At 45.0% G+C, this 287,080-nt stretch overlaps 14 protein-coding genes across 25 annotated transcripts in view; 9 read left to right on the top strand and 5 right to left on the bottom strand.

Moving 5' to 3' along the window:
- Positions 1–56,329: 56,329 nt before the first annotated feature.
- On the top strand, positions 56,330–73,958 carry si:ch73-60h1.1 (calcium/calmodulin-dependent protein kinase type IV). The gene is made up of 11 exons (XM_061239985.1): positions 56,330–57,346; positions 61,435–61,513; positions 61,595–61,657; positions 61,860–61,942; positions 63,412–63,484; positions 67,586–67,676; positions 68,377–68,451; positions 69,371–69,446; positions 70,047–70,173; positions 71,064–71,216; positions 71,893–73,958. The coding sequence occupies exons 1-11, from the start codon at positions 57,240–57,242 to the stop codon at positions 72,409–72,411; spliced, it is 1,446 nt and encodes a 481-aa protein (XP_061095969.1). The 5' UTR covers positions 56,330–57,239; the 3' UTR covers positions 72,412–73,958.
- Positions 73,959–74,360: 402 nt separating this feature from the next.
- On the top strand, positions 74,361–82,642 carry tspan37 (tetraspanin 37). The gene is made up of 7 exons (XM_061239898.1): positions 74,361–74,848; positions 77,426–77,620; positions 78,754–78,828; positions 79,214–79,312; positions 80,162–80,314; positions 81,039–81,122; positions 81,775–82,642. Exons 1-7 carry the CDS (start codon positions 74,783–74,785, stop codon positions 81,859–81,861), a joined length of 759 nt encoding a protein of 252 aa, XP_061095882.1. The 5' UTR covers positions 74,361–74,782; the 3' UTR covers positions 81,862–82,642.
- Positions 82,643–83,111: 469 nt separating this feature from the next.
- elavl1b (ELAV like RNA binding protein 1b) lies at positions 83,112–93,212 on the top strand. 6 transcript variants are annotated; one of them, XM_061240831.1, is made up of 8 exons: positions 83,115–83,271; positions 85,117–85,176; positions 86,425–86,511; positions 88,381–88,564; positions 89,701–89,804; positions 90,857–91,010; positions 91,129–91,354; positions 91,681–93,212. In XM_061240831.1, the coding sequence occupies exons 2-8, from the start codon at positions 85,141–85,143 to the stop codon at positions 92,003–92,005; spliced, it is 1,116 nt and encodes a 371-aa protein (XP_061096815.1). In that variant the 5' UTR covers positions 83,115–83,271; positions 85,117–85,140; the 3' UTR covers positions 92,006–93,212. The 6 variants fall into 6 exon arrangements, with proteins under 6 accessions (XP_061096817.1, XP_061096816.1, XP_061096815.1 ...); XM_061240830.1 differs by having other exon boundaries at positions 88,381–88,588; XM_061240833.1 differs by lacking the exon at positions 86,425–86,511 and having other exon boundaries at positions 83,112–83,271.
- A 5,570-nt stretch (positions 93,213–98,782) lies between these two features.
- LOC133127728 (excitatory amino acid transporter 5-like) lies at positions 98,783–111,503 on the bottom strand. The gene is made up of 11 exons (XM_061240827.1): positions 111,252–111,503; positions 110,312–110,391; positions 108,965–109,180; positions 106,056–106,098; positions 105,453–105,663; positions 104,392–104,491; positions 102,631–102,864; positions 100,674–100,868; positions 99,601–99,735; positions 99,201–99,300; positions 98,783–98,929 (listed from the first exon to the last, which is right to left on the bottom strand). The coding sequence occupies exons 1-11, from the start codon at positions 111,501–111,503 to the stop codon at positions 98,783–98,785; spliced, it is 1,713 nt and encodes a 570-aa protein (XP_061096811.1).
- A 3,401-nt stretch (positions 111,504–114,904) lies between these two features.
- On the bottom strand, positions 114,905–117,134 carry LOC133127106 (zinc transporter ZIP3-like). 2 transcript variants are annotated; one of them, XM_061239751.1, is made up of 3 exons: positions 117,078–117,134; positions 115,788–116,168; positions 114,905–115,647 (listed from the first exon to the last, which is right to left on the bottom strand). In XM_061239751.1, exons 2-3 carry the CDS (start codon positions 115,992–115,994, stop codon positions 114,907–114,909), a joined length of 948 nt encoding a protein of 315 aa, XP_061095735.1. In that variant the 5' UTR covers positions 115,995–116,168; positions 117,078–117,134; the 3' UTR covers positions 114,905–114,906. The 2 variants fall into 2 exon arrangements, with proteins under 2 accessions (XP_061095735.1, XP_061095736.1); XM_061239752.1 differs by lacking the exon at positions 117,078–117,134 and adding an exon at positions 116,631–117,071.
- Positions 117,135–118,049: 915 nt separating this feature from the next.
- Positions 118,050–122,658, bottom strand: sgta (small glutamine rich tetratricopeptide repeat co-chaperone alpha). 4 transcript variants are annotated; one of them, XM_061238879.1, is made up of 12 exons: positions 122,502–122,658; positions 121,492–121,637; positions 121,275–121,378; positions 121,034–121,124; positions 120,836–120,935; positions 120,604–120,708; positions 120,330–120,468; positions 120,168–120,230; positions 119,992–120,029; positions 119,644–119,769; positions 119,258–119,380; positions 118,050–118,643 (listed from the first exon to the last, which is right to left on the bottom strand). In XM_061238879.1, exons 2-11 carry the CDS (start codon positions 121,589–121,591, stop codon positions 119,269–119,271), a joined length of 978 nt encoding a protein of 325 aa, XP_061094863.1. In that variant the 5' UTR covers positions 121,592–121,637; positions 122,502–122,658; the 3' UTR covers positions 118,050–118,643; positions 119,258–119,268. The 4 variants fall into 4 exon arrangements, with proteins under 4 accessions (XP_061094863.1, XP_061094864.1, XP_061094865.1 ...); XM_061238880.1 differs by having other exon boundaries at positions 122,479–122,637; XM_061238881.1 differs by lacking the exon at positions 122,502–122,658 and adding an exon at positions 122,028–122,384.
- A 151-nt stretch (positions 122,659–122,809) lies between these two features.
- On the top strand, positions 122,810–136,713 carry thop1 (thimet oligopeptidase 1). Its single transcript, XM_061238878.1, has 13 exons — positions 122,810–122,965; positions 125,256–125,468; positions 126,861–127,009; positions 127,517–127,624; positions 128,112–128,214; positions 128,306–128,466; positions 130,812–130,947; positions 131,407–131,773; positions 132,960–133,161; positions 133,763–133,949; positions 134,558–134,686; positions 135,467–135,603; positions 136,272–136,713. Exons 1-13 carry the CDS (start codon positions 122,953–122,955, stop codon positions 136,431–136,433), a joined length of 2,067 nt encoding a protein of 688 aa, XP_061094862.1. The 5' UTR covers positions 122,810–122,952; the 3' UTR covers positions 136,434–136,713.
- A 565-nt stretch (positions 136,714–137,278) lies between these two features.
- Positions 137,279–150,376, top strand: nwd1 (NACHT and WD repeat domain containing 1). Its single transcript, XM_061238584.1, has 21 exons — positions 137,279–137,370; positions 137,695–137,943; positions 138,233–138,423; positions 138,738–138,823; positions 139,234–139,350; positions 139,938–140,292; positions 140,408–141,707; positions 142,175–142,378; positions 142,850–143,009; positions 143,194–143,311; positions 143,702–143,866; positions 144,004–144,201; positions 144,431–144,553; positions 145,373–145,575; positions 146,126–146,389; positions 146,917–147,007; positions 147,248–147,396; positions 147,988–148,261; positions 148,578–149,131; positions 149,404–149,509; positions 149,698–150,376. Exons 3-21 carry the CDS (start codon positions 138,306–138,308, stop codon positions 149,988–149,990), a joined length of 4,878 nt encoding a protein of 1,625 aa, XP_061094568.1. The 5' UTR covers positions 137,279–137,370; positions 137,695–137,943; positions 138,233–138,305; the 3' UTR covers positions 149,991–150,376.
- Positions 149,503–155,813, bottom strand: zgc:113223 (uncharacterized protein LOC541424 homolog). 2 transcript variants are annotated; one of them, XM_061238586.1, is made up of 8 exons: positions 155,657–155,813; positions 154,901–154,958; positions 154,110–154,234; positions 153,288–153,362; positions 152,637–152,732; positions 152,114–152,242; positions 151,799–151,960; positions 149,503–150,906 (listed from the first exon to the last, which is right to left on the bottom strand). In XM_061238586.1, the coding sequence occupies exons 1-8, from the start codon at positions 155,750–155,752 to the stop codon at positions 150,829–150,831; spliced, it is 819 nt and encodes a 272-aa protein (XP_061094570.1). In that variant the 5' UTR covers positions 155,753–155,813; the 3' UTR covers positions 149,503–150,828. The 2 variants fall into 2 exon arrangements, with proteins under 2 accessions (XP_061094570.1, XP_061094571.1); XM_061238587.1 differs by having other exon boundaries at positions 154,901–154,933.
- A 383-nt stretch (positions 155,814–156,196) lies between these two features.
- Positions 156,197–166,047, top strand: LOC133126398 (receptor expression-enhancing protein 6-like). The gene is made up of 5 exons (XM_061238588.1): positions 156,197–156,566; positions 160,056–160,149; positions 160,843–160,981; positions 161,792–161,960; positions 165,441–166,047. Exons 1-5 carry the CDS (start codon positions 156,449–156,451, stop codon positions 165,446–165,448), a joined length of 528 nt encoding a protein of 175 aa, XP_061094572.1. The 5' UTR covers positions 156,197–156,448; the 3' UTR covers positions 165,449–166,047.
- Positions 166,048–168,435: 2,388 nt separating this feature from the next.
- c4h19orf25 (chromosome 4 C19orf25 homolog) lies at positions 168,436–171,990 on the top strand. The gene is made up of 3 exons (XM_061238757.1): positions 168,436–168,560; positions 168,995–169,159; positions 169,352–171,990. The coding sequence occupies exons 2-3, from the start codon at positions 169,012–169,014 to the stop codon at positions 169,534–169,536; spliced, it is 333 nt and encodes a 110-aa protein (XP_061094741.1). The 5' UTR covers positions 168,436–168,560; positions 168,995–169,011; the 3' UTR covers positions 169,537–171,990.
- On the bottom strand, positions 171,102–205,478 carry apc2 (APC regulator of WNT signaling pathway 2). Its single transcript, XM_061238756.1, has 16 exons — positions 205,388–205,478; positions 193,966–194,122; positions 191,830–191,920; positions 189,232–189,538; positions 188,729–188,837; positions 188,114–188,227; positions 187,251–187,346; positions 184,068–184,157; positions 183,005–183,401; positions 182,197–182,295; positions 181,594–181,733; positions 180,924–181,001; positions 180,274–180,390; positions 179,602–179,816; positions 175,312–179,131; positions 171,102–175,266 (listed from the first exon to the last, which is right to left on the bottom strand). The coding sequence occupies exons 2-16, from the start codon at positions 194,104–194,106 to the stop codon at positions 173,437–173,439; spliced, it is 7,644 nt and encodes a 2,547-aa protein (XP_061094740.1). The 5' UTR covers positions 194,107–194,122; positions 205,388–205,478; the 3' UTR covers positions 171,102–173,436.
- A 5,617-nt stretch (positions 205,479–211,095) lies between these two features.
- Positions 211,096–230,570, top strand: diras1a (DIRAS family, GTP-binding RAS-like 1a). 2 transcript variants are annotated; one of them, XM_061240477.1, is made up of 2 exons: positions 211,096–211,242; positions 229,906–230,570. In XM_061240477.1, the coding sequence occupies exon 2, from the start codon at positions 229,974–229,976 to the stop codon at positions 230,568–230,570; it is 597 nt and encodes a 198-aa protein (XP_061096461.1). In that variant the 5' UTR covers positions 211,096–211,242; positions 229,906–229,973. The 2 variants fall into 2 exon arrangements, with proteins under 2 accessions (XP_061096461.1, XP_061096462.1); XM_061240478.1 differs by lacking the exon at positions 211,096–211,242 and adding an exon at positions 219,879–219,984.
- A 14,911-nt stretch (positions 230,571–245,481) lies between these two features.
- The window catches only part of gng7 (guanine nucleotide binding protein (G protein), gamma 7), a 94,815-nt gene continuing 53,216 nt past the window's right edge, over positions 245,482–287,080 (top strand). Inside the window, exons 1-2 of the mRNA XM_061238788.1 lie at positions 245,482–245,605; positions 255,800–255,866. The gene's annotated coding sequence lies outside the window, so the exon portion shown is untranslated. The remainder of the gene's footprint in view (positions 245,606–255,799; positions 255,867–287,080) is intronic.

Below are 287,080 nucleotides of genomic sequence, written 5' to 3'. Positions count from 1 at the left end.
ACTTTCGTACACGATTGCACACTGCACTGTGTGTGGGAGCGGTTTTTTTTATACAGTTTGAATTAATTTGTCCCCCAACATATTTTTAGTTGTGCAAAGACTTTCATTTATGCAACAACCACGATTTTGCCATTTCAAAATGTGAGTTTGTTTAGTGTTACTTATTAGGAAATAGCCTACTAATAGCTGGTCAAGATTGAATATGCACAATAGCAGCGAATAGCACTCAGAAACACGCTGGCAGCCAAGGTGCCTGGAACCGAGGCCATTAAATTCTCCGGCTTCAGACAAGCTGTACACGAACGAAATAAAAGGTTAATGGTCGGCTTGTTTTTCTCACAGCCAATCCTCTTCTTCTGTCCATAACAAGCCCTTGAACACAACCCCTTATTTTATAAACCCCACCTTTCTTTAACTTCAGCACACGTACCCCAGCGGTAAGCAGTTACAATGCATTCTGTTTGCAATGTTAATTTCCTTCGTTTAACACATATTTTAGCATAATTAACGGGAGCGAGACAATCTGCTGCTAATTGATTCTGCGTTCGGGCAGCTGATTCGCATTCAGTGGGAGCCTTTTTTCCACTCGCTCTTTTTTTCCCTCTCTCTCTCAAACACAAGAGGGTGAAGGGGCTGGCTTTCTTTATTAATGAGCACCATCTGTGCTGAAGCAGAGAGAGAGAGAGAGAGAGGGAGAGTGTGAGAGAGGAGGGGAGAGAGGGAGAGGGAGAGGGAGAGGGAGAGGGAGCGGGGGGAGTGAGTACCGGGCATGTGTAGTTGAAGAAGGGACCGGCCTTACGAAAAACAAAAACGAGAAGCCAGGGACCGGCGCGTTCAAATGTCAAGGCCGCCCGTAAGTGTCTTTACGTGGGTGTGCTGGCCACCCTTGTTAATGCGGAGCCTTGGCGGTGTAACGCTCTTCGCCCCTATAGAGGGCCTTATGCCGTCCCAATATCCCCACCGTTTCTTTTTCTTTTTCTTTTTTCTTCCGCAAATTCCACAATTTATTTCTGTATCTTTTATGCGAACTGAAGAACTCGTTCATAAGTGCAAGCAGATGTCTCCCCCCCCAACCCCCCACCTCCCTTTAATGAATGAGGGCGCTTCGGGCATAGAAACCCGATCCTCGGGTTGAATGTTAACAGCGCAAAACAGGTTTTCATTTTTTTTACAGATATAATCCAAACTATATGTATGGGCCACTTGACATGTTTAAAGGGAAAGTGTCAGATTCGTTCACATATGGTTTCTAAAGTCCAAAATTAAGACACCTCGCCATACGTGGCAGCAAGTTTTTCCTCCAAATCACCCAACTTCACCAACAGGGTCTCGATGCTGTGGTGGTTCCGTGGTGTCGGCTATGCTACTTGCGTGCTACTGGTGTGCGCTACTGTTTAAAGGCATCATTCTGACGGAAAGCGTTGTTTCCAGTGTTTCTTTTATGTTGACTATTGCAGAAGCTCTACAAATTATCATTGGTGATGTGTAATACACTGATGTTATTACACCCCTTTCAAAAGATACAAATATGCATCGGTGATCCATAATACATTGACGTTATCACGCCCTCATTAAAATCATACGAATGATCATAGGTGATCAGTAATGCACTGACTTTATTACACCACATTCAAATTATCGTAGGTAATCAGTAATACACTGATGTTATTACACCTTACTCATTATTTGTAGATCATAGCAAATTTTATTTGCAATATATTGCCTTTTTTCTGATTTTATACTCCATACGCATGTAGGCACTGCAGGTTTCTCTGGAATGGAAGTGGGAGAGGAGAGGTCAGGGGTATGCGTTGCAAATTTGAACGGTAAAATCGAACAGTTGTAATCTTCACACAAAGCCCTGCGATAATACCCCATAACAGGTAATGGTTAAATGGCGAAGGCATGCATGCATGAACCATAGCAGGACAGGGATTGAGTCATTTCCAAGATTATAAAGCAGAAGCAGACCTCGTTGTAAAGTTTCCGTTTAAATAGATGCACATTGAGGAGATGCAGAAAGAATAAAAACTATTTTTTACATCTGATTCATATTTTTCGCAAACCCTGTGAAAAGCAGTATGTTCACTTTTTTTAAAAATTTGAAAGCGAAAACACACATTCCTTTCCTCAACAGCTTAACAAGGAACTTGAAAGTCAAACTGTCTGTATATATATTTTTAATTATGCGTTTCCCCCGTTCCAGAGGCAGAGTGTGTTATTAGATATGTACACACTGTCTCAGAAAATTACACGCACATAAACAATCTTGTAATTTTTCAATACCAAAAACTTGAATGTTTGGCATGGTACAGAACCCCTACATAATGTTTGCCTAAGGAAACTTCCGCTTTTATCTCCTCCTACTTTTAGTCGTTTCTAAATGTGTACTTCAATCATGCGATACTTTCGCGCGGGTAGCGTGCTGCCAACCGAACAATCAAACAAGCTTCTCAGTAGATTTCGCTTTTCAACCACACTCCAGTAATAGCTTCCAGTTTCTAAGATCATAGCAGCCACCTTCTGCTACGCTGCACAAAAACAAATCCTCCCCTTATGTCGCCTCATTACTTGCCCCATTTGAAGTGTTTCTCTGTGCACTCCCTCGGTTGTCAGCCAAGATGTGAACCGACTGTGTACCGGGCAATGGAGTCCCACTCATTACCGAATGAAATGTCAAAGATCACAATCCAATTATAGGCCATAATTGTACAACAGATTAATTTGGCTCACGTACTGTGTGCATGTGCAGTGGGTTTGGTGAGTGTTTGGACAGTGACACGATTTCTGTTGTCTTGGCTCGCCGCGCCCACGCCACATTGGCTTTTGAAATGAAACAATGAATATGAGATATTGTGCAAGCTGTTAGCTTTGATTCAGGGGTCTTTTTTTAATTTATTTTTACATCCAGCTTTGATTTGAGTGTATTTGCATCCATATCTAGACAGGAATTAGGGCCCTTTTTATTATACGTACCCTCCCCTTAATTTGACAAACGAACACAATCTTAAACAAAGTAATGACATTTTAGTACTTGGTTGCAAATCCTAAGCATCCGATTGGCTGTCTGAGGTCTGTGACCCGGAGACGCCACCAGGCCCTGGGCATTTTCCCTGGCGACGCTCTGCCAGGCCTGTACTGCAGCCATCTTTAGTTCCTGTTTGTTTTGGGTTCGTTTGTTTTTGCCTTCGGCCTCGTCTTCAGCCAGTGAAATGCATGTTTAATTGATTTCGGGTCGGGTGGTTGACTTGGCCAGTCAAGGGCATTCCACTTTTTGGCCTTGAAAAACTCCTTGGTTGCCTTAGTACTCTGTCTGGGGGTCATTGGCCATTGTCTCCGACGAATTTCGTTGAATCTTTCCACCCCATGATGGCCTGCTTTACTGGAATTTGCACTTCTTTGGTTCTCATGTTGACAGATGAAACCAACGGACTTAAAAATGCAAGCGGCGCACCTAGGATCAACCTTTTGTTAACTTTCTTGTGCACGGACTACGGATACAACGAGACACAGCTTGGTAAGAAAGAGCTGAGAAGCCAATTGTCCGATTACTTTTGGTCCCTTAATATGGGGGGAGAGGAGGGGCTATGTATACACAAGGGCTGCAATTCCTACATGGTTCACCCAAAATTGATGTACAAATATCCAGAAATGAAGGCTGACAGTCTGTCTGCACTTTAACCTCATATTCATTGTTTTATTTAAAATGCAATGTGCCGGAGTACAGAGCCAAAACACCAAAGAATGCGTCACTGTCCAAATACGTACAGACTGCACTGTGTTTATGTGTGCGTGTGCGTGCCTGTGTCAGCTTGGCTTTTCCGCTAACGATTGATATTGGTAAACAAGGGATAACACAATGCAGTCTGTTATAACAGTTTCTCCGACGTGAACCCCATCAGTAATAACCTTTGCTTTTAATATTGGTTTGTTTATTAATATGTAATTAGTACCTTGACGTTGCGTGCCGCCAGAGTTTTTCTGTCTATCAAAGTTGTATTGTATTGACAATCGGCTGTCAATCGGAGCCACGTTAATTGGATGCATTATTAATGAAGTTTGTTCAAATGACGGTGTAGAATCTGCCCACTCTTACTGGACTCTGCCGGGGACAGTGCACTGTTTCCATGAGTGTCTTTGTGCTTGACTCTGGTGCTATCAGGTGACATTGATTTGCATGTTTTCTTTAGCTTCTTTTCGTCTATATCGACAGGAATCCTCATGTTGCCCAGCAGATTTGATGAGCAATAAGTGAGGTCGGCGTTAACTCTTAACCCGTTGACGGGCAAGTATTTTTGGAATGTTTTTTAAAAATGTCAGTGTTCGAGACCTCCTTTGCTTTCAAGCACCCGGAGTGACTGTTACATCAACATTACAATGTGCCGTTAAGAACATTTGGTATCGCTTTATTTGAAGGTTGCTACATACTGTAACGCCCTCATAAGCACCACATAGCACATTCATAAGCATTATATAAGCATTCATAAGCACTTGTGTCAATAACCGACATAAGGATCTTGTCAGTTCGTCTCAGTTTATTTGGTATGTCAGGGTAATGTCACTTGCTGCATTAATGTTGACATAACACACCATATGCCATAAGCAACATAAGCGCTTATGACGGTGTAGTGCAGTTTATGACCGGTTTTCCAGTGATTCTACAAATTCATACCTGGAGCAAACCCCATTGCACTAAAGCAGGGGTGGGCAATTCCAGTCCTGGAGGGCCGGTGTGTCTGTAGGCTTTTGTTTCCACCAATTTACCCCGGCTAAATGAGCTATAATTGGCTGTGCACACCAACACTGGTTAACTCGTAGATTAGATCACAGTAAAACGTTTTACTGTAGGGACTCAAGAACAATTCTCGGCTGTCATTCATGCGCCTATCACGAAATGTAGCTCAAATCTGAGGTGGCGTAAATGTTCGGGGTGATTAAGTAATTAAAGCCAGCAGTTGGCATGAAAAGCAGAAACAGATACGGCCCTCGTTGCCCACCTCCGCAGCTACACAGGTATGACCGCGGTTCCAATAGGAACCCTGCGATTGCAGAGAAGAACCCTATCTCGTCTAAGGGTTCTTTGATGAGACAAAATGGCTCCCTGTCTGGGACCGTTCACACTTCACACCTATGACGGAGGGTTCCATAAAGAACTAAAAAAGGGGGTTCCCCTGGGGAATCAAGCCTTCCAGAACCCTTTGTGTTTGCGTTGAGCGTAGGGAGGCCCAGTCACGGACAGAAGCAGGACGGACGGCGGTGCTGCTCGAATCTTTTCACCCGCCACGTCGGAGAAGTGCTGCCATTCCGCGGAAAAACCCGGAGCACTAATGGAGCTCCAGCGCAGGTTCAGACGCAATAAACTAGTACTAATTGCTAATGTGTAAGGATGAAATATTTATGACCACTTGCACTCTCGCATGTCTGAGTTACTTCACCCGTTCGGCAGTGTTGAAATCGGTCTGAGAGCTCCTTAGGAAATGTGTAAAGTACTGTGTACGTCAACCGCAGCTGGACAAGATGGACCATTAGTGGGCCTTATTCCATTTTTTTTTTTTTTTCCCCTTAAAATCCAATTAGCGTAATTATAGTCACTTTGGAATTTTTTTGTAATTGCTCCACACTATTTGGCGAGTGAAATCGTTAAACAGAGATTGCGATCTCTCAAAAACGCGGGACGGTCACGCGCAACGAACAAAAAATAGGGAGACCTTTTTCTTTTTTTCTTTTTTTCTTTTTTTTGAAGCAGAAGGATAATTCAAATTCCTAAGCATGCAACTTTGTCTGTAATGACCCTTAGACCCACCACCCCCCCCCCCCCCTTCTCCCCTCCCCTCTCCCCTGCCAGAACATACCCCTGCTATGAATATGAAATTAAATTAATAATTTAAGGTGGATATTACAGAAACCGGCTCTTGGAATCAAGTGTTTTGACATTTGTCTCCTGTAATCCGAGGCAGGCGGTGATTGAGCGTTTGAAGTGAAAGTGAACATGCAGGAACGGACGGACGGGGCCCCGGGGCTGTGTGTGTGTGCGTATGCACACTCCACACCATAATGATGATGATGATGGTGATTAAGTTTTTTTTTTTTTCAATTCAATCGCCCAACGTCCACTCGGCACCAAACCGAGGCAACTGGGCTGAATACCAGTCGGATCAGGACGAGGAGGACGTCTTCCACAGCTCTGCGGTTCCGTGCGTGCTGAACACTGAACACTGAAGGCCCAAACCCCCCCCCCTCTCCACCCCAGCCCTCCCCAAATCCCCCCCCCCCCCCCCCCCCCCCCCATGAAAAAAAAAAATGGTTTGGAGTCATTTTTGTCCATCATGTTCGCTAACTGATGAAAGCTCTCGAGATAAAAAAAAAAAAGCCCCCTGCACTTGGCAGCTCGGCGTGATAAAGAGAATTAACAGACTGTGAACAGACATCGTTATGGGCCGATGGCTAACCTTGGTGAAAGGCAAACAGCGCTACATGCTAAATTGCGCCGGGCTTCGTGCGGGAGCGGGCGCAGAGAGGGACGGGCGCTGGCTCCGGTTCTCCACTCGCCGTTAATGGCCGACGTGTGATCAGACAATTAGGCTAAAAAACCGATCAAGGAGGGCGGGGGAAAAAAAAAAGAATGATGTGGGTCCATTATGTGGAAATTCAGCGGAGGAGTTCTTTCTTTCGGCGGTGGTGACTGACCTAGTTTTTAACTTGTACGTTTTTTTGGATGAGTTAGCGACTCGTATATGTGTAATTTTATTTGATATTCTCTGTTCCATTTCACCAGCTATTTTCTTTATTAAGAATAGCATTTTACCGGCATATTATTCTCAAGACTGCGTTTTATTTCTGCTACTGCATTGTCAGCTGCATAATTTTCTCATTCTGGTCGAAGATTTACTTTGGCTTATTGTCAGTCCTGCTGCAGTACTCTCTGTCCATAACCGAGAAAATAATTGGCAAGTGTTATTTCCTTCCACATTTTTAATTCATAACAGCAATGACCAGGCTTATAATGTGTGTAAGTAACACAAAATAATACATCTTAATACTTACATACTTAATGGCGAACAGCATGCAATCCAGGCCGGATTTTAATGTTGCGGCGTTGTTACATTTTCTGCTCAGTAATTCTGCTTCATTGCATAAATAATATAAGCACTACATAAGGATCTAGTTTTCTGTCCAGTTGCAAATTTCTATCTTATTCTACACATATTGTATAAGGAAATATGAAAACTTGTAATAATGTAGAGCTTAATTTATATTGCATTCTGATTCAATAACATACCTTAAATAATGCAGGATCTTGGCAACATAAAACATTTCAAGAACCTTGGGGAACGTTTCAGTTAGGCTCCAATCTGGAAATGAAGAGAACCGCTCCCAGAGTATTGTTTAAACGTATTCATCGATCCGAGCAACTTCTGTCACAGAAAATATTCCAGGCATGTTGCATGCACATGTACTCTCAGCAGACCCTTATGGTTTTCATTTAGTCAACAAAAAAATGCTGTATATTATGGATGATAACATGTCAATAAAATTCTGAGAAAGTTTCTAATGCAAGGATTGAACTGACAGCTAGCATTCCCATTAAAGTGACCACGGAGGGCCGCTAACAATCGAATACCCCCTCCCCTTTGTCCTCGTTGTGTTCGCAAGCGGAGCTCTGAGCTGAGCCTCTGTCATTTCTGGAGAGTGCAGATAAGGACACACACTCCTCCGAAACGTAATACTCATCCCCTCATCCCCTGCTTTCTCTCTGCTCCGCAGTCTGCCAGCGGAGCTCCCACAGACCCCGTGTTTACGGACCAGCTGAAACGGAGGTTAGAGCACAGAGCTTTTATATCCACTTCCTGGAAAAAAAACGGTTTGAATTTACGTTGTACGTCATCATGTACCAGTGGGCGGGTACTGGTATGTCAATCAAATGCAAATGTCTGTCAATTTTCCGTTCCTCCCCACCAACCATTGTTCTTTATTTCACGCGGCAGCGTGCATCCTCATTTGAGGTCAGTCATATCGACTCCTCACCCTTAAAAACTCCCCCCAGATGGTCCGTTTCACTCGTGTAACGGATTAGAGGTCATATCACTTCCGTTTCAGCTCGCTCTAACTTCAGCCGGCAGGTTGTGGGTCCTCAGTTGACCAGAGGGGGCAGCAGAGTGTCTTAACAGAATGTGCCGACTAGCACCTTTTAACAAAACTGTACCTTCCTGAGAATTGTCTATGTGGAGAAAAATAGGATGGGATGCAATTGGAAATTATGATGCTAAAACAAAAATTTCAGTCAATTTGAATTTTTTTTGTTAAATTGGTCCAAACAATGATACAATCAGTGAGCACTTTATTAGGTAGAACTGTACACTAGCGTGTTAATGCAAATATTTAATCAGCCAATCATGTGGCAGCAACTAAATGCATAAAAACATGCATACATGGTCAAGAGGTTCAGCAGTTTTTCAGACCAAATGTCACAATGGGGAAAAAATCTAAGTCACTTTCACCGTGGAATAATTGTGGTGCCAGACAGGGTGATTTGAGTTTCTCAAACTGCTGATCTCTTGGGATTTTGATGCACAGCAGTTTGCAGAGAATGGTGGATAAAAAAACAAACATCCAGTGAGCAGCAGTATTAAAAATGTGTTGTTAATGAGAGACGTCTGAGGAGAAGGGCCAGATTGATCAGAGCTGAGAAGAAGGTGACAGTAGGACATTAACATCATAAAAATATTTATGACAATACATACATACTGCGTACAGATCCACTGTATATACTGATACAAATCTGGGCGATGGCAGAAGTCACAAGCTAGTATTGTGACCACCACTGATGCCACCATAGAGAATGCAAGCTGTATTACATTACATTACATTTCATTATTGGTATTTGGCAGACGGTCTTATCCAGAGCGACGTACAACAAAGTGCAAAGTGCATACTAGGGCCTGTTTGATAAATCTGACAATGGATTGTATCTAAAACTATTTCAGCAATAGAACAAATGGATGTGTGCACTACATATGCATTGCACCAGGTTGCAGATACGGTCTAAATGGATGCTGGATATACAAGCGTTCTTCTTCTTTGGTCTCTGACCCATACGTTATGCCGCAAACGTTCAGCGTGGCTTTAATCTGCCACGTACAGTACCCCAGGACACTGCACAACAGAGCACAGCTTTGTTTAAAGGCCAAAACAGACTTCCTCTCATCCGAATCCCATGTACCGTAAAATAGACTATCGCGCAACACGATTAAAATCGTCATCGGTTCTGACGTCTTTGGCGGCAGGGAAACGGGAACAGTGCCTCTCCCTCTGTAGAACAGGGCCCCTGTTAGTGTTTGAATTATCCCAGCACTTCTACCCGGCACTATCACTGACTCACCGCAAGGAAATGAGCTTGAAGGGAATGCTGTGCAAATCCGATTCCACTATTCGATTATTTGACATCCTTAAGTTACGGTTCAGGAAAGTCTGCAGTAAATAAACTCTGTTGTAGGCCCGGTCGGAGCGAGCGTGTGCTACCAGCAGTGCCTGTGGCTTGGGTGTCATTTTGGACACTGCAGATTGCATGGTTTTATCACACCCGCCCCGCCAGGCTGTGCGACTATATAAAGCCGGTATATGTATCATATTGGACCGGCCCTGAAATTGCCTGCTCCGTTCTGACAGACGTAAAAAAAGGATAAAATCATTGCTGTTTGTCGTTTCTTCACAAACAAACTTAGTTTTTGTTTTTTTTTTAAGCCGTGTGAGCCTGTCCCCTGGACCTTCCCGGCAGCCCGGTGCCACGTATCAGAATTTAATTTAAGATACGACCGATAGCTTCGGGGTCAATCTCGGGAGAGGCAATAACCAGTTACAGCTTTCTGGATGGCATGAGCGTCCCAGCAAACAGTGCCCAGCTTTCCTCCGCTGCCAATATCCTGCACTTTGTCTGCAAGGCTGAAGTCTCTGCTCACACATTTCGAGTCAGCACAGTTGTTGCAGTTAAATTGAATAATTAATGAACGCATTACGATGAGTAGTTTCTGTTGATAAGCAAATGGCTGATTACGACCGGAGCTTCAGAGAGTACTGCGCCTTTTAACTCCCGGTGTTGGGTGTTTGCAGTGGCGTCTCACTGTGGTACGCTTGCTTTGCGTCAGGCTGTGCTCACTGTATTGTATTGGATGGTTATACAGACATTTAGGCTTGCGTTTTTACACCCAAGTGTCAACACTCAATTTTCACAAGTTCTCTACATAATTGGAAAGCATTTATACATTTTCTAATCAAGGGAACGGCAAATATGCACCCTGGTTAAAGTGCGTAGAGCACAACCGTAGCACTGTGTGGAGTCAACCCTGCCCAGTGACTGTAACCAGTGCACTGACCTGCCTAACTGGACCAAGCTTTTAGGCAGGAGTCAAAGCCACTCCACTGCCCCTAGTGGCTGGTAACAGCATCACACTCTCTCCGTAGGGATTCATTGTAATTTTCTTTATAATACCTGTATATAAATATTATAAAAATGAATGGACATTAATGATATAAAGTTGAATAATGCTCAGCTTTAGCCAGTCTCTTATTCTCTTGTTAAGCCCTCGGCCCTCTTACCACACAAATTTATCAGGCATTCGATTTATCTACATGGTGGAATATCCAAAAGCAAAGTCTATATACTGCGCATGAATATAATATTCCACTTCAGGCCAAATCTGCAGAACCAGCATCTTGAAAAATTAGTTGAGCCAACATTCCAAGGCAAGCAAATTATTTTAATTATATTTTGGGGTTTTGACAAGAGCCATCCCAAGTTAAGACTGCGCTGGTAATTTATTTCTCTTGCTATTATTAGCACATTTTGACTTAAAGTAATTTATGCTGGAGAAATGAACGCCGGTCAGTGAAGGCACTACATGAAAATTCAGAGCCAGCCCTTCACGGCTCTGTTTTGATGACACCACACGCATTGTAATTTCACAAATTTAGAATTTGCCTACAGCGAGCATTTTAAAATGAACCACAGGCAACAAAACGGAACACATCTCAACAGCATTATCTAAAAAAGTTATATTTGCCATAAATTAACATATGATGAGCATTGTTAAGAAATATATCACATTTACCTTTATACTTTATACAACATCGTGAATTCATTCTCATTTTGCAATATTCCTATGAAAAGCCAAATGGGTACATTGATTTGGAGTTCTGAGGTTAGATCAGATGAGGTATCGTGTTGTTAAGATGGTCCAAAGCAACTAATTTTTGATTAGACTAAGCAGGGGACTATCCCCCCCTGGAGCAATGCTGGGTTAAGGGCCTTGCGGAGCAATGCTGGGTTAAGGGCCTTGCTCAAGAGCCCAGCAACTGTACAGATCTTATCATGGCTACACCAGGGTTTGAACCATTGCCCTTCCAGGTCCTAGCCATGTACCTTAGCCACTAGGATACAGGGTGCCTTGTATGTATGAAAGAATGCTCTGGTTTGTTTATTTTGTCTAATTCCTCTACACATACACACTGAGAGAGAAATTTTTGTTGGACAGACATGTTACCGGTCAGCTAAAGACAAAATTGCAATGACGTTCTTTTGAATTTGACAGTTACATCGCCAGGGAGAGTTGTCGCGGTAACCGTTCCTGTACCTTACTGTTCTTACTAGCCAGCTGGCCAAGCTAACCCTGCTGCACACGGATTGGTGGAGCATAATTACGAGCCGTTGGTGTGGCCTGTCACTCTTGTTCGTGTGTTAGGAGCAGGGTTGGGACATTATGATGCATTGTGGGCCACTGGGGCACCGGGCGCTGAAGCTCCACGTCTGTCTCTGCTGAAGCGTTCACAGCCCCCAAAGTCAGGTTCAGGCCCAGCTCGGAGTAATGACTCGCAGATGTGCAAGGCAATCTCCAACCAAGGACAAGCCCAGACTTTAAAGGAAACCCAATTAATCTTAAGACCTGTCTTCCCTCATTACCATTATTTTTCTACGGGGAGAGATGAAAAGGCCAATTACACTTTGAAGTTGTGATTAAACACTGACGGGGGAGTTTGGGGATGCCTTTTTTTTTTTTGTTCTTTCATTGAGAGCGTTTCTTAGAGTGGAAAAATTGTCACGTTTCGTACTTGTGGCAGTGAAACGCATGCGTGTTCCCAGGGCAGGGCTGATAAGTCTTTAACCCACTTTATCTTCCCCGGGCTTTGCGCTCTGTGCATTCTAAGAGTACAACGCTGGTGTGATGTGGTGCTTAGGAAACCCATCATGTAACCAAAAGACTGCAGGTTGGGCTGTCAGGTTGGGCCACTGCGGTTGTAGCCTTGAGCAAAGCAGCTAATGAAAAATGAGGCTTGACGCATTGTGTGTTCAGAGATGCTCTTCTGCATACCACCGCCTAATGTGTGGCTATTTGCGTTGCTGTCACCTTCCTGTCAGCTTTGACTAGTCTGGCCCTTCTCCTCTGACCTCTCTCATTAACGACGCATTTCTGCCTGCAGAACTGCTGCTTACTGGATGTTTTTTGTTTTCCTCACCAATGCGTGAAAATCCCAGGAGATCAGCACCAAAACCCTGTCTGGCACCAAAACTCATATTCCACAATCAAAGTCATTTCTTCCCCATTCTGACATTTGGTCTGAAAAACGGCTGAATCTCTTGACCATGTCTGTATGTTTTTATGCATTTAGTCGCTGCCACATGATTGGCTGATTAGATATTTGCATGAACAAACTAGTGCTCAGTGAGCGTATATTATCATATATCATATCAATCATATCACAGCATATATGATATCATATCATACGCCTATGCAAGCTTGAGTAATCACAATTGGACCAATAACTATAACAATAATAATAATAATAATAATAATAATAATAATAATAATAATAATATTAATACATATATAATGTTAACATTAACAGCAATAACTCTAATTATTTTTTAATCAGAACTATTATCACGTATTAATAATGACATAAAAAGCTAATGGATGAGATGAAAGCAGAAGGCTGTTTGATCTGTGGTGTTGTTTGATGTTCCCGCCCAGGTGCTCATATGAATGATATCTGTCACGTCTGTTTAATGGCGAGCTTTTAGAGCCTGGGTGTAAGAGCTGGGCTGAGTCCGGAGCGGCTGAAGAGCCTACGTCTGTGTCCGCTTTGTTCTGCGGTCCCAGAGAGAGGCGGCTCTTTCCATTCCCGTGTGTATCACCTCCCATCGGCTTTCCCCGGAAATTAATTAAGGCCCACCTTCTTTAAGGACATTTGAACCCGTGACGTGTTCCTTCTAGGACGCTAGCAGTAGAAGTTAGGAGGCTCCCAAACTTTTCTTTGAGCAAGGAGATCAATGATCAACCTGTGGATCCACCTCTCCCCATCTGCCACTCATCTGCCACATCTGTAACTAACATGGCTTCAGAATGACATTTGAGGGAACAAAGACATTCTATTTGCCTAATTCATGTTTTCCTCATCTTTTTCTTTTCTCATTACATTTCATTTTTGGCATTTGGCAGGTGCTCTTATCCAGAGTTAGAGTTAGACTAAGCAGGATACAATCCTCCCCTGAAGCAATGCAGGGCTAAGGGCCTTGCTCAAGGGCCCAACGGCTGTGCGGATCTCATTGTGGCTACACTGGGATTCGAACCCCCAACCTTGTGGGTCCCAGTCCTTTACCTTAACCACTACGCTACAGGCCGCCACCTCTTTTGCTAGCCTCTGCCAATGGGTGGAGCTAGGAGAGGGAGATAGGGGGTGAAAAATAATCGACTGGAAAGGAGCCCTGGTCCTCTCATGTACTGTAAATGCAGCAGAATTGTGTAGACTATTGCCGTCTGTGTACAGGTGTTTGCACAATGCTAATCTGTGTTCAATACTGAATGGTATTATATTCTTATTTTTATTCAGTGGTGGTGGGAAACCACATTCAAAAATGGAATCACACCACAAACAAATGTACCAGCAAGACATATTTTTTACGCCGTATCATGAAAGATGTCTTTCAGTCACTATTTTGGGGTGGTGTTGCAGAGATGCCTCGGTTGTATATGTTTATTTGGCTTTGGCTATTCCCCGCGGTTCGTACTGTAAAATTCCCAGTGTTGCCCGGCGTTGCGTGTTTATCGGTGCATTGATCTGTTTATTCCGTGCCCCTGGACTGAACTGCGGAGATCAGGTGTCCGAGGAGGGCTTTGATATCCTCTGCTGGTCTATCGACTGGCAGGAGTCTGGGACCAAACGGAGTTCAGGCCCTGAGGACCCCCGCCCGGGCAGACGTGCGTCAGTCAATGGGGCTGATTATCGGCAGGTCGGCCCCGCTGTTTACAGAGGAGCCGCGGTTCACACACACACACACACACACACACACGCACGTCGGGGCGCGGAGGAGGAGTGTGTGCGGAAAGCTCAAACCGCACATTGTTTCAGGCCCCCGGACCCGCGTGCATTATTCATCAGGGTCTCCCCATCGATCAAACGCCCCCGGCCCCCGCGCCCTCCCCGCGCTCCCCGCGCTCCTGCCTGCTCGTCCGCGCCGCCGTCTTCTTCTGCGGTGCTCTCCCTCCCTCCGCCGTCAGTCTGCGTTCGTGTTCTCGCCCGTCCGGAGACCTCGCCGCCGCCCCCCCTTTCCGAAGGTCAAACGCCGTCACGTTTAGCATCGCGCTCCGCGCTAAAAGTCTTAATCGTCGACGGACGTCTCCTTAATTTCGACCCGCTCTCCGAGCGTTGATGAAGTCGCGTAAAACCTAAACGAAACGTCCAGGGAAAGTATATAAATATAAATAGGTGAAAATCCCTACCGATCGATAGATAGACAGATCAGAACCCGAGCTTGATTTCTGCGTAACCCACTCCCGAGACTGCAGGCCTCTGAAGACAAGGTCGTTTAACCTTGACGTTTAACACTAAACATCCAATTTGTGTAAGCCGGAGAGCGGGACCGGCCGCGTGTCATAATCCCGTCTATCTGAGAGATAAACGGAGAGCAGAGGTTGGGGCTTTAGAGAGGGGGTTCAGGGGTGGAAGGACAGAGTCAAAATTCAAATGTATTTTTCTCTTAGATATAGCTTTATCCCTTTATACAGTCCTGGGGTGATTGAAGCCAAAAACCTTGAGGGTTGAGGGGAAAAAAACAAAAAAACACAAGGTGTCAATCACCTGCCTAATTATGTCCGCTGGGAGTGGAGTTTTGATAAAGCGGACAGGATGGTTATTTATGTGGTATGACAGGGGTTGGGAGATGCCTGGGTTTTTAAAAACATGGGGCTGGGGATGGAGGTGGAGGTGGGGGCGGCGGTGGCGGTGGGGGTGGGGTGGGTGGCGGGGGGGTATTTCGGGAAGGTGATGGGGAGATGAAGAGCCGCACTGGAGCCTCCTCGACACTCCGCGTCAGCCATGTTTGTATCCTATTAGCAGCAACTGACAGACCTGCTCCTCGCGAGCGTGTCAAGGATTACAACTTTTGGAGGCTCTGTCACCACTTACCGGCTGCCCGGCTGAAGCGATACGATAAAAAAGACAACCTCGACTCCCGGAGAGATGACGTGGCTGAGGGCCCGTTCCATTTTTTGCTGCGTCTCAGGTTTTTTTTTTTTTTTTACCCCATTTATGTCAAGTGTGCAGTCTGAGAGAGCACCTTTTTAACGGTCATGGCTTCCGTCTCAGCCCAGGAGGATAGAGCCGGATTGTCTTCCCATGTTTCACGCCGCAATTAAATATTGAAAGAGATCAATTGGTGTTAATGAAAAGGACAGTGTTTCCGCAAGAGCAACGGTCATTGTTTAAACTGTGAATATATTTCTTCTTTCTTCTTCTTCTTTTTTTTTTCCTATCCAATTTTTTATTAAATTAAGATTAAGGATCTTTAAAGCCTGTTCTTTATGTAATGCCGTAAAATACAATGCAGTTCCAGGATAAGGACCGACAACTTTATTATCTAATCTGGAGCTATTTACTTTTAAAATGTAATCATTGTGCACACATCCACACTGTAATTAATAGCGGTTGATAATGGGGTCTCTCGGAGACTGGAACAATGCAAGCGGCGGTGTCGGAATTCTCCCTGGGTCTGAGCGCGAGAGAGAGAGAGAGAGAGAGGGAGAGGGAGAGAGAGGGAGAGGGAGGGAGGAGACGGAGGGAAGGAGAGAGGGAGAATAAACGAGTGTAATGCAGCTTAATGGCTGGGGCTTGGGGAATGGGGGGAACCGTGTGGGCTAATTGAGGGTGCTCAGGGAAGGAACACAATGCAACTTTATAAGCCGGGGCACTCGAGGGGGGAGGGGGGGGTGGGCTGGGCTGGATCTGCCGCAGAAGGAAACAAGGGAGGGAGGGGGGGGTCTGGCCTGATGGCTAGCAGAGAGGGCCTGGGGAGGAGAGGAAGGAAGAGGTGTGGTTTTCGGAGGGGAGAACCCAGGGGTTTTGCCGAAGGGGAGGGATCGGAGGAGAGCCATGCAGTGGATGGAATATATGGGGACTGGCTGTTTGGCCCAGCGGTCTGAGGTGGATTGTGGGAAGGCTGGGGCATTGTGGGTTTTGCGGTCCATAGCAGAGAGGGACTACAGAGCGGGCGAGGACGTTAGCCTGTCGTTCGCGCACACTTGTTTTCGACACTGACGGACCCCGAAGACGGTTAGCTCGCAGCGATAGCTTGGATCGTTTCTTGTTTTTTTTCGCATGTCGGACATTTTAAGGGCCCGTCAGAGGCTCGGGGGGGGGGGTGTGTGGAACGGCCCGTCTCTTTGGCCTGAGAGACTGGGAGAGGAGGACGTGTCAGCGTGTCAGCCTGTTCCGGCCCGGAGATCCAAAGGCGTCAGGGCGCGGCGGTATAAAGCGGAGCGGCTTTTCTCTGTGTGTCCTGCCCCCGGTGTCAGCGAGCAGCTTAGCGGCAGCGGCTAAGCCTCCGCACTTACTGAGGGCGTCTGTCTGCGGGCGCCCGGAGGAGAGCCGGCGTGAATCTTTCAGCGGCTGGAGAGACACGAGGGCGACGAAAACGCCACAGAAAAAAAGTGTCAAACAAATATGATCAAAGAAGGATGCAAATGTCACTGTAAAATTAATATTTAAGGAGGGATTAATATTTATACCCGGCACGGTTGTTGTTGAGCTGTTGTTGGTTGTTTTTTTTTTGGCATACCTGCAGGTTGCTGGATAGAAAGATAGCCAAGATTTTTTTGACCATACTCCCTAGTGTACCCTATTAGTTCACAGTGGAGAGCCTGCAAGCTCCCGACTCCTGTATTCCTGTATTTGTCTGCAGGTACAGGAGATTTTACACAGAGAATAGCCAACAATACATGATCCATTTTTTCTTTATTCGTGTCAGGGAGATATCCAGTAGTACAAAAGTACAAAATATGTGTATGTAACCCCCAAAAACAGTCCTGCCATGTTGTCATTGGCTGCAAAGATACAGGAAACAGAAAAAAAAATTAAAATAAATAAATGCAAAAATAACAGCAATAAAAAAAAACTGGCTATTTATAATCTGGACGTTTTGTTTTAAAAACAAGATGTAGTGATGAAAAGCAGATGGTGTAGCGGCTCAATCAGGCCACATTAAGGGCGCTCAGAGCCTTTAATTGAAAGTGAGATTTATTTCCTCTCTCGTCAGACCCGGCGCTGAACCCGGCCGGGATGGTTTGAGCTCCGGCCCCTCCTGGGGGTCCGGCCTCGCTCATCCCACGTCCCCGCGGCCTGACCCGGGGCCCGCGCTCTTCCTGCCCTCCACACGCCCATCACAGGTCAACACCGCAAACCCCCCACCCTGAGGAATAACCCAAACCCCAACCTCAGCCCCCAACCACTGCCTCACCCTAAAACAGGGCCGCGTTCTTCCACACACCCATCACAGGTCAACACCGCAAACCCCCCACCCTGAGGAATAACCCAAACCCCAACCTCATCCCCTCCCCCCCACCCTGAGGAATAACCCAAACCCCAACCCCATCCCCTCCCCCCCACCCTGAGGAATAACCCAAACCCCAACCTCAGCCCCCAACCACTGCCTCACCCTCAAACAGGGCCCGCGCTCTTCCACACACCCATCACAGGTCAACACCGCACCCCTCCCCCCACCCTGAGGAATAACCCAAACCCCAACCTCAGCCCCCAACCTCTGCCTCACCCTCAAACAGGGCCCGCGCTCTTCCACACACCCATCACAGGTCAACACCGCACCCCTCCCCCCACCCTGAGGACTAACCCAAACCCCAACCTCAGCCCCCAACCTCTGCCTCACCCTCAAACAGGGCCGCGTTCTTCCACACACTCTCCACACACCCATCACAGGTCGACAGCGCACCCCTCCCCCCACCCTGAGGACTAACTGCCGCAACCCCATCCCCTCCCCCCCTCCCCCCCCCCCCGAGGACTAACCCAAACTCCGACCTCACCCCCCGACCGCCGTCTCGCTCCCCCCTGTCTCTCCCGCGTCTCCTCACCAGATGGGCTTTTGTTTGAGGGGGTCATATTTATTTATTTTTATTAGTTCCCTGACGTGGAGGGCGCACTTTGATCGCCCCACACGCTGTAAAGCGTTCCCGGGGCCGCCGGGGTGTCGAGTGAGGCCGTTTCCTCTGGGCCTGGCGGAGGGGGCCCACACAAGCCTCCCTTTGTCGAAGCGGGACGGACGCGTACGCATCGCCCGCGTCCGCGGCGGGACCCGGGAGGAGACCGGAGCGAGGGGGGAGTGATTCCAGGGAAGGAACGTTTGGCAGAAATCGCTCGCTCGCTCGCAGGGACTCCTGGCTGCGCCGGGACACGGGCTTGTCGTCAGTTTCGGGATAATTATGATCCATTTTGTAATCGGCGCAGGCAATGGGCTTCAGATGTGCTCGTAAAAACACCCGGTGTAGCTCAGTCAATGCTGGCGGACAGCCGGTCCCGGGGAGGCTTTTCCTTCTGAGGAATTGACTGTTGACTGAAGTCACATACCCCGTTTCTGTTTGAGTTATGAATTAACATGTCTCTATTTGGGAAACAGTGTGTTAAACACCGGTCAATTCCACGTCTCCCTGCGCACTTCTGCGGTTATTAAAAGGTGTGCCGGCGCCGGGGAATTAAAGCCGGCCAGACTTCATTACCGCGCGCGATTTCACCGGCGAAGAAACCCTGACTTTGTTAGCTTCTCGATAGATTAGCGTCCAGGTTTCAGTGCGCTGTCATCTCCTGTCTGTACTCGCTACATTTTTATACGTTCAGAAACGAGGACTCGGGAGGCCCGGCAGCTGGGCCCTGTTTCTGCCGTCTGGAGCGTAACCTTACGGAAAACACAGTGCGCCGTTTGACGCAAGCCCGTGAAAGAGCGCCCGAATCCTGTGTAATTAATTCCTATTCCTCAAAGGATACACGAAATGTTCCATTAGGAAGAAGAGGGAGAAAAAATTCTAATCGGCAAATCTCCCGGCCATGTCAGATGCAATATAACCGAAGCCCCCCGTTGTAATTTAGAAATGAACCCTGCTCTGCCGTAGCATCTCAGGAGAGGCCTTTTGTTCTGCATTAGTGAGGACTCCTTCTGGCGCGCGTGAAAGCCAATACGGTGCCGCTGCTGAAATGCACGCCGGGGCCAGGGTAACCATGAGGCCCCTCACACAGCCAGCCACCAGAGAGGGTCAGCCCCACGGCCCCCAGCCTCGTAGGTCATGGTTTAGGTCCATGACTGGGACCCACAAGGTCGGTGGTTCGAATCCCCGGTGTAGCCACAATGTTCCGCACAGACGTTGGCAACCTTGAGCAAGGCCCCTTAACCCTGCATTGTTCCAGGGGAGGATTGTCTCCTGCTTAGTCTAATCAACTGTACGCCGCTCTGGATAAGAGCGTCTGCCACATGCCAATAATGTAATGTAATGGAATGTAACGTAATGGAGGGCCTTACTGTATGTGTCCCTCCCCCACTCCACCTCGGATTCGGGTTACAGTCCCCGCTAGTTTTCGGAACGGTTTCTCTGTTGATGTTATCTTTTTGATCCTACATTCTTTTCCCTTTTTTTCCAGCTGCAAAAGTGTTTATATTACGGCATATGGAGACCCCCCCACCCCCCCCCACCCCTCCCGCGGGCGTTGTAATAACACTGCATTACAAAAGGAACGAGAGCGGGTTTAATAGCCAGAAAGAGAGGGGGGGAAAGAGAGACAGGGAAAGAACACGGAGGTAGAGCAGGGGCGATCAAGTGCGGTGAGAGAGGTGTTAAGTTTTCCTCTGGGGGAGTTAATGTGGAAGGCACCCTCCTGCTCCGGAGTTTTATTGACCCTGTCGTGACTATTTTGGGGAAATAATAAAACTCGGATACCATGGAATGAAACTCTGGGGCAGACATTTCGCAGAGCACACCGGGGAGAAATACAATAGGAGCTGTTCCTTTCTCTCCACGCGTTTTTAATTGTTGACCCATGTGAATGGCAATTGTATGTGATAGGCTGCATATGTACGAGCAGGACAGCTGACAAACTATTGCTTGCAGGGTGGCGTTTAGGCATCGGTGCTTATCACGAAATAACTTTATAAATATAAAACATTGAAAAGTGATCTATATTTGAAATTGTCTCTTATGTCTAACTACATTTTTGAAATCATATGGCTGACAAAATGAAATGATACAGTATTTATTTGGGAACAGACGTAGCTAGAGATAAAGTAGATAAAGAATATGCAATTCAAGCTGTTTCAGCATTTGGCAACCTAACTAGCCAGCTAGCTAGATAAGAATTTGTTTGCTAGCATACAGTCACTTGAGATTGTGTACATCCCTACGTAACAGCCATAGAAGCAGTTGTTTATACTTTTAAATACATGATTTGAAACTATTTTGATTTTGTTTATTATGTGTACATTCACGTCAGTTCCTGAAATAGGCACCCGGGCCAACCTGCATAGCTGTCAGGAGCATCACGGCTAATTTATTTTCCAGAAATGGTTAAAAAAAATACCAAAGTAAGAAATTATGCTGAGAATGGACACATTTGCATACAATGCAGACACACTGAATTATATATTAAAGGGAATTATTGTTTGTCGAAGGCTTTCCTTCACTGTACATCATTTTGTTCAATCCCAGTTCAATAAAATGTAATCCCTTTATGAAATGCACGGTTTTCTCGGGAGAACAATCAGCGTAATATGAATGCAATACCAGTAGGTGTAGCCTTGATGCTTTAATTCAGCGGCATTAGGAGAAAACACAAGTGAATTCCGCTAAATGTGAATAGTGTGCCTTGATGTTTATATTCAGTGAAAATCACAACTCATCATAAAAAGAGGCTGAGTTGTATCAGCATCTGGCATTTTCCCTTGCGGCTGTGGACCTTTATTTAATACAAACTCCACACTCCAGTGAAGCACCCCTTCCCCTACAGGTGGTCTCATAACTCTGTGTGCCTCACTGAGTGTGCGAGTGAACGGTGCATTCACACTCACTGAATATGAGTGAATATGAGTGAATATCAGGAGCGGAGACACGGGGAAGCAATCTTATTAAAATAGCTCTGGAAATGTGCGTTTTATCCGGACTGCTCCAAAACCTCCTCTTCGTGCGTCTGTTCCCCCGTTTGATTGACAGGTGCTGGGCCCTCTTGCTCCCAGGTGCTTCCTGCTGTCAATCAAATATCCATTTTTGCCCTAGGTCTCTCCCTGTCTCCCTTATCTCCTATGCGCTTTTAATACTGTTAAAAATACGGAGGATATATTATTATTTTAGTGTTTTCTTCTGTGTTTGCGTTTTTTGAAGTTTGCTGAAGTTCATTGTCTTTTGTTCCTCCGAGGCAGTGAAACAAACTCATTTGTAATGATTCTTTGGAAAAGCAGACGTCCTACGGAGATCCCGGTATATCCGCTGAAAGAAAATTAAGCCTGTTATTGATATGCATTGAGGGGCAAAGTTCATTCTAACTCCAAAGGACAAGAGAAAACAGATCCGGAGGCACTCGGTGTTGATTCTGTTTATATTCACGGCAGCCTTTCATCGAGTGTACATAAAAGTTGTGATGAAATGTTAAATATTTAAACCTTCTTAACAACAATAAGGGAAGTTAGACTTCTTCTGCTAAAAACTTAAATGTACAAAATCATGAGAAATAATTGCAAGTTCTCCCCGCCTACAATTCCAAATCCTATTTTTCTTTATGTTTGGTACAACATTATCGACGGATGTGGAGATTGTATTCTTCAATTTTATTTCTACAGGTAGGTATTTCAACACCTAAAATCGAAATACCTTGAGGTCTGACCTCAGTTAAAATTGCTTCTCAATCCAGACATTAAATGACCAAAACCAAACAAATATTTTAAACCAGGAAGCTGATATTGTGCGAAACCATCTAAACCAGGGGTATTTTTGACAGTTCATTCACTTAACAATTCCAATTCAAATGTATCACACATTTTGAATCAGTACGCCAATCAGGAGGATTTAATAATGATCAAATTACAATTTATTTAAATGATAAAATAAAGAAGTATCTGGGTCACTTTCCTCATAATCCTTCGACACATTAATTCCAGCATCTACTCCAGGGTGCATTTACCCTGGCCATACTCAGCCTTTTAAAGAAATCTTATTCTCAAAAACCCTCTTTTGGATCCATTATATCCTTTGAACCCTTTGCTCAAAGTGTTTTAGAGGCACTCTGACATTTATGATGCTGTATCAATTGTTTTAACCTCCTCCAGGCTCTGTCTCCACGCCGTTGCCAAAAACTCGGCACTGCTATCCAGAGAATTTTAATTCTTCAGATTTTCTGTATTTATCGTTTTTTTATTGCAGCGATGTGTTATATTTTCATCTGTTAGGGCCCCTCACCACTCTCCCACAAACCAATATTCCAACAATTACCCCCAAAGCAAGGCTTCTTAAGAAATGATAATGCTTTTCATGCCTTTTTTGTTTTTATTCGTGGTCTTCTCCACAAAAAAGCATCCCCCCATTTCAGAGGGTATTATTGAACTGAATAATGATCTGATAGCATAATTCATAAGTCATCACAATACTACTTTAATGCATTATGACCATTATGTATGTTTTGTAAAGAGGCTTATATTGCATTATATCTACATTATTACTTATGAATGTGTTTACATACATTATATACACTCACTGAGCGCTTTATTAGGTAGACCTGTACACCAGCCTGTTAATGCAACTATTAAATCAGCCAATCATGTGGCAACTACAAAAGGCATAGAAGCATGCAGACACAGTCAAGAGATTCAGCAGTTTTTCAGACCAAATGCCAGAATGGGGAAGAAATGTGATCTAACTGACTTTGATGTGAAATGATTGTAGGTGCCAAACAGGGTGGTTTGAAATTGGCCTAAACATGCCTACATCCTAATCATCTATTATTAAATTAAAGCAAAAGCCGTGTATATAATGTGTTATTTTTGTATTTTAGCACAGAATAGCCAATGCCAGAGGGTGCAGTTACACTGTGTTTCACGGCAGCACTGAGGAGACAAAACTTCTTTGCATTAGAGCGTCACTTCTTTGTCCTACATAAGACCGCATTGTTTCCACTGCCTCAGATTTAAATTGCATTTCAAATCATTCCTCCCCTTTATATGACTGGTGGCTTTGTTAGCGCACAAATCACGCGCAGACCCCCCCCCTTATATACCTGAGAAATCCTGGAGTTATCAATCATTGCTCGGGTGACAACGATACTAGATCTGGAGGCGGTTTTCTCAAAGCTATTTTACTCCTATTGCTTTTACAAGCTTTAATGTATATGAGTTGTACATTGCCAATTTCAGTTACACAATTTCAAAATAAGGGGCGAGGACAAAGGGTGCTTTCTATTTTTCATTGTGGGTGTAGGCCCGCATCGTATGCAATTCTGTATGTAATATAACTTGTCATTTCCCATTACTTCCTACTTTTTTTTCCATCGCGACTTCCTCCATATTTCAGTAGGGCTTTGTGCTTCAGAGTGCCGGTTCGAAACCGAGGGTAGTGAAAAATCTCCAGCACGCGGGGGGGGTGGGGGGGGGGGGGGGGTGGAGAAATTGGCTGTAAACATTTATTACTTTTGGCCATTTTTACAACCTTTGACAATGACTTACTGACTGAATAACTATGAATTCCCCCCCCCCCCCCCCCCCCAAGAAGTCTGTAAGTCAGCAAATATTAACTAGGGCACTACTGGGTAGAGGGTAGAGAAAACGTAATCGATATCGTCCCCGTGGGGACCGCAACAGAAAGGATTGACTCAATATGCAATGGATCCTATACCAATAGAGTAGATAAAACAAATACAAAGACTCATTACCAGCAACACACCCCGAAGACCGTCCTCAAGAGGTCTCCCACAAACCAGAGGGGTCGTAGCTATCATTAAAGTAATCAACACCCAGCCATTACTGACAGCGTATTGTAATCTTCATTTCTGCTCCGAAATCATCGAGGGAGACACTCAAATCAATTCACATCATATCACGAAGACGCCTCGCAAATGACAACACGGAACGGGCGCTTTGAGGCAGCTGCCTTTTCCGCGTCTGCCAGTCAAAATTAAAACACCCCTGTTAGCATTCTGAAATGAACACGATTTAAATTGCAGTGAAGTTGCACAACGGGCTTCGCGAAACAAGTCGGAGGAAATCCTGCCATCAGCTTTTTTTGTGATGGGCGGTGAGGGACGCGGTTTACCCTACGCTGTCAGAAATAAAGGCGCGAAAAAGTCCCTGAAAAGGTACAAATGCTTGCCACCGGAACAGTACCCTATACTGTCGGTCCATAAAACCGCACCCCTAGCCAGCAATATAAAATTAATTTGTACCTTTTTTTCGCTTGGAAAACGTACTCATTTGTACCCAAAGAGGACACTACTGTACTTTCAGGGTACGTCTGGGAAATTTGATCCATGAAGAGCAGAAATGTACCTTCACTGTGACTGCGTTTCTGAGACGGCATGGGGCCCCAGCGACTGTGCTTTCGTTTGTGGACGTTCGACGGGCCGCACAGACCGGGAGGGGCTGCCGGGAGTTCTGCAGCAGATAACGATTAGGCAACGCAATCTGGGCCCGGATCAAACGCGCGGAAAGGACAAAGTGTTGTAATAAGAAATCTAATAAGAGATGCACAGCAGGGGGTGGGGGAGGTCAGATTATCATGGTGCGTCTGGGAACGACTTTGCGCTACGGATACTTTATTAGCTGGGCTGGAAGGGGCCCGCCCGCCCCAAATAATCTCAGCTTTCAACTATATGGGCCTCGGAGGAAGCCGCTTCACTGTAAACACGAAATAAGTCGTATTCACGTGCGGCTGATTTCATATGCGATGACTGTTTTTAAACAGCTCCCATGTTTGTAACGTGGCACACGCAACCCATATTTATGTTGTTGACTGATATACTTTTTTAATTCCTTATTTTCCTTTTCTCTCTCGCGTTCACTGGACCATCACGGAAAGAGGTCCGTCATTTTAATGTTTTCTTTTCATTTTAATGTCTTGACCTACGATGCTATCGAGTTTAAATAGAGTACATTATTATTATTCTTTAACAATATAAGATTGTATAATGTCTGTTGTCAGATGCGTTCTGTGCATTCGCACCGCATGGTGAATTGGTACTACGTTTAAAGACTCCGCTTGAAAAGGTCTTGAGAACAACTACCCAGTGGCGTAGTCAGTGGCATTCCAGAAGCAGCCAATTAAATAGACCTTTTCTTGTCCCCTGTTCATTATTCGGCGTTGCGAAGGGGACTGAACCGGGCCACCGGGTCCCGGATCGACCCCGGGCCGGCGCATTGACCGGGTCCGGCGGGGCGGGACCAGGTGCGCCGGGCCCGCGGGTCTGGGCCGGCTGAAACCCGGCGCTGTCGCGCTACGCCGTCTGAATAGAGGCGGTCTAAAGAGCCGTACGGGGGAGACGCAGGGTCCCTGGGCGGCCATTGATCTCACAGAGAGGAGCCTGCCACCTGGGTCATTATCGGAATGCATTGTGCCTCTTCCTCTTTTTCATGTCTTCACACCCGGCGAGCGTTCAATCGACTATCTTTTCTGCCGCATTACCCTCTCTGAAGGGGGAGCGGGCTCCGCTGTTTTCGGGGGGGGGGTCGGGACTTGAAGACAGTTGGCTAAACTCTTTGTGTTGTGTCCCCCCCCCCGCTCCCCCGCCGGTGCCTAACTGCGACTCCGCGCTCCGTCTCTACGCGCGGCGCTGTGGGCCCACCAGCTGAGAGACCACTTCCATTTTTTAAAAAAACGCCTCAACGACGGCAGCCTTCAATTGCAGCCATTTTAATGCATCACTGGAGATTTCATACACGATTCCCGGAGCTTGACATATCAGCGCGAGGCAGAGGTCATTTCTCTCCCGGATTGTGAAACGCCGCGCGTTCCCCCTGCTTTGAGACATCATTTATATTGCATGCATCACGACGAGTCTTTGAGCAGTACTTTTTCATCCGCCGCTGTTTGAACTCTTCATAGAACCCAACAAAACACCTTCCGGATTGCAGCCCAGCCCGCGCTACGGAATACGAAGCCTTTTTCTCTCGTTTTACCCCCGGCTTCCTCTCGATTCGAAACGGCCGATTGTGTTTGCGGGCTCGTGTTCTCCGCCGCTCGCCCTCTCTATCGGTGGAACTGGATCTGGCTCTGCCCAGCTGCACAGCAGACTGATAACACCTTGTCAGGGAGTTGCCTCCAGCTCCGTTTTTAAGGAATAAATCCACACAAAACCGGGTGTCAAGTGCCAAGCAGACAATTACAGGGCGAAGTCTTAACGATGCATTTGACCCGCAAAGTACATTTCCTCTCCCCCCACCCACCGCCCGCCATTAACCTGTCAATTAGAGTTCACCTGAGAGGGAGCAACTGCTTGAACACCATCCGTAGTGACCACACTCCATCCCCAGTCTCCCTGAGCTCGACTGATATCACACACACACACACACACACACACACACACGCCGCGTCCTTCCCCTCCTCCAAAGGTTCGGGCTCCTCTAACAAGCCCTGACACGGCGCGTTTTCCCCGGGAGATCGCCGCCGGCGGAGCGGGGTGTGCCGGGGCCCCCGGCGCTCATTGATAATCAGGCCTCATCCGCGGTCCGGCCGGTCGAACAACACGCCCCGCGCCTCTCTCCGCGCATCGCTAATCCTCCCTACACGACTGGGTGCAGGTGTCGAGGCTCCTGCACCTCCTCAATAATACATGTCAAAAAAAGCAGTGCCTCCCCTTCCTCTCTCTACCCCCCCCCTCGCCTCCCCCCAGTGTCTCCTCTGCTGGGTTTAATTGGTTTATCTGCTGTTGAAAATGCCCCCCCCCCCCCCCCCCCACTCTGGAGCTGTGTAAATGTCCAGGACAGGCAGGGGTGGTTTCCTGCGAATTGATCCACGTGTGACTTGCATTTTTGATGGACCTTGTTTTTTTTTTCCCCACACACAGGAACTGTTTTTTTTGCTGGGTCACGCTTGGCTCGACAGTCAGCTTTCCTAATGGCACAGATGCATAGGTAATGCGTTTCAGTGGCAATTTGCGCTACCGGTGAGAATATCAATAATCCAGAGGATTCCTGAAACACAGGGAAATTGCAGAGTTTAAACGGAAGCCGGCAATCTATCAAGCAAGGGTCAAGAGCCACAGCGATATGAATGAAATTCCCCTTTCACACAAATTTGCCCCCTGGATTATCGCAATGTTTTTTTTTCCTCTGTGATAAAAGAATGCATAATACATGAAAGAAAGATCTCACCTTAATTTGACAATGGACCAGATACAGTGCAGGACAAGACCTTCTGCCCCCCCCCACACCCCCCACCCCCCACCCCCCCCCCAACCCCAGCCTGGACCTCAACCGACAAAAATAAACACACACACACCGCGGTAGCCCCTCCCTTTGCCCCCGAAAGGTGCGATCGAGCCTCTGTCCTGGATGTTCAGTCAACTATAGGAACAGAGGCTGTGGTCCCTCAGGCCTGAGTAAATCTGGATGTACTGTGTGAATTATTGATGCATTATAGACTATGCATAATGCAGAATACACGCGCTGGAGGGGCCTGGGGCACACTCCCTCCAGCCCAACCCCACGCCTCGGATTCAGCTCTCTCTGCAGGGCTCTGAAGCCCAGCTCTGCTCTCAAGCCCAGCTCAACCGCTCTGAAGCCCAGTTCACCCACTCTGAAGCCCAGTTCACCCACTCTGAAGCCCAGTTCACCCACTCTGAAGCCCAGTTCACCCACTCTGAAGCCCAGTTCACCCACTCTGAAGCCCAGTTCACCCGGTCTGAAGCCCAGTTCACCCACTCTGAAGCCCAGTTCATCCACTCTGAAGCCCAGTTCACCCACTCTGAAGCCCAGTTCACCCACTCTGAAGCCCAGTTCACCCACTCTGAAGCCCAGTTCACCCGGTCTGAAGCCCAGTTCACCCGGTCTGAAGCCCAGTTCACCCACTCTGAAGCCCAGTTCACCCACTCTGAAGCCCAGTTCACCCACTCTGAAGCCCAGTTCACCCACTCTGAAGTCCAGTTCACCCACTCTGAAGCCCAGTTCACCCACTCTGAAGCCCAGTTCACCCACTCTGAAGCCCAGTTCACCCACTCTGAAGCCCAGTTCACCCACTCTGAAGCCCAGTTCACCTGCTCTGATGCCCAACTCCACTCTGAAGCCCAACTCACCCACTCTGAAGCCCAGTTCACCCACTCTGAAGCCCAGTTCACCCACTCTGAAGCCCAGTTCACCCACTCTGAAGCCCAGTTCACCCACTCTGAAGCCCAGTTCACCCGGTCTGAAGCCCAGTTCACCCACTCTGAAGCCCAACTCACCCACTCTGAAGCCCAACTCACCCACTCTGAAGCCCAGTTCAACCACTCTGAAGCCCAGTTCACCCGGTCTGAAGCCCAGTTCACCCACTCTGAAGCCCAGTTCACCTGCTCTGATGCCCAACTGACCCACTCTGAAGCCCAGTTCACCCACTCTGAAGCCCAGTTCACCCACTCTGAAGCCCAGTTCACCCACTCTGAAGCCCAGTTCACCCGGTCTGAAGCCCAGTTCACCCACTCTGAAGCCCAACTCACCCACTCTGAAGCCCAGTTCACCCACTCTGAAGCCCAGTTCACCCACTCTGAAGCCCAGTTCACCCACTCTGAAGCCCAGTTCACCCACTCTGAAGCCCAGTTCACCCACTCTGAAGCCCAACTCACCCACTCTGAAGCCCAGTTCACCCGGTCTGAAGCCCAACTCAACTGCTCTGAAGCCCAGCTCCACTCTGAAGCCCAATTCAATTTCTCTGAAGCCCAACTCACCCGCTCTACACTCAAGGCTCCTACATAAGATCTATATGACATAAGATCATATGAATGCTAATGTAGTGCTTATGAATGTGCTATGTAGTGCTTATGAAGGAGTTATATAGCTTTTATGTCGGAGCCTTCAAATAAAGTGCGGGAATTTCTTTCTTTTTCTTGCATGTGCGAAAAACTCAGTGTATGGGATTCCTCAGGTTCAAAGTAAAAACCAGTTTACCCTCAAGGCATGGTGATTTTCGACCTTCAGCACATACAATGAAGGGATTATCGAAAGCAACAAAAACAGCATGTCAGGTCATGGTATACAAATCTGTGAGGTAACCTAGCATTTCCGATAATCCCTTAATTTCAGCCATTGAGGTTTACGGGGAGAAAACACTTACAGTGCACATACTGTGCTTCCCTCTAAGTGGAAAAAGGTAGGGTCCTTGGGTTTTTTGAGGTCAAATTCCTGTTTACAATAGTCTTAACCTCTAGCTACAGGTGTCCTCTGAAATAACCAAAGCAGCATGTAGATTATTCAACAGAAAAAGCTAAAGGGGTATTAAAATTGGCACAGAGATTTTTTCCAATCCTTTCTTCTGCCCTACGCCCCCTCCCCCCTTTTCCGACAAACACACGCACACAGACAGTGTTATTTCCAGTTGAATACCGTTATTGAACTCTGCGTGACCCCGCCCTTCAGCAAACACAAATGTAGCCTGACAACACCAGGCCTTAACCCCCACCGCCTCCCCCAGAGCTCACCGCTCAGCTAGCGTATCAACCGAATCGCATATTCGACGGCTCCAATGTCGGCAGTCCGCTTTCAGAGGTCGGAGAGCGGGGCTCGGTCCACAGACCCGGGGTCGCAGGATCGAGAGACAGATGCTTCAGTCGGACAACATCTCTCCACAGCGTCTCTCGTCTTGGACCTCGCGGTCCTAACCAAAACATCATGTGAAAACATTCCTTTGTTATTCCATCACGAATGATTATTCATGTTACATGGCGCTTTCTTTACTGTACTTTCTTCCTCTTTTGTTTTTAGTTTTTGTTCTGTAGCCTCTTTTTTGCATGCTAAAATAATTATCAGAACTAAAACCCTAAACCCATATATCAGTTGTCAGAATGATTATAATTGACATTTAGAAGCCAGCAGAGGAATGTTAAAAGGTAAATAATTGTGCAGACGAGGACTAGCTGGGAGAAAATCGTGGCCATGTCCGCGCCTAAAATCGCATTGAGACGACCTCTACATTTGTGAACACAAAGCCCATGTGCTGTAGACGTGTGTCTCTCTTCTACAACAACGGGAAGAAACCTTCGAGACCCAAAGGCACGAATTTCCACAGAATATAAATGGGATTTCTGGGTTTTCTCGGTAACTGTGATGTGTTTACACTGCACTTGCAGTGCGCCACTGCAACGGTTTTTTGGGGAAAAGTCTCTTCACAACTGAGGGAAAAGTGTTGTGCATTACTTACAGGAAGGCTCCCAGAGAACCATTTTTTTTTTTTTTTAACCCTTCTCTTACTGCCCTCCAAAAAAAAACTTGGGTTCTTGTACCAAGGGAGGGAGGTTTGTGCAAGAAAAATGAAGAAAAATGATTTCAATTCTCCAACTCTGTCTCCACACAGCCTCCCGGAGGCCAACAGAGCAATTACTCCACACAACCACACGGTCATATTGGATTGTGAGACAGGGACTGTACACAACAGCTTTGAGCCAGACTCCCATTTGGGACAAAATGTAATAAAAAAGATGATGTCTGCCGGGAAAAACCAGGCCCTCCTGGTCGATACATCTCGGAGAGTGCCCTGTTTCGGTTGACAGAACGCATTACAATGGAACACAATTTGAGTTTTTCTGAGGCCGTGTCTGTGGATTCCCCCCCCCAAGACGGCCCGCGGAAGAATGGCACACAGCGGCCGGCGGGGCTGCGGGAGTGATGAAACGCCGCACGCAGAAGAAGGTTCCGGAGAAGCGCGTTGTCACCGGCCGCGAACGAGCGCCCGGGCTGTCACGCTGACGCGGGAAAATCCAGGAGGAATCTCGCCGTCGCCCCGGAAGGAGTTGCGTGAACGTTACCACGGCGATTCCCCCGTTCCAGCAAAATGGCCGACGGAGTGGGACCGCCGTAACCCTTTGGAACCGAATACCCAGCGCGTTGACCGTTATAATAAATAATCTGGGAATATTAAATTTGGGTTCCAAGGAGTGGGGGAAACCGAATACGCTGTTTCCACTGGCGATGACCGACCTTCAACGCACACCGCATTATTTTCCCTAGAACATGAGCTGGACTTTACTGGAGTTAAGAAAACAGAAGCACAATCTTCTACAGTATGTGTCAGGAGTTGCGTAAGAGTTCACTCCCAGGGAAAGGGTGGGCGGGAGATTAGTCTCCCGTTTGTTTTTTTGTTTTCTGTTTTTTTTTTTTTTTTTTACTCTGAGAACTGTGTGGGAACGACTGCGAGGGGTGTAGTGGAGACGCCCGCGGCTCTCAGACCCCGCCAGGCCACGCCGAGGCCGTGGAGCGGAGCTTCTCGTGCATGTGAACGCGGCGGGGGAAAGCTCACAGAGGAAGAGCGGGGCGTGGGCGGGGGGGGGGGGCCCGGTGGGCCCCGGGGCCGTTCACAGACGCTGGCGTCACGGGAACACGCACCTCGTCATCCTGCCATTGTGTGCCTCCGCGACGGCGGCTCCTCCGACCCCCCCCCCCCCCCCCGCCCGCTCCCCGAGCTTCCTCCTCCCCGCTGGACAAACAACGCAGCCGCGGCCGCCCTGCGTTATCACAGCCCCCCGCCAAACAGGAACCCGGGGGGGACTGTCACGCCACCAGGGCCGCGCCGCTGTCCCATCATGCCCCGCTCCCCGGGCTGAGTGCTCGCTCATCGCTCCCCCGGGCGCCGTTCCCGCCGCCGCGCGGCTAATCGCCACAGGTCTGCCCCGGCACGGGCTCGAGCGGCGTGGCCGTAAACTTTGATTTTTCAATAAATGAAGAAAGCGGTTCGCGAAGACGTTACGAGGATACGCTGTCCTTATAGTGCTTCCCCGATAAAAAAAACTCCCCCCGCCAAATCGGCGCGTTTGGAGTCTTTTCAGACGACGATTTCCCACAATAACTGCCACCGTGGCCAAATATTTTTTTATTGTTATTTTTTTTAATCACTCCAGTATTTATCTCCAGTTGTGGGCTGATGATAATCTTTCAGCCACAACAGCAATAACAGCGCCGAAAATGCAAGACAAAGATTAAAAGGCGAAATATTAAATCCACAATGCGATTCCCCAGATTAAGGTAATGTACTTTAATATACAGAAGTTTTATATGATTTACAAGTAACTGCGAGCATTTCTTTCATCAATTTGATGATTACTTCAGGAGATTTGAGACGTTGGGGTATATGAATAAAACTTCCCTTTATCAAGCCATATAAATCATTTTGACATTTAATTATTATATATAATTGTGAAATCTACCCAGTTTTTTTTTTTTTTTCACAAATAGATAAGAGATGGACAGACATGGAAACAACACTGATCTCAGTAATCCATCAAACGAAATTGAGTATGCAAACAACATAGTCGCCTATGACTTATGTAACATACTAGTTAGCACAACAGCTAGCACAGTGCACTGTATTGACAGAACTTACACTGCACTTATCCCCTTACTCTGTCAGAAGGTTTACTGCCTGTGGTTTCCGTAACGGAATGGGAAATCTTTTCCAGGTTTAAGACCTGGACCCTGAGCCTCGCTCGAGTCTTACTTTTGGAAAACACGGAGAAAGTAAGTTATGCAACTGACGTTCAGGCAAAGATGGTGTGTTGAATGTGTGGGTCAAGATGAGTGTGACGGAAACGCCGTATGTACACTTTACATTTACATTTTACATTTTAGTCATTTGGCAGACGCTTTTAATCCAAAGCGACTTACAAGTGCATAGGTTCTACAATAAGTCAAAGCATCACATCCAGAACTAGCAAAATACACATGAAATGCTGTTCTAAACATATAGTCGTCATAAGTGCAAATTTTTATTTTTTTTTGGGGGGGGGTTAGACAAGGATAGGGATATCAGAAAGGAGGGGCAGGGGAAATCAGGAGGGAGGACTAAGGTAGAGTTTCAAAAGGTGGGTTTTGAGTCTGCATCGAAATAGGGGGAGGGATTCTGCTGTCCTGACAGTGGTAGGCAAGTCATTCCACCACTGAGGAACCAGGACGGAAAACAGGCGTGAACGTGCAGCTCGACCGCCAGGTGCACGTAGAGAGGGAACCATAAGGCGACCAGAGCTGGCAGACCGGAGTGGTCTAGTTGGGGAGTAGGGAGTGATCAAGGATTGTATGTAAGGTGGGGCAGTCCCCTTAGCAGCCTGAAATGCCAACACTAGGGCCTTGAAACGGATGCGTGCGGCAATAGGAAGCCAGTGGAGGGCAATGAGAAGCGGCTTCTCCACTTTCCGTGGAAGCTGCCTCAGGTGAAGAAACATAACATCCCAGCTTCTTTTTTCATCAGTTCACATCTAAAGGTGCACTAAGACAAGCATGGTGTATTATGATGGAGGTGTGGTCATCGGTAAACATCTACTCAGGTCAGGTATAGCATTTGTATTCCTATCTGCGCAGAAATGGGTTTATGATGGTTCCAGGCGAAATGCTGAGCTGTCTGGCGTCGTTGTTGGGAGAATAAACATGACTAATTTATTATCTGTGTGTCACTGGGCTGTAATGCCCGTGTAGGCCCTGTAGGGGGGTGTCGTGGACACAGGCTGAGTGATGTTGATCACTGTGTCTGGGTCGTAGGTTAATGCCAGGCAGTCAAACGCTACATTTTACCTTACATTTCGTTATTGGCATTGACACTCTTATCCCCAGCGACGTACTGCAAAGTGCAAAGTGCATACACAAAGTACATACCCATAACAGTGCATGCCCAAGAACGTAGTGCGTTGAAACATTTGAGTACATTTTCAAGAGCTAAGAGTACAACAAAGATAAGGACTAGGGCCTGTTTGATTAATCTGACAATGGGTTATACCTAAAACTGTTTTTATACAGCACAATGCAATAGCATGATATACAGTTATGTAGGAACAATAAATAGCTTACACAGCCAAACAAAAAAATATCATCCACGTGAACAAGTTATTGCGCAAGTGAAAAACAACAACTACCAATCAGTTAGAGCCATCCAGTCATGTTTGGTATGAAATCCTCAGAGACAGTAACATAGATGCTTAAAGGTGAGTTATCATCACAAGAAATATCCATAGCAACAAAACAAACAAATTCTCCAAATAGCTCCAAGTCATGATACAGAGGCAAGGCTAGTCATTCTCGTGTGTTCAAAGGAAAATTGATTTGCATATTTTATTTATATTTTTTGGCAGTGTTATTTGAAAACGATCATTTTGAAAGCCTGCATTTAGTCATACACGTCACGTTTGCACCAAGCGCGGCGGGTAAAATCATTGTTCGCAACAGACCTCTCCCTCTTGTGAAAATCAGACGTAGCCAGATGTTAGATTTTTAAGTGTAACTCCGCGGAGATGCACTTCCATGCGTAGCTTTAATTACATGCGATTCAGGAGCAGGAGAGCGCTGATTGGTGTTACCCTTTTCCAGGTTAAATGGCAGACGCTTTGGGAAGCTTCCTGAAACGGATGATTATGCAGAAATAAACAACTTTACGCGTTTACCCTGCTATCTGTCACAAATTGTAGGTTTTCCTTTACATTTGGAATAAAAAAAACAGAAATATGCACACCTTGTGCATGAGGGAATGAGAAAAGAAACATCTGAAAAGAAAAGCTAAAATAGCCCAGGGGCCTGTTCCACAAAGGAGGATTGCAGAGTTTGCTGGATAACTGCCCAAATCTGGACGATGGACTGGAGTAAAAAGAGCGGTTCCGGGTTTTACTCAGTAAACCTTGGAACAGGCCCTGGGTCCAATTAATTATCCGCTGTTTTGTTCAGTTTAAAAGTTCTGACACTGCCTCACTCACCAAAAGTGTCTGGGCTTGCAAGCAATCAAAAATGAAGGCATGTTTTATTTAGTAAAGAGGCTTAACCCAGCAAGTAATCAGTTCAATTGGGGGGGGGGGGGGGGGGGGAGAAAAAAAAAAACCAGGTTGCTCTGCTGAAAACCGTTCCCCTCTGTTGTGTGCGCGTTCAGAATAATCGATAGCATTGCTAATATATTAGGATGTGGCACAAATGCAGCTCTGCTCTTCTGCTGGATAATGCATCCCAGAGGCGGAGGCGGATAGGACACCGTTAAAAGGCATCCTAAGAACTTAACTAAATGCGCCGATCGATACCACGCCGTGCAAACCTACCGGGGAAGAGCAGCCGGAGGAAGGAGAAAGAGGAGGGACGTGACCTAACTGTTTTAGTGGGGCCCCGCTCTCTTTGATTCCCCATTTCCCCTCTGGCCCCGCAAGCCTTGACGCAGAGCAGAGCTGATTATAGGTTGTTTCTACAAAAGGATGGTTGGGGGAAAAAAAAAATAAAGTTTGTAGCCAACTTAATATGGAAGAAAACACAGAAGAATTTTTTTATTTTTTTTGCTGCTGCTGCTGCTGCTGCAATCACTTCTCAAACTTAAGTCTATGCTGAGGATTCTCACGCCCAACAGCAAGCTCAGCGCTGGATAGCAGGTATCCTGCACCACCGGATCGCTGGGGCAGACAGGACTGCGCTCATTATGAATCAGTAATAAATTAACGTGGGCAAAAGGCAGTCTGGGCACGTGCCTCCACGACAGCCAGTCTCGCACGGGCTCCTGTCTGCAGGCAGATCTGTGTCACCGCCTCTGTCTGTCAGGACCGAAGACAGAGCAGGCATCCATTTTACATAATGTGCACTTTAGCTGTAACGTTGTAAAATATACAGATTTATTCCAGTTTTTGTTTTTTTTACTTGTTTCCATACAATAGTATGAGGATTATGCATTCAAGGCTAAACCTGGCAACGGTGCAAATACCATTCTGTACCAATATATAAAAGTATGTTGTTATGATACCTGTCATATACTAACCGTGCATATAATTATAGGTGTATAAACTGAGATGGGTGTGACATTGTGGCACAGTGGATAGCACAGAAGGTTGTGGGTTTGAATCCCAATCGGGGCCTTTCTGTGTGGAGTTTGTTGTGGAGTTGTTCTCCCCATGTCAATGTTGGTTTCCTCCCACAGTCCAAAGACAGGTAGGTTAGGTTGATTGGAAAATTAGAAATTACCCCGAGGTATAAGTGTGTGTGTGTATGTGTGTGTGTGTGTGTGAGCTCAGTAATGGGCCTGTGATCTAATGACCTGTCCAGGCAGGGCCAGAAATCAGGTTTCACGCGGTTTAAATGAAGGTTTCTGGGAGCACCTTAGGCTTTTAACCTTGGTGAAAAAGGTTGAGTGTGAGATGAATGTGAGATGAATGCAAGACAGGGCTTTCGGCTGTTTTAAGAGGTTTCATGAATTAGTGCATGATTCCAGTGGGAGCTGGCATAACTCCAGGAGTTTGGCTCAGTCGATTGGGCCCAGGTGTTTCTATAAGGAAGCGGGATTACTGAGTTAGCTGGGTAACCGCTCTGAGTAAAACCACCAAACAGCTCTTCTTACTTCAGTCCATGTTCCAGATTTTGGAGGGCTCCGGGTTTTATTATCCAGCTAACTCAGTAATCCGGGGGGGGGGGGGGCTATTTCACAGTGCAGGATTACAGAATTAGCTGGATAATTTGCCAAGTAAAACCCGGAACAGCTCTTTTTTGCTGCAGTCTATGTTCCAGATTTGGGAGGGTTCCGAGTTTTACTCACTGCAGTTATCCAGCTAACTCAGGAATCCTTCTTCATGATACAGGCTCAGGAGGGGTATATTGTGGCACCTTATGTAAAAATAGAGGGTTCACTTTGGGATTGGTGAGGTGTGGTTACTTCGATCTGCAGTCATGCTTGTGTGCAAGCTGCTGTTGGCAGGGGTGTTGAATCAGAAGAAATGGCTCTTGTGACTACAGAGATCTCCTGAGACCCTGTGTCCTTAAACAAGGACATAACATTTTGGCTTCCCTGAACATTAAATTAAAATTCAATTAAATATATAGTTTTTAATATTTTCACTGGAACCTGTCACCCAGGACACTTGTATTATGTCCACAAAAAAAAAATCAAGGCTCTCAAAGTTAACTCAACAATCTGTCTGACAACTTTGATGTTTTCTGGTCTAGAGATTTTGTGTGCCATTCCCATGCGCCAGGAACGATTGTGTTTTTGATTGGCTGTTTCCCAGGAGTACAATCATCCGCAGTCACTGGGTCAGGGCTATTTTTACCCTGTCTGAGTTACACTGGGCTTTGCCTGGCCTTAAACAGGTGGGTTGTGTAGTGCACTGACAGAACAGAAAAAATAATCTGGCTTGTCTAAATATGCACTTGTCTCGCTGACAGTAGACTGTCAAGATGATTGATCTGAAATGACAGCACGTCACAATTATTCCAAATAAACAATGATCGTGATTGCTTTGCATTCGAGACAACGGCGTGTAGCAGAACGCCAGTGTAGCAGAACGGATAACGCACTGTACTGCAGCTCATCAAAAGAGAATTTGCTCCCTTTGCCCCCCACCCCCGTCATTCGGGAAGGAAAAGGTCTTTGTGGCGTAACAATGACCATAGTGTCCCCCTTTTCTCCTCCGCCGGACAGACGACGGAGTCAGAGTCGTTTCACGTCAATCACCCTCCTGTGCACGGCGAAAAGCAGGGAGTATTTTTTCCATTTGTTCTTCCCTTTTTTTTTTTTTTTACGAGTTGTAAAAAACAATACACACACACGCAGGGCAGTTTATTGCACCAGCAGGGGGTTGAACCTCCACTACTGTTCATGGCTGTATATGAGCGCAGCTGCCAAATCACTGTAATGTAATGCAAATGTCAGGCTCGGGAGAGCAGCTTCTCTTTCCTGGCGGTTGTTCAGAACGCTTACCGCCGCCCCGGAGCCGGCGCTGCGTTCTCCACATCCATCAGTCTCACCTACTGTAGGACGCGCACAGCCGAGGATGATGGGTAATCAGTCCAGGTCCATCGCCGCCTTCATTTGGTCAAACGAGAGAAACTTTCGCGACACTGACTCACGTGGAGATTTAGCCGCTGCATATGCTTCGGGTCACCAGCTGTTCGTCTGTGTTTGCGTAATCAGTCGGGTTTTTATGTAGAGGTTTTTTTTCCTCATTTTCAGTTCTTTTGTTTCGATATGAAATGGTGAATAAAATGGCCTTCAGCCAATTTTTTTTTTGTGTGTTTTGTTTGTTTTTTCATCCCATCACCACCTGGTGCCGTGGCTGCATATGGCACGGTGCCACAAATGCCCACACTGTGAATCCCTCATTCCTAAACAAGACGGGGCCAGCCTTGTTCCACCGGAACCGGAAACACAGCCTGCAGGGGGCGCTGTCTGTCAGAAACCCAAACCCCTGACTCGTGACTTTCTGTCCGTAGTCCTCTGCTCACGTAGGTTCCTGAGGACACTTCCTCGCTGCGCGTAAAGTCAATGAGAGAGGGCCGCTAATACAGCGCTACCTGCAACACAAACACACCCAGAGTCAGACTGTTTTTCCGTCCTTGAAAATTATCGAGCTTACCTCCCGTCACGATAGTCAGCCAGCCAGCTACTCATTCACGCAGTAAGAGTCCTTCACTATTCTTGGCCGGCCCTCAGGGTCTGGCAAAAACTAACAGCAACAACAACAGCAACAGGAATGCTAATGGGCTACTAATACTACTACTGTAGCTGCTGTTGCTACTACTACTACTACTACTACTACTACTACTACTACTGCTACTACTACTACTGCTACTACTACTACTACTAGTGCTGCTACTACTACTACTGCTACTACTACTGCTGCTGCTGCTGCTACTACTGCTACTGCTACTACTACTACTGCTGCTGCTACTGCTACTGCTACTACTGCTACTACTACTACAACTACTACTGCTACTACTACTACTGCTACTGCTACTACTACTGCTGCTGCTGCTGCTACTACTGCTACTGCTACTACTACTACTGCTGCTGCTACTACTGCTACTGCTACTACTACTGCTACAACTACTACTACTATTACTACTGCTGCTGCTACTGCTACTGCTACTACAACAACTACTACTACTACTACTACTACTACTACTACTACTACTGTGCTGCTGCTGCTACTATTACTACTACTACTAATAATAATAATAATAATAATTATTATTATTATTATAATTATAATTATAATTATAATTATAATTATAATTATAATTATAATTATAATTATAATTATAATTATAATTATAATTATAATAAGAAGAAGAAGAAGAAGAAGAAGAAGAAGAATACAAACTTGCTTAAGTTTGTTACTCAGTATAAAGGACAAAGCCCACCACAGGTAGATGACTCTCAGCCTAAATCTCTTGTTGGAGATTTTCTAAAGATTGAGCCTTGGGCTGATGACAGGGGATAGATTGGGAAGGAAGGTAGGGAATCAATTGGATTAGTCAGAAAATCTGTGATGCCATATTGACTAGGCCTCCCAGTTGCCATAGCAACCGCCATAAACAAAACAATCAGGAAGGAAATATCCTTGGACTGACAAGAAGGGATTAGACACATTTGAGTATGCCAAAAACCAGAGAATGGGATGAAAACATACCGAAACTTTCCAAAGACAAGCAAACATCCATCCTTCAAGCTCTTTTGCCTGGTTTATCTCCTTAAATCATTATTTGTGCACAGCAAAACAATTTGTGCTGACTCGTGTCTTACCAAAACCATGAATTGATTCCTTCATTTGTTTATTTTTTCCATAACCTGATGCCGATGTCGGCTGGTGACTTCTCTGCCCTACAAATATTGAGATGAGAAAATCAAACAGAAATAAAAATACGACACATATGGTGCAGCAGAACGAGCCAAACGGTGCCACTGTCTACAGACGGATGTGACAAATCCGTTGTAATTATCTGTCCGGGGTGGCGACCCTGATCTGGTGACTTCCCTAGGGCGCCGGTGGCTGGTGAACACTGGCTATGGTGAGACAGGAGGCTCCACCTGTCATTGTTATTGCTAATGGGCACAATTAGTCTCCATTCTTTGTCTCGCTGTGCCATTAATGAGGTCCTCACCTCAGAGAACCCTCTGGGGCCTCTGTAACCAAGCCAGAAATACCGTCGGGAGGGATCTCAGGGCACGGGCGAAGCCACGAAAACCAGGGCCTATTACCAGCCTTAAATATGTGTGTTTTTAAAATGCGAGCAATTCGGAAGGTATTATATGAATGTGCACATTTATTTATTACATTAGAAATACATTTTAGAGAGGGTATTACTGTTGAACAGAATACACGTACGATTGTTGAACAGAATGCACTTACGACAACTATTGTTTTTGCTTATGACTGCTATTCGTGGATTTGATGCTTTTCACGTGTTGCTTTGGATTAAAAAGTGTCTGCCAAACGACTCAAATGTAATGTCATGTCGAACGACATCGTGTTGTCAATTTAAGCAATCAAAAGATTAAGGTTAAGGGTTAAATTGTCCCTATAAATGTGCTTCGGGATGTGAAAGAAAAGATCACGTGCGAGTTTAAGATTGATATCTCAGAAATTATAGGTGTTAAATGACACAGCTGTGCAGCTGCTACGAGTTTGATAATTTCCATCAACCCCGTCAAATCCATCAAAATGCGTTCAAATTAAACACAGATGCTGTCGCATCTACCTAGGACCATAACATGGTTAAGGGACGTTGGCTACAAGCAATCTTCCTGGCAAAGAAAAATCTATCACATCATATAATCCTGTGTAAATCCTTAGTCTCTGGTTGACACCGGTACTGCCCTTGGATGAATGATAAAACCGCACGCTGTTCATTGGCGGCGGGGTTTGAACATAAATATGCTGTCTCCCGAATCGCACATGACTATTGATTCCGAGAAATACTGTTTAAAAACAGACAAGGGATGAATTTAATTGAGAGGCTTACATATTCCATCACGCAGCTGAAAGGTGGCGCTCAATAATAATCGGGAGCGCGCGCGCAGTTAAACTCGGGCGCCGCGGTAACCGCGCCGAGACCTTCACCCACTCAAGGTCGCGAGGCGGAGGGGGCCCCCCCCGACCATCGCGGACCGGCTTAAAACGACTTCTCTAAAACGGAGGGCCGAGGGGGCCGAGGAATAAGCCACAGTTTGCCGCTCGCCCACTTTGCAAAGCAATTGACATCTCACATATTCTAACCTCGCCACTTCAGCGAGCGATTTACATTCCGCCGAGAGAAAGACACATCGAATGAATAAAAGAAACAGTGGGGAAGGGAGCGGAGATGATAGCATTGCAAATTCCCATCATACAGCAGGAGTATCGGATGGAAATAGGCAATAATGCCAAAGCAGCACGGGAGAGAGCAAGGAGGATGGAGTCTACGGCATAGGTGTCACTCCCAGAGTCTGCTGTGTGTGTGTGTGTGTGTGTGTGTGTGTGTGGGTGTGTGTGTGTGGGGCCGGTCGAATCCCAGGCCGTTTTTTTTTTTTTAATGGCGAGACAATATTAATATTCCGGATCTGCGTTGATATGCCGTCTTTATTAGCTCCTAATGAAGATAAAAATGTGTTGTGCACTTTTTCTGCTGAAACGATATAAATGCAAATCCACGCTGGGACTCTTTTGCTTCTTGTTCTCCCTAAACAGCAGGGGCGGAAGGCTTTATTCGGGCTGCCTGTCGTGGGTAGATTTGTAAACAATTTAAACAACAGAATTGATTTTTTTCTCCCCCCCCCCCCCCCCCAACTCTTTCCCTGCTAATAATGTTACTGTATTATAACACCAAACACCCACCACTCCCTGTTGTCCCCCAGTTAGTCAGTAAGAGTGCTTTTTATGTCTCTCTTTTCTCTTTAAACTTTAGACACTATGCTGGTAAATTTCTGAGACAACGTTTATTTAAAGGTCAAATCATCATTATGCAAAGCTAGACTTCAAACTGCCTCTTCAAACTGACTGTAGAAAATAAATTGTTTATTATTAAAGGTTATTTTTTTATGTATTAGTGTATTACTTTGAATTTTTTCCCCCATTGTACCTTTTTCTGCAGTATGACATTTTACCAAATTACTTGAGTTTCCAATTTTGTAGTGACCAGTGAAGACGGCAATAAAATGTGGGTCTTGGTGGATTCTGAATCGTCCAGTGATTATTTTTTATAAAGAGATGGAGGACAGTCAAATTACAAATGTGAAATCATTTATATTGATGGAGCACTGTAGCCCTGCCTCTGCATACAGATCAGTTACGGTCTCTGTCCTTCAAATGGGGGGGGGGGGGGGGATGCGCATTTTAAATCAAAGTGGACTGGGCTATAATTTTTGCCTTTAGAAGTTAGAAACAATTTTTGCATAACAGAATAATTTTAGTCCCCGGTAACTCCTCTCTGAAAAGGGTCTGTGCGCATTTTTAAGTTGAGGTGAGACAAAATATTCAAACATTTTGGCGTACCGCCTTCAGCCCGTGAAAATATGCTGACGCCCGACTTATTTGCGTTAATACTGAAGCATCTCTCTAGGTGTGCGGGTTAATTAGGGGCAATATGCATTCACAGGTAACAGGTCGATGGCGGCGCAGGAGCACGCAGATGGAGCAGGAGCCGGCGTCTCCTCTCCTGATTGAGAGCGGGGCTTCGGAACATAAAAGCCCTGGGCTTAGAGAGCCCCGTGGCGTCATTGTGAATTCAGCTCGGACACCAGGCAACGAGCTCTCAAATATTAATGCCCTTTAAGACACTGATACATGTTTTATGTTATGGGTTCAAGCCCTAACACGAGATTCAAAGCGATTCACTGCCATCAGCTGCAATGCGCAGTGCCGAGGGTTTTTTTTTCTCCACGGCGTTTTCGTCTGCGATGTCCGCATTTCTGTCCGTGATTACGGGAGGAGTGTACGGGGGTTTACAGTGCGTGGGGTTTCGGAGTAAAAATGAGAAAGGTCCCAGCGACTGGGATGGTGAATCCGTCGGTGGCAGGTATGTGTAATGCATTTCTAATGTACCCCCATGCCTATTATCCCTGGGTCTCAGGTGTGAGTGTGTTTAATTTAGTTTAACACACTGGCTCTATTTATTCTGCTCCCATAACTGGAAAATTGATTTCCTCGCAATGCGTTGTTCATTATTCACCAGCCAACGAGCCTAAATGCATCGAAAATAAAACATGAAACACTTGTGGGTTTTAATTAGCTCTTGCTGCACTTGCTTTCACACACAAACTGACAAGAAAAGAATTGGGGGGGGTGGGGGGGTGGCAAAGGGATTGGGGATTGGGGGGGGTTGTCATGATTTGGTAAATTGGCAGCTATAATTCATGACAATTCCAAAGCAGGTTTCCTGAAGGGAGAGGCACATAAACACGGCTGCTTTCTGGGTACGAAGGTCATTGATCCGGCACCTTCCGCATATGAATCGGACCGACGGCGGTTTGCCTCAACCAAGCGGCCCAAACCGGGCATTCGTTTTTTGAAGCTCGTTTCCGGGACCCTGCTTCACAAAGCAGGATTACTGAGTCACCTGGACATCTGCGCCGACTAAAACCTGGAACACACGCAAATCTGGAACATGAACTGAAGTAAAAACCAGCAGTTCCAGGTTTTACTCTGTGCAGTTATCCAGCTAACTCGGTAATCCTGCTTTGTGGAACTGGGACTTGTTGTGAGACTTCCTAGCACCACTGCGGTTGGCCCCAGCATACAGTCGGCGTTTCAGGCTCCTCTTTCAAAGTCAACGGTAACGGTACGGCAAAAATACAAGTCATTTTTTCCAACAAGAAAATGTAGTCGCAATCACTTGTTTTTTCTTCATCTAATGTCTCCCCATGTGCTGACTGTTGTCATTGTTAAGTTATTCTGTCATTAGGACAATACAGTAATACTTTGTGGATGAACCAGGGTCAGTTTGCGTCAGTGCCAAGTGTCTCATGCGCTTAATGGACAAGCCAAACTTGGAGGACTTATGAGGGCTTCCTGTTTCCCTACCTGTCTCTGCCCCCAACAAGATGGCGGCGCTCAAAAGCTTCACTTCGGCTGTTTCAAAACGTTTTTCATGAGCCCATGGATGGATAGGGATGTCACAGGCACCTGGTCCATATTTTTCCCCACAGTCTATGGTCTCTACACTCACCGCTTCCCCTTTAAAACATTTCTCAGGTCCTTGACTAAGCAGCCCACTCGGCTGACGCCAAAATGGCTGCACAGTTGTTCCTTTTTTGGCACGTGCTAGTTCACCGACGGCAGTAGCAACTGCTCCTCATTACGAAAACACCTGTGCGGAGGCTGTAGCTCAATGACGCGGATCAGTGAGTTCTAGCATGCATTGTTTCTGCTAGGCTACTTGCCTGTACACTGTTAGCGGACAACACGTTGCCCAGCACACCCGTCGGCCTTAAACCCCCGTTTGCACTTTGAAACGTTGTGGTAATTCGAAAGATGATCGGCCTATTACAATGAGTCGGCACGTGAAAAACGGCACGTGAGTCGGCACGCTATCCTTCCAAGCCGCGGTTCAGAAAGTACCACAGCCAAAAATCGAAGCCCACACGGTCCAAAAACTTTTGGGTAAATGTATGTAAAATAATGAAGGTACGAAATTGTAAACAGCTGAAATGTAAATAATTGAAACTCTGTAATACATTTAGCATTTAGTCGATATACTGCCAGCTATCGTGTGGGAAACATATTGTTGCCAGTTGCCAGAACTCTACTCTTAAAATGTAAAAATAATAACAATAATTATTATTATTTACAGTGCAGCCACTAAGGAGATTTGTAAATACGGTCAGATTCAGTTGCACTATAGACTGCACCATACGATCTTGCCAGCGCCGAACCCTCTTGACGAACTTCTCGGGATATGGACAATACATTTTTTGACGAGCTAGTGAAACACCTTCGTATAATCAAATAACTGAATGCAGGCACGCGTTGTTAAATCACATAATTGTGTCGTATGACCAATCAAAGCAAATAAATATAAAAATCGAACGAACGCTCTCACTTATACATGACCAAACGTATCCTCGCCGGCCCGGAAAACATCTTGGATTTAGCCAGCATGGGGGAAAGCCAAGACGCTGGAGAAGCACATGCATACAGCACACCTACTGTAATGGACTTCACCCGTATTTTCCAGGCTTGCAAAATCTCCGATAAGCCATGATGGACTCGAATTAAGCGCTACTGCTATTCCAGGCACCCTCGGCCGTCTGAAATGCAGTCGCTTAATACGCGGGATCCGAACCACGCGGATAATTGCGATAGATAGTTCTGGCGGGCCCGCGAAAGTCAAATCGGGAGGCCACTTTAATAATGCATCGGAGTCAATTAGAGGTATCGATATTTTTCAGCAGCGCTTTATGAAGCAGCGAAATCCTGTTAAGTATAACATATTGGTAAGCGAGGGAAGGAGAGTGTGTTACAGAGATAATAGGAAACATTCGCCTCTCTCCCTCATGTAACCGCTTTACGGTTGTCCCCTGCAAAATCCGAAACAGCTGTCAAACAGACAGGAAATATTCTATACGTTTCTTAAAGTGTTTTGAAGTGTACATTAATAATGCCTATACAATGGAATATGCCTTCCGAGGCTATAGTCCAATGGAAATACAAAAACATTTTCCCCTTGATTATACAGTAATCAGCCAATTTAGATTTGGTGTCTCGATTACCCTGTATGACTCCTGTAAAAGGATTGAATGACCAACCCTTTTGGAAGTAGTTTATTTTAACTCCAAAAATAAGACAAGTCATTGGCCATAATTTCTCTGTAGTAGTCTAATGCTTCTGATATGTATCCGTGTATTTATTTTTTTATTGTATACATTCACTGTGTGCGCGTGTCTCTGCGTGTGCATCGGTAACATTTCACGTGTCATTTTTTTGACGAACCAAAAAACACGCAGAAAGTCCAATACGATCTCCATCAAACAGAACAAACGATGAGACGCTATCCCGGTCTTACCTCCTTTAAAGAGCCCACTGCGCACACTGCTTGGGCTGCCATCTGGGATAGTTGCTTCATTGGCATTTTGACTGGTAATATTTTAAACATTGTTTCTCACTTGGATGCACAAGTCCAACAGCTGGTTGAACCTCCTGTTTGAGAAGATATGCTGTATGGCTACTGTGCGGGGAGTCCATCTGCATGAATCACGCTGTATTATTGTACAGTTAGTGCCAGACTCCAGACAAAGGAAGCGTGGTACCATATAATTTAACCACCCTCAGCTAATGCAGTGACTTGTTTTAGGGCTGCCATTACAAAAAAAAAAAAAAAAAAGAAAAAAAGACATTTAAGCCAGAAAGGAAACAATCTGTGCAATCTGATAACAGTGTGCAATCATTCAGCGTACTCTTGCTAAGCTCATTGTTTGGATTATTAATGTTAGAAAAATTATGTTTATATCATCTGGGGACCGATGTAAAACACAGATTGTAATGATTTCCAGCAATGCTGGAATGCTGCAGTGGATTCGTGTGAATGTATGAATGTATCTAATATTGGTTACATATGTTACATACATTTATATAGTAATGAAATAGAATATTTGTAATGTAACTGTTGTTTTACATTATTTCAGTCTTATGTCATTCTTGCAATTTACCAATGTTAAAGAGCAGGTAACATACAGTCTATTTACAGGTAAATATATACAATATATACCTTGCACACCCTTATAAGTGAGAGTCCCTGGTAAATAAATATAATATATATTTAGGTGGATTTGAACAGCTGGTCATGAATTGGAGCTGCAGTGTGAGATATAATCTCACTGCTTGGATTTCACCTCATCGCTCTCTTGGTATTTGCTGACCTCTGGTGGTAAAACGCCATCATTACAACAACAGAGAATTTGGCACATTTAACAACGTGCAATGAAGCATTGCTAATAATTACTGTACTTTGTTGCCTTTTCAACGATTGTAAAGTATGTACACATTTAGGTTCAATATTTCTCAATGTTGAATGAGATCAGACTATAAAATTATACAATTATTAGTCTTGCTGATTTTATTGCGATGCATGGATTGCATTTACATGGTGCTTTTCATCTCTTGATCCCAATGTATCTCACAGTTAAGGAAGGAAACTCGCATCAACCCCGGCTAATGTGCAATTCCCACTTGGCTGATGCACAGCAGCTGGGATTTTGCAGCAGAAGGCTTGCCATAGATCCGTCATGGTAAATAGTGATGAATTATTAAATAAGGTACAGTAATCCTGCTCATAGCATTTCACATCCCCCACAGAAATACACATTTTTACAGAAAAATCAAAGTGACAGTAACCTTCTCACATATTCAACTTCTGATCGAAAAACATCAAATGAATATGCTACTCCACAATGCGGAGACTAATTTCATTTCAATTTATTTCTCATTTGTTCTTGCTCAGACACAATATTATTTGTTAAGCTATTATGGTGAAACTAATATGTATATTTGTTCACATACCATTGAAGTGTATCCTTTTTAATGTAAGTTAACTGAAATGCCTCCATGATACTGTTTAAATATGTATTGTTTTTGTTTATATGGGAAAAATTCTAATCATGATAAATCCCAGCAGAATAATTTAATGAATAACATAAATATATAAAGACTTAGTGACTCGCCGCTGTGCAGGCAGGCATTACACATTTTAGCTCTTGCCTCGCATTTTTTATAAATATTCTTAGCACTGTCAAATCTGTTCAGCACGCTGCAGCCGTTTTCAAAGCATTGGAAACCCATTGCCTTGTTTGATTGAAGTACGCACTTACTGTACCTTGCTTTGGGTAAAAGCGCCAAACAAATGTAATGTATTGTAATGATTGCTTTTGAACCTGTACATCAAACAGTAAACAAAACAGGGGGAAAAAAAATCTATCCTACTCTTTAAAAACTCATCGGCTGCTCCCCGGCCGCATGCTAAACCCCAAACTAAAGCTGAAGAGATGGACAAGAGCATCAGGACTCTGATCACTGAGTTAGCTGGGTGACTGCATTGTTCCACAAAGCAAGATTACTGAGTTAGCTGGATAACTGCATTGTTCCACAAAGCAAGATTACTGAGTTAGCTGGATAACTGCATTGTTCCACAAAGCAAGATTACTGAGTTAGCTGGATAACTGCATTGTTCCACAAAGCAAGATTACTGAGCTAGCTGGATAACTGCATTGTTCCACAAAGCAAGATTACTGAGTTAGCTGGATAACTGCATTGTTCCACAAAGCAAGATTACTGAGCTAGCTGTAAAGGCAAGCCAATTGTAACAATATGGCAAAAATACAAAATCCATAATGTCCTGCTTAGTGGAACAGGCCCCAGCACAGCAGGACATGGCGGTGGGCTCATTGGTCTGGTGTTTGTCAGCCCTAACAGGCCCTTTGGGACAGACCCACTGCCTGTTGTGGGTCCCACGTGTACCTGGAGCACTGGTTAGAAAAATTGTGTGTGCAGGTCAGGTCCACCCTGTCAGAACTCCGGTCAAGTCAAGCTCCCCTGATTGAATTCTCCATCTCTCTCAGTTTTTTTTTGGTCAATGCTGTGATTTTACAGACATCTACAGACATTTTCTAGGGTGTTTTTTTCTTCTTCTGAGAATACATTGATAAAATATCCATTACATACTAATGTAACCAAGTATTACACGAACAAAAGACACAAGATACACGGTATGCAATATTTATGAGGTCTTCAGCACTCCAGTAATATAAAGAGCCACTGATTTTAGCAGAGAAACCCTGTACACACACAGTACAGCATCAAAAAGAAAAATCAACCGGCAAGATAGGAAAAAAAGATCAATTTTACATACATATAATTTCAGCTGAATATCTTAGATGGAGGATTCTGGGCGTGTTATGTTCAGATAGCAATGAGGACTGTTTTGCGATAGTAAGTAATTATCATTACTTGTGAGTGTGCTGTGAAGCTTTTCATGTGTTTCTGCACAGCTAACGTTTGCTTGCCAGCCATATAAAGAGAGAATGTTCTGATTGTACGATGCTGTTTTCTATTTGTGCCCTCGGACTGATAACGGGAGGTTTATAATTACCGAAATAAAACATCGCATCTGGTTTGGAATTCTCTCATGCATTTGTTTTTGTGGATGCACCACCACTATACATTGCTAGACCATTAAATGGTAAATGGTTGGAATTTATATAGCACCTTTATCCAAAGCGCTGTACAATTGATGCTTCTCATTCACGCACACACTCACACACTCACACACTCACACACCAACGGCAATTGGCTGCCCCGCAAGGCACCAACCAGCTCATCAGGAGCACTTGGGGGTGAGGTGTCTTGCTCAGGGACACTTCGACACAGCCTGGGCGGGGGATCGAACCAGCAACCCTCCGACTGCCAGACGACTGCTCTTACTGCCTGAGCCATGTCACCCCCCATTAATTTGCCACATGCAAACTTCCAGAGTAATCCCCAGATTTAGATTTTCAACTTTGAGAGGACTGAAAGCTCTTTTGTAAAAAGCCTAGCTCATCATATAACCAAATCTTTTGAGACTATTTTCAGCTATTTCTACTGATACAAATCACTTTATCCTTGAAGGGATGGGCATGCAATCATTTTCATAATGAAATTACATTACAAACAACATGGATTTTTAATGTAACCTTTGTGATCCAAATTATGATTCAAAGGAAGTACAGAGTTTATGCCATAATACAAACATACCTGATGAGTAATTGTAATGTGCGTGATTATGGAAACACATTTCATATTGTTCATAATGATGTTGCCAAGGAGGCGCAGAAATGAGGCACACAACACAATGTTACCAATTTGACATATCGGATTTGATATTTAATATGGAATTGTTTTTTTTTTTCATATGCGCAATCATGGCCCCATTTCCCTGAAATTACCCTCATAATAATATCAGAATCTTTTGCCGTGTGGTAGTACAGCTACAGTAGATATTCTTAGCTGCACCCAATGTGACAAGGTCAAGCCTATGTTTGTGTGATCATGTGACACCGCTGTGTTGCACGAGTCAGCGTCTTAAGGCTCTGGTTCCCCACATCTCAGACCTGATTTACGCTCCCTTACGTCTGAGCTGCCAGGGTAGTTGGCCCGTGTTGTGGTCTTGTGTTTGTGAACCATATAGATCGTCACCTAATTTACATGCAAATAGGATCTGCAGAAAGCCATTAGCGGAACATTAATCCTGTAGGGATAAGACGTTTGTTAGTGATTGCCTTTTGTACCTGTGTTGTGTTTTTGCCGTGCTCCTGCTTTTAGTTTTCATGTACGTGTGATTCAAGGCTACCTGATGTCCTAAAAATGCAAATTTTAACGATTTTATTGAGTACTGGAACAACTGGAAGTTCTGTGCGTTATTGTCTTTGAGATGAGAATCATGTAAACTGCAGAATCTGTTCTTGCATATTGATATTCAAAGCTCATGTCTCTGTTGCTTCGTCCTAGCTGCTATCTACCTTCTAAAACCCAAGTTTGTTGACATGTCTATGGATTCCTAGCCTTGCTGACCCCAGCCCTGGGTAGTTACATTATTATTATATGATGTTCTACGTAATCCATCTAACCTGATCTGCTGGGGCAAAGGTTGACAACTACATGGGGGCGACATGGCTCAGGCAGTAAGAGCAGTCGTCTGGCATTCGGGGGGTTGCCGGTTCGATCCCCCGCCCGGGCTGTGTCGAAGTGTCCCTGAGCAGGACACCTAAAAGACCCCTAAATGCTCCTGGATAAAGGCGCTATATCAGGGGTCTCCGACCCTGGTCCTGGAGAGCTACTGGGTCTGCTGGTTTTTGTTTTCACCTTAAAATCAGCACCTGTTGAGACCCAGGTAACCAGGTGAGGTGAGTTAATTAATTAAATTAGAGCAGTCGATGATAGTTAATTGCAGGGTAAGAACGAAAACCAGCAGACCCAGTAGCTCTCCAGGACCAGGGTTGGGAGACCCCTGCGCTATATGAATGCCAACCACTTACCATTAGATGGTAACTCTACTGCAGTGGTTCCCAAATTCGGTCCTGGAGTGCCCCTGTGTGTGCTGGTATTTGTTCCAACCACAACTTCCATTTAAAATTTTAACAAGCTGTTAATTGTTCTTAATTAGGTCTTTAGAAGGATTATTCACCTTAAACAACATAATGCTAGAAATAGCTTTGCGATTACATGAATAATAAAATTACCATGGTCATATTGCGCTTAGCTTCCTGCACCATCTTGCAAACAATGGCATAAGAAGAGGTAACAATTAAAAGACTGAGGATAATTAACAGGGTCCTAATTAGGTAGCTTCATTTGTCATTTTTTTCATTAAACGTATCAACAGAATGCAGCTTTGCCTTTGAATTCTTCATTACATTCCAAATTGTTTAGTTTTGGTGGGCAGGACACGTTCACCAATTAGGAGCCGACTGATTCACCTTCATCTTTAACTTGATCAGTTAAAAATAATTTACCACTCTTTATGCTATTTTTCTGCAATATGTGCGCATTGTTTTCAATCTAGCACAATATGAACATGTAAATGTTATTTTCTACGGTATGCATATATCTAAACATAAAAAGCACCTAATTAAGAAGAATTAACAGCTTGTTAAAATTCCTGGGAGTCTGGGAACAACTGCTCTGGAGTAGGGGTGCACAACAAGGGCCGATCTGCTTCAGGATTCTGTGCCAACTTCTGGACGTAAATACTGAATTGACTCAATCATATCTTACCTGACATGTGTAAGAGTACACCAGCTACAGCTGCAGACTTGCACGTGTATCATAATGATTTTATTGTGCCCAAGTGCAGGCTTGAACCAGGGTCATTTATAGGCCTGTCAGCCAGTTATAAACAAGGCAATCGGTTGGAATAAAGACCAGTACCCAGACCGCGGCCCTCGGGGACCGGCGTTGTGCACCCCTGCTCTAGAGCACAATCTCAGATGCTAATGTAGCGTAGTGGTTAAGGTGCATGACTGGGAGCCACAAGGTCAGTGCTTCGATCCCCGGTGTAGCCACAATAAGCCACACAGCCGTTGGGCCCTTGAGCAAGGCCCTTTACCCTGCATTGCTCCCTGCTTAGTCTAAATCAACTGTAAGTCGCTTTGGATAAAAGCATCAGCCAAATGTCGTTATTGTAGTGTACTCAAAGCCATAGGTGGGGGGTTACTCCTGCCAGAACCAGAACCAGAACCTGGAGCTCACGACCACTGCAGGCACAATGAGTCCCAGCAGAACTGGGCTGGTGGAGAGAGATGATACAATTCTGATAACAGGTTATTTTTTCATACCATATTCAAAGTCTGTTTAGACTTCCCAGTTTTGAAGTTAACATTTTCAGACTGCATTAGATCGAAGCAGAGGTACACGAGTGGCCTTGCCCCATGGTAGTGTTTACATTTTTTTTTTAAAGCCTCCTAATTCAGTGGCAGCCCCATCCATGGTAACTTGATGAGCATTTGCTATTTCATTGCTTACATTACATGCATGGGCGGCATGGATAGCTACCAATTTACTGTCGTCATGGACGTTAAAATGGCCATGTGTACTCAGTGTCGATTTGATTTAATGATATTATAGAGCACATCGAAATGAACAGGACTACATATTCCACTGCAGGTCACCTGGGCTTGGCCAGAAAAGAAAGCCACAATATTACCATAGTGACTCACGCAATATCCATAATAGTGGGTGAGCAATCACACTCAATTTCCCTCCACTTCTGGCTTCCTTAGCTACTCTCCAAGTTGCTACGGTCCACTGAGAAATATAGCAGATATGCGCAACCGAGCAGCACAGGGGCCTGTATCAAGAAGCAGGGTTACTGAGTTAGTTGGACAACTGCACCGAGTAAAACCACAAAGCAGGATTACTGAGTTAGCTGGACAACTGCACTGAGTACAACCCACAAAGCAGGATTACTGAGTTAGCTAGTTAACTGCACTGAGTAAAACCCACAAAGCAGGGTTACGGAGTTAGCCGGATAACTGCACTGGGTACAACCCACAAAGCAGGATTACTGAGTAACAGGATAACTGCACTGAGTAAAACCCACAAAGCAGGGTAACTGAGTTAGCAGGATAACTGCACTGAGTACAACCCACAAAGCAGGGTTACTGAGTTAGCTAGTTAACTGCACTGAGTAAAACCCACAAAGCAGGGTTACTGAGTTAGCTAGTTAACTGCACTGAGTAAAACCCACAAAACAGGATTACTGAGTTCGCTGGACAACTGCACTGAGTAAAACCCGGAACCCTCACAAATCTGGAACGTGGACCGAAGTCAAAAGAGCTGTTCTGGGTTTTTCTCGGTGCAGCCATCTAGCTAACCTGCTCTATGATACAGTCGCTGGGTTGATTGTCTTGATTTTATTCACAACAACAAACTCATAACTTTTTATTCTCCTTGCATAAACTTAACATAAACATTGACCTTTTTTTTTTAGCGAGCCAGCTACTGATTGCGTTTCAATGGAAAAAGCCACTGGCAGGATGCAATGAAAACAGTAAGGTAATCAGACGAGAGTGCTTGGAGATTAGAGTACAGAATCACCGGCTCCCTATGTGACTAATATGAGTCTCCGGTCCTCAAATAAAGGGCTTTTTGTACCAAGGAGCCGTTTAAAGCCAAAACGTGACCAAGCCAACTCTGTGCACTGTTATACTGTGGAGCTCGCTGCCAGAGAACATCAGACCTGCACAAACATTATTTACTTTTACGTCCAATTTTTTTAATGACCTTTAATTCTTGTTCTTATAAACCACATGTTATCAGCTGGATTTGCTTTTATCTGTATCTGAATTAGTCCACTTCTGACTGTTAAATTATTATTAGTATTATTATTATTATTATTATTATTATTACATACTGTATTCCGATTTGCTACAATTACTACTCGTACTCCCACTGATAATCGTCATGATCATCATGATCCATTTCATTTATCATAATAATTACTATTGATGATTATTAATAGCAATTATTATGGTAAACGTAGGCATTGATGAGTATGATTAACAATGTTATTCAACAAACAAACACGGCTCTGTGCAAAACTGGATGTCCACTGCCTTGTTTAGCACATGTATAGTCTTTCCCATGGCAAAGACACAAAGCAATGTGTACATTTTACGTGCAGTGGTCCGGGTGCACATATGCATTGCATGCACTCGATAGATTTTAAATCTGCATAATATTGCAGCATCGCGGCGCTGTTATACGAGTCTGGTGTTTTGCTTAAGGAAGTCCTGGGGGACGGGGCTGCTACTCAGCCACAGTGACAGGCTTTTTATCGGACTTCTCCCAATGACTAAGAGATAAGCAGTCCCTTGGGACCCGACTCGATAGAAAACAACATAACTGCTGTAAATAAGCACTTGGCGAGAGCCCATTAACCCTGTGCACTTGAGGCTGTTTCCACTTAATCATCACATCTATCTCCCGCGACCTCCCAAAACAAACACTAAATATGGTGGATGGAATTCGCTCCCAAAGTCGAGCGTTCTTTCTATTATCGCCAGAGTACTTCTCCGGGTGGTTAACCATTCCAGTTGGCTGTCGTCAGACCGATAAGTTAAAAACCACCCACACACCTATAGCCTATTCTGTTTAACTCCAATTATGTGCATTCATTCTAAGCCAGGGGTCGAAAACCGCGGTCCTGGAGAGCCGCAGGGTGCGCCGGTTTACGTTGTCACTCAGCACTTAATTGATCGGTGAAAGGCGTTGATCACACAGCTCACACGTTTTGCTCGCATCACGTTGTTTCTTGGGTCTGACTGGGTTGCTTATTTTAAGGTGAAAACAAAAACCAGCACACCCTGCGGCTCTCGAGGACCGGAGTTGCTGACCCCAGCCCTGAGCAGTCCTGTTTTAGCCAAAAAGCAAAAGGCTTTCTTTTAATTATTTCATCATGACCTCGTGAATTCATCCATCACGACCTCCTTTATCTTTATTAATCTGTTTATCAAACAGGAAAGGGGGGGCATAATAACCTCTGTGGACATTATCGCATTAGTGTCTTTCATTAAATTAGTGTTCATTTTTATTCATTTGTAATGAAGTAGCCTACTTAATAGAATTAAACCTCGTCAGATGAAAGCATAAAACGGTAGATTCTTAAAACGTCTGCCATAGATAAGGTAAAAAAACTGACGTGTGATAATCTCTCATTGCTTGTGTAAACTGCTGATTACCCTATATCACGGTGGCTCGCCGATTACATTTACCCTCTACGATTACAAGAGCAACGAGTTCACTTGTCGCTTACGCCCCCGCACACTAGAATTCGCAGTTTGGATTAAATACCCGGCCTGTAGGATTTAATCCTGCCGCTGCATAAATGCAATTTATCCAGCCCCAAGCAATAGGAGCCGTTCGGCACGCCGGCCACATCTGGTCACGATACCGTTTACGTAGAGGAGCAGGGTTCTGTAGTAGACAGGCCGTAGAGCAGGGTTCTGTAGTAGACAGGCCGTCCTGTTTGCTCGCTTGGACGTGTATCATCAAACAAATATATACATGAAATGTTGTCATTTGTCATGTATATTTCTATATTTCAATATCTAATTTAATTAATGACTCAGACAACATTTTAGGTAGATCTTTATTTTTTATTTTTTACTCTAACAATTTTACGCAGCCTCCATTGACAGAATATTGTTTCCGTGCCGTGTCGTGGGAGCTGTCCGCAGTACTGAAATCAACTGCCTCCGGCAAATGCTTGCTGATCTTTTAAAACCGAGACTGCATACGTCTGAATCTGCACCGTAAACAATAACAACAGGGTTCGCCTTCATTTCTGTGGAAACTATAATGTTTACATCCATTTGCTGCGGAGGTGTATCCAGGGCAGCCGGTATATTTGACATCTGGAAAACGGGATACAGTAGCCAACATACGCAATGCGTACGTGAAATACGGGCCACGTACTGCACAACAACACAACATGGTTTTGATTGACTCTTTGGTTTCCAATTGCATCCCGGTTTGCATTTAGAGTGAACAGAACGGATTGGAGAAATCTGCGGTGGGATTATACGCCCCCTCCAGCGGAGATGGAGGGTTACAGGAACAGATAGGGGGGAGGAGCAGGATGTATTGGGTGTTCATGGGGATTCTGGTGACCAGGACATAGTAGTTGAAAACCTATAACTATCTAATTATATGCCATTGTTCTTTAACATCGTGAGCTGATAGGCCTACTGTTATTTTTATTGTCACTATTATTTAAAATCAGCGTGACGTTTTAATGCTTGCAAATGGGGATTTTGCGTTCTACGATTTGTATCATTAATCCTCTTGGACGGAATGCCGATTGAAATCGAATCCTGCAACATTTGCATACGGTGAAGATCACTGAAAAGCTTCGCTGCATTTCTTATGACAGATAGAGCCTAACCGTAACCCAGTTCGGCCAAATAGCAAGATGCTTTTGACATAGATATAGGTGAAAAATACAAAAGCGAAATGGAATTGCTTACCCCTTACACGGGCCGTCCCTGTGGATACTGAAGAAACTATATCTAATAATAAATTGTAAAAGGACATAAAAAGACACACAAAAGAAGAAGAAGAAAAAGAAAAAACAACAATACGAAGATTTATATACAGCTGTAATTTAAAACCAGTATGTTAATGTGTTGCATTTAATAATCACGGTATTAATTTGTAAGCTTTAAGAAAAATCGCTGGAATGATCTTACTGTCCTCAGTTAGTATAGTTTTAAACAGTCTTATTTTAAATTAAAGCGCCGGATCTTATAACTTTTACGACTTCAATTTTGACGGCAGTAGGGACAAAGGTGATATCCCATGACAACTGTTACTGTACAAATGACGATTTGAGAATTGTACGGTTTCAGGGGAATTTGGACAGAAAACGGTGCATTTCTTGGTTTTGTTGATGATACGTCTCGTTCGTACGCAAAACAGGGAAGTCTGCTTTTGGGGTGCGCTTTCTTAAAGAAGACACGGTGTGTTGTGCTTTTTTGGCAAACATGCCCACCTCTCGCTCCGGTGCCACCTCAGCGGAATACTGGGTCGACGGCTCGCGACGAGATGTCTCCATTGAAGAGTTTTACACCATGGGCCCGGAACTAGGAAGGTAGGCTATATATAGAGAGACTATAACGTAGGTTAGCACTGATAAATATGCGCATATCCATGTTACTTGGTTATAGGTAGGATTTCATACAGACAAATTCGGTCTCTCCTCTGCTGAAATAGTAGGCGCAGGCGATTAATGATAATTTTCCTTCTGGATAAACCTACGTCCAGCTGTTCGTCGCTACTCTTTAAGCGGGATTGCCTCGAATAGCTAAGCTGCTGTTTCTTCTGATGTTTGGTCAAGTCTTGTGAGAAGAATAAAAAAAAACAAGCGTATATGCGCGAGACAGGAGGTGTGGATCCCATTTTTATCTATGCTCAATTACCCACGTGGGTACTAGGTGACATGAAACAAATAGGCTGTAAACAATAGTCACTTAACTATAATTTTCTCTTCTCTAATGAGCTGGTAATACAGGTAGCCTACACAGTAAATTTACAGACTACACGTAGTCCCTATTGGCCACATACGCAACCTACTCTGTCTGTTAGAGGTGAATTAAGCATGGACATTTTACTTTGTTTACGTTTTAGCCTACATGAGTAGACCCGCATTGTCTATGTGTTCATTTTAAGTTGAAGTAACCAGAATCAGGCCTAGGGTTTTGGTGGTCCGAATATTGTCGTGGCTCCACACCAAACACTAAACAGCGAATTGTGTATAATAATAATAATAATAATAATTATTATTATTATTATTATTATTATTATTATTATTATTATTATTATACATTTTATTTGTGAAGCGCTCAAAGTGCGATGTATAGATGGTTGCAGCCATACGCAAGGGTGTTTCTAGTAGTAGTTGAAAATAGTTTGAATGTTGCAAAGGGGGATTTTGCGTTCTATGATTTGTATCATTAATCCTCTTGCAATGCCGAACGAAACCGAATCGTGCAACGTTTGCTTACAGAGAAGCTGACGCTGATCACGCTGAAATGACACCCACTACTTAACAGCTGAATCGTGTGGCCCATAGACAGTTGTGGCCCTATACAAGGGCGTCTATGGCAGTATGTAACGTTAAGTAGGCTACGACTGCAAATTCAGCTGGACGATTTTGCTATTGGCCTAGCAGTCCGTTGGTGACTGTAGTAGACTATCTGACAGCTCGCGCTAGCAAGAAGAATGCTTTACACCCTCACTGAAACACATGTAATGGTATGGCTATGCAAATGTATTGCATAAAATATCAGTTATCTTAAATGATATTGTGCAACATAAAACCAATAGAGTTAAATCTTCAGTGCTATGGCCAGAGTGGACTCATTCAAACTCAGTAAGTGTTGAGGTAATATTGGACATTTTACTGTGAGCCACCAGTTAAAATAACAATGTTGATCCAACAAGATGTAACAACGTTGATCCAAAAAGAACAATCTTGCCAGTTTGTTTTCATTGCTGTCCAACCTAAATGACAAACTGTAAAGAACACAATGAGGAAATGGGTTAAAACAAGGTGTAACACGGAGGGATTACAGAGGGAAAAAAAGAAAGTTAAACCCTAGGGCAGACGTTCTGTTCACTATTGAAGGCCATGACGCTCTGCAGATAGGAGATTTTTCCGTTAGATTCGGGTAACGATTAGTACTTTGCTTGTCTGTGAGCTTCAGTATCTCTTTTTGACAAGGGAAATGACAACTGAGGCGGTGGTTCTGAAAGTTGCTGTGTGTATAAAATCTGGTGAGGTCATTCAGACATGGGCACCTACAGCCATCTGCTCCAGAAAAAAAATACAAAATAAATAAAGGGAAAAAAAAAATGGGCTTGGTGCCTATTGGTGTTTGTTCACTGTGGCAGGTACACTGTCTCTCAGAGGACAGACATCAGCTGAGAGGGAGCGATAAGGCTTTCCACATGCCCTCTCAAGCACCATCCCTCTTCTGTTTGCTATTTACCGTCTGGCCATCGGGTTATCTGTGTTCTTAGAGACAGAATTTTTCCATTCTGTGTCTGCAGATGGAGCAGGCATGGTTACAGACAGGGCAAGGGTTCAGCCCAGCAGCATGCCAACAGGATTACCATGTGGCTTATGTGAATAAAGTTGTCTCAATTTCTTTTAATTTGTGTTTTATCTGAACTTCCTATTCAATGTGATTTCGGATTTTTGTAAGTTACAGTGAGCATTACACAAGAAAAAGTGGTTCTTTGGCTTGTCCCCACAGAGGAACCCCTTTTAGTTCTTTACAGAACCTTCTCTCATAGGTGTGAAGCATGAAAGCTCACAGACAAAGAACCATTTTGCCCGACGAAGAACCCTTGAACTAGATAGGGTTCTTGTATGGAATCACGTGATTCCTGTTGGACCCTTTTTCTGAGAGAATACGGTAGGCTAGTCGTTGGACCTCTTCGAGGAAAGACTGAAATGTTTCTGAGAGCAGCGCGTGTTTTCTTTGCTTCTTTACTCAGGGAAAGACAGGTCCTGCGACACGGCTCATCCGCTCGTGCCCCCTTCCTCAATTCCCAGCGGCGGAGGCTGGAGCGCTAAGTCCCTCCTGCTTCCCCATATAAGGCCAGGAGAGGACTTCAGGGGCTTATGTTGTGGAAGAAACCTCCTGGTTGCCAGGGCGACACAAAGCTTTCAGGGTCCAAAGGAGAAGGCTGGGGGGGGAAGGATTGAATTAGCAGGACAGCTGGAGAGACAGCAATTAATTAAAAAGAACAGGACCGGCGAAATGTTGGTGCTTCTTCGGGGATACGGGGGTGGAGGAGATGGCAGAGCAGGCCGTGCTTATGACTGACACAAGTATACGCGCCCGCCGGTGAGTGCCTGAGAGGCACTTCACCCCGTGCGGAGAGAGAGCGTAACGTGGCTCATTCCGCTGATTGGTGTCATCTGCTTTCTGCGCGCGCGAAATCGTGAAAATTAAAGTGCTCATTATGAGAAGACCGTGCCTCTCGAGTCTCACCTGCGTCGTTCTCGTAACGTCTTGCCGTCACCCGTCCGATGTCATTAATACAGAGTCAAATGTTCAGCGTTATAGCTCGTATGAACTCCGCTGGATTTGAAGACGCCGGACATTTTAATATCCCGCCCAAGCGGTATTTTGGTCGGAGCGGCAGTAGGGTGACTTCTTGACCCACCGATTCATAGTCGTTCAGTAGGACGCAAACAAAGCTGAATGAGCTGGATCGCTGAGCCTACACTCTCAAAGGGAATGCTTATCTGCTTATCTTATCTAGTTGGGGGGGGTTCTTCATCAGGCAAAAAAAGGTTCTTTGCCTGGGAGCTTTCACACGTCACACCTATGATCGAGGGTTCCGTAAAAAGAAGTAAAAAATGGTTCCTCTATGGAGACAAGCCAAAGATCACATTTGTTTTCTGAGAGTGTAGTGTAGAAGCAGAGGATTATGCTCAGTGTACTTAAACGTGGGGATAGCATTAGCTGGGAGCTTTGAGCTTTCCGAGCTCAAAGCATGTCTTCACTCTCGCCCCTTTCCCGGGACGTCCACGAATAATGAAAACATACATCTGGTCGCAGTATTATCTGCAAAGCAGATTTAAATACGGCAGACATGACACAGTCCAGGCGTGCACCAGAGTCACATGACACAACCACAGTCTGTGCACGTTTTGGACCTGGCACGTTTTTACAGAGAGGGGTCAGGAGAAGGTTGGGCAGCCATTAGGACACAAGTCTCCCTTTCACTCTCCTTTGATTACATTACAGCCGTGCCTGCTTTTCGTTAATTGTTGCCCTGTTTTCACAGCGGGCTGCTCATTGAAACAAGCGTTTAGGCTGTGTCTATGGGTGTTTATGGCTTCTCCGTACATTTTTAAAACTCTCTTGAATGAATATGTAACAATGTATGAACGAATATGAGTTCAGTTAGGGCGCTGAGATTGTGGGGCAGCCTGTAGCCTAGTGGCTACGGTACATGGCTGGGTCCTTGAAGGGTGGTGGTTCAAGCCACAGTGTAGCCACAATACGATTTGCTCACCTGTTGGGCCCTTGAGCAAGGCCCTTAACCCTGTATTGCTCCAGTCAATGGGGGATTGTCCCTTGCTTAGTCTAATCAACTGTAAGTCTAAATAACAAATCATTTTGTTTTCATTATTCAAATTGTACTGCTCTTTCTTCGTAGGGGGGCCACGTCAGTGGTGTTCCGCTGTGAGGAGAAGCAGACGCAGAAACCCTACGCTACAAAGATCCTGAAGAAAACCGTGAGGACCGCCGCCATTTTGTGCAAATCAATTTTACAACAACATTCCACTCTTGGTGACGTTTCCCGTTTCCATTTTTAGATTGACAAGAAAATAGTGCGGACTGAAATTGGAGTTCTGCTACGACTCTCCCATCCAAATATTGTAAGCGGTGCTTTATTTCTCAACTCAAATGTCGTAAATGTAGCAAAATTATTTTTTATTTATTCATTATTATTTATACAGTGGAGTGCAGTAATTGAATTCTCAACTAATTTTAAAGAGTTAGTGTACAATACATATTTTGCTTTGTACTTGTAACTTTCATGATGGTTTGGGTGAAACTTTCTTTCTGGCCGGGTCTCAGATCCGACTGAAGGAGATCTTCGAGACAGAGACGGAGATCGCACTCATTCTGGAGCTGGTGACTGGAGGGGAACTCTTCGACAGGTGACTCCCCCTAAACGCTCACGACAGCCATGACACATGACACATCCATCCTAGGCTGAAGGTCGCTGTGCCTCTATAGCGGCAGAACAGGTGCCGGATCAATGCTGTTTTCAATTCCAGTTCCATTTTCTGCTCTTTCGTATAAAAAATAAATAAATAAAATCAATCAATTCATGACACAGCTCTATCGAGAGCCCAGTATAAAAGGGATGGAAAATGAAATTTGCAACGACCCCACCTGTGTTGCCGGGAGACAGATTACAGGAAGCCGTTTGAAGCCTGGTCTTGATGTGTTTGTGGAGTTGTCATAAAGACAAATCAATACTCTCTGGCACTCGGTGATGGAGTGGCGAAAGCTTTTCTAGATTTTTCCCTCTACCTGAGCACATAATTACTGAGCCACCACAGACCCACTCAAGACCCATTCAAGAAACAAGAAATGTTGCTAATTTTTAAACAGCAGTCCAATCACCAGTTTTTGAATGTACCCATCATGACTGAAAAAACACCAATTTGTGGGTTGCCCTACAGTATATATAGTACTTGATATATTGGTATATATTCCCCTTTACAATCAGGAGTAAGTATTTAGTCCCATGATAGGATGTCAGTGGATTGTCAGTTCTGCGGTTGACATTGAAAACAGTGGGTGTCAGTGGATTGTCAGTTCTGCAGTTCACGTTGAAAACAGTGTGTGTCAGTGGATTGTCATTTCTGCAGTTCATGTTGAAAACAGTGGGTGTCAGTGGATTGTCAGTTCTGCGGTTCAGGTTGAAGCCTGTGTCAGTGGATTGTCAGCTCTGCGGTTCACATTGAAAACAGTGTGGGTCAGTGTCAGTGGATGGTCAGTTTGTGGTCGATGTTGAAAACAGTGTGGGTCAGTGGATTGTCAGCTCTGTGGTTGATCTTGAAAACAGTGTGTGTCAGTGGATTGTCAGCTCTGTGGCTCAGGTTGAAAACAGTGTGTGTCAGTGGATTGTCAGCTCTGTGGCTCATGTTGAAAACAGTGTGTCAGTGGATTGTCAGCTCTGTGGCTCAGGTTGAAAACAGTGTGTGTCAGTGGATTGTCAGCTCTGTGGCTCAGGTTGAAAACCGTGTGTGTCAGTGGATTGTCAGCTCTGTGGCTCAGGTTAAAAACAGTGTGTGTCAGTGGATTGTCAGCTCTGTGGCTCAGGTTGAAAACAGTGTGTCAGTGGATTGTCAGCTCTGTGGCTCAGGTTGAAAACAGTGTGTGTCAGTGGATTGTCAGCTCTGTGGCTCAGGTTGAAAACAGTGTGTGTCAGTGGATTGTCAGCTCTGTGGCTCAGGTTGAAAACAGTGTGTCAGTGGATTGTCAGCTCTGTGGCTCTGGTTGAAAACAGTGTGTATCAGTGGATTGTCAGCTCTGTGGCTCAGGTTGAAAACAGTGTGTGTCAGTGGATTGTCAGCTCTGTGGCTCAGGTTGAAAACAGTGTGTGTTCTGCTTGTAGGATCGTGGAGAGAGGGTACTACAGCGAGAGGGATGCAGCTCATGTTATCAAGCAAATCCTGGAGGCAGTGGCGGTAAGATTGTTATTATTACTGTGATTATTGGGTCTGCTCGGAGCAATCATGTGTCTGACAACATGTATACAACAAAGAAAAGATGCAATGCTAAAGTCAAATCTGTTCAATGGGTTTAATGGGTGTATGTGTCAATGAGACTGACTCGGTGTCTTTTAACTGAACTGAAAGGTGGAAGTTTATTTTAGGATATAAATGCATGGAAAATAACCTGAAAAACTGTTTAAAAACAAAAAAAAACTGAAGTTTAGACAAATGCATTAGCATCGAGAAGCCACTTATGTCATTAGCTTGAAAGCATTGGCAGGTCCGATATGAATGTGGTTGTAATTTCATCCGTCCGGGCCAAAGGAAATGCACAGCATTTATGAGCAAATGTGGGTGTGTACAACGTGTGTGTGTGGGTGGAACTGTGTACAAGCTTGTGTGTGTGTGTGTGTGTGTGTGTGTGTCTATGAATCTGTGCATGGATGTGTGTGTGAGCTTGTGTGTGGGTGGAACGACAGTATGTCATTTGTACATCCCCCCTGTGTGTGTGTTTGTGCATGCATGATTGTATGCACATGCATGTTTGAGTATGTGTATTTGCCAGTTTTTGACAGGATGCATTTAAAGTTATGATTTTTATGGTGTGTGTGTGTCTGTGTGATTGTGTCTACATGAAAGTTATTATGCGAGTTGGTGTGCCCACGTGTTTGTCTGTGTGTATGAGAAAGGTTTGCTTCTATGTGTGTGCAAGGATGTTTGTGTGTGAGCTTGTGTGTGTGTGTGTGTTTGTGCCCGTTCATCCCGATAGTTAACGTGTGTTGACGTTCTTCACATAGAGGAGACAGGGCAGATGTGTGTGGTGAGAGAGCTGGAAACGAGAAGTAATCCTCTCAGAAAGCCATCGCAATTTCTCCCTGTTTTAATCCGCCGGAGAGTGGCAGCGGGGATGTGGGTGCTGTCGTTACATAAGGGCCCTGCGGAGTGCGTGTCTGCCACAGTGATGTAGGCCGCCTGAGCCCGGCGTTTCTAATGCGTGTGGGATACGCGTAATCCATGCACGGCAGAACATTTTAATCCAGATAGGTGCACTGATGGATAGATAGACAGAGAGCAAGAGACGGCATGAATGTGTGTAAATGCTTGTGTACATAAGCATAAGCAGTGTGTAAATGCTTGTGTACATAATCATAAGTGGGTAAATGCTTGTGTACATAAGCATAAGCAGTGTGTAAATGCTTGTGTACATAATCATAAGCAGTGTGTAAATGCTTGTGTTCATAAACATAAGCAGTGTGTAAATTCTTGTATACATAATCATAAGTAGTGTGTAAATGCTTGTGTACATAATCATAAGCAGTGTGTAAATGCTTGTGTACATAATCATAAGCAGTGTGTAAATGCTTGTGCACATAATCATAAGCAGTGTGTAAATGCTTGTGTACATAAACAGTGTGTAAATGCTTGTGTATAAGAGCATAAACAGTGTGTAAATGCTTGTGTATATGAGCATAAACAGTGTGTAAATGCTTGTGTACATAAACAGTGTATAAATGCTTGTGTATATAAACATAAGCAGTGTGTAAATGCTTCGAGGATATTTTCTGAGAATTTTCTGCTTTATAAACCCTTACTTTCAAACCCCTCCTTTCACATAGATAGAGTATAATGATCTCTCTAGGCTCCAAGCAAGCGAGAATAATCATGTTGATTACAGCTGTAATAGAATTTGTTCTATTACAAATTCGTTTACGAGTATTAAATCAGGACATTGAGCCGCATTGTTTCTGTGTGTGCCAAGCCCTCTGTAACGTCACTGCCTGCACAAACCACCAAGTCACACACACAGTGCAATGATTTTTCATCTTAATTATACATATGATTATTGCGTGAAAGTCAAGTTACACTTTTGACCATACGTATTGCTTTGTCTATTCAATATTTTTGGGGACAGATCTACCAGTAAAATAGTGCAGGTCTATGGCTCATATCATGGGTTAAAATAATGCAGCTTTTTTGCTTTTCATTGTATTTACCACAGGGGTTAATCTAGGAATATGTCTGACTCGGAAACATTAAGTTCAACCTGCTATATGTCAGGACATAGAGTTGTTTGAGTAGAATCCCTTAAATAACCCTTAAATAATACCATGACATACAAAATGCATGGAAAATATTTCATATTAAGAATGCATGTATTGAATATATTGCACATTGGTTTGGTCGATGGAGAATCGAGATTTACACTTTCATGAGGTTTATATGAAAAAATTAGAAGCAGTAGCATTGCACTCTGTGTCGTTGGTAGGAATAGATCTGAGCACAATGTGGAGAGAAACATACAGTACCGTACCGTGTAGTGTGGATACAGTCCCGTGTAGTGTGTATACAGTACCGCGTTCTCCTAAGTCTTGTTCCCGACATGGTAAGTTGACTTGCTACAACGTTACTCAGTAGATCCAGTGACGTCAAGACCAGTCCGACCGGTCGGTTGAAAACCTGGAAGCTTCAAGAGAGATGGGGTTCAAAGGGCTGAAGCCAAGCCCATCGATCAGGGTCTGGCTTGGGGCCGTGGCTATTTTTCCATTAGCGCTAACAGCAGTGGAGTCGGGGCACTTAACCGACGTCAGTTAATGGGGGAGAACGGAGGCGATCTTAACCACAGGCCCTGGCAGATTCTCTGCGCTAATTTGTCGTAATGAAACGACAGGCCGTCCAGGAAGGCCATGCTAATGGAGGAGGCCTCAGCGCCCGCCCTGAGTGGCCTAGCCGGTCCCAGCCGGTTCTAGCCGGTCCCAGCAGGGGGGCTGCTTCACAAACACACAGCGTGTTGTGTCTGCTGTCTGGGGCTCCACCGCTGGCTGCGCTCCTGATGTACGGCGGACCGCTGAGATCCGGGGCGAGTCCCACAGCTCAGTCTAATGCAGGGCCCGTGTGTTAAGCAGTCACGAGCGTTGTGCGCTGTGTGCCGGCAATCACACTCTCAGACATAAAGGTGTGAAACGTGCCTAAAGAGGTACAGATGCTTGTCGCTGGGGCGGTGCCCAATAGGTTCATACAATTGTACCCCTAGCCAGCAATATATAATGAAACTGTAGGTTTTCGTACTGGAAAAATGCACTCATTTGTACCCAAAGAGGAGATACTGTACGTTCAGGGTATATTTGGGACGTTTGATCCTTCAAGAACAAAAATGTGCCTCTGCTGTCACTGTTTCAGAGGGTGCTCAGTGTTTGGGTGCTGGCTGGTCCTTAACCCTTGTGTCGTCTTGAGGGTAAAAACTGAGGGGTTTTGTGAAGGCGGGTCATTTTTTACCCTTAGGACAAGGGGAGTATATAGGATGTTAAGACTACACAAGGGTTAATACAGTTACTGTTTCACATTATACTATTTCACATTACATCGCTCTGGATAAGAGCGTCTGCCAAATGTCATTAATTTAATTATCCATAGCCAGAGACAGACAGCAAAAATAAGTAAATGAATGAATGAATAAGTGATTCAAACTGAAACAAGTCATCCATGAAGGCAGTTCAGAATAATAATTCCAATGACACAACCTTTCAGCTGTAGAAAAGGCCCATCTGCTGTATCTATTTTTTCCGGTGATGGTCATCCATTTTAAGGTACGATTAATCCTTCTTGGCAATGCTCTAATTTAGCCAAGTCACACAAGGGCTCCAGCGTTCTTCTATCTGCATCATATTTTAATATTTTATGATTTAGCTCGTTCTGCATCTGTAACAAGACCTTTTCTGGTTTCTGAGTTCACAATCGATATTACACTGATAAAATCCAGGAGTATAGTATTACAGTGACAGTATAGGGCTTGTAGGGATATCGTTGATCCTTGACGGGGAACTGAAATTTAATAATAATAAAATAATTTGTTATTTCACTGACGCTTTTATCCAAAGCCACTTGTAGTTGATTAGACTAAGCAGGGGACAATCCCCCCCTCGTGCGATGTGGGGTTAAGATTTTATTGTGGCTACACCGGGGATTGAACCACCAACCTTCCCGGTCGCAGTCATGTACCTTAGCCATGTGTACTTGCGATAAACCCTGGACGGACGATGACATTACATGTCTGTCTGTCTGTCTGTCTGTCTGTAGTATTTACATGAGAACGGTGTGGTACACCGGGACCTGAAGCCAGAGAACCTCCTCTATGCTGACCTGTCACTGGATGCCCCTCTCAAGATAGGTAACAACCGGCCCATTTCTTTTTCTATTGTGGACTACAAATGCATGCCCGGTGTAGTTCACAATTTTGTATCTCATTATTACTACAGCTGTGTTAGCTTGGACGGTGTTATTGTTACTTTGGTTTGGCTATGTTATTGTTGTTCCTACATAAATATATATCATTCTTTCGTGTTGTTTTCTATAAAAACGGGTTTTATAGATATAATCCATTGTCAGATTAATCTACAAATCTAGAATACAATCTTATCTTTGTTGTATTCTTAGCACCTGAAACTGTACTTCAGCGCACTTGTCCCTGGTTATGGGTTTGCACTTTGTTGTACATCGCTCTGGCTAAGAGCGTAGAATGCCTATGCCTAGAATGTAATGTAATGTAACACATCTGCCTGTCCAATAAAGTAATTGCAATTACACATTTAAATACAAACAGACATAGTCTCACTCTAACCCAAATCTAAATGTGTGAAAGCTACAGCTGACCCAAATTCTTCTGTGGTTGAAACACCTTCTTATGAAAAAAAAAAAATGCACTTCTGATGACAACTATGTTTAGAACAGCATTTCCTGTATATTTTGCTAGTTTCTGGATGTGATGCTATGACTTATGGTAGAACCTATGCACTTGTAAGTCGCTTTGGATTAAAAGCGTCTGCCAAATGACTAAAATGTAAATGTAAATGTAAATGTTATGATTCCAGCTGATTTTGGCCTATCCAAGATTATAGATGAACAAGTGACCATGAAGACAGTGTGTGGTACCCCTGGATATTGTGGTGAGTTTTTATATGAGGGTGGCCAAACATACTGTACGTATGCTCATGTTTTCTTTTGTGTGTATTCACTCACTGGGTGAGTAAGTGAAAGTTTAACACCTGTATGGGGAAAGTGCCACCAGAATCTCCTGCAAAGAAATCTGAGATAAAGATAAAAGTGGTTGTGTATTTTCTTACATTTTATACAGCTAGTGGGTAAAGCTAACCCCACACAACACCTTTGTCTGCAAAGTTTGTAGAGGACGGGACTGAAAACGTAGCATTATGTTTATTTCCTCTTTACTCTTTAATCCCACCAAATTAGAAAATTAGAAAAATCACACTATATCAAACAGTATATAAAACCAAGACTGGTTTTTAAGAGATGTCAAACACTGAATGTGGTCAAAGAGACCCCTAACATAATATGAAGGTACTTAAAGGTACAATAGGTAAGATTTTAGTGTTAAAGCATTGTTACAAGACCATTGTATATCCCTTCCTATCATTGAAAAAGGCTCACTGACACTAACTCACCCTCTGCCTGTTTATAGTTTATAGTTTATAGTTTCAAAATATGCAGTTGACAGGCCGGCACTCTGCACCAAAACATCATATAGCCATACAATAATTTAAGCTCATTGGTTGAAAATTGGTTCTAATTGCCACAGCCAATGGCGTTTCAATGTCAGCCCGGAGAAGGGGGGAGGGATAACCAGTGTTGTGGTTTGGGCGTGTTTGTTGCTGCAGTTCCTCTCTTGACTGTTAGAAGTCCTTTGTTGTACGTCGCTCTGGATAATAATGTAAAAGTCCGAAATGACCTACTGTACCTTTACGCTTCAGGTGGGTCGACTGAGAACTCTTAAGTCCCCGCTTGCAGTGCTGACACGCGTTGCGTGTAGCGCTGACCGCCGCCTCTCTGTGCCCGTCTTACCCGCAGCGCCGGAGATTCTCCGCGGCAACGCCTACGGCCCTGAGGTGGACATGTGGTCCGTGGGAGTCATCCTCTACATCCTGTGAGCTGAGAACTCATTCTGCAGATGGGCTGGCGAAGAGTGCTTTCGTGCCTCCCGCTGTTCAGGGTTTCAGAGCCCCTTTGTTGACTGTCGATTAAAATTCAAATTAGCCACGTAGCCCAGGGTGGAAACAGCGCCCTTGCTGCATATCAAAACGAACCGTGTCCAAATTTTTACATTTATCGCAGCTTGGTTTATACACAGTTCACAGTGAAGGTGAAAGAGAAGCTGCAAGTGCTGTGCTCCAGAAGAAATATAGCTCAATACAGAATTGTTTGTGTTGTCTAATGGTGTGACCCCTGCAAGCTACCTTGTATTAGGCAGATACATTACAGTAATAACTGTATGCTCCAGCACCTAAGCATTACCACTTCCTGCTTACCTGTGACCTTATTCCACCTGGAGAATGCACATGACCTGCAACCCAGTGCCACCTAGTGCCCTCTAGTGGAGAAAAGTGACAATGCAAGACGCATACTAATACCAAAAAATAGCTCCAACAGGGGCATTTTAATTTGCGAGCTGTAAAATACGGAGCTTTTTTTTTTTCATTTTTTATTAACGCTCATTCCTAATTCATTCCTAATTCATTCCTCTCAGGCTGTGTGGCTTTGAGCCGTTCTTTGATCCCAGAGGAGATCAGTACATGTACAGCCGTATCCTCAACTGCGACTATGAGTTTGTCTCCCCCTGGTGGGACGAGGTGTCCGTCAACGCCAAGGATTTGGTGAGCACAGCTTGCACGCATGTTTGCTGTCGTGTGTGTGCATGTGTGTGTGTCTGTGTGTGTGCATTTAGTGTATAACTGCATAATAGTTTGTAATCTTGTGGTACAGTCAGCTGCGTATCGAAAATGTCTTTAAGACAGTATACCAGATCGTATAAAATTATTCATTTAAATTATTCATTTAAAATACAGTTTTTGATTTGACAGTTTCAGTCTTAGAGATATGTAGCCAATCAGCAGTTAATCAGGGAGTGGCTTTGTGTTACATCCTGTCTTTTTATTTAAGGCCAGGCATGCTTCTACTCGTAAGTAGAAACTAAGGAACTTACAGACTAAGGGAAACTTTTGCTGGGCCTGTGAAGACACATCACTACATTTCACCCAAAATAAACCTTCCATTCCCCACCTAACAATCTAGGCCATCCAATGACTCATAGTAACCCATTAATGGCTCAAATATGGATCAACAGCTCATGGTAAGAAACTTTCCCATAGGGACCCATCATAAAAACAGTGCTGAGGTCTGCATCTGCAGATTTAAGCACAGGGCAATTTAGCCTCTAGGTTGGACCTCTCTCTATTCTAACTCTCTGCATTCACTGTGCACTCACTGCACCCAGTCTATCCCTCTCTCCTGTGAGTGCAGGTGAGTAAGCTCATTGTTCAGGACCCCCCACCCTAACCCTCTCTCTCCCCTGTGAGTGCAGGTGAGTAAGCTCATTGTTCAGGACCCCCCACCCTAACCCTCTCTCTCCCCTGTGAGTGCAGGTGAGTAAGCTCATTGTTCAGGACCCCCCACCCTAACCCTCTCTCTCCCCTGTGAGTGCAGGTGAGTAAGCTCATCGTTCAGGACCCCCCACCCTAACCCTCTCTCTCCCCTGTGAGTGCAGGTGAGTAAGCTCATCGTTCAGGACCCTGTGAAGCGGCTCACAGTCCAGCAGGCACTGCAGCACCCCTGGGTCCTGGGCAAGGCCGCCCGATTCTCCCACATGGACACCACCCAGAGAAAGCTGCAGGAGTTCAACGCCCGACGCAAACTCAAGGTGGGCAGAGCGTTGTCCGTCTGCAGTCGACCTGAGAAGCTGTTGAGCGTGACGTTTATTGTTAAATCAGAAAACCCTTATCTGTGTTATTGTATAAGGTAACGTACTTTTATTGTTTAATATCATTTTTAAGGGTGAGGAGGCTCATTATCACACTGGTTATACCTGAAAATTGACAATACGCACTCCTTAACCACATCAAATATAACTTCCCAGTTATGCATTGAAAGAGTGATTTATTTCATTGTTATTTTTTGGTTGTTATTGTGTTGTGATTATGAAATGGTAAAATAAAAAATATATAATAAAAAAATTAAATTAAATAAACATTAGGTGGGGAAACAGTGCATACTCACCGAGAACAGCGAAGTATGATTATTCCTGAAACCTGATCTTCCCATAGCTCATTATTTCCTCATCCATTATCACACTGGTTATACCGGAAAATGGACAATACGCACTCCTTAACCACATCAAATATAACTTCCCAGTTATGCATTAAAATTAGGTGGTGAAACAGTGCGCACTCACTGAGAACAGCGAAGTACGATTATTCCTGACACCTGATCTTCCCATAGCTCATTATTTCCTCATCTTACCCCTTTTCCGATCCTACATAGCTGGGTAGCTGGAATATTTCTTAAATCACTAAAAACATGAACTCTGTGTTTCTCAGGCCGCTATGAAGGCGGTGGTGGCCACCAGCCGCATGCACGAGGGCTCCCGCCGCCGCACGGACAGCTGCGAGGGCACGGGGTGCCACAAGACCTCCCGGCACAGCAGCATGCAGAAGGAGCCTTCCCAGGATTCCCAGGGGCACGCGGACAGCTCCCCGGACCTCACCGAGAAAGGGTCCGACCGGAGCCGGCCGCCGCCCCTCCCTCAAGGCCCTCCTCCGCGCAGCCCCGAACCGCTTCCCGCCCCCGCGGCGAAGTCGCCGGACGCGCCCGCCAGCCCCCGGCCCGCCAGGCCGCCGCTGAAGCCCGAGGGCGCGAAGCGGGCGTCAGCCATCCCCGAAACCGCCGCCGCCGTCGTTCGGCCCGCCACGCCCAGGAAGGCCTGCTCCGCGGTGGACCCCGCGGGCGACAAACACGAGCGCCCCCCTGCCCTGCCCGCCCCGCCCGGCCCCAAAAGCCTGAGCAACGGGTTCGTGGTAGGGGTGGAGTCCGGCAGTAAGACGACGCAGTGCCAATGACCGACCGCGCCCGCGGCGAGAGGGCCGGACGTTTTTCGGCCGAGACGACGAAGAAGGACGAAGACGGAGGAGGAGAAACCTGACATGGACTTCAGCTGCTCTCCTGCCCTCGACGGAGGGGGAATAAAAATGACTTCAGACCCTTATTTATTCTTTAGAACTCAACCAAACACTAGAAACTACCAATGACACTGACACTTTCGGGGGGAAAATGGCTGCCAAGGGGTTTTGACTCGTGGAACGTTCAGCCAATTTTCCATGTTTTGATGTTCCTAAGATGTACCTCCTTTCTCCATTGTGTTTAAATCCACTACCGAATCTCAGAGTGAGAAGATCCTTTTGAAATGAGTGAGACCTTACCTTCTCATAAGATGTTTTCTTTTATCTTCTCTGTACCTTTCCACTATTAAGTCCTGGAATTTGCTGATATTTTATGCAAATACACTGTAGATATATCCCTTTCCCTGATGTAAAGCTTTGAGATAGTAATGGTACCGTGCTGTGTTTGTGAGCTTACCGATATCGTAAAGGTGTACATGTGTATATTTGTTTTTGAGACAGCTGTTCAGAACGCCTTTTCTTATGTAGGCTACTGTAAATATTGAATTAGTGATTGTCCTCTTTCTGCATTATTAGATTTTTCTTTTCTTTTTTTTAGCATATGCTTTTGGCCAACATATTTTTGTGTGTGCAGTGAGTGATCTTTCCAATAGTTTCTGAAGTTTCTTGTTGGCTTTACAATCGCTGGTATGAAGGCATTTATACGGCAAGCCGATCTTTGGAACTATATAAATATTGTTTACTGCACATAAAATCTAGGACAATCAAAAAAAAAAATGTAAACTCAGCAGTTCCCCTTGAACATTAAGGATATTACTCTCGTGGACTCTCTCCTTTTTTCTCCATATTGGTGAAACTTGTTAAAGGAACTTGTCTGTTCCTCAAACCACTTTTACACATACCCGTTGCAACTTCGGAAGTGGCTGTCAGCGATTGTATCATAATGCAGTAAGGTAATGTCACCAGAGGAGACATCAGTTCCAAATACATTTCTAATTCACCAATCACAACCGCGCTCTCTACCTCTCGGCTGCATTGGGGCTTCCAGATCTAGACAGCAGACGACGCTCAAGCATGATAGAACAATTTTGTACTTGGCCAGCACCACAAATGATTACTTATATACTCCATTACGCATATAATCGATAACATAATAATGTATTATTTCAGTACCCATCACTTCTCATCTCAAAGGGCTGTTGTCATTGGACATTTGGTCAAGTTCACGTGAATTCTGCTTTCCGTCCAAACCAATTGCTTTTGTACACAGGGACACACGCCCGTGCTCCTCTAAATATTTCACCAATGGGAATGACCAGTGATTAAAAGATAATGGGGCTAAACAAATAGAAGCACATATGGAACCATAGGTGGCTATCAATATAAAATGGTGTAAAGAAATGTACATAGGTTGCTTACAATGTTATGTTAAAATCATGTTTCTGTGTTCCATGTTTTGATGAATAAATATGGTTATAGACAAGTAATGACATTGCAGTAGGACCTATATATTTGCGCATGAATGTGTCCTAATACAATTTCAATTATGTAATCGACGCAATTACTCCAACCGAAATAAACTTCCTCCAACCTCCAACTGAACATTTTCACATTAGGAGGAACCCAGAATTTTTTTTACCCTGGTTTAACTATTTGAGCTCTCTTGAGCTTTAAAGTGAATAAATTTAATAATGAACGACTGGCTGTTGCAAATTATCTACATTAGCAACAAAATAGCATGCAGTGCCTGCACATTTACAACGAGAAGCACTCTGGTATATTGTAGGCTATTTGGTTTATGAAAGTCTGTGGTCTATGTAGTTACAGGAGCCTACAGAGCATGCAATTCTGCTAACATTAGCTGAGAACCTTAAAAGAGAACTACATTGCAGCGCTTAACTGGAAGCGGCGTCAACAGCTTTCTCGTACTGTCGGCTACTTCCGCGTTTATTCAGTTAGGTCATTTGCGGCTAAATATATTGCGATCGGTGTGTTTATTTTCTTTCCGCAGTACTGCACCACCACGGTTATGGATATACAGGCATAAGGATATATTTTGTAGCAACCAAATTTGGCAATGGAATTTAACCATGCAATAGGCTAAATCAGTTCAGGATATTTTTTTATCCGTTAAGGCGAAGTGCACTTGCTAGTAAATAAATAATTTGGAATTATACTGCTATTACGCTGTAGCCTAACCGATTGGTCGCCTAAAAGCCTACTGCTGCCACGGGAGCAGGTAAAACACCCTTACGCATCTACTGGACCCGCTCTCTACTGGAAGTAGCCAAAGCGGCAAAATCAAGTGGTCATGATTAGTGAAACGAGAAGAAAAATTTCAAAATTTGTTCTTCAGATAGCATGTCAGTTAATATGGGTAAGTATATTCAGTATATTATCGTTTTGTTTCTGTTAATTTTATGGAGTTAAAAAGGCTGTAATTAGGCCTATTTCTTTTTTTAAGGTATAAATCTGGACCGCGAATTTTGTCAGTCTTATAAATCGCTATTACCTACATGTGAACTATGTTCCATGTGTTATTTTTTCTTTTCATATAGATGTATTTGACCTGTAGAAACCCATACATTTGGCTACAACAATTAATTGTATATTAATCTCAATAAATATATACGAGTATGATTCATTCATGCATTAACAAGTAGAATTAGCATTTTATTTACCGTTCTATACAGTTTGATGGTTCGGGTACGTTGTCTAGTAGCAGCTTTTGACTGCTCGTGTTAATTGGAAGCATGTAGCTGAATTCACGTGACTTTGCAGAGTAGCCTTCGGCTATTGCCCTGCTTCTTTTGTGATGAGTGATAATTTCCTGTTTTGACAATTCTTCGATTGAATCTGGGCATGATCGTGGGATGCTAAAGTTCTCATTGAAGGTGGCACCCACATGCAAACCTACACAGTTAATCATTTGTACGTTAAATAATGGAGCAGTAAAGATATGCATATGTAATTCCACTTTTTGAAGCATGCGCCTCTTCGTAAAGGCAAGTGCTTATACTGTAATTGCGGCGCAGTTATTTATTTTTTTAGAGAATCTTTAATATTTCTGAATGACCAAAGACAAACAATAAATATATTTGTGTATTCCGTGGGGGTGCCAGTAACTTTACTGAGAATGTTTAAGTAATAAAATCATATTCAAGCAGGCAGGCCCATTGGACTGGATGGATACTATGCAAAGCACTGGGAATGTATCAAACAGGCATGCATTCAAGGAAATGGCAACACTAGCCTACTTCTGCTTTCCTAATACTCAGGCATTTATTTTTATTACTGAATTTCGTGAAAATGGGCGGCACGGATGGTGCAGTGGGTAGCACTGCTGCCTCACAGCAAGGAGGTCCTGGGTTCGAATCCCCGTCGGCCGGGGCCTCTCTGTGCGGAGTTTGCATGTTCTCCCCGTGTCTGCGTGGGTTTCCGCCGGGTACTCCGGTTTCCTCCCACAGTCCAAAGACATGCAGGTTAGGCTGATTGGAGAGTCTAAAATTGCCCATAGGTATGAGTGTATGAGTGTATGAGTGTGTGAGTGTGTGAGTGTGTGAGTGAATGGTGTGTGTGCCCTGCGATGGACTGGCGACCTGTCCAGGGTGTATTCCTGCATTTCGCCCAATGTATGCTGGGATAGGCTCCAGCCCCCCTGCGACCCTGTTCAGGATAAGCGGGTTCAGATAATGGATGGATGGAATTTTGTGAAAATAGAAACGATCGAATCTAGTTTTCTATTGTCTATGATTTTACGTAACAGAGCCCAGAGGTCGACTTTGTTTCTCATTTGGAGATGTTTTCCCTGGTGAAAGAGGTTTTGAAACAGCTGGTAGCTGGTTGACCACTTCAGACCGGCAACCAGCTCAACATGGTTTAGCTGTTTGACCAGTTCAGACCAGCTTGACATGGTTTGACCAGCCAGCTCGAGCTATGTTTTGAAACGGCTCAGACAAGCTACCAGCACTAGCTGTTTGACGAGCACATACACAGCTAGACCAGCTTTATAACCAGCTTTATAATACAGTCAGCTGCATGGCTCAGGCAGTAATAGAAGTCGTCTGGCAGTTGGAGGGTTGCCGGTTCGATCCCCCGCCCAGGCTGTGTCGAAGTGTCCCTGAGCAGGACACCTAACCCCTAAATGCTCCTGACGAGCTGGTCGGCGCCTTGCATGGCAGCCAATCGCCGTCGGTGTGTGAGTGTGTGTATGAAGGGGTGAATGAGAAGCATCAATTGTACAGTGCTTTGGATAAAGGCGCTATATAAATGCCAACCATTTACCATTTGGATGACCAGCTCGTACTAAATGTTATGTAGTGGCTGTGGCATGTATTGCAGTTCCAGGCCAATAGTGTGTGCCACTGTATTTGGCATGTGAGGAGTATGCAGTGTGTATCTGACGATATCACACTACATTACATTATGTTACATTAATGGCATTTGGTAGACGCTCTTATCCAGAGCGATGCACAACAAAGTGCATACCCATAACCAGGGATAAGTGCGCTGAAAGACCCTAGAGGGAAGTACAATTTCAACTACTACCTGCACAACAAAGATAAGGACCAGGGCCTATTTGATTTATTTATTTTTTTAAACCGCAACACGCAAAAGTATGAACAAACCCCTTAACTAGCCAAACGCTGCTTCCCTAGCCAAACTAAAACATCCTGATACACAAGTAAATCACAGAAAGACAACAATAAAGGTTTACAGGGAGGTAGGGAGGGACAGGGAGAGGTGCTGCTTGAAGAGGTGCGTCTTCATTTTGCGCTTGAAGATTAACTAGACCCGCCTCATGACCAGACCAATGTCTGGTGAAGCTGGCTCAGCTGAATTTTAACGCAGGCTGCTGATTTTGCTCCTTTAATAGGTCATGTGCGATTGTGAGCGTCACATGACATTTCCTAACTTTTTTTTTTTTTTTTTTTCGTCTTGACACTCCTGACAGTTCGCCGGACTGGTCCTGGGCCTGTGCGGCGTGTACCTCCTGCTGAACTTCAAGCGCAATGGCCTCTTCTTCCTCGACGTCTACATCACTCTCCCGGCTGTGGTGGCACTGGCGTGCGCGGTCGCCCTGTTCGCTAGCGGGGTCTTCGGCTGCTGGGTGTCCGTCAGGGATTCCTCCACCTGTCTACAGGCTCTGGTAGGAGCCAGGGCCGCGATGAACCACGCAGCGTAACACATGACATACATATTCACACATAATGTACAAATTATTATAAGTATGGCATTTTTATAACACAGTTATACACTAGGGCTGCGCAATATATAGGATTTTTTTGTGTGTGTGTGTTTTTTTTTTTTTTTTTTTTTTTTTTATGTTTCCCTTTTTCTCCCAATTTGGTAGCCAGTTATACCCTATCTAATCCAATTGGTGCTAGCTGGGGATACACCGGCTTATGACCCCGTCCCTCGGCGGTCCAGTAGGATCTTGTGACCCTGAGAGGGACACGCCTTCTCCAAGCCGTCTCGTCTCAGTTAGACCGTTACTCCGAGGTGCTGTATGCGGCGATCCCACTAACCCTGCCAAGTCCCTCCCCTGGAGCAGCGAGTCAATTATGCCACTCCATGAGAGCCGGCCAGACTCGGCTTTTTGGCAATATATTGTATATTTATCATCGTCGAGATATGAACATGCGAGACAAACACATCGCAAAATACAGCCTGACCTGCGATTAAATATGTATTGCGATTAAGTATTTTTTTTAATTGATGCTCAGTTACATTGCTTGGCTGTTCATGTGCAATTTGTTAAATAAAACAAATAGGGCAAAGGCTATTCATCGTCTGGAGTCTATGTTAGCAGTGTACCTAAAGCAGAAAGACTGTGTACACTTCAATATTTGTTTATTTATCAGAAGTCATATCGTCATGGCAATATTCAACAATGTTATTGCATATTTTCCTCATATCATGCAGCCTTACTATAGACTCTCAGAAATGAAGTTACAGTGGTTGTACATTTCTGTTCTTCATTTCTGTTTTCCTAGCAGAAAAGGTACAAATTAATAACATACTGCTGGTTAGGGGTACAGTTTTATGTACTTTTCATACCTTTATTTTTGAGAGTGTACACAAATGGTACTTCTATTCTGGAGTAAATTGTGAAATTCAGACACGCACACATTCACTGAAATCGAGTCAGATGAAGGTGAGTAATGAAATGAACATAGTTTCGCAATGTTAGGTATTTCAGCAGAGGTGTTTTGCCATTATCACACAGAAGAGCCAGAAGATTTGCTCCTCTAAAATTGTGATTTACTGTCTCCTTTGCAGTTTGCGTACCTGCTCATCATCGTATTTTGTCTCGAGGCTACAGCTGCAGCATTGGCTTTTGTAAACATAGGAAAGGTAATACAACATTTCATTAAATTACTAATGTGACACAGAAAGTGGGGAAGTTTATCAGCATGAATTCAGTTGAACTTCAAACATTTTGAGCCACTATAAAATGTAATGTAATAGTAATATAATTTGTTATTTAGCTGAGGCTTTTATCCAAAGCAACTTACAGTTGATTAGACTAAGCAGGGGACAATCCCCCCTTGGGGTAATGCTAGCAACCTTCCGGCACCCAGTCATGTACCTTAGTCACTAGGCTACAGGCTGCCCTATTTGATCAATATAATGCACTAATAGATTTAAATATATTAAAATGATGGTTAACTATTAACTGTTAGTATTGGTGTATCTGTCTGTGCTCTTTACCTCATAAATGCTTTCCCATCCCTTTTAGATCGGTGCAGAACTTACACCACTCCAGAATATATTTCAGAATTACAGTGGAAGCAATCAAGATCCTGCTTCTAGGGCTGTGGACTCCATACAAGAACAGGTGTGTTTTCTTCTCTCAAAAACTGTTTGGGTAAGCCTATGGCGTATGTCTCTTGACTCATTTTTCTCCATTATAGTGTGAACCTTACGTTCATTGTTTAATTTCCAATCCAATGTGCTGGAACACAGCCAAAACAAAAAACAGTGTGTCACTGTCCAAATAATTACAGACTGCACTGTACATATTCATGTTTTACCAACCCTTGGTTGCACAATCAGATTAGATCTAGAGTTAAAACCGATAAACATTGCAAGTTTTGCGTTAATATTTGGAAACCAGGTCAACACAGAGAACTTCAGAAGTTTCTCCCAATTAGGGCCATTGCAATATTCAATACATTACATTAATGGCATTTGGTAGACATTCTTATCCAGAGCGGCATACAGTTGATTAGACTAAGAGACAATCCTCCCCTGGAGCAATACAGGGTTAAGGGCCTTGCTCAAGGGCCCAATGGCTGTGCAGATCTTATTGTGGCTACACCACTGACCTTGCGTGTCCCAGTCATGTACCTTAGCCACTATGCTACAGGCCGCCCAATAATTGAATAAATAATTACTCCATTGATTACACATTCACTGAATGGAGAAAAGGTGAAGTTTTAAGATGAATGGCTAGGAAATGTTAAATATCACTGTGCCGCCATCCCTGAATTAATCAAGACAGACAGACATGTAAGTGTTTATAGCCATATTACACAAGTGTAATGATGCCAAGGCAGAAATGGTCATGTTAGAAAGCGCGGTGTTCCTCTGAAGAGCCTATAAATCGGGTGCCTTGGTCCATTAGTGAATAAATCTTCTAATCAGGATCCCTGCTTGTGTGACTATGGGATAATTTGTTATGCAGATGCAGTGCTGTGGGGTATGGGATTACACGGACTGGGAGACTACGCCCTGGTTTAAACACACTGGGAAATTCAGTGTGCCACAGAGCTGCTGCAACTCTACCTTCCATGCCTGCAACGGCAGTGTGTCCCAACCATTCATGCTCTATCCCCAGGTACCTGTTTCTCATATGGGCAATTCAACTACATAAGCCCAATACAACTACATAATCGAGGCTGATAAGAGTTATTGACACAGAGCAGTGGTCTGGCAGTTGGAGGTGTGTGAGTGTGTGTATGAATGAGTGAATGAGAAGCATCAATTGTACAGCGCTTTGGATAAAGGCGCTATATAAATGCCAACCATTTACCATTTACCTGAGGGTTATAAAAGCATATGTCAGTCTCTTATGTGTCTGTATCGGGCTTTACCACCCAACTGTCCAGCAGTTGTAACATCAGTCACCGTGGAATTGCCCATATCTTTTTGAGGGCATTCATAGGGAAGAAATGCATTGAGCTTAACTTTATTATTTCTTATGTTTAAAGTTTAATAGAATGCTATGATTGTGCTGTTCGTGTGCGAAATTGCCTTTGGACACGTTTATTACCTCAACACACTGCTGATGTTTGTTTCTATAAAACATTGGAAATACATTGAAATATTTAATGGCAATAACATATATTATTTAGAGAGAGATGCATTCTGGGGTTTGGTGACAGGACCACCAAGAATTTCCAATTGGAAATATTTATTGCTTAATAATGGCTCAAATGTTTATTTCTGTCTTAGTCATTGTGAGTAGTAGCAACAAATGTATCATAAATATAGTGATCTATACTATTAACTACAGTATGTTAAACACAATTGCATTTTAAGCTTTTGTTTTCCATGTGTAGGGTTGCCGGGAGAGATTGGAGGATGGCATTAGCTTTATTCTACATCTTATCATATATTACGTTGTAGCAGCAACTTTGGTACAGGTGGGTTTTTAAGAATTTGAGGAATTATGGAAGTGATACAATATTGCTGGAATCTAATTAATCATTTTCATTTAGTAAAGAATCAAGTATCAAGTTTTGTCTTAATAAAAACAAAGATGTTGTTTGCAAACTGCAAATTAATTTGATTGTGCAATTAATTAAGACCATAGATCTCTTTCCTCCTTTTACCACTTAGCTCAACATTTTTCTGGCAAAAAATATTTGTTAATTGAGGATAATAGCAACCATAGTGTTCAGGTTCTGAAAGGTTCGCATGAGGTGCAATATTTAAATGTAGTATACATGGACAATGGATACTTTTTATACAGTGAACAAACACTATTATGCTTGTGTTTTTTTTTCTCCATATTACCTGTGTACAATAACTTAATTATAACAGGTCACGCGGATAAAACTGCACTTAAATGTAGTTTTATCCGCGTGACCTGTTATAATTAAGTTATTGTACACAGGTAATATGGAGAAAAAAAACACAAGCATAATAGTGTTTGTTCACTGTATAAAAAGTCTCCATTGTTTAGCTATTTTTAAATTGTATAACCAACAATTATGGCATCCATAGAAGCAATTGTATGTTTGATTGGTACTTATGAGTCGCATACTAACCAGGATCCTCTCTCTTTGGTCATAGATTGTAGGCCTGGTCAGCGTGGCCCAACTGATGAAACAGCAACCTCGACGGGAGTATCAGATCCTTGACAAGGACAGGATAAATTAGATAAACATTATCATCACTTCAGGAATCCTGAAATGTGTTTCTACATTAGTCTTGTAAACTCATCTGTCCAAGCTTTCCGGTGTAAATTACATCACATTCCCATTGCCTATTGTCTTGCGACCAAAATCAGGATTGGAATGAGACATATTTAAGACCCTGTATGGTTAAAAAAGATATTGAAAATGTACATACGAAAACGCACAAACACAAGATGGAAGTTGCAACTGTAGATTAGATATGTGAATATTATTATTGCCTCATATTTTCACCCACTGGGTTGTGTTTTAAGTTGATTATACATTCAGTTAAGAAGTACTGAAGTATCTCTTACCTGAGTGTTTAGAAAGTTATTTGAAGTAGCAAGAGCTATGCTAATGTTGTATTTGCTCCTCACAAGCTGTTGGGATAAATGGGTATATTTGTTTCAATGAGAACAGTATGCAATAAATGGAAACTGCCTTTTTCTAAAATATATAACCTACTGTGTCATATGAACCCACTAAGATGGCTGCTTAGTACAGTATATTTATGTAGAACTATTTTTGGGTTGATGTTGGAGAATCCTCCAAATTTTCACCAATAAGCCAGAGGTGTTTTCTATATATATCTACTTCTGCCATGCTAAGATTTTTGAAATCCTTCCTGCTTGATCTTAAGACACTGTTTCTTATCTTTGCATAAGTCTTAATATTACCGCAAAGCTTCACACTAACATAGAAAACGGTGTGATGTTGTCTTCTGTTTTTGGTTTTCCTCCGTGATTAAATACTTTTTAAATATATGTGTTGCTGATTACTGATGACAATGTAGTCAAAACTGTGATTGGTAGGCCATAAAATAAAGCTCTTGAAAAGATAACGTTAGTTAGTGTGGGAAGTGTGAGTGAGTGGATTTGCACGGGTATTACAATAACTAACGCGGCCTATTTCGTTTTTTTCCATGCCTGGAACTACGAATTTATTTTTATAAGCAACAGTGATGCAACAATATTGTTTACTGTTCCGAGTATAACTCGGACGGTGCAGTATCGGCTTTATTCAGTTCGTTGCGAATGAAATATTTAGGAAAGGGGCATGTCGACGTTGGGCGGTCGCTGCTGACAGACAGACAAAACGTCCAATTGGATCGTTAGACATTGCTACGACGTCTTCAGCAAATTAGCAGTGTCAATAGTGACAACCAATGGGAGGTAACAACGCAGGTAAATAACAAGGAAAGTATCAAATGATAAACCACGTCAAGGCGGGCTTGTGCACGAATCCTGTTCCTCTTCGAGTGTCATAGGATCCTGGCGGTGTTCATTGTGTGACAAGAGAAACCACATCTGCGACTTCACAGCATCAAATTAGGTGTCCTTGGAGCAGGTCCGCTGTTCAAACTCATAAAAGAACCGTAGTTACGGATAAACAGGTAAAGCGTCTTTAAATATCGTATGATTTTCTGCAGATGTGTTTATCTGTGTGGGGCAGTAGAGGAAAACAAGCTGGCAGCCATGCGGTGAAAAACGAGGCCTAGGCGAGGTAGGCCACAGTGAGATCGCGCCGCCTGCGCGGGATCCTAGTTTCTAGTGAACGAAAAAAAAATGTTACGATTAGGTCATTGTACAGATGTAAAGCAACCAGATAATTATTAATTTAGATCCAGCTGTGATAATTATCGCCTACACTTTGTTTACAGTCCTTCAATGTTTTACGAAGAAAGCCATAATTACGCTTTCACACCCCCTTCGAACTTCAGGCTAGCCGCGGAGCGATTACTAACGTTACGTCATTAGCTAAGGAAGAACAATGCTTGTTGTTAGCTAAGAACAAGATCTTTGCTAATTTAGCTAACATTTTCTAGCTAATAACAGTAGCTAGCTGGCTATATAATATAACGTTTACGTTTATATTACGAGGAAGTGAAGTGAATGATAATGTTAGGCAATTTTTTTGTGTGTTTTCTAGCTAGCTAGCTAGCTAGCTAGCTAGCTATAGCGGTCGATAGATTTATGGCGTCAGAGTTCTGTTTGCAACAAGCAAACACTAGCTAAGTTAACATTATTCGGCCTGCATTTCTTGTAACTTATTTCTTGCTATTTTGTTGGCACTGGTTGGGTAACTAACGTTAGCTAGCGCATAATTTCATTGTATTCTTGTTGGTCAAGTTTTCTTTGCTATACAAAGTGAATATCATCTAACACCATATATTATTTAACGTCAACTAGCTAAATTAGAGATTGTATTTTGAATCTGCTAGGGGGCCATCCATCTGACTTTACTAATTTAACGTTCAGTGATTTGGAATGAGAAGGTAATTTAGCGTTAACTTAATAACTAGCTACGATATCCTGCTAATCTAATATTCAGCACTTATTGTTACATTGAACTTCTTGCTATTGAGCTTTCTTACCTTACTTGTTCTCTTGGTTTAACCAAATTGTCTAGCCAACGTTAACTGTTAGCTAGGAATCTGAAGAGGAGTCTGGATTGCCGCCCACCAGAACGAGTTCTGGGTGCCTAACTGGCCATCGGTTTCGATTGCATGGAAACCATTGTTTTGGAATAGGCTGCTCATTTTGGTTTGATTCTCTTAAGATTGTTCTAACTAGTGTAGATTCTTGAGTTGGTGTGCTATTAAAACTTTGCAAGTTGGGTAACGTGGTAACGGTGCGTGTCTAAAGCCATCGATAACCTCTTAATGCATTATATTTCTGCTTGAATCGATCTGCTAGCTAGCTTTTCAATTGCGTTTGTTCTAGTTACTGCCGGGAGCAGATCATTGTTGACTTGGCTTGCATGTCTTAAGTTCTTGAATCCAAGCTCACGCCATCGTTCATTAATGTATTTGAAGTTTTTGGTCGTAAAGTTTAAATTTATGATATCAAAACTTACATGAGTGTACTTGTTTTAGGGTTGTGTTGCTCCATATTGGAACCTGCTAAGGCTGGAAAAAACTCCACACTTACTCATTCAGACTGAGTGAATTAGCGTCGAGAAATCGATCATTCTTGGCTTAGCCTTATTTGGGCTTTTTGACTACTGGGTGCTCATTGTTTCGGTTTGTTTAATAGGTGAACCATTTTGCAGTTTGTCGATGTCCGGTGTCAGAAATATACGTTGATTAGGGTAACTTCTCTCCACAGGTATTTCCTGAAGAAGGCTGTACATCTTGCCAATTTTTATTTAATTTTATTGTTTGTATGCGTTTCCCCTGTTCTTCTCGTTAAGTCGGTCTGTATTTTTTATTTCCTTGTTCTGTTTTTGCCGCCTTCAGATTTGGGATCTGTGAAGTGTCTACATGGCTGTCAGACGGGGCCACATTCGATACTTAAAAGTGAGTAACGGATTTGTTTGCCAACTGTAAAACTGTTTAGTGACATTCTTGGGTTGCGATGGTAATGTTTTAATAGTTCATTACTCATTTGAGGCACACATTCTATGAATATTGTGCCTGCATTGCATTTAGTGCTATTTTTCTTGGAGGACATTTTCAGTCTTGTAGTTTAACGCAGGAATAGTACCCGCCTTGTATTAAATCAAAATTTGGCGTCCTGATGCAAAGTTTTGATTTAATCTGGCCCACAAGTAGTTTTCTGAAAGGTCTTGCCTGTGGTGTTTTGAACGAGTGCACTGTTAGTTTATGTAATAAAAAAATTAAATAAAAAAATTAAATAAAAGTTCAGCTGGGCTAGGAATATCAATCAACCTCCCAAAATACATTTAGCACATGTGGGGGTTTCACCAGAAATTTGGTCAAATAAAATCACAATATGAAAATGTTTAAATATATTCTTTGAGGTATATATTGTAACTTTTATTGGTTGAACCATATGAGCTCTGGTGGTTGGAGAAGTGAAAAAGTACTTCAGGCAGCAATGCCAACAAATATTTAGTCTGTGGGCTGTGTAACGGACATTATTAATGGACTTATTTATTGCTTAAAAAAAAAAAAGTATTTGTCAGAAGGCTTGCTCTACATAAAAGCACAACAAACATCGATAAACGCTGCCCACTAAAATTCAAGTGTTCTGTGCAAATTATAGACTAGGTAGACGACAGTAGTGTTCCCCATCCTCAAAATCTTAAGTAACCCATTACATTGAGAATTTTAACATTTGTTTCACCAAATCATGTTGGATGTATAATTTTTCTATTCATTTCATGTGCATGCAAAAGTTAATCGGAACTTCGCCCCATACATGGCGAAGCGGTCAATTACGCCAACCCGCTTGAGAAAACGCACCCAAGGTTCATGCACGCGCGAGTTTGTTTGTTTGTTTGTTTGTTTGTTTTATAATTTCCGTACACAAAACCCCCATTCCCATCAGCCCTTCATAAATGCAGTTGTCTTTCTATTTATTTTTGCACCTCACCCGACCAGGCCCCCCCACCCCCCCACCCCACCCCCCTTCCCTTCCCAACCTTTATTACGTTCCGTTTGGCTTGCTCATGCGGAATGTGAAACACTGCCCTCCCGAGTTAAAAACCAAAAAAAAAAAAAAAACAAGACCAAGAGCAAAGAAGAAGAGAAGCGCCAGGCTTATATCATGAACGATGCCAAAAACCAGTGTTGCCATTGCAGGTATGCGAGGTTCAGAGCTGCCAGGGCCAGGGTAATGAAAGCAGGGAAGCGCAGCAGCACGGCAGTAAGGGTGCCAGTTCACTGAAGGTATGTTCACAGGGTAACAGGAGCCACCATCCTATCCGCATCCTTATCCTTGTCACTGACTCCAGTTTCCACTCATGCGATGCACACCTCCTTTTAGAAATGGCTTTCATTTACTGTCAATACAAGTTTGCTTTTATTTATTTATTTTATTTATTTAGGTTTGTGTAGTTACTTAAGAGAGGGGCTTAGCTTTAACTGCTCTAGTAAATGGTTACGCCTGTGCTTTTTAAGTTTCATTTTTAGTCGGTGTGTTTGCCATGCAGCTGTGCTAGTTTCCGCTGAGCGAAAATTGTGCCTTATTCATGCTGTGAATGGTTTTGCCTTTATATGTATATGTAAACTAAGTGGCTAATATTAGCAGTTTCTTTAGATCTATGATGCACACTATACTGGTTCCGTTTAGCAGTCTGTTCATCCATTTGGGGTATTAGTCAGTTAGTTTTTAATCCTAACTTTAAATTACACTGTGTTAGTTTTTCATTGAAAAGTCTGTTGCACATTTTTATCGGGTACTCTCACTCTCCTTATGCAAGTATTTAATTTCAGGAAACGATCTGATCAGCATTTCCAGTGTGGATATTGACCTTAACCCAATTACAAGTAATAAAGAAATCTCCTCGATGTAATGAAATCAACCAATTTGCAAACCGGTAGCTAGCAGCTACAGGTCGTCAATTTCTAAAATGGCCCCACTTAAGATTTTCTTTTTTTTTTTCTCAGAAGATGAACTTTCTAAGATAGTGCTTGATAATATTAATGTCCAATCTGATAATCTAGTCTGTGGTCCAAACTGATACGGGAAGGGAGTTTCTAATGATTATTTAACAGGCATTTTCAAAAAAATTATATTAAGATACGTTCTTGCCAGATTGCAGGAAGTGTAATCGTGAAAAATTCTGCTCAGTCATTGTGATTCACTTTTTAGCTAAAGGTTTGAGTGCTGGCTGCTCACATCTACTACAAAAATGCTGTGCATGGATTTATGCCATTTTAACTCTGGAAGGTATTTGTTACTTTAGTTTGTGAAATACAAATTTTTGATATGCTGACTTAAGACTCATCTTAACTGCGCTGGCAAACTGTTGTTCACGGGTTTGATTTTGATTGTTTTCCTTTCAGCGTTTTGGTCCTTGCTCCAGGTTAAAGTTCTTGCTGCTGCAGACTTTCCAGCTGCGATATTGTCATTAATATAATGCATTTCACTGTGCTCGTTTTTCTTTTTAATTACAGGCCAGCTTTGTATGCATACATCTGTGATTCCATATGTGTTAATATTGCATTTAAAGCTTCTGCACTCAGTTCCCCCCGATTTTGCACTAGTTTTGTGCTACTTGTTAGTCAGTTTGTTTTAGCTCTCCTCTTGGGTCCGTTTTACTTGTAACCTGTGAGGCAAAATCATTTACCAAACTTTCAGTGTTGTATTTTCAGATACAGTTGAGACTAGTTTTTCATAAGGTTATTTCTTTATTTTAAAAAATTCCACTTCTGTAGTTGGCACAGCTGGATAGATTTAGTGATACTTCTTTGTGATATAATGCAACATGAATTCACAATTCTATTTCCCCGTTTGTGATACTCAAGACCGTCAGAGATGTTTCTTTGATAATAGGAGTTTGAATACAGATGTGGAAATTAAGTTTAGAATCATTAGATGGAGATGTGTGTGTCTGTGTGTAAACGATTCTGGCTACTTTTGGCCAAACGCTATCATTGCCAGTAGAGTTTTTCGATGTGTAACATTAGTCTCCATACTAACTGGAAACCGAGAAAGGTTTGTACTGTGAATCTCCCCACTAGCCCGTCAGTCTCCTACCGACGCGTGCCCGTACTTGTGTAAACTTAACCCCGTCCCTCTGTCTGTCTTCCCAGGAGGTTTATGACATGTCTAACGGATACGAAGAGCACATGGTGGACGATTCAAAGGACCCAATGTCCAAAACAAACCTGATCGTGAATTACCTGCCCCAGAACATGACCCAGGATGAGCTCCGTAGCCTGTTCAGCAGCATCGGGGAGGTGGAGTCTGCCAAACTCATCCGCGATAAAGTGGCAGGTAATCCTTATCACAGAAACCAGAGTGAGTCACAAATCTTTTTTTTTGCCCTTTTTTTATTTCTTAAAAAGCTTCTGTCATGACACACTGGTGTTGCCTCCTTGTTTTTCCCCCTCTCTTGACATTTACTTTCGTAGCCACTGTGTGAGAATCTTAATTGTTTACATTTACTGTTTTTGAATTTTTTGACTACTTCCCCCCCCCCCCCCCCCCCCCCCCTTCTAAAAGCTTGCTGATGTGATTTGCTTGATTTAGACTATACTGTAGATTGTCAGCAGGTTGAAAGCATTGTCTGTTTGCACTTTCTGATGGACTTTTAATGCCATGACTTGTTTCTGTTCTTTTTTTCTATACACTAGGCTGTAGACCCCACTGTGTAGTGTGGGGCATCTCAGTGTAGTACTTCTCTGTCACTGGAATTTGTCACTTGATGTACTTTTCTGCACTTTTTTTGCTGTCTGTTTATCCTGTGAATTGGGTTTGTTCTTGGAATTCCTTTGTTCGTTTAAGTCATTTCTTTTTTCAGTGCCATTTTAAGTGAGCTGTTGTGTTAAAAATCCATTTATTTTTACCCCAAAATGTTATCCCAATATTTTCTGTGGTCAGTCTTTGGTACAGAAAATGTTTTTGTTTGGTTAGCACAGCACTGTCAACTTCAGTTGGTTTTGGTGATTTGATGATTTGTGCAATGTTATTTAACCGGTCCTGTTGTGTTCTTTTCCTGAACGTATATTTGAAATTTAAGACTGTCATTTATTTTTGAAAGTTGAAATCCAGAGACCACACACATTTTATCAGTTAAATTCACATTCATTAATAAACTACTCTTAAGATTTGATGGACATCAACATGTTTGAAAGATTAGATTTTTCTGACGTGCAAAAAAGGCTAACGCTTCTCCCTTAGTTTTAACTTTGTATACACGCTCACCGGTTTCAACAGTAAGTTTTGGGTCTGTTCTGTCTTCTGCCAGCACTCACCTGAATGTGTTAAATTTTATTATTTTGCACATGTTTAACTTCTTTAGCATGCCTTGTTATACATTTGTTTTGTAACCAAAAAAGTTGTCAAGTCTGAAACATTGGGAACAAATGTTTTTTATTTTATTTTGTTGTTTTCCTTTTTGTTTTTTCTAGGCCACAGTTTAGGGTACGGATTTGTTAACTATGTTAACGCTAGTGATGCAGAAAGGGCAATCAATACTCTCAATGGGCTGAGACTACAGTCTAAAACTATCAAGGTAACGTGCCAAGAGGTGTTCTTGCATACATGTGTCCACTGATAGATGTGCCGTGTCTTTCCAGTTAGCCCCTGGGTTACTGCAAACCGTGTTAATGGAAGATGGAGTCATGGCGTCCCTGGCCCATCGCAAGCTGTGCTTGAACATGGATATGTTGGGGAAATTATTTTTAATTTAATTTATTTCTTTATTTATTTTTCAATTTTTAATAATTGGCAATGTAATATTGAGCGCGATCCTATAGCCAGATTTTACAGATCTGCAGAGCCACAGGCCTGTCATTGCCAAATTTTTTTTTTTTCCGGCACAGATCCATACTGCAGCTTCTCATCAGCTAAGCTAACTAAGTTGCTCCAGTTAGTGTAGACCGTTAGGAAGAATCTTATTTCGCAGTTTTGTGTGATTTATTTTTCTTAATTCCGACAAGCTGGAGAAAGCCTGCTGCAGTATGGCGCTGTATCGTATGGAAACCCTGAAATTTGAAACTTTATTTTATTGGTTTTTAGTATTTATTTAAAAGGGCCCTTTCCCAATCTTTTTTTGTAGTTTCTTGTTTTATTTAATTTATGTATTTATTTGAAGTTTTTCTGGTCTGCAACATGAATAGTATGTGGGGTTTTATTTATTTATTTATTTTTCATATTTGTTTTTAATATGGCAAATATATTGGCCTGTGGTAAGTCTAAAAAGTTTAAAAAAATAAAATAAATAATAATAATAATTGGATCGCATTTTTGAATATGGAAAATATTTACATTTCATTTCTCAACTGTCTTTTGAGAGCCAAGAGATTTTGCTTATCTTTTGCTTAATTCTTTAATATTTAATGGCTCTACGTCAGTGGTATCCCAACCCTGTTTCTAGAGATCTACCATCCTCTAGGGTTTCCTGAAATGAAAACCTACGGGATGGTAGATTTCTAGAACCCGGGCTGGTGACCACTGCTCTACATGAATACAGACCGCCTTACTTTGTAATGAGCTTACTATGGAATACACCTTCTGTGTTGCGCAACCATTTAAAGCGTGATCTTTCTCCCTTTTTTCCACCAGGTGTCGTATGCTCGTCCAAGCTCTGACACCATTAAGGATGCTAACCTGTACATTAGCGGGCTGCCCAAGACCATGACACAGAAAGACGTGGAAGACATGTTTGCACGTTATGGCAGAATCATTAACTCGCGCGTCCTTGTTGATCAGGCTTCAGGTAAGCACTAAAACCAGGGGTGACCAAAAAAGGAGCCGTGGGGGACACCGGGGCGGCCATCTTGTTTTCTGTGGAATTGTTAATGGCGATGTTTGTTTTTGTTTCCTTTCACCATCAGGCTTGTCCAGGGGAGTTGCCTTCATTCGCTTCGACAAGCGAGCGGAGGCAGAAGATGCCATCAAAGACCTGAACGGTCAGAAGCCTCCTGGCGCCTCGGAGCCCATCACGGTCAAGTTCGCCGCCAACCCGAACCAGGCGAAGAACTCCCAGCTGCTCTCGCAGATCTACCACACGCAGTCCCGCCGTTTCGGTGGGCCCGTGCACCACCAGGCTCAGCGGTTCAGGTGAGCTCCACGTAGCGAGGTTCGTCTAGCTTCGCGGCACTAAACGATCGCCTTAGCTGGGTTTCGTTTGAGGTCTCTTGACTAGAAAAATAAAACAAAATCAGTCCCTGTGGAGTAATAACGTAATGTCGTTTATAACTTAGTGTTCAACACTAAATTCATAGTTTTGAATGGACTTCAATTACGAAATTTGCTTTTTGGAACCAGAGGCTTGCTAAACTGCAATGGCTCCAGTAACCACTGCGAGCTTCAAGGGGGGGGGGATGTCGATCCCTGTTCCATGTCTTTTCCCCTCCACTGAATTTGTGGTTCGTCTCTCCCACCAGGTTCTCGCCGATGAGCGTTGACCACATGGGGGGCATCTCTGGGGTCAACGTGCCGGGCAACTCTACCTCGGGCTGGTGCATCTTCATCTACAACCTGGGCCAGGACGCGGACGAGGGCATCCTGTGGCAGATGTTCGGCCCGTTCGGGGCGGTCACCAACGTAAAAGTCATCCGCGACTTCAACACCAACAAGTGCAAGGGCTTCGGCTTCGTCACCATGACGAACTACGAGGAGGCCGCCATGGCCATCGCCAGCCTCAACGGTTATCGCCTCGGCGACAAGGTCTTACAGGTGTCGTTCAAAACTAGCAAGTCTCACAAATAAATGTACTTGCTGTCAAATTTTCTACATGGGGGGGGGTAAAAATTTGGGGAAAAATACATATAAAAAAAAATAAAAAAAGGCTGATTCTTTGTTGTTTTTTTCTTTTTCTTTTTTTCTTCTTAGTGTAACGGCAGTTCTGCACAAGTTTAACTTTTTTCTCATTTTTTCCTTGTCTTAGTCTTTAATGAAGTAAAATGTTTTTCATATTCTGGAATGGAACGAATGTCCTATTTTATTATTCCCCCACCCACCCACAATTTAGTGACCAGTTGTACATTTTTCATTGCTTCCCCTTGCCTGTCATTAAATTCTCTGTATAAAGTGTATTCTAGATTTGGCAATGTCGTTGTGCCATATGCATGGTTAAAAAAAAAAAAAAGAAAAGAAAAAAAAAAAAAGCAGAGCATGCCTTGTCATAGACTGATTCCATCGATTTCTTATGTTGAAGATGCTGGCCTGCCGAGTTTATCCCAGGTAAAAGTGTACAGATGCCTTAAAAGTCCCTCTATTTTTTAATTCCCACCCCCTCCGTTGTCCGTTGGATAATTCAGGTTTTAATCGACGCCCATAGTCCTCAAATTGCCCTTTTGAAAATTGGCTCCAAACCGATATTACATCGAATCAGTTTTTGGCACCGCATGCTTGGCAGCAAGTTGAGAACCAGTCTTCATAAAAGGTGTGGTATTGGTAGTACAGTGGCAGTGTGAAGCCAACTAGGAGTCTTTTTTTTTTTTTTTTTTTGTTCAAATTTTGTTTTCCATTTTTGAGAAGACCTGGTTTGAAGATCCAGATGGTTGTGTTGAGAAGGACCAAAGAGATTGAAGGAGACTTTGTGTCACCAACGCAAGTTGACTTGCCATGTTGTTAGCCTCACCGCTGGTACTTGCAAAAACGTGTCCGGAAATTCACAGGCTGAAAGAGAAGTTAATTTAATTTTGGTATCAAATGGTTTTGCCTTGTGTAATTACCAATGACCATGTTTTCCTTTAAAGAGGGCTTTTTGTTGATTCTCCCTCAAACATTGAAAATGGGGAAAAATGACTTCATTTTCCATGCAGTTTGATTCTTTTAAAGTTTATTTAAAGGAACAAATTGAAATTTTGTGGAAGATGCCTTGACGTTTCCCTCCCCATTTTGTTTCCTTTGGTTTGTTTGATTGTTTTGCTTGGCATTTATGACCATTAAATTTAATTTTGTTTTGCTGAAATTTTGTTTTGTTTCCTTTTTTTGAATGAGATTTTCTTTGCTCTTGATTTTATGGAAGACCCAACGGGTAACTCCAGACCAACTGACTTGTCAAATTCCATTCAGAATATGAGCAGCATTACCACTGTTTGAAATGCAAGGTCCATTCCTTGGGGCATGAGCAGCACTGAAGGTTTGAGTCCTCTTGCATTTACTCTTGTTTTGGACATAATTATCATCTGAAGGACCAAATGTTGCTGTGGAATTGGTCCCACTTCTTCATTCCAAAAGTTAACATCCATTTTAATCTCGTTTTTGTTTTTTGTTGTTCAAATTCTTAATTCCATCATGCAATTATTTCTCCATTGCTGTGGTGTAATGGGATGCTTCCATGTCAGATTTCATTTTTAGTTGTAATTGGTTCAGTTTGGCCATATCTTGCACACCGATACAGCTGGGGAACAGAACTACTTAAAATTAGTTTGCGCTGAAAGGTTTGGTCTTTGGTCTTTTGAAACGGTTAGTGTGGAAAGATAGTGGCTGAATATGGATCTGCTTGTACACCCTTTTTTTTAACTTTTTTTTATTATATACTCCTGTGCACTAAATTTGGGAAATGAAAAATATTGTGCTGCATTTAAGAAGTTTTCAAAGACCATTTAAGTACATTTCCATTTTCTTTGGCCTTAGTAAGCGATTTTTCCAAAGAATCTCTTCAGGTTCGCATTTCTGAACATGGCCTAGGGTTTTCTTTTCCCTCTTTCTCTTTTTAAACCGGGTCTATATTTTGTTGGCAACTTTAATGCCGATTCTCGCTTTTATGCCGTCTTAAATAGGCCAGTTTAATCAAACTCCACCTTGATTGTTGGTCGTCTAGTACGTTGTTGCATTTAGAAATGTACATATTGTAGCTTTCTTTGTAGCTCCCATCCTATCTAAATCTGTGTGTGTGTGTGTATATATGCATTCTCCTTAAAGGAAGTGTAAGAAACTTACAGATCTTTCCACTTTTATTCTGTGCTCTGAATAGGATTTTTTAAAATGTCTGAATCTTTTCTTGACTCAGAATCCAAACCCATTCTTTTATGGTGGTTTTTGTTTTTTTGTGTGTGCTTATTTTTGTTTTTACTTCATTTTTTTCCTCAGTTTCTTTAGTCTGCATTATTGCTATTTATTGATGGATCCAGTTACTGGGATTTGATCTAGCTGAGGAGTAACATTCAGGAGTGGTGTAGTCCTTAGAATAATGGGGGGGGGGGGGGGGTTGGTTATTTTTTATTTTTTTTAAACTAAATTAATTCTTTTCTTTCTTTTTTAGTTTTTGAACTTGAATTTTAATCCAGCATCTTTGGGGAGAGATTTCAGTGTATCACCCTTGTTTTGGCCTTAATTTGCGTGAGCGATCGGGAAGTTGTACTTTGGCTGATTAGCATCATAGGCCTTCGTAGGCTCTTTCACACATTGTATATGGTTACACATTTTGTAAATTTTAGTGTTTGTGCCGACTTTATTTTTTACTTGGTTAGTTTTAATTTGCCTTCTTGGTTTTGAATATATATTTATTTTAAGGTATTTCTGTTCAAAGCTGTGTTGTCAAACATGCCAGTATCTTAGATAAGTCCCACACTGTTTTACAAGCTGAAGAACAATAAAGATGAGAATCGTTTCCTGGTTTCTTCGTCTGAAGTGCAAGTTGTACTGGGATCTGGGAAGGTACTGTAGAGGATTTGCCTAACAATTCCACAGTATTTGCCAATTCCCCCCAATGATTAAAGGGGAATATGGGCTCTTAATCTTGGAACCCTGGAGCGGTCAAATTTCCTGGACACAGCCAACTTTGAAGGGCCATTGGAAATGATCCATGTATGAATCCATTAGTGCCCTTTAACGCCTTCAGACCATCACTGTTGAGCTCAGGAGAGAGAGAGAGGTCAATAGATAATTACATTTTATATCGTGCTTTTCTAGACGCTCAAAGTGCTTTACAGTGATGAGGGGGAAACTTGCCTCAACAACCACCAGTGTGCCACACCTACCTGGGTGATACAACAGCAGCCATTTTGCACCAGAACGCTCACCACACACTAGCTGAGGTGGAGGTGGAGAGGGAGAGAACCATGTTTTTGCCAGTTGAATTGGGAGATAATTAGGTGGCAGGTTAAAAGCACCAGGGTTGGGGAATTTAGCCGGGACACTGGAACCCCCTACTCTTGGCGACAAGTATCATCGGATCCTTAATGCCCGGCCTGAGTCAGGACCTGGGTTTAATGTCTCATCCAAAAGACGGTGTCTCCTACAGCACAGTGTTCCCATCACTGTTTCGCTTCAGCCATTTCTTTGCCTTGTTTAATAATGCGGCCTGTAGTAGACAGGTTAAGGTGAATGACTGGGACACGCAAGGTCGGTGTTTCTAATCCCGGTGTGTAGCCAAAAAATAAGATCCACACAGCCGTTGGGCCCTTGAGCAAGGCCCTTAACCCTGCTTTGCCCTAGGGGAGGATTGTCTCCTGCTTGGTCTAATCAACTGTACGTCGCTCTGGGTAAGAGCGTCTGCCAAATGCCAACGATGTAATGCACATTTTCAATTGGGCAGGATGAGAGGCCTTTCTTCCTTGAGGTTCAGTTCCACCTGGACCCATATTCCAGGAGACCAGGACCCAAGATCTTCAGACCTCCTTCAGGGGTTCTTCCGAGACGTAGACCGTGTTCTTGACACAGTTCATCTGTGGTAATGGCACATTCTCACAATTGTGGTTATAACATCCCGAGTCACAAAAATATTTACTTTTCTCAACACATTTTTTATGCATTAACTGGTGATGGAACCTGTGTCCCTAGTTACTCCAGTTCGCAATGGGGTAACGCATTTTTAAAAGTAGTTGTGGCGCTAATTGAATCATACCGAATACTAAATTTGACCTTTCACATTCCTCCGTTTTGATAGTTGAAAGCCGTTCTTGCAGAGATTCCTCTCCAGATCTGGCATATACAGCCAGGTGTAGGGAAGAGTAAAATGCTGCCAAAATAGAACTATATTCTGTACGAATTTCACTTTGCATTTGCTAAATGCCATTCTTCAGTAATGTTTTAAATAGACTCACTTAAGATACTACTTAGCAGTCCTGAACTAAGTATAAACCTTTGTACTATATATAACTTGTTGTTTTGTTTACGGTTGATTAGACTAAGCAGTATAGCAGGGCGGGCTAAAGGGCCATGTTCTCAAGGGCCCAACAGTTCTGCGGCTCTTCTTGTGGCAGCACCAGGGCTTGAACCACCAACCTTCAGGGTCCCAGCCATGTAACTAGGCTGCAGGCTAACCCAAATACATTTAGATGTAAAAGTATTGTGACAGTGACAACATTTTTGATTTGGCTTTGTACTCCAGCACTTTGGATCTGAAATGGAACCATAAATGTGAGGTTAAAGTGCTGTAACACCCAGCATGGATGTAAACTCCCTCATATTAAAGCCGACAGTCCGCTCTTTAGCCTCAAATTGTGTATATATAATGTGCTGGAGGACAGAGCCAAAACAATAAAAGTATGCACAAAAACAGGAAATGCAGAGACACTGCCTAGATTAGTCCAGGAATATGATACATTTCACTTGGACTGCTGACAGTTTTTGCACGAGGTTTGGCATGCGTTTGCTCTCTTGTCCACTAGAGGGAGCAGGTTATTTGCACAACTGCAAGATGGAGGCATGTCATGTGCCGCTGCAAATCATTCTTGAATCGACTTCAAACTACATTCATTTTTATGGCACCGCGATGCCTTATTTTACGCGTCTCGTATCTTTCAGTAGCCGGTCCAGGACTTCTACCATATCTGGATAAAGTGAAGTTTGGCTGGACAACACTACACACTCTTTTTTACGCATTTATAAATTTTCAAACAAATCTTATTTGCATTAATATTGTTTGAAATCGTGTATTTTACGGACAGGTTTGTAGCCTGTAATTCCGAATCTTTTAAGGACAACATGGGAAGTCAAGTGTTTTACACCCCAATACATTTCATAGCCAGTGTTGTGTCCTCCTAATGATATTCTATGCATTTTCTCATCATTATATTGACATCTCTTTAAAAAAATACCGAGTAGCATTTCCAGTGTCTCACAAGTCACTGTGAAGTGTGTATTCAACTGTTGGAAGTGCTGGTTAGCGGCTAGCATCCTTGAACCTTAAGCCCTTAAGCTCAGGAACTTAAAACCCGAAGACCCTAATCATGTCAAAGTTCCTGTTAGTCTGAGTGTTTATTATGACCAAATCCCCCTGCTAACACCACAGACACCTGTGTGAGCGTACAGGGCTGTTTTCATGTTGCTTTGTGTTTTTGTGCTTTGTGTTCACGACCTCTTGTAAATAACATTCGTATTTGTTACTTCAGACTTAGCATTTTATTCAAAAATATAAATACAAGATAGATTTACAAAATAATTGTATCCAAAAAGTAAAAAAAAAAAAAACACTTTTGTCATTTGCTTATTTGTAGTGTACTTTCGTCAAATAATCAGGTTGCATATTGACATCATTCTTCACATTAGCGTTTCCCAGAAACACCGCCTTCACAGTGGTGAGAACGTCTTAAGTACACTGTGTTAGGTAAATTCTCTCCGTTCATATTTAAGGCAGCTGATTTATTGTTTTAAAAGCCTGCAGAACGTTTAAATGCATGCCAGCATGTATTCATTGGTCCCTCGTTGAGAGATGATTAATTAGTCCTAGAGTAAGTAACCTGCTGTTTTACAATACCTGTTTTGCTCAAACCATGAGAGCATGTGTGAAATTATACACCAAACAGATGAGCTGAGCTGTGGTGCAGTCAATGTACGTTGATGTTTTAAAAAGACAGGCTCTGTACAGGCATAGTACATTACTCTATTGAACCGTTTCTCAAATCACAGTCCTCGAGGGCTGATATCTGCTGGTTTTCCACCCTCCCTTTACCTGGGAGCCGGGTGTGAAGCCAGTCTGGCCAATCAGTAGCACTAATTGTTTGCTTAATTACCGGGGAAGAAAGCAAACCAGGGCTGGATTTGGATTTGATGGCCATATTTGAGGATCCCTGCTCAATTGCATCCCCTTATCACTGTCTTTTCACCTTTTTGTGATGACATAAAGGTACTGCTGTTCATTTTGGGGACCTCTGGGGACTGCTCTTTGAGTTGACCAGTCAGTTGACTATGTCAAGGATCAAGAGTAATTTCTTCTAAAACCTGCAGTTGTGCCGACATTGGCTCAGGCGGTAAGAGCAGTTGTCTGGCAGTCGGAGAGTTGCCAGACTGATCCCGCCCTGGGTGTGGTCGAAGTGCCCCCGAGCAAGACACCAAATGCTCCTGACGAGCTGGTTGGTGCCTTGCATGGCAGCCAAACCATTTACCATTGTGCGTTTTTGGTGCTGAACAGTCACTTGATTTCCCTGGATGCCTTTGCCTGGGCCACTTTCAAAGTGGAGATAAACACTTAGTCACAGAATGACTAGATAGGAGCAGGACAGTGCACTGCCTCATGGCACAATCACAGAGGTGTGCTGAAGAGTCATTCAGCGTTACGGGTTCGGCCTGACCGGCCCCTCTCCCTGTCCTCGGTCAGACTTGGCAGATGTTGTAGTAGACCGTGGGTCTCTCTATCACCGTGTCCCCGATCACCTCGAAAATGCAGTCCTTGCTGGCCAAAAGGGGCACCTCCGTCATGGGTATGTTTTGCCCATTCCTCATGCCATGGGACCTGCTTGGCTGGAACACACACACACACACACACACACACACACACACCATTAACCACTGCTTGGGCCACGCGTCTATCCTGTAGAATCTCTCCAGTTTCCTCCAGTAATAAACTGATCCCTTATTTGGGCTGGCTAAAAGTAGTATTTGTTTATACAAAATCCAAAAACTATTCAAGACCTTTGACATTGGCTACCCACATGGACACGTTGCTCCTCCCTGTCTCAGTGCACACTCAGTTAATCAGATGGGGTTTGGAATGGAAAGGACTGTAAAGTACCGTTTCCTCAGGCGTGGGGAAGTCTTTTCGACACAGGTGAGCGATGATCCCGGCAGCCAAGGCGTCCCCCAGCACGTTTATCATTGTCCGGAAACGATCTCTGGAAGACGCCAAAAGCAATATCTAAAGACTCGTACTCAGCTGCCCAAGACACACATTTTGTTGGCGCTTCTTAGCTACAAGAGCATTTCTGCTCAGTCAACTTACCCTGCATAAATAAAGGTTACCACTAAAAACGAGTTCAGAAAAAATCGTCGCCTTAACAGCTCATTTGGCACGGATCAACTTGACAGCTGAATCCCGCGGCTGCCAAACCACCTTAGCCTTCAGCCGGGAGAAACCCAGCCGAACGCGCACACACGTCGTCACACAGGAGAGCCACCGATCGCGTCGAACTCACAGCACCCAGTCGATCGCCACGATGAGGGTGATGTCGTCCGGCGGCAGGCCCACTGACGTCAGCACGATCACCATGGTTACCAGGCCGGCCTGCGGGATCCCGGCCGCCCCGATACTGGCGGCCGTGGCGGTTATGCTGGAGAGAGCGAGAACCGGGATGAACGGGGGGGATCCGTTCAGCTCCGCTACAGGATGAACGGGGGGATCCGTTCAGCTCCGCTACAGGATGAACGGGGGGATCCGTTCAGCTCCGCTACAGGATGAACGGGGGGATCCGTTCAGCTCCGCTACAGGATGAACGGAGGGATCCGTTCAGCTCCGCTACAGGATGAACGGAGGGATCTGTTCAGCTGCGCTACAGGATGAACGGAGGGATCTGTTCAGCTCCGCTACAGGATGAACGGGGGGATCTGCTCAGCTCCGCTACAGGATGAACGGGGGGGATCTGCTCAGCTCCGCTACAGGATGAACGGGGGGATCTGTTCAGCTCCGCTACGGTTACAGATCACGCGGTCCTCGGTAGGTAGTGTTCGTTCCTGCAAGGGTGGGAGTCTGTTTGCACAGCTGTGGCTGTTTTCCGTTATTGTCATTCTCACTATGTGTTCCAATACTGGGAGACGTTATCTCCTATGGCTCTTCATGTGCGATAGTGATTCAGTTAAATTCTATTTATTTTTGTATTGCGCTTCTCACAGAAGACACTTTAGAGAGTAATACAGAAGAGAATTACACGTATCAGCCCTAAGCCCCCAATAGCATATGAGGTACCAATTCTAATACTGCTCTCAGAGCGCAGTTCTATTATATTACATTTTTCTTTATTAGATAAAGGCGCTATATAAAATGCCAACCATCATATAGCAGACGCTTTAATCCAAAGTGACCTCCAAAAAAGTGCATATCAAGGCCATTAGAACAAACTACAGAACAGGTTGGACAGGCTGAAATTCACAAAGAATCAGTTTTAAGAGTTGTACCGTTCAAAAGCTGTTAACTCGGCATCTTAAGATATACGAAGCCGCATCTGGTAAGAGCGTTTTTCCTGGAGAGCACAAAATGGCCGCCCCCCCTCACCTGATGGTGACCAGCTGGCCGAAGTCCAGCTCGTAGTCGTTGACCTGCGCGATGAAGATGGCGGCCACGGCCTCGTACAGCGCCGTGCCGTCCATGTTGATGGTGGCGCCCACCGGCAGCACGAAGCGGGCGATCTGCCGGTCCACGTGGCAGTTCTCCAGGAGGCACTTCATGGTGATCGGCAGGGTGGCAGAGCTGCGGACGCAGAGGGGGAACGGCACGTACAGGGGGGGGGGACATCGGACACAGAGGAGGAACGGGCACGTACGGGGGGGGGGGCGACATCGGACACAGAGGAGGAACGGGCATGTACAGGGGGGCGACATCGGACACAGAGGAGGAATGGGCACGTACGGGGGGGGGGGGACATTGGACACAGAGGAGGAACGGGCACGTACGGGGGGGGTGACATCGGATACAGAGGAGGAACGGGCACGTACGGGGGGGGGGACATCGGACACAGAGGAGGAACGGGCACGTACAGGGGGGGGGACATCGGACACAGAGGAGGAACGGGCACGTACGGGGGGGGGGACATTGGACACAGAGGAGGAACGGGCACGTACGGGGGGGTGACATCGGATACAGAGGAGGAACGGGCACGTACGGGGGGGTGACATCGGATACAGAGGAGGAACGGGCACGTACAGGGGGGGGGGACATCGGACACAGAGGAGGAACGGGCACGTACGGGGGGGCGACATCGGAAACAGAGGTGGAACGGGCACGTACAGGGGGGGGACATCGGACACAGAGGAGGAACGGGCATGTACAGTGGGGGGGGGGCGTCATCGGACACAGAGGAGGAACGGGCACGTATGGGGGGGGGGACATCGGACACAGAGGAGGAACGGGCACGTACAGGGGGGGGGACATCGGACACAGAGGTGGAACGGGCACGTACAGGGGGGGGACATCGGACACAGAGGAGGAACGGGCATGTATAGTGGGGGGGGGGCGTCATCGGACACAGAGGAGGAACGGGCACATACGGGGGGGGGGTGACATCGGACACAGAGGAGGAACGGGCACATACGGGGGGGGGTGACATCGGACACAGAGGAGGAACGGGCACGTACAGGGGGGGGGGGACATCGGACACAGAGGAGGAACGGGTGAAAACAAAAACCCAGAAGACTCAGGTGATGGCAGTTGGTGACCTGCTTAAAAATTGAGCTGTTCATAAGCTGATCTAGCTGGGTATGAGCTTGTCAAACAGCTGGTAGCTTGTCTGAGCTGTCAGCTGGTCAAACTGTGTTGAGCGGGGAGCTGGTCTGAACTGGTCAACCAGCTACCAGCGATTTCAAAACATAGCTTGAGCTGGTCAAACCATGTCAAGCCGGGAGCTAGTCTGAAATGGTCAACCAGCTAGTGCTGGTAGCTTCTGAACTAGTAGCTAGCCAAACCGTATTGAGCGGGGAGTTGGTCTGAACTGGTCAACCAGCTACCAGCGATTTCAAAACATAGCTTGAGCTGGTCAAACCATGTCAAGCTGGGAGCTAGTCTGAACTGGTCAACCAGCTAGTGCTGGTAGCTTCTGAACTAGTAGCTAGGCAACCGTGTTGAGCGGGGAGTTGGTCTGAACTGGTCAACCAGCTACCAGCTATTTCAAAACATAGCTTGAGCTGGTCAAACCATGTCAAGTTGGGAGTTGGTCTGAACTGGTGAACCAGCTACCAGCGATTTCAAAACATAGCTTGAGCTGGTCAAACCATGTCAAGTTGGGAGTTGGTCTGAACTGGTCAACCAGCTACCAGCGATTTCAAAACACAGCTTGAGCTGGTCAAACCATGTCAAGTTGGGAGTTGGTCTGAACTGGTCAACCAGCTAGTGCTGGTAGCTTCTGAGCTAGTAGCTGGTCGAACCGTGTTGAGCGGGGGAGCTGGCCTGAGCTGGTCAACCAGCAAGCGGCCGTTTCTAAAAACCCTAGCTATTTTTTTTCGGCAGGGTTGGTTACCTTGACGAGGTCGCCAGGGCGATGACGAGCGCCTGCAGCAGACCCCGGATGAAGGTGAAGGGGTTCTTCCGGGTCAACAGGAAGTAGAAGAGCGGCAGCAGGATGAGGCCGTGGATGAAGAGCCCGGCCAGGACCGTCAGCGTGTACATCCCCAGCTTCTGCCCGATGCTGGAGGGGTCGTGCATGTCCAGGATCTTCCCCGCCACGAGGAAGATTATCCCGAAGGGAAAGTACCTGGAGGCAGGGGGGACACGGCTGTGAGCTTCTCACACGCGACGGGCCTGTGCCTGTGGCCCTGAGCCAGACCCGGGTCAAATACGGAATCGTTTCGGATTCGAATACCTTTTTCTGCACGCCCGATCGATCTTGCCCGGTGCAACTGAGCCAACCGAGAGGACCAGAAGGCGAGGTCTTTGAGAGTGTTTCTCAGGTTCCAATACAGCAGAAAAGCTCAGAGAAGTGTATATAAAAGTATTTGAATCCAGAACAATTCTGTATTTGACCCAGGTCTGCTCAAAGCATCTGTGTTTTTGAGGTAAGAAACACCGTTGGCTTTTCAGTTCTGCCCGGACCTCTCCCTAACATGGCCAGCCCCATACAAACCTATTCCAGCCAGCCAGCCAAAACCAGGAGATTAAGTTGAGTTGAAACAAATTATCTGAATACAGAGTGACATCCCCTCTAATCCCCTGCCACGTGTCACCTGACTGCATGTTGGTCCAGTGGCTTTACTACAACCAGCTCCACTGACAACACTCATGTTCCCAACACGTGCTCAGTCTGCAGTTCAGATAACTCCACGGTAACTGACTGCTGGATATTTACGTGGTAACGCCCAATACAGCTACATATTACAGACTGATGGGAGTTATAGGGTTATAAAATCATATGTCAGTCTCTCTTGTTGCTGTGTTGGACTACAGTCAGATATCCTGCAGTTGTAATGTCGGGTGGAATTGCCCAGATCGTAAAATGTTCAGTAGCTTCTACCTATGCCAATTTTAAGGAGACATTTTTTTGTGTACTTTTCTTCATTGCCTTGTGAAGACAGGGAAGCATGGTACACCACATGAGAAAGTATATAATAATTGGTTTTCTTGAGTCAAGATATTTATTCATTGTATACATATAATTAACCAACTGTTCATCGATTTATATTACTAGTTCTTTAAGTTTTTTAAGTATTGTTGAACTTGACAAGAAAAAATATAATGTAACAGACCAAAACATGCAACTTGTAAATGAATGGCATTATGCATTATGTCTTATGCATTATGGTTAGCTTAATCTAGACATGGCAATGATTTCATAATCTACTGGTTGAATAATGATGGTCTAGTTTTTAGCAATGACTGGAGGAAGTAACTCAGTGAACTGTAATGGCTTTCTCACAAGCACACTGATACAAGTGAACGACTCCCACAAAGCAATAAAAACTGCTGTTTAGCTCTCATTCATCCCATTCAAAATTTCACACACTGTCCTCTGACTTTTTCAACAACTGTGATCCACGAACCACAATTTGAACAGCAACTGCTGAAACAACTATATACATACAGTAATTACTGGAACGTAACCACATTGGGCACAGTTGTATTTAGTGAACTGATGCTGTTATATATGATATGTAATGGCACACATTAGTCGGTCATTACATACTGTAATTGAGCATCTGTCACTCACATGTGGATATGTGGAGTGATATGTCATACGATATGTGATAACATCATTAAATATTGAAATTGAGCATCTGTCACTCACCACACCGCTGCGTTAATAATCTTCATCACACACTCGTTGATGCACTGGCACACGTTGATCAGAGGGGCACCTCTCTCCCCCATCTTCCCCAACAGCAGACCTGGGGACCAGAGGAGGAGTCGGACTGAGACTCAGAAAACAATATGCTGCAAAGGTACCTATGGTATGCACAAGATAACAAATCTAATAAACAACCAAAAAAAAAAAAAACAGAAATATAACCCAACATTTTGACATCGATTAGACCTCTCATTCACATTCTCAATGGGGCGACATTGGTTCAGGTGGTAAGAGCAGTCATCTGATAGTCCTGGGTGTGTCGAAGTGTCCCTGAGCAAGACACCTAACCCCCAGAATGCTCCTTGGTGTGTGAGTGTGTGTATGAATGGGTGAATGAGAAGCATCAATTGTACAGCGATTTGGATAAAGGCGCAATATAAATGGCAACCATTTACCATTCACATTGGTGAGGGCGGTCAATATTACATTGATTAGGGCAAAAATTAAGGGTTTTTTTATGTTGGTAGTTCGATGAGTACAAAACTTGATCTATTATAGATATAAAAGTGGTTGTGTCATGACTCAACATCAATCAGCCTTGTAGCCGCCATGCAGGTAAACAAATGATTTGGGGTGGGAGTTCATTGATCAATGTGTTATCTTTCACCAAGCAAAGTTTTAGTCCACTTAGAAACGGTGGCCTTCACGTCTCCGTAGCTTATGTGAATTCATCATCGGCACTGCTTCGACACTCTCAGAAATAAAGTTGGGGCGACATGGCTCAGGCAGTAAGAGCAGTCGTCTGCCAGTCGGAGGGTTGCCGGTTCGATCCCCCGCCTGGGCTGTGTCGAAGTGTCCCTGAGCAAGACACCTAACCCCCAAATGCTCCTGACGAGCTGGTCGGTGCCTTGCATGGCAGCCATGGCGTAATGTTCTCTGTGCCCCAGCGAAAAGCATCTGTGCATTTGTAAATTTGTCCCTTTTTTCGTAACGTTATTTCTGAGCGTGTAAGAGCCCGGCGTACTACAGGAGAGGGCTGGTCTAACAGAGACGAGGCTCACCCATGGTGGCGGAGAAGATGACGATTCCCAGCACGTTCATCTGTTTGCTGCTGCCGGGGACGCTCTTGTACAGAACCTGCGGAGCCGGGGTCAGCTCCAGAAACACGGGCCGACCCACTTTGGGGTTGTTCTCGTCGGGCATGATGTAGACGTAGTTGGACTCTATCGTCTTGGTTGTGCCCTTGACCATCGGCACTAAATCTGTGCTGTACTGGAATAAGCGAAATAACAAAATCAATCACTTGAGTGTCATTTTTCACTAAACGACGCGTTTACTGTACGGGCGGCCTGTAGCGTAGTGGTTAAGGTACATGACTGGGACACGCAAGGTCGGTGGTTCAATCCCCGGTGTTGCCACAATAAGATCCGCACAGCCGTTGGGCCCTTGAGCAAGGCCCTTCACTCTACATTGCTCCAGGGGAGGACTGTCTCCTGCTTAGTCTAATCAACTGTACGTCGCTCTGGATAAGAGTGTCTACCAAATGCCATTAATGTAATAAAATGTAATGTAAAGGGACAAAAACGTTTTAATAATTCATTTTAATAGCCATTTAAGAATTCCCTTATAGCCGTGTTAGTCCCGATTAAGAGTTACATGCTCACCTGCTCAAATGTTGCTTCAACCAGATTAGCTGGGACCATGTTCCTGCAAAGACACAGTGCAAATACATGTTTTTGAAATGTAACCAACTTTTGTTTTTTGATTTTACATTGTGATGTTCATAAGGACCATGAACATCATGAATCAGGTATCAATACATTGTTTTTCCAACATGAATAAATGAGAATCATCTCAATGCCATTTACGAGCATATTCATGAAAGAACTGTACTACTGGATGCACAGATATCATGTCAACAATTTATTTATTTAAGCTTTTAACTGTACGGACTATGTACTATCAATTCAAATTCACCACACATAGAGATTCAATTATAAACATTATGCAAGCCTCTAGTTAGCCATGTTGCTAACTGAACTGGGAGAGTGGGTTCTCTGTGGGGAAGGGACAGTACGTTCTGTGTAAACATTCAAGTGAAGACCTAATGATGCGTGCAGATCCAAGCATAGTGTTCGGACCAGGAGAGCAGCACTCATTTGAACAGGGCAAACACTGCCTGAAAATCCGTTAATGGACATAACAAACACACCTTGCCTAGTTCACAGACCGCTGCAGTACGTTGGGCCCTGTCGGAAGAAGTGACTCGATCTCCGCGGAGATCCAGTGCACCTCGTGGACTTGTTGCTTAGCCGTTCCGTAATGATCCCCTGGGGGCGGATTACTAAAAATACCGTAAATCCCCCGGCCCTTTAATAGGATTTTAAGGCATGGACGCTGAAACTTACATTTGGACCTCGCTTGAACTTGGACCTCAGCACAAACCATTTGCTGCTGGTGTCAAAAGTTCTTGGACAGAGGAACTGTGCATGCCACTTGTCAATACGCTTGTGATCAATGCTCGTTCAATTATGCTGCTTCATTTTCTATAATATAATATGTAGTAAAAATATAGTGGATAGAATATAGGATAGTGGTAGTAATACTACTACTACTACTACTACTACTAATAATAATAATATTATTATTATTATCCATCCATCCATTATCTTAACCCGCTTATCCTGAACAGGGTCGCAGGGGGGCTGGAGCCTATCCCAACATACATTGGGTGAAAGGCAGGAATACACCCTACACCAGTCCATCGCAGGGCACACACACCATTCACTCACACCTACGGGCAATTTAGACTCTCCAATCAGCCTAACCTGCATGTCTTTGGACTGTGGGAGGAAACCGGAGTACCCGGAGGAAACCCACGCAGACACGGGGAGAACATGCAAACTCTGCACAGAGAGGTCCTGTCCGACGGGGATTCGAACCCAGGACCTCCTTGCTGTGAGGTGGCAGTGCTAACCACTGTACCATCCGTGCCACCATTATTATAATTATAATTATAATTATAATTATAATTATTAACAACAATAATAATGATGATTAATTAATTAATTATCCTAACCCGCTTATCCTGAACAGGGTTGCAGGGGGTCTGGAGCCTATCCCAGCATACATTAGGCGAAAGGCAGGAATACACCCTGGACAGGTCGCCAGTCCATCGCAGGGCGCACACACCATTCACTCACACACTCATACCCACGGGCAATTTAAACTCTCCAATGAGCCTAACCTGCATGTCTTTGGACTGTGGGAGGAAACCAGAGTACCCGGAGGAAACCCACGCAAAAATGGGGAGACATGCAAACTCCACACAGAGAGGCCCCGGCCAACGGGGATTCGAACCCAGGACCTCCATGCTGTGAGGCGGCAGTGCTACCCACTCCACCATCCGTAATAATCATAATAATAATAATCTGTAGTAGTAGTAGTAGTAGTAGTAGTAGTAGTAGTAGTAGTAGTAGTAGTAGTAGTAGTAGTAGTAGTAGTAGTAGTAGTAGTAGTAGTAGTAGTAGTAGTAGTAGTAGTAGTAGGTGAGCTTTGAAGCATTCTTGCTTTGAAGTGGCTTGAGTTTAATGTGCACCTCAATTCCAAATTTCTCAACAAAAATTTTTTTTTCAATCCACTCACACTTTCAATTTAACCCCTTATGTCTCAACATTAGCTCACAAGTTACAGTTGCTTTGTTGGAAGGGTGCTGGTTTGATCCCCTGCACTGGGTGTGTCCCTGAACAAGACACTCAACCCCCAGTTGCTCCCGACTAACTGACAAGGTGCCTTGCATGGCAGCCAATCGCCGTTGGTGTGAGAGGGTGTGTGTGTGTGTGAATGGGTGAACCATCAATTGTAAAGCACTGAAATCAATTGAATAAAAGCACAATATGAATCCAATCCATATACCATGTGTGTGATTTTTGATCGTGTGAAACTGTCATGCCCATGATTCGACCATGTCATGCCCTGGAGCATCTGGAACACATACTTTAGAGCCATCCATATGGGCTTTCTACTTTACCTACTAGTTTCATTCCTGAACTGCTACTATCTTAACTTATAGGCCAGTGGAGGATGAGCATCCCCCCTATAGCTGGGTTCCATCACTGTTTGATGGGTTTCCTCCCACTAGGGGGTTGTTTACCTCATATGGTAAATGGTAAATGGTAAATGGTTGGAATTTATATAGAGCCTTTATCCAAAGCAGTGTACAATTGATGCTTCTCATTCACCCATTCATACACACACTCACACACCGACGGCGATTGGCTGCCATGCAAGGCACCGACCAGCTCGTCAAGAGCATTTCTAGGGGTTAGGTGTCTTACTCAGGGACACTTCGACACAGCCCAGGCGGGGGATCGAACCGGCAACCCTCCGACTGCCAGACGACTGCTCTTACTCGCCTGAGCCATGTCGCCCTTCTGTTAGTATGTAAAACATCTTTGGGACAGTCTGCTGTGAAAAGCACTGTACAAACTGAACTGAACTGAACTGAACTGAACTGAACTGAACTGAACTGAACTGAACTGAACTGAACTGAACTGAAGACTCTGCAGCTCACCTGATGAGATCAAGCAGAGCGTCGGCAGAGGTCATGACGGGCCCTCCCCCCAGCCTGTGGCCCTCCATCTCGGTGCCCGTGCCTGGCTGGATGATGATGACCAGGAGGATCCCTACGACCACGGCGATGAACGTGGTCCACAGGTAGTACGTGACCGTGAGCAGGCCCATGCGTCCACACGCCTTGGAGTCCATCGACGACAGGCCTGACATTAGACTGAACACAGCATCACACTTTATACATCAACGACAGGCCTGACATTAGACTGAACACAGCATCACACTTTATACATCGACGACAGGCCTGACATTAGAGTACACACAGGGCATCACACTTTATACATCGACGACAGGCTTGCTTTATACATCTGGGGCCACATTGGCTCAGGAGGTAAGAGCAGTCGGAGGGTTGCAGGTTCGATTCCCCCCCGGGTTCGTGGACATGTTACATTGCATTACATTACATTATCGGCATTTGGCAGACGCTCTTATCCAGAGTAACTTACAGTTGATTAGACTAAGCAGGAGACAATCCACCCCTGGAGCAATGCAGGGTTAAGGGCCTTGCTCAGGGGCCCAACGGCTGTGCGGATCTTATTGTGGCAACACCGGCATTAGAACCACTGACCTTGCATGTCCCAGTCATTTACCTTAACCACTACGCTACAGGCCGCCCCTGAAATGTCCCTGAGCAAGACACCTAAGCTCCAAATGCACCTGACCTGAACCTGAACTAATGATAGGCAATAGTTCAGTTCAGTTAGATAATACTTTCTTGGAAGCACCTCTATTAGAAAGTAAGTACTGTCATTTCCTAGGATGTTACACTCAGGATATAACCAACCTAAAGTATAAAGTAGTCACTTGAATGGATACAGGTAGGTCATTCAGGAGGTGTTTCTAAGAATTGTTTTAGTTCTTAGTATTTACCTTTTTATACCAGAGGTAATTACCCAATTATGTGCTATTCTTGCCACATATTTACCTGATAAATACCGAGGTCTTAGGAGAGTGTAAAAGGAATCCTTACCAAATACTATGAGTAAGATGATTTTTGAAGTACAGAGTGATTATTATGCTAAATGGTTGGCATTTACATAGTGCCTGTATCCAAAACCCTGTACAATTGATGCTTCTCATTCACCCATTCATGCAAGGCACCAACCAGCCCATCAGGAGCATTTGGGGGTCAGGTGTCTTGCTCAGGGACAAGACAACATACCCAGGGCAGGATTGAACTGGCAACCCTCCGACAGACAACTGCTCTTACTACCTGAGCCAATGTTGTTTTTAGTGTCATTCAGAACCATGTTGCTTGCTAGTGAAAGGATAATACTGAGATCTTTACCTTGATGTGATGAGGGGAAGGATGAGCATTTTTAATATCCTCATGAGGAGTTCACCGGGGAAAGAAAAGTAGATTCTAGCCTAAAACAGGAACAGCAAAATATGTTTCTCAGTGCCTGGAAAAACGTTTTTTTTTTTTGTTTGATCAATTCAACAAAGCAACTTACAGCAAATTATTTTAAGCTAGGTGGCTCTTTTGTACAGTATAATTCTTATCATAGTCAGGGCGAGCATGATTGTAGCAGAATATCCTATGTTTAATATATGTTACAGTCTTCATATCAGTCTTTATCTTATCATATAAGACTTTATCTTGCAATGACAGAAGTTGGATATGGATAATTAGCTTTAACTGACCTTTTCACAGCACCATATACTTGCATTATCTTTATTGGCAGCTAATAACTCTCCACTCACCACAAAGACAGGATTTAATTTAGGATTTCTTACATATCATTTTCAACAGAACCCCACTTACCTCTATACACGTTCTATCATGGTGAACATAGTACATTCATATATCATGGTAAATTGATCTTCAGTTTGAAATCGATATATCAATTTAACCGTCTCATTGGACAACTGCACGAGGCAGAACGCGAAAAACCATGTTATGCCAGAGCGTGGTCAGCTCATAAGGACTCGCAATGACTGCTTACCGAGAGCTTTCTTTATGGAGCACTGTGAATGCATCATTCCTGATTTCCTTAATTTCCTTATCCTGTTCAAGAACTAGAATATTAACCAAGCTTGTGCTTCACTAAAAATTACTTTTCTCAAGATAACTTGACACAGTTAAATTGTTTGATTGATAAGATAATTCAGAGAAATGTATACCTATAAGCATCTTTCCTGTGCACACAACCCCACAACCCCCAAAAGGCAGGCAGCTACTGGCGGGGTTGATTGCCTCTTCCAACGTATCATAAGACGGCACATACCTGAGTGGAGAGATTTTGATCCCTTAACATGAAGCCCAGTACACAGCCAGTCAGCACTGCCAAGACGGAGAGCGCCAACAATCCATTGCGCTTGCAGTACTTTATCAGCCACTGTCTGAAGCTCACCGACGACGTTCCGTTGAGGAAACCTCTCGCCCATTCCAGCAAGCTTATCCCGGAGTCTGTCGGAGAGAAGTACGTGTGGTTGGAGTTTGATTCTTCGCCGTCCGTGGGAATCAGTAACTCCTCCATTGCTCGACCGTGCAAGGACAGTGACGGAGGGGCCAATTTGAGTGAACCTTTAACGAGGACTTAGCCATGAAGCATAGCACACACGCTCCGGCTTCTCAGAGAGTGTAGTCAGAGACTTAGAGGGGCCTAAGAGGATTAAAGGCACGTAATAAACGATAACACTTCCCTGTTGTTGGCGGCGGCAGAATGCCATTGGCTTGGATTTTTTATCCCAGACTTCATTGTTGTCCTGAGCAGTCTGCTCTCACCCAGGTACTGCAGTGGGATAATCTCGGGTAGCTTTGTTTTCAAACAAAAGCCAGCTGCTCACTGTGCAGTCTTTCGAGTTGGATGATTTCACGTCGAGCCTTTGTCAGTCGTGTAAGGGAATCGCGGTAAGTGTAGGTGGAACACCGGCAGCCTCTAATAAGTGTAAGGTGTTCACTCACTCCCCAGTACAGCCACGTCAGCCTCTGAAGCTACTTGTTTATTTTGTTTTGAATAGCATTAGTTCTGCAAGGACCTTGCCATGCACTTACTATTTTGAGAAGAGGAGCCTGCTCCGTGACTGGTGTCAAGCCATGGGTCAAAGGGATTTTACTAGATCACCATCTCTGCCTTTTGTACGTCTTTCTTTTTGTACAAAATTAATCCATTTTTTAAAAAAAGCATGCCATCTAGACATTACAACAGTGGAATATTGTTATGAAATGTTTTCATTTTATAAAAAATAATAATTTGCAAATAAATGTTACTGGACATTTGTTCAAGGTGCACATGTATGTGCATATACACTTTCTTATTCAGTACAATACAGCTATACGAATGGAATTCATGCACACAAAAAATAACACAAAACTGGATGGATGCCCTTTCTAATTCCCCTTGCTGTCAGGTTGGTAAGTGCTTCTTCTATTGTAATGAGGAAACCAGGGGTAGTATATAAAGGTCTCATCAACCTCTGCATTTTTTGTGGTAAGTTTATTTCTGTGTGCAAAATTGTACAGCTTTTTCTCATAGCCAGATATAACTTCTGACTGAATTCAAGTTAAAGTTAATTCTTCCTGCCCAAATAATGATTAGATTTACCTTGAATTAAGCAAGTTATATTCTTTAAATTGTCAAAAAGAAAGATCGGGATCATTTGATTAGACCAATGAAAAAATCAAGACGGCAATGTTTTTGTAAACCTTAATTTTATTTACCAGGTTAATAGTACAGTTTACTTTTGATTTTGTACTTCCCCAATTTTGATGGGAGAACTTTGGCCATCATATCCAAGTTCCTTAACAAAACAACTTTAAAAAGTCAGAGATACAAACATTTGACAACAAAAGGTTTCTTTTCTATACACACTTGTAGTGGAGTAAAAAATTAATTAACTAGTAGAGCCATCAAATCTTTGTTAAAACATTGTGTCTCACGCCTTTCGTGTTTACTTCAATAATCACACAGAAGACAATGTGAATATATATCCTATATTCTGTGTTTCATGTGGTTCTGGCACATTTTCTGATTTTAAGCTGAATTAATGCAGAATAAAAAACAAGGGTTATTGTCTGTCTCCATCCTCAAAAACAATGAAGTAAAAATAATGCAATATTCAATTTCTGGCAAAACAGTCATTTAAAAAAAAAAAAGATATTTAGGCAAGTGTACAAACAAATGGCCCCATTCATATGCTATTCAACCGAACTGCTCATTTTAGTTTTTCTGAATAAACATGAGTATTAAGCAGTCCAAATAAAGGCGGTGCACGTCTCATCCCCCTTAGGAAGCTGAGCCTACATTAATGTTATAAACCCAAATCTGCCCCCAAATTCAAACAATAGTGTCACATAAAACCTTTCCTAAGCATTAGGCTTATACCACAGATGACCACAGTAACAAACACCATAAGTGCGGACAAAATATCAATCAATAAATAACATTAAAATCACATGTATCAAAATAAAAAGCATGATATTTAGATTCTGTCAACATAAATAATCTATTAAAAAAATAAACTGGCGTAATTTTAATTAAACCATCTGTGTTTCTTCCTTGTCACAGATACGGTATGCAGTGGGCTGGCTTTTCTGCAAGTGTATGGTGAAACTTCTTAAAAATAAAATAATATAGATTATTATAAATTAATATAGATATTTAGACAAACAGCAGTGGAACCGCAAATGCATGGACCATGAATGGTGCACCACAATGCTCTTATAAATAGAATCAACAGGTGATCCGTAAACATATTCTACAAGGTTAAAACTAGATCCAGTCCAGTTTTTTAAAATATCTCAATGGCATATATTTTTATAATGTGAATAGTTTGGAAAAAAAGAAAAAGAAATGTGTTTGTAACATGAAATGGGTACATACTTGCCATAACTTACTTTGTAGTAATGTATGTAAGAATCTGCAAAACATTAATACACAAGAGGTATATTTACAGTACTTCAGTTCTTTTTAACCATCTTATTGTTTCTAGTGACTTATTTTATTTCTTTACTGTCAACTTTTGTTGACACACACACACACACACACACACACACACACACACTGCAGTCCATAAGTATTTGGACAGTGGTACATTTTCTGTTGTTTTGGCTCTGTACTCCAGCACATTGGATTTGAAATTGAAAATAAATAAAATAAATCAATTTAAAACTTGAAATTTAGGCTGTCCGCTTTAATTTGAGGGCACTTAAATCCATGCCGGGTGGTCAGTGGAGGAATTACATCCATGTTTATACACAGTCATGGGCGGTTCATAATGGCCTGTACAATAATATTGCTCTAGCCATCACCCTGACACGAGCCAATCTTGGTCTCAACTGGGGGGGGTGGGGGGGGGGGGATGCTGAAGTAGAGCCAAAACAACAGCAAATATGTCACTGGGCAAATTCCTAAGGTCTGCAATTTATATGCACACATACACAACCGCACACAAACAAAATATATTATTTAAAAAATACATACACCATCTAAACTTTACCTCTATTGATTTGATATATACATTCATTGTTATAAGTACATCAATGCCTTATCCCTATGGTCTAAGAGTACCTTTACTTATCTATACAGAAACAAAATTATTATTATAAAGCAAATAAAATAATGTGTCTGTCCACTGACAAGCAGGAGATGTACAAAGGTATTCCCTTTGAAAATGACAGAAAAAAAAAAAAAAATCAGTAGTAAGTAATGGAGAGATTATATACAAAGGCCACCGGTCTGACAGTTTCACGGGAGACGAGATCCACAGAAGCAAAGTTTCAGCCGGGGCCTTTGGAAGTGCTGGTGAACTCACATCCACGGTTGTATTGAGTCGAGTGACCACGGTTGCATTCTCTGATTGTGGAGAAACACGGTCGTGCCTGAGGACCTGAGACACCTCCCTTCTCTCCCCCCCCCACCCCCCCCACCCCGTACGGCTTCACCATTTGATGAGGACGAGGCCGGCGAGGACCGCGTACCCCACGATGAGGAAGAGTACCTTCAGCAGGCGGTCGTGCTTGTCCTCCAGCTCCCGGGAGAGGATCTCGAAGAAGGTGACGAAGAGGAACGTCCCGGCGGCCAGCCCCTGGAGCACCACGGAGATGATGCTGGCCGCCAGGTTCCGGGCGCTCTCGATGCCCATCCCCAGACCCATCCCCAGCGGAATCATGAGACTCACCGCCACGCCCAGCTTGACGGCATCCCGCATGGGCAGGCCGGCTTTGACCACGTTGACCCCCAGGGCCACGGCGGCCAGGGTCTCATGGATGGCCACCCCCAGGAAGAGGCCCCCGAGCTTGGCCCCGTCCTCCTGCAGCCCCAGGGCGAGTCCCTCGAAGGCGGAGTGGGCGGACAGTGCCAGGACCAGGCTGGCGAGGCGCAGCGGTCCCGCCCGCGCCAAATCCGACGGGCTCAGGTGTCCGTGGTGGTGCGAGTTGTGGTGGTGCCCCCCCGCCGAGCCCCTGGGCGGGGCGATGAACGGCGTGTCGTACTCGGAGTCACTCCCGGCCTCCGAGCCGCCCGCGTTGAAGGTCTCCAGGTCGATGAAGGACGGCTTCTCCTTGCGGAACGTCAGCACCGCCTGCTCCACGAACACGGTGAGGAAGAGGCCCAGCATCATCATGGTCTCCGCCAGGGGGTAGTCCGTCTGGATGTTCACCAGCTTCAGGACATCTGCCACCTGCGTGAAAGAAACGGAGAGACAACCGTCAACCTGGACGGTTCTTTACCTAAATTCAGGTACTCTGAGATGAACCACTAACAACAATACTGCAGCTCAAAAGTTAAAGGTATAACGTTACTGCAGCCTCTACGCTGTACCTTCTCTCTCACGGTAGGCAGAAGAGCATTGAAGCAGGTGGCAAGGAAGACGCCCCCACCAAAAGAATTGCAGAGGGCAAGAATCTTCCGGTATCTTTGCGCCTTCTCGTAGTCCACTTGCATGACCCGCACTGGGACAAGAATACCGGCCAGCATGAGGGCGAACACCGTCAGCAGACACAGCACTTTGGCCACTATGATCTCCATGGCGATGGCGATGAGTCCAGCAGAAGGATTCAAACTGGGAGAGTTGTGCAACAGGAACCACAGCACACAACCCCGGATGCTGAAGAGCTCCTATTCTCTCTTCTGGATCACAGAGGGAAAAGACAGCAAGCACTGCCAGGAAGGGCGTCAGGACACATCCCAGCACTGACTGAACTGAGGGTAAGAAATAAATAAATACATGTTTATGATTATACACCGTATTGCACAACGTAAAATAACAGCCAAACATGCAAGTTAGCCGATTCATAATATGGTTACAGATTTGAATGAAAGCTAGCGTCGCATATCTAACATTAACTACTGAGCAGGGGGGTATATCACAAAGCAAGATCGCTGGGAAAATTCACAGAGTAAAACCCGGAACCCTTCGACAACTGGGGTACAAATGTTCCGGATTTTACTCCTTGAACTTATCCGGCTAACTCAGTAATCCTGTTTCGTTACATATCCTCTGGGCTGCCAACTCTTTTTTTTGGCGTGAGAAAAAAAAAAGCTGCTCCCAGTTTAGACAAATCATGCATCAGCTGACAGGATAGTGGGATTTGTTCATAAACAGAAAGACACTGTTATGTTTAAAGCTAGTTGTACAAATATATAGGTTCAGCTCATAAGCACCTCAAAATGGTCCTACAGACAGAACTATTTTGGCAGGTGAGTCAGTTCATCTTCGTTGGTAACGAGGTAGCTACCTATCCGGCTAGTTTGATTAGAGCTTGCTAGAGCTAGCTAGATACATTTGGCATCAAATAACATTGCGCTAGTTGCAAGCAAGCTAATGTGTTTCCTGTGAGCCTGCCGATGATAAAAAATGATCGTTTTGCAGTGAATGACAGCTAGCTAGAATTACACACTCGACCTCAAAATGCTACTAGCTAGCTACAGCAATATAGTTATTGGCTAAAGACAAGTTCCCGATGGTCGCTCGGAGGCATTTCTGAAAATTAATTTCTGGCGACCGAACTCATGTCATAAAAGCAAATCACACGTTTCGCCAACACGCCTACTTATAACCTACACTGTGATCGATGTGTAACATTAGCTAGATCCTTATTTTAAATTCACCTTTATCCTCCTTTTCCCACTTCCTTCTTCTGCTGACGCACCTTTTAAGTGCCCTCCTTCAACTCCGTTGCCTGTGGGTACTGGCCACACTATGAACAACAATGTCGTCCTTATTCCCGATTGGTCGAAATGCTGGTCAGTCAAACCATTTCACGTCAAATCCAGCGTTTCCGAATTTGTGGATGTTGAGTTTCCTTGTGGTACAGCTCGACGAATAGTTTATGTCATCCCTAGTTTTTCCTGGTATTCAATGATTTTAATACAACTAAGCCGGGTAACGGAACCAATCATTTAGCCGACTACATTCTCAAAAGCTACCAAAAGTGGTAACAGTAAGATGCCTTAACATCAATCATACCATCAGTCAAATTATTTGTTCATATATATATATATATATATATGGCTATGGTAAAATACAAGATAATACGAATATTAAAATGGCAAAGATGGCCAAGAACCAGAGAACACAACAATCACCAGGCAAAAGTACATTAAATCATTGGGTTGGAAATGGGCCATGCTACCAGCTTGGGCTTGGTTGCTCAACCAACATATCTTGCAGTTGCTTGCTCAAAACATCAGAGTGGCCATCAAAAAATGCCATGTATATACAGCATGTTAATTTTCAACATTCTAAATAATTAACTGGGAAATTTAGCAAATGCCCAAATGTTTTTATTACAGTGATTTCACATTTAACTTATATACAATAAATATACTGATCACATTTTGATTATTAGATCCATACTATATTACAAATTAATTCAGAGAGAGTGTGGAACATGAATATCAGGATTACCAATATAAACTCAAACCCTGAACAAATAACAAACCATAAAGCATTACAGTACATATTTTAAGTAATTAAAGTTAGTAGCCTAACAAAAACTGTGTATGAACTTAGCTTATTATTTGTGAATCAAAAAGGAGCCAAGACTATAATTAAAATCAAAATAGGCTAGGAGTCAGACATGTTAAAGAACATTATATATTGTTTTAATCACAAAATGAGAAAGAATAACCAAGTCAAATTGTCCGAGCCAACAGGAAAATGTCTAAACATGTTGTTCTTTCTGAATGACAATATGACAAACATAAAAACACTTTGCAATTTTGTCATTTAATTTCAATGTTCACAACCCTGAACATGTATTCCTTGCCATTTCCAATATATGTACATACACATGGTTTTCAGAAAATCCAGTGTTTTAAATCAAATCATACATAGCTTGACAGTTTTTCTTTTGTCAAAGAACTGTAGAGTTGCATGTCTTGATTTGCTACACTTAATGACATATAATAGTTAAACCATGTGCTACACTGTTGGGACATATTTCGTTAGGTCATATAGTTGACATTCACATAATCCGTTCTGTGTAAAAACAGCTCATCCTAAATCTACATTTCCTTGCAGTTTAGCATTCATTTCTTTTGAAGACTGGCCATTAAAATGTAGCCAAACATGCAAGCGTTACTTGATACGCATTGTTCTACCTCACGTTCCAAAAATAATGAACATAATATAAAGGACAGTCCATCTTCAGTTCTCTTCATACAAATCTTTACCTGCAAAAAAAAAAAGACATAGTTGTGCACAATGTATAAAATTTGAAAAAGTAAACATAAGATGTAGCGATAAGTGGGCGACATGGCTCAGGCCGTAAGAGCAGTCGTCTGGCAGTCGGAGAGTTTCTGGTTCAATCCCCCGCCCGGGCTGTGTCGAAGTGTCCCTGAGCAAGACACCTAACCCCCAAATGCTCCTGACAAGCTGGTCGGCGCCTTGCATGGCAGCCAATCGCCGTTGGTGTGCGAGTGTGTGTATGAATGGGTGAATGAGAAGCATCCATTGTACAGCGCTTTGGATAAAGGCGCTATATAAATGCCAACCATTTACCATTTACCATTTATGTACATAATTAGGCCAGGTCCCATTTACAGCTGATGGACATTTCACACATACAGTCATAGTGCTTTGTGTACGTTGGGGTGCCATGACAAGGGATGGGGGTTGGTTAGGACGATTCCAAGATTTAAAAAATCAGAACATGGTGATAGATGGGGCCCAAAGTGAGATTCACGGGGCCCAAAATCCCTGGTGACACCTCAGTGTGTCTGGGAAATGTTGATGCTTTTGCTTGAGGTGCTTGTGGTCGAAAGTCCGGCGGTAAAACGGGCCTCACCGCGTGTAACGTCAAGGCTGCTCCTCGTTGCTGGAACTGGGAGGCCGACTGCGAACCTGGTTCCTCAGCTGTTCGATGAGCTCGGGGTTCTGCTGCTGCATCTGCTGCGCAAATTGCTGGCCCCTGCACACACACACACACACACACACACACACACACAGACAGACGGAAAGACTTTGAAATAAAATCCACAAATTGTTGCACCTGTTATACATGCCTTACAACAGTGCATGCACCTCTGTATTCAGACGAAAGGCCAGTTAATGTCGCTGTGATCCATTGCACATCACCAGGGCACTCCGTCGCTGGACTATAGACTGGCCTAGGGGCGGAGCGTAGCTGCGCATAGTGTCGATTAAGACCCACATTTCTATTGGTGAACTTACGCATAGATGAGGCCAGAGAGGTCACCGGGCCCCGCACCACCGGGCCCCATGCCCATTCCAGCGGGGCCCCCAGGGGCAGCTGTGGCCCCAGTTGAGCCATATGACCCTGACATCATTCCCGAGACCCTTCAAAAGGAAGTGCAAAAAAAAACGTATGCAAAATGAATGAACACGATTACCATTTAAATTTACCGGACACAAATAATATCATTGCCATAATAGCAGTGTATTCTGAGTTAATACTGAGATTCACCATGCATTTAATCTAAGTCCCGTGGCTTTTATAAAACATTCGTGGTGATGGCAAATATCAGCGTGTGAATTATCATTCAACGGGCTCCTACTTACATTTGCTGCACTTGTGGGTTTGTCATTAGAGTAGAAGCCTGAAACAAGCAAAGGCTCAGTTATTGCACTGAACTTTTCAGTGGTCTCTTTACTTAAGTATGTGCATTACAGATGGGTTACTTATCACATTTACATAGAAAGTCAAAAAGGGAAGTGTAGCGGTCGTTATCACTTACCATATTCATGAACCCTGGGTTATTGAGCAAGCCTGCCAGATCAGCCCCACCCATTCCAACGGTCTGAAAACAAAAAGTGACACATGATATGGCAACACCCCGTATCATTCATAGCCATACGTACACACGTCACAATGTAAACTAATACCAGTACAAACTCACTGGACTCGGTGCTTCTCTCATTTTCTGCTCAGCGATTTTTAGATTTGATTTATAGGTGTCATTTTCTGGATCCAGCTCCAGTGCTTTCCGGTAGAATTCAACAGCTTCTGTGTGTTTGTTTAAACTCGCCAGGGCCAACCTAAAGACAGAGAGGGTTTAAATTAGCATGGAGTCGGATTTCGATTGATAACACGCATTACAATTCAAATGTGAAGCCACGTGCAAGCGTTTCGTCAGCAGATCTCGAGAGGCTACTGACAAGCATCCGTCTTACCCCATTCTGCCATAAGCTTTGCTGTAGTTGGGGTCAATTCCGATGGCCAGTTCACAGTCCTGCACAGCTCCTGCATAGTTCCCCAGTTTACTGTACGCTGCAGCCCTGAAAACATGCACCAAACGCACACGTGCAAATCTGAACGCAACATAATTTCAGGCCAAACGCTGTATTATAACGGGTTTCAACGCACTCTTAAGTAACTATAAAAAGAAATTCTGTCGATCCGTACCTGTTACAGTAGTAAACTGCATTCTGTGGATTTATCTCAATGGCCTTGGAGTAGTATAACATAGCTTCGCTGAAATTCTCCTCCTTCATCTTCTCATTTCCTGAATACGACAACAGCAGCATAAGAATCGCATTTACCTCACTGCAGAATGCAATAAGAGGACTGAATGTGGGATTACGGTGTTTGCACAACTCAAACCTTCTGTTTTGAGCCTCTCTGCCTCCGCAACCTCTTCATCCGTTGGGGCGACTGAGAAAGAGTTGACATTTACCTGAGGGGTCTGTGGATGCTGAAACAACAACAACAACAACATTCAGACATATCTGGCTTCAGTCAAATACCGCATCATCTATCACAATGCATTTTTATAAAGGCTGGCGCTCAAGATTACATCTGTAACAGGTTAATAAAACGGATAGGGAGAATCATTGCACTATACCGTGACTGAAGCTGATGCAAAAAGCTCTGGCAATGTCTGTTCAATTGCTAGGCTCTTGTCTTCGGCAGAGACACTAAACGCTGTCTCCAGGCACTGGATAGCAACTGGAAAGTAAGCAAATTGACTTTGAAAACCGTGTGTACCTTTCACTGATTGATGTACTGGAATATACCAAGGAAACCGTCAATTCTGAATCAAATAATCACTTTTCGTTCACCTTCTAAGCTTTCCTGCGCATCTGAAGATAGGCCTCCGCTGTCAAGCTGATTGTGGAGAAACTGAATGATGGAGAATGCAAGACGCTTTGTATCTGACATTCTTTTTCAGAGCTCCTATCCGCAGCGATGAGGGGTATTGTTGAAACTGAAAAAACGATCATTTTAGCATCAACACTGTTATTCCATAGTGTTATAAACAGCGACAAGTCATGTACACAATTATAAACTTTACAGCTATGTGTGATTCCTTAGGAGACAGCCAGCAAGTTAGCTAGACACAATGTACTAACAAACTAGAAGGCAGATTTGTCATCTTCATACATAACTTTATGAATGAAGATGTATTTATACGCTTGCCAAATAACCAGCGATGCTATTCTCGAAATAGGGAGTTATTGTTGACGTTATCTACACCAGCAGTCTATTGGGCTACAACTTCGCTAGTTAACTAGAATAGATGTCCTGCTAATGCTATCCATGAGTCTGTTGCCTTGAACGTCTGTATACAAACTAGCTAGCGGAAGTAAAAACGTACATTATGATAGCTATTAGTTTCGTCGTTTCATACGTTGCATATTATAATTATTTTGCTAACCAAGATAACTTAGTTGGCAGTGAAATCACTCGTTTATTCGCTTCACCTAGTCGAAGGTTAAGCCAGTCAAGTCTGCTTGCCAGCTGAATCAAAATATTCTAGCTAGCTAACAATGCGGTGGTTAGCTAGTGTGGCAAGCTAGCCCCAGCTGTTGGATAATGGATCCAGCGCTCTGGCCTCTCTGTAGCTGCTAGCCACCTTCACTGCTATCTAACGCTGTTAGCTAAATTTGATCGCTAGCTAGCTAAACGTTAGCCTTGTACTAATTGCCATGCTAACTTAGCACTAGCTAAATAACTTGTGTTTGTGATTTTCATTAGTTGACACAGCTAGCTAGCCCTATCAAACACTTAACTTGGAATTCATGTATTAAGTGACCTTTAAAACGTACGTAGCTAGCTCTGCGTCACCTACTTATCTTAACTGGTCCAGGCTGTATAAGAAGTTCTTTCTTAAGGCTTATTTTCAGCTTTCAAGAACGGACTGTGTGGTGGTGGTGGTGTAGTTGGCGACCCGGTGTCTCACTTTGAATACGTCATTCGGTTCGGTTTACTTTTCATCTAACCTGTGACTCGAGTAAAATCAGTTGCGTGGGCATTAAAGCACTTATGGATGTTTTTCTGGCCGCATTTTTTTCAACTTTATATTTGGCAGAAACCAATTCATTTAAAAATATAGTAAATTAATATTGCTATAATTCGACCAATAGAATTGCAAAGTGCCTCCGGGCAACGGGATGATTGACTGGAGGCCCAACTAATCAGTGACGCTAAAGTATTGACATGTCCGGGGCGGAATAAACTGGGAAACCGTTTGACTTGAGTTTACAGCGACTTGAAACGAAGTGACTCAGTTTTTTTAAATTATGGCACCGACAGGTGAGTTTTATAATGCGTTCTTTTAATGTATGCAGGTTTTTGGACTTAGTAAGTCACAGTACGTGTAATTTTCTTTCATTGCATCAACTTAAGATAGCGAGCTCACATTGGGGCTATTCAAGCATGGTGCTATTCGTTCAAATCGGCTAAAATTTGCTATTTGGCTAACATCAGCTGGTTAGCTGACTTTAACTAACTCCTGTACCTGTATAATCTGTATAATAGTACCTCGTTAGTTACTATGAAACAATTTAGCATAGGCTAACATAAACATAAAACATAAAATTTAGTATATAAATCAGAGTCTGCTAATGCATGGACGTCATCTTCAATTCGGTAATCTGCTTTAGCCCCGCCTAGATGATGGCTGGTGTGTAGTTAGCTAGTGAACTTGATTCCTCGTCATGTCTAATTTAGCAATATCTAATGTTTTTTTCTGGGTAGTGTGACGCTTCGTTTGTTAAAATGCAGTATGATTTACAGCCCGGATTTACAGGAGCTGCATAACCTATTGCTATTATGTAGCAAGCTGGCTGGCGAGGAACATTACGTCGTGTGCGGATGTATCGTGTAATTGCACATTTGACAGAGTCTTACCTGACTAATAATAATAACGTGGACAAATGACTCATTTCAATTTTTGGTGTATATTGAGGTAAATACAGAATCAGTCATGGTCGAGCAGAGAGATGACGTTCTCTTATTTTGCCTACTGCAGATGGAGTGGTCCGCGTGTACTTGGCTTGCCATATAGGCTTCCACAAACGATTGTAACGATTGTGACCAAAGACACGATTGTTTGATTTTGGCCTCATTGTTAATTCCAGTGCTGGCGCTATCCAATTGGGAACCTACACTGTTAAACTGTGCGGCATTTAAGGCGAAACGTTGCAAAAAAGGCAGCATGTGGCAACATAAGACAGTGCGTCGGCATTGAAGTAAAATGCTTATGGTTTGGGTCAAATAATATCCAAGTCCACTTCAGTACCACTGCACATTCACCTTATCGTAGTGATAAACATGTTTAATCATGCCTATTATTCCTAGAATTTCCACTTTAACATCTTCATTATTCACATTCCACATTGTCCCGAATCACAGACACTACATTATATTATATTCTTGTCTACCCTTTGTGGATTGCTATTCTTTGGGCAACTGATGCCGATTGTATTCATCAATCAACAACAATAATAAGCAATACAATTACTATAGAGAATGTATGCGTAGAATCCTTGTATTTTGAAAACTTATCTTATATGCATGAAGCCATTTCTGTATGTAGTTTTTTTTTTTTATTGTATTTTTTTATCAATGTCTTCTTTAAAACCTTTTTTCTATATATGCTTAACTTTTATTTCGGCTAATTATTTGGTATTCATAAGTACAATTCTATTTCAGAAATAAAATGCAAGGACAGATTCTGCACTGTCTATCTGGACTTCCTTGTCAATTTCATACTCCCAAGTTAAGCAAGTCAGAACCTGTCCTTTTACCTTCACCTTGAATATTGCTTCTAGCTGGATGCTGGTTTACGATGATGCTGTTTATTCAGTGACAACATCACTGGACGTGGTTGCCGCACAAAAATCCTCCACATGCTGCACGTGTCAATTTGGGGACATGATCGACACGCTAAATATTTTTACAATTCTAAAAATGGAAGAAAAAATTAAACTGTGTTCGATTCAGAGAAAGCTACATGCTCGTAAATGAATAAAATTGCTAATTAGCTCTTTCTAATGACATCAGCTCTCCGAAACATGGATTACTACTTCCAGTCCAGTGGTACACAGCCTTACCAGGCCAGGTTTCTAGGCCCATGTGCAGGTGGGGCTTCCGTTCAGTCTGTGATGCTGTGTGGAAGTTCCCTGAGCACTTTACAATGAGTGCCTCTCATTCACCCATTCACACGCCATGCAAGGCACTAATCAGCTCATTAGGAGCAATTGGGAGTTGGTTATCTTGCTCGGGGACACTTCAACACACCAAGGGTGGGGGATCGAACCGGCAACCCTCCTACTGCTCTTATCTCCTGAGCTAATGTCTAATTAGCAGATAAATCATTCTCTCCCTCTCCACCCCAGCTGATGTGTGGTGAGCGTTCTGGTGCAAAATGGCTGCCATTGCATCACCCAGGTGGGTGGTGGTTGAGGTCGAGTTTCCCCCCCCATCACTGTAAAGCGCTTTTGCGTCTGAGGAAATGCTATGGAATTGTGTCGATCTCCCATGCTAAAGTTGCTTTTATGTTTTTCTGTTGACACCTGCTCTCTGTTGCGCCCCCCGTCAGGAGATCACCAGGTGATCCAGGTCAACCAGGCGCGAGTGTGCGCGGACAACCGCATGCGCTGGGACCTGACACCGGACCAGATCCACCAGCTCTCGGAGGAGCTGATCGGCAAGACCAAGCTGGTGTACGACACCGTGGGCGCCCTGGAGCTGGGCACCGTCACGTATGACAACACCCTCAAGGCCCTGGCGGATGTAGAGGTGGAGTACACGGGTGAGCGCGGTTCACTGTGACTCCAGGAGAGTTTCTTCACCATCCCTGCTCCTGGAGAACTAGGTTCCTGTAGGTTTTCATTGCAACCCTAATTTGCCGCACCTTATTCTACTAATTGGCTGCTCAACGGGATCTCTAGCTGTTGGCGTGCTTCATTAAGGTTGGAGTGAAAACGTGCAGGACGGTAGATCTCCAGGAACAGGGTTGGGCAGCCCTGCTCTAGCTGTTGAATGAGGTGTGCTTTGTTAGGGTCGGAGTGAAAACCTTCAGGGCAGTAGATCTCCAGGAACAGGGTTGGTTTCCCCTGCTGTGGTGTTTGACATAGAGCTGCCATAAAGATGCTACTTGTGTGGTCAACTAGTGTGGATTGCTCATTTCAACTTTCAACTCTACTGAGGCAAATAAAATAAAAAAATGGCAAATTACTGAGGGAAGGTATGAAATTTTGTTAAAGCCCGATAAAATGTAACAATTTTAGTGAACACCAATGAACAAGCTGATATTTTGATTGAGGTCGGTATGCAAAACTCTAGTTTCCCCTCCCGGTCAACTACATTAATCGTATCATTTAAAACTCATTGAGGTGTTTGTGGAGAAAAGTACATTTGGGCAACAACAAACTGAGGCTGAATGGGAGGATAAGTCCAGATAAATCCATAGCAGTCACATCTACCATCTGTGCTGCCATTGTAAGCCTGCAAAAGGCCTGAGCTGGCAGGAAAGTGGGGGGCAATGGTATAGGCAATTCAGCAGTTTTACATAAAGGCTGGCTGACCCATCCAGTAGAAGAGTGCTTCTTGCATTGTTTAAAGTTGTTGGCTCGGTGACGGGTATATACAGCACATTTTATTTTGTAAACAGGGCTACATTTTATTTTTATTTTTTTTATAGCCACACACAAACAATGTAAATACAACTGCAATGTATTTTTCTCGGGTCTTAATAAAAACTGGTTCATGAATCTTAAGCCCCCCCCTACCTTTTAGGCATGAGTGGTGCATTCGTGTCACTTTATGTGGCAGCTGTTCTCTGACTTGTCATCATCTTTGTCTTCATTTGTTTGAAGATTAACTCTTGTTTTCCTCTTGTGCACACATATATATACACACACACACATACACACACACACACACACACACATATACATACATAAATGACATGAATTAACATAATGGTGAGAACAGGCCATTCAGCACAGCAACGCTCGCCTTTTCCTACCACTTAAGTGTACCCGCTGCTTAGTTTGCCTGAAAGCGAAATAGTATCTAGCACCGTGTCAAGCCTGGTCTTGGAAAACCCCCCAGTGTTTCTGCCTCCACTACAAGTCCGGGCGATGTCTGTGCAGAATTCATCCTTTGGCAATTTCCGCTTACGCCTCCTCGTTTTTTCCAGTTCAGCGCAACATGCTGGACTTCCCTCAGCACGTCTCCTCCTCCAAAGAAGTGCGAGCGGCCAGCACCGACGCCGATAAGAAGCTGTCCGAGTTCGACGTGGAGATGAGCATGAGAGAAGACGTGTACCAGAGGATCGTGGCGCTGGAGGTGAATCGTGTTTCAAAATGAACGGCTATGTCTAATATTGTGATTTAAAAAAAATAAATAAATAAATAAAAATGCCATATGGTGACTGCAATTCTTCATCAATTAGATGCCATCTGGAGGTTCTGGACACCTACTACTTCTGTCTAGTATTCCGTCTTCTGACTAGCCCCAGTTGGGCCCTTGAGCTAAGCCCTTGACCCCATATCGCTCCAGGGTGGAATCGTCCCCTGCATCCGCTAAATAACACTTATAATTATAATTATAGTATAAATAATTTCATTTATTTAGATAATGCCCTGGAAAAATCCAAGGGCTTTGCTCAAGGGGCCGACGGCTGTGTGATCTTCTCATCGGCACTTGGGCTTGAACAACCACCACCAACCTTCCGGGTCCCGGTCATGTACCTTAGCCTCTCTAGGCCATGATGTAGGAGGCTGCAGTTGTGGTTATCCAAATCAATTGTGTTGTTTATTAACTTTTTTTAAATTTTTTTTATCCGCTTTGTAGAAGAAGGTTGACGCAGACGCTCTGACTCCTGAAGCTAAGAGGTACATGGAGAGACTGGTGCGGCTGGGGAAGAGGAACGGTCTGCACCTCTCGAAAGAGACGCAGGAAGTGAGTCTCCATTAAAATATGGACATCTAAAGGGCCCATAGTGTACACCTTTCCAGTGTTTTATTTCTGTGTTCTGATATCCGTAAGAAACGTGGTTTTAAGTATCAAAAACTCTATCCAGTTTTACATGTCCGTTCTCATCAGTGCCTCTCATCAGCTTTAACAAGAACTGGCTGCTTTAGTGAAGGTGTTCTTAAGCCCTCTATTCTGATTGGCTGACATAGGCAAATGAGCATTTATGACATCATAAAGTTACAGAAGTCCAAAGGACTTAAATGCACCAGTTTCTTAAGACATATTGTGTGGGTTTCTTTGGGGATTGCATTTTGATACATTTAGTGTTTTATAGCACTATACAACTCCTTTATGATCCACATAGCGAGGGAAATGTCGTTTTCCATGACATGGGACCTTTTTTTTAACTGATACTAGCTGTTAGACTGCATCTCATATTTAACCTGTATTCGTCGGCTGTCTGTTTGAACAGGAAATCAAAACTATCAAGAAAAAGCTGAGCACCCTGTGTATTGATTTCAACAAACACTTGAATGAAGACACCACCAGTCTGGCTTTCACCAGAGAGGAGCTGGGTGAGTATTTGGGTTAATGGTCGCACTTTAATCGTCTGTGCGGTCGGCGCGGTTAAACACAGCGGCAAATCTGCGTGACGTTGTCTTTCAGGCGGTCTTCCTGAGGATTTCCTCTCCTCCTTGGAGAAGGACGATGAGGGAAAGCTGAAGATCACGCTGAAGTACCCGCACTACTTCCCCACCATGAAGAAGTGCCACGTCCCCGAGACACGCAAGAAGCTGGAGCTGGCGTTCAACTCCCGCTGCAAAGAGGTGCGACAACCCTGCTTTCTGTGAAACGTTCACAAAAACCTCTCCTCCTCCTAGTGCAGAAATGACATCAACGTTGCCTGTAATGCCACAGAGGTGTAATGCCTCCTAGTGCAGAAATTACATCAACGTTGCCTGTAATGCCACAGAGATGTAATGCCTCCTAGTGTAGAAATTACATCAACGTTGCCTGTAATGCCACAGAGATGTAATGCCTCCTAGTGCAGAAATGACATCAACGTTGCCTGTAATGCCACAGAGGTGTAATGCCTCCTAGTGCAGAAATTACATCAACGTTGCCTGTAATGCCACAGAGATGTAATGCCTCCTACTGCAGAAATGACATCAACGTTGCCTGTAATGCCACAGGGATGTAATGCCTCCTAGTGCAGAAATTACATCAACGTTGCCTGTAATGCCACAGAGATGTAATGCCTCCTACTGCAGAAATGACATCAACGTTGCCTGTAATGCCACAGGGATGTAATGCCTCCTAGTGCAGAAATTACATCAACGTTGCCTGTAATGCCACAGAGATGTAATGCCTCCTAGTGCAGAAATTACATCAACGTTGCCTGTAATGCCTCCTAGTGCAGAAATTACATCAACGTTGCCTGTAATGCCACAGAGATGTAATGCCTCCTAGTGCAGAAATGACATCAACGTTGCCTGTAATGCCACAGAGATGTAATGCCTCCTAGTGCAGAACTTACATCAACGTTGCCTTTAATGCCACAGGGATGTAATGCCTCCTAGTGCAGAAATGACATCAACGTTGCCTGTAATGCCACAGAGATGTAATGCCTCCTAGTGCAGAAATGACATCAACGTTGCCTGTAATGCCACAGAGATGTAATGCCTCCTAGTGCAGAAATGACATCAACGTTGCCTGTAATGCCACAGAGATGTAATGCCTCCTAGTGCAGAAATGACATCAACGTTGCCTGTAATGCCACAGAGGTGTAATGCCTCCTAGTGCAGAAATTACATCAACGTTGCCTGTAATGCCACAGAGATGTAATGCCTCCTAGTGTAGAAATTACATCAACGTTGCCTGTAATGCCACAGAGATGTAATGCCTCCTAGTGCAGAAATGACATCAACGTTGCCTGTAATGCCACAGAGGTGTAATGCCTCCTAGTGCAGAAATTACATCAACGTTGCCTGTAATGCCACAGAGATGTAATGCCTCCTACTGCAGAAATGACATCAACGTTGCCTGTAATGCCACAGGGATGTAATGCCTCCTAGTGCAGAAATTACATCAACGTTGCCTGTAATGCCACAGAGATGTAATGCCTCCTACTGCAGAAATGACATCAACGTTGCCTGTAATGCCACAGGGATGTAATGCCTCCTAGTGCAGAAATTACATCAACGTTGCCTGTAATGCCACAGAGATGTAATGCCTCCTAGTGCAGAAATTACATCAACGTTGCCTGTAATGCCTCCTAGTGCAGAAATTACATCAACGTTGCCTGTAATGCCACAGAGATGTAATGCCTCCTAGTGCAGAAATGACATCAACGTTGCCTGTAATGCCACAGAGATGTAATGCCTCCTAGTGCAGAACTTACATCAACGTTGCCTTTAATGCCACAGGGATGTAATGCCTCCTAGTGCAGAAATGACATCAACGTTGCCTGTAATGCCACAGAGATGTAATGCCTCCTAGTGCAGAAATGACATCAACGTTGCCTGTAATGCCACAGAGATGTAATGCCTCCTAGTGCAGAAATGACATCAACGTTGCCTGTAATGCCACAGAGATGTAATGCCTCCTAGTGCAGAAATTACATCAACGTTGCCTGTAATGCCACAGAGATGTAATGCCTCCTAGAGCAGAAATTACATCAACGTTGCCTGTAATGCCACAGAGATGTAATGCCTCCTAGAGCAGAAATTACATCAACGTTGCCTGTAATGCCACAGAGATGTAATGCCTCCTAGTGCAGAAATGACATCAACGTTGCCTGTAATGCCAGAGATGTAATGCCTCCTAGAGCAGAAATGACATCAACGTTGCCTGTAATGCCACAGAGATGTAATGCCTCCTACTGCAGAAATGACATCAACGTTGCCTGTAATGCCACAGAGATGTAATGCCACAGAGATGTAATGCCTCCTAGAGCAGAAATGACATCAACGTTGCCTGTAATGCCACAGAGATGTAATGCCTCCTAGTGCAGAAATTACATCAACGTTGCCTGTAATGCCACAGAGATGTAGCGGCAGAGAAATCGCTCAGGGCGTTTTCCAGTCGGGATAAAATGTTCCCTTCAATAATGAGCGACTCGCACGATCTTCCGAGACGTTGAGTCCGTTGTCTTCCTGTCTCCCTCCCGCAGGAGAACTCAAATATCCTCAAGGAGTTGGTGAAGCTGCGTGCTCAGAAGTGTGTCCTTCTGGGATTCGCCAACCACGCTGACTTCGTCCTGGAGATGAACATGGCCAAGACCGGCAAGAAGGTCTCTGTTTTCCTTGGTACGTGTTCTGGCCGTTTTTGTTGTTTTTAGATTGTTGCATTTCCGTGTTTGGAAATCCATTGATATACCATGGAATTTCCATCACTTTCATGTTCACCTTCTATCTTATTTTGCATTATTTAGAAAAAGTTGGTTGTATACAGGGAATGAGCGGGAACTCTGTGACTATTGGCTGAGATTCTGTATGGTAGTTAATTTCATTACGTAGTTATAATAGCTAACGCCTTTATCCAAAGCAACTTGCAGTTGATTAGACTAAGCTGGGGCCAATCCACCCTGAAGCAGTGTGGGGTTAAGGGCCTTGCTCAAGGCGCCCAACAGCTGCACTGATCTTATTGTGGCTACACCGGGGCTTGAACCACTAACCTTCCAGGTCCCAGTCAAGCACCTTAACCCCTAGGCTATAGGTTTCCGGCTAAAATTCGCCAATGAACGATCGATCTCTCGGGCCGTTCAGAGGAGCTGGCCCGCAAGCTGAAGTCCCTGGGCGAGGAGGAGCGGGCGGTCATCCTGAAGATGAAGGAGGAGGAGTGCAAGAAGCGGAGCCTGGCCTTCGACGGCGAGCTGCACGCCTGGGACGCGCGCTACTTCATGACGCAGGTGGAGGAGACGCAGTACGCCGTGGACCAGAACGTGCTGAAGGAGTACTTCCCCATGGAGGTGGTGACCCGGGGCCTGCTGGACATCTACCAGGACCTGCTGGGGCTGACGTTCGAGCGCGTGCAGGGCGCCGCCGTCTGGCACGACGACGTCACCCTGTACTGCGTCCAGGACCGCACCTCGGGCCACGTGGTGGGGCAGTTCTACCTGGACCTCTACCCCAGGTGAGGGGCCGCCGGGGGGGGTGGAGGGAGAATGCCGTTTATGCTTTTATCCAAGGCGAGGTACAAACCTAGGAGATTTCGTACCCAGGTGATTGGGACACACCACAGAACAGGTCGGATGAGGTAAAATTTACATAATCGGCTGTACAGTCATGAACATTAGACGCACCCTTCTGTTTTTTTTGTGTGGATTAAAGCACAAAGGTGTCTGTTGCAACTTTACAAACCTGTAGCCAGGGATCATTGGATCACGCTCCCTTGAGTGCCAAGAACTGCCAGTTTTCCACCCTCCCTTTACCTGGGAGTCGGGTGTGAAAACAGTTCGGTAGCGCAAAATTGTTCTGTTCATTACCTGGGAGATGGCGGGGGAAAAAAAAACCGAAAAAAAAACGGGGGGATTTGGAATTGAGTGCCAGATTTGATCATCCCTGCTGTATGTAATGTAAACATGCCTGCGATGCACAAAAACAAGAAATAAGTCCACGAGTATCTTATTCTTATCTGTAGACTTAATCTTATTTCTATTCTATTTTTTGCTAAATGAGACAATGAGGTGTGACGGTATGACTAATTTCAAGATTTGCATATGGGGTGAGAATTTCACTTGTCAAGCAAACCGTAACCTAAAACAAGCTTTCAAATATTTTGTACTTACAAGACTAAAAACTCTTAAGATGACCATTGATTTATAGATGCAGATTTGACGATCCTTGCTGTATGTCGTGTGAAATGTGAACGGGCCGATCCGCTTCAGGATTCTGTGCCAACTTCTGCTCTTAATTATTTAATTGGCTAAATAATGTCCTGATCAGACATTTGTATGTGGACCAGCGACAGCTGCAGACTGCTTGTGTATCCTAAAGATTGTACTGTGCTCAAGTGCAAGTGAGTGAAGCAACATCATTTAATAGAGCTGTCAGAACATGTTAAAGAAGTGGTTCTTAACCTTATTGGAGGTACTGAACCCTGCAAGCTTCATCGGTGCATTCACCGAACCCTTCGCAATTGGAAAAATAAAATACGATTTCTTCAAAACATAGGTATATATATTTTATTGGAAAATAAAATATATACCTATGCTTTTATCGAACCCAGGTTAAGAACCACTGTGTTGAAGGGTGCATGAGGGTGACTGTAAAGCGGTCTACTGTACCGAGGGGTTCACGCCGCCCTCTCTGTCCCTCAGGGAGGGGAAGTACGGCCACGCGGCCTGTTTCGGCCTGCAGCCCGGCTGTCTGCTGTCCGACGGGACCAGGCAGATGGCCGTGGCGGCCATGGTGGCCAACTTCAGCAAGCCCACGGCCGACGCGCCCTCCCTGCTGCAGCACGACGAGGTGGAGACCTACTTCCACGAGTTCGGCCACGTCATGCACCAGCTCTGCGCTCAGGTCAGAGCCCGAATGGAGGCAACGCCCGGGGGGGGGCGGGGGGGCGGGGGGGCGGAAAGGGGCTTCCGGGGTTTTGGTATCGGTCACCGAGTTTAAATCTTGACTCTTTGGTCTTCTGTCTCCGGGTGGGGGGGGGTATATCACGAAGCAAGATTAGATTGATAGATTGTTGCATTTCTTATAGCGCTTTTGTAGACACTCAGTGATGAGGGGGAACTCTCTTCAACCGCCACCAATGTGCAGCACCCACCTGGGTGATGCCATGGCAGCCATTTTGTGCCAGAATGCTCACCACACACCAGCTGAGGTGGAGAGTGAGAGAGAGAACGATGTTTTTGTCAATTGAATCAGGGGATGATTAGTTGGCGGACAGACTACCGAGTTAGCTGGATAAGTCCACCGAGTAAAACCCGGAACAGCTCTTTTTCACTTCAGTCCTCGTTTCAGTTTTGGAAGGGTTCTGGGTTTTACCCTGTGCACTTGTCCAGCTGGGTTCATAATCCTGCTTCGTGAAATACCCCTCCTGGAGCCCTCTCCACTTGAAGATTGTCTTGGAGATCCATTTTCACAGCCGCTCCTCTCTCTCTTTGTCTGTTTGCAGGCGGACTTCGCCATGTTCAGCGGGACCCACGTGGAGAGGGACTTCGTGGAGGCCCCCTCTCAGATGCTGGAGAACTGGGTGTGGGAGAAGGAGCCGCTGCAGCGTATGTCCAAGCATTACAAGACCGGCAGCCCCATCCCCGCGGAGCTGCTGGACAAGCTCATCAAGTCCCGCCTGGCCAACACAGGTACGGCCTTCTGCACTGCTCCACTGCGCTGTAAAATGGCCGCCTACACAACACTGACCATTTAGCCAAAGGACAAACTCATCAAGTCCCGCCTGGCCAACACGGGTACGGCCTTCTGCACTGCTGTAAAATGGCCGCCTACACAACACTGACCATTTAGCCAAAGGACAAACTCATCACGTCCTGCCTGGCCTTCAGCTCCACTGTGCTGTAAAATGGCCGCTTACACAATGCTGACCGTGGCCGTTTAACCGAAGGCCATGGTCTCTGGAGCTGTACCTCCTCGTGAGTTGTGTATCGCACCTAGTTTTACACAGGGGTGCACAGCCAGGGCCGATCCGCTTCAGGGTTTCAGACCAACTTCTGCTCTTAATGATTGATTTGATTATACTAAGCAGGAGACAGTCCTCCGCTGGAGCAGTGCAGGGTTAAGGGCCTTGCTCAAGGGCCCAACGGCTGTGGGGATCTTATTGTGGCTACACCGGGGATCGAACCACCGCCCTTGCGGGTCCCAGTCACGTACCTTAACCACTACGCCGCAGGCAGCCCCAACCCGTGGGCGATTGCTGACTGTCAGTGGTCCGTTGTCGTCCGTCTCCTCTCCCTAGGTCTCTTCAACCTGAAGCAGATTGTGCTGGCCAAGGTGGACCAGGCCCTGCACACCAAGCCCAGTGTGGACCCGGCCGAGGAGTACGCCAGACTGTGCCAGGAGGTCTGGGGTGTGCCTGCGTCTCCGGGTGAGCCCTTCTGTAGTCTGTCGGCCGGGTGGTGGTCCTGCTATTATGGCAACGTGATGCTCTGAAAATATGAATTTCAGATCAGAACTATTGCGGTTAGATTTCAGTGTCCAAGTGGCTTTTAAGGAGGCAAATATCTAGGCAATAAATGACTGTGTTCATCTGACAATTAATCTGGAAATTGTGTAAACCACGGCCGATCGACCATTTTCCCGGAGATCTACGGTCCTGTAGGTTTCATTTTGTCCCTGATTTAGCACACCTGATTCTACCACTTCTGCATTCTATCTTGATTTTCTTTCATCTTTACCTGCTCTTGCTGCTTCTTCTTGCCTCCCGCGATGGGTGGAGCTAGGAGCAGGCATTAAGCGATTGGAATGAGCCCTAGCTGTTGAAATGAGGTGTGCTTTGTTGGTGTTGGAGTGAAAACCTACTGGATGGTTCATCGCCAGGAACCTGGTTGCTCAGTCCTTGCACAACCATTACCTGGGGCTCTATACCTGCGTTAGCTTGCAACAGCCACCAGGGGGAGTGTTCAACGTGTTGAACACAATTCCAGTACAGCTGAATTTCCAGTTCGGCTTGTTACCATCTTACGGTCTCCTGTTATTGTGATTAAGCAATATTGTATTATTTCCAGGTGACCAAAATCATAATCTCATATTGATATTGATCTCATAATCTTACTTTGCATTCGGCTGCGTTGTCAGATTACAGAAATAATTCAGTCGATGCAGAAGACGTGACCCCCAAATCAATGCTGCTTGTGTTTTTGTACAGGAACCAACATGCCTGCTACTTTTGGCCACCTGGCGGGCGGTTACGATGCCCAGTATTACGGATACTTGTGGAGTGAGGTCTTCTCCATGGACATGTTCTACGCCCGCTTCAAGCAGGAGGGCATCATGAACCCCAAGGTTGGAACAGGCAGATATTTGAGATTTATACACAATGACAAATTTCATCATATTTGACTGACTGAGGGTTGAATTTCTTTTTTTTTTAAATGCATTTTATTATTTATTTTGAAATCTATGATGAAGGAGCTAGAGGCTTGTCTCATTATTGACATGTCAGTGTTTTGATTAGACATAGGGTGCTGTATTATATTTAGGATCAGATTTTTGTTGTGTGTTTCTGTAACTTTGTATATTTGGCTTACTGCTGCTGAGCCTATCCTGGTTAAATAAAGATTCTATAAATAAAATAAATAAAAAAATAAATAAAAACTTAATTAGTTTTAAATTAGGTAACGTTGAGTTTGTCCGGTTCAGTGGGCGACGTGGCTCAGGCAGTAAGAGCGTCTGACAGTCGGAGGGTTGCCGGTTCGATCCCCCGCCCGTGCTGTTTCAGTGTCCCTGAGCAAGACGCCTAACCCCCAAATGCTCCTGACGAGCTGGTCGGCGCCTTGCATGGCAGCCAATCGCCGTCGGTGTGTGAGTGTGTGTATGAATGGGTGAATGAGAAGCATCAATTGTACAGCGCTTTGGATAAAGGCGCTATATAAATGCCAACCATTTACCATTTACCAAAAAAAAAAAAATTTGTTTCAAACAAGGTAATGTTGAGCTTATGTCCGTTTCAGGTGGGTTTGGACTACAGGAACTGCATCCTGAAGCCTGGTGGGTCTGAAGATGCTTCAGAGATGCTGAAGCGTTTCCTGGGTCGCGAACCCAAACAGGAAGCTTTCCTCTTGAGCAAAGGATTAACCGTGGAACAGGAGCAGGGAACACCATGTGCCTGCTGACCTCTTTCTCTCCCTCTGTCTTTCTCTGCCGAAAATAAATAAATAAAAATGCACAAAAGCCCCTCTGTGGACAGCGGGCATCAGGCATCTGAGACTGATTATTGGACTTCCTCTCAAAAATTGATCGTACCCCAGATCAGCATCTTTTCCCACTTCTCTCCCCTGTGCTGTGTGTTTCTGGGAGCCTGGGGGGTTTGTTTTAGCTCTGCAAAATTGTATTGAAGAAACCCAAATATGGGCGGAAAAAAAATCATAAAGTACAAACGATTTATTGAAATCATATTGAGTGTCCTCAATTTTGTGTTTCGTGAAACTTTTTATTTAGATGTCCACGCCAACTGTCATTGATCCAATAAATATGAGCAGCAAATGACTAAACTGACGCTTGGAACCGTTCACGTTATCCCGTGAGACAAAATCAAAGTACACTTACAGGAATGTGACGTTCTACTGAATCAGTCTACTGAACTATTCTGATTAATGACGTTCACATTTCATATCAGATTACACTGATATTGCGTGAAGGGGATATACACTATTGCAGGTAGTGCAGTGTCATTTTGTTTTTACATTCTGTTCTCGCATGCAAGAATTGAGTCATGTTCTAAAAGGTCTGTTGTCCTAGCCGCAGGTATAAATGCTCTGGCCCAAGTGTTTTTGAGAAACTATGCAGCGCGTAACATTTTAGGAACATACTTGCTGTCGGTTTGAGGACTAGGCAAGCAAATCGGTCATGTTTTTAAAGAAGCATTTCCTCCTTTTTTTCCCACTGTGCTTACCAGTTTCGCCCTAGAGCACATGCCCAGTCGTGTTTACCGCCAGTTTCGCAAATTTTCCTGAGGCAAAAATAATTCCCTTAAGATTGAGAATTCACCCAAGAGGAATTCGTTGGATGCAGTCCAAAGCAACTTCAGGGTTACATTAACTTAAAAACAAGGTAATTGTAGGACACGGTGGAAATCCTAAATGTGTAATGAATCTTGGTTAACATGGTCCAACAAAGGGAGTGGCAGTTGTATTTAGGGAGATGCTATGTAAACCCAGATAACGGCAAGAACTGAAATGTTGTTTTCAGGTTGATAAACCATAATTAGATAGCAGGCAACTTCAGCTGTTAACACGATAGACGCAGTTAGCGTTCCAAAGTTGAGTGTTTGGAAAAGTTCACTGGACTGCTGGAAAATAAGAGCTTGTTCCAAATGTGTCAATCTCAAATCGACCATAAATAGTCCTCTGATTAATCTTTTTTTCTGTTGCTCAGAGACCATATTTTCCTTTTGAAAATGCAACAATTGCCTATCAATGGCCCTACTGAGTCATGCACCTTCCGCGTAATTATGGGTGAACCTCAGCTGCACAATGGCTCCCCGTGGGGCCTTCATCTGAATCAGCCGTGAAGTCGTAAACAAAGGTTGTCTTGGAGTGCCTGATCTCCGAGGATCAACTGACAAAAAGAAAATATGCTCACCCTCTCCCGAGCCACTTATGATTGCACTGTGCGCGAGAAACAGTAAGTACACGCTGATCTTCTGTGAAACTCATCAGCTAAATTAATCTCTACATTTGTAAACAATGTTTCTTCTTTGAATCACTGTCTTTAAAAAAAATTTTTTTATAGTTGAGTGCAACTGCTAAGGTAATCTTTTGATTTGTTAAGACAACCGCCAAATTTGTGCTGCTATAAGTAAAGTTTTCTTTCTGGACATTCGTGCAGTACATTCTCGCATTATGATTGCTGGGATATAAATGTTACGTCGATCATTAAGGTTGTTGCTAAATATTATTGCATGGTGCCTCAGAGCCAGGAGGGACGTTGGATGCCGGGTTATGTAATGAGGCAGTGAGAGACGCACGGAGAGCTTGGGGTAAAGGATGCCTGCGATGTCGATGAGCGAAGCCCTCGGTCTGGAGCTTCTTCGGGGTCACCGCACCGAGGGTCTGGAGCTCCGGTCCAATGTGGTTCGAGTCTTCATTAGTTCCACTTTTTCAGGTAAAAAAAACTAACAAAAAACGTCATTTTCACTCTTTAAATTCTCTGGATATAGTTGCTGTCACACACAGGGTCGGGTTCACAGACACAGATTAAGTTTAGTCCTGGACTAAATTGAGGTTTGTATGGAGATTAATTTAGTCTAGGACTGTCTATCTGATGCATATTATTTATTTTTTCTTGCTATAAATGTGTGACTGAAATGTGTTGGTTTGCTTTGTTATTCCTAGTCTATATTTACTCAAATAAATGAGAAATGAGGCTGTGTATTTTTTGAGATCATGTTCAAAATCAGCATGTCTGTGTGGTTACAGATATGAGCAGAGAGAGAGATGTTTTACTGGAAAAAGCGTATCCAGAGCTTCAGTCTTTCTGTCAGAGTATGGGTCTGGTCTTTGAGGTGTGTACCCTGAACTGAAGTACCAGTATTCTGTCTGCACTCTTTCTCCATCTTCAGTTTATTCCACAATACTGTACTGTATATTGATGAAAAACCTAACGACTGTAGTTATTGTTGTATCGTCATTCTTCTCTATGTATTTACGCTACTACAACATGCTGAATGCATATTTTGACTGAATTGAAGAATTTTCTATACACATATATTACTGGCAGATTTAAAGTACATTTGCAAGATTATCTTGGGGCTGTGTAGAACCATAAGGCATTGTTAATGTGTGATTGAAAATATTTTGGCCTGAAACAAATTGATACCACATACATACATATATATATATATATATATATATAATTTTTTTGTCAGTGATGCTATATTCACCACGCCTCGTCGTTAATGTTCGAACCTTTCAGGTTGTTGATATGCGATGGGGTGTCCGTGACGCAATTGCCGTCGATCACATGACGACTGAGTTGTGTCTCCAGGAGATTCAGTCCTGTAAGAGGATGTCTGTGGGCCCCACGTTCACCGTGAGTTTCTTTTAAGTGCCAAAAAGTTTTATATCGTCTAATATTCCGTTATGCGTCAGATGAGGTACCATACGATTGTTGCATCTGACCTGTTCCCAGGAGTAGAGGTCTGAAGGGAAAATGATTTATTACTTTACTGAGCGCACCTGAAATTAATTAATCATATTCACTCATTGAGTGCTTTATGTGCTATTTATTACACTTAATTTTTTTACTTCTGCTGCTGTAGCCTATCCACGTAAGAGGTTTGACGTGTTGTGTGTTCAGATCCTCTTCTGCATACCACTGTTGTAATGTGTGTTACTATCACTTTTTTGCCAGCTTTGATCAGTCTGGCTATTCTCCTCTGACCTCTCTCATTAGATCACATTTCTTGCCATTTCTTCAGATTTGGTCTGAAAAACAGCTGAACCTCTTTACCATGTCACTAATAAACTGTTTTTCTAAACATTGTTTCCGTAAACTGTGCCCGTACTGTATTATACTGTATAATGTTTGTCTATTCTATATCACATTATTATACGTTTTTATAACTTTATTCCTTCCTTTGCCTTCCTATCATCTTGATGATGATGATCATCTACCAGGCTCTGCTGGGAAATCGCTATGGTTACCGACCCATTCCCAGACTCATCCCCGAGAAGGAGTTTGACCTGCTGCTCTCCCAGCTGACCGGGGACCGGGAGGGCGAGGAGCTCCTCGCCAAGTGGTTCTGGAAAGACGAGAACTCCACGCCGTGCGCCTACGTTCTGCAGCCCATCACCACCCATTTGCCCAACTACGACAGCACTCAAGCCGAGAGCTACGAGCAGCACGAGGAGGACGTCTTCGCCTGGCACATCGCCCAGGAGCGCATCCTGCGTCTGCTGCGCACCGGCGCCCTGCAGGCGGAGAAAGACGGGATTTTTACCGCGGAGCAGAAACACAAGTTCTTCAAATCTGGTCAGAGAAGTAGCTCGCTGTTTTCAATGCAATGTAGCACTTGGTTAGAGAACGTGGTACGATAATGCTGAATTTGTTCTTCTTCTGATGATTTTTTTTTCCTCCTCTCGTTCAGTGACTGAGTGGGAGATCGAGCAGGGTCTGCAGGGGTTTCAGAAGGACGACCCCTACTCCGTGCTCTTTGTGCGGAATTTGCCGAGCTTGCACAAGAATCAGAGCCACAGGAGCTTCGCCCAGTTCATGGACGTGACTGCGGACGGGCTGATCGACAAGGAGGCTCAGGAGCTCCTCACGAAGCTGAAGGCCCAAATCAACGCTCTGTGCTCGGACTTCGTGAACCTCCACTCCCTGGAGCTGAGCAGAATCGGCATCGACCCCGGCTGCAAGGAGCACGCCAAGTACCTGCTGAGCCTGTGCGAGCAGTTTGTCACGCAGATGAAGGAAAAGATAAGCAAGGCTGTTGGGCCTTCGTCCCCTGCCAAAGGCTCTGGTGGAGGAAGAGGAGGAGGAGAGTGGGGCTGGCTTTGGCAGGAGGTCACCCATCACCTCCTGTTGAGTTGCTCCAAGTGTGCGGTTTTCTGTGGCAGGGAGGGCCTCCTGGGGCAGCTTTGTCTCGCCATGTGGGAGACGACGAACACCTACCATGGGCCCTTAGTCGTCTACGGGCCCTCGGGGATCGGCAAGACCGCGCTGATGTGCAAGCTGGCTCAGGAGATGCGTGCGGTCCTGGGCCCCAAGTCGGTGGTGGTGCAGAGGCTGCTGGGAACGTCTCCCCTGAGCTCCGAGATCGACTCAGTCTTGAGGAGCATCTGTTTTCAGGTGTGCGGGGCGGTCGGTCTACCGCCGCCCGCCACCCAGACCACCAACAGCCACGAGAACTTGGTGAGGTTCTTCCATGGCCTGCTCAACCAGGTGGCGGAGCAGCGGGACTCCCTCCTCATCATCCTGGACTCGCTGGACCAGCTTTCCGAAGCCAACCACGCCCACAAGCTCCACTGGCTGCCCAAGGAGATCCCGCCCAACGTCCAGATTGTGGTCTCCACCCTGGACTCTGGGCCTCCCATCCTGGAGGCCCTGCGGGGCATGATCCCGGCGGCAGAAAACTTCTTCCCGGTCGAGCAGCTGGGAGCGGATCACGGCGGAGAGATCGTGAATGCCTACATGGCGGCGGTCGGACGTCGGTTGACGCCGGTTCAACGCGACGTGGTTCTCCAGGGCTTCAAGCACTGCGGCCACCCCCTGTTGCTCAAGCTCACCCTGGACACGGCCCGGCGCTGGGCCTCTTACACCCCTGTGTCAGAGCTCCAGCTCGGCAGCACGACCCAGGAAGCGGTCTCTCTGCTCTTCCAGCATCTGGAGAAGAAACACGGGCGCCATCTTATTGGCGCTGCGCTGGGGTACATCGTATCATCAAGGTGGGGTACATTGTATCCGCATGTCATGTCTCACTCGCCGTGCCTTCACTTGAATTCCAATACGACTGATCTCAGTTGGTAATCTGAATGGTTTTATGTGTACATTTGCGTCTTTGTATTGCCTTAATTTCTAGGTTCCACTGCAGTGCAAGATGTGTTTGTTTGTTTTGTCAAATCCATTTCGATTTGCAGTACGTACAGGTAAACTCATCACGGTAAAACCGTGCTTGTTGCTGCCAGAACTTTCATTTCGTTTTGTTTTTACATCTTCAAGTACTTGAATTTCTAGAGCAGAAAGCATTTGGAAGGAGCACACAGTTAACGGCCTGTTGAATGATATACGGTATCATTATAAAAAGGTTCCTCTGTGGACATCCATCCATTTTTAATTAGCGTTGGCTCCCGGTTCTCGGGGGGGCCTGTGTGGGATTGTAGATCGCGTCGCTAATGCTGACTGCCGTCCGCAGGGACGGGCTGTCGGAGGCAGAGCTGCGAGACGTGCTGTCCTTGGACGACGAGGTTCTGGGCGACATCTACCAGTACTGGCTCCCGCCCACCCTCACCTTCATCCGCCTGCCCCCCCTCCTGTGGAGCCGTGTCCGGCACGACCTGGGGGAGTACCTGGTGGAGAGGCAGGCCGGTGGCGTCACCGTGCTCGGACTCTACCACAGGTGCTGAGCGATGTCGATGCTCTACAGTGAACGGTTGTGTGACGTTGGGTTCGTCGGCAGCAATCCCCTGCTGTAAAATCCGGCTTGAATGACCAGCTTGAAATTTCACAACCTAGCTTGTGCTGTTTTTTTTTTTTTTGGTTTGTTTGTTTGTTTTTTTTCTCAGCAGGGGTTTGTCTTATTATAAGTGTTGTGTGGAATTCCTGCTTCCAATACGCAGACAGAGTGAAACATACTTATGCCCGGCCTACACTATAGGATTTCTGGTCAATTAATTTAGTCATTTTGTCATTTTGCAGTTTTCAAAATCTTAAGAAACTCCCCAGCTGTGTGCAGGACCCTTAACTCCACATTGTTCCCTGGGGGGGATTGCCCCCCTGCTTAGCGTAATCTACTATTAAGTCTCTTTGGATAAAAGTGTCTCAGCTAAATGACTGTATCTGGAATAACTTCTGTCTCTCTGTGTTCCAGGCAGTTTATTGAAATGGTGCGGGAGAGGTACTTGTCTGCGGAGTCCAAGGTGAAGAGTCACACTGTCCTTTCTGAGTACTTCCTGGGTCTCTGGAGCCAGGACAATCCCAAACCTATCTTTCTGCCTGCCCTGAGAACCAACCTTAATGCCGACAGGAAGGTAAATACTGTCCTTTCTAGTTCCCCAGGAGTCACCCTTTTCTGATATGAAATAAGCGTAATTTTATGATTGTAGTTGTACATATAAAACCAGTTAAAGAGGAAGGAACACAAATAAACGGTACAGATTCCTGAATCACAAGGTCATCGTAGCCTCTTTCATCCCCCCCTATCCTTGGTGTCAGGTGTCCTCTCAGCCCTTGTGGTTTGCTCAAGGTGTTGCTAACACCAGGAAGCTAAGGGAGCTCCCCTACCATCTCGTCCATGCCGGCAAATGGGATGAACTGCGGCAGGAAGTAATTGGTAAGGTCACAGTTGGCACCTCTTTTCACATCTGTCATTACACTGAACTTGGGTGCCCTTTACCGAACCCATCCATCCGTCGCCAGTCCATCGCAGGGCACACACACCATTCACTCACACACTCATACCTACGGGCAATTTAGACTCTCCAATCAGCCTAGCCAACATGTCTTTGGACTGTGGGAGGAAACCGGAGTACCCGGAGGAAACCCATGCAAACACGGGGAGAACATGCAAACTCCACACAGAGAGGCCCCGGCCGACCGGGATTCAAACCCAGGATCTCCTTGCCGTGCCGCCCCCTTTACCGAACCATGAATCTAAAATTAACACCGCTAAAAGTTGATCATAGAGGCGGAGGCAGTCATTGACCGGCCATTTTCTCCACAGGGAGTACCTATTGGCTGTGCTGTAAAACTCTGACTTGCGGTGTGGCCAGTGTCATTGAAGACTTGTCCCTCAGCGCTGAGGTCAGTGGCTGTGCTGAGATCCGACTGATACGAGACACTTTTCTGCTCATGAAGCCAACACTCGACTTCATAGATGGACGGATTGGTGAGCTGAATGTACTTTCCAAGCTGAACCGCACCTCAGAATTACTCTTTGCCATTACCTTATGCCATTTTTACATCTTTCACATCTTTGAACTCTTCTTCCCCCTCTCTTAAATTCTGTGTTTTAAATGTTTGAAGACATATGCCTCTTCTACACGGAGATCTTCGCCCGGCTGCACACCTTTGCTGGGATGTACCCTTCGCTGATTGGTAGCCTGTGTGCCCAGTGTCAGGACTGGTTTACCACCTGTATCAATCCGGTTCTGGTCCCCAGCTGTAGCTTCTTCCAGTCCCCAGGAGGGGCCCTGAAGACAACTCTCACTGGTTTCCAGAAAGGTCTGCCTCCACCATTTCTTCTTCACCATACCTGGACCATATGACTTTTGGCATGTGTCTGTGAGTTTGGATGACTCGATCAGGAAAGTGATTGACAATAATGAGGTCATCCAGCACTAATATTCTACCACTACCACTTGAGGTTTAGCTCTCTCTTTTTGTAGGGTAGAGTAGATCAGGTTCTTGTTGTTCCACGCTTGATGTTTCACCTTGATGTCTCATTCCTCAGGAATCACAGCGGTAGATCTTTGTGCTAAAAAGGGGCTCTTGGTGGTGGGCTCAGAGGATGGGAAGGTGATTGCCTGGAACCTGGATGAATTGGAAGTTGTCCATAACTTTACCGGGCACACGGGTGAGGGGAAGAGCGAAGAAAACATTGAGTTGTGGTCAAATATTAGCACACTATAGGCCTGATTTACTCATGGAACGCATGGAAAATCTTATAGCATGCACAAATAACCGATAACATGACCACCGATTTGTCGTGGTACTTCTTTTTGCACCAATTGTTGGTTGTGTTCTTAGTTTTGTGTGTGCTATAAGGTCTTGCACATGCTAAAGCTTCCCTGCTGTAAAGCATGAAATTACCAGCCTACCAGCTGTTTCAAAACCTAGCTTGAGCTGCTCAAACCATGTTGAGTGTGGAGTTGGTGTGAACTGGTCAACCAGCTTCCAACTGTTTCAAAACCTAGCTTGAGCTACTCAAACCATGTTGAGCGTGGAGTTGGTGTGAACTGGTCAACCAGCTACCAACTGTTTCAAAACCTAGCTTGAGCTGCTCAAACCATGTTGAGCGTGGAGTTGGTGTGAATTGGTAAACCAGCTTCCGGCTGTTTCAAAACCTAGCTTGAGCTGCTCAAACCATGTTGAGAGTGGAGTTGGTGTGAACTGGTAAACCAGCTTCCGGCTGTTTCAAAACCTAGCTTGAGCTGCTCAAACCATGTTCAGCGTGGAGTTGGTGTGAACTGGTCAACCAGCTACCAGCTGTTTCAAAACCTAGCTTGAGCTCGACAAACCATGTTTAGCGTGGAGTTGGTGTGAACTGGTCAACCAGCTACCAGCTGTTTCAGAACGTAGATTAAGCAGTTTTTTAAATGTATTTATTTCTTGGTAAACTGGGTCGGTAAATTGGGCACTATACTGTATATTTGTGTATGTGTGCGTTCTCCAGCGGGGGTGCTGTGGGTGAAAGTGATTGGCGCCGGGGCCCGCTGTCTCTCCGCGGCCAGGGATGGCACTCTGAGGCTCTGGAGCCTGCAGAGTGGCAGGCAGCTGTACTCTGTCTCCACGGGAGGGCCCCAGGGCGCTCAGCCCCCCTCTCAGATCCACGTGATCGAGGAGAGGTCTGCCATCTACTGCATCGCCGGGGCCCAGGTATGACAGTCACTGCAAGCATCATCAGACGTCTAGTTTCACGTTTTGTTTTTTCTGTCGGTGTGTCTGTGTGCATGTGTGTTTGCCCTTTATGGCAGACCTGAGTCAAATGCCCTACATTGTTTTGGATTCAAATGCTTTTCTGTGCTTGATTGATCTTGCCTGAAGCAATTTAGCCAACCGAGAAGACCAGATGGCAGTACACCAGATGAGCTCAGTAAAGATTCAAAGTATTTGAATCCAAAGCAATTTGGTATTTGACCCAGGTCTGCTGTATAGGACTGTGTGTAGGGGTATACATGTACTGGCTCATATGTTGAGTCAGTGGCAGTATCTATAAGACTTCCCATTGATACTAGATCTGCAAATACTGTGGGCAACTTTAAGCGGTGCCTAAAGACTAATTTGTTTCAATTGACGTGTTACAAATTGTTTGTTTCATGTTGTTGTTTTACAAATGTGTGTGAGTATATACTTAATGCTGCTTTTTTGTATCTGCACTTTGTGAAGCAGTTTACTTTGCGGGATTCATGGTATCCGTTTCCCACAGATACTTGCTTGGGACCTTGAAACGTCTGAGCTCCTCTTCCAAGTTGTGTTTCCTGAGGGGAGCATGTCCTCCTTGCTCGGGGTACTGAACGGGGCAGTTGCGTCCCTCACAGATAAAGGACTCCTTACTTTCTACGACTGGTCAGCTGGCGTGGAGAAAAAAGACATCAGTTTGACGATGGAGAATTTGACCCCCACGTGTATGCTGACCCTCCGCAGACTTGACAAACTGATAATTGGCTCCAAGGAGGGCTTCCTTCTTCTGGTAGTGACATTTTTGATACATTCATATTCTGGTCATTTAGCAGATGCTTTTAATCAAAGGGGATTTGCAAGTTGATGAGTTCCTCAACAAGTGAAAAGCATAAAATCCATAAACAGCAAACTTGCATGTAGCGCTGTCAAAGAAAAAAAAAAGAAAAAAACAATAGACATAGTAGGGGTTGGGGTGTAAATCAGGAGGGAGGACTAAGGTGCAGGAGGGAGGACTAACGTGCAAGTGAAAAGTTTTCAGCCTACGTTGACATTTGGGGAAGGATTCTGCCGTCCTCACAATGGTAGACAGGTCCGCTGAGAAAGCAGAACAGGGTGTAGCCGTTAAAGTGCAGCCCCGAACACCTGGTGCTTGTAACGAAGGGGACCGCAAGGTGACCATAGCTGGCAGACCGGTGTGGTCTTCCTGAGGTGTAGGGTGAGCATGGATGATTCCTGTGTGCTAATGTTCATCACCAGGACTCACTGTGACCCACTGTGTTCTCTAGCTCTGATGCTGTGATCTATTCGTTTGTGTAGGTTTCCTCTCAAGGAAGACAGACCATTACCGAGCTTCAGGCTCCAGTTTCTTTTCTCACCGCATCCACCGATGAAAAAGCGCTGTGTGCAGGTACTGGCCAGATGTGTTTATCCTCGATGAGACCAAATTAAACAAAGCTTGTGTTGCAACCTCGTATTTCTCTTATGTTATCTGCATCCGTCCAATGAGTCACAACAACACCTTGGTAAAAACAAAGGTGACAAGGTCGAAGTGATTGTAGCGTATTGTAAAGTCAAGGTTTCTACAGTCTATTTTCCTGAAGTTGAATGCCAGCGATATAGATAAACCTCCATAATAATGTGTTTCCAGGGTTCGGGAATCAGGTCGCAGTGTTCCAGGTCCAGGACTTGATGCAGACGGTCCCTCAGGTGTTCCAGCACGAAGACACCGTCTTGACGGCCGTGGCCCCCTGCCATCGAAGGGTGCTCATCTCTGGCTGCGAGGACCAGACTATAAGGGTCAGCAACCGCGGCCTCCTGGATGGTTTAGAATTCACGTACAACCTAGTTTGTTGTTGAATTCTTAAGTCAGTGATAGATTAAAGGCTCGTCTGGACCAAGAACTATAATGATAACGATGAACGATAACGTTCTGCGAATAGCCTCCCTCTCTACTGTCATCTGCCAGTTTTTATGTGATGCCCTGTAAATTCGGATGGATTTTGATTGGCTGTCAGTGTTTTATCGTTCATGCAGCTGGTAAAAATGGCTCTGAAAGTGATTCCAATGATGTGGTGTGGAATCCACTTGAGTTAGAATGATCATTAAAATGACATTATCATATCGTTATGGCCATCCTTCTTGGTCTGGACCTGCCGTAAGAGTTAATATCATCAGTCTCTTACTGATCTTGACTAGTCAACACCTAGGAGCACCTAGTGGTTAAGCTACATGACTGGGACCCACAAGGTCGGTGGTTCGATCCCTGGTATAGCTACAACAAGATCTGCACAGCTGTTGGGACCCTTCAGCAAGGTCCTTAACCCCACATTGCTCCGGGGGAATAGTCTAATCAACTGTAAGTTGACGCATTTAAATGACTTCTCTCAGGTTTGGTGCCTATTCAGTGGAAATCTCCTAGATACATTTTGGGGCATGGGTGCTCCCGTCACCAGCCTGGTGGTCTACGAGGGCACGGTTATCTCCATGTCCAGTAGCGCCTACTACCTGAAGCTGTGGCAGCTGGACTACAATCACAAGCACAAATCCGATGATTGTTTCCCTGGCAGCAGCCCTCTGGTTATCCCCTCCCAGAGTGGTGACCAGGCGTACTTCCTCAAACACGGAAACAGGAAGGAAATTGCCATATGGGATAGTCGTAAAGGTACAGTAGATTAAGGATTCTTTTTTTTCTTTTCTTTTTTTTTCCCCTCTTTATTTAACATTCTTGGTGACACATTGAGGGTGGGACCCTTATTTACAGTGGTGTCCGAGGAACAATAAAACCAAAAAAGAAAATAATTAAGAAAATACAGGATTGATAAATATGCCAAGCGACCAAGTAAGTAAATTGAAGGAATCCTGTTTATTTGTTGTTGTTGTTTTGTTTTTTTCATTGAAATGATGGTGTTTTACATTAACGTGAAAATGTTTTGGGTTTGAATCTGTTCTCTAATGACTTACACATTTTTTTATGGCAGGAACCTCCCGCGAGCCCATAGAAGTTTCAGCCGTAGTCACCTGTCTGGGCCTGGCCCCGAAGAAGAGGCTCCTGTTCTGCGGGGTGAAAACCGGCACCATCCTGATCTACCCGCTGGCGCTCGCACCCGAAACGTTGTGCCTGCCTCCTCCGGAGACCCTGCCCTCCGTCCGCTGCTTCGCCGTCAACCACCGGGAGGACAGGGTGGCCGCGGCCTACGAGGACGGCATCTCCGTGTTCGAGATCGTCATCCGCGACGACTTCCCTTGCGTGGAGGGTCCCCGGGAGAAGCTGCCCCTCTCCCTGCTGCACTCCCCCATCTCGTGCATGGGCTTGCTGCGCGACGGCGGGGTGCTCCACGGCACGTCCAGCGGGGAGGTCACGCTGCACAACTTCCAGAGTGCCACGGCGGAGTCCATGGACCGCCACTCCTCGGAGATCACGTGCATCGCGGTGAGTCATCGGGGAACGCACGCCTTGATCGGCTCCCGAGATTCCATCCAAAGGCTGTGGAGATTGTCACCTCTGGAGGAATGCTACGCGATGGAGTACAAGGTTAGTGTTGTAACGGAGTACAAGGTTACTGTTGTAACGGAGTACAAGGCTAGTGTTGTAATGTAGTACAAGGTTACTGTTGTAACGGAGTACAAGGTTACTGTTGTAACGGAGTACAAGATTAGTGTTGTAACGGAGTACAAGGTTAGTGTTGTAATGCAGTACTAGTTTAGTGTTGTTTGTGAATTGGTGCTTATTCGATGGGGCTTTTTGGGCAACTCCCTCCTGCATCCCACCCTTATGTTCCACTCCTTCCTGTCTTCGGTATGCAGGGATTCTTCTTCGAAGGGATTCTTTGTGCGACTTTCTCCAAAAATGACCAATATATTTATACTGGGTCCCAGGACAGGACCATCAAAGTCTGGGATGTATCCAGTGGTAATCATTTTTATTATTTGAAAACAAGCAGAGGATCACTGCTAGACAATATGAAGCCTTACACACATTCACTTCTTTTCGCAAACACTAAACACAAATCATCTTAAACACTCTTGTCACTTTTTATTTCCAGGATAAAAGTTAATACCTAGAATAATTGACCTTTTCTTTATTGCTGTCATTTGTAGGGCATTTACTCGTTGTCCAGTATGTCTACGCCTCGGTCACGAACATCATAGCCTCCAGCGATGGCCTCGTCGCGGTCTCTCAGCTGGGTCACGTGATCAGGGAGAAATTCCGCTGTCCGACGCACGTCAGTCCGAACTACGACCCGCTCCAGAACATTCGAGGGCAGTACCGAGTCATTTCCAAAGGGAAGCTATCCGAGAACCCTGCACCGACCGAGGAGGAGGAGGAGATCAAGCCTGTCCGTCGCCGCGGCATCAGGATGAAGTCGTCAAACGCCTGCCTCCTGCTATGACGGCTGATTGACTTTGCGGTCGGTTTGGGACAGACGCAGCTGTGGATTTTTACCCGAGAAAGCCTTTTATTCATCACAAAGCCCCCTAGAGAGAATCAGAGTTGGGTTAAGGTTGAGGGTAATCACCAGGCTTTGGTTGATGTGACTATGCATTACGGGTTTTCTCTATATTATTTAATATTATTAGTATCATTCACAAAATCACAGTACAGTGCATATGGTGTAGAAATTAGACAGTACATCTTGTTAAAATGCACGCGTATCCTTTTGCTAAATAATGTTGTGTTTCACAGAGTAGCAAGACTGGCTTAACTTAAAACAGCCCGTTAATAATGTACTGTAATACATTGAACTTTACAAAGAATAAAGATCTATTTGTAAACACTTTCAATTGACGTGGCAGTTTAAAAAAAAAAAAAAGCATATATTCCACAAGATTGCAGTTTTGATAAATACATTTCTAACCACATTAAATGAATTACACATAAACAAAACATTTATTAAGCTAATGTTTCCATTCCCAGTCCCCCAGAACCTAGTGTCTGTGCTTTTGTCCAATGATGGCATGATTTGTACAAGGTAGATTTGTTTTCACAATGGTAAACATTAAAACTGGGACCAGTCACTGAGCTTCAGGAACATATTCACAGATACAAGGTGATACACAGGCGCTCCAGAGTCTCATATCCTCTTCACCAGCAGCATGTAGTTACAGAGCGTATACCGAATCCTTTATGCCCCGTTGAACATGACGAAAACAATTATTTTCAGCCCCCGGAGAGCTCCGTTGACGTCCTAACGCACTGGGGCATCGCTAGCCGACACAACCTCCTCTGCGTCAGTAGACGTTTCCGTCGCTCTGTAGTTTCCTCCTGATGTGAGACATCTGGGCCGCAGCCAGACAGCTCATTGATATCTAAGTGAGTGTGAGAGAAATAAAAAAGACAATTGGAAGAAGCACAGACACTTTAGAGAGGCTCTCTCGCACACATTTCACATTACATTTACATTTACAGGGGCGACGTTGACATCGGCTCAGGCGGTAAGAGCGGTCGTCTGGCAGTCGGAGGGTCGCCGGTTCGATCCCCCGCCCTGGGCGTATCGAAGTGTCCCTGAGCAAGACACCTAACCCCCTAAATGCTCCCGACGAGCGGGTTGGTGCCTTGCATGGCAGCCACTCGCTGTTGGTATGTGAGTGTATGAATGGGTGAATGAGAAGCATCAGTTGTACAGCGCTTTGGATAAAGGCGCTAAATAAATGCCAACCATTTACCATTTACATTTAGACGCACAAATGGGTGCACATCAAGGTCATAGGACAAACAACCGAACAGGTCAGATAAAGTACAATTCATATATGGATTGGTGGTAAAGCCATGAACATCAGTCCAGTACACAAGGTGGATGGGCCAAATCTGTTAACTACCATACCGAGACAATTTCACATGTTCACAATATGTCTAATATAAACTTTCATTTTTTATGCAGCCCTGCTCCTTGCTTGGTTCTTCATTCTCTGGCTGTAGCCGTGTACAGTATGCAGCTTATTCTTCACTACTCGGTGTCACATTTCAAATTTAATTCGTTAATTTATTCTTTGCCCAATGCAGTCTACTTGTCTTTGAACATATTTTAATTTGACCCTGTGCAGCGTTTGTAATTATTTTGCCTTCACCCAAAACTTTCTCAATATAATTATTTCAGTACAATGGTGTGAGCGCAACACTGAAATAGTTATTTTAAAATAATGGCAACGGAAGATGGCTACTCCAGAAAGTTAAAATCAAATCATGAAAGCACGGGCTGACCTCGAGGCCCAGCAGTCCGACTGCCATTCCTGCTATAAGGTACAGGTTCCTCTTCCCCCACAAGACCATCTTCCCGAGACAGCCGATGGTGTAGATGATCTTTGCAGCAGAGGCCTCCTCCAGGTTCTGCACGTTATAGCCGCACATGGTGTTCGGGATCGTCTGGGAACGCACAGAACACCAGACCGCATGAGCCCCACCGACCGTAACCACAGCGATCGGACACGTCTTCCACTCCGTGAGCACTTGAGCGCGACGCGAGGGAATAATTAGAGCCCGGCGTCTTTGTAACTGTGACCCTTGTTGTGGCCTGACCTCGTTTTTGTGCCGTACACAGCAGGAGAAGGGCACCCCGCACCCCTCCAAACTGGGGTTTATCTCGTCACACCGGAAGTACACGTTGGCAGACCAGTCTCGGTGCGAGTCTACTCCACAGCACTGGAACTGCAAGGAGGGAAATTTTTAAAAGTCAACAGCAGTGCGCTTAGACATGGGGCGACATGGCTCAGGCGGTAAGAGCAGTCGTCTGGCAGTCTGAGGGTTGCCGGTTCGATCCCCCACCCGGGCTGTGTCGAAGTGTCCCTGAGCAAGACACCTAACCCCCAAATGCTCCTGACGAGCTTGTCGGCGCCTTGCATGGCAGCCAATTGCTATTGGTGTGTGAGTGTGTGTATGAATGGGTGAATGAGAAGCATCAATTGTACAGCGCTTTGGATAAAGGCACGTTTTCCTCTTCGTTCCGTACACTTGGATCTCTCATTGCTTCTCGTTTCGTCCATCTGCGCTTCTTTTCAAATGTAGACTGCCTATGTAACACCGTTTGCATCTGAAAACTCACCTTCTTCTGTACAAAGTCTATCAGGTTCTCCAGGTCCATATCCTCACGGTAACGTATGATCCCTTTGCTCATCAGCTGCTCCGTTCTGTCCAGAACCTGACAAAGCAACGCTTCAGCAATCACTGCACAGCACACACACACACGATATCAGCAACATTCAAAATAAAGGCAAAATAAACAGTGAATGAGTAGTTAAAACAGTTGTGCTGTTCTAATCTTAACGGCCCACATGCATATTCACTGTCTTTTTGGGCTTTTCATATCATCCTGAAGCTCGATATGTGTTCCATACTGATCCAAGTAAAGAAAATCAATTTTCACCCGTTTACTTTAACAATTGGTAAAGTATGCATATATTAGGGTCTAACTGCCATTTTTCCTAGCTGTTTGTAAAATGATTTCCCACGTGACATGACACAGGTTTTTGCATCATTATCGGATGACGCTGCTGAATGTTAACACAGAGAGCTGCCCACAGGAGGGGGAGGGGGCCAGGGATAGGGCCTTTTCAAAAAACCTACGTCACTGCTCTTTGTGAACGTTTTGCGGGTGTTTAAGATACTAAAACCAGGAAGAGAGCCTGTGTGAGAATGCATGTGGGTTATTAAGTTGACGGTCTTTGTGCAGTTAATTCCACGTCGATACTGTTACCAGGTCTGAGAACAGGAAGCCAAGCACAGCAGCAGCTATCTGCAGGAGAAGGATGGCCACCAGAATCCCTAAAAACTGGACAAACATAGCAACGTGTATACATCATAACACTCCTGTCTGACCTTGTCAATGCACTTCAAAACAAAATTAATCATAGCTGAGAATGTTCTAAATGTGATTATATGGTTAATTTTTTATTATGTATTAAATATACAATTAGTATACTGTTGTTAATACTGTTCTTGTTCATCCACCTTCCAAAAATACAAGTAATTAAAATTTGAGACAATATTATATGCAGTACTTGAATTCTCATTTCAAGTTAGATACAGGCCTATTTCAAGATTCTGGCTTTGCTACTCCACATATTTGAGTGCCCATATTAACCGATCAGTGACTTGTTTACATTACAGCCGAAAGTATCCACATTCATGGACGAATTAGAGGACAGCTGTACTGTATGAAGGGAAAAATCTGCCAACTTTGGAAAAAAAAAAATCTTGCATACTTTCATGTACTAGAGAGCTACAGTTAGGTTTTTTTTAGCTTTGAGATTGGCTGGATGAAATTAGAAATAAATAAAACGTGACGACGATCATGTTGAACGGGACATTTTCACTTAGCATCAGCGCTGCGTGAAATGTGTTGCCTCTCCGACACATTCATGTAGTGTCAGTCGTCATTATCAGCCCATCATGTGAGCAATAATCATATCTTATTGGTTAATACTAATATGACAGCGGGTCATTAGACTGGCTTGCTAACAAGGTAACGCAATCTCTGGGGAGAAACCGCCGTTGGTGGAAAAGGCGTCACACTCACCAGTTTTAACAGTATCACTGCGTTGCGTAGCGCTCCGAAACAACCGAAGAAGGTGATTATGAACATCAAGGAGCCAATGGTGATGAGCAAAAGGGCAGGGTCTGCTGTCAGAGAATCCACCACACCTAGTGCGCGCGCGCGCACACACACACACACACACACACACACGCACACACACACACACACACGCGCACACATGCGCACGCACGCACGCACGCACACACACACCAAAAAAACATTTCTATGCCATATTTATCATGGGAAGCAACATCTTTCATATTTCTTCGAAAAATTTAAATGAATGAATAAAGCCTATACTTATTCCCTGAATTTACTGTACTGCAGAATTATTGATTTATTCATATTTTTCATGCCACATGATGGCCTGCATTACTGCCGTTGGCACTTTTTTGGTCACAACTGCGACAGACTCCAATTCCAAATACATATAATCGACTGTAGATCTAGTTAGCCTTTTTCTGCATGAACCAATGATGCAATGACACAGCTAGCCAAGACAGAGCTGAGCAGGCAACTTACTTTCGCTCCCCTAAAATGGGGGGGGGGACTATGTTGTACATATCGAAAGAGCTGTGACCCCTCTACACAGATCATACAATGTCAATGCTGATGTCAATACCCTCACATTAATGCTGACAGTCTGCACTTTAACCTCATAGTCATTGCCAATACATTCTATCTCCCCCATACATATCCAGCACTCATTTGTTAAAATATGCAAACAATGTATTCTGTAATATATCAATATTATCAGCAATATTGTCACCTACCTCCCTCCTTTGCAACCTTGGCATATATACCCACTGCAATTAAAACAGCACTGGTTACCTGGATGAAGATAGTGGAATCAAGCCACGTTAAATATGTGTTTTCCTGTCTTTTGCCTCAGAATTATTATTGAGCAATGACTTGTAAAATTAAACCGGCACCATCATGACTGTCTAACAGTACTAATGATATACACATAATTTACATACAGTAAATCATTGTATTTGATCTCTGATTCTGGTGGTTAAAATCACCCTCAGGGTGTAAATGAAAGCTGATAAAAATCAAATACATGCATCTGGCTATGTTTAAGTCATAAATAAATAAAGTGATTTCTGTCATTTGAGATACATGCCTTGATAACATGCTCGACACCAGTGGTCTCATACTCATTGCCGTGGAGGACCGTGTGTATGCGGGTTTTCATTCCAACCAATTAATGCTGCCTCGGTTGATTCCAATTACTCCCTCAGCCATATGCATTTAAAACACAGAATATAAGCAACAGTTTTAGATTTAGACAACACAACTAACAAAGTTGACTTCATACATATTATATGAAAACCTACAGCCCTAATTCAGCAAATAATTGAACTAATCATATTATCTGAGTCTGGAATAAAAACCAGCACACACTTGGTCCTACATGGCACTGAGTTTGAGACTACTGCCCTACACCCATGATAATCTCATAGACATAGTAGGCTAGTACGGATAGTGCAGATGACATACCGAATAGGTATGATATGACAGCTTACCCAAAATACGTAGCAGAAGACGAACAGGGTATATTTGATCATACACTGGCAACAATTTCCTCTTGGTTTATCCATAATTTCACGATGTGGAGACATAATATCGGAACTATCTTCTTCTTACTGAGCCTCTGACTGCTCCAGTCCACAACCTGTGCAAACTTGTCCGTGCGGGGGTATATTACGCATTCCTCTCTAATTTGGGAAATACCTGTCGGCCTACCGAAGGCTGTTCCGCCAAGACTCACGCAGCAGGAGCATTTGAGATAATCAAGCATACACCGGCCCCTGCTGGCCATTAGACGTTATGTTACAAAATCGATACAACTGGTTTATAATTATCCTAGTGCGCGTCTATGTGTTGATGCACACATACCTAACTCCACATTAAAGCTGAGTACACAAATATATAAACTAACCAAGAAGTAAGTGTTGAGTAAATCGGCTGAGAATTCTTTGAGGAGAGATGGTACGCACGTATTGTGTTCCGTCTCATGTAGCCTACCTGCATAGTAGTTAGTAAACTCCGCTCTCTTGTCAGCTGATTGGTCCTTGTAATCTGGCAGTTTGCCGTTATTTTCCCTCTCCATTGCATAGTGACGCAGACTTGCCTGTAAAGCGGATTGAAGGTTAGAAAGCCTTGGGCTGGTTTGTCAGCAAAATTAAAAGATTTCGAACATAAATTATTATGTTATAGATTATTTTGTCTCATGGTGTGTTGATACTCCATCCTTCCTATTTTAGTTTATTTTTTGAAAATAAAGTCATCCATAGGGAGAGCTAAATCACCTAGCAATGTTTGCTAAGCTCAAAGAACGTGTGGACAAGTTTCTAAACGAGAAGAACTTTGTAACGGATTTCCTTGGAAAGGTGGAGGAGAAAACGGGGATTAAGAAAAAGTTTCTCGCCGTTGGTACGTTCCCTAATCTGTAATGTCATTAGATGATTGTTTTATTTCTGTACTGTCCACGCAGTCTTGGACTAGTCTAGTTTAAGAAACTCGGATATTTCATCATGTAATAGCCTGTATTGTACCTTTACAGTGTTCAATATACTGTCGGATATATAATATATCACCTCGACTCTCTTTTTGGCACAACCTGATGACAAAATGTGAATGCCATCATATAAACCTACTTGCGACAATCTGTTTTCTCGGAACAAAAGGCGCCCATAATCTCTTCTGACAGCAGCTAGGATAAATAACGTCATTCTTGTTACATAGGCGGCAATAAAATGTCGGCTAAACAATTCAGTCCTGTATCAATCTTTTATGCAATTGGATCGCGATATATATTTCTAATTTACAATAGTTTCATAAATGTTTGTTTCTGCCATATGGTTCCGTGGAGTTGCATTTGGTAATCTGTTTTTCCACGACCACCTGTTTTAGAAGGTCACGTGGCAACTTGCTCAGTTCGGCTGTGTGTTTTGAAACATATATTATTAGTACTAGCATTTATATTACAGTTAAAAGTTTTACTTAGTAACAAAGCTGACTTTTAGCAGGTTTAATAACAAATTATTATATCCCTTGAAACCAAGGCGCAGAACCCTGAAACTAGCCTCTGTTGAAAATGCAAAGCGTTTTCCTCACGATTTTATGATGAAATGGTATCGCTGGTAGATGGTGTCGCCATAGGCTCTAAGCACAATTAAAAATGTCTAAGCTCTAAAGTTAATGAAACTAACTAACACAAACTGCCCCATTTCACGTCCTCTCTCCAGCATATTTTTATTCCTTTTTTTTTTGTTCCCTTTAGCCTACATGTCGTACACAATTATCGGCAATTGCAAATGCTAATCGGGCGCAATGAATGAGTCAGTCTTGTGTGGCATGATTGGTTGCTGAAGGGACAGGAACGTATTCACGAAAGTGTGTGTTCTATTTTACAATGTAGAATAAGCGCCGAGCTACCACCACTGTACGCACCACTATCCTCGGTTGAACAGCTGGCAATTCAGTCATAGGTGCCTGGTGCCAAGTAGCTCCTATTGATTTCTGCTACAGTAATAGCGTAAGGCTTGTCCACATTCTATTCTGTTTCTTAGTTAAAGATAACCAAGTACAACTTCTGATAAATGTACAGTTTTATGTTTCATATTCAGATATGAAATGTAAAATAAACTATAGTGACAAGACTCTAATTATACTCAAAAATGGAACGAGAGAGACAATATCTTTACATTGAAAGAAAACGCCTGTCAAGCAATTTTGCCTGAAGGCATGTAAATATAAAATAATTCATTTATGTTTTACAGCAGAATTGTTTTATTAGATATGTTGTGTCACTCCTGTAGGGCATTTTACATAAGTGTGCCTCTGCAGACCCACAAAAGTAAACAGACTGTGTTGACCATGTTGACACAGGGTCAGTCAGGCTTGATGAAAAGACAGTGCTAATCAATACAGGACTATTGCTCCTATCATTGTGCTGCCTCTGTGCAATTCTGCCACCTCAGTGGAATGCTCCCAGAACTGTTGAGGTGAAATAGTACTGTATAGATCATGGGTTTTCCACATACATCTAGTGTCTTTAGATAGCTCATGTTGTGGGAAATAGTTTGGTGTCATTGATGGTGTAGTACACCATTGCTGAATAAAGGTCTTGTAGGAATAAACCACAGGTAATGCAAGTTACCTGTGAGTCAGCATCCAGCTGTGCAACAAAGGTTATCCAGGTTTGTTAGACGTACAGAGATAACATCAGCAGGGCCATTGTTGTTACCACCATCTTGAGACTCTTAATTTGATGATTTGCTGTTTTTCCTGTAAACCCTGGGTATATAGAGGGAAACGTGGAATGGTGCCTGCGGACCATTCGCATATAGCCGTTCATATTGCACCTTTCCACATTGTAATTCTATATCTGCACTGCACATTGTTCAATAAATTGTATTAATTTGAACCTGCATCCTCTTGACTCACACCACTGCACACTTGGCAGTTCAGAGTCCTAAGAGACATATACAACATAAGATACCTGCACCTCATAGTCACCCGCCTATACACTAGTACCATCACAAGATACATCATTGTAGGCTAACAGGCCACAGGCATGTCCGCATCTACATAGATAAATAGCGATCGTATAGAGCCACACTATTGGCAGACATTTACAGTTCCTTTAGTTGAACTGTTAGAACAGAGGAGCACTTGAACTTATCTTTTGGAGTCCGATAAACAAGAACAAAAATTAAAGGTGAGTTTTTTGTGTTAAAACATTGTTTCAAGACCATTGTAAATCCCTTCCTATCATTGAAAAAGGCTCACTGACATGTTGGCTCACCCTATGCCCGTGTTTATAGTCTTTACAATCGGGTTTCAAAATATGCCGTTGACAGGCCGGAACATCGCATAGCTGTACAATAATTAAAGCCCATTGGTTGAAAATTGGTTCTAATTGCATACAGCCAATGGCGTTTCAACATCAGCGCGTTCACAGAGAAGGAGTGGGACAAACAGTGTTGTGGTTTGAGTGTGTCTGTTGCTGCAATTCCTCTCTTGACCGTTAGAAGTCCAAAATTACCTATTGTACCTTTTAAATTAACCCTGTTCCAGTAGCACCTGATCAGACTACACGCGTTTCCTTCAGATCTCAAATACTTCCGCTTTTTGGTGTATTTGATAGGTTCCATCCCATCCCATCACCAGGAGCATACGGTATTTAATTTAAACCACAGCACAGTTCAATGAAGTTGATTAAATTACCATGTACTGCACATGATGCTATTGATAATTATTGGGGAATGACTCTTTGCTGGTCCTGATCGAGAAAATGTTGTTTGAATTGTACTGACCTCCTCGTGACTTTTCTAAAGCCCAAGTGTTTAGAAATCTTTGATCGTTGCAGTTACTTTCCAAATCTATGAGGTTGTGCGATTTGAACCACCTGCAAAAACACCTACGAGCACTGATTACTGTGAATGGTTTTGTTGCAGAAATTGTGTGAAGACCTTGTGCAAGTTGAAGTATCATCATGGAAGTAAAGAGACAGATTCAATGTATTTCCAAAAAAAAGCTAAATATTTTTTATTTTATTTTTTCTAAAACATTCCTTTATTTAAAAATGTACTTGTCCATTTCATTAACTCCACTAAATACATCTGTATATTTACAGATTATTCGTTTTCTTCCCCCATTAACAGTACCATGTCACTCTGCTCAATGACCATTTGAGTCCACATGAAATAATATATTATATTATAATCTCTGCTTTGGTCTGTTATTTGCATGGTCTACACAAGACAGGCCATAAATACGCTGTGTGTGCTATTCATTCCCCACCATCTGTGCATGGCCGTTACAATTTGCATGTTGTTGCTTTATCTTTTGTCTGATAAATTGTGTGATATAAAGAGTTTAGTTGCATTGTTCGCTTTGTCTCCTGTCTGCCTGCAGGTGCAGTGTCTATAACAGGGTTGTATCTGATCTTTGGGTATGGGGCTTCCCTACTTTGCAACTTGATTGGCTTCGTATACCCAGCATATTACTCGTAAGTGTGCCTTTCCCAGGTTTTCTTATAATAACATAATATATAATTTATTATTATTATTATTATTAGTAGTAGTATTATTATTGTTTGTTTATCTGACACTTTCATCCAAAGAGACATACAGTTCATTAGACTAAGCAGGGGACAATCCCCCCTAGAGCAATGCACGGTTAAGGGCCTTGCTCAAGGGCCCAACAGCTGTACGGATCTTATTGTGGCTACAGCGGGACTTGAACCACCAACCTTCCAGGTCCTGGTCATGTACCATAGCCACTAGGCTACTAGGCCACCGGCTGCCCATTATGATCTAGTGCAGATACTACTGTGACACTGTTTGTACTTAGTCATTCTTAAAGCATAAAGCCCTGGTTAATTTAATGTATTATGACAGTGGTCCTCACTCCTGGTCCTGTAGAGCCGTAGGGTGTGCTGGGTTTTTTTGTTTTCACCTTAATATCAGCAACAAATTCATACCCAAGAACCAGATGAGGTGTAATTAAGGTGTAATTAACTGCTTTAATTGATTGATTAAGTGCTGAGTAACAACGAAAGCCAGCGTACTCTGCCGCTCTCCAGCACCAGGAGTGAGGACCACTGTATTATAACCTCATTTTAAATTGGAAAAAGAAAGGAGGAAGACAGTGATGCATTAGTAATATTGTTTTAACTTCTTTGTCCTTTTCCGGTGCAAAGCATCAAAGCCATTGAGAGTCCCAACAAAGATGACGATACCAAGTGGCTAACCTACTGGGTTGTGTATGGTGTCTTCAGCGTGGGGGAATTCTTCTCTGATATCTTCCTGTACTGGTTCCCATTCTACTATGTTGGAAAGGTAAATTTTCTTACTTTTACCTTTAAAATAAAAATACAATTATATATATATTACTTTAAATATTTATTAAAAGTGGCTTCTCTCTCAGAAATAGGTACGAGCAGTGCCTAAAAAGTTAGAAATACTTGTCACTGGGGCAGTACCCTATATGTACATGAAATTGTAGTCCAAGCCAGCAATTAATTCATTTGTACCTGTTTGCTTGGAAAAAGTACTAATTTGTACCCAAAGAGAATAGTACTATACTTTCGGGGTACATTTGGGAAATTTGATCCTTGAAGAATAAAAACGTACCTCCACTGTCACTTTATTTCTGAGTATGGGGGATCTGCATTAATGTTGTTATACTGTTCATGTTTAGATATAAATATAATCCATTAATCAAATGGGCCCTAACCCTCATCTTTGTTGTACTGGTAGCAGTTGAAATTGTACTTCCCTCTAGGGCAGAGGTCACCAACCCTGGTCCTGGAGAGCTACTGGGTCTGCTGGTTTTCACCGTTACTCTGCACTTCATTAATCAATTAGAGCAGATGATTACACAGCTAACTCACCTCACCTTGTTACCTGGGTCTCAACAGGGTGCTGATTTTAAGGTGAAAACAAAAACCAGCAGACCCAGTAGCTCTCCCGGACCAGGGTCGGTGACCTCTGCTCTAGGGTCTTTCAGTGCACTTATCCCTTGGTTGTGGGTATGCGCTGTGTTGTACATCGCTCTGGATAATTTAATTGTAATGTGATGTAATGCACTGTATGCTTTGTGACGCGGTGGCTCAGTCGTTCGTCTCCGTGTCCCCGTCTCTCGCTCAGTGTCTCTTCCTGCTGTGGTGCATGGCCCCGGTTGCGTGGAACGGCTCTCACATTCTGTACACGCGCGTGGTGCGGCCGTTCTTCCTCAGACACGAGGCGGCGGTGGACAGCGTGGTCAGCGACCTGAGCGGCAAGGCCATGAGCGCGGCGGAGAATGTGACCAGAGAGGGTAACCGTGACGATATGGGCTATAATGCATGTGACTAGGGCCGCCTGGAGGGTGCAGTGGGTAGCACTGCCGCCTCACAGCAAGGAGGTCCTGGGTTCGAATCCCGGTCGGCCGGGGCCTCTGCGTGCGGAGTTTGCGTGTTCTCCCCGTGTCTGCGTGGGTTTCCTCCGGGTACTCCGGTTTCCTCCCACAGTCCAAAGACATGCAGGTTAGGCGGATTGGAGAGTCTAAATTGCCTGTGGGTATGAGTGTGTGGGTGAATGGTGTGTGTGCCCTGCGATGGACTGGCGACCTGTCCAGGGTGTATTCCTGCCTTTCGCCCAATGTATGCTGGGACAGGCTCCAGCCCCCCTGTGACCCTGTTCAGGATAAGCAGGTTAAGATGTATGTAACTATATACAGTGCAAATACATTACATTCTATATGTCAGGGGTGCACAACCAGGGCTAATCCGTTTCAGGATTTTCAGGAATTATTAACTTGTCTTAATAATTTTAATTGACTCCGTCATATCTTATCTGACATGTGTATGAGTACCGGCTACAGCTGTAGACCGCAAGTGTATCCTAATGATTTTACTGTGCTCAAGTACAGGAGTGAACCAGGATAATTTATAGAGCTGTCAGCAAATTAAACAAAAGGCAGTTGGTTGGAACAAAAATTCCTTGTGGAATATCTGGTAAAACTGTTCATAAATTTATAACATTTTCCAGAAATTCAAAAGAATATCTAACCTCCATTTTATAAGAACCAACCTTTACTTGAACCTATGGTGAATTCATGTAATAAATTCAGTTAGTAAATTCAGTTTCTGATGCTGAAATCACCATCAGTCTTATGGTGAGCACACCAGTCTTCATAAGACTGGCAGTGAGGGCAGACAGAAACCGAAGTGTTCCAAATTACCTGAATTCATCCTACACTTAATTAGTGGTGACACTTTTATGTTCTTCCCACAAACAAGCCACAGGCGGCCTGGTGCTGTTCTGGGTTGTGTGTGACAGTACCAGATTCTGTCCCACGCACAAAAGTGGCCATTATATTTTTCTGTAAAAATAAAGTAAAGTCTCTTGACCCCAGTATTTGGTGTAACTGATGTAATTGATGGAATATTGTATATATTTTCATATATATAATATTCCTTTTCAGTGCAAAACTGAATAGACTTTTCTGACAAACGTATCTTGTGACTGGTTACTTAACCGCTGGATTTAATGCGGAAATGCTGGCTTTCGTGCGGCAGGGATTGCCGTTCCCTGCAGGGGTCACAGACGGCTTATAGCCGCTAGAGAGAAGCGAGGCACAAATCAGGTCAGGTGTGATATAAATAGAGCCCTTCACACTTGGCGTGTGACTACCTTTTAAACGCCACCTTTAAATGCACACGACACATCCTCTTATTCTGCGGTGTACAGCTGAATGGGGCAGTATGCCGGGCTTCCTCTTAGCATTATGGGAAATGTAGTTTAAAGTGCAGGGTCACTCACGTGCAGCAGTTTTGCTAATGCTTGTATTCCTCCTTCTATACTTTCATAAGCCTTTCTGGTGTTCTGCTTTGACTGATCTCACTGTTTGTGGTGGTGGGTTGGTAGTGTCTGATTTGCTGTGATGTCTGTCTTTTCCTACTTTCTCTTCTCATATCTGGCTACAGTCCTGCACACACTGGTGAAACACAAGAAAATTCGGCCTGCAGAGACGGCAGCCAAAGAGCTACCCGGCCCGTCTGTATGTAAAACAACGACTCTTTGTCCTTCTCCTTCTCCCCCGCCTTGTCTTGTCTTCGCGTGCTGTAATTCCCTCAGTTTGCTTTTGAGCATCATTAGGCATTAAGTGCTGCCTGCACAGCATCCTGCTGAAAGCCTCAGCACATTATCTGCCTGTACCTCCCCACCCTGATTCTAAGCTAGGTTATCCTTATTTGACTGTACAGGCTTTTAAGCATAGACCTCGATGTCATGACAAGTACTGTCACTCAGACCAGTCATCTCTGTACAAAGGAACAAAATATGTGCAAAATAATATGTACTACTCTGTAATCCATCAAAATATCTTTGATGTGCTAATACTGAGAGGGCATTTGTTTATACAAGACAACCTATACTGTATATTCAGTGTGACAATCATGGTGGAAATACAATAAATTGCCAGCACTTTCAGATACTGTTATAAAACATTTTTTATAATTTAGACCCAACATCCTTTTTTTCAGGACATTGCCCTTTTTAGGATGGAAAATATCTGTCCTGACACGATTTCTAAAATAGAGCAATATTATGTTGCTAACACCTGCCAATCCTTTTTAAATCTAATATATGGTCACCCAAAGAACTGCTTCTGGGTAATCTTGACACAGTTTTAATTAAGTTTTATTCAGTTCTATTTGTCACTAATGAAAACCCATTATAGTAAACCCTCAAATTTAGAAAAATAAACAAACCTTTCTTTGTTTCACGTTCTTACGGAAAGAAAGGCTCTTCTCTGGAAAAATTTAAAAGCGTGTTGTCAATGGTGACGGATGAATTGTTCCCATGGGGTTCTACCATCCTCCAGTGATTATTCTAAAGATTGATTATTTACATTTGTTCAGTGACAGTTTTTGAAGAACAGCCATAAAGAACATAAGATGTAGGTCAGCGATTTTACAAGTGAAGGCACATACAGGGATTAAACTGTGCTGAGGAGAGCATTCTTCCAAACCCGTGTTTGTAAAGACAATTAAAGACACACAGCCTGTCACTGCAGAATCTCAATAAACGTCTAAATCTGTCTACAAAATGGCTTTACAGCTAGGTCTCTCATTTGACAGTTCCCATTGCCTTGTGTGGAGATGACCTGTCTGCAGTCAATGGGTATTTTTCACATGCACACTAATACTCCAATCTTACACTGATTATGGAAGTACTCTGATTATTGAAATGGAGCATGCAAATGTCTTTATCAGATTATCTTTATCAATGTAAGGTCATAATCAGTGTATTCAAAAACCCAATTTTTGGCCAATCAAAAAAAAAAGGTACATGTAGACGCCTTACTCTGATTTCTTTAGACTTTCTGAAACTGCTTGTCAGGTGGATCCCAGATGAATATAGGCATGGCTGCCATTGAGCACGCAGTCCATCGATTATGGAATGGATCGTGTAAATGCGGCTATTGGAGTAATCACATTATTTGTATCCATGTGTACACAAAGTCTAAATACTGGCATAAACTGATTACTCACAATAACCGGGTGGTTATTGGTGTGCCTGTAAACGTAGCCACTGACGCTCCTGTATTATTACTCTCTCTTATGACTCTCCACTTTTCCTTTGTAGCATGATCTCAGTGTAGACTAACCTGGTAAGTGTGTATATCCACAGAGACACACTGCACCCATAGTCAATCTGATCTGGTGGGATTCTGTAGCTCATACTGACTGACATTTTTGCTACTGACTTCAACTCCCAATTAATTCATTTATTTTGTTTCATTATTTCACAGTCCGGTGAGTCCAGCCTTGAGAAGTCCCAGTGACCGGGCCAGATATGGAAACCCACCGCTCCTGCCCTTAGTTTAACCCCTTGGATTTCTTTCCCCAGCTGCAAACTGATCTGCCACCCCTGGACCTGATGGAAGAGGACTGTTCAACTAGGACTGCGATACCAGCCAAACATAACCACTGTGGAACAATGTTTATATTCACTTGTATGAGAGCCTTGGGTTGTTCTTTCCCAGCAGTTCAGCAGTGTCTGCAAATGACCATTGCACCAATGCAGCAATTTTAACATCAAGTTTTAAACTTCAGTATCTTTGGTTTACAAATAGTAGTAAGCAGTTTGCCTGTGGAGGTCAGATTGCAGATTTTTTTTAAACAGTGGCCCATAATGTGTTTTGTCGCTTCTTTAGGCTCATTTACAAGCATTCAGGGTTCTTGGTATTTGTTTGATTTGCCATGTCTTGGGTTTAAATCAACATGGTTTTACCTAGCATTATATTTCTCTTCACTTAAGTACTATTGTTGTTCATGAAAGTCTTACAGCCAAGCACTGGTAAATATAATTTAGTTCAGCATCACTCATTTTTAAGTATTCAATTAGTTAACAGATACACTGGTTAGAAAAATTGAGCTACAGTGGTGTGAAAGTGTTTCCCCCCTTCCTGATTTCTTTTTTTTTTTGCATGTTTGTCACACTTAAATGTTTCAGATCAAACAAATTTAAATATTAGTCAGACAACACAAATAAACACAAAATTATTAAGGGAGAAAAAATCCAAACCTACATGGCCCTGTGTGAAAAAGTGATTGCCCCCTAAAGCTAATAACTGGTTGGGCCACCCTTAGCAGCAACAACTGCAATCAAGCGTTGGCAATAACTTGCAATGAGTCTCTTACAGAGCTGTGGAGGAATTTTGGCCCTCTCATCTTTGCAGAATTGTTGTAATTCAGCCACATTGGAGGGTTTGAGCATGAACCACCTTTTTAAGGTCATGCCACAGCATCTCAATAGGATTCAGGTCAGGACTTTGACTAGGCCACTCCAAAGTCTTCATTTTGTTTTTCTTCAGCCATTCAGAGGTGGACTTGCTGGTGTGTTTTGGATCATTGTCCTGCTGCAGAACCCAAGTTCGTTTCAGCTTGACGTCACGAACAGATGGCTAGACATTCTCCTTAAGGATTTTTTGGTAGACAGAATTCATGGTTCCATTTATCACAGCAAGTCTTCCAGGTCCTGAAGCAGCAAAACAGCCCCAGACCATCACACTACCACCACCATATTTTACTGTTGGTATGATGTTCTTTTTCTGAAATGCGGTGTTACTTTTACACTAGATGTAATGGGACACACACCTTCCAAAAAGTTCAACTTTTGTCTCGTCAGACCACAGAGTATTTTCCCAAAAGTCTTGGGGATCATCAAGATGTTTTCTGGCAAAATTGAGACGAGCCTCAATGTTCTTTTTGCTCAGCAGTGGTTTTCATCTTGGAACTCTGCCATGCAGGCCATTTTTGCCCAGACTCTTTCTTATGGTGGAGTCATGAACACTGACCTTAACTGAGGCAGATGAGGCCTGCAGTTCTTTGGATGTTGTTGTGGGGTCTTTTGTGACCTCTTGGATGAGTCGTCGCTGCGCTCTTGGGGTAATTTTGGTCGGCCGGCCACTCCTGGGAAGGTTCACCACTGTTCCATATTTTCGCCATTTGTGGATAATGGCTCTCACTGTGGTTCGCTGGAGTCCCAAAGCTTTAGAAATGGCTTTATAACCTTTTCCAGACTGATAGATCTCAATTACTTTCTTTCTCATCTGTTCCTGAATTTCTTTAGATCTCGGCATGATGCTTTTGAGGATCATTTGGTCTACTTCACTTTGTCAGGCAGGTCCTATTTAAGTGATTTCTTGATTGAGAACAGGTGTGGCAGTAATCAGGCCTGGGTGTGGCTAGAGAAATTGAACTCAGGTTTGATAAACCACGGTTAAGTTATGTTTTAACAGGGGGGGCAATCACTTTTTCACACAGGGCCATGTAGGTTTGGATTTTTTTTCTCCCTTAATAATAAAAACCTTCATTTAAAAACTGCATTTTGTGTTTACTTGTGTTGTCTTTGAATAATATTTAAATTTGTTTGATGATCTGAAACATTTAAGTGTGACAAACATGCAAAAACATAAGAAATCAGGAAGGGGGCAAACACTTTTTCACACCACTGTATTTTTTCAGGGCATTAATTCTTATTTTGTAGCCACCTTCACATCATGTTACTAAAACAAGGAGCAGTACTGAGCTTAAACACACTAAATTAACTTAATAGATTATGCTACTGGTTTTTACATTTCTGTGTTTTGAATCCAGTGACAAAGACTATGGCAGACATTTTACTTGATTGTGTCAACTATTTTGTATGAGTACTGCACATGGTTTTCATTTGGAGTTTCACTGCAATAATGTAGTGGAAGGAAGACTTTGATTGTCTTTTATATGTTTGTTTTCTAATAATAAAAACTGATTAAGAAAATGTAACACTTTTTTCCCCTATGCTACCGCACTCTGTTATGTCTACCCATGTTAGGCAATGACAGGACAATGTCATCTTTCACACTATTAATTGGGATCCGTTTTCTGATTAGAAATCGCACATTAAGGTTTCTTAAGTGGATACATTGGGACACTCATACTGACTTCTGGGGCACATCTGGGTTTTAAAGGTTGTTCCTATGTCTTTTCAAATGAATGCTTCAAAAATGGATTTGCGGTGAAATCCTCTGAAGAAAAATCCGCGAATACTGTTTGACCGAAAGACCATGTGCAATCAAAAGCATCGTTTTAATAAAATCAAGCATTTTAAGATCTGAAGTGCTGCCCAATCAGTCGCGATGGGATTATAGAGTTTAGTGGATGCGACAGCGGGACAGCGCCACGTAACATGTAGTTATCCCCCACTCCACCAGGTGGCGGTATAAAACCTTTAAATTATTGTGCGCAAACCGTAGATATCCTCGGCGAAGAAGGGCGGTCGTGCTTGAGCCGAATCACTGACGCTTGCTTGCGTAGGCATTTAGCATGGTAGCAATATGTTGAAAGATGAAGCATCTCATTAGGTAAACAGCGTGGCATTTCGGAAGGTAAGACTTTACCATTCCGCACAGCATTCGGTATCTTCATGCAATAAGTTCATTCACTATTTCTGGATACACAACTAAAATGAAATCTTTGTTTTAAGTAACCTGGTTGGCTAGGTAGCTAATAACTAGCTAGTTGGACGAACATTATTTCTTGACATTGAGTTACCATTATGTCACGGCAGGTGGCTTGACAACTGGCTAACAGACTAGCAAATGTTAGTTCAACAGCCAGCTGTTGGCTCATCATAAAAAGCACTGTGGCTTAATTTGTTACAAGCTAACGTCAGCTAGCATATTCCTGAGTGGTTTCTTGCAAGCTGTGCAGTGTTGTTAAGCTAGCGAGCTTCGATATTGTCTCGCTACCTTGATTAACAATTAGCCCATGCGTATGGTTTACTTATGAATGTGTTGCATGTAACGTTAACTGATTACAGAACAAATACAGATTTAAATGAGGACAAACATGGGATCAAAAAACAAGAAGAGGGTGGTGCTTCCGTCCAGACCAGACCCACCGTCTGTGGAGCAGATCATCGAGGACATCAACAGAGCGTTTCCGAATGACCCAGTCTTCACTATTTTGCAGAACGGCACCCAAGGTACTCCCTGCAGTACCCATCAGTTATTATTATTTTTTGACGTTCTCTAGATTACTACGAACGAATGAAACTATGGGGACATTTAAAATATTTTGGGTGTATGATTTCATTTCTGTAGCAGTAGCACTTATGTAGAATTGTACAGAAATTGTATGGAACTTTCTTCGTTTAACGCTTGATTCGCCCCTCCAGGTGTGAAAACGGAGTCATCAGACGGTGAGGTGGAAACCCGTTATCAGCAGAGCCGACGATACCTGGAGCTGAACGACAGATTACAGGAGGCCCGCGGTCAGCTTATTCGCCAGAGGGAGGACCTTCGTGCTGTGGGAGAGAATTTACAGCGCACCGTTGAAGAGGTCAAGGGGAGAGCATTGTGATGTTACACAATAATAACTAGGGGACAATGTAGGTTTTCTGTACTCCTGATTATTCACGTTTTATTCAAGAACCGTTTCATTTGTACCAGAATGGAATGTCTTCCAGGACAGTGTACACATATTCTGTATACATGTTTGCACTGTGTGCCGAACGCATAACTCGGGATGGAAAAACCTATGACATTTTAGGTTTACATTTACATTACATGATGGCTATGCGACTGAAGGATTGAAGAATGTCCTTATCTGGTTCTGGTTTCTAATAACACATTGGTAAACATTGTCATTAAGAACGTGTGTACTATGAACCTTAATTCATGGATATTGGAAGTTCGATGACGGTGTGAAAACATTAGGGTGTTGTCACGGCAGCTCGTCTAGCCTTGTGTACTAGCCCATGTACCCAGGTAATGTAGATTTTATTCTCCATCATGCATCATATACCTGTTATTTGCTCGTTTCACACTGAAGTGAAATTTGGGATCAACATTAGTGTACAGATTTTGCTTGAGTTAATTCTTGTGAAGGTGTTCAAGTGGGAAATGTATGAATCAGTTATGAACTGATGCAATTTACTTTTAATTCCAGTATTCATTTATTTTCATTATGGTTAAAATGGCTTAATATAGCCTCACAGCAAGGAGGTCCTGGGTTCGAATCCCCGTCGGCCGGGGCCTCTCTGTGTGGAGTTTGCATGTTCTCCCCGTGTCTGCGTGGGTTTCCTCCGGGTACTCCGGTTTCCTCCCACAGTCCAAAGACATGCATGTTAGGCTGATTGGAGAGTCTAAATTGCCCATAGGTATGAGTGTGTGAGTGAATGGTGTGTGTGCCCTGCGATGGACTGGCGACCTGTCCAGGGTGTATTCCTGCCTTTCGCCCAATGTATGCTGGGATAGGCTCCAGCCCCCCTGCGACCCTGATCAGGATAAGCGGATTCAGATAATGGATGGATGGATGGATGGCTTAATATATTCAAATGGCCTAACAAACTACATTCATATTTATACATGATGGCTGTCATATGACCTTATTAAATATGTCCTCTCTGTCTCTTCATCCTCAAAGTTAAATGTATGGAATTGCACTAATAATTGGTAGCATCACCAAATTGGGTGCATTTTGATGTATATATTTTCCATGCTGTCCTTTTGTCTGGTTGTGGCACATTGGTCTAGTTTTACTTTACAGTTCTGACCTACAAAACTCATAACCTTCTTTTGACTATTCCTCATAACATGAATGGCTATATGATGAACTTGGTATTCGCATTATGATAATGGGCATAGTTGGTGCATCCTTTCTGAGTACATTTTGTCATGGTGGTCTCAATATTGACTGAATTTTACTTAACTTGCCCGCCAAAGCAAATACATTTGGAGTTTTGGCATGATATAGTTATGTACATTTATCTTCCTATACAGGTCCTGAGTACGTTTTTGGGCTTCAATAGTTATTTTAAAAATAACGAAATACGGTGTTCTCTGTTATGGATTGGGGTGGAAGGATGATAACCATGGGGATGTTGGCAGTATGCTGGATGGATGGATGGAAGGAAGAAACCACTCTTCTTTTCATGAAAACATTTATTGTGTGGATTCCTGTTCATTTAGTACATTAACTATTGCCTTTATAAATGCTGTACAGCCTTTCTGTCCTGTAATTTCCCTTTTAATCCCAAATACAGAGGTTATTACAGAAGAAAATAAAGTATCATTTTTCCAATACTTGCCTCACAGATGGTTTTCTGTGATGGCAATATGCCCTCCTTTTACCAGTTTTATCCAAGTGCCTTTCTTTAATACTGAAATATGGATCTCCTTCCAATTTGAACACAAGTGCAGACATTCTGTTTATTACAGTGATAAATGTGGAAGTGTGCTGAATATGCATATAAAACTACCCAAACATTTTTGTGGTCTGCTTTTCTCATGCCGAATACAAACCAACAAGTCTTTATGTTGGTTTACAGTCGCTCATCTGTTACCCAATATTGTGGTGTTTCCCAATATGTTACTACCCTGGTTGTGTTTTCAGTTGGACATTTTCACATTATATGGTAGTATTTTCAAAACTCTTCATTCATGATGAGTGACATAATGCAAATATCAATACTGTTGTGCCTCGCGCGCAAATACAACTGCGGTTTGGCGCACTTTCAGTGCTGATTACCGGGATCATCTCCCAAGCTCAGTCCTGCAGTTGAATACAGTAGGGCCCTGATGGCTGCATACACTCTAGATTGTTGTAACAGTATGTTACAACACCGTTGTAACGGTATGTGCTTAACTGGAGTGTGCATACAACAGGAGAAAGTAAAGTCAGTGGGACTATAATGAGAGCTGTCGCACATTGTGACGTAAAAACCGTACGTAGTTATTAAATTATAAGGGAGTTGACTATACTACTTAAAACTGAGTAAAACTGTGAATATGTTTATTAAATTCTGCAACCTGCCTTCTCTGTCCATTCCTTTTATTATCAGTGTCTCTCTGAATTACCTTGAGCTTATCTGATACTATAGGCAACATGTACTACCGTATAAGCAGATTTATTTACAGCAGGGGTGCACGACAAGGGCCGATCCGTTTCAGGATTTTTGTGCCAACTTCTGGTCTTAATTATTTAACTGACTCAATCATATCTTATCTGACCTAAGAGTATGAGTGCCGGCTACAGCTGCAGACTGCAAGTGTATCCAAATGATTTTATTGTGCTCAAGTACAGGCTTGAACCAGGGTAATTTATAGAGCTGTCCGCAAATTAAAAACAAGGCAATTGGTTGGAACAAAAAGCAGTACGCAGACCACGGCCCTCGAGGACCGGAGTTGTGCACCCCTCGGATTACAGCCATACAGTTGGATTAAATAGTCATTAATTCTGCCCAGCAGCATAGATTAAAAATGCTTTTTGTGTTCCCCTTTCTTAAAGAATGCCACCGGGGAGAACATCGTAGTCCAAGAGGTATGTACAGGTAGTGGATATTTAAGAGGCATGCGGTCAATAGCGGCACATAAAATCGTTTTTTGCTCACTGGGAAGCTTGTAGTGTAGAGGGAAAGGGAATACTGCTAAAGAAAAAGGGTTGCGTTATATTCCAGCAGTGCACATAGTTTGTGGTGCACTTTTTTGTCACTTCTGTTACTGGTGTGAAAGTGAAGGCTGGCTACTACTTTTCACAGTCTGAAGTCGGGTGAAAGGCCAAGCATTTATGTGGTGTAATATTATAACAAATGAGTATGTAATCAGTAAAAACTGATCACTAACGGTTGCTTTAGGAAGTTTTCGTAGTTCAGCAAGTCTTATCTTGTCAGTTTCTTCAGACAACAGTTTTTGAATCAGTCTTTTGTTTTAAATGTATGGTTAAGTAGCTTATCTGGGTTCTGACCCAGTGATTTGCATATTGTGTCAATTATTGGTTGCGCAGTTTATCCCACCAAAATTATGGTGATAGGCTGAATAACTGTATCTGATGACAGTGTCCTTCTTGTGTTCCTTTTGTACACAACACTTGTAACAGGCAATGGTTTATATACACATATAAAAAGTAATAAAATGCACATCCAACTGTTATGAGAACTTCTGCTTTTCAGTGATACTGTATATCACAAAGTTCCCCTTTGTTAACCTCCGCTATTGTCTTAAAATTGTTTCATGCATACATCCAACTTGAAAGAAAGAAGCAATTTGTCAGTTAAGTCTCATTGAAATATAGATACACAGCGTGCACCCTTAAGGACAAAGGAATTATTGACGTGACGAGATAGGAAAGTTTCAATCCCAGAGGTAAAAGGATCATTGTAAATTTACTCCTTATGAGAGTTCCACCTGAGTGTTTCATATTCAGGGGCGCAGTTGGAATCCTCGGATGCCAACAAAATTTATGGTACTCTGTGGCAGGTTGCTACGCTTCAAGTTGTTCTCTGGACTTTTCGTTGAGAGTCGAGGCTCTGAGCTGTGCGTCTTGCAGGCAGCAGGTCATAGGGCTGGGCGTATAGTTGAAGGGAGTGACCCTGACGGCCTTGCTTGGGGAGCTGGAACGGAAGTGGCCGACACCGCCGCCGTGCCCGTCTACCGAGTGGGACGTGGAAGTGGAGGCCGTGCTGTAGCTTTTGAAGGATCCGTCGGAATCTCCGTCTTGCACGTAGAGGCCATTCCCAGAGGTCGTGCTTCTCTTCCTCAGAAGAGCGACTTTAGCGGCTTCTTCGGACGCGACGGGCACGGCCTCGGGGGTCGGGGAGGTGCCCGAGGTGGTTTTGCTCGGGAAGTCCTCCGTTTGGACGGTGGCGTCGCTCGTTTTGCGAGACGGCGGCGAAATATTGGGTAGTTTACCCGGGAGAGTCGGAACCGTCCGTTTCTGCTCGTGAGGACTCGGCACCAGGGGCAGAGCGGTGGACGGCAGGGTGCTCTTTAGTATGTGGGGAACGTCCTCGTCCCGAATTCTCCTCCAGGTGACTTTGCCGTTGACGCGCGACGCGGGCTGGCGGTGCCTCTGCTTCGCGTCTTCCTCGCTCTTGGTTCTTCCGCTGGAGTCGGAGGACGAGGAGCGGACGGAGGCCTGGCTGGCGACTCGGCTCAGAACGTTTATGCTGGGCGATGAGGCGTGCCGCTGGAAGGCCTCTCTCTCCCGCTGCCAAGTTCCCGAGACGTGAGTCTTCTGAGGCGCCCTGCAGGGGCTCTCGGAGCTGGTTCTCCTGGCGGGACGCCTCACCGAGAGGTCTCGGTCACTAGAGCAGGCTCTGGAAAGACTTTGCCCAAGAAGTCCTTGCTCCTTCCCTTGCCTTTGTCCCTGACGCTGTCCGTGGGCTTGGGCGGCAGTCTTGAGCTCTTGGCAACGCGGTGAGCAGAGGAAGACGGCAGGGCCACCTGGTCGTGCTCGCCGAGGCGATGCACTCTGAGAGGTAGGTACTGAGCGTGAGGAATGGATCTCATTTGTTGAGACACATTTGGACGATTCCTTAATAAACGTCAGCTGTCTCAGGAAACCATTATGGTCACATTCACCATTGCTTGAATGGGTTGAAGTCATGCGTACTAACTCAACGCGATTTGCAGGTACGGGCCTTTTCCCTGACAACTGGGCGTTTTGTTTGCTGATACCTGAAGGCTGGTTGGTAACTAAAGGTGATATAGTCTTTGAAGGCATGGACTGTCTGGTTGAAGTCTGCATGAAGGGGATTCGTACAGGTGATTTCTGTGTCTTTTTGTGAGCTGGAGATTTTGTATTTGCAGTCTTCTGGTTTATCGGAGCAGAAGGCTTGCCCTTTTTTTCACATGGGCTAATGGCTGGTTTTGGTTTTGCATCTTTCTTCTGAGTGGTCTTGCTAATTTGTGAGGGGCATGTCCATTTCTTCTGTGGATGTTTTGAAGGAGTAGAGTTTTGAGATGACCCTGATGATGTGCTCTTTGATATCCTGGCAGGTGGTGTGGAACTTCTTTTAGGCAAAGAAAGTTCAGTGGAATCATTAGGTCTGCCTAATCTGTGCAAACTTCTAGACCTCTGCTGAGCTAGGTTTGGATTCTTCACTGGTGTTTCAGTCTTGGGTGATACTTTTTTTGTTGGCGGCCTCTGAGAGATATTTGTCTCTTTCTTAGGCATGTAGATCACTGTTCGTCCTCTGAAGACCACCGGCAGATTTGGAACAGGCTTACGTTGGGAAAAATCCAGCTGCGTTGAGTTTCTACCCTGTAACGCCTTGCCCCCTTTGTTATTTTCTTTCACGGTCTGCTTTTCCTCAACATTTTCTTGTGTTTGGAAAAGGTTTGTGCCTGCCGATACACCGGACATAAGTGAAAGCGTCGATTCAGACTCAGATGAAGGCTCTTGCGACTTGGATGCTGCCTGTAGCCTAGTAACAATTGAATTTGCTCCTTCTTGTATTGCTCTCCACTCAACACTATTAAGGTCTGAGTCTTTGTCAGATGCGCATTCATCACTTTCCAGGTCTTTTTCTGAATTCCAGCCTTCCGTACCCTTCTGGGTACTGTTCATCAGTTTCTGTTTCCTGTCTGCTTTCCGTTTTCTCGTAGAATGCTTCCTCCTTTGCTTTGGCATTGCGGAAGTTATGCATTTCTGTAAAAGGTCGTCCTCAGAGTCCAAACTGACTGAACTTGATGAGGTTTCATCGTATTGACCGTAGTTGTTCGGAGGCTTTGCTGCACTTCTAGTCTGGTTGGAGGGGACCTGGTGTCTATTTCTCGCCCACACTTGCTGAACTTTACTCTCACGCTCTTCAAGTTCAGCATCACTCAATGAGCTAAGCGATGAACTGAGAGAGTAGCATGGAGGCGTTTCGTCCATGATCAAATTGTGCTTGATCTTGTTAACAGCTTTGTATCTTGTTTGGGAGTTTGTAACCCAATCTGTGCTATTTGCACTATGGGTCAGTATACTACTCTTGCCTTCTTTCATTTTTTGTCTTCCTGTTCTTGTTATTCCCTCCTCCTCCTTGTCCACCTGATCATCATAGAAACAATATATGGCTTCCTCAGTGGGTGTTGGGTGGCGCATGGACTGAAATGCTAAGTTACCCTGTTTGCTGTAGAGTGCATTTTGATTCTGCAACATCTCTGTGCTTTGCTCTATAATCGGCAGGTCTAACTGTGGCAATTTCCTTAACCGATTCTGTGCCTGTTTTTTGATTAGATGGTTTGGTGACTGGTCTCTGCTTCTTTGTTGAGAGGTTTTTATCGTATGCTGTTTATTTTGCACAGGTAATCTTTGTGTGGCCGTGGCATGCTTGATTGCTCCAGTCATTTGGTTGGTTGTTATATCGGTCCGTCTAAACCTAGTAGGTCTATTAAAGTGTGAGAAAGCACGGAGCTCTTCAATTCTCTTTTCCTCTAGGTCTACAACTTCCTGTCTGTCCATACTTTTAGCTCGCCAGTGTCTCAACCCCCTATCTTTTAATGGGTACTGAAGTGTTTCATCACTTAAGGATGTAGTGCTTGAGAAGTTAACAGGGGTGCCTTCGGCTGAATCAGTGAAGGAGGAATCATCACGATAGAATTCCTGCTGCATCCCGGGTTTTCCGACAGAACACGTCTGATCGGAATTATTAGGAAGTATCATGTAGACTGGCAACTGCATAGACGTTTGAGCTTGAGGGGATAGTGTAGGCGCCAGAGATGTTCTGACTCTTCTGAACTTCGAAGGCATCGCTGAGTTTATGCACTCTTTGAGAATTTCAAAGTCGTCATCCGAGTTGCCCTCGCTGTATCTCTCCTGCTGGTCGACGATGGAAGAATTGTCATCCCCTACTTCCTCGGGCTGTTCGTGGGCCATAGGGAATGCCAAGGTGTTGTCCTTCTGGTGAAGCAGAGGCATGAGCTTCAGCTCCACATCCTTCTGGATGTAGTGCTCGTGAAGAGCCAGGGCACTCAGACTGGAGGCACACGAGAAGTTCTCCGTGGGCTTTTCCACCGTGAAGTAGATCATCGTGTCCAAGTCCGGAGGCAGGTTGAACCTCTCCTTGAAATCGGCGATCTCCATGAATTTACGCAAGCTGCTCTCCCACTGTCCTCCACCTTCTGTGGACTGCGTCTCCTGCCCACTTGGGTCGGCACAGCAGGGGGTTTTACTGCGGCTTGGGGGCATCGTCTGCCCTGGGCTGTCCGGGAGATCACTTGGGCTGATCGTCCCGCTGATCATCTCGCTGCAAGGGTCACTCAGTATGGAGCTGGCTATCGAGGGCGACTCAAAGCTTCCCAGCGAGCTTACGGAGCTACAGCGGCTCATGACCAGTGGAGTCTCATGGGTATAATTCTCAGAGGAAGTCGACGGGGTCCTGTCCTCAAGTCTGCCCGGTGAAATCGCTCTGAGGAATATCTTCTCCCGTTTAGCACAGCAGGGGATTTCGATGGGTTCTGACGGGGGGCTGGCGCTGCTTCCGAATGTTTTCGGATCCGTGACCATCAACTGGCTATCGGTCAGATCCGCCAGGGTTTCATCCTGCTCCTCTCTCCTCAACAGGTCGCACTCCTCCACCTCGATGATCTCCAGAGATGAGTCGCTCTCGAGCTCATTCTCGCTCTGACTCTGCCCGTCCAGAGCTCCGTCGCCAGAAGACAGCGAGGACAAAGAGCTACACCGCGAGAAGCAGATCGGCGTATTCTCCACTGAATACTTTTGCAGAGTCTCCATCTGTCCCATAGTCGGGCTCCGTGCGGCACTCATTGGGGAAAATTTAGTGATGCTCCCACCGGTCATAATCGTTGGCACCCAGGCTTGCCGTCTCATCGCCTGTGCTGCCTGTACGTTTATGGCAGTCTTAGCAACACCAAACTTGGCAACACTTTGTATCAATGGCACCTGTTGATAGGAGGGGGACAGCTTGATAGTCGGCATTCCGTCTTCAGATGAGACTTTTGTGGACGTAGTCGCTGGCGTCGGGGGTGGCGGCTCTTGACCCTTCTCCGTGTCTGTGCTACTTGGGTCTGCCACTCCCTCCCTGCTGTCCTCCGAATCCCGTTCTGGCAACTCCCTCTGACTGATCTCATTGAGGACGTGGTTAAACTCGTTGTTGAGATATCCTTGCTGGCACACCTTAAGATCCAGTCTATTGGGTCGCCTTTGCACCATCGCCGGTCTTGCTGAGGGCCGGATCTGGTCTTTGCCGCCACAGCATCCGTCACTTGTGCTGCTGCTGTTCAGGCTGTCCGTCGACAAGCTCGTGTGTGCTGTTTTGAGGCGCAGAAGGGCATGCGCTCTGCTCAAACGTTCCCGACGCGTGAAGCTGCTGGTATCTGAGAGTCGGCAAGGGGAGCACGACTTCGCCCTGGTTTCGTGCGGCTCATCTGAGCCACACTGCCAGTCTAAAAAGTGGTCTTCAGAGCTGAGGCTGAAGCTGTCTTCTGAGGAAGTGTGCATGGTGATGTCCTCCACTAGCTTGTCAATCTTGGCCACTGTGTTGGTGATCTTTGTGGCCAGTTTTTCTGCAGCAACTGAAACTTCATCATCTGGAGGTATGGACTTTTTGTCATCCTCCTTCTCTTGGTCCATGTCTTGCTCGGGTTCACTGCTCTTTTTGTTGCGAGGCTGGCCCTGAAGGAAGTTGGAGTTGTTGAGGAACATCGAAAGCATCGAGAAGCTCCCCGTGTCCAGGCTACTGGAGATGTTGGGTGCCTCGTCATCATCAAAACAGCCAGAATCCGATGCATAATCCTTTGCCAGGCTCTCAATGTGCCGTAGCGACTTGTTGATGCTCGGATGCTTGGGACTTTGCTTTTCAATCGAATGGAAAGTCTCCGCCAAGTTCTTGGCATCCAGCTCGGCCTCCAAGGCCTTCTGCTTCCTCATGTACAGCGAGGGCAGGCAGGACCCGGGAGATATAACGGCAGCGTCCTTGTACTTCAGAGGGCGGTTGGTGAGGAGGTTCCTGAGGGCGGCGGCGCTCCCCATCGCGATCATTTTGTGCTTGGAGTGGATGAGGTTGCGCAGCATGCTAACCGCCCCCAGGTCCCACAGCAGCTCCTGGTCCTTGGAGCTGCGGGCGGACAGGTTCCAGAGGGTCCCGCAGGCGTTGCTGACGATGGTCAGGCTGTGTGACCGCAGGTGCTGCAGCAGGGTTTGCAGGCAGTTGTGGTCTCTGAGGACTTGCCTGTTGGGAAGAGAGGACCAGGAAATAAATCATTAGAAGACAAGGGTAACGCTTTATTTGAAGGCTAAATGCATAATTCTTGCAAGACACCTTTATAAACATTACATCACGCCTGACATAAACATGCATAGCCATTCAAAAAGATCTGTTCTACTTGGTGTCAACTGTCATTACGTCATTAGGTTCAATGTCAATACGACATTGAGAGTGACATGATGACCATTTATTTACAGCGGAACAGACATTCATGAATGGTTTTACTGTATGTGTTTATGTCAGGTGTCATGTACCCTTTATGTAGGTCTCATGTAAGGATTATGCATACTGCCCTTTTTTACCGAAGACCAAAAAAAGAAAAAAAGAAAAAAGGATTTCTGGAAATTAACTGAAGATCCAAAACAAAAATTAGTACTTGGCGGCAGCACCTGGCCTACTGCGCACACGCGGCTCTGTAAAAGGTGAGTAGTTACCTGTACTCCTCGCGCGTGGCCACCAGGCTCGACACGTTGCGCAGAATGCCCCCGCCGCTCTCGATGATGGCCAGCGAGTTGGTCTGGCACCTGTAGGTGAGCGTGCTGACGAGGAAGCCCAGCGCTCCGTCCACGGAGCAGATCGCCACTTTGTTCTCCGTGCTGTGCGCCGACAGGTTCCACAGCGCACTCAGGAGGCTCTTCAGAGTGGACTCCTGGAAATCAAAGAGGATAATTTACTGCCTTTATTGTCTTTTATGCAACAGTCTTTTCATGATGTTAATGCAGTAGTTAAGTAAATGACTGACATTAACATTTAACAAGACTATGTTAATTTATGAATATTGGATCCAATTAATCTGGCAAAATGTATTTATTTATTTATTTACTTATTCATTACTCCCACACATACAAAATGGGTGATGTAGAGCAGTGTTTCTCAACTCCAGACCTTGGGACCCACTTGCTAGACGGTTTTTGTTGTAACCAAGAACTCACACAAACTGATTTAATGACTGCACCAATCCAACCACCAAAAATGCCCTTGATTAGTAAAAATCAGGTGTGTGAGTTCCTGATTACTACAAAAACCTTCTGGCAAGTGGGTCCTGGGGACTGGAGTTGAGAAACACTAATGTAGAGAACAACCACAGTAGGGAAGAGAAGTCTCACCTTGGTGGCCTGAAGGGCACAGCTAATAAGACCCGACACACTTCCGACTTCTCTCAGGGTCTTCTTGCTGTTGATATCAGCTCGCCAGGACAAGTTCCTCAGAATACTGGACACTACCTGTGTGCAGGTGGGAATAGAAACCATAAGCTTCCTCTGCATAAGATTAGGTTTTCCATATATGTAAATTGACATGAGATTTTCTATACGTTTTATTTTTTCAGATTTTTCCCTTTTCTCCCAATTTAGTCGCCAATTGTAGCCAATTCCAATTAGAGCAAATGTCAGATACACCGTCCGCACCCTGCCCCCTGGCGGGCCGAGGAAGAGCGACACACCTTCTTCAAGACATCTCATCTCTCTAAACGTGTCTGTGATTCCGAGGCGTCCAAGGTGCTTATTGTGCGGCGATCAGCTAACCCTGCCAAGACCCTCCCTCTGGAGCAGCGAGCCAATTATGCCGCTCCACGTGAGCCGGCCAAACTTGGCTTTTTTGGAATCGAACCCCGGTCCCCGGTGTGCAACTGCAGCGAACTGCAACCGCAAGTCTGTATACGTTTTGTATGTGAAAAAATTGCCGATTGTAAGGCTTGCATAAAGGCACAAAATGAGTGTGAGTCATTTCTGGAGAAAATACACAAATGTCGTCCTACCTGGTGCAGTTCCTCACTATCGGATTCAAGCTGTGCAACGATGGCCTTCAGACAGCTTTTCTTTGAACACAGAGTGGCCTAAAAATATATTAAAATTAGTCACTCATTTAATCCGCTTGCTTTTGCAGCCATGGCTTAGTATTATTTTTCAGTCATAACATTCATTATGAAATACATGAGTCTGCCAGATCCTTTTCCTTCACCAGTTAGAATCTGCTGTCTGGTATACAAAATGAGTGTATGCTGAATGAAATCCTCTGGAAAAATATGGTGAAAATGGATAATACATCATACTACATATTATATGCTGTTGCAAAGTCCCAGATAGCTAGGAAGCTGCTGCCTGTGTCAGTATGAAACGTGTTTGCGATCACAAATTATCAGTAAGTAATAAATGATGAAACACTTTGTAACATAATAATTATATAACTGTTGCTGTAAGTTGCATGATGAATGTAACACAATTGCCCTTGTAATACACTGACTTGCCTCTAGGGGTGCATGTACCGCAGGCTGGGAACTAACTGATGCCATACAATCTCATTCACACACTTCATTCTAACAAAGGCAGAATATACAAATGTCGAAATTCGGGATTTGGCACAGGAACTAAGTTTCACTTGGACAGTTCCTAAGGCAGTGACAGTCTGACACTGGTATGGCCCCCCACCTTGTTGACCACGTCTCCGAAGGTGAGGTTTGTGAGCGCCATGCCGGCGTATCTCCTCAGGGCCATGTTGAGCGGGTCGTTCTGCATGCCGTACAGCTCCTGGTCCAGGTGCAGGAGTTCTGCCACCGCTTGTAGGCCCCCTGGTGGACACGAGGCGTTGTTACCGACACGAGGAGTCATTACCGACACGAGGCATCGTTACAGACATGACGTTGCATATAGAGTAGTCACGCAAAGCATTTATGTCTCCCTGCATAGGTGCAATTTACAGAAGGATCATGTATCATAAAATGAACCGTAAGCCCCCCCAACCGCCCTATAAATGACACCCCTGTGTGTGTGTGTGTGTGTCCTACTTTGAAACAGAACTTTTTGACATACCGTACTCTGTGATTCATTAAAGTACTGTATGTGTGGACATTGTGAGTGCATTCATCTACAATTCAAATATGAACTTTGGGCAGGTACGGAACCAGCAAAAAAAAATAAAAATAAAAAAGACGTTTGACCGAGAGTTTGGTTTGCTGGGAGATATGAAATGATGTGCAGCTTAGCTAAAATGGCTGCCGTAGAGATGGCTCATTCTCTGAGGTGTGTCCTCACCCAGTTCATTCATGGCCCGTCGGTACTCTTCCTCAAAGGAGAGCTTCATGACGGCACACATGGCCTGACAGATCTGAGGCTCCACCGGCTCCGGGAAGTCTGAGTAAAATCAAACAACAACAAAAAAAAATGATTTAAAAACACAGTATAGGCCAGTGCCACTAATCATCAGCTTAAAAGATCTCTAGCTGTTGAATGAGGTGTGCTTTGTTAGGGTTGGTTGTCTAGGTAGATCTCCAGGAACAGGGTTGGACAGCCCTGCTATACACTCTCAGAAAGAAAGGTATGAAAAAAGGGGTACAAATGCTTGTCACTCAGGCGGGACCCTATACTATAGGTACATAAAAATGCCTGCCATTTACCATTTACCATTTAAAATTGTTCCCCTAGCCAGGAATATACAATTCATTTGTAAGTCTTTTTGCCAATACCAAATACAAAGGAAGAACATATTTTGTTCTTTCAGGGTATATATTTGTACATATACCTGTAGCATAGCGGTTAAGGCACATGACTGGGACCTGCAAGGTTGCTGGTTCAATCCCCAGTCTAGCCACAATAAGATCCGCACATCCGTTGGGCCCTTGAGTATGGCCCTTAACCCTGCATTGCTCCAGGGGAGGATTGTCTCCTGCTTAGTCTAATCAACTGTACGTCGGTCTGGATAAGAGCGTCTGCCAAATGACATTAATGTAGTGTAGTGTACCTTTATTTCTGAGAGTGCAGGCGATATAGGAATAACACTTTTGATGAGGTGGGCCCCATTCCTGACTCTGTACCCGCTATCACAGTTCCATCTCCTCACAGCCTGTACCTGAGGCCCCTCCGGTGGAGGGCAGCCGCGCGCGGGTCTCCATCCAGTCCCAGCCGGTCTCGCTGTGGCAGCGGAGCTGCTCCAGCACGTGCAGCACCCTCATCTCCCGCCTGGCCTGCCCCTCGTCGGGCTGCGAGTACACGATGTTGTGCAGGGCGGCCCCGGCCCGGGACCGGGCCTCGCGGCTGCAGCCCCCTCCGCCGCCCCCGCCCCCGCCGGCCGTCTCCCCCCCGGCCCCGTCGTGCAGGATCTGCACCAGCAGCGGGACGCAGCCGGACTTGCGCATGGCCACGCAGCTCTCCTGCGAGCTGGACATGGCCAGCAGGGTGCGGGACATCTCCTCCCGGTCCCGGGTGGCCAGCATGGACAGCAGCCAGAACACCATCTCCACCTGGCGGGGCGGAGACAATGACGAGGCGGCCATTTTGTTTAACGGTTTTGGCGGATGTACAAAATAAAGAGGGAGCCATTTTGTTTTACGGTTTGAGTGGATGTACACAATAAAGGGGGAGCCATTTTGTTTTACGGTTTTAGATAAACAATGTGATGAGGAGGGAGCCATTTTGTCTTACAATTTTAGACACACAGTAACATCAACTTATTGAGCACATATGGTCAGTATTGGACTTGTCTATTCTGTTACAGTTGAATTAATTCTGCGACACTTTAGAATTATATGGTTCTAACTCATTTTTGCCAAAAAAAAATGTGTTGGTTTCATAAATATGTTGTTCATAGGGCAGTTTGATAGGATTTTGATATTGTACAGTCAGCGTACTTTCAGGGTGTCTGTCAATTTGATCTACGAAGGAACCGCCCTGCATTTCAATTTTGCTGTGTCGGCATGAGAAAGCTTTGAAGCTCAATATCTCAAAAACCACTCGGAACGCAGACAGAATCTTATAATTCCAAGGTCACACGGGCAACTTTCCTGTACATCTTGACATTTACACAGCATAAATAGTAGCTCATGGAGCCTCTCACACAGTATGACAGCATACTTGAGATGCTCAGAAACAGGATTGCTGAAGTAAAGTATTGTACACGCTGCCCTTACCTTGCTCCCTGGATCTCCGGTCGGCTCCGAGACAGAATTATTTGATGTATTTTCCGGTTCAGGGACGGCTGGCTTTTCACAGCCATTAGTCTGAGAGGAATGAGAGAGGCAGCGATGTGTTGGTTTTCAAGTTCCATCCCTTTTTGGCACAATGAAATGTAATAAACGGCATTCAATTTTCGAAATGAAATGAGATTGAATCTCCCAACGGCAATAAATGGGGAGTCATTTGTTTTTCCCCCAATTTTGTTTTGACTGCTTCTCCAGCTCTTATTTTCTACAGAGTGTTTACAGTTTACAGTGTTTTATTTAATTGAATATGTTCATCAGTTGACAGAAAATGGCTGTGGCAAAAATGTCATTAAGGTCAGGAAGAATTCTCTAATATAAGAAGTAAATAAAACAACATTATACACTGTGCGGTCGGTAATTGTATGAAACAGCAGGGATGACAAAGACACTAAGGGCCAGTTTCACAGAGTAAGCTTAGTCCTGGGACAAATTGAGTTTTCTATGAAGAAACTCGGTTTGAAATTGAATTTAGTCTAGGGCTAGGCTTAACCTGTGTCTGTGCAATCGGCCCTAAACCTATGGGAAATATTGGTGAAAGCAAGACAATCCAAGACACAGTAATCACTGTCTGAGTAGTACAGAGCAATACTCCCAGCTGTGACTGCAATGACACCCAAGGGTAGGATCGCAATTGGTTCTGCTAATAGGACTACTGCCAATAGCCTCAAGATCAAATCAACCCTGCGGGCAATATATCTCATTTCCAGCATTTTCAAAGTGCGAGAGCCGCAAAATTAACTCCCCTCCCCACCCCCAACCCCCGAAAACATACACACACACACACACACACACGCACACAAGCGTGTCTGAGAAACCTCCACCAACCGTCGCAAATCCCATGAGAGCCGTGTTAATTTATCTACCCTGCCCCCCCCCCCCCCCCTCCCTCCATCACTATGGCAACCAAAGGAGCATTTGCTGAGATTGTGATATCTCAGAGACTTCCGTTCGTCTCAGACAAAGGGTGTGCTACATACTGTACTGTAGATGGATGCCTGTCTCCAACCATATACCCAAGAGGCTCAGAATCGCCTGGGGCAATGGCACAGTTAAAATCTGTCCGTTTTACAGAAGAAAAAAAAAAAAGCAAAACGCATGCAGATTAACTCACACTGCATTTCTCAGATTCTTTCTCTCCTAATTGCATACCAGATGCAGCGGTGTCATCACAAATAGTAAACCTACGTAGCTTAAAAGAGACCACGCAATTCTCTATCTATTGCAAGCTGGACAACATTTCCTCCAGGGAAGCATTTATAAAATAGCACCTCAAACCTATAGCAGCAGCCCAACGTAGATCCTCTCAGTCCTGTGCATCTCAGAGCTTTCCGTTCCCGGGATACGTCCGACACGCAGACGGACAGGTCCCGAGATCCGCTCAGTTTTAAGCGAAGCATCACCGTTTACGGTACAGGCCAGCAGTGCTCAGGCCCACCGTCGTCTCTGCACTGCGCGCAGCCAATCAGAACTGAGACTGATGTCAGGCCCGGGCCAGGTTTCCGCCTAGCAACACTCAGCAGCCAGGCTACGCAGTCAGACAGCCGCACTAGGTGTGTTTGAGCCGGCCGGCTGCGTGGGTCAGCGGCACTGCTCAGTCCTCTGAAGGGGGAGACCGACTGCAGGTCTGGTCTCAGCTGCGTCGGGGACCGTCCGGAGGGGCAGGCACACATTTCGGCGGACGGCACAGCGTTTGTGTCAAATAGAAGGCCATTTCTGATCACACTTACAATTAAAGGCGCAATACGTGAGATTTTTGTGTTACAATATTGTTACAAGACCATTGTGAATCCCTTCCTATCATTGAAAAAGGTTCACTGACATGTTGACTCTACCTTTATAGTCCTTAAATTCGGGTTTCAAAATATGCAGTTGATGGGCCGGCCCTCTATCATCTATAGCTGTACAATAATTCAAGCTCATTGGTTGAAAATTGGTTCTAATTGCCAAAGCCAATGGCGTTTCAACGTCAGCGCGTTTACAGAGAAGGGGGAGGGATAAACAGTGTTGTGGTTTGAGCGTATTTGTTGCTGCTATTCCTCTCTTGACTGTTAGAAGTCCGAAATTACCTATTGTACCTTTAAGTCCATGAACCATTTCCTATTTTCATTGTAAATAATACATTAAAATATATGAAAACAATCAATGAGTATGTTACAACTACATGGCCTATTGTATATATTTTTAATCATGATGAATCTGAGTGAATCTTGGGATTTCATCATTTTAGAGCTAGGTGTTATTCTCGTGCTTCAGCAAAAGCGTGCCGATGGTGAAAATGTACACAATAATTTATTTGATTATTCAGAAGTTCATAATTTATTTAAGCTGACTGAAATGTTCATTTTTAAAAATGCATAACACTACTGCAAAGTGCTTGAGAAATGTCAGTTGGACTTCCTACAAAATGCATGCATTATTTTTTATTTATGTTTTATTTTTACACAAAATTCATCCAAGGTTGTTAAGCAGATGAGTTGTAAACAAAATTACTTTTGTTTGTGACAGATAAATGGGCAAATTGTTAAAGGTTTATAAATATTGATGTTACATTTAATAGTTTTCCAAGCCACACTATAAATGTCCATAGATATCATTGCTGCAATAAGGCAATATGTATCAGTTTTTTGTTTTTTTTCCAAATAAGCCTCATACATTAAAACAAATCTAAGTCACATTTGCAGTGTGTGTCTGTCAGCTTGTGAGCTGGGCTCTCCACCAAGCCGTCTGTGAATCACTCCTGGTAGGAGCGAGGCCTCAATATTTCAGCGTATCCATAAAAAATTCAGGACTTCAGCGCAGTACGACAGTCCCTGGCTGAAAAAAATAGCAACAGCAAAACCCTGAAATCTAGACTGAAACCCAAACTGCAGACGCTTGCAAATCTCCTTTTGCATGTTTAAAAATCCCCCAACTTTACAGATTTATTTTTATGCAGGCCCTGACCACTTGCAATTCTGTGATGTTAGCTACCAGCAGTTTCAAAACCTAGCTTGAGCTGGTCTGAACTGGTCAACAAGCTACCAGCAGTTTCAAAACCTAGCTTGAGCTGGTCTGAACTGGTCAACCAGCTACCAGCGGTTTCAAAACCTAGCCCAGGGGCCCGTGCCTCACCTGGCAGTCCATCGGACTGCTCCTCTCCAGGGCTCCTCTTGCCTCCTGGGCCTCCTGCAGCTCCTTCTCCAGCTGCTCCAGGCGGGCCACTCGGATCTGCAGTAAAGGTCGAAGGTCACGGACCGAATGGGGGGCCAGCTTCTGTTTCACTGGTCAACACGTGGACCGCTCCACCCGTGCTGCACGCACATAGCCTATAAACATCTTTCCCAAGCCTTGCGACTACCGGAACATCACCTTATAAAACCCTAATTTATACATCATTTTTACTTCCAACCTACCCGTGCAGTAATAAAGTGGCAGTGGAGATACATTGCTGTTCTTCGAGGATCAAATTTCCCAAACGTACCCTGAAAGTACAGTAATGTTCTCTTTGGATACAAATGAGTACCTCTTCTAAACCAAGAAGGTACAAATTATTAATATTGCTGCTAGGGGTACAATTTTATGTTCGTATAGGGTACCACCCCAGCGACAAGCATTTGTACCTTTTAAGGCTCGTTATCATAGCTTTATTTCTGAGTGTGTACATGTGTAATGTCTTCTTAATTTAACTGAACTGTGCACTATCACTTTTTTCTTTTACAGTAACGTATATTATTTACCGAAATAGTCGCTCAAGCCATCTGGCATTCCGGGATAATTTTCCCAGGAATGAGCCAGCAATGCGGGGTTATTTTATTCCCAAGTGCACCCAGTTATTGGAACCAATTTACCGCATGATTCAACCGCTGAGCAGAGAGTGGCAGCCTGCGCGTGTCTAACTCAGAAACGATTTACGCGACAGAAAAGAAGCCATTTTGTCCCCGTTCCAGCCGCACAGAGAGACGGTCCTGACAGATGGGCCCGGCCCTGCCCCCCACCTGTGTCCTCTGCACCATCTCGTCGCTGGTTCCAAAACGCTCCTCCATAACCAAATGCAGCTGCTGTGCCTCGAACTCCAGCTGCTGCCTAATCAGATCCATCTGTATGGAGAACTGAAGGGAGGGGAGGGCTTAGATTGTACCCACAATGAGACAGATGCTGAAATCTAAATTCACTTTTTCCCCTCAACTCAGTAAATTCTTCTTAACCATACGAACATGTCTTGAAGTATACACTCTAGTATATTTGACATCAGTGAAATGTTAAAAAAATTCCCCCGAAAATTTGTTTCACTCGTGTATACATCGTATCACGGAAGCTAGTGCTGCTGTCTAACTTCCGTTTCAAATTGTCTTCGAGCTTTTCTTCTGGATACCTTGAGCTCCTACTTAGTATTAATTGTGACCATCAGTGAGATGGAATTAATGCACTGAATCATGGAACACTAATTAATGCATGCCAATGCTCTTCTTTGTGTTCATCCTTGAAAAACTGTGCCTGGCAGTCATTGCCTACAGTAGGTGTTACACATAATTGTGCTCCCTGGCGTACAAAGGTGTATGGAGCAGAGTGTGTAATGATAATGTACATTGTCTACTCTGGGCGGTGCTTACAGTGTCGATGCGTGGAAGTTCAGCCAGTCTCTGAGACAGCCCCTGGAGCTGGGAGTAGTACCAGCAACGCTCCTGCTCCTCTTTTTCAGTCTCGTTCAGCAGCATGGTCCTGAAACACGGACACACAACTTAACACGCAACGCACTTCTCCACAACACCGGGAGCTGAGTGACCAGCTACCATCTCAGACAAGCTACCGGCATTAGCTCGTTGACAATCTCATACCCAGCTAGACCAGCTTTATGACCAGCTTGGTCATACTGGTTGAGCAGCTCATACCCAGCTAGACCGGCTTTATGACCAGCTTGGTCATACTGGTTGACCAGCTCATACCAAGCTAGACCAGCTTTATGACCAGCATGGCCATGAAGACCAGTTTATGACCAGCTCAATTCTCAAGATGGTCAAGCTGGAATGGGTGGCATTTAAATGTTTTTACATTTACATTTATATTTTAGTCATTTAGCAGACGCTTTTAATCCAAAGCATTTTAAACCCCTCACCTCTCCTTGCAGAGGTCGTCCAGGTGCTGGTCTGAGACCCGTCTCTCTCCGCCGATGCCTGTTTTAGGCAGCGCCCCCTCCAGGAGGTGTGGAGGCCCTGGGTGGACAGCGGTGCCCTCCCCAGAGACCGGGAGGCCCTGGTGGGCTGCTGTACGCAGGGGGCTCCTGGCTCTGCCCACGCCGGAGGGGGGGAGAGGCAACGTATCCTCCCCCTCTCTGGCCTGCATCGCCAGGCTCTCTGGGGGAACCCGAAGGTTGTGCGGCTGGTACTTCAGCTCGTAGTAGTTGGTCAAATCCATGTGCAACTCTGAAAGATTGACATTTTACTTCCATTAATAAACTGTTGAAAAGGGCAGGTCACTCACTCACTCAGTCACACACTCAGGTCAGTCAGTCACTCAGTCACTCACTCACACACTCACTCATTCACTCAATCACTTACTCACTCACTCAGTCACTCAGTCACTCACTCACTCACACACTCACTCACTCACTCACTCACACTCACTCACTCACTCACTCACTCACACTCACTCACACACTCACACACACTCACTCACACACTCTCACTCACTCACTCACACACTCACACACACTCACTCACACACACTCACTCACTCACTCACACACTCTCACTCACTCACTCTCACACACACACTCACTCACACTCACTCACACACTCTCACTCACTCACTCACACACTCACTCACTCACTCACTCACTCAGTCACTCACTCACTCACTCTCACTCACTCACTCTCACTCACTCACTCACTCACACACACACTCACTCACTCACTCACACACTCTCACTCACTCACTCACTCACTCACACTCACTCACACACTCTCACTCACTCACTCACTCACTCACACACACACTCACTCACTCACTCTCACTCACTCACTCACTCACTCAGTCACTCACTCACTCACACACTCAGTCACTCACTCACTCACACACACACTCACTCACTCACTCACTCACACACTCACACACACACTCACTCACACTCACTCACTCACTCACTCACTCACTCACTCAGGAACAGCCTGCACTCTAGAGGCCTCTAGAGGATCTGCACAGGATCTGTGCTATTTAGTATGCTGAATTGCAGCATACTACCCTAGATATTACTTGCAATGAAAGTATTTTAAATGGAAACTGGAAATCTGTTTCATTTTCTTTACATTTCTCTCTACTGAGAGACTGTACATGTACAGTAATAGGTCAAATAATATGCTTCATTGATCTAAACCACTGCTACTCAGCTCCATATCCTGCGGGCTGCAGTGTCTGCTGGCATTAGCGTCAACCGTGCTGGTACACCGACTGATTTCACTAATTAGCTTATTATCTGAACCAAGCAGGTAAAATAATTAGTGAAATCAGCTGACGTTGTGTAGGTGGGAGCAAATACCCGCAGACACTGAGGCCCGCAGGACCTGGAGTTGAGTAGCGCTGATCCAAACAGATATTCAACCAGAAAAACTGTAGCAGGGCATTAGTTCAGGCAGGACTGGAGTCTGGGCTGAATCAGCTGACGGCTTGGCTGAGTCGTGACGTCTGTTTATCACAGTGTGCTCAGAGAGCAGGGCCGTCTGTTTAAGCGGCCTCCCCTGCTGGTTTGGCTGCTGCCTCCTGCATGCTGCTTCAGACGGCCAGTCTGGGCCCCCTCCTCCACCCCAGGTCCTCCCTCCTGCCTTCATCAGACTATCCTCTGGGTACTCCGCTTTCCTCACACATCCGAACACATGCAGTCAACCTGCCCTGTATAAGTGAAGATTAATAATAATCCGCCTTGCTGCTGGATCCGTCTTGTGTGTGTACCCCTCTGGGTGGGTTTATCGCTACAACAGCTCCCTGATTTATTCATGCCTGCATGTGTGGACGGGCAGGAGGGCTTCCAGAACAGAGCCAAACATCATTGTATTGTGGTAAATGACTGGGACACGCAAGGTCGGTGGTTCTAATCCCGGTGCAGCCACAATAAGATCGGAACAGCCGTTGGGCCCTTGAGCAAGGCCCTTAACCCTGCATTGTTCCAGGGGAGGATTGTCTCCTGCTTAGTCTAATCAACTGTACGTCGCTCTGGATAAGAGCGTCTGCCAAATGCCAATAATGTAATGTAATATTGCCTTTCAAGATTTGCTAAGAACGATTCTTACTTTGACGACAGTGGCCCTGTTAAATATATTGAATTCTTTACATAAATCTTTGCGCAGGGCATACTGGGTTCATTCCAATCGCTTATTTTTCACATCTTTTTTCTTATCCTTGCTCCTGACCCGGAAACCAATCTTTAAGGACATTCCAACCCGTTAAACGTTCCTTCTGAACAGTTAGGAACTCCCAATCTTGCCTTTGTGCAAGAAAACATGAGGGTATCCATGTGCGGAAGTATTTCTTCAAACTACCGTTTGAAGAAGCAAGCACGTTGTATTTGTCTAATTCGCATTTTCTCGATTTGCCCTGCCTTCACTTCTATTTTCTAGCCTCTTTTTCTAGTCTCCCCCAATAGGTGGAGCTGGGAGTAGAAAAGTAAAAAAAGGGGAGTAAAATAAGCGATTGGAACGAGCCCCTTGCGCAGGACGCCTACCTTTGAGCTGATCCAGGACGTCACTTCTCCCCGAGGAGGCCAGACTGCCAGCTTCCTGCTCCAGTTTGCCTTGTAGCTGCTTCAGGACCTCCTGAGAGAGAGGAGGAGGGGGGGGGGTGAAACAGCATCAGCGCCTGTGACCGGACTGGATTTCAGCCAAATAAAAACCGCTCCGTCAAAGTCTTCGACATACCGGAACCAAGGGACCCAGCAATTCAGAACGCTAGACTGCTTACTAATCTTCTAGTCTGAGTAAACCTTCCGAAATCACACGACATATACTGCAATGCATTTGTCTGGTCTCCTTCAAGTTGATATATTTCGGGGGGTTTTTTTTTTTCCTGGAACCATCTCCCAGCACGAGTGAGTATCCTCCAGTGAGCGTGCCAGGTTTCTGATGATGGCTAGGACTGGCCTCGGGATAAAAGACTTAGCTCGGAGATTATCCAGCTGTACCCAACATCTGTGCACGTGACCGAGGGGACAAACAGCGCTAAACCGGCCGGCACGTGGGAGTCCAGGTTAGAGACACGAGTTAGATCTGCAGAATCCATCTTTCTCCATACATTAATACTACAGCTACAGTGGGGGAAGGGCGGGGGGTAAGAAATCATACGATCCTAATTTCTGACATTTCAGTATTCACAAGGAGTATAGTATTCACAAATACACAAGTGTATCTGTATTATAAAAATACATGTATTTAGGTATTTATTAGACTGATTCTTTAGATGTATTGATCTTCTGCTGCTGTAGCCTATCCACTTACGAGGTTTGACATGTCGTGTATTCAGAGATGCTCTTTTGCATACCACTGTTGTGTAATGTGTGGATATTTGCGTTACTGTCAGTCAGTTTTGACCAGTCTGACCCTTCCTCTCTGACCTCTCTCATTAACAAGGCATTTTTGACCTTTGTCAAAAAAAGGTCCAATTAATATCTCGATATATGGAAAAAAATACATACGCAAGGGATACAGTAAATGATTAAGATTCCTCTGAGTCAAGTCTAAATTATAGCAAGTCTAAATTACAGCATGGGCTCATGAAACTGGACTATATTTTTATATCATTTTATTGATCTGATGATGAATAATGATCTCTGTTCTGCTTTGTTCTTCGGTTCCTGTTTACCTCGTTAACGTCGAGAAGAAACACGATGTGATGGAGAGAAACGTATTGACCGAAACCTGAAGCCGACTCCTGACAGGAATCCAGGGCCTGGCCATGGGAACAGGACTCCATGTCAATCCTATTCCAGTCCAGTCAGAGTTACGGGCGTTTCAAACAGAGGATCAATAACGAGATGGTATCAGGAGGCTTCATGGGCTTCATTGGGCAATGGTTTCTTCTTCACTGGATTTCTCCGTGCCCAGGCTCCATTACAGAAATAAAACGCAGTGATCTGGAGGGCCTTGAAGACTACCCACCCATGCTCATCCAATCAGAGCAGCGAAGCCCACCGCTGAGTAGGAGTGTTCCGGGCTGTATTGGAGAACTGGGTCACAGTCTAACGCTAATGTTCGGTTGCCAGGGTCCAACAGCTATTTTGAGATGGCAGACGCACTGTTAAAAATCACGGTCCCATTCCACGTGCCAAAGCTGAACACCATCAGCCCTCTCCAAAAAAGAAAAAGTATTGCGAATTTAATTAGGATCTTATCATTTCTGATATCTTTATAGTATGGTGTCATGTCCATCCGTCCATTATCTAACCTGCTTATTTCTGCTCGGGGTCACAGGGGCGCTGGCGACTATCCCAGCATGCACTGGACGAGAGGCAGGAATACCTCGCATTTAAAAAATCGAAGTCGATCACGATAAAATACTGCAGCGTATAAATTATTTTGAGTGATTACATTTCCTTTTTCTTTCCGTTTGATCTATGTTCATTCACTCAGATGAAGGGAAACACATCGGTTTTCTTCAAAAGTGTCTCCTCTAACTGCAGAAACATCCACCTTTTATTCTTTTTGGCCAGCTGAACATAACTGCCACCAATCAGTTAATTAGGCAACTGGCTGCACCTGAAGGAGCCAGCCACGTGTACGCCGAGGGGCGTAACAGGGCGGAATAAAGTTCTGATGGCAGACAGTCAAGAAGAAGAAGAAGAAGAAAAAGAAAATGGCCGCCTCACCTTCATGTCAGAGGTCTCGTTCTCCAGCTTGGACAGGTGGTTGGAGTTGTCCTCCAGCTCCCGGCGCAGATGGCTGTTCTCCTTCCTCAGGGCCTCCACCTGCCGCACCAGCTGGTCGTAGGAAGAACCCGAGCTCAACATGGCCGCCTCTCAGACCCTGGGAGGGAGAGAGGAGGAGACAGATGGAAAAGACGGAGGATGACAGATAAAAAAAAGGAGAGGGAAAAATATGTGTTGAGAAAGAGAGAGAAAAGAAAACAGTGTAAGGGACTGTGTTTATATAGTTCTTTTACGATTGATGCCTCTCATTCGCCTGTTCACCAACACACCAATCAGTTTGTTGGGAGCAATTGGGGGTTAGGCGTCTTGCTCAAGGACAGTCTGGCACTTCCTAGGTGAAGGATTGAACCAGCAAGACTGCCAGACGAACGCTCTTATCTCCTGAGCTAATGTCCGCAGTTGTAGAGAGTGCAATGAGAGACCACAATGGATAGAGAGAAAGGCAGTGTGCTAGCTAATGAGGAGTATAAATAAAATATGTACCATTTATCAGTGTGTTGTTTTTACTGTTGTTTGTGTACTTGCCTACAGTGCCTGGCACAGTACAGTGTTTATTATCTTAATAAAGCTGTTTGAAGTTTTATTAGAATTACAGAGGAGGAATTAGCGTGGGAGGAGAAGGAGGGAGAGCGTCAGAGGCGCAGGGAGAGAGAGAGGAGAGCGGAGAGAGAACCACGACTCGGCCCTGTGCGAATGCGGCATCGTTCAGCCCTCGTCTGAGACGGCGAGCTTTAACAAGGCCCGGTCGATAACAGCTCAGAAAAGCCTTGTCTCGTAAAAAGACCGTCTCCGTCTCTGCCCTGCCGTGCTTACAGCAGACGGGAGCGCAGGGGCGACTCGATCGTCTGTCGGAGCACGTTCATCGCGGTTCTGATCAACGGGTCCGCTCGGCCGCACTTTATAAACGGCGGCGCTTCGCTGTCAGCAGGACGTGAATGCCGCAGTAAAAGGCTATCGGCCTCCTTTAGCGAGGCTGACCTGTACGCGCGTAGCCTGCCCTCTAGGTCTGCAGTGCTCCCATTCTAGCAGGCAGGCTAGGTTGTGTTAGTGTGTGGATTGGGTTAAATGCATTAGACGGTATTGACCCAGTTCAGAATTGCGGCGGGTCAGGACGGCATCGCTACAATCTTCAGAGCGCTGTCGAGTGAATGTAAACTCGTCAGAGAAATTGACACTGGAAACTAGAGTTCTATCTTTCGGGGTCATAAATGGTGGATGTAACCCTTAGTCCACTAGAAGGTAAATAATGTCATTAATACATTATATAATTACACGCCTCCATTGTTACTAAAACAGACATGATGTATAGGCCCCACAACAGTGAGTAAGCTATAATATAGTCAACATTATCTTATAAAGGACAAATAATTGCTCATAACGCTGTTAAACAATGGACTGGTACATTGGATTTCCTCAGACGGGAGATGATGCATGACTGCAGGTCTCAGGGGATGCTGAGAAAATTAACCTCCCCCACTCTCTCTCTCTCTCTCTCTCTCTCTCTCTCTCGCTTGCTCTCTCTCTCACTAACACACACACACACATACGCACACACACACACATCTACGGCAAGGCGAGCCTATTTGAACAGGCAGTCTTTGTGCCATTTCGATAAGACTTTTAATCGCTGGTTTTGAATGAATTTGTATGTACGAAAACGATAGCATTGTGGGACACGGTGAAGCGGCTGAGCGCGGCAGGGCCAGGGCCAGGTCCCGCGCGGGCAGGCGGTAGGGGAGGTGGTACCCAGACAGAGCAGGCACACCCCTGCATAATGCAGTAGAGTCCTCCTACAACAGGGGGGCTTCCACGGAAAGGTCAAACCACAGAGGAAGAGGCTTCAGGGGCACACAATGACAGTGCGACGGTCAGGACGTTACTGCATCACGTTACCGGGAAGCATATGTTCCGCTGTGCCATTCTGAGCCTTATTGCATCTGAACAGCCAGACCTTGGGGGCACGATGGCTGTCAGGTAGCAGGTTCATATCTTTTTTATTTAATGCTGCATCTTTAGGGATTGTCACTTGTGATTTTTCTAGCTCTGAAATAAAGAAACTCCGGTGGGTTTTGTCAGAACTGCTGTCAATGCATATAACTACAGTTATGGTCACATTTTTTTTATAGAGGATGCCGACAGTAATATTATTCTTATCTAATATTCTTATTCTTATGATTATTATTATTATTATTATTTCTTTTTTATGAAAATGTCTTGATGAACAAATGTACAGTATGCACACTGGTTTGCTCGATATAAATTCCCGCTGCGGCTGATTATGTTTTTTAAAACTCAGTAGTCCTGCCAGCAGAACAAACTGCTTTCTCTAACTGCTTTCCACAAATGGGCAATTTGTCCCTGCAATGTACGGTTCAGGCCCGGGCCACTTACAGTAGGTAAACAGGATTCGCCAGCCTATTAGATTAATCTTGCAGCAAATACATGGTAACAGCTCCGAGCTCATTCGGACCCTTCATGCTTCTGCTGAGTCCGTCGTTCCTATCGGTCGCAAAAACAGATTTACGTGCTAAATGGAAAAGCAGCGAAATAAATAATTCAGCTCCGACAAAGGGCAAAGCAGCGCATAGATTTACAAAATGCAAAAGCATTTTTTTTCTCAAACGTATGTGGATCTGTCGGAGCTCATGGATGTAAATTCGCTCGCTTTTATGTGGAATCCTTTGTCGAAGGAGCTGGCACGCATTTATTATCGCGGTTGAAGTAGAGCGGGAGCGAGTGTTTCTGGTGGAGACGGCACAGTCGCCCCAGTCATGGTTGATGGGGATGAAACGTCGGGGGGACTTATCCCCCCAAGGATTCAAACACAGCTGGTTATTCTTTCTCTCATTTGTGTTTTTTCTTTTTGATCAAAAGGAATACACACATGAGTGGCTGGAGCAGGTCAATAGCACTCCCCATCCCCCAGCTCTTAATTAGCCGGTGGAAACGCATTAATCACGTTGACACATTTATGTTAGATGCACTGGTGGCATCTGCAGTGTCTTTTGACTCGTTCTTAATGTTTTTGTTTTTCATCCCTTTGATCCTGTTCTACGTGCTGCAGCGCTTGCCAGGTAATCTGTCTCGAAATCTATCCCCGGAGGGAAATAATTCAAAATGAGCCGAGAGAGTGTCATTGGCCCACCAATACGGTTCAGGACGGTTACCATGGCAATGGCCAATCCTTTTTATGCGCCATAAAAATTGAGAAAATATATTGCAGTCGGTGTATTTGTGCTGTATAAACCGGTGGTAAAAAAAAACTCTAAACTTTAAAGACTCTAAAAGTGATATTGAAACTCAGCACTTTTACCGTATCATTTTTCAAAACCATTCAATGAGTCTGGCGAATAATGCCGAGGAAAGCTTTGAACTATGTAGCTGGTGTAGCCACACTCGCCAATTTACATCACACCGAGACACAGACAGAGGCCCACCCCCACACCCCGTCTATCGACCCCTGACGGTGGAGATAATACGATGAGCTTGAACAGTACCGTTTCCGTGTGTGTTGGGGGGGAAGAATCGTGCTTCATTGCTTTTTGATAAATTCCCGTTATTGGGGACAAAGGAAATGACAATCAGTTCGCTTTGGTATGAGCACCGTTGGGACTGCCAATCGGGTGTGAATAGGTTTCTCAACCCCCCTGACAAAAAGGCCTGGATTTAGCTGCCATGAGCGGACTGACACATGTCAATCTTATGCGTCCCTCGAGACACAGTCTCAGGTACTGGCATAATCCCCTCTGTCTCAGTGGCTACCCCTCTACACACAGGCATGTTGTACTGGATTTTACAGTCAAAGATCTTCAAAAACAGTTTGAAGGCCCACACGCATACTTTTCATATTTTGTGGAGCTTTTAATATCATTCTGGAGCTTTGGCTTTGTGTTCCTTACTGATCCAAGTCAAACAATTTTGGTAGAAGTATGCATATTTTAGGGTCTAACTGCTATTTTTTCCCACTTTTTTTAAAAAGCCATTTCCCACGTGACATGAGGTATGTTTTTGCATAATTATCGGATGACGTTGCTAAACGTTAACACAGAGCGCTGACCACAGGAGGGGGAGGGGGAATTGGGCTCTGGGGGCAACCTCAGGGTTAGGGCCTTTTCAAAAAACCGACTTCACTGCTCTTTGCGAACGTTTTGTTGGATGTTTTAGATCCTGAAACCCGGAAGAGAACGCTGATGCGTGTGCAGCATTAATGTAAATTTCTATAATAGAGAGGAAGTGTGGAGATGTGGATGCCTCTCCTCTCAGGCATCAGCTCAATGACCTGGACTCTAATGGTTTTCCCATCACTGGCTCAGTGTACCGTGAGGGAATTCTGATCAATAGAGCACATCAGGCCATGATTTTTTCATAAGTAAAGCACCACACCCCACCATTTTGACTTAATTCGTGAAAAAAGAAAACACACAAACTATATCACAGGTGGGGTTTGGGTTCAGTTGCAGTCTGTTGCGATGTCACCGCGTTGTCGTCACGCGCGTGATGATGTAACGGAACCCAGCTCTGTGCTGCAGCTCTCCGGCCAATCGTAGCCTGAGGCCTGTGACATCATCGCTTAGTGAAGCTATTCATGTGGAACAAGGATGCTAATTCAGATCACCAGCACTGATGGATGTCTCATCGCTCAAGTGCATGGGGAAAGGACAGGGATTTGTTTCTTCGGTGTAATTGTGATTGTCTTGGAACTATTGTTGCAGGGTCCGGATGAGTTCCAGGACCATGCACAATGCCAAAGGCATTTTTCTCCCACTGCATTCCTGTTGACTGAATTGAAGTTGTTCGTTTGAGACGTTAGACACTCGTTCAAGGCAGAGGAATGTCACTAACTAGGAAATGTGAGTGGTTAAATACATTTTAAAAACTGTAAAAGGTGAAAAAAATTGTCGCAGTCTCCTTTTGATAAAGGAATTTGGTGCATGACGATGGAATGCTAGCATTGCCGGTACCATATTCACCCCTGAATTGGTGCCATAAAAACAGGCACTGAATGGATATGCTGAGTCTGGAACCAGAACAAAGAAGACAGGGCAAGGCAGGATTTCTCTCCCTTCTCTCCCTTCTCCTTCCTTCTCCCTCTTTTTTTCAACGACCGATTCAATCCAAGACAGCCTGGTTACTATGGCAACGGCACCTGCCACTGGCAAAGGATGGAGAATCAGGCGCTCTGTATACCACCCAGCTGACGAGCGCACACACACACGCACACACACACACACACACACACACACACACATTAATCATATGTCTACAGGTAAACACAGGTAAAAGACAATGTGAATCGCAATGCTGTCGTGTATGTGTGTGTGTTGGGTGCGTATCGCGACATTTATATTTAGGTTAGCACACAGCAGCTCTCTCATTTCTTATTTTAAACCTTTCAACACAATTATTTTTCATCTGTCGTCTGGCTTGTGTTCCTGCCAAAAAAAACAAAAGGCGAGCTGGCAACAGGAGGAAGGAAACACCCTTGTAGAAGGATGTGTTTAAATAAAAGGCTTTCACACCAGCAGAGACTGAGTCGATCGCTGCCGATTGAGTGACATTGAGAAACAGGAACAAAGAAGACATTCAGCCCGCTGTGTCTACTTCATCTCTGCAATCCTTATTATCCCTGTTCTGGACGCTCAAAATCACATTCGTGCGGTGCAGTTTACATCACATCAAACGGCAACGTATGCTGTTAGGGTCTTAAATGTAAGTTACGGTAATTACTGGACTGGAGATCATTTTGGTTTAAATATTCAAAGATATACCACATCTCCAATCAATCGCCACAGATTTTATTGTTTTGAAATGGATGGAGCCACTGGACTTGCCTCCATGAATTAATTGTTGGATCCATGGACATTTATAAATGCATGCATGGACACTGTGTCAATGTTCCAAGTAACAGAACCGCCGTGCACTAATTGTACTGTGCCAAACAATCTAGCGCTGTGGTTCTCAAACTCAGCCCTGGGCAATCTTTCTGTATGCGGGTCTTCATTCCAATAATTGCAATCCCTGAATGTTACCCAGCAGGTTCATTTTTATTGATTAACAGCCACTCAGCTATTCAGCTTATTCGTTGCACTATATTGCAAATGATTACATACAAAGGTTAAATAAACAGAGCAAATTGATGACTGAGGTGAAGTCAATAGGCTCCTAATCCTGAAAACGTGGACAACCGGGTACTAGAAAATAAAGAATTGTAAGTGAAACTAAATAACAAGCCAAACCTGCAAATTGTGTTAACAAGAGGGTAAAATTATTAAATTATTAAAGGACGCAAACTCACGTGTTTAACCACCTTAATTGAGCAAGAGAACTGGGTCACATGGGTCCCCACAACCGAGTTTGAGGACCTCTTACCCCCGAGCACTAATGAACGAGCGATGAACACCTGCTTTTACAAACAATCACAAAGGCATTTTACATCAATTAAAGCTGAGCCTAGATCCTCCACTGAAGATTTAATTACACTTCAGTCGCTTGCTTACGTTGTGTCAAATACCGAGCGACGTTTAAATAGGCAAGCTTCAATTCGAAATAATCATTTTGTTTTGTAGAGCAGGGCTCTTTTAAAAAAAAATGTATTTGGTGACGAATGCATCACAGTGCATTGCATTGCATTGCATTGTGACCTTGCCCATAACTTCTGCCTTTGGTGAAAGCAGTGGCTGGAATTGCTGCCAGTCCCAGGGGGGGTCAGGAGAGCGGTGGTGTTTTCATCAGCTCTGGGCAGCTGTGACTTGCACTTCCATGTTCCCTCATCAAGTGGAAATCAATACGGCATTATCATCAGAGCTGACTGGAATTCATCAGGAAAAAGCCCCACCAGTGACACAAGCCTCAACTCTCAAGTCCTCAGTTCTCAAATTACTCTGACAATAACTCGCTCTGTCTCTCCCGGGACGCATCGGTCAAAAAGCGATACCACAACATGTCGGTTCCTTCCGTACGGTCGAAGATTGGATGTAAACTACGATTCCCAATAAAGACCCGCTTGCAGAGGTGTAGTCATCCAGTGTACTGAGCCACAGGCTATACGACATTCTTCCATATCACCATCGTCTTCACAATTACTGTGCACCCTTAGCAACTTACGTGTTGCCGAAATGTATATCTGCACTCTCAGAACTAAAGTGACGGTGGAGGTACGTTTTTGATCTTCAAGGATCAATTTTCCCAAATGTACCCTGACAGTACAGTTATGTTCTCTTTGGGTACAAATGAGTACATTTTCCAAGTGAAAAAAGGTACAAATGAGTTATATATTGCTGGGTACAATTTTATGTACCTATAGGGTACCACCCCAGTGACAAGCATTTGAACCTGTTTAGGCCTTTTTTGTACCTTCATTTCTGAGAGTGTAGTCGGTAAGGCTGGGAAAGGATACATTTCCCAAGGAGCTACTTAAACACAATTCTTTTTCTTCCTCTGTGCACATAAAGTGCTCACTGGAACTCTGCGTGTAGACACTGTAAAGTTACTGTTAAATGCTCTATAGAAATACAATTTAATTTAATTCAATGGCTGTTTCTGTCCTCCGCCACCCTGCCTCGGCAGCCTGTAGCATAGTGGTTAAGGTACATGACTGGGACACGCAAGGTCGGTGGTTTGAATCCCCGGTGTAGCCACAAAAAGATCTGCACAGCCGTTGGGCCCTTGAGCAAGGCCCTTTGCCCTGCATTGCTCCAGGGGAGGATTGTCTCCTGCTTCGTCTAATCAACTGTACATCACTCTGAATAAGAGCGTCTGCCAAATGCCATTAATGTAATGTAATGTAACCTCCGCCTTCCAGTTTTTTTTTACCTCCAAAGAAGGCCAAATCCTACTGATGGGAAATGCCTGATGCCTCCCACAAACACCAAACCAAAACATAACCATGATTGTCTCATATGCCACACATTGACCCCTTTCCCATATTGATTTATCATACTGTAATACCACAATCAGCATCTGGAAGCAAGAAAGGTTGTTTTTTTCCACCGAAACACAATACGTCTTTGTATCGCATTCCTGGGCTAGCCTAGGAGCTTGCCTGCGAGTGTGCCCACTCGATTTAATGCCGTCCGTGACTTTGGCAAGGTGCTAAGAAGCGGTGCCTGAGAGATGGCCTCTGCAGAGAGAAGCGGAGACAAGAGGTAACAGAGAAGGCTGTGTTTTTTAACGGTGGTCCTTTAGGGTCCTTCGTCTCCACCCTGTCGAACAGAGAGTGGGATATATCTTCCCGTTTGTTTGCGGTTTTACGTGAGGTTTTTCAGCCTCTTCCAAGGCTCGGGAATGAATCACGGTGAAGAGGCGAAGCATGTGAAGTCGACGAACTCCACAGCCAAAAGAAAGCGTATGTGCTTAGTAAAGGTACGAAAAGTGCCTAAAATTCTTGTTGCTGGGGCGGTACCCTATACCATTGTACATACAATGGTACCCCAAGCTAGCAATATATCATTAATTTGTTACATGAAGTTATTTGTTTCGGAAACATACTCATTACCTACTTACAATGACTATTGTTTTTTGTTTATGCATGTTTTGCTATTTATGGATTTGTTGAGGAACTTATGCATTGTCTTCTAAATGACTAAAAAGTAAAAATGTAATTTATACCCACAGAGAACATCACTGTACTTTCAGGGTACCTTTGGGAAATTGATTGCTCCTTGAAGAACAAAAATATGTACCTCCGCTGTCGCTTTATTTCTGAGAGTGTTTGGACCAAACTATTTCAGGATGATGTACCCGAGAAGGCAGGACCGGGATCGGGCTTAACGAGCAGAACATGAGCGAGCGGTACCAGGCACAGTGAGGTATACACAGCGCCGCCGCAGGGGGCAGCTCACCGGCCGGTCCTGAACACGGCCCGCTGGTCCACAAGGCCTTCGCCGCTCAGCTCTTTTGATATTGACCCCAGAACAACCCCCTCTGTCGACGTCTCCCCTCATTTTTAAATCGCGCCGCGAATGAACACCGGAATAATTGCGGTATTATAGCGGGTCAATATGCCTATTGTGGGAGTCAGGGTTCGGTCGGACTGGCTGCGAGACAGACAGGGCTCCCTCAGTTCTCACCAGAGACACTGTTTCAAACAAGAGGTCTGTTTGGCCCCGACCGATGATCCATCTCATCTGTCTCAGATACACTCTCAGAAATAAAGATACGAAAAGTCCCTAAAAAGCTACAAATGCTTTTCGCTGGGGCGGTCCCTGATAGCCTAGGTACATAAAATTGTACCTGTAAGTACCTGTAAGCAATTTACACTCAGTGAGCACTTTATTAGGTATTTATCAGACATATTTTTTAGACTTATTGGTCTTCTTCTTATTGGTCATTGTTGTCACATGATTGGCTGATTAAATATTTGCATTAACAAGCTGGTGTGCATGTCTACCTAATACATTGCTCACTGAGTGTATACTTCATTAAAAAAAAAAATGCATGGAAATCATGGAAAACATACTCATTTATACCCAAAGAATGCATTACATTTAGGAAATTTTATCCTTGAAATACAGAAATTTGACACTTTATTTCTGAGAGAGTAGGATGCAAACGCTCCATATCTGTCTGTGGCTTTCTCCCCGACTCTCTGGAGAAATTGTCGCTGTGATGTGTTTGAAAGACACAAAAAATGAACCTTCCTCAGTTAGAAGCTCATGTTCTCCGTCTCACTGACTAACAAGGGAGTGCCAGCCTCTCGCATCAGTATTTCACCATGGGACACAGGGAAAAGTACTGTAACAGCATTGTTTTGTCCGCCCCCACCGAAATCTGAAGCGGTGCCTTATTCTCATCCCCACACCTGCTAAAACGTCCTGTTGCGTAATGTTAAAAATGGGCCGACAACACAACAATTTCAGGGGGGGGGAGGGGACCTCAACACAAAATTTATCGACCTTCTCTCTTCACTGCCCTGAGACTGGTCAGCCAATCCAGAAGCACATCGCTCTCAAATCAGGACCTAGGATCTCGTGCTACTCCCCCATGAAAAGCCCTGTGAATCCTGCACTCTGTGTCTCCCTTAGAGGTGCCCGCCTATGCTTCCCTGAGTTCAATCCTTTCTGCGAGACAGTGCTGGTACAAGGAAAAAAAACGTAAACTGGAAAAGAATGCTGCACTTCCACTTTGACCCTCGGGTCATATACCAGGGCCCTTAGAGACATTTTAAACTGAGAGAGAGAGAGAGAGAGAGAGAGAGAGAGGTAGAGAGAGAGAGAGATCCAGTGCCTACCTGCTGGAGACCACAGGCCCATCCTCCACTACAACCATACAAGCCACTAAAATAATCATCAAAGCCCGATAGCCGGACGGGGGGGGGGGGGGGTCGGTTCCTGAGAGACTCGTTACAGACGGATCTGAGTGTGTGTCGGTGCGTGTGTGTGTGTGGGGTGGCAATAATCCACACTGAGATCGCCTTGATTATCGCCTCGGTGAAACCATAAGGTGTAGCAGGACAGCTATGAGTCTCTTGACTGTCAAACGCTCGCCGCCTTACGCATTGTTTGTGTTTCTGTAAACAGGCGCAAGACAGAGACGCGTGCAATTGATAAGCTGTAATAAATAACACTGTAATTTCACCTGTAACAGTCATTATTCTTGATTCATCAGCATGTTATTTTGTGTTTGGTATTTTTGAATGAACAAGAAAACCACTGTTTGTACTGGCACACATTCCAACAACACCAATACGTATTTAGGGTAGCCTACTTTGCCACATTGTTCTACCTTTTTTTAACCTTTCAGTGAGGAAATACAACACACATATGTAGGCCAACTGAATGTAATACAATTTCGAACACAACAAAGGCAAAAACACAGTAACCGAGACTCTTCTCTTTTCTCAATCCATATCAATGCCGATAATTTACAACCTACAGCCGTCAAATAATGCACTGCAAATTATACATCTGTAAGCCATGCAAACGTGCGAAAAATATATAGATTCGACACCGTATCATTTTACACCATATTTTCGCTATCGACCTTGCACGCTTTGCAGTGCAATGTCATACCTGCACTATTTGTTGTTTCAGGACGATTGTTCGAATCCGAATTTTAAGGACACGGCATTAGATACACAACATGCATTAGGCCTGCATTAAAGAAGACAAATACATTAAAAGCGGTTTTTTTATTTAGTAAAAAAACCCAAAAACGTCATGTTCATGCCGCCACCGTCACACTCGCATCCTAGTTAATATTCGCATCAGGACCAACCTCAGCCAAGGCTCCATTGTGATTTTCGCGTCGTGCCGAAAGACCACTAAGCAAGCACCCTGTGTATCGAAGTGGCGTTCCAAGCGCGCATTTAGGCTTTTACTAACACGAAACATTTGCATGCGATTAATGGTGTTGGATGCCTTACCTCATTTCTAGTGGAGATTATTAAAGGGCGCGGAGCCCATGAAAACCCACGCAAGGGCGATGCTAGCTCACTGCTTCTTGAGAGCGGTGGCGCTGCTGCTGCCTGATGCTCTCTCTCTCTCGCGCGCGCTCTCTCCCTCTATCTCGCTCTCTCTCCCGCCTCTCTCTGAATGAGCTGTCATACATCGATCTAGCCAGTAGGGGGGACGTGCATTTGTTTAGTGTACAGTAAGTACCTAATCGCCGTATCGTTATATTCACGCCGTTCATGCGTCAGTGCTTTACACTTGTGAAACCCGTACGTCAATATGAAACCTGGTATGATTTCTTATTCGTCTATGCTTCTCTAGCTATTATTTTTGAGTAGTAGCCAATTGCATTGCATGCGAAAACTATAGCGTCAACAGTCACCAATCCCAAGCACCCTTGATGAATCAACGCAGAAAATAGAAACACTGAAAAAAATCGATTGCCACATTAGTTCACACACCAGTGTGCTTGCCACCCAATCCTACACTCTCAGAAATAAAGTGCCAGTGGAGGCACCCTGAAAGTACTGTAAAGTTATCTTTGGGTACAAATGTTTCCCAAGCAAAAAAGGTACAAATGATTTGAGTAAGGGTACATTTTTGTGACAAGCATTAGTACCCTTTCAGGCCCCTTTTTGTACCTTCATTTCTGAGAGTGCATAATCAGCAGCTGCACTGTAAATTCAGTAACTGTCTTTATGATAGCATGCTTTGCATGCTTTCATCATCTCAAGCTGGCATACCCTAGTCCTGGGTCAGGGGTCGGCAACCGTGGTCCTGGAGAGCCACAGGGTGTGCTGGCTTTCGTTGTTACTCAGCACTTAATTGATCAATTAAAGCAGTCGATTACCCAGTTTACTCGCCTCACCTGGTTTCTGGGGCCTGAATCGGTTGCTGGTATTAAGGCGAAAACAAAAACCAGCATACCCTGCGGCTCTCCAGGACCAGGGTTGCTGACCCCTGTCCTGGGTTGTGTCTGACACACGACTAGCTAACAGACTCATAGGTTGTCTCAGATACTCAGATACTTGCCACTGCCAATATGATATGATATGATATGACTCTATTAATCCCCAGGAGGGGAAATTCAGTGTTACAAGCAGCATTGACAGAACAGGGATTGAAACACAGAGGAGTAGAAAAATCAAAAATACAAATATCAAATATCAAATATACATACAAAATTTATATAAATCAAATATACAGTAAGTGTCTCTGTAAAGTGACTAGTGTCACGTGGCAAATGTCACGAGGAGGGTGGGGTGGGGGTGGGGGGATGAGGGGTTTGTTTCTTTTCAGCCGTCAGATGTGGACGCATTTTTGTTTTTTGGATCAACGGGCTCCTTCCAATCACATATTTGTCAACTTTCCTTGTTCTTTGCCTGGCCCATGAAATCGATTGAGGTCCACCATCTTTAAGGAAATTCCAACCTGACAAATTTTCCTGCTAAGAGCTAGAAGCCGAAGTTAGGAGGCTCCTGAAGTTTAACTTGAGCAAGAAGTATTTTTTTCGGAATACGTGACGCATAAATGATTGACCTGTGGATCCACCTCTCCCCAACTGCCACACATATGACACACCTGTAACTGACATGGCTTCGAACCAACATTTTAAGGAGCGAGGATATTTTATTCTATTCCTTTTTTTGCCTCCAAGAAAGGGAGCTAGGAAAGGAAGGAGGTGAAAAATAAGTCTGTTGTCTTGCTGCACATCCCAATTATGCATCAGCTAGAGCTCATGGACAGATGACTGGATATTATTTTCCGGTATAGAGCAGAATTGAGGCTGCACGGATGGTGCAGTGGGTAGCACTGCCGCCTCACAGCAAGGAGGTCCTGGGTTCGGATCCCCGTCGGCTGGGGCCTCTCTGTGCGGAGTTTGCATGTTCTCCCCGTGTTTGCGTGGGTTTCCTCTGGGTACTCCGGTTTCCTCCCACAGTCCAAAGACATGCAGGTTAGGCTGATTGGAGAGTCTAAATTGCCCGTAGGTATGAATGTGTGAGTGAATGGTGTGTGTGTGCCCTGTGATGGACTGGCAACCTGTCCAGGGTGTATTCCTGCCTTTCACCCAATGTATGCTGGCCCCCAATGTATGCTGGCCCCCTCGCAGCCCCCCTGCGACCCTGTTCAGGATAAGCGGGTTAAGATAATGGATGGATGGATGGATGGAGCAGAATTCATGGTTCCTTCAATAATGGCAAGTCATCCAGGTCCCAAGGCAGCAAAGCAGCCGCACACCATAACAACACCAATAATGTTCTCACTGAGAAATGCTGTATTTGCATTACGCCAGACATAATCGGGCCCGTGTTGTCCAAAAAAGTTCCACACTTGACGCATCTGTCCATAGAACATTGTTTCAAATAGCGGAATACTTTTTTTTTTTGCAAATGTGAGACGAGAATTGCTGTTTCTCTTGGTCAGCAGTGCTAATCTCCCATGAATCCTTTCTTTTGCCCCAGACTCTTTCTTATTGTGGAGGAATGAGCACTGACCTTAGCTGAGGCCAGCAGTTCTTTGGGTGTTATTCCGGGATCTTCCGCGAGTTCCTGGATGAGTCGTTGCTGTGGCCCTTGGAGAAGTTTTGGCAGACTGGTCGCCATTCCTGGGAAGATTCACCACGGCTCCCATTATTCTCCATTTGGAAACAATGGCTTTCATCGAGGTTTGGTGGAGTCCCAGAGCCTTAGAGATGGCTTCGTAACCCTTTCCGGATATACACTCACTTTATTAGGAACACCCATACACCTACTTCTTCATGCGATTATCTAATCAGCCAATCACGTGGCAGTGCAAGGCCTGAAATCAGCTCAGGAGCTTCAATGGATGTACACATCAACCATCAGAATGGGGAATAAAATGTGATTACATTTTACATTTACATTTACATTTTAGTCATTTGGCAGACGCTTGTAATCCAAAGCGACTTACAAGTGCATAGGTTCTACCATAAGTCAAAGCATCACATCCAGAAACTAGCAAAATACACATGAAATGCTGTTCTAAACATAGTTGTCATCATAAGTGCATTTTTTTTTTTTTTTTTTGGGGGGGGGGTTTTAGACAAGGATAGGGATATCAGAAAGGAGGGGTAGGGGAAATCAGGAGGGAGGACTAAGGTAGAGTTTGAAAAGGTGGGTTTTGAGTCTGCGTCGAAATAGGGGGAGGGATTCTGCTGTTCTGACAGTGGTAGGCAAGTCATTCCACCACTGAGGAACCAGAACGGAAAACAGGGGTGAACGTGCAGCTCGACCGCCAGGTGCACGTAGAGAGGGAACCATAAGGCGACCAGAGCTGGCAGACCGGAGAGGTCTAGCTGGGGAGTAGGGAGTGATCATTGATTGTATGTAAGGTGGGGCAGTCCCCTTAGCAGCCTGAAATGCCAACACTAGGGCCTTGATCTCAGTGATTTTGACCGTGATTGTTTGTGCTGGACAGGTTGCTCTGAGTATTTCTGTAACTGCTGATCTTGTGGGATTTTCATGCGCAACAGTCTCTAGAGTTTGCAAAGAATGATGCAAAAAAAACAAACAACATCCAGTGAGCAGCAGTTCTGTGGGCAGAAATGTGTTGTTAATGAGAGAGATCAGAGGAGAAGGGCCAGACTGGTCGAAGCTGACTGGAGGGTGACAGTAACGCAAATAACCACACCCAGTGGTATGCAGAAGAGCATTGCTGACCACACAACGCATCAAACCTTTAAGTGGATAGGCTACTGCAGCAGAAGTCTAAAAAATAATACCAAATAAAGTGCACACTGAATTGTACTGCCGTCGAGATTTTCAAGAATGTTGGAATCAGTTATAAAATTACTTTTTAAACGTTCGCCTGTAGGTTAATTTTAAGCGTTCTGACACACCGGCTTGATCATGGGCATGAAAACACAGATGCTCCTAAACCTTTAAGGATCATACCAAACACGCAGGAATCGGCCGCTTTCAATAAAAGTATGTTAACTAATTTTAATGTAGATGCTGTCTGCAGACAGTCTAAATGAATGTGTGCGGGAATAAATCGCTTTCGACGTAAATGTCCACCTAGGCGACACCCAGACCATCGATGGTTCCCTAATGCTCACCCATGGTTTGGGAACCAATACGCGCGTCCACGCCTGTGTATCAGGGCGTGTAGTCTTTCTTCTTCATTGCGAGGATTCATCGCTAGGTGGAGACAAAATCATGTAAAATGTATCCCTTCAGCGCATTTGGTACCCTTTTGTGGTCCGGTCTGAAATATCAAAAGGTAAATACTGTGCAGGATAACTGTAAATCTTGGCGTTTAATTCTTGTATAATCTATCAGTTTCATCAACTGTCGTTAAGTGAGCAGCACGAACTAAACAGCATTCTGTTTTTGTTTTTTTCCGAATAACTGCTCTTAACGCATCCTCCTCGGTCACTGTACCAAGCAGCCATTTTATTTTAAGATTCCAAAACGTAGTAGTAGCATACGCTATAAACTATTCGAATTCCAAGTCAAGAAACAAAATTCTTACTTTACGGGAAATGGGTCACTAAGGCAATAGGTAACAGGAACGGGGAATTCAGAAAATATTAACCATTTGTAACCACTATGGGACATAGATCTATTCTGATTTATAAGGCTATGTAAATCGACAAGAGGCGCGATGTTAGCTCAAATGATAACTTTTTTGTATTTAAAACTAATTTCCTGTTTATGCATCAGAAATTAAATACATCATAATAATAATAATAATAATAATAATAATAATAATAATAATAATAATAATAATACATTTGTAACCCTTATTATTATTATTATTATTATTATTATTATTATTATTATTATTATTATTAAAATAGGGAAATTGTTATTCCATCTGACGCATGGGGCTGTAAAGCATATTCCTCAGATTTTGTATTTGTGTCCTATAGCCTAATGTGTGGCCATGTGTAGGCTACACATTAGGTTATAAATATTGCACTGAATAATATAAATATATAAAATTTGCCATTTTAAGTGTGGTCAGATCTGTGGATTTGACTATTTCGGGGAAAGAAGGTCACAGTCTTACTCCTTGTAGCATCCATAGGTAGCCATGCATTTGCCCGCGGCCTACATTCAAAATTGTCTCTAATTTTGAGGCTAGAGACAACATACGAAAAGAGCTAACCCCCACAAACTTTTTATACTTAAAAAAAAAAAAAGAAAAAAAGAAATTGTATAACAGATGAGTAGTAGGCTAGGATATTGATGCGTCTGAATAATGTTAATATATAATGTTCTCATAATACGTCTAAATGTCTAAATACACGATCGAGTCAACTTCCAGAGACGTGAGGGGGTTTTTAGAAATAGGTTATGACTGCAAGTCCAATGTGCGAGCTCATGCTATGGTGATATGGGCTAAGGAGATTCCGTTTACGTTCGATGACATACGACGAAGAACGACAGGCAGGGGTGGGGGAACGGAGGCGTACAGCGTTACAGCGGTTACATGGTGGGAATCTGTATGAATATTTTTAGTTTCGTAAAAAGGAGGGGGTGATCAACGTTTGGTTGCTGGAAGTGCCCGGTTGCTTGCGTCAGTACTCGATGTGGGGGAAGCTAGTGGAGAGACGGGGGGGAAAAAAATAAAAAGAACAGCACCTCCTATCTTTGGTATCAAGGGGTTTAAATCAGAAAAAAAGAGAGTGAGTGAGAGAGAGGGGAGAGAGAAAGAAAGAGAAACTGCAGTGGGGAGAGGACTACATCAGCGCAATACCAATACTGTACAATGCTTTAGGTGGATTCCAGCTCTTTAAATTGATCTCTCTGCCTATATAAATCCTAAATACGAGACAAGGAAAAGTATTGTTAAAGCTCAGGTAGGCAAGAAACGTTTCGACTTGCATTGCGATTAATTCCATAGTTCATTCATTCACGTAGCCGTAGTGATGTTGCATTCTGTTATGTTTAAGCATGCTGGAATTTGGTATGCAGCCGTAGCAGACGTAGCATACAGTTAAGGAGGTGCGCAAATTGTTTTGTGTGTTAGCGTTGGAGGGATAACGGCATGCATGAAAGAGCATCGTAGCAAGACAGGTGAGGGTGGCATTCTCTCGCCCGCTCTTTATGAATGAAATTTAGCGAAATGCTTCTGGGAAGGACGCTAGATGGACAGCCAGCAATGACGACATTGCATTAAATATGATTCGTGTTTGAAGTCGTTAATTCATTGAGTGATCTTAGAAGTTAATTTCACACAGAGCAACTTCGCTCTGTGGCCAACACCGCTTGCATTATTGCGTTCATACTAACCATACTAACGTCTTCAATGGGCTTCAGAAAAAAAAGCTCTTGTTTGTGTCATTCTGTGGGGTGGTATTATGATCGTGACACGATGCCATGAAGTTGCGGATGATGGTCTGGGCATGCCCGTGTTTAGGTCCACATTAAACCTGTCCACGGCGTCACACAGATCCCAACGCAAAGGATTTGGGGCTAGCTATGAATTAGGTCGTTCTTTGTAATGCGGGTGCAATGCTCAGCATAATTTCGAATGAGCGGGCGCAGGCTTGATTTAATACACCGGGGCCGTGAAGACAACGACGGACGGCGTTAATTCCGGTGATTAACCGCGATATGTTGCAGGGAGCGAGTCGGTAAATTGTGATTATAGTAGAGGGAGGTCTTCGCTTTGTTTATGTGGGCGTAAAAGTCGAAGTCACGATCCGTGCGACTTGGACATCCTCCGATGCCCACGTTTTGGTTGTATGATGTTTTCATGACAGCCTAACAGATGGGCTATATGAACGCCTAGGCTACATACACATTACTATAGACATACACATATATTGAATTGATTAACTGGTCAGAATGTAGATGCTTGTGGTTGCAAAGTGTTAATTTATTCTCTTTCATTCCGATTGTGAATATAGCTAGGCTAATTTAAGTCCCATAGAGCTGCCACTGCTCCGACATGCCAAGGAACACGTGTTGTGTTTTTACCCATCCCACCGTACCTCATTCGCTTCATTGTTTCCCTGAGCGATCCGTTCACAGCCGGGTTTCCCAAATAATGTTTGGACAGAAATGTCCAATGTTTTTTTTGTTGTTTTTTTAATATATGCACATAATGCAGTTATAATTGTTTTAGCTATATTTATATAGGCTAGCAGCTTATTCTTATCGGCAACATCCTACACATGCATTTTCAAATTAGTTCTTTAAGACAGCACACTATTCACATTGACCAAAATGCATTCGTAACATTGAGTATTGTCTTAGAAGAATAATAGTTTGGTAGGCTATGTTTGATCCTCCTGCCCTACCCTACTGTACTAGGTTGGCGTGTGGCAACTGCACTCTGTTTACATGCTTACCACAGCTAGTACTGGACTGTAATGGCAACAAACATTGATAAGAACAATCAGGCGATCTGACCTTTAGGATACTACTGCATACAGGTGGAGGAAAGGTCCGGCCCATGGACTGTGTTTGAAGTACGTAATGAAGAGTGGGAGGTCGAGATGGAGGGAGAGAGGTAGAGACCAGAGAGCTGCATTAAACATGTGGGCTACTGAAGACTCGCAAGCATTACAGCTGGAAAGAATAATTGGAGCCGTTTCCCATAAAAAGTCATATTTTATCTTGAAAAAAAAAAAGAACACATCCTCAATATAATGTGAGTGGACTGCATTCTGTAAAAAAAAAAAAAAAGATCAATGCGTAATGTCAAGAAATGTTTGTGTTCTCACAGTGTATACAGACATATGATATACACAGTCATCACAATATATTTACAGATGGAGAATTTATGAGCTTAAATTCTATACACTGCAAAACAGGCTGGCTGCACTTACCAAACAACACAGATAATAATCTATATGTCATATTCAAACATATAGGAAAATTAAATACTTGTATTTCAATACATGTATTCACATGTTTAAATGTTTATATTAAGTAATCTAATTTCTTCTGAGAACCCAAGGCATCAACATGATTGGAACCCCTAACAATTATTGGAAATAAAATCATACAAACTTAAATTAGCAATAAATGTTTACTTTAGTTAATCTAAATCTAATTGAACTATAGTGTGTCATTTCATAAGCTCCTGTTTTTACTAGGGTATAGAAATTACTTAAAAATAGACCCTCATAAATCTGGTAATGGGTACAAAACAAATAGAAAAATGGTTAAACATACCACTTAGCACTGTAAGGGCAATAATGCAAAAATGAAAACATATAAAATGGTTGCCAGGAAGAGGACGCAAGTGCACATTGTCCCCACGGAGGGAGAGGAAGATGGTGAGGGAGGCAATAAAGACCCAAAGGATCATAGTTCAAGAAATGCAGACATTGATTGCATCTTGGAGTCACCAAGAGTCCAAAACAACCATATCAACAAACTGTTCAGAAGGGTTGCAGGAAGAAAGCCCTTACTGAGCACTAGAAACAAAACCAAGCGTCTGGAGTTTGCCAAAGCACATTGGAATTGTGACTGGAAGAGTGTGCTATAGGAAGATGAGACTAAAACCTTTGGCCATAAACACTATCAGGATGTTTAGCTGCAAAAGAGGAATACATACAAGGCGAAGCACCCCACACCTACAGTCACATATGGAGGTGGGCCATTGATGTTTTGGGGATTTTTTTGTTGCCAGTGGTACATGGGGTACTAGTTAATAAATAACATAATGCATTTTGCAAAGTACCAGGACATTTTGGCAGAAAACATGGTTGCCTTTGCTAAGAGGCTGAGACTTGATCGCAGGACAGTTACCCCAAATATACGCCAAAATCCACACATAAATGGTTATGTAAAAACAACATCCATGTTCTGCATTAGCCGTCTCAGTAACCTCAGTAAGTGGTCTGAACTGAAGAGGGCAGTCCATAAGCACAAGCATAAAGGTATCAATGATCTTGAAAAGTTCTGCGTAGAGGAATGGTGAAAAACGCCCCCTGTGTATGCTCGTCACAAATTATAGGAAAAGTCTCACAGCTGTCATCTTTGCCAGGGATGGTTGCACAAATATTCATATAATTCACACCTATAATTGTGAAACCTGTCTTCTCAGGAAAAATTTAAGACTTTGGTTGAATCCACTGAATCATTCATTAGTAATGCACTCTACGCGTGTTTATTTCAAGAACAGCATTCCGTTTTTTTGTGCATATTTATCATGGGTGCCAATATTTCTGGAGCCCACTGTATACACTGTCTTCTGAAACTGAACTGCTTATTTTCAGAGCAACAGTGAGAGGAACACGGTAATAACATCTGTGTTAAAGGTACAGTAGGTACCATTTTTGTGTTTAAACACTGTTACAAGACCATTGTAAATCCCTTCCTATCGTTGAAAAAAGCTCACTGAAATGTTGACTCACCCTCTGCCTGTGCTCCTAGTACTTAAATTCGGGTTTCAAAATATGCAGTTGAAGGGCTGGCACTCTGTACCAAAATATCGTGTTGCTGTACAACAATTCAAGCTCATTGGTTTAAAATTGGTTCTAATTGCCACAGCCAATGGCGTTTCAACGTCAGCAGGTTCACAAAGAAAGGGAGGGATAAACAGTGTTGCGGTTTGAGCGTGTTTGTTGCTGCAGTTCATCTCTTGACCGTTAGAAGTCCAAAATTACCGATTGTACCTTTAAGTGTACTATGAAACCTGCTGCCCCCCGAGACATAAAGGCAGTCAAACAGACCCACTTACAGTACACAAATGTCTGCAAATAAGCTCTCATTGTCAAAACTCCTCCCTATACCCTATACTCTCAGAGCACTCCTCACAGGGAGACATTTTGGGTGCCAGGACATGGCAGGAGCAGAGCTGTGCTGCCAGATTGGTGCTTTCATTCTCTGTCAGGGGGGAAATTGTGCAGTGGTGGGCTTGTCTCCGTGCACTTGGTGTAGCCAGAAACTGTAGCCTCACACTGGAGCGTCATTAGACTAGGAAAATAGGACCTGACTGCATATGTGAGATCGGGGAAACGTACTGATATTCAGAATTCCTGGCTCAGGGCATATTCTAATGTTGTAACGTAATGTATGTGGACTTCTGTGGGGCCTGTTATACAGTTGACTAGTGGTCTCCAACCATGGTTTACTGGGTCTGCTGGTTTTAGTTTTCACCTTAAAATCAGCACCCTGTTGAGACCCAGGTAACCAGGCCAGGTGAGCCAACTGTAATCAACGGCTCTAATCGATTAATCGAGTGCAGAGTGACAATGAAAACCCGCAGACCGTGTGGCTCTCCATGACCAGGGTTGGGGGCCACTGCAGTAGTCTCTTCAAAAATCATCAATCAAAACGGTTCAAAAGAAAGCCAGCGATCAGTTTTTTTTATTGTGGGGAAAAACCAAAGCAGAGGGTTTCAGTATCTGCAGTACTGTGGCTTGCCTCCACTTACAGAAGTCGATGATAATATCTGCTTGGTACAGTTGGAGAACACAATAGTTTTTTTTTTTTTAAAAGCTCTAATTTGTTGTGCGCAGTCCAGCATCTGTGTCCGTTTATACGAGACATACTGTACCGTATTGCCTCTTCCCAGATCTTTTGTACTGCATTCTATCCCTGGCAGTCTGCATGCTGTGTGATTGCTTGAGCAGTACAGAATGGACGCAAAGCTGCAGAATGCTAAAGAAGCATTCGGCTAGCATTTTAATCTATTTAACCTTGGATTAGTGTTTAATGGATTGAGCTACCACATTACCCATCTAGAATTGCCGTCACTTGTCGGGTAGCGTATACTAATTGGTATCTAACCAAATGAATATTTATTTAGTGTACGGGGAGAAGATTTATGGGCGGGGGGGGGCAAGGCGAGCAGGACAGGCGTGCAGTTGAAGAGTTATTAGCGAGATTCGACGGCCCGGCCACCTCAGCGCCGGGCTATTACCAGGGTAATTATCGCAGGGCGAACGGCGGCGTCTTGAGAATCATTAACAGCTTTCTGCTGTCTAATAACTGTCAATAACTCAACGCTACCGCACGCGTCGGCCGGCCCGCTGCTGGGCGCCGGAGCCAAGTCCACCAAATCTGATTGGCCCCCGTGCTTGGCAGTTACCTCACCGGAGTACCCCGGTGAAGACGGAGGGATTCGGACCTCCCCACGTCCGCTGAATTTATGTCCAGTCCTCTTGTTTGTGTCGTAAATTCACTTATCCTTATTCAGTACATTACATTACATTACATTCATGGCATTTTGGCAGACGCTCTTATCCAGAGCGACGTACGGTTGATTAGACTAAGCAGGAGACAGTCAATGCAGACAATGCAGGGTTAAGGGCCTTGCTCAAGGGCCCAGCGGCTGCGCGGATCTTATTGTGGCTACACCGGGATTCGGACCACCGACCTTGTGGGTCTCAGTCATGTACCTTAACCACTACGCTACAGACCCCCCGGTAGCTAAGCATGCTGGTCAAAAAATTGTTCATTTTTCCACTTGTTACTATAACTGGGTCCCATTTGGGCTATCTGCATTTTGTTACCGTTTAATGGCATATGCTCAATTGCATTTTAATTTGGAAAGTCAGGTGTGTGTTGGGTAGGTGGGCTGCTATGATCACAGACGCTTCGCCGTCTCTAATTTCAGATTGTGTCAATGAGCAAAAGGCCCTTTCGGTGAACGAATACCGAGCCGAAGACGTCCGTGCGCATTTAGCGGTATGCAGTAAGGGAGGATAAATCAGATACACGCTAAAATGAAGACGAGGAAATGAGACGCATGCGGGAAGGAAGATGCAGATGCTCCACGCTTCTCTCTGTACTAGGGTTGTGGCCTACTGTAATTCCTTCATTAAAAAAAAAGAAGAGAATTGATCAATGAGAAGACCGCAGGGCAGGAACCAATAAACAGCTGACACAGCGGGAAATTGTTCTGTCTTCTTAGGATCCGGCGGAGGACCATCATATTGAGGGAGCCGTGCTATTTACATTTTTGGAGAGCTAAGCTGGAGCAAGAGCTCAAACCATCGAAATGTGTCTTGCTGCTTTTAATTGGGAGTCAGTCAGTCTAGTGGGTTCACACACTGGGGTGTTTGTGTTGCTTCTTAGTTACCTGCTGGGAGTATTTAGTATCAGATGATGTGGGCGTCGAGGGGTGGGGGGGGGGTTGTATAGCACAGAGGAGACACATTATGACGCTGAGACATAGAACCCTGCCCCTAGTGGAGAATTCTGGGAGAATGGTCAACAAGGGAGGTAGATGTTCTTGGCAAGGAGACAAACATTAAGTCGGCTCAAAAGCCTGGAGCCATCGGTACCTTCTGTAGGAAGTAAACAGAGTAGCCTGCATACAGATCTGGAGAGAACCACATCAAATTTTAATTTTCACAGTTTATGGGTATGTGTCTATGTAAAATCTTTTGGTGTTCTTTCATGAACTTTCATATTGCTTGATTTGATTTTAATTTGAGACAGAAATATTGTGATTTAGAACATTTATTTACAGGTGATGACATTTATTTTAGTGATGAAAATGCACAGTGTTGTTATACATTGAATAGTGCAAACTACACAACTGTATAACACATAAATTAAGAATAAAAATAACAATGGAACAACGGAAATGTTGACCAAACAATATTTGGTGCAGTAACCAAGATCCTTCTTCAAAAAATATTGGGTCACTTTTTCCTAGAGCTGTGTTTGTATTACAGTCTACATGATAGGTCGTTGTCTTTATCCTTTATTCGTAGCCTTATTAGATTGCGCAGCAAGTCTCCACAGTGATCAGTAGACCTGCACCGATTGTCTTTTTATAGCAAGGAGCTTCTTTGTCAGTTTGTTTTATATTCCATGAGGGGATGGAGTTTCTTCGAGACAGGCACAGATTTCAGCCTGGCGAGTTCTGCGGGAGGCATTTTCTCTCCCACAAATCAGCAAAACTCTCAATGGTCGTGTTTGTTAATGATGATGCAACTTTCTTGGTCTTTGGACAATAACACATAGCATAAACAGAAAAACATTTTCTTGCCTCAAGCAGAACACATTTCTACATTAACTACCACAGAAGTAAATCTGCTTGTGTTTTATTGTACACGTTAGTATCTATAGAAGTATTTGGCATTGTTTTGCATTGAATATTCTTTCTTTCTTTTTCTTTTACTTTTCCTTATCTAATAATGGTGTTATTGCATGGCATCCCATGAGAGTGAGCACAGCTACAGCTTGTGACCTCAACTGGCCCATGTGATACCCGTTCCTCCTTTGTGAATTAAACCCGTCTGTCCTTCAGAAAATAACTACTGGAGATTCTATGATGGTGCAGTACTGTACACTCACCGAGCACTTTATTGGGTATTGATTCTACAGCTTCTACTGCTGTAGCCTATCCACTTAGACTTATGATTTGTTGTGTGTTCAGTGATGCTCTTCTGCAAACCACTGTTGTAATGTGTGGTTATTTGCGTTACTGTCACCTTCCTGTCAGCTTTGACCAGTCTGGCCATTGTCCTCTGACGGCTTTCATTAACAAGGCGTTTCTGTCTGCAGAACGGCTACTCACTGGATGTTTTTTGTTTTTTGTACCATTCTTTGCAAACTCTAGAGCAGGGGTCTCCAACCCTGGTCCTGGAGAGCTACTGGGTCTGCTGGTTTTTGTTTTCACCTTAAAATCAGCACCTGTTGAGACCCAGGTAACCAGGTGAGGTGAGTTAATTAATTAAATTAGAGCAGTTGATTACAGTTAATTGCAGGGTAAGAACGAAAACCAGCAGACCCAGTAGCTCTCCAGGACCAGGGTTGGAGACCACTGCTCTAGAGACTAGTGTGTGTGAAAATCCCAGGAGATCAGCAGTTTCTGAGATACTCAAACCAGCCTGTCTTCCACCAACAATCATTCCATGGTCGGTCAAAGGCACTTAGATTTTTACCACATTCTGATGGCTGATGTGAATACTAACTGAATCTCCTGACCCGTATCTACGTGATTGTATGCGGTACACTGCTGCCACACAATTGGCTGATTAGATAATCGCATGAATAAGTAGGTGTAATAAAGTAAAAATGTTCCTAATAAAGTGCTCGGTGAGTGTATATTTTAAAATGCATTGCAGCGTCTTTGGCAGAATTTCTGGAACGTGATCCTGATTCAAGAGTGACATAGCGTTTGGACTCCAATTTACCAACAAAGAAAACCAATGATTACAAACAATTATGCTGAATACCCAGAACAGGAATTAATTACACATTTAAAAAAACCTTTATTTTACAGCCCTAGTTAATTACCTAGTATTTACTGAGTACGTAAGTACACAGCTACTTGGGCAATTAATAGGTAACTACTTTGATTTCAGTGGTAAGTGCGATGAAACAATTTCAGGAAGTACCATAATATATCCGTCAGAGTATCCGTCAATACGATTTTAAGCCCGTTTCACAGTTACCTACGTCTGAAATCAAGACAGGTACCTAATAAGTACCTGGTATTTACCCAGTAAGTGCTAGGTAACGGGCTGTAAAGTATAGCGTTACCAAACATGATCGCCATCAGTCATTTCGTCTCGAGGTTTTTAACCGTTTTGTTTACGTCGCTGCCGGATGCGAGCCATCAGCTCCGAATCACTGCAGTCGCTGAGGTGTGTGCCGCCCTCCACGCGCCGGTTTCTATTCTGGTGAATATGGCTTTTGTCTCACCGGCGTTCGTCATAACAGCTTCTGTTTTGTTTTCGCCTCGCTGTAATTCCCATCAGAGACATTTCGGTACATTTTATCCCACGGACTTAGACGCAGGCCGCGGAAGGTTATCACCCCTGCTGCTCAATTTTTGTTTACGGCTGCACCGTAAAACATAATTGAAAAGAGTTTGTACTTTGGTGGAGGATACACTCGGCCTGTCGTGCTCAGTATCTCTTGGAATAAATATGACCTCTGAGTAGAGGTAAAAGCCCATCAGGCATCAGGCCTCTTGGATTTTTATAATATTGTTTCTGTTCTGTAAGCTATTTATCAAGCTGAAGTGCTGGTCACAATGCTGGACTGACTCATTTCAAATCTGAGTTGGAGCTACAGTATTCTTACAGCGCCATGTCAAGTCTGAAGCTGAAATATAGTCCATAGTAATTTCCTGCTCTTTAGGTTAGTCTCACACATCTATATGTAGATATTCGAAATGTCCCATGAACCACACACAAAGACACATATTCTACACATGCCATGAAAAGACTAATATTGTCACGCTGATCAGAACTGAATTTCACAATGAGAACAATTGGCAGAACAAAGAAGTCAGAGTGAGTGGATTTTCTTTGGGAAAATTGGCAGGCAATGCCCGTGTATTTGTGTGAGCATATGTACATATTGTACTTGTGTGTGTGTTCATACAAGCTTGTTTGTGCGTTGAAGGTGGTTCATTTTATCAGGGTGGAAGCTAATTAGGCCACAAAAATAGCCTGGGCTGTTTGTTTTTACGCATCTTCGTTGCCTGCTGTCACCCAGTGTGGGCTGGAGGAAAACTCCAGGGCCTCCGTTGTGCAAAAGCAGACTCTATGGTGGGAGTTATCTCGCAGGGTGTCCCGTGGGATGGGTCAGGAGCAGGTCTGCGTGTGATCGTCTCAGTCTACGTCCGACAGCACTGATCGACTTGCGAAACATGGTTAAACATGGTTAAATCCTTTCCTCTGTTGTTACGCTTTCTTGCCACTACACAAACCGTAGAACAGCCCTGCTGTAAAATGCAGCTATGTCCAGCTTGAAACTACCAGCTACCAGCCATTTCAAAACGTAGCTGGAGCTGGTCAAACCGTGTTGAGTATGGAGCTGGCCTGAGCTGGTCAGCCAGCCACCAGCTTTTTTCTAAACCTAACTGGAGCTGTTTTTTCAGCAGGGAAGATTTTGTTCTGTGTGAGTAATGGGACGATGTTATCTTTCGGTAACCTGATATTTAAAATTGTGCCGTGCCCTTATATGGTGGACACAGTTATGGTAGCCAAATGTAGCATTTTACAAAGCCGAACAGCAGGCTGCAAGTTCTGTCAGAACCGATGGTGGGGGGGGGGGGGGGGCAAGTGGCTATGGTACATGACTGGGACCTGCAAGGTCTGTGGTTCAAACCCCAGTGTAGCCACAATAAGATCCGCACAGCCGTTGGGCCCTTGAGCGAGGCCGTAAACCCTGCATTGCTCCGGGGGAGGATTGTCTCCTGCTTAGTCTAATCAACTGTACATCACACTGGATAAGTCATCGACTAGCTTCCATGTCTTCAGCTAGCGATGACTTGGTGACGCACTCTTATTTCACACTGCTTTCGTCTGCGACAGCATTCCAAATTAATGGTGAGCGATAATGGAATGTTGGTGACACTGCAGCAACATCCATTGTCCAATCATACATCGCGATAAACTGTAAACCGGCCTAAAAATAATATAGTTGATAATATGCAGACACCACATTAGCGGGGACAAAGTGTACACAAATGTTATAATCCAGCGTAATCGTGTTTTAATATGATTGGTCAGCTTGCAAACCATCGCAAGGGTAGAGATTCTGTACCACGCTCATTACATATTACTTTGCAGTTTTTTAGCTGACATTTTTATCCAAAGTGACTGATAAGGCTAAGCAGGGACCAATCCCCTTTGGAGTACTGTGGGGTTAAGGGCCTTGCTCAAGGGCCCGACAGCTGCACTGATCTTATTGTGGCTACACCGGGGCTTGAACCACCAACCTTCCAGGACCCAGCCATTACATAACATTACATTACATTATAGTCATTTAGCAGACGCTCTTATCCAGAGCGATGTACAATAAAGTGCAAATCAGAACCAGGGACAAGAGTCAAGCGCTGAAGAGTCAAGCGCGTTAGCCACTAGGCTACAGGCTGCTCTTGTTTCTGAATCGTGGGATTCTTGCGAAGCGCAGTCCACGCCCCGTGAGCTAGAGCGATGGGAATGGGCTCTCTGTCGCCAGGGCACGCCCAGGGTACGTCCCGTTAGCACGTTAGCACGTTAGCAGTGTCGGGCACGGACGCTAACGCAGAACGCTGCACTTGCACAGAAGGTGCTCTAGTCTTGTATTTTTTTTTTTTCTTTCTCAGTAGTATGATGTCAAGAATTGCGTACACGTTGTCATGGTGACTGAAAGGTAACAGGTTTAGCCCCCCCCACCCCCACATGTAGCCACTCTTTACACTCTCTCAAATAAAGTGGCAGTGGAGGTACATTTTGTATTCTGCAAGGATCAAATTCCCCAAATGTACCCTGAAAGGACAGTACAGTAATGTATAAATGAGTATGTTTTGAGTACACAGGCAAGAAAAGGTACAAAGTAACCTTACTGTATATGTATCTATAGGGTACCGCCCCAGCGACAAGAATTTGTACCTTTTTAGGCACTTTTAGTACCTTTATTTCTGAGAGTGTAGTTGCCTCTTTCCCTTTATCCCTGCCTTGCTTTCTCTCTCTTCCCTTCTCTCCCTCCCTCCCTCTCTCTCTTCCCCTCTCTCCCTCTCTCTCTTCCTCTCCCTCCCTCTCTCTCTTCCCCTCTCTCTCTTCCTATCCCTCTCTCTCTCTCTCTTCCTCTCCCTCTCCTCTCTCCCTGTCTCCCTCTCACTCTCTCTCCCTCTCTCCCTCTCTCTCTCTCTCTCTTCCTCTCCCTCTCTCCCTCCCCTTGTTGAATGGACCTGCCTCTAAGGCCTGTTTCCACAGTAACCAGAGAACTCCCAGAGTAAAAAAAAGAAAAACCTCTGAGCAGAGAAACCCCAGCAATACTCGCCAAGGGAGCAGAGCAAAGGACACTCCCACATACTGTACATCCACATACGTGCAGCTATTCCATACAACACATGGATCCAGTTCCCACACACACTCCCACACACTGTACATCCACATACGTGCAGCTGTTCAACACAACACACAGACTCAGACCCCCACACACACTCCGTAACACTCAGCCACACAGAAATGCTCTTGCACTCCCACATATTGTACATCCAGATACCTGCAGCTACTGAACAAAACACACGGACCCAGCTTCCACACACACTCCCACACACTGTACATCCACATACGTGCAGCTGTTCAACACAACCCAACACACAGACTCAAACCCCCACACACACTCCGTAACACTCAGCCACACAGAAATGCTCTTGCACTCCCACATACTGTACAGCCAGATACCTGCAGCTACTGAACAAAACACACGGACCCAGCTTCCACACACACTCCCACACACTGTACATCCACATACGTGCAGCTGTTCAACACAACACACAGACTCAGACCCCCACACACACTCCGTAACACTCAGCCACACAGAAATGCTCTTGCACTCCCACATACTGTACAGCCAGATACCTGCAGCTACTGAACAAAACACACGGACCCAGCTTCCACACACACTCCCACACACTGTACATCCACGTACGTGCAGCTGTTCAGTGAAACACACGGACTCAGACACCCACGCATACGCAGGCAGAAACGCGGCCGTATCTCCCACACACGCCCCGTAACACTCAGAAATGCTCTTACGTTCAGAAAGCCAAAGGGTTGGACACACTGTGATACACGCCCACGCATGCGGTCCCTGATTCAGACGCACGGATACGTACACCCACACACAGAGCTGCGCTGTCGATGCAGTGATTTACCCCTACATGCAGTCGAGACGTCACACACAGAGCAGCATGAAAGCACACGTGTGCAATCACAGAATGAAACCGCGATATAGAGCAGCACTCGCACACACAGACACACACACACGCACGCACACATACACACACACAGACACACATGCACACACACAGAGGTTATGAGTTATAGACAGAGATACACTGTACACACACACATGCACACACATACATACACACACACACAAACTTGCAGACACACACAGTTATGAGTTATAGACAGAGATATACTGCACACCCACACACAGTCAGGGCTTCACACAGATATGCGCCCACGCACATACAGACAGAACCATATTTGGTAAAAAGCATACCTACATTCAGAGACGTCCTCTAGCTGGGGTCCGTGTTTGGTACCAGCTGGTCACCCAGGATATGTATAGAGTGTTTTCACATTTTAAAATAAAGATGTATTGTTTGTATTGCAACCCACTGGATGACATGTCCATCCCGGTTGCTATATAATGTTCTGAATAATTTATAGTCTACACACAGCAAGTATGAAAAAAAAGAAGGAAAATCACAGTTTCATAGCTGGTTTCCCAGCTCTTCAGGGTATATGTTTTTATTCCTAACTCTATTGATTAACTGCCCTGCCCTGTAAAATCCAGCTATGCCACCTTGACCAGCTTGAAAATTGAGCTGGTCAAGTTGGTCATAAGCTGATCTAACTGGGTATGAGCTGGTTATAAAGCTGGTCTAGCTGGGTATGAGCTGGTCAACCAGCATGGCTTGGCTGGTCATAAGCTGGTCTAGCTGGGTATGAGCTGGTCAACAAGCATAGCTAGGCTGGTCATAAAGCTGGTCAAGCTGGGTATGAGCTGGTCAACCAGCTAGTACTGGTAGCTTGTCTATGTTTCAAAACATAGCTTGGGCCGTTTTTGTTTTCAGCCAGGTCACCATCCAACCCAACAAAACTTGTTCAGCTCACAGTCAAAATGGCCGCCTGGCGTTCAGAGGGTCCCGTGGGTCCCTCTGACTCGGGAAATGTGCAGCATAACAACTTGTCACGGGCGATATATACGCTAACGCAATCATTTTGCACTCCCACACAGTTTTTGTCTCGTGCCGATTTTCGTTTAAATATTGATGCGTAGCGGCGTAGGGCTCGTTCTCGCGTACACTGTAGCCCCAGCAGATCTCGGCGGACTCTGGCGGCTTATGTAAAATGGCGGAAGAGCAGAGGCCGTCGGAGCAGGATCCCCTCTGTGATTCACCCTTTGGCTGAAGCCACTAATAGGCTGACACGGCTCAGCTGTCCTCTCTTGGGTAGCGGCAGCCCGCTGCGGAGGCCCAGGTGTCGCGCGCCGTTACTGGAGCTGAGAGACCCTTCGCAACGTACAGAGCCATACATCATATTCATACGCTCGCCAGCGTGCGGCCTCTAGGTAGTTAACCTGCATAGAGCACGCGCACACTTTGTGGTATTCATTAGCAAATGCAGAAATCATGTTGAAAAGCCATAAAAGAAACACTCTACGACTTGCGTATGGTTTTCTATTGAGGGTGGATAAAATGTATATTATACTACATTAGAGGTGTGAAAAATGCTTGTCACTGGGGTGATACTTTACACAGGAGCCACGTGAGATCGTACCTCTAGCCAGCAATATATAACAATTTGTACGTGTCCTTGGAAAATTTACTCATTTGTACCCAAAGAGGACATGACTGTACATTCAGGGTACATTTGGGAAATTTGATTATTGAAGAACAAAAATGTACCTCCACTGGAAATCCAGAAGTGATATCACCAAAAAAACAAACCAAACCAACAACAATGTGCTTGCTTGTAAGGATGGATTCATCCATCCATCCATCCATTATCTTAACCCGCTTATCCTGAACAGGGTCACAGGGGGGCTGGAGCCTATCCCAGCATACATTGGGCGAAAGGCAGGAATACACCCTGGACAGGTCGCCAGTCCATCGTAGGGCACACACACCATTCACTCACACACTCATACACTCATACCTACGGGCAATTTAGACTCTCCAATCAGCCTAACCTGCATGTCTTTGGACTGTGGGAGGAAACCGGAGTACCCGGAGGAAACCCACGCAAACACGGGGAGAACATGCAAACTCCACACAGAGAGGCCCCGGCCGACGGGGATTCGAACCAAGGACCTCCTTGCTGTGAGGCGGCAGTGCTACCCACTGCACCATCCGTGCCTTCCTAGGATGGATTCATGTTCTACTAAATTAATTTCAGGTCCTTCGGTTAGTGGAGGCCTCCTGGTTTTGTCTTGGCCTCCTCAGACTGTGTGTAATTGTTTTGGCTGTGAAATGACTCCGCGCCCACCGAGAAACCTACCTCAGAGGTGGATTAGGGGCTTCTTCGAGTGACAGGGTAAGATGTCAGGAATTAACATTTATAAGTTATTTATGAGAATTATTTATGAGGAACCTACCACTAAAATTGAGTTTGCTTTAATCATTAAGAGTCCATTTATTTCTAAAGAGGCAGTGCCATTTGTAATTTGCCACAGGCAGAGGCAGAGATATTTTTAGGAAAAGATGAGAAGCCATGGTGGCACGGATGGTGCAGTGGGTAGCACTGCCACCTCACAGCAAGGAGGTCCTGGGTTCGTATCCCGGTCGGCCGGGGCCTCTGTACGGAGTTTGCACGTTCTCCCCGTGTTTGCGTGGGTTTCCTCCGGGTACTCCGGTTTCTTCCCACAGTCCAAAGACATGCAGGTTAGGCTGATTGGAGAGTCAAAATTGCCCGTAGGTACTGCGATGGACTGGCGACCTGTCCAGGGTGTATTCCTGCCTTTCGCCCAATGTATGCTGGGATAGGCTCCAGCCCCCCTGCAACCCTGTTCAGGATAAGCAGGTTAGGATAATGAATGAATGAGAAGCCATTTTGTCAAACTCTATGATTACCTCCGTCCTCTCAGACCATGTGAGATATGAGGTTGACGTATCTGGTATCTGGTGGCCTGTTGAAGACTGTACTCTTATACAGTGTACTGAGAGTGGAGGTACATTTTTGTTCTTCAAGCATCAAATTTCCCAAATGTACCCTGAAAGTACAGTAATGTTCTCTTTGGGAACAAATTAAAAGGTACAAATTAATTATACAGTGCCCTCCATAATCTTTGGGACAAAGACCCATCATTTATTTATTTGCCTCTGTACTCCATAATTTGATATTTGTATTTGACATGTGGTTAAAGTGCACATTGTCAGATTTTAATAAAGGGCATTTTTATTCATTTTGGTTTCACTAAGTAGAAATGAAAGCAGTGTTTATACATAGTCCCCCCCATTTCAGGACACCATAATGTTTGGGACACAGCAGTGTTATGTCAATGAATGTAGCCTTGTTTAGTATTCTGTTGGATATCCTTTGGATGCCATCACAAGGGCAACCTATCAACATCTTCAGAGTCTGTATATCTTATTTTCAGGTTGTCCTACAAGCGCTACTAAAAGTCTTTGCATTTGAATGAACCTCTATGAGAATTGGGGGATGGGAGTAGAACAGGCTTATGACTGGAGCACCATCCCATTTTTCAGTCCTCTACATATCCAACACTGTCTGAGAATCAGGGTTCTTCAACATGCCTCCATAGAGGAACCCTTTTTCAGTTGTTTATGGAACCCCCAGTGTGAAAGCTCTCAGGGCAAGCAAAGAACCATTGAACTAGATAAGGTTCTTCTTCGGAATCGAAGAGCACCAGCCATTGGTATCGAGACTCCCAGTATAGAACGGATTAAGATGCAGGTGTGAGCTTGTCCTTCTCACCTTGTTCTTGGCACGGAGTGGTGTGATTCATCTTCCAGCTCTCCAGCCTGCGTGCCCCCCCTCCCCCCTTCTGCCCCCCCACACCCCCCCACTGTTTAAGAGACCAATGGCCACAGCTTGGATCTCAGAAAGATGAATGAGTCACTAATGGAGGGTGATGTTGGAGTGAATACACACACACGCGCACACACATACACAAGTACAATACACATGCATGCACACGTACACACACAAACAATCGCACACTCACAAATACACAGACACATACAGTACATGTACACTCACACACACACACACATACGCACACGTACACACACAAACAATCACACACACATAGGAATGCGTCGTTTGTATGCACACACAAGCACAGGTATAGACATAAACGAACAAAATAATTGCACATAAACAAAAACCATAAGCCAACACAAAAATATAAAAACCATTTCAGACTTCGAAGTAGCTCCCACATTGTGCATTATTTGAGACCGAGGCTTTTGTGAGACACTGACACGTTGTATTTTAAACAGTGTAATCACATATCATGAGAATAACCCGCATACTAAAGAGTTATTTCAGTCATGATTGTATGCGCTTCTTGTGTTTATATTTCTATGTTTTGGCCTATTGTTCCTTCAGGGATTTTAAACACACCTTGCCCACAATGCACTATGACTGCACAGGGCGTTGTAAATGCTCCGAAACGTCTATCGACCCACAGACTCTCCTGTGCCTTGTACTGATTAAAGGGAATCTATCACGACAAGCTCCTGTTTAAAGCGACCGGTCAGGGTGACTGCCTACCCCTGCTTTTTTTTTTAAGTATGTTTATTTATGGGCCAGAGACGAGAGCACTAAGGCAGTAAAATCAAACACAGTATTAAATCAACTCCGATATATTCTGTTTGATCGTGACGGGACTCATTCTAACCGGGCCGAGTTACCTCTTTTCCGGGAACGCTAACAATCATATCTGTCATCATGAGAGTAATAATAATAATAATGTCTATAAGCTACGGGCATTGATGAAAAATAATATCAAAGCCAATGCAGGATCACTTAATCGAGGAGGCCAGTACAGAATACCGAATGTGGAAGTTTGCCAGCGTCGGGAATACAGAAGGAGCCATATGACACCACACGGGGAAAAGTCCGTCAACTCATCCGTCCCGGTCGACGGGATGTGGAAAAAAAAAAGCTCTCTCAGATATCATTCCCGGGAACTGCCCATGAACGGTTGATTGGGCGACCGAGAAGACGGATCGGGTTATTAACGATGAGCACGTTCCTTCCTTATTTATTTATTTCTCCGTTGGGTGGATTCAGAGAGACTCACGGTACGAGGCCACTGTGGCCTAACAGATTAAGTGCATGTTAGGAGACCAGCAGAAGCCAATAACCTAATAGCGAGTAACAGAATAGAAAGTAACACGCCAATGACTAAGCATGAGCTAAACAGGGCTTTAGATGTGAGCATGCAGCAGAAACCATGTTCAGCTTACAGCAGAAACCATGTTTAGCATACAGCGGAAACCATGTTTAGCATACAGCGGAAACCATGTTCAGCATGCAGCAGAAACCATGTTCAGCATGCAACGGAAACCATGTTTAGCATACAGCGGAAACCATGTTGAGCATACAGCAGAAACCATGTTTAGCATATGCACAGTGCTTAGCGAGAGTCATAAAATCAATACTACATCATATAGCATACACAAGGTGCCTAAACAGATCTGTAAGAGAAAAGTGTAACATCATCCTTATGATATAGTAAGTAATTTTATATAACATAGTAATGATATGTGTATAAAAGGGTGATCAGTTACATTTACTCCATTTCTGGCAGTGATATCCCTTCATCAGATATCACTGTTGGCCTTGGCATGAGGCCATTGCTTGAAAAGCTGTTCATTTTAACCTGATAAAATTACATACGGTGCTCTGTGGCATACGATATCACGCACAGAAATACACAAGAGTTCAGCCAGTTCAGTCTTTTAGCTCCAGTATGTTTCCATAGAAATTAAGCTCGCCATATCTCTGAAAAGCTTTCCGGTGGCCTACTGAGGCCCGGAATTAAATAAGCGGCCGTGTCCTTGGACATCTGACGCACAAACACTAACGACGACGGCGATGTGTTTTTCCCCCTCCCAGGTCTCCGTGAAAAAAGGACGAGAAAAAGGGAGAGCGAGAGAGAGCCCGTAAAACACCGCGGATCCGCCATGCCAGAGCAGAGCAATGACTACCGGGTGGTGGTGTTCGGGGCGGGCGGGGTGGGCAAGAGCTCGCTGGTCCTGCGCTTCGTCAAGGGCACGTTCCGGGACACCTACATCCCCACGGTGGAGGACACCTACCGCCAGGTGATCAGCTGCGACAAGAGCGTGTGCACCCTGCAGATCACCGACACCACGGGCAGCCACCAGTTCCCCGCCATGCAGCGCCTGTCCATCTCCAAGGGCCACGCCTTCATCCTGGTGTACTCCATCACCAGCCGCCAGTCGCTGGAGGAGCTGAAGCCCATCTACCAGCAGGTGCTGTCCATCAAGGGCAGCGTGGAGAGCATCCCCGTCATGCTGGTGGGCAACAAGAGCGACGAGTCGCAGCGCGAGGTGGAGACCAAGGAGGGGGAGGCCCAGGCGGCCGCCTGGAAGTGCGCCTTCATGGAGACGTCGGCCAAGATGAACTACAACGTCAAGGAGCTCTTCCAGGAGCTGCTCAACCTGGAGAAGAAGAGGAACATGAGCCTGAACATCGACGGCAAGCGCTCCAGCAAGCAGAAGCGTGCCGACAAGCTCAAGGGCAAGTGTAGCGTCATGTAGGTCGGCAGCCGAGGGCAGGGTGGGGTCGGTGGGGGGGGGGTGTGGTGGAGGAGAGTGGAGGAAGGGGGTGGGGAGGGCTGGGTTAGAGGTGGAGAGGAAGGCTAGGGGAGAGGCCTAAAAAGGGGTGGGGGGGGAGGTGGAGGGGAGGGGGGGACCATCTGGAAGAACGAGATTCCCGCATCCCGACAGCTGCCGTCCTCCATCTTCTGTAACCACCCCCCCCCCACCCCACCCCCAACCCCAGCGTTCCCCACACCCTCCTACACTGCTCCGACGACAACCCCCCCCCCCCCCCCCACACCCCCACACCCGGGAATCGCACATTCAACACATAATCATGATCATGCATTTCCGCGTTCGTCAGGGAGAGAGCTGACCCAACAGGGGGAACAACTGGAGCGGCGATGAGGAGACAGCTTAGGAGCGATGGAGTCGCAGCGTAGACGTGGCGTAAATCACGCCGGCGCGGTCCTGGGGAACGTGGGGCGGAGGAGGACTACACCCGTAGTCGGGGTGTAATTCGGCAAAAACAATTAAACAAACGTTAACGACCACACCGGTTCCCACCACCATCTCCGCCACCACCACCACACTCCATGTATCCTTTGTCTTTTTTCCTCACGCCGCCTCAGTCTCATTTAAATTCCGGCTTCTCGGCTCTCCGAAAGGCGCTGGCTGTAGTTTAGCGATGACAAGGGGAGGGGGGGGGGGGTGATGAATTGCTGGTGAATAGAGCAAGGCTAAGGGAAATTCCCATTACCGGTGGGACCCTGCTTTGCACACTGCCACAGTCCCGGGTACTTTTCCCTCCCGAGTGCAGTTCTGCGAGAGGCTGAATTGACTGAAACAGCCGGCGAAATAAAGCATGATTCAATTGCATTAAAAATAAAATAGAAAAAAAAAACTGTCCCTGGAAGATGTAAAGCAATATGAGTGAACAGCACACGTCCGGGGCGGCACGCCTGTCAAATGTCTGAGGGAGAGAATCGCGTATCGTTAGTCTGACTGATGGGTTTCGGGACAGGACATGACAATCAGGGGTCAGGCAGCGTTTGTGATGAGAACCAGAGGAAAGGGAACCTACTTTATATCGTTTTTATTATTATTATTATTATTATTATTATTATTATTATTGTTATTATTTAATTTTAAAAAATGGTTGATTTATCAGCCATAGTGCAACAAAGGGGAAAAGCAAAGGCAAGTGTGAAACAGGGGAGCAGTTAATTTTTTCTAGTCTCTCAAACTCCAAATGTGGTTTGTTGAGAAATCCTTTTAATTATCTACATTAATTATATGCATGTACTGTGTCTTTATTAACACATCAGACAGGCAGTTGTGCCTCTCAAGACTGCTTTTATCAAAGCAGGTGCTCTGTAGAAGCACTCATATCTGCTGTTCAACATCAAACTGTCCTGTATTGTCTTACTGCAAATTTAAAACCAATCAGAATCACTTTGGGGAATAAATATTAATTTCATGCTCTCTTCACAAGGAAGTTCAGAACCAATTTGCATGGAGTCATAGTATACGACCTAAATCCCCAACACACACACACACACACACAGACACACACAGGAGACATGTTTAGACTGTCAGATTGTAAGAAAGTGACTCAAAGACGATGGAACGAACATGCAGAAGGTGCACACAGTAGATTAATCACACTGAGCTCGAAAGACACACTAGAAACTTCTGACAAAAGGCATTTTGGACCGGGCGAATGAACAAGGAACACTGAAGTTAGGCCAGATTTGCTCTGTTCACAATAAGCGACACAGAGGGTTTGAGATGTTCACAGAATTTTGTCGTTAATGTATTTTAAAAGAAGGAAGGGAAGAGAACCTACTGGATCAGAGTATGGCACGGTATTTCTAAATGCCGTAGCCCATTTCAATCCTGCGTAGGTTCTGTGGTACTGCACACAGTGAAAGCACAGGGGAACGTGGGGGACATTTTGTGTCGGACGGTTGGACGCAAAAGGAAAGCACAAGTGTGAATCTTGCGGACGAGTCCAGTAGGAGACTAGAACACGAGCTGAGCAAACCGAAAGGGAGCGGCAGGGAGCGGGAGAGCAACGGCTTTCGCCCCTGTCTCCGAGGCACAAGCTGATTGGCAGAAATGTAACACGCAGTGACTTCATTGGACGGGAGCGGGCAGTGGGCGGGGCTACCGGGCTGGTGATGCATCGGGCCTGGCTGACGTCACCGTCAGGCTCAACAAACAAAATGGCGGCGTCAGTTCCCATCATGTCGCGTCTACATTAATGTGCTTAGTGAGGCCTGACAATAACAATAAGAGAGGAAACTACCTTGGTATAATCCACAGATGAATGTAGAAAGTACAGCGTACAGGCCTGTAGAAAAAGTGACTGCCAATGAACCCCTATTTGTTATCCCCCCCCCCCCAATTTGTTTTACTTTGATTAAATTTAAGATGTGAATTTAACGCATCCAAAGACACGCTGTTTTGTGAAGCACAAATTTGATTAGCAATGTTTCCGTACAGTCTCCGTACACAGGAACATTAGAAAAAGTGGACACTTTACCGCCTTTGACTGGGATTAAGTTCGTCATAGTTTCAGGCTATAACAGCTATTCTTCTAAGAAGCCTCTTAATGCACAATGTAAGGGCCTGAATTGGGACAGATTAATATTGAATTAAATTTAATGAGGGTCTTGCAAGCAAGAGTTATGGTGATACAACAATATACCCTAGTAATAGTATGTATCAAAATCTAATTTTCTTTGTAAATAATGCCCAACAACCATTCAATGGACATTTCAGAAAGATGACTGACCCACTCTCGATGCAATGTAAGATACACTCGTAAATATCCCTGGAGTTCAAAGCTTAAGGGTTGTAGATTGTGCAAGTCTTGATTTGGTTTGTTCACTTCTCTAGTCATCTCTTAGCCAGGTATGGGAAGCTCCAGTCATCTAAGATCTAAGAGTTATTCATTGAGATTTTTGTTCTATAAATACCCATTGACAGCCAGTGAAGAATGGCAGTGGCTTGAACTCAGCAGTGGACAGAGCAGGCAATCCTGTACACTGTGATCACCTGACCTTGTGATTGACATGCTATTAACAGAATAGGGAAGAGTTTCAGCAGCACCATTTCTAGAGCATACAAAAACTACTACTGTAGGAAAAAGAAATCCAGCAAGAACTTTATTGGTTTCGTCTTAAACTGTTCCGTTCCCATTCAGAGAGGGAGGAGTGCAGGCGTACGGGACCTTAGAATTATAACGTTCTGACATTGACAGAGTTAGCGTCGTAAATATGTTGTTTATACTGCAATTTGATAGGATTTTGATATTGTACATTCAGAGTACTTTTAGGGGGTGTCTGCCCCTGCATTTCTGCTCTGCTGTGTTAGGATGTGAGCGCTTTGAAGCTCAATATCTCAAAACGACTCAGAACGCAGACAGGACCTTATAATTCCAAGGTCGCGATACAGACGGGACTACAGACGGGACTACAGATGACAAATAACCTTCCTGGTTAACCCTGGCACATTTAAACGTTATTAATGTGCATTGCCCCTGTTACAATAAACTTCATATTACATTAAATTAAATTAAATTAATGTAATACATCAATATAATTAATTTGTTTCGCATAGCTTCCCCTGCACTGACTGGGCCATACTTGCAACCATTTAGATATTGTGAACATTGTGAACATTAATACGCAGTTTTTGAAAAAAAAAAGAAAAGAAAAAAAAACCCCGTGAAATTGGCATGATCCAAGCACTGAGTCTCCTTCCGCTTGCGTATGAGTCATGTCAAACTTCCCACCGAAAAGCCTCAGCGTTCCTGACAAAGACAGATTGAAACAGCGGGGCTTGCTAAATATGAAGCATAATGTTGAACTGACGTCAAACGGGCCACGTTTGCCTTCGTGCTTATGCGCTAATCCCATTCGTGCTGCTACCTTCTTACAGTGCGGGCAAACAAGATCTTAATTTTCAAGCTGTTTTTACCGTTGAGTTCTCAAGGCAGAAACCACAGGAGACAGATCCGTGGAAAAATATATTCAGTGAGCACCGAGGAAGTAATGAAATGATACGGAGACGGTGCGGCAACAGAGGGAGACGAGAAAATTAATTAAAAGGTTAAATAAGATTCAGACGATTTTCACTCAGGTTGAAAAAAAGATTAATGAAACACGGGAGAACGACCCCTGTGCTTGCCCACATAAGATGAAAGATGATACGATGCGTCACGGTGTCACAGGGACAGAGCAATGCGTGTCCTTGTGGTCGTCATAGCCCTCAAAACTTTTCATGCAGTTTTATTTTTGTAATACTGATTTCTGTTCGACGACCTTGATGTTCAGCTTTGCCAGACGTACAACTACTTAATTTTTTCATGTATAATATCTATTGTAAATATGGGCAACTGTACTATCCGTAGAGTATTTATGGTGGGCAGTAGTGGCGCAGTGCTGGATGTTTAAACGAATCAATGAAATTTCGAAAGTGTAAGTCATCCGAACGAAAATTATTATTATTATTTTTTAACGATGTCCTGTTCTTGTCTGGGGACTGTGAGGAGCATGAACCCCATTGTCCTGATTCACCAGTGGACTTCCTCGCGTAACACGCCGCATTGCCGAAGTAAAGGTGTCATTGACTCGACTTTAATAAAGGCTTCGCTAAACAGGAATATTAACACCGTGGTCGTTTAAAACGGCCGCGTCGAGCCGTGGGTCCGGTCCACGGCCCCGTCAGACGTAGAATCCAGCATAGGCGTCACTGGTGCCGATCACTCTCTGAGCCTGCGTCAAGGCAAGGACAAAAACTGTGAAGCATCTTCTCCCCTTTTTTACCCCTTTGTAAATGTATATGTATATGTAATGTATATTTATTCTTATTTATATTATTTTCATCAGATACTTTTTTTGTTGTTGTTCGTTTTAAATCTGTTAAATCCCTTTGCAAATGTATATTTTAAACTAGATATTTTATTTTATTTATTTTATTTATTATTTTCAGGGCTTTTTTTTCGTTCTTTTTTTTTTTTTTTTTTGCATCGATTTTTCTTAATCAAGAGATTATTTAGCTTTTAGCAATAGTCTTCCTCTTGAAAAATATACTGTGCTCCCAGCATCCCATGACAAACAAAACTATATAGTAATAAATATGATAATTAAGACAAGTCTGTATAAATATGAATGACTTTTTTTAAATAAAACCCAAAACATGGAACAAGAAAAATATTTGTCCCTGGTCACCTTACTCTTAATGCTTGAGTATGCCCGTGACGAGGTGGTGTAAGACGGCAAAGAGGTTTTTGTGTCTGTTTATTTCTAAGTGTTGGCACCATACTCCATAAGTGTATTTTATGCATGCTGTATTTACAGAATATTATGAATATGTTACAGTATAGAAGAAACAGGACTGCCAAAGTTGCATGAAAATATTGTTACTCATTGCCAAAAAAAAAAAAAAAAAGATTTGTCCTATGTGCCCTCACTGGCTAAGGCTAAGGGGTTTTATTTTGGCAGTTTCTTTGTCCAAATTTGTATTGCTTCCACAAAGGAGTCAAGCACACAGACCCTCCTCTATTTTTGGATCACCTTTTGTCAACATTGTGATGAGCTAATGGCCATCCATCATGTTTAGCGCCACCGCGGGCCCTGAACGACCTTCATGGAGGTACACCAGGAAGTAATATACGTACCTCCGAGAGGTGACAAGGCCTGAAAAAGCACGGTCTGTACATCACACTCCTGTACTTGCCTCTCTCTCTCCCTCTCTCTCTCTGTCTCCCTCTCTCTGTCTCTATCTCTCCCTCTCACTCTCTATCTCTCTCTCTTAGTCTCTCTATCTCTCCCTCTGTCTCTATCTCTCTCAGTTTCTTTCTCTCCCTCTCTCCCAGTCTCTATCTATCCCTCTCTCTCAGTCTCTCTATCTCTCCCTCTCACTCTCTATCTCTCTCTCTTAGTCTCTCTATCTCTCCCTCTGTCTCTATCTCTCAGTCTCTCTTTCTCTCCCTCTCTCCCAGTCTCTCTGTCTATCCCTCTCTCTCAGTCTCTCTATCTCTCCCTCTCACTCTCTATCTCTCTCTCTTAGTCTCTCTATCTCTCCCTCTGTCTCTATCTCTCTGTTTCTCTTTCTCTCCCTCTCTCCCAGTCTCTATCTATCCCTCTCTCTCAGTCTCTCTATCTCTCCCTCTCACTCTCTATCTCTCTCTCTTAGTCTCTCTATCTCTCCCTCTGTCTCTATCTCTCTCAGTTTCTCTTTCTCTCCCTCTCTCCCAGTCTCTCCATCTATCCCTCTCTCTCAGTCTCTCTATCTCTCCCTCTCACTCTCTCTCAGTCTCTCTCTCTCTCTACCTCTGTCTCTTTCTCTCTCTGTCTTTCTATCTCTCTCTGTCTTTCTCTATATCTCATGGTCTCTCTATTTCTCTCTGTCTCTCACCTACAGACACACACACACACACACACACACACACACACACTCACCACACACACACACACACACACACATGCACACACACACACATGCAGGCCCTTCTTTGCAGCTCTGTAATGAAGTGGACGAGTGATTGGCAGCTCCTGATGGATTCTCCTCACACACACACGTACACACACATACACACACACCCCACGCACACACACACCACACACACACACGCACACACACCCCACGCACACACACACACGCACACACACCCCACACACACACGCACACCCCACACACACACACACACACCCCACGCACACACACACACACACACGCACACACACCCCACACACACGCGCACACCACACACACACACCCCACGCACACACACACACACACACACACACACACACACACAGTCCGTTAGATTCAGCATGCCAGTCACTCCTCCAGTCAGCGACAGTCTCAGTCTCATTTCTCTAAATGGCTCTCACACCGCAGAGGCGGGTCACAGCTGCAGCCAACCTTTGCCTCCGACCCACAATATTACAGAAACCCGCCGCAGAAGTGTAGGCTTGCTATACCAAAAATACTACGGCAACAGTATAGTACCGTGTACTACTACACTACACAGTGAAGTACCCAGCGTTAAATCAACTCTGGTACACTCAGAAACAAAGGTATGAGAAGTGCACAAATGCTTGTCGCTGGGGTGGGACAAGGTACATAAAAGTGTACCCCTTGCCAGCAATGCAGTATTCATTAACGTGAATCTTTTTTTTTTGCTTGGAAAACATACTCGATTGTACCCAAAGAGAACATTACTGTATTACATTACTATTCAGGGTACAGTCGGGAAATGTGGAACAAAAATGTACCTCGACTGTCACTTTATGTCTGCACAGTGAAGCTTAGAATTGAATTGGCACTCAGCATTTTACAGTGTTGTATAGCCGAGGGTAGGGACTATATATAGTAGTGGATTATTTGGATGGGGAAATTACATCCTTGAGGATTCAGGGCAGGCTCTTTAATTCCTCCTAAAGAATATAATTAACATCAGTTGTCAGAGTGAATTGTGTATCTTCCCGGTGCTAGCCACTTACTGAGGTGGCCTCGCTGAAATGTGAACCTAATGCTAATGCGAATACTTCTGAGAGGTTGCCCGGGACGGACACGCACGCAATCCCATTTCTTGGATTGGCAATCGAGAGTCTTGCTTCATTAGCTGGGCTCTTGGCTGATGCGCGCCCGGTGAGAACTGACCGCGGCTAAAAGCAAAGTCATAGAGCACGGCCAATTCTTCACAGCCCTCCTCAATCCGTGTCCGTCCGGCTTCCCCTTGTCATCATTCATTTTCACTGCAGCCATCTCGTAAATTTTTGTCTCGGTTGAAAAATTATTTCTTTATTTTTAAACCTTGCTGATAAAAACAGCTCAAACTAGGTAGCTGGTAGCTCCCAGCCAGACATGGTTTAGCTGGTTGACCAATTCCGACCAGCTCAAGCTATGCTTTGTAACAGTTGTAACCAGCTACCAGATAAGCTACCAGAACTAGCTGGTTGACCAGCTCATACCCAGCTAGACCAGCTTATTACCAGCTTTGCCAGGTCAATTTCCAAGCTGGCCAAACCTGGATTGTACAGCAGGCAAGTTTACACAACTTATCTAGAAAAGCCTGGCTCTAAGAACCAAGATAATTCCTCTTCTCTAAAGGGAACATTACCAGCAAAATATGACAGAAACTTGAGGACCTAGAGCACCGAGACAACACCGATACAATCTCAATCTTTACACAGAAAGGGCCAGTGTAGGTGCAGGCTTTTGTTCCAACCAAACAGTTACACACCTAATTTGACTAATCAACCATTCAAGTCCTTGCTAAGGACCTTGATTAAGTCCAATCAGATGTGAAACCGATCGGTTGGAACAAAACCACCACTTTCCGGGTAGCAAGGAGCAAGGAGGTCCCGGGTTTGAATCCCAGTCGGCCGGGGGCCTCTCTGTGTGGAGTTCGCATGTTCTCCCCGTGTCTGCGTGGGTTTCCTCCGGGTACCCCCCCCCCCCCCCCCCCCCCCCCCGCGCGACCCTGTTCAGGAAAAGCGGGTTAAGATGATGGATGGATGGATGGATGGATGGATGGATGGATGGATGGACGTCGCTTGCTGGTCCACAGTACCCGGGCTGTGGCGTTCCGCGCCCCGGCCCAGCGGAGGAAGCGCACCGTCCGCCCCCGGCTTCGCCGATCGAAGCTCTTCGCCGTCCGAGGCTTCGCCGCGGTGAGTTCCTCTGCCCCGACAGCGCAGCGCTCTGCTGGAGATGTGGCTGTCAGCGCAGGCCCCCTCTGAAAGGAAAATGTATCAGCATCAGCATAATTTCACGCTTCACATGAAATTAGGGCAATGCGGCACAGGCTTTTTATTTATTTATTTATTTATTTCTGTTTTTTTTTTTTTTTTAACTATAAATAGCATCCTGCAGAATGGGGAAGCTGGAGACATGGTCCACTAGAGACATGCAGTGCTACAGGGGAGGGGGCGGGGGGGGGCAGGTGGCTGATGGGCCACAGGGAGAGGGGAGGGGGTGGGCCACAGGGGGGGCGTGGAGATCGTGACTGTGGGAGGACCTGTCCGGAAACCCCAGGGACGAGCCAGGCACCTTCAGGTGAGCTGAAAGACCTTCCAGCGGCACGTTCCACCTGTATTATACAGTGTTGTGCATTGCTCCGGGGGGGGGGGGGGGGGGGGGATTGTCCCCTGCTTAGTCTAATCAACTGTAAGTCCCTTTGGATAGAAGTGTCAGCTAAATAAGAAATTATATTTATATATATATATGAATTATACAATTTCTTATTTAGCTGACGCTTTTATCCAAAGCGACTCACAGTTGAATAGACTAGGAGTAGGAGAAATGTGGAGTTAAGGGTCGTGCTCAAGGGCTCAACAGCTGTGCAGATCTTATCATGGCTACTCCAGGGGCTTCAGTCACCAACCCTCCAGGTCCCTGACGTGTACCTGAGCCACTAGGCTACAGGCTGCCCCCCCAGTATTCAAAGGCATTCTGGTATTCTGGAGAATACAAAGACTGATTCCTATACTGTAATTATAACTATTCACTCACATAGGTTCCCCGGTCAATCAACTCATTCTGTGACCAAATAAGAGTTTCCCATATTTTCTTCTTCTCTAAGGCATGATACAAACACACTTTTCTCCTGCGTCAATGGTATGAATAAATATAGATTTTTTTGGGTACATGCAAAAATGCATTCATGCAGAAATCTAATATATGATCTGTTAATCATTCTTTTCCAATAGGAAGTCTAACTTTCCTGTAAATTAAGACCTAAAACACAATACTTCAATCTTTCGGGAAACTCTAACCTTGTGAAATACAAAGCTGCTGTTTTCAACCTCTAAACAGCTTCCTGTGAAGATTAAAGGCATAGGTTAAGGGTTTTAAAGTTGGTACTGTGACTGAACTGCATAAAATTTGCAGAGAAAAAAAAACGTATTATCCAAAGAGATCACTGACATGCACGTCAACCATGCCACGAGTCAGCTACGTCTGATTAAACAGCTTACTTTCACGCTCGGGAAAGCCCCTTGAAAGGGCCACATTCAAACTTATTCAAGATGAATTCCTTCTTCTTCTTCTTCTTCTTCTTGTTTCCCCCTCCGGGGAGGCGAACACGCCTGTTTTGACTCTTAGCTCCTCCAGCCAGGGCACATAACTATGACACGTCGGTCTGAGGCTGAAGACGCATTGTTCAGAGTCGCAGCGTGAAAAGGGCCCCTCGAGGGAGGGCCTTTTGATCGGCCGCTGAAAGATCGCACAAATTAATGGCCCGGGCCCTGCATTGCTAAGCATTCCACTGAGGCCTGGGCCCCCCCCCCCCCCCCACAACAAAAGCTGAAGAAAACGCTGCTGTATCTCCATCACACAGGCTTTCGGTGCTGGGTCACCTGCGTTTAATAACATTTCGCTCCTTCCCCTGTTCCAGAAAAGGCTCAGTGGGGGCAGTCCCCCCTGCGTTTCCTCTCAAGCCCCATTTCCTGTCAGGTCTTCAACACATACAGTTAGGTGGGTAAGAATTTGGACAGTGCCAACGATTTTAAAGGGCTGTAATTCATGCGTGGTTCACTCCGATTAAAGCTGACAGTCTGACACTTTAATTTCACGTTAGCTACATCCATATGGAGTGAATTGTGTAGGCTATTTACAATGGTATTTTCCAAATACTTATGAACCTCATTATTTTTTCGCTGAACGAATGTTTTTCAGGGTTGTTGTTTGTATAACATGCAGTAAGTACCCGAACAGTGACACACATGTCTAGCTCTGTACTCCAGTACATCGGATTTTAAATAAAACAATGAATATGACATTAAACAGTCTCCCCATTTTAGGGGAGCAAAAGTAATTTTACAGTTGGCTGCTCATCTGTTTATTGGCCAGCTGTGGGCCTTTGCATCATTAGTCCATGCATAAGGAAGCTAAAAAAAGGTCTAGAATGATTGTAGGTGATTGTAAGTGTGGAATTACCATTTGCTGTTGTCTCTCAACATGAGGACCACATAAGTATCAATGCCAGCAAAGCAGGCTGAAAACTCATAATCTATCAGAGACCTATAACATTGGTTGCATCAAAATCAAATTCTTCTTATTGTTGTTGTTCGAAAGGTGTAGCCTATTGTTTGGCCACTGACTGTTTGTTTCTTATTTCCTCCTGGTGGCTTCCCTGACCATCATTGGCACAACTCCAAAGGCAATCAAAAGCCTAGAATCAAGACTAGATAACGAAATTTGACTGTGGAATGAGTGTTGGTGCCAGAGAGGGTGGTTTTACTATCTCCTGGGAGTTTCACGCACAGCAGTCTCTAGAGTTTGCAAAGAATGGAGCAAAAAACATCCACTCAGAAGCAGTTCTGTGGCCAAAAAGCGCATTGGTAACGAGAAAGGTCAGGGGCCAGACCGGTGAAAGCTGACAGGAAGGTGACAGTAATGCAAATAACCGCACATTACAACAGTGGTATGCAGAAGAGCATCTCTGAACACAAAACATGGTCAGACCTCTAAGTGGATAGGCTACAGCAGCAGAGGACCAATAAGTCTAAAGAATAAGTCTAATATATACCTAATAAAGTGCTCACTGAGTGTATATTTGAATGGGCTTAAAAGCATTTATGTACTGACAAATGGATGAATCTGATTCCTGTACTGATTGCACATCCATTTGTTTGTGTTCCGTTTCTCATAAGTTTTTACAGATGACAGTTCATCAATATCTACTCTTGTGTCTGCACCTATGTCAAACAATTTTCAGTTAAGTAAAAATAAAAATTATTAGTGAAGTCTAATAAAGATATCACCTTCACTAGTGATAGCAATTATGTCAACATAATTGTTTGTTTTTAATAGTCTATAGGCCACTGTACCGCGGGACTGTTGCTAAAGATAGACAATGACTCTGCGTTGCTGCATCTTCATAATGAGTGATGTCACTGCCTCTTTCCACTCCACAGTCTGTTAGATAAGGGCACACAGACAGACACCCACTCCTGAAGCAGTCTGTACACGTAGTCTGTAGGTACCAAAAATCACCAGAAGGGATGGCTGGCACACAACGGGACACAAATGGTAACGCTCCGGATGATTACACTCCAGCCAGCCACAGTGAACCCTGCCAAGGTTGAGATTCGATACCAGACGGGGGACCCATCCACACCTGAGTCACAATTAGGTTTGGAACTGTTTTTAGTTTGTGTATACCATTTTATATGGTGAGAAAGATAGGTATAATAAGCTAAGGCTTCAGCCTATACCGTTTCGATTATCGCATTGCATTATTGTAGCATAAGTGATCTATTGTCGTTGTTTTCTAGAAACATTTCTGTTTATTTAGTAACTTATTGTTTTTCATTCATTCATGATCCTAACCCGCTTATCCTGAACAGGGTTGCAGGAAGCTGGAGCCTATCCCAGCATACATTGGGCGAAAGGCAGGGATACACCCTGGACAGGTCGCCAGTCCATCGCAGGGCACACACACCATTCACTCACACACTCATACCTACGGGCAATTTAGACTCTCCAATCAGCCTAGCCTGCATGTCTTTGGACTGTGGGAGGAAACCAGAGTACCCGGAGGAAACCCACGCAGACACGGGGAGAACATGCAAACTCCGCACAGAGAGGCCCCGGCCGACGGGGATTCGAACCCAGGACCTCCTTGCTGTGAGGCGGCAGTGCTACCCACTGCACCATCCGTGCCGCCAACTTATTGTTTTTAAGGACCTAAATAAATACATATTTTTTTCAAAGACCCAACGACACAGAACTTTCTTTGTTAACCATATAGAATTGCATTTGTGTAACTCGTTTATTTTCAAGTTTGTGTACCCAGCAGATTTCCCCTCTGGAAAATACATTTGATCTTGTCCTGTAAGGGCGAGTGCACTGGTACATTGGTCGCTCGCAATCTCCCGGTGCCAGCTGTGTGTGTGGCATGCTCTCCAGGCACAGCGTCTTCACATCCTGGCGTACACGCTCAGAAACAGGTCAGAGTTCAGAGGTCAGAGGTCAAAGCTGACAGTAATGCAAATATTACATTATGTTACATTACATTAATGGCATTTGGCAGACGCTCTTATCCAGAGCGACGTACGGTTGATTAGACTAAGCAGGAGACAATCCTCCCCTGGAGCAATGCAGGGTTAAGGGCCCAACGGCTGTGTGGATCTTATTGCGGCTACACCAGGGATCGAACCTCCAACCTTGCAGGTTGTACCCAGTCACGTACCTTAACCACTACGCTAAAGGCTGCCCCCACACATAGCAACAGCATGCAGCAGAAGAGCATCTCTGAACACACAACGCATCGTGACTCGATGTGGATAGGCTACAGCAGTAGATGTCTAAATAAGTCCAACAAAATACCTAATAAAGTGCTCGCTGAGTATATGTGTACAATCAAGCATTGCAAATTGTGATATAAAGTAAAGATAGAAGGAAGAAACTGGTTAAAAACACAGCAGCAATATTTAGAGGCAGCCTGTAGCCTCGTGGCTAAGGTGCATGACTGAGACCCGGAAGTTGGTGATTCAAGCCCTAGTGCAGCCATGTTAAAATCTGCACAGCCAACTCCAGGGAGGATTGTCTCTTTCTTAGTCTAATCAACTGTAAGTCGCTTTGGATAAAATAATCAGCTAAATAACACATTATTATTATTTAAAGTAATATAAAGTGTTTTGAGAAACTAATACTTGTTGACCACAAGCACTTGTACACAAATAATTGTGTCACTGTCACCTTCTTGATCTAAAATTTTGTACAGGTTTCTTGAAATTGCAATGCCTTCCAAGAAACAACATGGATGAAGTATACTTCATATATAAAAGTGATTCAAAGGTTTAAAACCACTGCACCAAGAGTTAAACTGCCTGGTAGAGGAGGCAAGTGAAAATTTCTCCCATGCACCACAAGGCAGATGGTTTGGGAGGCAAGGGAATATTAACGGGCTATAGTTGGAGATGTAGGCTATAAAACTTAGTTGCACCTTGAAGACACACGGTCTCAGCCAATCCCAGACGAATAGGCTTGGAATGGAAATATGTAATAAAAGTGTCGTTTATCTGCCACAACGTGAGACTGATATTATGACAGACCTCTTTTACAACTTATTATACACATTAGCTACTGCCACCTATGGATAGCCTACGAACAAAATTTCGTTACGGGCGCGCGTTCACGAAAAGCTATTCGATAATCTCTTCTGCCGTCTGTGTGCTCGCTCCGTAATAGCCCTGCTCATTCCTGTGTCAACATATGTTACATAGTAGCCTATTAATCCCGATTTTCAGAGACGCTGCATACTTTGCTGCGGACCGCTATCACTACCAGTAGCAGCCGCCGATAACTGCTACTAGCCGTCTAGCCTACTATTAAATAGGATACGGTAGAAGCAGCGGTAGTAGTATATTGGTAGAAGTTAGTAGGCTAGTATATAAATCTGTTTTCATGTTATGCACGTACCTGGATAAAGGTCTCATTTAAAGCTACAGCGTATCATTTGCGGGAAAAGCTGAGATAAAAGAAAAAGCTGTACATGCTAGTCTACAATATGAGTGGATGTGTAATCGATTCATATTAACTCATATAATTGGGAGGGAAATCGGCTAACATCATATATGCGAAGAGAAATAAACATCGTATGGGTGCACGAGCCCGAGGTACAACCTAACTTTCACTCGGAGTGAGGGGGTGGAGATGGCTGCTATTGAAGTAGCGATTGGTGTTCAATGTCGAATAAGAGCCGCCTTGTTACTTTCGAACGCGACTGTTCTTTGCCATTACTACTCCAAGGAAATGTAAAAAAAAAAAGAGAGAGAGGGAAAAAGCAAGTTTGTGTGCGAGAACGCTGTCTCAAGTGGTGGAGAGAGGGGGGAAATTGGGTGGACTCTGGTAAACGGAGGGGGGCTATTGGGTGAGAAGAGAAAGCGAGAGAGAGAGAAAGAGAGAGAGAGAGAGAGAGAGAGAGAGAGAGAGAGAGAGAGAGAACGAGGGAGTGGGCGAACAAGGGGGAGCGAACCTGGCCCTTTAAATTGCACATCTTTTCGGAGGTGAGTAGCTGAATACAGCCCTATTTGTTATTCTTTGCACAGGTGTGAAAAGCATGCATTTTACATTTTTAAATACATTTTATTCTTCCAAATAGCAAGGAGACTAGAAAAAAAGGAAGCGGTGGCGTTCAACTCCTTAACGGTGTCTCGTTTGGTGCCGCTTCTAAATTTTCGCTAATGTGTACAGTGGGGGAGTGTGGGTGAAAACGTTTAATACGGAGTGGTGCCATACAAACGCTATTCCCCGTTTATTAGTCTGAAAATCCGATGTAATATGCTGCTCTGTTAACGGCGAGAATACAGCAGCAAGAGGGGCTAATTTATCCACGCAAATATTTTCCATACGTGATTTTCGACAGACTGTGTAACTGTGCATGTCCCGATCTAAACGTAAAAGTGGCTTATTTTGCGTGTATAATATGTGGCTGTTATTAAAGTAGCTATGGTTTTTTTTGTTTTGTTACTGTGTGAAAGAAGGGGACGGACACACCACAGGTTAATATAAAAAAGCACTGTTGGTTCTTAGAGCAATCGGTAGGCCAAAAAAGAATAACAGTATAGCAACAACTGAGTTAGCCAGTTGATACAAATATGATTGGGTTGTTTTCGATAGCCGTTAACAAAAGCAGACTAATATGAGTGAGTGGTGGTCGCAATTGCCATTTGAAGGCTTAAATGCAGACCGAGCTTTCAAAACATAAGATCTTGATGATAGGCTACATATAGCAAAGCTTTATGTCACATTATTGTCAAAAGCATTCAAACGAATTTAAATCCAAACAAAACCACACGTGTATATTTTGTCACGTCAAATTTTTTTTTTACATTATTTGCTGAATGCATAATGTACTGGCCTAGTGTAAAAAGACGCTCCAAAAACTAGCTGTTCACAACTCAGGTTTCACTGCTCCAATGTAGTCTATAGCCTAATAACTGACCATGTGAAGCAAATAGTAATACATTAGCACGTTAACAGTTTTTACACTTTGTCATTTGCACATTTCAGTGCCTGAGTACTATTTCCCGACTGAGGAATCAACAGGCTAATTAAAATCATAAGAAAGCCTGCTAGTACTTTCCTCATTACTTGTAGCTCTTGGCTCATCGGTTGCAGTTACTCTTGCTGCCTCCGTGCAACTGTGGCCGATAAATGTTTTTTTTTTTTTTTTTTTAATTATTTATTTTTTTATCAATTAACTGTAAAACGTTATGTAAGTTTCTATTTTGATCGGTTATGGAAATCACGTGTTACGTTTTATTTTAAATAACGAGGTTCCTTTTGTCCCAGTTGTTTCCAGATTTTGGATTCACCACTATCCCAGTCATTTTCATCCGCCCCACAGGCCCCAAATTGGTTGTGCGTGAGTTAGGATACTATGTATTCTTCCAAAAAATAAGATATTGATCCATCGGAAATATGTCATTATATAAAAGGGAATTGGTGGAATGAGGTAGCCATGGAGAAAGCACTACATCTGATGCAGCTTTACTTGACCGTTATGAACTGCGGTTTTTTGGGGGTATCTTTTTTTCAAATTGTTGTCAATTTTATTTTTTTTGCTTTGTATGTTATTAGTGGACATTGAAATCATCTTACAGTAAATTTAAAATTGTACAAACCTGTGGGTTAGGAGACAGCTGGCCTACCTCAATGTATGGTCTCTGACCTTTAATTCCCGCTCAGTTCTGGTCTTACCAAATAAAAAATACATGTTTACATATGATTCTTTCTTCTGCTGTGCATGAATTTGCTCACACTTTCATGGAAATACATTGAGGACTTGCTTGGACATGGCCCTCTGAGGGGCCCTGTGTTATTGTAGTCTCCCCTGGTCCAATCATATTCTGTCAGTCCGACCTGTCATCGTGTTTTTGTACGAGCGCTGGACTGCAGCTGTCTTTTCCTGTCGTGGTGGTCATCGGCTTGATCGCTCCAAAGTGTATCGAGAGTAGCAGGCTATTGCTCCCAATGCGCAAACTGACATCTTTGCAAAGTAGCCCCAGACTTGGCTAACCCTGAATGGACCTAGTCTCGAGTCCTGGCTTGCGTCGCGGTAGTTTGTCCGTATTCTGATCGGCGTGTGACATCAGCCTTGGCTTTCCGGCCTTCACCTCCCGTCAGAGGGCACACGGGCCTGGCATGGCTCTGGGACTTCAACTGCCACGTCTCGGTGGCTTCCTTTGATAACTTGTTGGTGGCAGTTAAACTGAAACTCCCGGACTATCACCCCTTTCTGTGTCTGAGGTGCCGATGTCTTCGAGTGAAGTAACACCGGGTAATGTCTATTTAGTGGTTTATGTTCTTCATTTAATGCTTTTTTTGGGGGGGGTCTCTACAGATCACCTCTGCCATCACATTTAATCTCATGTAATCTTGTTTACTAATTAGGTGTTGCTTTAAACGTCTGGACACAGTCCCTAAAGCTTGGTACTCTAGGTGTTGTGGGGAAACATGCAAGGCTCACAGGGAAATGCAATTCTGCGATAACCATAGAAGAGGAATTGCAGTCCAAAAGCCAGGAAGAAAATGGGCAGTTAAAGTTGTGCATTTGAGCAGATAATAATGAAGATGTACATGTCAGTTAGGATAATTGTTTTTCCGGTGTGCTGGCTTTGTAGTGTGCATTTCAGTGCAGGCACGTGTAATCTATTTTGACGTTACTGTTGCCCGGAATTTTTGCTTTTCAGGTAGCACAGACGGAAGAATGCCAACGTATTAGTCAATAAACAGTGAAATGAATCGCTGTTCCCATTTATTTGAAATCTTGTGCTATGTAAGATGTAGTTCCTGCAGCACAGGGATGTGCCTGTTTGATTATTGACTTGTCAGAACTGGTTTGAGGAGCTGGTTTGACAGGGAACAGGTGCTTAAAGGCCACCAGTGTTGCCCTGGAAAATCCAGAGCAAAGTCAGAGGCTCACAATTTCCAGCCCTTTGACTGCTCAGTTTATGCAGGTGTGTGGCTTGCCCGTCCTGTTTTTTCCATGGGAAACAGTGGAGAAGTGAAATATTTTTTTTAATGCTAATGTGTGTGTGTGTGTGTGTGTGTGTGTGTGTGTGTGAGAGAGAGAGAGAGAGAGAGTTTGTTTTTCATTGCAGGTTTTACCTTATTTTTGCTTAGCAGGGAGAGGGTATGCATTATTGTTGTGTAAAGTCTTAGGCATACTGGTATGGGTGCTGACTCCGATCACTGGACACTGATGGCTAACTGTTAGCGCGGACAACATGAATGTTTACACATATTTAATTGGTTATGCCAGTCTATGGCAGCAGATGATGTCACTTTTGAATGTCTGTGATCAAGGCACCTGACAGTGGGAGAACCGTCTCTTAAGTCTAGAAAAAAATAACAGTATGATTTTACTGATCAAGCCAAAAAATAATACTTGTGTGTTTGCTATGATTAGTATTGATGCTTGGTGTACACATCCAGGAATTGTAAATTGGTTTAAAACATATACCTTAGGGCGTTTTGTGCATTGGCAGGCTACAGTACAATGTCTGGGAGCTGTGGAAACGTCTGGAAAGTTCTGAGAATTTTCGCCAGACTTGCACTCCGAGACGGCTTACACAAAATATCCTCGCAATGCTCCTGGAATGTTTTGTGAATGGTATGACATTGCTACTACGTGGCAGCAACATTGTGAGAACGTTTTTGCGTTTCCACCGGAGGCAGTTTCACAAGCTGACCCTATGGCAAAGCCTCTGCCCAAGCTATAAAAAAACACTGGGCGCTTTGTAAAAATCAGAGAAATAATTGCACCTGAATCCTCAGGTGGGGCCACATTTCGGTGGTGAGTGTATTTGCGTCGGTCCTAAACCTTCTGCGTTAAAACTGCCATTATCCAAAAATGTTTTACATTAATAAGCCGTGAGATTGTTTTTCGTAAGTAGCTGTGTGTAATCATCCGAAAACGTAATCCAGTTAGGCAGGGCCTGTGGTTAATTTCATGGCGGGCTGAAGGATCTGTTGAGTGTTAATTGAAATGGTGCTATTTGCCTGTTTCAGCCTCCTCCGCGTTTGACGACACCACCCTGGGATCTGGCAATTGAATTTGCGTGACTTGTCATGCGGACAAGTGTCAAGCAAGAAGATTGACAATCTGATCAGAACCATGACCGTAATCATAATCGTAAGAACAGAAGTAAACGGATTGCAGTTAATGTTTAGGCATGTTCAGTTTTTTTACATAAGTTAATTCGTTTATTAGTCAGTTGAATTCAGTTGAAAAGTAACAGCTTTCTGCCTGTTCTATGAACCGCGTGTTAATCTAAGTAGGGAATTACTTAGACCAATCATTTTGCATTAGTTTAACTGTACTTATGTTCTGGGTTTGTTTTTGTGTTCTGTGCTGATGGAACATGGAGACAGATGGCTTTTGATTTGGACATTTTTGAGCTGGATAATTGCAAGTAAAATCCAGAACAGTTTTTTTTTTTTAAATTTTTTTACTTCAGTCCATGTTCCAGATCTGGATGAGGTCTGGGTTTTACTGGGTGCACTTATCTAACTCTGAATCCTGATTCATGGAACAGGCCCCAGATGCGACAGTGACAAAAAAACAAACCTATAAACATGTTTAACATACTTGTGATCAAAAGCATAATTACCGCAGTCTTGCGTAGTGTTTTAAGTCCCCCTCCAGTAATATTCTGTGGTAGATTATCTTGAAATTTTACTCTGATTAGAAATGCAGTAATGCGATGCATATTTGAATATTAAAAGCCCAGTGGGGTATCCAGTTGAAGCGCTTTCTGTCGGTTGTGAGATGGGTCCAAACTTGTACGTTGTTGATAAGCCGGTGTTTGTTTAGCTCTTCCGGTGAATCATGAGCGTGTTTGTTTCTGAGGGCGGGTTCTAATTGGAGGCAGAAATTCAAACCAACTCAACTGTTGTGACCAATCACTGTGCAGCCTAAAGCCTGGCAGAACCAGTTGTATTGTGGGAGTCTAATCTCCCTTTCCATTCATAAGATTGAAGATAATGTAGTGTGCAAATTTGCCCCGATTAGTCAAAAAAGGGAAACAGATTTTATTGGCATCAAAAGCAAACATTACATTGTTGGCATTTGGCAGACGCTCTTATCCAGAGCGACGTACAGTTGATTAGACTAAGCAGGAGACAATCCTCCCCTGGAGCAATGCAGGGTTAGGGGTCTTGCTCAAGGGCCCAACGGCTGTGGCTACACCAGGATTGGAACCACCGACCTTGCGTGTCCCAGTCATTTACCTTAACCACTACGCTACAGGCCGCCCAAACCAACAATTTATTTTGTATTGTTATTCTTCCCTTTACCATGTATTACATATATTACATAATTGCTGGCAAAAGAGTTGGACATTTTTATTTTTTTCATAGCAGTGCTAAATAAACAGCATCAATGGATGGAATGCTTAGATTTTTAATTAAGCTTTTTTTCTTTTCTTTTTTTTGTGACCACATCACAAAGAGCCAACGTGAAATATTCACTACGTAAGTTCACGAGTTACAGTGCTCTTGCACTGTACACACCACATATATCTTGCCAAAGCTCTACTGAAGCAGTTTTGCACTTTAAGCCAATACTATGCAGAACATTCTCGTATATCACAGATGTGGGCATTGCTTTTTCAGGTGCTCTGTATTTGCAAGTACTAAAGAGTTACATTTTGCAGTATGCAGAAAAGGCCTAGCTAATGAAGGAAGACTAAGCTTATGATACAAAGCCTTAATATCACATTTTTCCTACAGTCACACACTGGGCCTTGCTTTTTTAGATCTTATTTTGTAGAAAAAGTAATACTGCTTTAAATGTTGCTTTTGCTTGAAGTACTTTAATGACCAGATGCTGTCCTGTAGAATGAATCATCCTTCTTGCACCCCCTGCCCAACACACACACACACACACACACACACACACACACTTACACACACACAAAAGTTTAGTTTGTCATGGTTGATGATTGATTCACACCGTTTATAATGCTGTATGAATATTGTATACCGATGATTCATTTGTGGTCCTCACACAAGTGAAACAGATCTTTTGGGGGAAGGTTTTAAAGGGCAGGGAGTCAATTTCATGGCTGTCAAATAATGAGGGGGACATCAAATGAGGATGCACGCCACCATGTGAGAAACGAATAATGATTGGAGGGGAACGGAAAAATTTGATCGACACACACGCCCCACTGGTACACAATGACGCAAAAACTCTAAATTCACATAGCTACACAGATGGGAAAACTGTGTAGCCACAGCCACCGGGCCCTTGAGCAAGGCCCTTAACCCTGCATTGCTCCAGGGGAGGACTGTCTCCTGCTTAGTCTAATCAACTGTACGTCACTCTGGATAGGAGCGTCTGCCAAAATGCCATTAATGTAATGTAATGTAAAAATAGTGCTGCTCTATCTTCCGTCTCAGCTGGTCTCTAACGCTGCCGCAGGCAGGCAGGGCCCGGTTCCCGTGTTAGCGTAGCAGCTACACGGCCGCACGGAGCTGGAATCAGAGAGGCTCCCTGGGCAGGACTGTGAAGCCTGCCAGCACAGCCCTGTTCTCCACATAGCCCCCCGCCGCGAGGATTATAACTGCAGGGGTATCCATGTTGGTTTTTCTGTCTGCTGAGAAGCCTAGTCTCTGCCAGTCCGTATTGCCTGTGGCTAGTGTGGAGGTCACCGCTTTTCTCCTCCCCAGTACTGTAAGTCCTTCCAGTGTATGTGGAGAATCCTTATTTATTTTTTATTAATTTATTTTTTCATTCTGCTCCTTTGCCCTCCCGACTCCCAAGCATCCTTCAGTTCATGAGTATCTATGGTTCAGCAGGGTTTAGCATCTGTGGTTCAGCAGGGATGAGTATCTACGGTATGGTTCAGCAGGGGCGTGTGTCTATGCTTCAGCAGGGATTAGCATCTATGGTTCACCAGGGATGAGTATCTACGGTATGGTTCAGCAGGGTTTAGCATCTATGCTTCAGCAGGGATTAGTATCTATGGTTCAGCAGGGAAGAGTATGGTTCAACAGGGATGAGTATCTATGGGTATGGTTCAGCAGGAGTGAGTATCTATGGTTCAGTAGGGATGAATATCTATGGTTCTGCAGGGAAGAATATCTATGTTTCCGCAGGGAAGAGTATCTATGGTTCAGCAGCAGGGAAGAGTATCTATGGTTCAACAGGGATGAGTATCTTTTTATGGGTCAGCCGGGAGGAGCTGGTGCCTAGATCCGTACACTGCTGACAGTAGCCGCAGGATGAATTCTGCCAGTTCACTTGTCCCTCTCTCACAGAGAAATGTATATTCCCCAAGCGGAGCGAGAGGCCTTTTCCCTTCAGTGTGAAGCCTTGTGAGGGCGAAGCCTTGTGAGGGCGGACTGATGGCCGGCCACTCTGGTTAGAGGTTTGAGGAAACGGGCTTGCACTTGTACATCTTGCCAATGATTTGCCAAGTGATTGCAAAATGGTGCTGATTCATTCAAGTACAGTAGTTCTCCTTTATTTGCAGGGATCGCCACACACACGTCCATCTTTCGTTTCATGGTCGGTTTAATCAGCGATACAATTCTTAATTACTGATATTCTAATGGTTCAAATTGTTAAGTTGCAGTGTAATGACGGCACAGGTGCAGGTTTTGAATATTCTGCTCTGAAGATGATTGACGCCAACTTCTAGTTGCCAGTCACTGCGTTTTTTTAACATTTTCCTGATTTAAGTGTATCTGGATTCTGGCCTAATTGTATAAACTTGTCAGTCTAGTCTGTTTTTCCTCACTCCTTATGAAAACTATTTATGTTTTTGAATCATTATTTAGCTGATGCTTTTTATCGAAAGCAACTCACAGTTTATTAGACTTAGCAAGGGACAATCCCCTCCCCCCCCTAGAGCAATGTTGGGTTAAGGGCCTTGCTCAAGGGCCCAGGAGCTGTATGGATATTATTGTGGCTACAACGGGGCTTGAACCACCAACCTTCCAGGTCCCAGTGATGTATTCGGCTTGAAGCTGCCCTTTGCAGAGTTTCCAGACAACTGCTAAATCCCCGTTGAATTGGCCTGTGTGCTGTATATTGCTAGCAGGCCTGCTTTATATTTAGCCTGCTATTAGTGTATGTGTTGCTCTCTAGAGGGTGCATGTTGAACAGTGTGTTATGTCTACCGCTTAAGCTAACAGTCACTGGAATGATACACATTTCAGGCTTTTTCTACAGAGGTCACTCACAGTGTGCAGGTCATTTATTTATTGTACATTCGGTGGCCTTAAAACACGGCTAGAAAAGCCTTCTGTAGCCAGTAAAATTTGCAGATGATTCTTCTTAAGTGCTCCCCTATGTTCTGGTTTTTCAGTTTCAGTTGTATAATACTCTGCCTCTGGTTTCCATTATGATCTTGTGTGTAGAGATGAGCCAAGTTGTTCCTGCACTTGGTTGATGGCTTTATGGCAATTTGCCAACGTATATATGCAATGGTGCAGGTTTAAGTTTCGGTAGAAAAACTGTTCTGCACCCATTGTTTTGGCAGTGGCCAAAGAGGATTTGGTTTCATGGGACATCCTGGTATTTTCTTTTATTTTTTTCTCGTCTGACCCAATGGGTGTTGTTTTTTCCACATTTGGGAATTTATAAATGCAAGTTTCATGTTTCTAAAGAGCGTGGGGATTTAAATTTCCATCACATTTGTCTGTCCGCGAAGACGATTCTGTGGTCGTGGCTGCTTTAACAGTGCACATTCTCGTTCCCACAATGCAATTCAGTTTACTCTTAGCGCCCCCCTAGAGAGCGTCAGACACAGAGCGGTGACCTCATGGATTTTTTTTTTTCACGTTGCCATGGCGCTCTGTGACACGCTAAGATACGCAGTGGGGAGAAAAGGTGCTATGCCGAGGAAAGGGCTCCTTACGTTTCCATCTCTCGCCGTTGTGAAGATCGGCGCACAGCACATAAATATGTATAATGCAGCTTTACTCCTGTATTGGAAAACTGCATGGGGCCATTTTATTTATGTCAGCCACTGCAATGAAGAAAGGGGCTCACACGAGGACCTTTCAGAGAGGTTTTTTTATATCCTGTCAGACTGCTCCAACATATCCCTATTTCTTCCTAAAGCCTTCAAGGGACCCAAGTGTAATTACTCGTAGACTTGAGCAGAGCACTAATTACTGTCATAAATCAGTTACCTTTTAAGTAGCCACGCCAGTAATTAACCGGGATTTTTATTACCGCGTATGCGCTATGCATTCGTTTGCGTGTGGATGTAGCGTTGTTGGGGGGGGGGGGGATTTAAGAAGCTGGACCCTGTCGATGTTGAGAACGTGGTTGAACAAGTAAACAGTGGCGGGAAAAGGGTGTGTCCACTCCTAATATACTGACGTATTGCTTTTGTTTGGCCGAATCTGAATCTCTCCCGCGATTGAAAATGTTTGTCCTGGGAGAGTTCAAATGAAATACAGTGTGACTTTGAGCTCACAGCGTAATGCAGTTACTGCTTTGCCTGTTGTTCTTTTGTCTTGTATAGCTTGTGCCCTTCAATCACGGAGCTTCCATTAGAAATGAATTATTGCCCATCCCGTGACGGCTGAACCTCGGCGATAAAGCCCAAATGTCAAATGCGAGCTAGAATAACGTCTTATCTTGAGGCCCTGAACTTCATGAATCAACCTTTAGCTGTTAATGTTTTTTTTCTTTTTTTTCCTATTTGAAGCGCAGCAGATTGCAGCAGTAATGTGATTTTGAAAGTCTGATATTGAATCGCAGAAACCAAGCGCCTCCTGGTGGCAGTAAATGGCGCTGCCTTTGAACGTGGAAAACGGCTGCATTGAATGCCCTTTTAAGTACATACCGATATTCAGTGTTTATACGTGCATACATTTTTTTTTTATTTGCTCGCATTGATCTACTCTAAGTATATTTTAATGTCTGTAAAAATGTGTGGCATTGTATCAGTCCTCCCTTTCCTTGATCTACATCTACGTGCAGGGACCTGTATCAAATCCACATTGTGACTGATGATAAGGTGGTATCTTTATCTAAATCAAGGGGTTATCAAATAATGTTGTTCCATATCTTGGGAATTTGGCAGACTAGGTGTGGGAATGGCATGTTACTGAGGTTGATTTAGTATGAAGTCTATACCTTTTTTTGTCATTGGGAGTGTTTTTTTTCCACAGGTTAATTGTATAATTGTTTTAAATACTGATCGTCGGTTGAACTTGTCTGTGTTCTGCAGAGGGGAAAACGCATTGAGTGAGAACTTTGAAGAGCCTTCATTGAACTGGCTGTCTGCTGTCTCACAGGTAGGCCTAAAAAGCATCTTATTCTCTTCCGTTGTGTTCTTACCTGGGTTTCTGTAGACCTCTGGAACTGTGTTCACCCAAAAATGAAATTAAAATATGTTTGCACTTACCTGGAGGGCATTCAGATAGCTTAGCTGAATTTGGGGATGTGGCCAATTTTGCCCCAGAATGACTTTGGCGTGTTCCCACAGTAGAAGGTATAGTTCATGATTAAAATGTGCATTTCTGAGCTCTATTGATGTTTGCGAGACATTCTATTTGGAAAGAGACATTATGTGCTGAGTTCTTCAAATGTTATTTTTTGCCGATTTGTTACCAGAAACAAAACAGTCCATTATATGTACAGAATTAGTCAAATCTAGAAAAATATCAGCTTAGTTATCTAGATGCATAGATAGTACTGGTAAGTGGAAACATAATTTCATTTAAGTTTTGGGTGAACTGCCCCTTTAATGGAAGTAGTACATTATATTACAAGCATTTAGCAGACTTATCCTGAGCGACTTCGTACCTATTTATGCAGCTGAATATATACTGAAGACACCATGAAACGCAAGCTGAAATACCTAATGAAGTGCTCACTGGGTGTACTTTAAGACGTGTTCATATGGTCATGACCAAATTGAGGAAAAAGAGCATTTTGATTGAGCTTGTCTTTAATGTACCTTGTGGGGCGACATGGCTCAGGCGGTAAGAGCAGTCGTCTGGCGGTCGGAGGGTTGCCGGTTCGATCCCCCGCCCCGGGCTGTGTCGAAGTGTCCCTGAGCAAGAAACCTAACCCCCAAATGCTCCTGACGAGCTGGCCGGCGCCTTGCATGGCAGCCAATCGCCGTCGGTGTGCGAGTGTGTGTATGAATGGGTGAATGGAGAAGCATCAATTGTACATCAATTGGATAAAGGCAGTATATAAATGCCAACCATTTACCATTCACCTTACTCAAGGGCACAACAGCAGCGTATAGCTGGGACTCAAACCTGCAACCTCTCAGTTACCGGCCCAGTTTGTGACCCGGCACTGCCTCTCTGGAGTGGCGTTACCCTGAGGCAGCCCCCTCCACGTTGGGGTATTTCTCCCCCGCGTGTGAACTCCAGTACCAGAGCCCCCGCGCTGTGATGTGGAAGAAAAGCAAACAGAGAAGGGCAGGTCACTCCCGAGAGGGCCTGCGCTGGAGCGCTGAGTGAATTCCCCGCTAAATAAATCAAACCGTTCTCAGCCCGTGCCCTTGCCCTCCGTCTTTGCCCTTGCAGAGCGGACTAGAAGGGTTGTGTTTTGATATGTTATCTCCGTTTGGGAGGGTGCTGGTGTACACTCCCCGAGTCCCCCCCCCCCGTGTAGCACCAATGCTCGACTGCCTCAGCCTGAATCGGTCCTGCGATTGGTTGTTTACCCGTGATACAGCTTGTTCCTCTGTTGTGCTATTGGCCCTTAGCAGTCCGTAAGCGTTACCCGTGATACAGCTTGTTCCTCTGTTGTGCTATTGGCCCTTAGCAGTCCGTAAGCGTTACCCGTGATACAGCTTGTTCCTCTGTTGTGCTATTGGCCCTTAGCAGTCCGTAAGCGTTTGGACAGTGACACATTTTATTTATTTATTTTGTTGCTTTCGCTCGGTACTCCAGCAAAAATAACAGTTGAAATAAAACAAACACGGTGTGGTTAAAGTGCACACTTTCATCTTTGATTTGAGGGTGTTTACATCCATATTGGGTGAACCCCATTTGGAATTTATAACAATAAGGTTGTTCTCCCACAAACCACTCTGTGCCGGTCCGCATTGTTCAATGCACGCGGGTCTTTATTAAGGTCGTACACAAATAGACCAAAAACAAACACAGCAGAACAGAACACGACACGGGGAGGAAACATGAGGGTAGGCGTCCACAAACACGTAGCCTTATTCCTGTGTGTCTGTAGCCTCTTTCCCGTATGTGTCTGTATCCTCATTCCTGTGTGTGTGTAGCCTCATTCCTATGTGTGTCTGTCACTGGCTCGTTCCCAGGTGCGTCTGTAGCTTCATTCCTGTGTGTGTCTGTAGCCCCATTCCTGTGTGCATCTGTAGCCCCGTTCCCGTGTTGGTCTGTAGCCCCATTCCCGTGTATGTCTGTAGCCTCATTCCCGTGTGTGTCTGTAGCCCCATTCCTGTGTGTGTCTGTAGCCCCATTCCCGTGTATGTCTGTAGCCTCGTTCCCATGTGCGTGTTCCCCATGTGCATCTGTAGCCCCATTCCCGTGTATGTCTGTAGCCCCATTCCCGTGTATGTCTGTAGCCCCATTCCCATGTGTGTCTGTGGCCTCGGCCCTAGTCTCACAGCTAAAGGATTAGTGACGATTATTCGGTTACCTGCCGCTGCGGCTAAACCGCCCCATCTCTGCCTGCAGATGGCGCCCTAACCACGCCACCCGTCCACACAATTACACTCCCTGTTATACAAAGTCCCCCCAGTCTGTGTATGTGCACCCTTCTCCCGGTAAGCTTGTTTTCATTTGTTAACCTCTGGCACTTGAGTCTGTTGTTTCAAATTGAGAACGTGGCGGCCTGTGTTCCGTCTTGCCTTTCGTCCAAAGTATTCCATGGTGGGCCTGTTCTCTGTTTTTATCCGCCAGTTCCTGAAGGCCTGTTTCACAAAGCAGGATTACTGAGTTAGCTGGATAACTGCGCTGAGTAAAACCCAGAACCTGCCGTTGCCTTTGACTAAGACACTGGCCTCAGAACTGGAGCTGGTCCCCGGGCACTGCACTGTGGCTGCCCCACTGCTCCTAAGTAACTAGGATGGGTCAAATGCAGAGGACAAATGACCCCCACGGGGGTTCAATAAAGTGCATCTTATGTTCAGTGTCCAGTGGCAGTTTTGAGCAAATTAAGTCACCCAGTCATTCCTTTTTAGTCCACTGAACCGCTGGATATACTAGGGTTGGAGTGATGGCAGAAAAGATCACAGGCACCACATTGCACAGATCACCGGTGAACGATGTGGCCAAAACTCTCCCGCATTGGTCAGTGCTGTGGCCAATCGTCTGTCCCCATCCTGGCCCCCCTGGTCACGGTCACCGGGCCCTGCATAAGGACCCTGGCCCTTTCCTGGCCTTGAAATTATTAGGTTCTATCTGCAGCCTGCGTAGTTTTGAGATAATGAGCTTCAAAGCTCTCACATCCTCACACAGCAGAACTGAAATGCAGGGGCAGCTCTTCATAGATCAGAATGGCAGACACCCTACAATACTCAGAATGTACAATATCAAAATCCTATCAAATTACCCGATAAACAACATGTTTATGACAACATCATTTGCCGATATAGGTCTTGATATGGGCCTATCAGGAGCCATAACTGTAAATGTTACTGAGCTAAGTTTGCTGATATCATTGTGTGAAAACCACAGGCAGAAAGCCTCTGCCATTTGTCATCCATCACATTGTCAAAAGCGAGTGAGCTGTATTCAGCCCACTGAACTGGAAAGCAATGTTAATTATGGCTATTGCATGGATGCGACAGTCTTTTAGTCTGTCTGTACTTGCAAAAGGGATGAAATGTAAGAAATGGAGACTAGATAATGGGACTGAACTGAAAACAATGTGGACAATTCCTTTTATTTAGCTTTTCGGTAAGACCGCAGCCGTGAAAGGGCCCATCCCCGCAATACCTTCCATTACAGATCAACGCAATGCCCAATTATGACTGCACGAGGGCGCCATTGCCTTTCTAAAAGCATGCCGGCGTTAAATTCTGTAGCACTGAGATTTTCTGTAGTGCGTAGTGCAGTACAGTACATCTCAGGGTCTTTCTAAGCCTGTCGTTTTCACTCTACTTTGTGTCTTAAGGTTCAATGTTGAATGTTTGCATCGTTTCATTTATCTAAATCTATGTCCTCATAAATGTTGTTTGGCTCAGAACATGATTTTAAATGATTACTTACCAATATTTTCCGCTTGGTTATGTTATGTTATGCTATATGGTAAATATAGGGGAGAACCAGGTCAAAAGTAACGGAGGGCGAAAGAAACATTGCACACGGTCCGTTCTCGGCCTATTTATGTGTACTATTTATTAATATATCCTAGAATGAAAATTACAGTTGATAATCGTGAAGGACATGCGCAAGTTGTTTGTCATAAAATATTGGATTTCTATCGCTATTAATTTCGAGGGTTAATGCGATCAAACAAAAAAGCGTTTGCTTTCGACCCAGCTCTCCCCTAATACACAATTTGTTGGTACACACGCTACAAAGCTGACATTACACTGTCATCGGCATGACCATCTGTCATAACCGGTCATGACGGTGTATTACAGCTTGCAATCGACGTCACTATACTGACATAATGTGTATCGCAGTCGCTTTGTGGCAGTTATTTTGAAATCTGCTTTGTAAAATTTGGTTCAACATTATGACGGTAATGACACTTTTCAAAGCTATAATGGGAGCCATCTTGATTGTTAATGACCAGTGGGATATGTCATCAGGATTACGACTGTGTTGTGCGGGCTTCATGGTATATAGTAAACGTTTCTTTTTGTAACATTAAGTCTGATAATTATGCTTTCCGGGCTTTTAATTAGTTTAATGAAATGCCATAACGGCACAGACGGAGTAACACCGCCAGTTTTCTCGCTGAGATGTGAGGAGTTTCACTGAGACTGTAATCGTATTGTATACGCTGTGCTCCATCCATAAACCACCGCACACATTTCCAGTGCCTTCTGTGTGTGAGCAAAAGCAACACGGCGACTTGTGCTCCATATACCTCTCGGGCACACCGCGTTACCTACCACTCGATGGAAGCCATTTAAGCGCGGTTCATTGTGTGCTTCAAGTGACAAAGATGCCGTGGTGTGAAAAGAGAACAACGTCTACCAATCGGAGCCGCGAAGTGCGAGTGGTCCCATTACAGTTCAATGGTTTTACCTCCTTGGAAGGGAGTGTCTTCTGCCTTTCAAACGTGGTGTGTCCTCCGTCGTAACGAATTCGCAGGTACATTCGCAGGACTCGATAGACGTCAGTGTCAGATTGACGCGTTTTGTTACAAGGCCCGCACCAAAACATCCTCGTCCAGCCAGGCGGTCGACAGCGTTTGCATGGAGACATGAAAGGGAACAGGCACAACAAGACCCGAGTGCTGTATATTTAGACCTATTTTTGTGACCGCGGCTAATTCGCAAACCCACTCAAGCTGAATTTGAAGAAGCGGACAATACCCGCTCGGACACTGCTTTTCCATGTAGTAATCCTGGTTCTTTCAACAGTGAAGGCAAATTGCCTCATTCCCTGCCGAAATAGTCCCTGCTTTTGAACCTTGTTTCTTATCGAATCTGTATGATAATGTTTTCTATGCAATGTCTGTAAGAAGGACCATAATACCTTGTGTTTCCCCCATGAGACCATACACACTGAAGTGTCCATTGAATCAGGAAATTGTTGAAGGGTTGGATTTTCCGATTTTTTTTGGGCCGGGTTGTTTGCCCGTGTGAAGTCTCGATTCATTAGGCAGAGATGAACAGGGGGGGGAGAGGGGCAGTCCTGCTTCTCTGAGAGGGCAGAGGAGCGAGGGAGGAATTGAAAGAAAGACAGAAAGATGGCACATTGTGTTTGGCCCTTGTAATAATAGAGGGGCTCATGTGTTCAGGGCAGTTTCGAACGCATCGCTGACATCTGGACTCACCTCTTCATTTCCCCCGCAGTGGCCTTTGTGTACGCTGAGTCGTTGCGGAGCTCATTGTGAACGTGCGACAAAGGACTTGAGAGCTTTGGCAACGGGGAAATAATTACCGAAAGCGGCAAACTTCCTGCAGTCTGTATCAACAACGCCCCTCCGCCCTGCGCCTCTCCCGTGTTCTGTACTCCCCTGCGCTCCTCTGATTGCGGTGTGAGTCAGGCGCCGGTGTGTAATGGAGGCGCGTTCACACACCGTGCATTGAGTGGGGACGTCAGTGGACATGATTTTCCCCGTGTAAAGCAGAAACCACAAAAGAATATGTAATACGTTTTATGATGCGTGTCAATACGTATCGAGTTTTCACACGTACAGCACTGTTCTCAGGCCCACAGCAGCCTAAACTCTGGCCCAGAGCTTTTCAGGTGTGGAGAAAAAACGGAAGCGAGTCTTCACACCCCTCTCTCCTTCACACCCCTCTCTCCCTCTTGTGCTGATTGAAACTAATTATTATCCGGTGATGGATAAAAGAACTCGGGAAGTTCGGAGGAAGAACTCGGAAAGTTCAGAGAAGGGCCTCGACACTACTGGTTTTAAATGTTAAATGGTTGGCATTTATATAGCGCCTTTATCCAAAGCGCTGTACCATTGATGCTTCTCATTCACCCATTTATACACACACTCACACACTGACGGCGATTGGCTGCCATGCAAGGCCCCGACCAGCTCGTCAGGAGCATTTAAGGGTTAGGTGTCTTGCTCAGGGACACTTGTGCGGGGGATCAAACTGGCAACCCTCCGACTGCCAGACGACTGCTCTTACTGCCTGAGCCATGTCGCCCGTTTTACTGAGTCGTTTAATATGCGCTGCTTGCAGTAAAGAACTACAAATATGGACGTGGGAATTACTGCCTAGAATTGTGGGTAAAATCCACAGCTGAGTTATTGCAACACTATTAGACTTTGTAATTTGGTGCATGCATATGCAGCGTATAACTTTGATGAACGCACTAAAACTGACAAGAGATTTGCAAATGGAGTCCATTAAGGGTTTATTTATTAAAGGCAATATTGAGCGCATATCTTACTCCTGCCATGGATATTTTATAACCTTCTAAAAGCAGTCATGGGCCTTCTTTTTGCACACTGTGTGTTGTCCTTGTGAATATTTATCTAACAGTGCCGATAAACTTCTGCAGTTGTCTCTAGAGCTGGGGAAATGATATCCATGGTGACAACGCAAAATCAACCTCGTAGACACTGAATTTGTATTGGCTAAAATCTGTTAGCACTTTGTGACTCGTTAAATAGGTTTAATGCACATGGACGAAAAACAAAACTGTGCTGCGGTGTGTTTGCTTAGTGCTCCTTTCTATCGATGCGTTGTCCATTTGCAGATGACAGATAACTCATTAACATTAAAACTCAGCCATTTCACTCGCATGGCTGGCCATTTGGAGCTTTTACCCTGAGTGGCATTAACGATTAAATGTAGTAAACGTGCACACAGTGGGATGTACTCCTCTAGAATAAACTGCAGGATGGCACGACAAATCTTTACGCTGAGTAACATAATCAAATGTCACGACACCCTATTACTGGACACTGCAAAAATACGTCTGTTTTTTTTCAGTCTTGTAATGCGATCTTTGTTTTTTCTCAAGTTATTAAATATGAGCTGGTTTTCAGTGAAATTGTCTTAACCCACTGACAAATGTTGAAATTATGAAATCTGTCTCACCTCATTGGCAATCGTTAGGTCTTATTATTAAAACAGGAATAGAATGAAGTCGAAATGTAAGAGTAAAATACTTTTTTACTTTTACTTTTTTTTTGTGGTGTAGCATCCCAGGTCGTGTCTGTCTGAGCTGTGTTCGGCTGGGCCTGGGTCATAGGCATTGCTTTGCTTTGGGGTGATTCCTGGCTGTTGTCTCTGGAGAAATAAGACGGTCGTCTTTCATTCAGAGAGACACGTACAGCAGCTAAAGGTACTGAAGCTACGGCTGTCTGCCGTGCTTCCTGTTCAGAGCGTGTCCCTGTGAAGTCACGTGGGGGAAAAGAGGCGATGGATCTGAATGTGCTGCTTGTCAATGTTCAGTTCTGTTCAGTGCTGTTCTGTCAGCGTTTGCAGTGCTGTTCAGTTCTTCAGTATCTCCTGCTGTTTTTCCTGCTGAGCGCCTGCCTGCAGCCAGACGCACGTTCTGTAAGGGGAACACACCGACTGTTTAGGGCAGATTCAGAATCTGCATCATGTAGATCAAGACGCCTCACCCCCAATTACTCGTGACGATCTGCCTTGCATGGCAGCCAGTCGCCGTCGGTGTGTGAGTGTGTGTATGAATGGGTAAACAAGAAGCATCAATTGTACAGCACTTTGGATAAAGGTGCTGTATAATTGCTAACCATTTACCATTTAGATCATTACATTACATTATTGGCATTTGGCAGACGCTCTTATCCAGAGCGACGTACAGTTGATTAGACAAAGCAGGAGACAATCCTCCCCTGGAGCAATGCAGGGTTAAGGGCCTTGCTCAAGGGCCCAACGGCTGTGCAGATCTTATTGTGGCTACACCGGGATTAGAACCACCGACCTTGCGTGTCCCAGTCATTTACCTTTACCGCTACGCTACAGGCCTCCGCTGTGGCCCCAAACCCTGTTCCTGGAGATCTACAATCCCGTCGGTCTTCGTTTCAACCCTAATTTGGCACACCTAATTCTACTAATTAGCAGACCAGTGTGATCTCTTGCTGTTGAGTGAGGTGTGCTTTGTTTGAGAGTGAGTAAGAGCCTACCGGATGGTAGATCTTCAGGAACAGGATTGGGCAGCCTCGCTCTAGCTGTTGAATGAGGTGTGCTTTGTTAGGGTTGAAGTGAAAACTTACAGGACAGTAGATCTTCAGGAACAGGGTTGGGCAGCCCTGCTCTGGCTGTTGAATGAGGTGTGCTTTGTTAGGGTCGGAGTGAAAACCTACAGGACAGTAGATCTCCAGGAACAGGGTCGGGCAGCCCTGCTCTAGCTATTGAGTGAGGTGTTCTTTGTTAGGGTTGGAGTGAAAACCTACAGGACGGTAGATCTCCAGGAACAGGGTTGGGCAGCCCTGCTCTGGCTGGTGAGTGAGGTGTGCTTTGTCTGAGTGTGAGTCAGAGCCTACTGGACAGTAGATCTCCAGGAGCAGGGTTGATGACCACTGCTGTACGTAGACCAACAGGAATATACGGTTGATCAGTCGGGTTTGTAGCGAGGATGCTAAGTTGTCATAACAACGTCTCCACCGGCCTTTTGCCCTCGACGGATTGGCGTTCCCCTGGGATCCGGCCTCGTAAAACGCAGCTCTTGTCTTGACCTCTGTCGGAGAGTGACGTAGGGAGACAGCAAAACAACTGTGAGGGGGAAGGCCTGTCGCAGGGTAAACAGTCCAGTTTACCCCCTTCCAGAACTTTCTCTGCGTCCCAACCTATCTCTCTCATACAGTATACGTTCGTCCAATGCGTAATAACCCAGCTGGAAAAAAACAGCGATGTTTTTAAGCATCTGGTTATTCCCTGCTGGTCATGGCTGGACTTTTGTAGCAGGGCGCACATAAACAGTTACTGTACACAAACATACGTACACAGGTCCGTGTGCCCGAGAAACAGAATCACAAACACACTCGAACGCGCACTCAGACGGAACACCTCTCTTGTCTCTCTGTAAACAAGCGCTGCTCTTTGAAATGTCGTGCGTCAAACTGACAACTGGAGCCAGCACAGTCTGCTTGTTCTTTGAATTCCTCAAATATGCTTAGCGGTATCACTCAGAACAAACATATTCCCTGCATCCGCATGGCCCAAACAGGCCCTTTCAGTGAGCCGGGAGAGAAGGAACAGTGTTGTTGTCGTAAAAAGACAGAGGAGCCCTGTTTGTCCTTTCATTTTCAATACAAGATAAAGTTGAATGTGATTACCGTGCGTTGCCACAACTAAAGCACAGGGGCCTCGTGATTCTGTTAGAATAAGCGCTGTGCTTTGCTTTGTTATATTATTCAGCAGTTTTTATCCGGGCAACCTCCTATTCCTTATCATTTATCTGAATGTTTCTTCTCCCTACAAAACGTGAAAGTGAAGTCCATTTCACTTTTACATCCGTACAGTAACTGGCTTCAGCAAAGGCCTGTGTTGTTGTTCAAATGGTATCCCCACTTCTGATATTATTTATTGATTTGTTTATTAACCTTTATTTATACAGGGTAAGTTGACTGAGCCCGCTTGGTGTTTTGCAGCAACACCCTGTTTGCAGCAATGTTAGTAGCCTAACGTGCATGTCTTTTTATGGTGGGAGGAAACCACGGGGAGGACATGCTAACTCCACACGGACACGGGGAGAACATTCTAACTCCACAGAGAAAGGACCTTCTTGCTGTGAGGCGACAGTGCTAGCCACTGTGCCGCCCGTATAGGTGTGGTAGACATGACATTGTGACTGCTTGTTGGGATCACAATGATTTTCCGATAAAATGTATTGTCATCCGTTGTTGTCATGACCACCAGCAGCCATACCATCATGCACTCTGCTCCTGTGAAACGGCTGAAGCTAGGCAGGCGTGGACGTGGTTATTTCGATGGGAGACCAGCTAACTTGCTGCTGGAAGTGGTGTTGGTGGGCCAGTAGGGGGCGAGCTTCCCTCTGGTCAAATTACCCCCAGTGCACGTTTCGGATGAGACGTGAAACCGAGGTCCTGACTCACTGTGGCCGTTAAAGTTCGCACGACACGCTTCACAAAGAGTGGGGGGGGGGGGGGTTCCCCAGTGTCCTGGCTAAATTCCCAACCCTGGCTGTTTCAACCTGCCACCTCATCATCCCCTGATTCAACTGGCTAAAAATAGTTCTCACCCTCTCCACCGCAGCTGATGTGTGGTGAGTGTTCTGGCACAAAATGGCCGCCATTGCATCACCCAGGTGGGTGATACACGTTGGTTATGGTCCCTCTCATCACTGAGAGTTAGATAGATGGTTGCATTTTTATAGTGCTTTTCTATCTATCTTGTTATCTTTTAGAGTGATCTCTTCCTGCTCTTCCATCTGTAGGAGCACGGTGGCCATTTTTCTCCCGAGTGCTAATGTTTCGTTTTTCCTCTGAACCACCAGCAGCAGCAGCAGCAGCAAACACTAAAAACAACACTGACACTAACAACGTCTGTGTTTCTGTGTTAACGTGTGCGATGACACCTCAGAGATTAACGGCCATTTTGTATTGTGTCTTAACATAACGCGCTTCAGAATTCTACTGGCTTTCCTGTCCGCGCTGGACGCCGGATGGTGTCAGTATCCAGATGAGACAATGGCCTGTAATGTTTTAGGGGCCTGAATCGGGGCTGCCCTGCTCCTGGAGGGGGTGATATCGGGCTTTGTTTGGGCGGTGAATGGTGGTATTGTGCGGCGGACGCACAGCCCCTGGAAGCCTCGGCCGTGGCTCCGGCGGATCTGGGGCGTTTCGCTGTGAGGCACATCTGCGTTTGAGCAGAAAGTCAGATTACTTCACTTGTGGAGCGCCAGGCCAAGCCGGGGAGAGAGGGGAGATGCCCGCCGCGTCATCCGCACAATGCGCCGTTGTGTTGGCCGGGCCCTGCGCGCGCCGTTGTCCGCCGTCGCCCTGTGAGCCGCCGGGGGCGGAGTGACGCGGGGCGATCCCGGGCGGGACGCGTCCAACCCCGGCCCTGGCCTGATTTAACGCCGGCGGCTGCTGAGAGCAAACACAACGTTGTGGCTGTGGCTACCTGCGCTAACCGAAGCGCTCTCCTGAAGCATAGGCCACGCCGCGCACGCACTCGCTGATGGGGAGAGGGATTAGAACAGAATTTAGCCAGCTAAATCAGTGGGAAGATTGGGTGGCAGGTTGATGAGGAGCCCGGGTTGGGAATTTAACCAGGACACTGGGGAAACCCCCCGACTCTCTGCAGTGTGAGTGTCATGGGATCTTTAATGACCACAGTGGGTCAAGTGACGCACTGCTGTCTTGAGGTTCTTGAACACTTGACGTTTGGGTAAACATTGCAAAATATATTGCTCTTCAAAGGGTTGAATTGGAGGTCCATGCGGTCATTTTGTCACGATGCAGAGGGGGAATGAGAGCTCCTGGAGAGGATTGAAAACGTGAGCTGTCTGGAGGAACGACCACGCGCCCTGCACGCTGGCTCCCTGCACGCTGGCCCCCTGCACGCTGGCCCCCTGCACGCCCTGCACGCTGGCCCCCTGCACGCTGGCCCCCTGCACGCTGGCCCCCTGCACGCCCTGCACGCTGGCCCCCTGCACGCTGGCCCCCTGCACGCCCTGCACGCTGGCCCCCTGCACGCTGGCCCCCTGCACGCCCTGCACGCTGGCCCCCTGCACGCCCTGCACGCTGGCCCCCTGCACGCCCTGCACGCTGGCCCCCTGCACACTGGCCCCCTACACGCTGGCCCCCTGCACGCCCTGCACGCTGGCCCCCTGCACCCCCTGCACGCTGGCCCCCTGCACGCTGGCCCCCTGCTCGCCCTGCATGCTGGCCCCCTGCACACCCTACACGCTGGCCCCCTGCACGCCCTGCACGCTGGCCCCCTGCACACCCTGCACGCTGGCCCCCTGCACGCCCTGCACGCTGGCCCCCTCGGTTCCCCGTGGTCCAGCCGTTTTCCCGACAGTGGCGGTGCAGGCCATGGGAATCTGGGGCAAAGGTTTTGTTGTGTACTGGCTGTACCCCCCGGAGGTCCGAATTCAGCGGCAGTAAATCTGCAGGTCCTGCGCTGTGCTGGGAGGGGCCTGTCATTTCTCCAGCACTCTGCCCTTTCCCAGTAACCCCCTCCCCCCCCCACCTCCGCCCCTTCTCAAAGTTCTGATGCAATCCTGTGTTTTTCAGACTAACTTCCCTCTCTTCCCGAATGAACTCGTGCGTTGCTCTTCCTCTGTGATTCCTGGCCTCCGGAGCTGGGATCAGGGGCTGTTTGGCGGCGGTTGAGAAAATGTTTGCACAAAGTTGGCTGCTCTGCAGAAGGGGGTCACACGCTGACCCACCTGTCATGTGACCATATGACCTTCTCAGTGTAACAGCGTCATGTTCTCACTCACACACATACACACACACACACATACACATGCACACACATACATACACACACACACACACACACACACACATACACACACATACACATGCACACACACATACACATGCACACACACATACACATGCACACACTCACACACGCACACACATACACATGCACACACTCACATGCATGTAAACACATGCATACACACACAGATACATACATACACGCAAACATGCACACACCCATACAAACACAGATGCACACCAACACAATTACACACACACATATGCAGATGCACGCACAAACACAGATGCACAACACAAATGTGCACACACACACACACACACACACCCATATGAACACAGACGCACACACACACAAACATGCACATACACATGCACCCACACAAACACCCACGCACACACGCACACCTGGGCAAACTCATGTCAGGGAGCTGTGTGTCAGGTGCTGTGTGTCAGGTGCGCTGTATTGCCCACTCTGTGCAGTGTTGCTGCTGTTTTACGGTGTTCCTTATCACCATTACTGCGAGGGCAACAGGGCATTATGCAATGCAACAGTTTTGGCCTTGAGTAAATCTGACCAGGGCTGATAATTGTCCGTCTCATTTGCAGCGGCCGATTGAAACAGGTTGACTGAAAACAGCATAATGCTTTCAAATTGTTCAAATTTAATTTGTCGAAGGCTCCACTAATTCCACTTAAAAGCGATGAGTTGTCAGCCCACTCCGTTTTAAGTGACGCATGTGTAGAGGGCATGATACAGCAGGATGAATCAGTGGCAGTTAGCGTGACCGCACGTTAGTAAAGTGCACTGGCAAAGTGTGGAGTTAAATGACATTTTGGTGTGTGAATTCTGCAGAATTCAGGATGGGCTAAACTGTGCCGTTCTTTCGCGTGCCGTGGACCTGCTTGTGAAAGTGCGGTATGCCTGTGTAAAAGAATATATCAGTTATGGTATTATAATAAAAAAAAATGGCGTGTTCTGATGTTTTAATTGGTAGCAGCTGGTAATGACTGTTTGATTGATGATTGTATTTGTTCAGATATTTTACTTTTCACTTGTTAGTGAAGTGATTTTCTCAAGCTGTTGTTTTGAAAAAGTACCATCGTGTTGAATGCATCGTTGGTTTTATTGTGGGAAATGCGTTTTAGTGAGAACTCGGGGCCCGCAACAGCCCGATGAGCACATACATGCGCGGGTCCCGGGGTGACGTGTGATGGCTGGCTCCTGGATCTTCTGCGAGCTCGCTGACCTTTTTCATGTTTCTCTCACGGACGTGCGTGCGTTCGTCACCGTTTCTGCCCCTGCATTCTAGGGAACTGTTTGCTAGTGAGTTGCGAACTACATTCGTGTTCTGGGAAGGACAACAAAGTCGAATGTGTTTCTGGTTTTCGTTTTTTTCCAGTTTTGAGCAATTGCAAAATGGCTCTGTAGCGTAAGTGGCCATCAACTCAAATGGCCGACATTTCAGAGGATAGAGATGGGCAATGAAGTTTGTGCGTAGAGCGTGTGTGTGTGTTTGTGTGTTTTGTGCTTAGAGTGTGTGTGTGTGTCTGCGCCCGTGTGTCTGCGCGCGTGTGTGTGTGCGTGTGTGTGTGTGTTTTGTGCTTAGAGCGTGTGTGTGTGTGTGTCTGTGCGCGTGTGTGTGTGCGTGTGTGTGTGTGTGTTTTGTGCTTAGAGCGTGTGTGTGTGTGTGTCTGCGCGCGCGTGTGTGTGTGTGTGTGTGTGTTTTGTGCTTAGAGCATGTGTGTGTGTGCTTTGTGCTTAGAGCGTGTGTGTGTGTGTGTTTTGTGCTTAGAGTGTGTGTGTGTGTGTTTTGTGCTTAGAGTGTGTGTGTGTGCGTGTGTGTGTGTGTGTGTGTGTTTTGTGCTTAGAGCGTGTGTGTGTGTTTTGTGCTTAGAGCGTGTGTGTGTGTGTGTGTGTGTGTGTGCGTGTGTGCACAGGCCTTTTTTTATGAACACTGAATAAATTAGCTCTTGGAAAGAGTCCTGGCAGCACTTGGCAGCTAATCCCTCTCTCTACATCTGGGCCTGGGGGGGGGGGGGGGGGAGTTGTCACGTGACCTGCGGGAACCTGGGCGGTGGCGGTACCCTCGGTCATCGCCGTGGCGACCCTCCGACACTCCGCGTGGAAAAAGCGATACAGGCCCAGCCTGGCCCGCCTGGCGCACGTTCCCGACGCCCCGCGGAAAAACAGGAAAATCAAAACCATGTTCAATAACACATTATTCATCGATAGCTGAATATTGCCACAGTTTGAGTGTGTAACTGACCGTAAAAAACCCGGCGCGTTTGATCTGTTTTCCATCTGCCCTTGGCTCATACTGGCTATTGTAAAACTGTTAGGAGATTATTACTAACCCAGTGCCCCCCCCCCCCCCCCCCCCGCCCCCCACCGACGAGCACTCAGCACAGGGATTCCCACCGGATACATTCCCCTGCAGTGTTGGCCGTGCATTGTCTGCTACACTGCAAAAACTTTTAAACGGTACTTTAGCCTTGCATTTAGACCGCCATCTTATTTGTATTAATTTTCTGCTAAACAAGACAAAAGGTTTGCCAGCGAGCTGACTCGGGGTTGACTCATTTCAGGATTTGCAGATGGGGTGAGAAAATATCACTTGTTGAGCAAAAAGTAACTTTAAACAGACTAATGTTTTCAATTTGAGGGGGGAAAAAAAAGATTTTAAGTCTCATTACAAGAATAAAACAGTTGTTAGTAGCGATGTTTTTTTTGCAGTGTAGGCTAAAAGCACGGGCACTGAAACTGGGGGCAGAAATGAGTGTAGCGCACAGACCCACACCTCCTTCCCAGCAATCCCCCCCCCCCCATTCCCCCCCCCCGCCCCCTCCACCACAATGCCCTGTCTAATTCCACCCCCCAGGAGGAATTCCGCTTCTCTTCTCCAAACCACCTCACTGCTAAAGCCTTCCGTCTGATTCCACGAGACTTTCTGCGCGGAAAAAGCGCGGCATTCCTAGGAACATACGGTCTGTTCCCAGGAATGTCTGTCTGCTCCGCTGGACAGGGATCCTGTCGTGTTTCCAGATTAGAAAGTTTATAAGGGAAAATCTGAGTGGCTTTTCTGTCTCCTGTCTGTGTCGGGAACCACAATTGCTACCCTCGTGTGTGCACGGGTTTTGTTGTGACTTGGAAAAATCACTGTCTCGACCGTTTTCTGAGAACGGTGATTCATATCGAAAACCATTTTCTGCGTGGCGCTGCTATTTATTGATCACCTTTCCTTTACACGTTACTGAACAACGTACCTCGATTTTATATTTAGCGTAAAATGGTGTTCTGACTGAACGCCATGGCACACTTTACTAAACCGTGTGTGTTAATGGTCTGCACAAGACTCTTCACTCTGTACTGCACCTTAACGCTGCAGATCTGTTATGCCCTGATCTATTATGACTCTTGTATATTTATATTTTATTGTTTTAATCTAGGGCTGTTGCATTTGTATTTATCTTCATACTGTAATTTCCGTAGTTACCTTATTACTTACTGACTTATTTATCTGGCCCATTTATCATGTTGAGTTGATTTAATTTTCATGGCTGTACAACTAATTCTTTGTGAATTGTGCCTTACCCGACCTGTTCTGTAGTTGTCTTAATGGCCTTCGGTGTGCACTGTGGATAAAATCGTCTGCTAAATAAAATCTAATGCAATGAATGAATGTCTGTTGCAGCAGAGATTGGAGCTGTGCTCTTTTCCTGTGTACACAGAGCAGAGTCTGAGAGCTAGGCTCAGGGTTTATGCTGTCTGTAGTGTGTTTATAGTGTCATTAGACTGTGCAGACATGTGTTCACAGAACATGTTGGAGAGCTAGGTTCAGGGTTTATAGCGTCAGTAGTGTGTTATAGCGTCAGTAGTGTGTTGTAGCGTTAGTAGTGTGTTGTAGCGTCAGTAGTGTGTTGTAGCGTCAGTAGTGTGTTAGAGTGTAAGTAGTGTTAGCAGCACTGTGTACACAGAGCATGTTGGAGAGCTAGGTTCAGGGTTTATAGCGTCAGTAGTGTGTTGTAGCGTCAGTAGTGTGTTGTAGCGTCAGTAGTGTGTTGTAGCGTCAGTAGTGTGTTATAGCGTCAGTAGTGCGTTACAGTGTAAGTAGTGTTAGCAGCACTGTGTACACAGAGCATGTTGGAGAGCTAGGTTCAGGGTTTATAGCGTCAGTAGTGTGTTCTAGCGTCAGTAGTGTGTTGTAGCATCAGTAGTGTGTTAAGAATGTAAGTAGTGTTAGCAGCACTGTGTACACAGAGCTGTCTGAGAGCTAGGCCCAGGGTTTGTAGCGTCAATAGTGTGTTATAGCGTCAGTAGTGTGTTGTAGCGTCAGTAGTGTGTTATAGCGTCAGTAGTGTGTTGTAGCGTCAGTAGTGTGTTAGAGTGCAAGTAGTGTTAGCAGCACTGTGTACACAGAGCAGAGTCTGAGAGCTAGGCCCAGGGTTTATAGCGTCAGTAGTGTGTTATAGCGTCAGTAGTGTGTTGTAGCGTCAGTAGTGTGTTATAGCGTCAGTAGTGTGTTGTAGCGTCAGTAGTGTGTTAGAGTGCAAGTAGTGTTAGCAGCACTGTGTACACAGAGCAGAGTCTGAGAGCCAGGCCCAGTGCTGTGCCTCCAGGTCTCAGTCTCTGCATGGACCTCTCTCCCTCCCTGGCCCCCTGCCAGTGTCAACACACCGGAGCCTGACCGGGGGCCAGATAACCCCGCATGACGCCCGTCCAATTTACCCAGGGCCTGGAAAACAGAGGGGTGGTCTTGGAAAAACCTCATTCCGTATTCCGACCTTGTTTTCCCCGCCATGTAGGAAGGTGTCCCCTCCCTTGAACCCAACCCCCCCACCACACCTCTACGCCTTTTGAAGAGGCGGCACCGCACCCCGCCTCGTTTACGACAGTGACGAGGGTGCGGGCTTTGTGTTTTAATGCGCTGATGAAGTGTTTTGCAGCTGATTTGATTCTCTGTCACTGGGGAACTCCACCTGGAAAAGTGACGCAGAACTCAGCTCATTGTGTGTGTGTTTGTCTTGTGTGTGAGTGTGTGTGTGTGGGTGTGCGCGTGTGTGTGGGGGGGGGGGGGTCTTTGTGTATTTGAGTGTGTGTCTGTGTGTCTGCATGTATTTTTGTGTGTGTCTATGTTTTTTTGTGTGTGTGTCTGTGTATGTATTTGTGTGCACGTGTGTGTGTGTGTGTGCACGTATGTGTGTGTGTGTATCTGCACATGTGTGTGTATGTGCGCGTATGTATGTGTGTGTGTGTGTGTGTGTGTGTGTGTGTGTGTGTGTGTATGTGCACGTGTGTGTGTTTATGTGCGTGTGTGTGTATGTGTGTGTATGCACTTGTGTGTGTGTGTGTGTGTGTGTGTGTGTATGTGCACGTGTGTGTGTTTATGTGCGTGTGTGTGTATGTGTGTGTATGCACTTGTGTGTGTCTGTATGTTTTTTTGTGTGTGTGTCTGTGTATGTATTTGTGTGCACGTGTGTGTGTGTGTGTGCACGTATGTGTGTGTGTATCTGCACATGTGTGTGTATGTGCGCGTATGTATGTGTGTGTGTGTGTGTGTGTGTGTGTGTGTATGTGCACGTGTGTGTGTTTATGTGCGTGTGTGTGTATGTGTGTGTATGCACTTGTGTGTGTGTGTGTGTATGTGCACGTATGTATGTGTGTGTGTGTGTGTGTGTGTGTGTGCACGTATGTATGTGTGTGTGTGTGTGTGTGTGTGTGTGTATGTGCACGTATGTCTGCGTCTGATTGTGTGTGTGTGCTAGTGGAGACTGCTGTTCAGACAGTGCTCTTCCACACAGAGCACTAAACTGTCTTTTGTCTCCCGTAGCTGAGGTCATGCAGAAAACGATTGTCTCATAAATAGGTCAGGTGGTGACGGACAGCTGTGTCATTAAGCCCTGGCATATGAGCCACTCATGACTTCAAAATACTTCCCGTTGCGCTGTTATTTTGTGCACGTATTGTGCGAGAAAGGCCAGATTTAGATCTCGCCGGTGCTGGAATCCGTAGTCCTGTACGTGCGTCCCTGCGACAGACCCGGCCTGTTTCTGTGTAAATGGCCGCGCTTGTGTTTGCCCTTGTGTTTTGGTGCCCGCGTGCGAACATGACCTGACAAACACGGCAATGTCCCTGCTCCAGTAGGCCAAACGCAGCTGGCATCGGAGCTCCCCCCCTCCCGCCGCGCGCAGAGATATCTCCCATCATCCCTCTGGCGACGGACAGAATGCGCTCTTAGTGAAGCGCACTGCATGTACTGTACCGCCGCGATGGGAGAGTGACATCAGCGCCTGCCACTCTACCCCCCCCCCCCCCCCGTGCCTGAGTATTCACCCCCTCCCTGCCCCACACACTCACTCACACACACCACCCTCATCCGGACAGGCTGCCCTCCCATTGGCTCCGCTCCCCGATGCTCGGCGCGGCCGATTGGCCGGTCTCGTCGTCTGCTCATGGCAGCAGCCAATGGCGTGGCTGCGCCTCGCATCGCGAGTGCTGGAGGCCCTGCCGGGAAACGGGAGCAGATTTCCCCCCCCCCACCACCCCCCCCCACCCCCCCAGCAGCGCTCTGAAGCACAGCTTTTTCCCGGAAGCGCGTTATTGCTCTCTCTCTCTCTCCCTCTCTCCCTCTCTCCCTCTCTCTCGCTCTCCCTCTCTCTCTCTCTCCCTCTCTCCCTCTCTCCCTCTCTCTGCGCCCGCACGGGGCAGGGTTGAGGTTTCCGCGCCGCAGCAGAGAGAGGTGTCGATGGGCCAGTCTGAATACGCTCAGCGCTAATAGTGCACTTCCAGGCAGGTCTGCAGTGTGACTCACAACGACCCTCACACCAGGAAGCACTGACACGTCTGATGCAGCCTGGAAAAGCACGCTGTTCCCTGCGGCTTTCTGATGTCTTCCAGAGGCTATCGCAGAGTCTTTGTCAGGCAAATTTAGAAAGAAATAACTGACTAAAAAAAAGGTTTTTTTACCCAAAAAGGGGTCCACGTTTTTGAAGTGACGTAATTAATTTGGCAACAGTCATGGGACCCAGAAGGTCGGTGGTTCATGCCCCAGCGTAGCCACAGTTAGATCAGTGCAGATGTTGGGTTCTTGAGCAAGGCCCTTAACCCCACGTTTCTCAAGGGGGGGGGGGATTAGCCCCTGCTTAGTCAAAATTATTGAAAAGATTATGACATAAAGTTAAGCTGCCTCACTATAAAGTGATAAGGCTGTGCAGGAAACCTGCAGGAAAGCGCAGCTCCACCAGGGGGCGGTGCAGGACCGCGCGGCGCGTTGGCCGGGGCCCGTTCTCCTCCCTCCGTCCCCTCCTCCCGCGCGCTCCGAGCGGGGTTAGGCAGTCTAGACGGGCCGAGACTCGGGCGGATTCCTGTCCCGTTACATCAAGCCTCCGGCAGACTCTGAGTCACGGGGGCCGCTACGAGACGGCTCGGTGGTCCCTCCCCGCCCGGAGACCGCGCGGCAGGAAACCGTCCGGCCCTGCGGGACGGACAGACAGACGGACGGACGGACGCGCGGCTACCGTCTGGATTCCAGGCGTAGCCCCGCGCTCAGCCGCCCGTTCTGTTCCGGCTCATTCCACGGCCGCGCAGGAAGCCCCGGAGAGAACGAGCTCCGGGGACAAAAACGCCGTTTATCTCACTCAAACAATCGCATTCGCCTTTGATTTCTCTTTGCTTTGGCTAGGCCCCGGGGGGAGGGGGGGGGGGGGTGGTAGATGCATGTAGCACACGGGACTTTGATGTAGGACAAATAAGGAGCGGGCGTTGGGCATTGTAGTCTCTATTTGTGTCCCGTTATCAGAGATCAAGGCCTGCGGACTGAACCGGCTCAAATCGTTTCACTACAAACATCGATTCTGATAGTGAGGTCCGGGCTGAGGTGCATCCGTTCCTGTATGTGGCGGGAGCGGATTTGAGATGCGTTAAAATGCTCCTCAGGGCGTTGTACAGCCTGTGACAGACACTGCAGCGGGGTTCTCACCGCCCGCGCGAAGCGTTCTCACACCGTTTTTGGGTGGGGATGACTAGGTTCTGAATTGAGAATTTTGGGCTGGTTTCTGATCTAACGGACCTGTGGTGTGGGCTTCCGGTTGTAACGGCGAAGACCGAGAGTCTCAGTCACACCTCCTGTCCTGTCTGCCCAGGTTCTGGCGCTCTCTCTCTGTTTACCGTAAATCACGTTCAGCACTGCGAGTCCCTGTTCCTGCTGCCCGCGGGGCAGTCAGCCTGCAGCGTGACGGCATGAACCTTCGACCCGTACCTGCTCCACACACACACACACACACACACACACACACACACACACTCGCACACGCACACGCACACGCACACGCTCAGCTCACTCACTCACTCACTCACCCTCACTCACTCACTCACTCACTCACTCACTCACTCACTCACACACACTCTCACACACACTCTCACACACACTCTCACACACACGCACGCATACACACACTCACACACACACTCACACACACACACACTCACACACACACACACACACACACACACGCACTCACACACCCACACATAAAACACACACACACACTCTGCCAAAAACTGTCCTTTCTCTCTTGTTTTGTTGTTCTGATGTTGATGCTCAGAAGTAGGTCGCGCTCTTATTTTGAAGAGTATTGCAGGTTGGAAATAACAGGAACTGCCAGGTTCTTTTTTTTTTCCGCGAGGGCAATAGTGCAGCTGGGTTTATTTTTTCGGAGAGGGCGGGGGGAGAGAGGTGTTTCCCCCCCCCCGTGCTGTCAGAAGCCCCCTGGCTCCCAGGACACTCCCAAAGCCACAGAGGGCAGATTTCACGGGGAAAGCCCAGTGTGTCTGGGTATGTCTCAGCAAAACCCCCCGCCGCTGCAGAAGGTTGATTTCACAGCGGCTGGTGGCTCTCCGTGCTGCTTTTGGGCTCACGTGGTGGCACTGGCTCCATCTGCACGGGAGCCTAACAGCTGATAATTAGCCTGCTTTCTGTAGCATCTGTATTGGACTGTAAAAGGTGCACGATTTAAAAACAGAACAATTTAAGCCTTTTGTGCTTCTGTGCAGATTTATTTATTTTTTATTTTTTTGCATAAATGTCTGAATTATGACCGTTCAAGCACTTAGTTACACACACACACACACACACACACACACACACAGATGCTGGTAATGGATGCTGGTAGTGCTTTTAACTTCATTTCTGTAATGGTTTATCAGCTGTAAATGGTACAGTAGCCAGCCTCAGTGTCCTTTCCCTCTCTCTTGATTCCCTGCTTCATCTACCACTCACCCTCCCTCTGCATCTCTCTCCCTCCCTCTCCATCTCTCTCTCCCTCTCTCTCCATCTCTCTCTCCCTCTCTCCCTCCCTCTCATCTCTCTCTCCTCTGCACCACCTCCCACTGCTCCCTCCCACCTCCCACACTCATACGCACTGTGCAGTACATTTACGCGCTTGAGTTTGTGTGTGTGTGTGTGAGTGTGTGTGTGAGTGAGGCTGTTACTGTGTGTGTATGAGTGGGGGGTATGTATGTGTGTGTGTGCATGAGTGGGGGTGTGTGTGTGTGTGTGTGTGTGTGTGTGCATGAGTGGAGGTGTGTGTGTGTGTGTGTGTGTGCATGAGTGGGTGTGTGTGTGTGTGTGTGTGTGTGTGTGTGTGCGTGCGTGAGTGGGGGTGTGTGTGTGTGTGCATGAGTGGGGGTATGTGTGTGTGTGTGTGTGTGTGTGTGTGTGTGCATGAGTGGGGGTATGTGTGTGTGTGTGTGTGTGTGTGTGTGCATGAGTGGGGGTATGTGTGTGTGTGTGTGTGTGTGTGCATGAGTGGGGGTGTGTGTGTGTGTGTGTGTGTGTGTGTGTGTGTGTGTGCATGAGTGTGTGTGTGTGTGTCCATGAGTGAGGGTGTGTGTGTGTGTGTGTGTGCATGAGTGGGGGTGTGTGTGTGTGTGTGTGTGTGCGTGAGTGAGGGTGTGTGTGTGTGTGCATGAGTAGGGGTGTGTGTGTGTGTGTGTGTGTGTGCATGAGTGGGGGTGTGTGTGTGTGTGTGTGTGCATGAGTGAAAGCCAGTATCTCCCCCTCAATGCTGCAGAGAGCAGACACGTCAAGACTCGCTGACTCCTCTGACCTTCTCCCCCCCCCCCCCCGACGCGCGGCGAGTCATCGGCGTAAACGCGCGCCTCTCCTCTCCTCTCCTCTCCTCTCTCGCGCACTTTCCCGCTGCAAAGGTCAGGGGTCGTCGCCGTGGTGCGAGAAATAACCGCCGCAGGTGAACTTCGCAGTTCGGTATGAGTAGTGAAAAAGAACACTGCTCTCCTTCCTGTTACAGCTGACAGATTGGTTTCTCCCCAGGGCGTAGTGTCTCTCTGTTTTACTCTCTGTCTGACCCTCTCCTGAGACTGAGTCTACACTAACTGCATCAGTGCTCTCGTGACCTTCTTACTGTAAGAGCCAGCCAGGACTACGCTAGCTAGGCGAGCCCTGCGCACAAAGCGCAGTCTCGGGTTTTTGTCTCGTAATTTGGGACTCAAAATCATATAGAGTAGAAGATATGAGTTTGCTTTAAGTTACGGCCCGTGTGACGGCCGTGAGCGGGAAGGGTTAAGCTCTGCTCTAAATCATAGCTGCCATTCCTGGAAACCCTTCCTTGTTCCGCTGAACTGAAACTTCGCATTTCCTTTACGGTGTCGAGGAATGGGTCCAAATGCCTTCCCTGTGTGAAGCGGGACTCTCAGGAGGAGCAGCGGCTCTTTCTGCCTCGCGGAAATGTTTCGCGCACTCTGCTCAGCTGCGTTGCAGACTGTACACCTAACAGCGGTGTGTGCCCGGGCACGTGTGCTCCTGAAACGTTAGCGCCGCCGGTCTCCGCTAATGCCGTCTGCGTTAGGCGAGGTTTGACCAAAACCCTACGCCAGCGAGTGTTTGTGAGGAATACCGCCTGCCTTGTCTTCTCGTTTCTCTGTATTTCACGCGGCCGGCCATGTTTGCTTTCAGGTGTGGGACCAAAGGATGCATTTTGCCGGCAGTTGGTTATTTTTTTGCCCGATTTGAAAGCATTTGCATAAATGTCTAAATCATGAGCGTTCGAGCACTTAGTCACTCCGCTCCCCGTTCTCTCTCTCTCTCTCTCTCTCTCGCTCATAGACGCACACGCGCACACACGCAGGATGCTGATGAAATGTTGAGCTCGGTTGCACAGTTGAGATGGTAATGGTAATTTGTCACTTAGCTGACGTTTTTGTCCGAAGCGACTTACAGTCGATTATACGAGGCAGGGGTGTCATCTCCCCCCCCGTAGCAATGCAGGGTTAAGGGGCCAAACAGCTGGGCTTGAACCCACCAGGACCCGGCCCATGCACCTTAGCCACGAGGCTACAGGCTGCCCCAATTCACCAGCTGAGGAAGACGGCCTGGTTTCCATGGAGATCGTCCACATTCCCCGCATTCCACTGGCTTCACGTGTTCAATTTGTACATTCTCAGGAACAAACAGTCCTCTGCTATTAATATCTCTCTGTTCTAATACCCAGTGTGGATATTCCATTCATGCGAGTGGATTATGGGTGTTATTTTAGCTGTGCCAAGCTGCCTCGCCCTCCGGGCAGACATGCCCAGTTTCAGTGAGCTGTCGTGGTGCCGTAAGGCTGATTTGTCATTGGCAAAGTAGGCAGACTAGCAATCGGGCTGCGCACAAAATACAATGAATTGCCGCCTTGTGTAAAGCGCAATGGTCATTGGCTGGTTTATATGGCGCGGTTTATGACCCTGAAGTACTCAATTGGGTCATTTTTGCGTTCGCCCCAGAACAATCATCGTGCATCGACGGGCGGTGGAGACGGAGAGATTTAACGAGCCGTTAAACCTGCAGTCAAACTCGGGTGGATTACAGCAGAGAGCTGATTTTGGGAATTTTGCCCAAAGCTCCAGTGAGCCCCCTATTCTTTGCCAAAATATACGGTGGACTCATTTGGATTCATTATTTCTGCTGCTACTTTCAGTCTGCAAGACATCCATTTTTATCGCACAAGCCAGGGCAGTTAAATGTGTCACATTCCTGCACAGAGCAGGAGGCACTTGCATTGGCAATGTAGCGCCGCGCTACGAAAACGTGTCAGTCTCAAGTATTTTAGTGTTATGCATGGACTCATTAAAGGAATTAATTCTATTACTTTTCTGCGAAACATGACAGAAATATAGCCAACGACATGAGACAGTTTGACTCATTTCAAGATTTGCCAATTTGCCTCGTCAAGCAAACTAACGCAATACTAATATTTTCTATGACACGATACTTCTTCGCAGCACGGTTTTACGTCTCGTGTTTCTTTTCTGTTGTGTTGAGTATAAAGGCCAGGGCTTTAGGTTTTATACTCAGAGGTAAAACACGAGAAACGGAAAATACGAAATAGGTTTTCGCAGCGGCGAGAATCTCCCTCTGCAGGAAGCTCACGCTGTGTGTGACGGTCGTGTTTGATGTTTCCCTCCTTGCTATATAAGTGAGGGACGGCCACTTGATCCATCCGTCTCCCTGCAACTTTCATCTCCCCTGACCTTTCTCCCAGCAGTCACAGAACACACAGGGCCCTGCGGCAATTAACCTTTTACTTCTAAAGTGTTTTATTTTTTATTTTTTTTTACTTTTAATGGAAAAGACCCTTCTTCTCAGTCCTCTTCCAGACCTCATGGATGCCAACTTAGATTCCACATCACACCTGGCGTAATGTATAGATGACGCGTTAAATCTGCGGCCCAGTTCGTGTTCGCGTATTCATCAAGTCATCGAGAAGGATTTTATATTTGGACTTTTCAAAATTTCACCTGTCAAGCACAAAGTAACAAAGTAAACAAGCTAATGTGTTTTTAATTGAGAGAAACGAAACTAGATTTTACGTGTCATTGCACCAGTAAAAAGACAGACTCTGTTTCTGCAGGGCATTGCCTGGTATGTGACGTGCATAAGAGGAACAGAGCGAAGCTGCCAGACTCCTAACTGCCGTTTACGGTCCGTAACGTTCGGCCCCATAGCTGTGATTCCTGAGCGCGTCGCGCACCGATTAGCTAATGCTTTGCATATTTGGTGAAATCACGCGGGATGTTTTGCGTGCTGGGCAGTTCCTATACGAAGAGGGAGCCCGCCGGAATGTGTTTGGGAGCATCGCTGGCATTCCTGCTGATTGCGGCTGACATTCCGGAGCTGGGAGCGCGGAGCGGAGCGGAGCGGAGCGGCTAGCGCGGGTGCTAACAATGGGCCGGGCGGGATTCCGCGGCGCGACGGTTTGCGGGCGGGCGCGTTTCGGAGAGCGCCGCTGACTCACGGGAGAGGCGCGCGGAGCCCGGCGCGCCCCGTTCCGGCGGTTGGTCGCGGCGCTTTGATCGGGAGGAGACACTCGTCCGCCTGCTCCTGAGGAATTCCTGAAGGACTCCGAAAGAAGATGCCGAAACTGTCAAACATGTTTGGAAAATATGCCTGGCAGCCGGGCGTAGCGCACCTTTTTCCTGACAGCTACAGTACAGAAGGAGGTGCTGTAACAAAGCAAGACTGGCTGTGTATTTGGGTGCCGTGAAAGTTTTACAATTTCCAATTATGACGACCTTGATTTCAGCGCGCTGGTTGTTCTCACCGTTATGCACAGAAGCAGTAAATGTACAATCATTTGGAAAATTCCTTGAATGAATCGCGGAAGTACCGTGATTTCAGAATTAATCTGCGCTGTCATACCGAGCAGGCGAGCGTAGGCGCACTGAGTCTCTTCAGTGCTCTTCAGCTTGCGTTGTTGCTGCAGGTTTTGATGTGCCATTTTATTCACACCATTACCATGGTTTCTGGTGGATTCGAGATGTAGGCGCTTATGCACTGCCAATGTGTGGAAACTGACCACACACACACACCCCACACCACACGTGTGCACGCTAGTACGCACACACACACACACACACACACCACCACACGTGTGCACGCTAGTACGCACACACACACACACCACACGTGTGCACGCTAGTACGCACACACACACACACCACGCGCATGCATGCATGCTAGCGTGCACACACACACACACCACACCACACGCATGCATGCTAGTACGCACACACACACACACACACACACACCACACCACACGTGTGCATGCTAGTATGCACACACACACACACACACACCACACGCACACATGCATGCACGCTAGCGCGCAGACACACACACACACACACTCAGATACCATGGCACTTCTGGTAAGGGCAGTGTTGGAGCTGGTATCAGCCCCAGTGGCTGCAGCGTCTGAGTGCTGTTGTGGTGCAGTGGTTTGGTGGGTGGGGTGTTTCTGCTCTGCCCTGGATCAAGCCAATGCTCCGGAAATGTTTCTGCTAAGTGGACTAATAATGCTCCCTCTCTCTCCCTCTCCCTCCCTCTCTCCCTCTCTCCCTGTCTCTCCCTCACCCTGCTTGCGTGTGTGGCTTGTGAATGTGTCTGAGGAATGCTCTCGGGGTGTTACTGTTTAACCAGAAAGGGCTGTACTGTAGGTGGAATAAAGGGCTGTTGTCTTCGCTCTCGACTTCCTCCTCTTCCTCATTCCTGTCCTCTCGTAGTTTTGCAGAAAGTGAAGGGTGTGTGTGGAAACCGCAGGGTGCGTGTGTGGAAACGCTTAACATTTCCGGTCCTGCACAGGTGAGAGAGCAGCACACGGCCAGTCTCTCCTGCTCTGCGGTAGTACCTGAGTTATTTACCTGACGCTTTTATGAAAAGTGACTTACAATTGATTAGACTAAGCACTAAGACCCCCTGGAGCAATGTGGGGTTAAGGGCCTTGCTCAAGGGCCCAACTGATCCATGGATCTTTTTGTGGCTACACCAACTGCCAACCTTCTGGGTCCCAGTCATGTACCTCAGCAACTAGGCTACAACACCCCACCCCCAGCACTGTATGGCTTTAGATTTCTTTTTCACACTTGCAGGATCTATTTCAGCCTTGTGTTCATTCCTAGCCATACTCTTTTAAAACGGGTCTTAAGTCTTCCTTCTCTCTCATTGGCCCGTTCTGTTTGGAGTTTGTAATTTTGCTGATTCTGAATTATTTCACCGAGATGTTCCCATAGATAGTGCTACGCAAGAGCTGCTTGCATTGTACCTAGTGGCTAAGCTACATGACTGGGACCCGGAAGGTTGGTGGTTCAAGCTCCGTCGTAGCCACGATAAGATCCGCACAGCTGTTGGGCTCTTAACCCCACAGTGCTTCAGGGGGGATGGTCCCCTGCATAGTCTAATGAACTGTAAGTCTCTTTGGATAAAAGCGTCAGCTAAATCGCACATTATATTAATGTGTACGTCACGCTGTACTGCTGAATGTCTTTCAGGAAGGCCGCGGCAGAAGGAGACTGAGTGTGGTGGTTACTCCGTGTTTAAAGGCTCTTTATTGATGCTCTGGTGTCAGTAGGTGTTATTCGGCTGACGAGGGGAACGGGGGGGTAGCTGCCATAAGCGTCAGCTCTATAATAGCCTCCATCAGTTGGATCAACACGGAGCTGTGTCTGTTCTCAGGCTGCCCCAGTGCCTCTCCCAGAGACCTGGGGGGGGGGCTGTTCCCACACCCTGGCCCCCCTGGGCTGCCCTGACCCCATCATTTACTGTCCTCCTGTGGTTATTGCTTCTGTCTCTCTCTCTCTGTGTCTCTGTCTGTGTCTCTCTCCCTCTCTCCCTCTCCCTCTCCCTCTCTCTCTTTTTCTCAGTCTCTGTCTTTCTCTTTCTCTCATTCTCTCTGTCACACACCCACTCATAGACATCTATACACACTCGTGCAAATGCACACACATACACGCATGCACACATAACATGCACACACACACACACACACACACACACGCTGCACACACTCTTCCCCAGTTCCTCTTCTCCTCCCCTCCTGCTCCCTCATTGGTCAACACAGTGTGTGTGTGTTCGCTTTCGTAGGAATACACACACACAGCACATGCAGGGAATACCCACGCGATACACACACACACACACACACACACACACACACACACACACCTTTATCCCTCCTCCCCGCGGCTCTCCCATGACCTCTTCCCCAAGGTGTGAACCCCAGGGGCCCTGCGCCCCCTCCCAGCCCCCCGGGCGAGACGTTAGTTTTAACACCGGCCCCCCCTGCGTGTGGCTGCTTCTCCCCCACGCACCCCCTGCACACCCCCTGCACCCCCCCTCCATAAACCCCCTCCACACACCCTCCATAAGCCCCCTACACACCCCCTCCATGCACCGATACCCCTCCCTCCGTGCACCCTCCAATCCCCTGGTGTGAATTCTGCCAGTCGACAGACGTTGGATAGACGGAAGGAATAGGGTGATTGAATTTTTCGCTGACTGTTGTCCTGCAGTGTTTTGAGTGTTTTAAAAAACACGATGCACAAGTGTTTTTGCTGTTTGTGTTGTTGTGAAGCATGGAGATCACACATGCATTAATACCAGTTCCTCCACCTTTGAACCTTTTCGGCATTTCTGACACCTGATTGAGATAATCGAGTACATTACCTGTTTCCCCAAAAAATGTGTTGTCAGATTTCAGCCTGAAAGTTTGTGCTCTCTTGCGTTCTTCCATGCGTGCGTGTGCGTGTGTGTACATACGCCCGTTGCGTTTCAAGCACGCACTGACCCAAATGATGAAACAGACCAGGGTGTCCAGAACGCGCTGTAGTGTGTTGGTGTCGGAGAGTGCTGTTGTGTGTTGTGACATTGCAGTCCACAGTGCTCTCCTGTCAGTTATTTACACCCTGTTCACACACTCGCCCCCGAACACAAACACACACACACACACACACACACACACACACTCGCCCCCGAACACAAACACACACACTCTCACCCACACACACAGGGTGATTTGGGAGGGGAGAGGGGAGAGGGGGGGGTTCTGGAATGCAGCGGCGTGACTTCCCAGCAGTGCGTGCTCGATGGCGGTACCAAGGGTCACCCTCGCTGTTTAGGTCAATAAAAAAAGCACTGAGAACGTTCCCGTTTCCCAGCTGTGAAAATCCCGGCCCTCTAATTCTTCCGGGCTTGCAGCCGAGAACTCCCGCCCCCCTCCCCCCCGCCCTCCCGGCCTGTGGACCTGCCGTCCTGTCCTGGATGAAGTCCCCCCCCCCTCCCCCCCCCCCCCCCCCCTCCCGGCCTCTGGACCTGCCGTCCTGTCCTGGATGAAGTCCCGCCCCCCCCCCCGTCCTGTCCTGGATGAAGTCCCGCCCCCCCCCCCGTCCTGTCCTGGATGAAGTCCCGCCCCCCCCCCCGTCCTGTCCTGGATGAAGTCCCGGGTCAGGGCGCACGCCAGGCGGCTCAGGATTTGGCGGCGTTTCCTCCCGGCGGTGAAAGAGGATCGGCCCGTCTCTGACCGCGCGCCCCCCCCCCCTCTCCCGCGCGCTCCGGAGACATTGTCTGGGCCACTGCGTCGGGGGAAATTCGCAGGACTTACGTCACGTCGATTCAAGACGTCCTGACCGCCGCCAGACCGACGTTTAAATATAGTGCGGCGTTTTAAAGGAGTGCGCCTCTCCTTTCTTCTGCTCTCCGCCGCTGGACCGGTCTCGAGTGTCCGCACACAAACTACGCACGCACCGACCAAATCTGGCCCCTGCACTTCCCCCAGATTAGCGAGTCAGAGACAGATTCTTTTTATGTCATAATTTCATGTATTTTCTGTATTAAAACACCCACCGGGTGTTTAGTGGGCAGATGGGACTCGCAGCTGGGACAGCGCATTGAGATTCACGCAAAGATCATTGCGTTTATGACGGACGTCGTTGCAGGAACCAACGCCGCCGTGCATCTTAAAACGCCGCGGACGGTTTGATGTTATCTCCCGTTTTTTTGGAAGCCGGCACTGCAGATGTCTTGTAACTTGAACATCATGTTACGTTCTTGGTATCTGCAGTCAAGGTCCTAATAGAGTTTTCTTACGTACAATATGTTCTTTAAAAACCCCAGACGAAAACAAACAGGAACAGACTTTCCTTCTGGAGGAGTACACTGGTCAGGATCTTCAGTTTGAGGTTGTGTTACTGCCGCTATGAGCTGAACCACAGCCACATTTCATTTGTATGAAAAGAGAAAATGATGGATGGAAGAAATAAAGTCAAGGAATTTTGCACATTGGCTTGAGCTAGTGGCCATTTTTTTAAGCGTTCTTGCACAAATGATCTTACACAATGTTGTTTGGAATGAACTTTTTTCCCCCCCCAAAAAAATCCTTTTATTGTATTTTAACTGCAATAATAGAAACCGTAATTTATATTATCAACACATCTAATGAATGTGTAATGTGTAAAGCAGTGCAATATCAGTTTAATAATAATAAACAGTTGGCGTGAACTTGGCCCTTAACTAAAAACGCTAAAAGACCCGTCAGTCACTTCTTACGATTGATAGTTGCGTTTCACACTTACTCACTGGAGATGGTGATTTTGACAGCGGAGTCGAGGGCCGCTTCAGATTTCGGCCTGCGAATGATTGAT

Source organism: Conger conger, chromosome 4 (genome assembly GCF_963514075.1).
Source record: "Conger conger chromosome 4, fConCon1.1, whole genome shotgun sequence".
NCBI lineage: Eukaryota > Metazoa > Chordata > Actinopteri > Anguilliformes > Congridae > Conger > Conger conger.
This window is presented reverse-complemented; position numbering and strand designations above follow the sequence as displayed.

Excerpts from the sequence above, each read along its gene's own strand:
- si:ch73-60h1.1 (XM_061239985.1), top strand. The coding sequence starts at position 57,240 with ATGCCCACCTCTCGCTCCGGTGCCACCTCAGCGGAATACTGGGTCGAC. Across the intron at positions 57,347-61,434 it reads ATGGGCCCGGAACTAGGAAG|GGGGGCCACGTCAGTGGTGT; the intron begins GTAGGCTATATA and ends CTTTCTTCGTAG. Across the intron at positions 69,447-70,046 it reads GGAGTCATCCTCTACATCCT|GCTGTGTGGCTTTGAGCCGT; the intron begins GTGAGCTGAGAA and ends CATTCCTCTCAG.
- tspan37 (XM_061239898.1), top strand. The coding sequence starts at position 74,783 with ATGATTAGTGAAACGAGAAGAAAAATTTCAAAATTTGTTCTTCAGATA. Across the intron at positions 77,621-78,753 it reads CCACCTGTCTACAGGCTCTG|TTTGCGTACCTGCTCATCAT; the intron begins GTAGGAGCCAGG and ends TCTCCTTTGCAG. Across the intron at positions 79,313-80,161 it reads TGGACTCCATACAAGAACAG|ATGCAGTGCTGTGGGGTATG; the intron begins GTGTGTTTTCTT and ends TTTGTTATGCAG.
- elavl1b (XM_061240830.1), top strand. The coding sequence starts at position 85,141 with ATGGCTGTCAGACGGGGCCACATTCGATACTTAAAA. Across the intron at positions 85,177-86,424 it reads GCCACATTCGATACTTAAAA|GTATGCGAGGTTCAGAGCTG; the intron begins GTGAGTAACGGA and ends TTGCCATTGCAG. Across the intron at positions 86,512-88,380 it reads AGGGTGCCAGTTCACTGAAG|GAGGTTTATGACATGTCTAA; the intron begins GTATGTTCACAG and ends CTGTCTTCCCAG.
- LOC133127728 (XM_061240827.1), bottom strand. The coding sequence starts at position 111,503 with ATGGAGGAGTTACTGATTCCCACGGACGGCGAAGAATCAAACTCCAAC. Across the intron at positions 104,492-105,452 it reads CATCTTCTCCGCCACCATGG|GTCTGCTGTTGGGGAAGATG; the intron begins GTGAGCCTCGTC and ends TCTGGTCCCCAG. Across the intron at positions 99,301-99,600 it reads GTGGCGATCGACTGGGTGCT|AGATCGTTTCCGGACAATGA; the intron begins GTGAGTTCGACG and ends GGCGTCTTCCAG.
- LOC133127106 (XM_061239751.1), bottom strand. The coding sequence starts at position 115,994 with ATGGAGATCATAGTGGCCAAAGTGCTGTGTCTGCTGACGGTGTTCGCC. Across the intron at positions 115,648-115,787 it reads TGCCTACCGTGAGAGAGAAG|GTGGCAGATGTCCTGAAGCT; the intron begins GTACAGCGTAGA and ends TCTTTCACGCAG.
- sgta (XM_061238879.1), bottom strand. The coding sequence starts at position 121,591 with ATGTCAGATACAAAGCGTCTTGCATTCTCCATCATTCAGTTTCTCCAC. Across the intron at positions 121,379-121,491 it reads TGCGCAGGAAAGCTTAGAAG|TTGCTATCCAGTGCCTGGAG; the intron begins GTGAACGAAAAG and ends CTTACTTTCCAG. Across the intron at positions 120,030-120,167 it reads ACCCAGGGTTCATGAATATG|GCTTCTACTCTAATGACAAA; the intron begins GTAAGTGATAAC and ends TGCTTGTTTCAG.
- thop1 (XM_061238878.1), top strand. Across the intron at positions 127,010-127,516 it reads AGAGGATCGTGGCGCTGGAG|AAGAAGGTTGACGCAGACGC; the intron begins GTGAATCGTGTT and ends TCCGCTTTGTAG. Across the intron at positions 134,687-135,466 it reads GGGTGTGCCTGCGTCTCCGG|GAACCAACATGCCTGCTACT; the intron begins GTGAGCCCTTCT and ends GTTTTTGTACAG.
- nwd1 (XM_061238584.1), top strand. The coding sequence starts at position 138,306 with ATGCCTGCGATGTCGATGAGCGAAGCCCTCGGTCTGGAGCTTCTTCGG. Across the intron at positions 140,293-140,407 it reads ACACAAGTTCTTCAAATCTG|TGACTGAGTGGGAGATCGAG; the intron begins GTCAGAGAAGTA and ends CCTCTCGTTCAG. Across the intron at positions 146,390-146,916 it reads AGGAGGGCTTCCTTCTTCTG|GTTTCCTCTCAAGGAAGACA; the intron begins GTAGTGACATTT and ends TCGTTTGTGTAG.
- zgc:113223 (XM_061238586.1), bottom strand. The coding sequence starts at position 155,752 with ATGTCTCCACATCGTGAAATTATGGATAAACCAAGAGGAAATTGTTGC. Across the intron at positions 152,733-153,287 it reads GCTTCCTGTTCTCAGACCTG|GTTCTGGACAGAACGGAGCA; the intron begins GTAACAGTATCG and ends TTGCTTTGTCAG. Across the intron at positions 152,243-152,636 it reads TAGACTTTGTACAGAAGAAG|TTCCAGTGCTGTGGAGTAGA; the intron begins GTGAGTTTTCAG and ends CCCTCCTTGCAG.
- LOC133126398 (XM_061238588.1), top strand. The coding sequence starts at position 156,449 with ATGTTTGCTAAGCTCAAAGAACGTGTGGACAAGTTTCTAAACGAGAAG. Across the intron at positions 156,567-160,055 it reads GAAAAAGTTTCTCGCCGTTG|GTGCAGTGTCTATAACAGGG; the intron begins GTACGTTCCCTA and ends GTCTGCCTGCAG. Across the intron at positions 160,982-161,791 it reads CATTCTACTATGTTGGAAAG|TGTCTCTTCCTGCTGTGGTG; the intron begins GTAAATTTTCTT and ends TCTCTCGCTCAG.
- c4h19orf25 (XM_061238757.1), top strand. The coding sequence starts at position 169,012 with ATGAGGACAAACATGGGATCAAAAAACAAGAAGAGGGTGGTGCTTCCG. Across the intron at positions 169,160-169,351 it reads TTTGCAGAACGGCACCCAAG|GTGTGAAAACGGAGTCATCA; the intron begins GTACTCCCTGCA and ends TCGCCCCTCCAG.
- apc2 (XM_061238756.1), bottom strand. The coding sequence starts at position 194,106 with ATGTTGAGCTCGGGTTCTTCCTACGACCAGCTGGTGCGGCAGGTGGAG. Across the intron at positions 189,539-191,829 it reads CGTCCTGGATCAGCTCAAAG|AGTTGCACATGGATTTGACC; the intron begins GTAGGCGTCCTG and ends TCAATCTTTCAG. Across the intron at positions 180,391-180,923 it reads ATAGTGAGGAACTGCACCAG|GTAGTGTCCAGTATTCTGAG; the intron begins GTAGGACGACAT and ends ACCTGCACACAG.
- diras1a (XM_061240477.1), top strand. The coding sequence starts at position 229,974 with ATGCCAGAGCAGAGCAATGACTACCGGGTGGTGGTGTTCGGGGCGGGC.